Raw genomic sequence first — 288,358 nt, 5'->3', positions numbered from 1 at the left:
TTATTTATGGGCTTTCTAATTAAAAAAACCACATATTTAGTTCATTAATCCTCTTTTTCTATTTTTTGTATGTATATATATATATGTGTGTGTGTGTGTGTGTGTGTGTGTATTTACAATTATGATTGTCCCCTTAAGTACTGCATTAGCTGCAACCTCAAAAATTTGGCATGCAGTTTTATAATTCTTTTTACATATTTATGATTTATAATTGAACCCTTGTTTAAGGTTTCATTGTTTAATCTCCATTTGGATTTATCTTATTTGTGGTCCCCAAAACAATGATTATTTTTATTGCCTTATCATCTCTAAAGAGTGTCTTTTTCTGCCTTTTGTTTACTATCTCTGTACTAGAATACATGGTCAATTTTTGTTTTGTTGGGGTTTTTTTAGGTAATTGGGGTTAAGTGACTTACCCAGGGTCACACAATAAGTGTCAAGTGTTTGGTCTGAGGCCAGATTTGAACTCAGGTCCTCCTGACTTCAGGGCTGGTGCTCTTTCCACTGTGCCACCTAGCTGTCCCATACACTGTCAATCTTTAAAGCATCTATGTGTTGCTGATAAATATGTATATTCTTTTGCGGTCCCATTTAGAAGATACTCTAAGTATTAAATCTAATTTTCTCAGAAATTTGTTCAGTTTCATGTTCTTTTTTATTTCTTTTTTAAAAATATATTTTTTTGGGTGAGGTAATCAGGATTAAGTGACTTGCCCAGGGTCATACAGCTAGTAAGCGTTATGTGTCTGAGGTCAGATTTGTACGCAGGTCCTCCTGACTCCAAGACTGGAGCTCTATCTACTGTACCACCTAGCTGCCCCAAAAATCTTTCTTAAAGTGTTGGCCCTGGAGTCTGGAGGACCTAAGTTCAAATCTGGCTTCAGAGAGTTCACACTTCCTAGCTGTGTGACACTGGGCAAATCACAACCCCAATTGCCTCACCAAAAAGGAATAAATAATAGTTTCACAATTTTCTTACACTTCCCAAAGTGGTATCAAGCTAAGCAGAAATGATATGCAGCTAACAGAATAGTTAGCAGGTCCAGAAAACACAAAAAACTAATAAAACAAGCAAAATTATAAGAGGGGGAATAAAGAAAGCAAGTATAGCTATAGCTTGAGGGAAGTCAAAATCTTAAAAAAGATTAAAAAATTAATCATTCCAGTGGTATAAATTGTCAAAGAGAATTCTTGTTCAGCTAGGTGGATGGATTTTCCTTCATCATGCCTATCTGCCCCTTTCCAGAATTTTGTTTAGGGATTGGAGTATGTTATTTTTGAGATGATTTATGAATGATTTCCAAGGAACCCCCAAATCCACAGAATAATTATCATGCTGGTAAATCAAGATGCAAAGTTTTCTCTCTGGCAAGCATAGTTGAGTATATCTCTCCAGATTAATCATCTATTAAATAACTACCTGCAAACAAGGCCCTTAAGAGGTTTTCAGGGAAGTTGATGTCATACCATCCTCCCAAGTGAAATTATTGATGAATGATATGCGTGCACATCTTGCTTTGACCGTCATCCATGTGTCAAGTCCTTGGGTAGCGTCCATAATCTATTGCTTCAGGTATCTGGCAAGTGTCTGTGTGTCTCTCAAGCATCCATCACATGATATTATTATTAGCTCTTCTAAAGGAGTCCCAGAAGCACCTTTGATTGTCCAGATCTCTTTACTGCACTTGACCAGACGGCTCTTTTCTGTAATTTTAATTCATTTAGATTTCTTTTTATGGCTGGTGGAGCAGGAACAACCGGGGAGGCATTTTAGTTTCCTTTTCTTTTATTTCCATTTATGGCTTTTCTGTTTGATGGACTACATACCCTTTAGTGTTCCTGATAGTAACTTCTTTTTTTTTTAATTAAAAAATTTATTTATTTTTAGTTTTCAACATTTACTTCCACAAGATTTTGAGTTCCAAATTTTCACCCCATCTCGCTTCTCCCCCCACCCCAAGATGGCATGCATTCTGAATACCCCTTCCCCTAGTCTGCCTTCCCTTCTATTTCTTCCTGCCTTCATCCCCTTCCCTTTCTATTTTCCTGTAGGGCAGGATAGATTTCTGTAACCCATTTCCTGTTTTTCTTATTTCCCAGTTGCATGTGAAAACATTTTTTTTAAACATGTGTTTTTAAAACTTTGGGTTTCAAATTTTCTCCCTTCTTCCCTCCCCACCCACCCTCAGTGAAAAGGCAAGCAACTCAATATAGGCTATACATATGCAGTTATGCAAAATACTTCCTTAGTAGACGTGCTGTGAAAAACAGAGGAGGCATTTTAGATGGAAATTGCAGGGCTTCTAACCTGCTCAGCAACAGTCACTTTTGCATTGCATATGATGGTTCATCTCCTTCTCAAATCCATCAGCGTAACCCACTCATTCCTTATTGCCATGATTGTTGGATAGTAAAAAAAATCAGGAGGCAGAAATTATCTCAAGTTTGTGAGAATTTTATTGATTGTCACATGCATGCATGCAGGCTGAATACATTCATGTAGGTAGTCTGCAAGAGAAACTACCAAATTCCATTCCATTACCCCAGTTTTGATACCTTTGAACAATTCTGACCTTGTCTTTACTGAACATCATTGCCCAGTTTACATAATATTGACAAAAGTCCCTTTTCTTATCCTGAACACATTTTATTTTTGAGAAAGTCCAGGTCTCCTGTACAAACCATCTTGCAGTTTTATCAGCCTCTCCTATTTTCTCCTTTTTCTGCTTTGCAATTCTGTGGGTTAGCATGAATTGTTTTCTCCTATAGCATTCTGTTATTCACAAAAATTTTACCTTTCTGGTTTCCCAGAGTCAAATAGATAGTGAAAATCTGAGGAAGGATTCAAACATAGGGCCTCCTGTTTCCAAAACTTGCACTGTACCAATGAATCAATCCAAATTTATTCAGTGTTTACTATGTGTCAGGCACTGTGCTAGAAGCTTTACAAATATTATTTTATTTAATCATCACAACCCTGTTGTTTCCTCCATTATACAGTTGAGAAAACTGAGGAAAACAGAGGTTAATTGACTTGACCAGGGTTCCACAACTAGTAAATGTCTGAGGCTGAATTGGAACCCAGGTCTTCCTGACTCCAAGCCCAGTAGCTCCAAACCTAGGTCTTGATTTAAACATTAAACAAATCTGTCTCTCAGCAAAAGGTCTGGCTTCTCAGTCATGTAGGAATATGTTCAAAGAATGTTATAAAGTTTTCCCAACAACATCATTTCTCTTCAAGGATACTAACCATACAGATGTATAAAAGGGTTCACATGTATGTTTAGCATCATGGTGTCAAGTTCAACACTCCCAGTTACATAAATGGTATACGTCTTTCCTGAGGAGGCAGGTACAACTATGATAAAGGTCTTTTTATCTTTAGATAAGTTGAAGCGATTGTAGCCCTGTGACAGTCCCAATGCTATGGAGAGAGAAATAAAAGGAAATTTTATTATTATTTTATTTATAGTATACAATGATATTTATACTGTATTATATTATTATTATTTATTAGTCCTTAATTCTTAATTAAGCCCTAAGTTTAAATTCTTCCTCAGATTTTCACTAGCTATTTGACTTTGGGAAACCAGAAAGGTTAAATTTTTTCCAGTGTCCTCAGGAAATCTGAGATTCTCAGAGCTAGGAAAAGTTTTTAAATACTTTGCTATAGTTAGGAAAGGGGGTAAGCCCCAGACCTCTCATGCATTTCCTTTCATTCTAATGGGGCCCCACATCATGTATCTGCTCACAAGTAAATCACTCCCTGTCTTTTTAGCCAACAATTCCTTTTCTGGGCTTTGGGATCACCAGATTTCTCCATCTCCTGACCTGGGTGAAGGATAAAAAGTCTACTTCCTATTAATTAAGAACCATCATAGGGCTAAATGCTGCTAGTTAATAAGCAAATTTTCTAAATACCTCAAAGTAAATTGGATAGGTAAGATCCCTAGCCTTTACTTCTCCAAATTCCTTCACTCCTTCAGTTAATCCCACAAAGAAGGAAGAAAGACTGGGAGAAAGTTTTGTCTACATTTGCCTATTTGTTGAGTGGAACAATGAATTCTTAAGGTAAAATTAAATGCTCCCCAAACAGCATAAGACTTATTTCTTAACGTATCTTTCTGAGAAATCTTTTTTTCTAGGCTGCCAGTATCTGAGCATCCAATAAAGCCTTGTCTTTTCACTTTCTACATATCAAATGTACAGACAGTAGCTCCCATAGGGCAAGAGCCTTTTTATATAGCTGTGCCAAATATAGGCTTTGATTTAACTTCCAAAAATATAAGAAGTTAATAAATATTGAGGGGATTTTGTAGAAGTCATTTGGTACAACACCCTTCTCAAAACCCCCTCCCTGCCTTGAGCAGAGATGAAGAGACTTAACTCCAAATAAAAGTGAGTTTTCTAAGGTTATATATACCCAGTTAGTACAAGGTACTGGAAACAGCATAATGATTTGCACTCTGAGTCCAGCTTTCTTTCTCCTAGCACTACTCTATTCTCAGGTGTCCTTTATCTTGCATGTTTTAGGAAGGAGGAGCATAATGATGCCTGGACTGATAAGAAATCTTTTTGGGTATCATTTCCAGATGTGTTTCACCCTTCATGAGTGAATGAAAAATTGCTTTTTATGCACCAATGCCAAGCACCATGCTCAGATGTCCTAATGCCTCTAACTCACCACAAACATAATCTTTGTGTTTCTGCTTATGCCTGAGCAAAACTTCAGCCCAGGGAAGCTCCAAGAGTACCCAATTGGAGGTCTGGTTAATCTAATGCAGACAGGTAGCACCATCAGGACAGAGAGCTCACTGAATCTCATTGAGTTTACTTCTTTCCTTTTATCTTGGAGTAAAGTGTATCTCACTCTACTGGGCCAGGAAATGTTCTAGTTTCTGGAATATTACAGGCAAATGGATCCACCTATATCAGGAGTCATTCATTAGGTATGGACACAAGGGCATAAGAACCAAACAAGCAGAAATGTTCCAGACTACATTTCCAACAACTAAGTTGTTGGCCTCCTAAAACTGCTATGAAGAAAGCTTAGAGATTCATGGTTAAAGGGTGACACTTACTTTGGAAGTAGTATAAAAATTCGTTTACCACAATGTAATACAGATGATGAAACTTTGGACTGAAAGAATGGAAAAACTGGTATTTGTAAAGCCTACAAAAAAAGAAAAATCAGTTATTGACCTTAGTTATCACAGGTTGTATGTGCTTTCATGGTACTAGTTCTATAATTATCTACTGCCTAGACAAAAACTTACCTTGAAAACACAACATCTGAAACCTGAGTAAACTCCTGAGGAAGAAAAAAAATAAGGTCAGTGTAGTTCATGAATCAATTCTACTAAATGCCTAACCGTGACTATCTTCTAAAGGCCCCCAGAATTTCATCCCTCCCTGCCCCTTCATTGCCATTTTCCTTATTTCACTGAACCTCAACTTGAAAAAGCAAGATTTTGGACAAAAACTGTCTGCCTGCACTAGGTGGTGCTTTGGCAGTCCCTGTGTGGTGCTAGCAGAAAGGTGGTCAAGCAAGAGGTCTCCAGGTGACCACACATCTATTCTTTTATATGATAAGGCCCAATAAGGTATATTCTATTACATAGACAAAAAAAAAATTGAAGAATTGATAATCATTAAAAGCCTTGTAGGAGTGAATGAACAGGCTTCTATTGAAGCCTTCTGACAGAGGAGCCTGGCAACCATGAATATTTCCAGTGCTGCTCACGCCAACTGCTGCAGCCTGCAGGTGTGATACAGCCAAGCCAGAGACACAAGATTCCTGAGCATGGACTCTTTGGAACTCTCTGCCCCACACCAGCACACAGAGTCCTCCTCTGCTATTGTGAGGCCAGATTGTCTGAAGGCAGACATCTCATCTCTCAGGAGTGACCTCTCTGTTCTTTTGTTTAGGAAGCACAAGGTACGTCCAGTACAGCAGGAGACAAGATCAGATCTCAAAATAAACCCTGGGAAAGGGCAATGGAAGAAGGTTGCATCAACTTCTTATCACCAGATACAGCTGACCCTGGTGAGGCAGCACTAGTCTCACCTGGATTACTTCCACATTTGGCTTCCGGATCTTTTCTGCCAACTCTTTGATTCCATCCATTAGAAATCTGTTTTCTCTGTTCATCATGGCCTCCCATGCCTCCTTTTGTTTCATTATCTGATATTCCTCTGTAGCTTCCAACTCCTTCAGATGCTGATAGAACTTCCAGAACCTCTTCTTCATGTTCCCCAAGATGAGTTCCTCCTGTTGTAATGGCTCAGTCTCTCCCTTACTCCATATATAATTCTGTACCGCACAAATATCTTTGTGAAACATTTCATAGGTAGTAGTTCTGGGGTCCTGCAGAGAAGGATGTCAGTCAGGTGATTTTATATCTATCTATCTAGATAGTTATAGAGTCATTTCAGCCATATTTTATATACATACATATTTATATCTATACCTAATGACACTATGGCCTCGCCAAATCTCTCCTCTTCCTGCTCAATGTGCTGTAATGTAAAGAACACTGGACTAAGGAGGAGTCAGAGCTCAAGATTCCAGTGCCACTAAGCTGTCTGTGACCTTGGGTGTATCACTTAGCCTCTTTGGCTTCAGTTTTCTCCTCTAAAATTAGAAAAATGATACCTATAGATGACCCCTATATATACTTTTCTAGCTCTGACTCTTTGGGGTTCTTCAGACAGTTAAGCAATCTGCTGTACATTGTCTTTCTTCTTATTCTGAAAGGGGAAACATCTTCCATTGAGTGTAATTCAAGGTTTGACATCTACCATCATAGTTGTTAGGAGACACTTGCCTCCTTATCTGTTCTAAATTTAGTTCCTCAGTTACTTGAGGAACCCCCTAAAAGTTCCCAAACCTAGGAAAGATCCTCACTTCTCAAAGCTTGTTTGTCAACTCACTCTTTCTAGAAGACCCTCCTCCTGATATTATGTTTCCCTGCTCTGGTGTGGAGGGGTGTGAGGCTGGCACCCACAGATCAGAGAGCAAAAAATAAGAAGGCAGCTTCAGCTGGAGCCAGCTTAACACTCAGCACTGGATTTTACATCAGGAGACATTGGTTTGATCAAAGCTTCTATGTTCATTTGTGTCATGAATTTGGAAAAGTGACACAGTATCTATGAGCCTCAATATTCTGGCCTACCAGGTTAGTGGTTGTTGTCCTTCCTTCTTGAAGAGGACCAAAATTACATGACTATTGTAGAGTCAAGTTTCAATGTGTCCAACTGTGGCTGATCAGACCAATAGAAGCTCAGAATGCTCTACCACAGGTCAGGCACAAATAGTGCCTCTGAACATTTGGGGTAGATTGTCTAAATCTGTGCATCCCTGCATTTCCTTTGAGCTGTTTTAATTATGCTTTGCTCCTGGAGCACAGCACCTTCTCTGATATGGGCACACCATGCTAAGTGGTCTTGTGCCAGCATCTCCTATGTCAGCTCCAATGGGTTGGCCATGTTGTTCAAATGCAAAATATACACTTGCCAAAAAGACTATTTTATGGAAAACTCACATAGCAAGTGTTCACATGGTGTTCAGAAGAAGCAATACAAGGACGCTCTCATGCCTGCCAGGCTAATGATGATGGCAGGACTGTTATGGAAAACATCTGAGATTAGGCATATGAAAAATATTATGGAGGGAGACGGAGCAAGATACTTACAGTCCATACCACAGCCCACGTCACAGATTTCCCTTTCTCTTGCATAAGAAATCTCTGTCTCTTTGCTAGAGAATTATGAAAAGTTTCCAGAAATGTCAGGATTTTATTCTGTAAGAGAAACATGAACAAATACTTGATGTCTGTCCTTGGCTGAGGGAGTGCAATGTAAAGGGCTGAGAAACTCATGAGTCCTGAAAGACCAACACTGTCTGATTGATCTAGAGAAGAGTCACAGCAGGAAGGAGGTGCTGTTTGATCTCCTCTGATGGAGAGATGAGTACTCAAGGGGATAATAGCTCCATGGGATAGACTATTATGGAAATAACCAAAATGGGCATGGAGGGTCACTATCAAAGAATACTTCAAAGCACATGGGGGATTCCCCATGACTCGTGTATGACTCACCCTAAATTTCAGAGCAGCCACTGCAATAGGCCAATGTTTGTGGTTCCTATGATGGTCTGACTTAGAGCAGGTCCCACAGAGTAGGCTCTGGTTGACTTCACAGAACAGTTTCTGGTCTTCCCTGTGTATCTCACAGAAGGCTTCTCCTTCAGGATACATGACAATGTCAGCTTGAAGAGTTTTCAGTTGGGAGAATTTCCAGCATACAGTGCAGCATGAAGATGGAGAAGCTTTGTTCCTGAGACAAGTTGGGCAAATAATGTGTCCACATTCAAGGGTGATTTGCTTAGGGACCAAGTTGAAGCACATAGGACATGAAAGATTTTCATCTTCATTCAGCCTGAGGAGAGACAATGAGACAAGATAAGTGTTTTTCTCCACTTCCCCCCCCCTTTTTTTTTGGTTCAAAACAAACACATTTCTTGAAATAGCAAGGTAAGCAAAATAATGATTTCCCGCTATAAGCCTAAAGAAAATTGTCTTAAAAATATAGACACCATCAAGACAGAGTGGGTATAACTAAAGTTCCCATTGTAATAGCAATGGTAATTTACATAGCATTTTAAGGTATTTCCTATACACCCTCTTGTTTCATGCATTCAAATACCCTACAAAGTGGGTGCTATTATTACCTGCATTACAGATGGGGAAGCTCAGACTCAGAGGTTAAGTGGCTTGCCCAAAGTCAGACAGCTAGTCTGAACCTTCCTGATTCCAGGGCTTGCTGTCTTATAGTGACCACCCAGTACTTCCTACTCCTGTAGATGAAGTCAACCAGGATCAGAAGACAGACCTTCTCCATAACTGAGTCCCTATCTCTTGGCTCAGGGTATTTCTCTAAAACTATACATCATAGAATGCTTTTAAAACCTGCATTGATAAGTGTTAGACAGTTTGTTTCCTCATCTGAAGCTCCCTTCATGGAAGAAATTGTAGAAACGCACGCACATCAAAAAACGTGAGTGAATTGGCATTTTTAAAAATAAAAGACAAACTTGCTATCATTAACTTATAAAACTGCAGTTACTGACCCAGTTGTCTTTACTGTAGGCATATCACCCTCGGATATGCTCAGAGCCCCAGATTCCTAAAAACAAGTTAATTGTGTTTAGGTTTAAAAAATGGACACTGGAGGTTGAACTGTACAAATTGATAGTGGTAAACTTGTTCTTTCTCTCCACTTGGCTTTATATGTCCCTGATTTTTAGTAACAGGTACTTGACAAAGGGTTGTTGGGCGACTCTAAATATTTCTAACCCAGTTTAGTCTCCTAATCTCCAGAGCAGGGGTGGGGACCTTCGGCCTGGAGGCCACATGTAGCCTTCTAGGGCCTTGGGTGCTGCCTTTTGACTGAATCCAAGTTTTACAGAACAAATCCTTTTATTTAGGAGATTTGTTCTGTGAAGTTTGGACTTGGGCCACATGTGGCCTTCTGGCCGTAAGTTCCCCACCCCGTTCTAGAATGCTTTCTACTCACCCCTTTTCTGTATTGTTTTCTCTCATTAGAACATAAGCTCCTTGAGAGCAGGGACGGTCTTTCCTTTTGCTTGTATTTGTATCCCCAACCCTTAACAAGGTGTCTGACATAACAAGGACTAGTAAATACCTTTTTCAAGCTATAACCTGTGATCTTAGTCTTGATTAAAATTTATTGAAGGACGATTTGTAAAGGTTGCATTTAGAATTTCTGCCTTCTAAAAAATTATTTATAATTTCTTTGTTTCCCAGTCTACTTCTATAAAGATTCTATGTGATAATAAGATCTATTTATACAATGTTCTTGTTCAGAGGACTCCATGACACTTGCACTATGCTTTGGGGGCATAGTTGCAACACAATGAAAATATGCAACAAATGCCTGGGGAGCTAGAGCTCTTTACTACAGGAGGGTCAAGAACAGTGAAACACCTGGTAGAATACCAGCAGCTCCACAAACCCATTTTTATCTCTCCTGCACACAGCCACCAAGGTGGCTGGTTGCTAATGTGAAATCAAATCACAAGAAGGGAAAGCTAAATGAGGGAATGTTGAGGATGGATGGAGTGTGTGTGTGTGTGTGTGTGTGTGTGTGTGTAATCCTATATGATACTAAGGACTAATTCACTAATACTGTAAAATAAATGACTGCTATTTACTACTGCTATTTTCTAATAGCACTTAACCCTGTTTGCCTCAGTTTCCTCATCTGTAAAATGAGATAGAGAAGTAAATGGCAGACTACTTTAGTATCTTTGCCAAGAAAAACCCCAAAAGGGGTCATGAAGAGTTGGACATGAATGAATAACAATCCCAAGCCCCTTAACTTTTTTTCATTAGACTGGATTTTGCCCTTAATGTTCTCAATTTTTATAATCAAACAATAGTACACTAAAAAAGAAATAAACCGGAAATTTGAAAATCAGAGTGCCAAGGTTCCAATCCCAGCTCTGATACTTCCTGTCTGGCTGTGGCCAACTCACTTGAAATGTCTCTTGGCCTCAGTTTCCCATTTATAAAATAAGGTGGTGGGACTAGATTATCTTTAAAGTTCCCAGCCAGTTTTATATCTTTGGTCTTAAATAATCAAAGACCTTTGCTTAGAGAGAAACTTACCTGTTTCTTTCCCTTAGTAAAGGAGCGAAGGGAAACATCTTAGCTAAAATTAAGCACACTTATCACCATGAAGTTGGAGCGGGCCTGAGCTTTTATATGTTCCAGGCACTTCCTTCCCCTACTTATTTGCCTGTCTCCACAGTAGGAACTTCCTGGCTCAATCAATATACCTTCTGACCCTGGATGAATGGAAAGAGTTCACACCTCAATCAGCGAACCAATCAATGAATCAATAAGCATTTATTAAGTGCTTACTAACTGCCAGGCTTTGTGTAAAGTCCTGGGGACACAAAGCAAGACAAAAATATTATCCTACCCTTCTGGGAGCTCACATGCCAATGGGAGACACAGCCTGAAAACAACTATGTATTTTGAAAGTATTCAATGAAAATGCTCAGTCAGGCATCAAACATGCCAAGGTCATCGGATGCATCTTGGACCAACTTCGGTGTTCTTTACTTTTGTCTTGACACTGGACTTTGATGACTGAGGAAGAGAGAGTGAGGCTGATGACTTTGTGCTACTCTGCCTCCTAGAAATCCAATTCACGGGCAAGTCAAGTCATCCTTCCCCCCTTCCCCACACCCCATGTCATTGGTCTTCTTCAAAAGCTAAGAATGGGCAAATGAAGCAAGATACTAGGTGTCGCTAATGTGAAAATATGTTTAATAGGAATGAATATGTATAGCCTATATCAGATTTGCGAGCCGTCTTAGTGAGGGAGGTGGGGAAGGAAGGGGAGAAAAATTTAAAACTCAAAAGCTTAGGGAATTGATTGTTGATAAATCAAAATAAATTAATTTAAAAAAAGATACTAGGAGTCAGAGGGGGAGCTGGAAAGAGGCTTGGACAGATGGGCGAATTTCATTTGAAAACTTGATTTCTATGAATCAAACAAAGGAATTAACTCACTTGACCAATTATTCAACCTAGTACCTAGTAAGTGGGGTTTCTGACTCAGGTCTGTATGCAAATGAGATAACTATTGATTTAAAAAAAAAACTCTTTAATTTGAAAAGACCAGAATTGGTAATTACTTTCTAAGTACTCTTTGTTGAAAAGGAGATAGGCGGATTAATTTGTCTGGTAAGTAAATTCCCTCTTTGTTTCCTAAAAACAAAGCTTTCAGTTTAAATACCAACCTAAGTCTTTTAGCTTTGGGCAGCTCCTCCCCCAATCCACCTTCACATCTAGGGCCATCCCTAAAGAACTAGGTTAAGTACAAGTTTGTTTTCAATTCTTTTTCTAATTTGACTAGGAGCTCTTAGAAGGGTGGGATCATGTTTTTGTCTTGCTCTGTTACCTCTCCCCACCCCTCCCCCACCCCAGGCTTAGTACAAACACTAATATTTAGTAATCATTTAATAAGTATTCGATTGATTGATTGAGGAGTGAACTCCTAGATTATTTCTGAGTCTCAAGGGTAAATGGGAATAAGAAGGTAACAAATCACAAAAAGGGTTTTTTCTGAGAGGACAAAGTACCTGGTGTTTTACAAGTGATTCATCCCAGTAGTCCTAGGAGATTACTAGGGTGGGGAAGTATGTGGGGAAAACGTATATAAGCCCCAGCCTACTCTTTTTGGTGTTGTGTCCAGCTCTTGGCTAATATGGATCCACCAGCTGGATTTCCTAGGCTTAGAGCCTGGGGAAGATATCCAAGGTAGGTGTCTCTCTGAAGAAAGTTCTTTTGTTATTGAAGACCTAGGAATTAGTGAGGGTTGGAAACATTGAGGTCATCTAGTTTCATCATCTCATGTTACAGAGGGGAAACTGTGGCCAGGAGGATTTTTTTTTCCTCTTTTGGTGACTTGGCCAACTTCAGAAAGACAAAAAGTGGCAGAACTAGAATTTGAGCATAGATCCTGACTCCAAATTGCTCATTTTTCCTTTGTAGCAGAATGTTTTTTCTGCTATTATTTATTGCTATCATTACTTATTAATTAGGTGGCACAATGTGTAGAGGACTGGACCTGGAATCCAGAATCCATGATTCCGATCTAGCCTCAGACACTTACTTAGCTGTTTGATTCTGGGCAAGTCACTTAAACTCTGTTTGCCTCAGTTTCCTCAACTGTATAATCTGGGAAATAATACTCCTAGGTCTCAGGGTCATTGTGTTGATTAAATGAGATATTTGTAATGTTTCTAGCATAGTGCCTGGCACATAGTAGACATAATAAATGTTGATTAATAGCTGGTATGGGCCAGAAAATTCCAATCTGTAACAAAAGAAAAGGAGAATTCCAAACATGATTAAATGAATTTGTTAGGGAGTCCAGGAGTCCAAATTAATTGGGTCCAAGATCTTCCTCACCATCAGAGATACTTCCCATTGGGTGCTAAATACTTTTATATGCTTATGAGAGCACTCAAAATAGGAGGCATTAAAATTCACTGCTTGGTCAATTCCAGAAGTGTAGAAATCTTATGCTTGGCTAAGGGAAATGTCCATCAATCATAATCAATCAGCAGATCTCTCACAACTCATGAGACCTTCCACAGGTCATCAACTCCATGTAATCAGAGCAGGGGCTTTTCAAAGGTCATAAGAAAGACCCTTTCAACAACATCTCAGGGTTTTTCACAATTCATGAGACCCCTAGTGTTTGACCAACACTATTCTAGGGTCCAAGCACTTGTGACTTTGAAGCAAAGGTCACCAGGGAGTGGATATCAAAAATTTCTCAGGGAGGTACATTTCCAGCTCAACAGGAGTACCTGAGTTTGAATCCTACCTCAGATTTTAACTAGCTGTCTGATTGTAGTCAAACCACTTAGCTTCTCAGCCTGAGGTTCCCCATCAACCATGCAGAGAGTAGCATGTGTTTCATAAGGGTTTTGTGTGGACCAAAAAGGATAATGTATGAAAAGTATCTTAAAGCTTCATGTCAAAGCTAGATATTACAAGATGTCCCATCATTGTGCCCACCCTTCCAACTGATGGTGTCTACATTTGTTGGAGACTCTGACCCAGGTTCATTGGAGAAATCATCAAGTATTAACTTTGGTAATAATTACTATGTACTTGTAACTATTGTGTTTCATAAAATATGTTTTTTTTTAAACTTCAAAAGTGGAGGAATGGGAGAAACATCCTTACTATGCCTCATTTTCTCTCTTCAGGGTCATGGAGTTTGAAGAGGAAGAGAGTCTTTGTGTTATCTGCTTCAAAGAAGTCGTTAATACAATCACAGCTGAATGTGGACATACTATTTGTATGTCTTGCTTCAGAAAAGAAAACTCTCCATCTTCATGTTGTGCTGCATGCTGGGAATTCTCCCAGCTGAGAACTCTTCAAGATGACATAGTAACATACCCTGAAGGAGAAGGCATGTGTGAGATACACAGGGAAGACCAGAAGCTGTTCTGTGATAATAGCAAGACCCTACTCTGTGTGACTTGCTCCAAGTCAGAGTATCATGACAACCACATCCATTGGCCCATTGCAGTGGCTGCTCTGCGCTACAGGGTGAGTCATGCACAGATCAATGTCATTCTTCTAGGTGGCTTAAGGTGTTCATGTTGAGTGACTTCTCCATGTTCCATTTAGTTGTTCCTACATTGGTCTCTCACTTGGATCTATCCCCTGAGTCCTCAACTCTCCATCACAGGGGGTCAAGCAGCCTCACTCTTTCCTTCTGTGACTCTTTGCTACAAATCAGTGAAACAGTACTAGCTTGGCAGGGTTCTTGAGTTTCTCAGCCCCTCCTATGTCCCAGGACTCAGACCTAGAAAAGAGATTTCCTAACAGTGTTTATTTCTGTCTCTCTTACAGAAGAAGATCCAGATTAATCTGGAAATGTTGTGCAAAAAACTCCAAATAGTTAAGGAATTTCTATTAAAGGAGGAGAGACCTCTGGTATGGGCTGTGGTATGGACTGTAAGTATCTAGCTGTCTTCCTCAGTAATTTCTTGCATATCCCTAATCGCAGATGATTTTCATAACAAGCCTCCCATCATTATTAGCCATATTTGGCAAGTGAGGAAACTGAGCTTCATAGACTTATCACAAATGAGTTCAGAAATTTGAATCAAACCAATGTGTCCTGACCTGAAATCCAGTGCTGTGTGTTGAGAAGTTGTCTCTAGCTGAAGCTGGCCTCTTTCTCTGCCTTCTTGTTTCAGCTCTCTGATCTCTGATGCCCAATCTTAGACTCCTTCACCAATCAAAGCAGAAAGTGGGGGCTCAAGGGAGAGGGTCATTAATCTGATGGGAGTCATTTGACAAATAAGCTTTGATAAGTGAAGAGTTTGCTAGTACACTGTTGTGAAATGATTGTAAATTTTCCTTGAAAGAGTACTTAGAAAACAGAGAATCAGATTATCCTTCCACCATCATCTTCCTTAATAACAGTCAGTCAGTAAACACATCAAGTTACTCCTGTATTTTAAGTACTGTGACAAATGGTGGGGATAAATCAAAAGTCAAAAGATGGTCCCTGCTCTCAAGGAACCCTCAGACTAATGAGAGAGAAAATATGAAAACAGGCTTGTTCAATCAAGATATATACAAAATAAATGGAAGATAATCAACAGCAGGAAGGAAGAGACTAACATGAAAAGTGATGGGGAAACAGTTCTTGTAGAATGCAGGCATTTAGCTGGGGCTGGAAGGAAGCTGGGAACCCATCAGACAGTGATGAGGACAGAAAGAGTTCCCAGCATTAGAGGAATTCCAGTGATAAAGGAATCTGTGGATGGAGGATCCTGTTTGAGGAACAGCAAGGAGGCCATTGTGATTGGATGCTAGAGTACGTGGAGGGCAATGATGTTGAAGAAGACTGGAAAGCTTAGGCGCCCATTTTCACAGCATGCTTCAGGTTTACATGGGCAAACCAGTCAGGCAGGCATATTCTTATTATCATCCTTATGCAGAAGAGGTGAGTTACAGGTCTCCTAGAGTAGGTAAGTAATCACTGTCTTATATTCCTAGTGAGGAAATTCCTACAAATATAGCAACAGTTACACAAATTAGATGCCTTTAATAAGGAGAAATAACATCAAAGGGTTAGGATTTCCCCAGAACTTATCTGGCTTGGGTCTAGTAAAAGAAAGGAGTATGAGGTCATGCTTCCTTCAGCATATGTTGGAGAGGTTTGTGAGGGTCAGGAAGGGTGAGTTGCCCATTGTGGGAGGCCTTCAAGAAGGCATTGCAGCCAGTAGGGAGTAACATGACCAAAGGGACAAAGGCAGGAAATCTGGCTGACTACATGGATGGCCTGAACATGGGAGGGCTTCTGTAAAGGTAGGTTGGCTCCAGTTTATGAAGAAGGGTAAAGTTTGGCAAAGAAGCATCAGTTATACCTAATATATAGGTATAGTGAATATATATATGTGGATAGGTAGATAGATAGATAGATAGATATAGGGAACCATGACAGGATTATGAGGAAAAGTGTTTCTTTTTTTAAATAATATTACATTTTTTTCAATTATATGTAAAGACAAGTTTAAAAATTTTTTTTAAGTGAAGCAATTAGGGTTAAGTGACTTGCCCCAGATCATACACTTAGTAAGTATCAAGTGTCTGAGGCTGGATTTGAACTCTGGTCCTCCTGACTCCAAGACCTGAGCTCTATCCACCACACCACCTAGCTGCCCCAAATTCATTTTTTTTTTTCACCAAATTGAGTTGCAAATTTTTCTCCCTTTCTCTCTGACCTCCCCTCTTATAAATATTAAGCAATTTGATATTAGTTTTTTGTGTGCAATCTGTAAAGCATATTCCCATATTAGTCATGTTGTAAAAGAAACAGATTAAAAGGAAAAAAACAACAAAAATGAAATTAAAATAGTATGCTTTGATTTTCATTCATATTCCATTAGTTACTTCTCTGAAAGGGTAATAGCATTTTCCATCCTGAGTCCTTTGGAATTGTCTTGGATCATTGTTTTGCTGAGTCATTAATTGATCATCACACAATGTTGCTGTTATTATGTGCAATGTTCTCCTGGTTCTGCTCACTCCACGTTGGATCAGTTCATATAAGTCTTTCCAGGTTTTACATTCATATACCATTACTTGTTCAGCCATTCCTCAATTGATGGGCATCCCCTCAATTTCCAATTCTTTGTCACCACAAAAAGAGTTGCTATAAATATTTTTATGCATGTAGGTCCTTTGCCACCTTTTTTTAAAATGACCTCTGGGATACAGACGTACATTGCTGAATCAAAGGGTATACACAGTTTGGTTGCCCTTTGAGCATAGTTCCAAATTGCTCTTCAGAATGGTTGGATCAGTTCACAACTCCATTAACAATGCATTAGTGTTCCAATTTTCCCACATCCTTTCCAACATTTATCATTTACCTTTTCTATCATATTAGCCAATCTGACAGGTGTAAGGTGGCGTATCAGAGTTGTTTTAATTTGCATTTCTCTAATCAAAAGTGATTTACTGCGTTTCTTCATATGACTATAGATAACTTTGATTTCTTCATCTGAAAACTGCCTATTCATATCTTTTGACCATTCATCAATTGGACAATGGCTTGTATTCTTATAAATTTGACTTAATTCTCTATATACTTGGGGGAATGGGGCCTTTATCAGAGACGCTTGCTGTAAAGATTGTTTTAGCAGCTTTCTGTGAGGAAAAGAATTTCTTCAGAAGATTTAAAAATAAATTACCCCCAAGGCCAATTGTAAAGGATTCATGATCAAGTTTAAATTCATGTGCTTTCATGGAACTTCTGAATGCTGAGGGAATAGGGAAGCAGACAAGTAATAAAAGAGGGAGAAATGAAAAAAAATTCCTGGATTTGGGAGTGTTAAAGGTGCCTTTAGGAATTGAGAAACCAAGTTTGGAATAGTGAAGGAGGCAAGTCTCCTTTAAACTAAGAGAGCTGGCAAACATGGTAAGTATCCAAATATAGTATGGTAGGTATCAAAGATTAAATTAGACTTGAATGGATTGGATGAAAGGATAAGAAATGTAAGAGGATAAGTAAACACAGATTGGAGTAAGTTGCTTGCATGTCTTAAGAACTCTAAAAAATTTAAACTGGACAAGCCCTTAGATGTCACCCATATGTACAAAAGTTCTGATTTTAAAGGATAAAACTGGAGTCAGAGGCTAAGTAACTTCCCCAGGTCACATAGCTGGCTGGGAGGGCCTTAGTCCCGAGCTCTTTGCATTACACCACACTGAGCAGGCAGAGAAGGGGAGATTTGAAGAGGCCATTGGGTTGCCCTTAGTATGTCATCTAATATCTTTCTCTCCAGGACTATGAAAATGAGGACAGAAACATATTTCACGAGAAATTTCAGCAAATATGGGAATATCTGATGAGGGAAGAGAAAGAAAAAGTTGAAGAACCCATAGTGTGGAAGGAGAACTGCCAGTTCATTGAGCTCTATCAGAGGCTGAAAGAGATGGAGGTTACACAGGAACAGAGAATCCTGGAGAAAAAGGCGGAGTGGGAGGCCATGATCTCCAGCCAAAACAGATTTATAGCAGAAACAATCACTGAGCTGGAGGACAAGATGGAGAAGCCAGATGTAGAAATGCTACAGGTGAGACTATGGTAAACTCATCACTGACCTTCCCAGATCCCCAAAGATTTCTTTTGAGATCTGCCCTTGTCTCTTGCCAGCTTGCCTTGTGTTTCCTGGGGAGGAGGGGAAGGAGAGGGGTCATTCCAAAGAGATGAGATGTCTGACTACAGATATTTTGGCCTGAGATCAGCATGCTGGAGTGAAGTGATCCAAGGGTCTGAAGCCCAGGAATCCTGTTCCTCTAGCCTGGCTCTATTATCATAGGAGTAGTCAGCAACAGCTGGAATGAGAGGCACAGGAATCATTCAAGGTTTTCCCTGCTGTTGTGGAGATGGCTCCAGAAGATCCCCATTCATTTCTAGGAGGCCTTTTATTATCAATATTTTTCCCCTGCTTTTTTCCATGTAATAGAGAATGCCTGAATGGGCCTTACCTCAAAATGAGAAACATGTGGTCCCCTGGAGACCTTTTTTTCCTGTGCTTTATTTTTTTTTTTAAATTTTATTTAGCATTTTATTTTTCCATTGTTATATATCAAAACAACTAACATTCATTTTTAAAACATTCTGTTCCAAATTCTCTCCCATCTTCTTTCCCCAATTTCCCCCTCCATTGAGAAGGCAAGCAATTTAATAAAGGTTATTCATGTTTAGTCATGCAAAACGCTTCCATAATAGTCATGTTGTAGAAGAAAACATAGAGAAAAAAAGAAAACCTCAAGAAAAATTAAGAAAGTAAAGAAAATGTATGCTTCAATTTGCATTCAGACACCATCAGTTCTTTCTCTGGGGTTGGATAGCATTTTTCATGATAAGTTGTTTGGAGTTGTCTTGGATCACTGTATTGCTGAGAATAGCTGTCATTCACTGCTGATCATCTTACAATATTGCTCTTATTTTATATTTTATATTTCACTTGGTATTAGCCCACGCAAGTCTTTACAGGTTTTTCTGAGAGCATCCTGCTCATCATTTCCTACAGCACAACAGTCCATCATAATCACATACCACAATTTGTTTGCCCATTCCCCTATTGAGGGGCATCCTTTCAATTTCTAATTCTTTATCCCCAGAAAAGAGCTACTATAAATATTTTTGTACATATGTCCTTTCCCTTTTTTTTAATCTCTTGGGATACCAACCTAGTTGTGGTATTGCTAGCTGAAAGGGTTGGCATTGTTTTATAGCCCTTTGGGCATAGTTTCAAATTGTTCTACAGAATGGTTGAATCAGTTCACAGCTCTAGCAGAGCATTAAAGTCTTCTTTTTCTTTTTTTGAAAATGACTGAACAACAATAATAGGAAACATTTAATACAAATATTTATACAATCAAAATGAGATGGTAAAGCAGAACTTATTATTCATTAGGTGAATTCAAAATAATCAGAGGTAGTTGTCATTAACATAGATAAAACAAATGTAAAAATTGATATTGTTAAAGGATTTAATTAAGGAAACTATGTAAGGCACTATAGATAAAGAAATAATGTCAGAACTTCACATGTGCACCAGATGGCATGGTATTGAAGCTCTTAAGAGAAAAAGCTGATTGAATTAAAGAGGAATATATAGTGAAAGTATAATAGGATTGTAATGAATTCTTTTCAGCCCTATACAAATTTAATAAAAAGATAGATCACCTAGCTACTTCCCAGCCATCTTCTTTTTTTTTTAGTTAAGTTATTTTGATTTGTCAACGATCAGTTCCATAAGCTTTTGAGTTTTAAATTTTTCTTCCCTTCCCACCTCCCTCCCCAAGAGGCATGCAATCTGATATAGGCTATACATATACATTCCTATTAAACGTTTTCACATTAGTGATCTTGTAGCTAAGAATTAGACCCAATAGGAGGAACCTCCAGAAAGAGGAAACAAAACAGAACAGATGAAAAAAAATAGCAAATAGTAGGCTTTGATCTGCATTCAAACTCCATAGTTCTTTCTTTGGATGTGGATAGCATTTTCCATTATGAGGCCTTTGAAGATGTCTTAGATCCTTGCATTGCTGAAAAGAACTAAGTCTGCCATAGTCGTGGCACAATGTGGCTGTTACTGTGTACAATATTCTCCTGGTTCTGCTCACTTCACTCAGCATCAAACCATACAAGTTAAAGTCTTATTTTTCCTTCATCCCCTCTGACATTTATCATTTTATCTTTGCTGTCCTAATAGCCAATCTAATAGGTATGAGGTAGTAACTCAGAATTGTTTTAATTTGAATTTTGGAGACCTCTTTCTTGGCCACATTTTTGCTAGCACAACACAGGAACTGCCCAAGCACCTGTTGGCATGGGAAAAAAAGTTTGTATCCAGAATCAGCTTTTCCAGATTTGAGGTTCAGTAAAATCAGGCAAATAAGGGAAAAGAGTTGTGAAGGTGTCTGCTCAGGACTGGAAGGCTATGGGCTTTTAGAGACTGGTGTCATTTCAAGACTTTAGGAGAAACCATAAACTACACTGACCTTCTTTTTTCTTTCTAGGATGTGGCAGAAACCTTGGAAAGGTATGTTTCTTTCTAGATAAGGGGTAATTATAGATCTTAGATTTGGACTTGGTGGTAAGGAATTGGGGGAAGAATGAGCTTGTGTGTTTCCTTAAGAGAGATAAGAAATAGGGCATTTAGTAAATGAAAGGCAGTCTGTCCAATGTCAATGATTTCTCTTTTCTATAGGAGTAATGTTTGGCTGAATTTGCAACCTTTCATACTGAATGTGGATGCTTCTTATGTTGCTGTGGTGACAGAATTTTTAAAACTCTTTGAAAGTAAGTGTCAGCGCTTTGAGCAAGAATCTTTGGGCTTTCCTCACAAGAGTGCTAGGAGGCAAACAACCTACTCATTAGAAGAATGGTTTTGAATATCTCTGCTATCCAAGCTCTGATGCCCTTATGTCTCTAACTTGCACATTTTCTAAGTCACCTCATTCCTGCTTGGTGTGGTGGGTGGGAGGTGTGTTGCACTAAATGATTTCTCTGAGATCCCTTCGAGACCTATGATTTTAATATTTGGAAATGAAATCAAAATCAAGGAGCCTGAGACTGGCAGAACTGTGTAAATGATTCCTCTCCTTTGAGAGGGCTGCTCTCTGTGTATTTGGGGCACGGTGGGAAGAGATAAAGCTTTGTTTGCTACTCAGACCCTGACAGCCCAAAGAAATGAGCAGATTCCTATGAAAGATCTGTGTTAAGAAATAAACGTTCAGATATTTGGGGGAACACTCATCTGCACCTTAAGAACTTATTGCTGGGCATCTACGTGGTGCAGTGGATAGAGCACCAGCCCTGAATTCAGGAGGACCTGAGTTCAAATTTGGCCTCAGACATATAACACTTACTAGCTGTGTGACCCTGGGCATTTAACCCTAAAAAAAAAAAAAAAAAAAAGAACTTATTGCTCCTGTCAATAAACTTCATGGAGACACAATTTCGTCCCAATCTTTCTTCCTTCATTGCAGGATTAACTAAAGAGGTGAGGGAATGTGAGGAGGTAAAGGCTGGAGACCTTAATGGTTCAATTCACTTTGAGAGATTTAGAACATTAGAGAACTGGACCATTGGCTAATTATACTGTGCCCTTCATTATCTAACAGTGTTTAGCCCAATGAAGACAGTTAATGGAAAAGCAACTTTTAATTCTTTGCCCAGGCCACAAGAGCTAGAGAGATCTGGGCATTTCAAGTCCAGGAAGAAACTTGTTATTTATAAAGGCAAGGGGTAATTGATTTGCAAGTAGTTATTCTTAGTATCCTGTTATAAGGATACTCTTTACCTCTGCTTTGAAAGCTTTCTTATCCCATAAATAGATCTATAGCGACCTATTAGAGAAAAAGGAAATGCCAGATAAAGAGACCTCAAGTTCTCAGCTAGGATTACTGTCCACTTTCCTAACTATAGTATAGTTATTTACCAATTCTTCTGGCTCTGAAACTACCAGATTTTCTTGTTACCCAGAGAAAGAACTATACAGTGTCCAAGTAAGACCTCTCTCTCACTCAGGATATTGAAATCCCTTTCTTTTGAACTGACATCTTTCTCTTTTGATAGGACATGAACTGTCAGAGAGATGCAATTTCTACAACTTGTCTGATGAGAAAAAGAGGGCAATCAGAATTGTCTCTGACTTCTCAGATAAGCCATACCTTGTTTATATATTTGGAAGCGTTCAAGCTGAGGACATCAGAGGAAGAACATTCATTATGCATTCTTACTGCTGGGATAACATTATTAAAGACAAAAACTACGCAAGAACTTTCACCAGTTTTGGGAATTGGCATTTAGAGGGTTAAATCATCTAGCAGGCTTCTTTACCTCCAATAGCATGGCAGCATGAGCAAATGCCTGTGCACAGAGGTTCAGGTGGTTCTGAATGGTGTCAAATCTATTGTACTTAATAAACTTAACATCTTTTCAAATACTCATGTCTATTGCTTTCATATTTGGCCAGTCATAGGATTAAATTTAAAGCAAAGGTTTTTAACCTGGCATAAACGAGACCCTCCCCCAATTCCCACACACACACCCAAAAGGTCACTGGATAGATATCAGGGGATCTGTGAATTCCTGATGTTCTATCAAGACCAGCTTCCCAAAACGTTCCCATTACCAGTGGAAAATTCTTTTCAAATTATTGATGACCTGATTACAATCACTGTTTGAGAACTCAAGTCATGGAGAAGCCAGCTGGATACATACAATTACTGAATATTGACTCCAATTTTCACAATCTGGGATCTGCCTTTATTTGGTTGCCGGGTAGTCAGGTGATAGAAGTAAAAAGGGGCCACCAGGTGGCCCTGTGAATAGCTCTTTAATTTGCCTTCAGCCACTTGTTAGCTGTGTGATTCTAGGCAAATCATTTAGCTTCTGTCTGCCATGGTCTCACCTGTAGAGGGAGGAGACTAACACTTACCTTACAGGGTTGTTTTGAAGATCAGATGAAGTAAACTGTGTAAAGCACTTTGTCAACCTTAAAGTGCTCTATAAATGTTAGCTATTAGATATTACTGGTAATAATTCTGACCAGCTTTTTGACTGACCCTATTGGAAATATGCTAACTCCTTGAGTCAGGCTTGTGTAGCAAATAGGAGTGGAATATGGAACTAAGAGGTCTGATTTCAACCTACAATGCCCAAATTGAGTAGATCATGTAACCTGTGCTAAATTTTGAGTTCTCATTTTGTGCTTTTACACTTCCATGAAGGCAGAGACTTTAATCTCCATCTTCTGCACTGTCTTGTGCATAGTAGTCAATAGATTTGAGTTGAACCAAACTTTTGACTTCAAAATGGGGATATCAAGGCAACTAGATGGCTCAGTGGATAGAGCACTGGCCCTGGATTCAGGAAGACTTGAGTTCAAATTTAGCCTCAGACACTTGACACTTACTAGCTGTGTGACCCTGGGCAAGTCACTTCACCCAATTGCCTCAGGAAAAAAAACTGGGGATATCATTGTCCTGGACACTTCAAAGAGTTGTGTGGAAACAACTTTACTGAACACATAGGCTGAGATTTTAAAGTACTAGAGAAATATGAAAAAATTTCTTCTACCTTTGTTCAAATTAGTAATTTTTTTTTCAGCCAAAGACAAGGTTTATTAGAACATTAGTCATATTAGGCAAACTCTATTAGGCAGTGAGCTATTGGCTAGTTTATAAGAAGAGCAGTGCCTAAATTTTAAGAATCTGAGCATCTTAATGGAGCCAAGATGGGCCTTATATACAGAAAGACTGTGGGAGGGATCTAGGAGTGACCAAGTAGTTTTTCAGGGACAGTGAGGTAATAGAATGCCAGGGACCTGCACCAAATGGCCTGGGGAGAATGGATCCTAGCTAGGATTAAGAGTGGGAAATGACCAGGGGTCTTTGGGAGGTAAAACAATGGAGGGCTATTCTAGATTAAGGGTATCTGAATTTGGAGATTGGGTGTAGCCACAAGGAAAGGCCAGTTGATGGGTTTATAGCCTTATGCAAAAGCCAGAGATTTGGCCAGGTGAGGAAGTCCAGGGTTTTTCCTTTTTGGGGGTCTAGATCCCATTCTCATCATTTCCCCCTCAAACAAATGGGACCCAAGTTCTTTTGGTGTAAAGGGGGAAGGTCTTGGCTTCTGAAACTGCTTCCTGCTGGCAAGGGGTGTAGAGCTGTCCCTGCCTCAAGGGGGTCCCAAAGAGGAGATTGACTGGAACCAAGCACAGACTGCATCCAGGAATGTGGGGGGACATTGGCTGGTACCCACTGTTTGCTATCAACTGTCAGTGAATGGCCTGTACCCTGGAAGACACAAATCTGACAGAAAAGACTGCAGGGCCCAGATATGACAGGATAAAACATCCTTAGCTCTGTTTGGATTCAGATAATTCAGTTTTCCAACCATGCAGTATCAAATCCACCTCATAGCCAGACTCAGGAATAGCCAGGTGGGTAACATTCCTTTTCAAAGGAACACAATGGGGGCACTGAGCCAGGAGGATCCCATCTTAGACTGAAGCTAAAATTGTCCTCTCAGCTTTTCCCCATTGCTGACTTCCCACAAGTATGACATTCTCTCTGAGTAGCTTGTGGCATTTCTCTCAGATGGTGGATTATTGATTATCAAATGGATTATTATGATCTGATGAGGATAGGGAGCTAAATCCCAAAAAGGAAAAACCCTGGACTTTCCCACAAGGTCAAATCTCGGGTGTTTGCCTGAGGCTATAATCTTATCAACTGGCCTTTCTTTGTAGCTACACCCAACCTTCCAATTCTGTTTCCCTTAACCTAGCCTAGCCCTCCCTATGGCCCCTGGCCATTTCCCACACTTAATCCTAGCTAGGCTCCATTGTCCAGGTCCCAGGAGTTCTGTTCACCCCAGTTTACTGGCACTCCCATCCAGATCTCCTTAGACCCCCTCCTCCCATCATCCCAAACTACTTGGCCCCTCCTAGATCCCTCCCACAGTCTTTCTGTATATAAGATCCATCTTGTCTCCATTAAGATGCTCAGATTCCTAAAATCTAGCCACTGCTCAGATTCTTAGAAACTAGGCAATACTTGCAGACTCCTAGATTCCTCAAGGGTGTGACAATATGGCAGATCTTTAATAAACCTTGTTTTTAGCAGAAAGAAGGCTTGGGTCGAATTCTTTTGGGTAGCACCCGCGTGTGGTGATTTTGATGTTCCAGCACCTCTAACCTCTAGACTTCATCATATGGTTCCCTGCACCAGAAAAAAACTGCCTAATACCAAGCTCTTCACCAGCTGTGACTGGGTGACTGGAAGATACCTAAGCCTCCCCTCTTCCTCTAATCTTTTTTTTTTTGCCTTGCAATTGGGTGGAGTTCAAAGCAACTAGGAAGGCTTGACTTGAAAGTGCTTTGCCGACCTGACCTCAGGTCCCATTAGATCAGACAGCTACAAGGTTGTCTTGAACTCAGCCTGACACTCTCAGGCTCTCAGTCCAATGGTTCTGTTCAAGACCATAGATGTGGCCACACCTTCGGACTCCCTATCTGGAAGCTTAGGCCCAATCTTTTTAATTCTCTCAGCCCAAGGGAGTTGGGAAAATTTAAGGTACTTCTTTGGGCTTTTGGTTTTTTTGTTTGTTTCCTGAGGCTTATTCCCAAATCCTCCTTTAAGGAGGGAGGGATTTCCAGCCCCCACTCCCACAAAGGGTCAATCCTCTTCGATTCCTGAAGATTCGCCTTTGGGCTGTCTTTTACAAAATTGGGAAAAATTTAGTTTCTCTAAAGAACTAAAAAAGACAAAGCTGCTGTTCTTTTGCAACACCATTTGGCCTCAGTATCACCTAGGAAATTATGAGGGATGGCCATTTTGGGGACTTTACAGCAAAATATGCTCTCAGAGTTAAAATGATATTGTAGCAGAGAAGGAAAATAGGTGGAGATTCCCTACATAATGACTTTTGTCAAACTTTCTCGGGACTCCATTCTCAGAAAAGATTGTAGGATGCTCATAGATAGAGCCACCCCACAAATGGGGAATGGGGATCAACTAGACTTTTTGGATGACCCACTTATGGCCCCCAGTGCTAGAGGACCCCCCTCTTCTCATCCTCCATTAACACCACCTCCCCAGCTGCTACCTCCACCCCATTCCCCCCCGGCCGCTCTTGTTTCCCATGCCCCCCCAATCCTTTCCTTGGTTTGCCTTCCCTTTTCCTCTAGCCTACCTCCCTTCATATCATGCCTACCCTGCATTTCCTCCCCAGGCCCCTGCTCCAGAGGCGACCCCTACTCAGATTTTGGATAAGGGCCTTGCCTTGGCACCTCCCCAGGCCCTTTACCCTGAGTCAAGGACTACCCAGACCCTGGCCTCAGCCTGATGCCAGCTGATTTTTCCCTTTGCAGGCCAGCATTCCCCATCCCTCACTTACAAGGAGTGGGACTTACTATCTCCCTTCTTCCCTAGCCCCAGTTCCCACAGTGCCTTCAGGGCTTTTCCCCTTAAGGGAAGTTCCTGTCTCACCTAATGGGACAATTAGAATGCATATTCCATTCTCCATTTCAGATATCAATCAGGTTAAAGAAAAACTGTGTTGATATTCAGAGGATCCCACCGAATTTACCGAGAATTTTAGGGATGTGTCCCTACAATTCGAGCTTTCTTGGGGTGATTTGCATATCCTCTTCTCCACCTGTTGTACCACTGAAGAGAAGAGGAGAATCTGGGAACAGGCCCAAAAACTGGGGGATTGCTTTGCTTCTGATGACCCCACAAAATACCCCCCCAGGAACAGCTGCTATTCCCACTACTGACCCAGAATGGGACAATCAGAAGAGTGAGGATAGGGCAAAGCGAGACTGCATGGTAATTTGCCTGTTAGAAGGACTAAGAACTGCATTTCAAAAGCAAGCAAATTTTCAAAAACTTAAAGAAATTACTCAAGAAGAAAAGGAAAACCCTGTCCTTTTCCAAAACAGACTAGTAGAAGCTATTACAAAGTATACGAATTTAACTCCCATCCTCGTCAGATCCATGAGACAACTCAAAATAAAATCCCATGAGCTTTTTTTTTTTTATCTCAAACAGCAAGTTTCACTAAGCACGGTTTAGGAAAAACTTTTCCAGGATTTACATCTCAAATTTAAATTTGTCTTGGTGTAAAAAGCCAATTTTTAGGGATTTATATATACCTGCAAATTCTCAGCAAATCAAAATCCAGACAAGCTTTTTGGCAAGTTTACACATTAAAACATTAACCAATAATAGCCAAATTATTTTAGTGGTAACCAAATTATGAAAAGTTGCTTGAGATGACTGATACAAACAGTTCACCAATTTGAAACTTGAAACAAACCCACTACCACCATCAGGTGACTTCAGTTTTGTTAAATGCATTTCCAAATTACTTTACTCAGAGAATCAACATCTCATCATTAACACTTAAAACTACAACTTTAAAAAGAGCATGCTTACCCAAGTTGTCTGCAGAGCAAGAAAAGAGAGGAGGGGTGGCTTACATATCTTCCAGTCTTGGCTTGGGGTTAGGCAGCTTCCCCATAGGGGCCACCAAAACATTGAGCTTTAGGGGTTTAGGGGTTCTGGGACCCCAAAATCACAACATGTGGCTCCTGCATGAAAGAATTCAACCCAAACCTTCTTTCAGCCAAAGACAAGAGAACATCTGTCATATTGGGCAGGCTCTTAAGGAGTCTGAACATTAGTGAGCTATTGGCTAGATTATAAGAATCTGAGCAATGGCTAGATTTTTTAAGAATCTGAGCCTCAAACTAATAATTCAATGTCAACTATTTAGAATGATCATTACATTATTTCTGCACATGGTCTTCGTGTCCTACTTTGCGTGTTCACAGTCTCTGTTTTCCTCTCGACCCCAGAACCTAATGCTTATGTCTAGTTCAGCAACTCAACAACTATCCCAATCAATATCACAACAATTCTATCTCAAATTTTCATAGCATTTGGAAATGGGAAATGTTTGTCATTGATTTTATCCTGCTAACAATCTTCATTGAGGAAACAGGATGGATCAAATTCCTCCCCCATCCCCCAACCCTACAATACCAGGTTAGAGATGAGACAATATCTGCTTCTTCAACTCATATTGTTCTCTGTGTTTCCAGTCTGTTTTCTATCCTAAATCCTGGGCTTTTCTTTTGACCTACAATGGACATTTTGATGGCTGGCCAAGTGGAGAATGTTATATTGTCCAAATTCGTGTGAAAAAAAAAATCACTAGTTCTATGTACTTGGTATCAGGGAATCAAGAATAAGTTTTCATTTTTAAAGCTTCTCTACTTCTAAAGGCATTTTTTATAGTATTCCCCTATAATTAAGCCTCACTTACACACTGTGTCAGTGCCAGTGTTCTCCAGTTTCCTCCAATTTTCTTTCCCTTTCCCCATACAGATCCTGCTCAAAGTCCTGCAGACCACAGATTGACTCCTCTCTCTCCAGTCGCTGATTCAACACTTCACTTCACTTCACTGCTACTTTCTCGTTCCTTGACCTCTGTATTTCTAAATCATATCTCAATCTATCTTTGGAACTCATTTCCTTTATTCCACTGAGTCTTTAGAAAATTTGTTTCAAAACTTTTGTCCAGTAAACTACTTCCAATTTTATTTTTTATTTAAGAACTTCAAAAGGCATGATCTCATTTAATTCCATTTAGTTGACACTGATTCTAGGTATATACTACCAAACCATTCCCAGAAGAACACAAAGGTCTACTTCTAAAATGATATTTTTAATTTTTCCAAATGATTTGCTTTTGATTTAATCAAACTTTTTTCTTTTCAAGATGAAGAGAAGAATGAATACCTGCGCTAGGTGATTCTCAAGTATCAGATAAGGCTCTGAAACATCAGACTGTTTGCCCTCTTTCCCCCTTTGGTTTAGAAATCACCAGAGAGAAACCTTTTAGACTGGCCTGCATTGTGTTCAGGACTGAGCATTATGTAGTCTGTGACATCAACTTTTTCTCTTAAATATATGTATGTGTGTGTAAATATATATATATATATTTTTTTTTCTTTTTCTGTCTCTAGGAAGACATACAGTGAAAGAGAGCATTGGATGCTGTTTATATAGAAGTCCACACAGTATCTTCTTTTAAATACTCCCAGGGATCTGTACCTCCCCAAAAGCCACTAAACTATTTCAGAATGTATAAAACATTCAAACCACACTTTCATCATAATTTGAAAACTCTTGTCATACACATTATTCTTTATTCAAAAATCAAATCTCCAATTAGTTTGTCATGCCACAAAGTTTTACAAATAGCAAAAATATCTTCCCTCTTTTGTGTCTCTTTGTATTCCCAATTTGACCAGAATTAGGGACAAAGAGATGAGACTCCATCTTTTGAAATCTTTAAAGGGAAAAGTTCTTACTCTTTTCACTCATTTTTTTCCATTAGCTGGCCAGGCCACCGGGAAAAAGTTAGATTTACCAGGACAGACTACAGACAATGCTTGTAGGATATACTGCACCTGACATAAAGAGACAAAAATACAACTTAATCTTCTTCTTTTTGGCTGGGCAATGGGGTTAAGTGATTTGCCCAGGGTCACACAGCTAGGAAGTGTTAAATGTCTGAGGTCAGATTTGAACTCAGGTCCTCTTGACTCCAGGGCCAGTGCTCTATACACTGTACCAGCTAGCTACCCCTTAAACAAGGAAAATGTTAAGGCTTATAAGCTTTGTGAATCCAGAGGAAGGAGAGTAGGGCTTTGTGGGCTATAGGTAGAGGAGAAGAGAAAAAGGTAGTTTTTAGGAATTTTTACAAAAATATTCTGGATACTTTTCTTCTATTTTCTATCTGGTCTTATAGTTTTCTATCCATTAAGAATCTTATACAGTGTTCTTTGTTATGAAGACTATCTTGAGCTCTTTCTTGAGGTGAAGAACTAGATAACACACAAAAATTCCAAGTTAAGAATATGGGTGAAATCAGAATCCATAAGTCTGAATATTACCCTGTGGAACACCAGATGGCAGGGTACAGGGTTACAGGGTTCAGATTTCTTAGTTCTAGTCTCAGGGGGTTGACAAAGAGAAAAGGAGTGGGCACTCCCATTGAAGCATGTGGTTGTCTGACTGAGCACTTGCATTCTATTCCTGAGTTGATGTGATCTACTCATCACAAATAGGTACAACTGCACAAAATAAATAGTTGTAGCTCTGGACAACTGTTCATACTTATATCTGGCACAAGAGATCTGTGAATGTGAAAATAAGAGGAAACAGGAAGTAATCAATGCCTAGCCATAGACATAATATCACTGCCAAAAGCTGTGGGGAAAACATTTTATTATTAGTATTATTTGACTCTAGCTTTACAGGACTAGAGGTTGTTTAAGCCCAGAATATTTTGAAGACCTCAGTGAATCTCCTGGAAAGATGGAATTTTGTAAAGAATGTTTTGGGTCTGCTTTCCAAATATTGTTTTAGGTCCACCCAATGCTTATGTTCTGGGTTCTCCAATAGCTTAGGTTTTGGCTTCATTCCAATTTTATTGAATGCTTATACTTACCTGCTGATATATATCTCAAGTAAATTTACCTGGAAACTACCTAGCTGCCTATTTGATTAGTACCTAGCTGTTTGGCCTTTGAACTCTATATAATGTGAAATATGACTGAGATTCAAGAAGAGAACCACATCTTTTTCTGGCTCTCTCACCAAAGCCAAACAACTTAATAAAATTCTTCCTTAAAACTTCTTTTCATGTTTTAGAGTTTGTTAGTGACTGAAACAGTCAGAAGGAGATTTTTGCCAACAGCCAGATTAACCTGAAGCAAATTCCTTGCCACAGTTACCTATACCAACAGGTTTCCTCTCCCATTCTAATGTGTTTTAGCCAGCCTCATTTAGTATAAAAATTTAGAAAAATTACTCTTACTACCCTAAAGAACATTAGAGACAGTTGGGCTCCAGAAGGTAAGAAATCTGAGCTAGTAGGTATACCTCAGCAGTTTTGGAGTGGAGAATCCTATTTTTTACTGCCAGGAGTCCCAGTCAATCCTACCAACAATGTCAAAATGTTGAAGAATTCCTCAACCCAGAAGTCCTAAGATCCTCCTGGATAGTGATTCCCCCCTTTTGCTCCATTTGACTGGAGGTCAACATATCAGGAGGCAAGGCTAGAAGTTAAAAATGTAATTAGTTTCAAATGACAGGCAGGTGGCAGGTAGATAGCATTGCCCAGAACAAAAGGAAATACATACACACATTTATACATTGGCATATTTAATTACAGAGACTAAATATTGCATATATATGTATACATGCTGTATGTTTGTGTACATATATACACATATATATAAATATATAATTTTACACAGGCATAGAATTAATATACAGCAAAAGGAGCCTATCAAGTGAGGCTGCCTAGCTACTTTCCTTATTTGGGAAATTGAGTTGTTAAGATATTAGGAGACACTCTGTTTTCCAGAGATAAGGCCCAGCAAGTAAGCTCTGTCCCAAGTTTGGCATAACAACAATCCTTTGTCTCACCCTCTGGATGATCTCAGCCACAGCAAAATGCTAGAATTGTTTCTGCTTATGAAGCCATGAGATGAATCCAACTTGTCACATTGTTGCTTTTATCCCACATTGTCAGCGCTTACAGCTCACTGCACAACCATTAGTATAAGTGTTGAGATCTCCCCACCCAAAAGCAGATCTCCCCTCCCCTCCCTGGGGCAGGTCTCTGTTATATGTCAGAAGTCAGTTCTGTGTGGTTGACATTCATTGTTGTCAGAAGTGGGATTGGAAGGGGCAGCTAAGTGACACAGTGGGTAGAGCACCAGCCCTGAAGTCAGGAGGACCTGAGTTCACCAAACACTTGATACTTACTAGCTGTGTGACCCTAGGCAAGTCACTTAACCCCAATTGCAGAAGTGGGATTGGACACAGAACTGGGCCACTGGACTTGCTGGTACTGGTGGGAATAGACTAGGTGCCACCAGAGATTTATTTCTCTGGAGACTGACTCCCAACTTGTCTGCTGAGTCCTCAGCCCTTGTTCCTGTTCTAATCTCTGAACTCCTGCCTTGGCTTAGCTCACCATTCTTTGCTAGTAAAAGCCCTCCCTTGACCCAGTTCATCCCAGATCTCTCTGGTAAGGATATCCTTTCTTAACTGCACACATAATATTAATTGGCCTCTCTGGGTGCCCCTGCTCCTTTACCACACACCCCTGTAAAATTTGCAAATCTAGTGCACACATTAGTGCTATGTGCCTCAGCTCAACTGTTTAAAATTAGAATTGTAATTGTGTGCTTTGTTAGAATTCTTTGTGTCTGTTTGTATGTCTTCTCATTTTGTCCCTGTGTCTTTGTAAAATGTAAAATGTCAGTGTCTTGTTTACATTGTGAGCTAGATTCTGTTACTTTGAAAGATTTAAAATGCAGCCAGCCAGAAAAACCTCTAAGGGCTGTAGCCAGTGAGTTTGGTTGAAGCAATTGTCCCAGTAAGCAGGACTAATTTAGGTTATAAGAAAAGAGAAAAAACCCTATAAGACACTTTGTCCCCCTATCATTTCAGCTTTGGCTATGTTGGAATCACAGAAATAAAGTCAGATAATCAAAGTCTGTGAAACTAGTAAAAACATCTTAGCAAATTAAGGAATTTGAAGATTAATGATTTTTTATTAATTAATTAATTTTGGTTTATCAAATCACTTCCATATGCTTTTGAGTTTAAAATTTTTCTCCCCCTTCCTCCCCACCTCTCTCCCCAAGACAGTGAGCAATCTGATATAGGCTATACATATACATTCCTACTAAACATATTTTCACATTAGTGATGTTGTAAGGAAGAATTAGAACCAATAGGAGGAACCATCAGAAAGAGGAAACAAAACACAACAGAAGAAAAAAAAATAGCAAATAGTATTCTTTGATATGCATTCAAACTCTATAGTTCTTTCTTTGGATGTGGATAGCATTTTCCATCATGAGGACTTTGGAAGTGTCTTAGATCCTTGTATTGCTGGGAAGGGTTAAGTTTATCAAAATTAGTCATTGCACAACGTGGCTATTATTGTGTACAATGTTCTCCTGGTTCTGCTCACTTCACTCAGCATCAGACCATACAAGTCATTCCAGGTTTTTCTGAAGTCAGCCTATTCATCATTTCTTATAGCACAATAGTATTCCATTACATTCATATACCACAACTTGTTCAGCCATTCCCCAATTGATGGGCATCCTCTCAATTTCCAATTCTTTGCCACCACAAAAAGAGCTGCAATAAATATGTTTGTATATGTGGATCCTTTTCCCACTTTTATGATCTCTTTGGGACACAGACCTAGAAATGCTATTGCTGGGGTCAAAGGGTATGCACATTTTTATAGCCCTTTGGGCATAGTTCCAAATTGCTCTCCAAAATGGTTGGATCATTTCGCAATTCCACCAACAATGCATTAGTGTTCCCACATCTTCTCCAACATTTATCGCTTTCCTGTTTTGTCATGTTGGCCAATCTGATAGGTGTGATATGGTACCTCAGAGTTGTTTTGATTTGCATTTCTCTAATCAATAGTGATTTAGAGCATTTTTTCATATGACTATAGATAGCTTTAATTTCTTCATCTGAGAATTGCCTGTTCATATCCTTTGACCACTTAGAAGATTAATCATTTTAAGATTGCAGGAGAGAACTCTTGAGACTTCGGGGGTGATTCCAGGAATTTACTTCCTTCTGAAATTGTAAATTTTGGGATACCACTCTGTAGAATTTGCTTTAAGGAAAAATAAGGATTAAATTTTATAAAAGTTTTGAAAGTAAATGGCAAGATTAATAACCTCATTATTGTAGGGCAGTGAAGAAAAGGCAGCTAGTTTAGAAGTAATTCCAGAGGGAAAAAAGAAAAAAATGAGTTAACGGTTTGCATCTTATAGCAACCTATTATTAATCCTTCCTTGACATTTCTGACCATGAAAAGAGAAAAGGTTGTTTAAACCAGAGGTGGCAGGTCACTGGCAGTGACCTCAATGACCCTGTGCATGTAGGCATCCTGCCGCACGTCCCTCTAGGCAAACCTGGAGGCTTCACCCAGCACCTGTCAGTGACCCCAGTTCCAGCAGAACCTGGCCCCAAAACTGTAGCTTTTGAGGGGGGTCAGTCAACATGGCCAGCATCCACTTTGCCTTGCCACCAGGAACCACCACCAATGTGAAGATCCTGGCACTAGCCATCCCAGCCCCTGGGATTCCCACTCTGTAGCCAGTGCCCTCTGCCACACCCCCCCCCCCCAAAGCCAAGTCAGTGTCTACAGTATAAGCCCTCTCTCAGCAGGCCTGCCCAGCTGCTGCCTGGGAAGTTCCTGGTGCCCCTGACAGCACCTAGAGTGGCAGTACAAGTTAGGGAGGCCAGCCAGCCTCTGCCCTTAGTGAGCCTGCCCTTCTCTGTTCCAGTTGTAGAATTTTATTAGCTGTGTAATCTTAGGCAAGTTATCTTATCTCTCTTTGCCCCAGTTTCCTGATCTATAAAGAGAAAAATAATAATGCTACTCACTTCCCAGGGCTGTTGTGAGGACCAAAATGATATAATGATTGCAAAGTGTTTAACATAGTGACTGGCATGTGATTATTATTTCTTTAATTGAATGTAATTGTTCTATGCCTGATAACTCTAAAATGGGTTTAAAATGTCAAAGGTAATAAGATCAATGATTTTCATATGTGGTAATTTGGAAATACAATTGATGTCACCTGAAGTTTTGTTTCATGTTTTAAATACATGATGTTGTTTGTGATTACTATATTTCTAAATTCTCTTATTTGTAAAATTTGAGAGCCTATCGTAACAGAAATGTTAGTAGACAAAATGTTTTAGTCTGAATGCTGTTACACATGAATTGGTGTTTTAAAAGGATGTAATAAAAAAGAAATATTTGAAAAGCATTAAATATTTAATAAAGTATATTTTGTTATAATGTAGATAATAAGTTTATTATAATAGCAAATTTTTATTTGAAAAATGTAGCTTCAAAATGATGAGTCAACCATCAGGTATTTGCTGTGTGTCTGAAGCCCCAGAATGTGGGTAGTTTTTAATTCATAAGTAAAGGATTAATGAAATGTTAAATGTTAGGAAAACATCAGGAAAGATATTCAAGTCTTAAGATGTAGTTGGTGACATTTTGCTATTTAAGGTAAAAATTCCTAGGACTTATCCCAAAACTGACAGAATGATAGTGAAGTGTCCTATCAGTATTGTGGTCCTGTTTACATCTCCTTGTAGCTCAGGTAGTTTTTTCCTTTATGAATTTAGATGCTAAAAAATTGAGTGCATATGTTTATTGCTGATATTGGTTTGTTGTCTGTGGTTTCTTTCAGCATAATGAAGTTTCTTTGTTTATCTCTTTTAAATTTTTTGATTGTTCCTTTTGACTTGTCAACTATCATGATTGCAACTCATGCTTTTCTTGGATTCACTTATTGCACAGCAACTTTTTTTTCTATCCTCTCAGTTTTTCCTGTATGTCTTTTTTTTTAAATGTGTTTTTTGTAAGCAACAGATTGTAAAATTTTGTTTGCTTATCCAATCTATCATTTTTTCTCTAATTAAAGTGTTTAATTTATTGGCAATTATAGATATGAGAGTTACGTTAGGCTATAAAAATCAGGAGGCAGAAATTATCTCAAGTTAATGAGTTTATTGTCACATGAAGTAGCCAGAATGCTTACAAATTGACTTCATACATGCATGCAGGTACCTCATCAGAGAGACTACAAAATTCCCCTAAAATGTTCCAATTACTGTACTTGTGATAAAACAACCCTGGTTTCTTCTCTTTACCCAACATTAATCTCCAGTTGACATAATATTGACATAAGTCCTTTTTCTTATCCTGAAGACATTCTGTTTTCAAAAACATCCAGAGATCTCTTGCACAAATAATCCTGCAATTTATCAGCAACTCTATTCCCTCTGTTTTGCAGCCTTGTGGGTCAGCATGAATTCTTTTTCTATACTGCAGCATTATGTTATAGTCATACACAAAATTTAACCTTTTAATTTCCTTTTTTGAGATTATTAATAGTTTCACAATTTTCTTACACTTCCTAAAGTGGTATCAGGCTGAGCAGAAATGATAGGCAACTTACAGAATAGGTAACCGGTCCAGCAAATACACAGAACTAATAAAACAAGCAAAATTATAATAGAGGAAATAAAGAAAGCCTCTATAGCTTTAGGGGTGTCAAAACCTTAAGATTCAAAAATTAATCATTTAGTGGTATGAATTGTCAAAGAGAATTCTTTTTTTTATTGTTTGCAATTTCCATGACATTTATTGGGATTTCTACTTTACATATGAATTTAATATTTGTTCATATTTATGCAGAAGTTTTCCATCATTTACTTAAGCCCTCAAAGCCCTGGAATGAAAAAGAGCAGTATTAAAAGGACACCAATTCACATATTTTTAATTGAAGGAAGGAAAGAGGGGGAGGAGAGGAAGGGGGTCACCTGTCTTAGCCAGAGAAAGGTATGGCTTCAACTGAGTGGTGTTCTATAGCCTCTTCTTGGCAGCTGAATGCTAAATATAAAAATCAACTATCCTCTTTCTTGTTCTGCCCTTCTGTGGTCTTGACATTTGTCAAGCACTAATGTCAGAAAGAAAAAGTCTTTTGAAATTTATACAAAGTCCCACGTCTCCCATCAACCCTTTCCCCCACAAAAGTAGGAACAGTCCCACGTCCCCCCCCCAATCCTCTGCCCTTCCCACAAAGTAGGAATAGTCCCATGCCCTCCTTCCAAAGTAGAAATTAGCTTATTCATTGGTCGAAGACACCAATAACAACGAGACATCCCAGGAGTGTAAAGTAGGTGAAAATATATTAAAAAAAAAAATAAAGCCACACAACAGTTTTTAAAATCCTTTTACATATACTGTAGGCGATCCGCCTGAAAATGTTGAGATAATTTTCAAGTCATGAAGCATAGCACTTTTTTGCTCACTTTTGAGATGAAGGATCGACCGGACAGGGAAATTAAGAGAAACGTGGATTCCTTCATTCTATGCACATGAGAGACAAGAGGGGAGCAGCAGAAAGAAATAATGACACACACGCAGGAGACGTGTTGATCACAAATCAGTCCCCTGGCAGCCCAGAGTAGCGCGGGGGGTGGGGGGGGAGGTAGAAAGCTTTCAGCCAAGTTGGCAGCTGGGGGGCCCAAATGCCACCGGCAGCAGAGCTGAAGTGGCCGGAGGAGCGACGGTTTTCCCAACACATGCAATGAATGGGTGACCAGCTCGCCATGTGCGGAGGGCATGGGCGTCCAGTGGGGTCCAGCGGGGTGGCAGGTGGCAAAGTAAGGAGGGGACAGGTGGGGGAAGTCGGAGCGCCGCCGGAGGGTGGTCGGGGGGAGGGACAACGCGCGGGGAGGGAGAGGGGGAGCAGCTCTCCGCTAGCGCGCCCGGGTGGCAGCGGCCGGTGCCCCGAGGCAGGGAGCACAGAGAGGCCGGGCCGGCCGGGGGCGGTACTCACTAGGGCTCGTTGGTGAAGCTGGGGGCCCGGGGCTCCTGGTAGCCGTTCAGGTGGCAGTCGAGCACGTCGAAGCAGAAGCAGCACATCTCGGGCCACACGACCCTCTTCCATGAGCCGCCGCTGGGCGCAGGGGCCGCGGTCAAAGAGAATTCTTGTTCAGCTAGGTGGATGGATTTGCCTTCATCATGCCTATCTGCCCCTTTCCAGAATTTTGTTTAGGGATTGGAGTATGTTATTTTTGAGATGATTTATGAATGATTTCCAAGGAACCCCCAAATCCACAGAATAATTATCATGCTGGTAAATCAAGATGCAAAGTTCTCTCTCTGGCAAGCATATTTGAGTGTATCTCTCCAGATTAATCATCTATTAAATAACAACTGTCCTGCAAAGAGGACCCTTAAGAGGTTTTCAGGGAAGTTGATGTCATACCATTCTCTCAAGTGAAATTATTGATAAATGACATGTGTACACACCTTGCTTTGACCATACCATATGTCAAGTCCTTGGGTAGTGTCCATAATCTATTCCTTCAGGGATCTGGCAAGTGTCTCTTGTGTGTCTTTCAAGAATCCATGCACATCATGTTACTATTAGCTCTTCTAAAGGCAAGAAGCTGGATATCAAATGAATAACTGTACACATTTTGGTATAAAAATGTAATGGAATAGTATTGCAATATAAGAAATGATGAAAGAAGTAGTTTCAGAGAATCATAGGAAGAATTTAACATTTTGGGCTCTGCATAAGATGCAAACTATAGATAGGACTTAATCTCTCTCTCTCCCAAGGAGTTTATAGTACAGTAGAACAGAAAAATATTGCTGCCATGCATATGAATTTGACAATATAAAATATATTGCTGTTATTAAACACTTCTCCAAAATCTATGTTGGCTATAATACATTTTAAATGTTATCACATATTCTTCCACTATATTTACTCACATTTTTCTCTGTTCTTAAAAAAAATTCACCAAAATCTTTTAAAAAATATATTGCTATTATTATGTTCTATGATTGCTTTAAAACATTTAATTTTATTGATCACTTTGCTTTTTAATCTCCTGTACTTTTCCTTCCTTCTCCAACTCCTAGAGATTAGTCCTTTATAAAACAAAATGTAGAGGGCCCAGGGGAAGTAGAAGTCGGGTGCAGAATTATAGACAGTTCTGCAAAGTAACTAATATACCGACGTCAGACTGTGGAGAATAAAGTCACAACAAAGGCATAGTTTTCTCCAGGGTAAGATATCATTTCAGTAACAGCAATGCATAAACTATTAGAAAAATGGGTCACACTGGCACCTCAGAAAAGCCAAGGACCTGAGCATGATCAATTTTGTAGTTAGGCTAGTAGTAACCAAGGCATTGGGACTTTCACCTCGCTCTACCAAGCAACAGAGATCCTGAGTGAGGGCCAACAGGATCTTTTCAACCTAGGAGTTACTCCCTTCTGATTGATCAGAGCGGAATAATTTGTACTTCCCCTGGTAAAGGTAAGGCAATCCTGATTGACAGGTGGTTTGATCTTCCGGTGTAGCTGATTATGCCCCTTTCTAGCAATTAAAGAATGTTAATTGCTCCATGGGTTTCAACAGCCTCTAGTAATCTTGACTAGAAAACAAAATCACTCTAATGAGGATCTCCCCCTGTTTGGCCTTTCTCTTGAAGTTCAAGTCACCCCTAATTTTGAAAAGTAAAAGCAAGAACAGTAGAGTTGTTTCCCCCTTCCCCAAGAGGGCCTAGCCCAAGCTGGTTCTCTATTTAAGGTACAAACAAAATGGGGTCACACTTTAAATTGGTTAATAAGGAGATACTCTGGGGAATAGGAGTTGGAGAGGTTTCCTTTTGAGTTGGGCTAATTCTGGCCTCAAGCCTACACATAGCCCTCTAGGTTCTCAGATTCAGCCCTTTGCCTGAATTGAAACTTCACAGAACAAATCCCCTTAATAAAAGAATTTGTTGGGGCAACTAGGTGGTGCAGTGGATAGAGCACCAGCCCTGAAGTCAGGAGAACCTGAGTTCAAATCTGACCTCAGACCAAACACTTGACACTTACTAGCTGTGTGACCCTGGGCAAGTCACTTAACCCCAATTGCCTAAAAAAAATAAATAAATAAAAATAAAAGAATTTGTTCAATAAAACTTGGACTCAGTCAAAAAGCTGGACCCAAGGACCTAGAAGGCCACATGTGGCCTCGGGGCTGCAGGTGTCCCACTCCTGGGCTAAGAGATGGGATTCTGACAAAATAGGGGAAAATGGATTACAGAGCAATATTAATTATCAAATGATATAGTATAATTTAATTTTCCTCAAGATGTTATAGACAGTATTCCATATTCCTATTTCTCCACCCTGGAAAAGAAGGGGAAGGAAGAAGTGTTTTCTTATATCTTTTCTTTGTAACTACCTTTGATTATTATTAATTATACCCAAATTTAAATCCAAACTGTTTTGGTTAACATTTAAAGCTTTTCACAACCTGGCCTCTTTCTATCTTTTAAGTTGTAGGTTTGGTTTTTTTTTTAAATCCATCATTCCCTTGCATGAACTTTCCCTTCCAGTGATCCTGTCCTGCTTGCTCTTTCCCATCAACAAATACACGTTTTGCATCTTTGCACAGACTGGGCCCCTGCTGTGGGTGTTCCTCTAAACCTCCACCTTGTAGAATCCCTGGATTCCTGCAAGATGAAGCTTAAGCACCTGAAGCACAAGAGGGAAGAGTTCTTCCCTCCTCTCACCATTTGGTACCTTTGGTGGAGTAAGTGACTTGTTAGATGAAAGGAAGGTTAAGGGAGTACACAAGCAGGAAATGTCTGAGTTGTGGCATGAATCCAGGTCTTCCTGTGCAGAAGCTATCTCTTTATGTTCCATCACACTGTGTCTCTCCCTAAGTCTAATGAGAACTTTCTATAAAGAGAACTCTCCCGTAATACTCCCTCATAAGCAGGATGCTAAATGTTTTCCTTCTCCAGACCTCCTTTCCGTCTGAATTTCATCTCCTAATAGGAGTAGTTGATGATGCTAGATTCTTGCAATGTCCACTCCCCCGTATTTGAGAAGACCCTGCCACTCTCTTCAGTTCTGTCAGCTGATGCTTCTCACCCAAACAAAAGGTTTCTGAGTATAAAAGACCAAACCCTTTTCAATGTAACACAAAATTCACCTTCTCCAAACAGATATTTTGGAGCTTAAAATAATTGGCAATGTGGGAAGTAAGCACATCTGGAAACTGGAACCTTGTTCTAACTGAAATGCTCTTTAATTCATTCTGAATATCCAAGTCCCTGAAGAGACCTAAGGCTAAAGCTGGGACATCTTCTTAGCCAAATTTGTCAATCAGCACAGCCTACAAAGTGAGAACTGAAGGGGACTGATGTCATCATTTCTGTTTGATTAAAGCATGGTATAGCATTTCATCGTAACTGTAACATTTCCTCCTTGATCTCTGGCAAATGAAACCAACTCTGAAATTCAGAAAAGGAAATAAGATTTCTAAGTGAGAAACCTATCTTGGATGTTTCTAACTAGGATGCTTCCTCTGAATCTCAGTTCCTCCCAACAGAAGGTGGAAATTCACCCTGTCCAGCACAAGATATGAATTATGTTGATTCTTAGCCCTCAATACCACCCCTCTGCCATAAGTTTTGTTCTGATAATACTGATAATGAGAAATTCACACTCTCAATTGAATTAGCAACCAGTACCATGGGGTTTACACCTCTGCCAAAGTCAGTGTCACACCTGGGTCGGCTTTTCAGAGCATTACAAACACAGAATGGCAGAGTTGGAGGCCCTCCCCTTAGATATCAACTAGTCCAAACTGTACCTGAGAATGACCTCTATAGCAGAGCCAATGAGTTTTGTTGAATCAGTCTTACTTTTCTTCACTTCTTGAGAGAATTGTGGAAATTGAGAGAAACACACTAACTCCATCTTGTGACTTAATCTTGTGACTTAACATAATTTAATTAATTATGGTTATAGTCCAAATTCTGTCTTGTAGATAAATTTATTGAATTTTGGGAATTGGGAGAAAACTTCTTTTGATTGTTTGGAGAGGAAAGGATGATTGGCATGACATATCTAATGTATTTGGTGTGTATGTTAATTAGTTTTGCAGAATTACTTTTTTGTCTCTGTGGTTTTTTTTTCTTTACTGGTTAAAATAGCTTACTGAATAAAGGAAAGTATGGAATGTACTCAGAACTGAAGGAGATGAAAAAATAAAGGCTATTAATAAATGTTATTCTTTTTTTTTTAGGCAATTGGGGTTAAGTGACTTGCCCAGGGTCACACAGCTAATAAGTGTCAAGTGTTTGGTCTGAGGCCAGATTTGAACTCAGGTTCTCCTGACTTTAAGGCCAGTGCTCTATCCACTGCACTACATAGCTGCCCCTAATAAATGTTATTCTTTAAAAAGAATCCTGATGTAAAAAGTATTTGAAAGAGAATCTCAGGGAAAACTTTAACTCCTTCTCATCACACCCACTCCCCATTTTCCTCTTACCAAATATGCTTATTTTAATCATTATTCTGAATTCTATTTGTGGAGAACCTATTTATGATATAAGGAAGTTTTCCAAGCAGAGCTAAAGATTGTATTTTTATCTTTCTCATTTTGACTAAGGCAAAATGGCTAAGTATCAGTGTAAATGCTTCCTCCTTAGTACATGGGCTAAGTGCCTAGGTTTGAAACTCTTATCTTTGGGAAGTCCCTAGGTGTAAACAAACCTCAGTGTCAAGGAAAGCCAGGAGAATTCACAAGTTGAAGGAAAGAGGGGCTTCAGCCTAGTGGTATATAAAAGGCTTGGGATGAGAAAGACCCAGAGATTCATTATGCTGAATGCAGAGCTGAAGGCAGAGCAGTGACACTTGAAGGAAAGATCCCAGAAGAACAAGGGAAGGTAAGTTTTCCCATGAAAAATTTCATTTGTGTATCAAGGATTTAAGAATTGTTCCCTGTGATATGGTAGGCGTCGAGGTTGAAAGACATATTTCTCTATGATGAAATATAAACTTTGGGAATGAATCTTCTGAAGTGAGCAAAGTGAGAAGGGAGGCAGATTTCATGTTCATGGGTTAGTCAATAACAACTCAGGTCAAGTGGAGAAACTCATCTGGCTGAGCCAAAAAGTAGTGGTAAGAGTCTGGAAGAATGAATATCTTCCTTTGTCTACCTAGTTATTCTGAATTTCTCCCTTCATAAATTTTGCAAATATACCTAAAGATACCAACTCCTACATGAAAGAATTCTCCTAGTCAGTAATGATCAAATAAATTCAAGAGTTGAACATCATACCCAATCAACTGGCAAAGAACAATGCTGAAAGGTCTGCAAGAAGACAGGTAAACTAAGGCACTATTGGTGAAGCTATTAGTAAGGCTACCCATGTGGGAAGGACATTTGTTATTTTCCTCAAAAATGGATCTAAAGTATCCAGGATCTACACACTTTGATGCAGAGATGCCACTTTTGGTCATAGGTCAAAGAGGTCAAAAGAATAGTGCCAAATTTATCCAAATATTCAAAGCATCATTTTTTCCTAGTAGCAAAATAATTAGAAACACAGTGGGTATTGTAAATCAGGGAGTGACTAGACCAACCACTGTAAATTAACATGTTGGAACATTATTATGACATACAGTAAAGGGGGAAGCTATAATATATGATGCTGACTGAAATTTGTACCATCAGGAAAACCAGTATACATAGGGACTACAGCCATTTAAATGAAAGAAGGACAGGACAAAATTGTAATTATTTCTATGCTGGACCCCAAATTAGAGTTAAGAAAACTTACCTCCTTCATATCTTTGCAGATGTGTAGGGTATTATGGGTATGGATGACTGGAAGTACTGTCAGCCATAGTTAATGTATTCTTTGGTTCTTGGAGAACTGTTGTTGTTTGCCTGTTCAGTTGCTGTTCTAAGAGAAGACTTGATGTGGAGGGTAGGAGCCTTTCTTCAAATGACTGAGAAGTGAAAGGGAAAAGGAACAATAAAATTTAAGACAGACAGAAAGACACACACACACACACACACACAGAGTTCTTTAGAAGATATAATTGAAGTAATATTTCAGCTGGAGGTATATTCCTAGTCTGGAGAGTATTTGAGATCAGAGAGGACTCAAAATCACCACATTTTTTTACCTCACTTTCCCCAACTGCATAATGTAAAATATCGATCTTTTCCTTTTCTATAGAGGGTACTCTGAAAAGAAAATGAGATGAGAAAGGTGATCCATTTCAAGTGCACAAGTACTAAGGGCATTTCTGTCCCCAGATCCACTCACTGACCTTTTCCATTCTCTTTCCTCAGAAACATGGCCTCTTTCCCAGAACTGATTGAAAACTTCCAGGAAGAGCTCATTTGCTCCATCTGCAGGGATTACTTGGAAAACCCAATGTCCATTGAGTGTGGTCACAGTTTTTGCCATAGTTGCCTCCTCAGGAGCTGGCAGCAAGCCTCTCCCTCTTTCTCCTGCCCAGAGTGCAGGAGTGTCTCCCAGGTTAGGACTTTCAAAGCCAATGTGCGTCTTGGGAAACTGGCAGCCATTGCCAAAACACTAAGACCTCATTGTTTGCAATACCCTGGAAGCCATAGCAAGTGTGAGACACACCAGAAAGTGCAGAAACTGTTCTGTGAGGATGACCAGAGCCCAATCTGTATGTCCTGTTCTGAGTCCAACAAGCATAAGGCTCATACACTCAGTTGCATAGATGAGGCTGCTGAGGACTTCAGGGTATGTACTAGATTCATCACTCCATCCACAAGTGCATTTTAAATTTGCACTCCAGTCTGCAAAGATCATCCTAGGAAGACAGGTGGTGTTTTGATGTGCCAGTCACTGTGCTCTAAGTGCTCACAAGGCTGTTGTTGAAATGCATTGTGCTGTGTGCTCTGGCCTCAGCCTGAGCTTTTACTGATGGTCTGAGATCAACAGAAAGTTTCAGATGTTCAAATACTTCTTCTAACTTGGTTTGAAATGTCTACTCCTGTTGTGTTCAGGGAGAACCGTGAGTCTTTTTATTTTTTTTTAAATTTTTAAATTTTTTAAAATTTATTTTGATTTATCAACAATCACTTCCATAAGCTTTTGAGCTTTAAATTTTTCTCCCCCTCCCTTCCAACCTCCCTCCCCAAGACAGCATGCAATCTGATATAGGCTCTCTAAATACATTCCTATTAATCATATTTTCACATTAGTGATGTTGTGAAGAAGAATTAGAACCAATAGAAGGAATCACAAGAAAGAGGAAACAAAATAAACTCCATAGTTCTTTCTCTGGATGTGGATAGCATTTTCCATCATGAGACTTTTGGAGAAGTCTTAGATTCTTGCATTGCTGAGAAGGGCTAAGTCTATCAAAGTTAGTCATAGCACAATGTGGCTGTTATTTTGTACAATGTTGTCCTGGTTCTGCTCATTTCACTCAGCATCAGACCATACAAGTCTTTCCAGGTTTTTCTGAAGTCCACATGCTCATCATTTCTTATAGCACAATAGTATTCCATTACATTCATATACCACAACTTGTTCAGCTATTCCCCAATTTATGGGCACCCCCTCAATTTCCAACTCTTTGCCACCACAAAAAGAGCTGCTATAAATATTTCTGTATGTGTGGGTCCTTTTCCCGTTTGTATGATCTCTTTGGGATACAGCCTTAGAAGTGCTATTGCTGAGTCAAAGAGTATGCACATTTTTATAACCCTTTGGGTATAGTTCCAAATTGCTCTCCAAAATGGTTGGATCATTTCACAACTCCACCAACAATGCATTAGTGTTCCAATTTTCCCACATCTTCTCCAATATTTGTCATTTTCCTGTTTTGTCATGTTGGTTAATCTAATAGGTATGATGTGGTATCCTTGAGTCTTTTCGGTGAATGGAATCAGGTAATCTAAGATTATTAGGGCCATCTTCATCTGTTAGGATAATTGGTATCACCTTCATTCTTCATCAAGTAGAGAAGAGGGGCAAGACAATTGAACAATATTTGTCCTTTGTATTTGACACTCGAAAGTTACCTCCTGGTGGAGGTATACAGGACAAAGGAGAGATTATCTTGTCAGACTTGTTTAGGCCTAGATCTACACTTGCTCTCTTTCCTTCTTCATGTTAAGTCCTGCTTCACTCTCCTGAGGCTTGAATGTGAGGCAGGTAGGTGAGGGGCTTCTTGGTCCTCTACTTTGCTCCTAGGCTTGATTCTTTTCATGCATGCAACCAACCCGTACACACTGAATTACCTAAGACATTGAGAAAAGAATAACTGACAATGTCATAGGCAGCCCAGAAAATTAAAGTTGAACTAAGGAGAGAATAGCATAATCCTGAGCTATGCATTAAGGAAGTTAGGCACTCCAACTTCTATCTCAAAAAGACCCTGGAGAGGCTCTAGTCCTATTTCCTCTTTACTTTTTTGAGAAAACTGAGACATAGCCAAGTTAAGTTACATCCAGAGTCACACATCTATACAGAGGCAAAGGAGCCATAAGAATATCTTACTCCCAGGCCATATCTGTCTTCTTATAAGAAACTTGGTTGTGGGCTGAGGTTATGTATGATGGTGTCTATAGGAATCAGGTTTTCCTCTGAGACTTGAAATCCAAGACATGAACAGGATAAGTGGAGTGTGGAAGCACATTCCAGTGGAATGGGATGTCTGCTCTTCATTTGTAAAATTAGGGGGTTGAATGAGATGGCCTCTATCCTTTTCCCCTCTTGGGCCATCAAACTCAGAACCATGCTTTCTGTATAACTTGGACATCACACCATGGGCCACATAGGCCTGAAGCTCACAGTTTCATCTTTCACTTGTAGTTTTAAAAGTAAGGGCACTATTCTTTCATTATTAATTGGTCTCTCAGCCATTCACACATGAATAGTTTAGAATATGTAGAACTGAAATGCCTCATCGATAAAATAATTCATGTTTTTAAAAAAAATTTTATAGGAGAACCTCCAGGAAACTGTAACAGATTTGTGGAGAAAAACTAAGGATGTTGAACAACAGATGACTGATGAGAAGGTTAAATTGTCACTACTGGAGGCAAGTATTTATTTCTTCATCTCTCAGCAATCAACACATATTGTCTGCTGCGCTTCCCTCCAAGTATCCCTCCCAGAGAAGTAGGAGACATTTGCCTCCACTGAATGTTACAGTTGAGGATAGCTGGCAAGTGGAACAAGGGACAGTAATAACCAGGCTTAGCTGGTTGAGGGCACCATAGGAAGGGATGTGGTGTTTTCAAGCAGGAGAAGGGAGGATTGTGCTTGGAGCAAAAAGCACAGTGCAATGGGAACATTGCAGAAAATGCTCTCACTATGCATGGCCAACTTTGGCCACAGAAATGAACAAAATCAAAGTCCAATTGTGAGCTAAAAAGCTCATCACTCAACCATTGCCGCTTAATGTTATGTCATTTCCTGTATTTTGTCATTCTCATCTATTTCATTACAGAAGGAGGTAAAGACTCAAAAGGAAACTATTTCTTCTGAATTCCAGAAATTACAACATTTCCTGGATGAGGAGAAAAATGAATATCTATCAATTGTGGAGAGGCAGGGAAGGGCCAATGTGAAAGGCCTGAAGAAGAGAATAAGGGAATTATCCCTTCAAAATCAAGAATTAAGGAAGAGGATCAGAGAGTCAGAGGAAGTGTGCAGGAAACCAGATGTGGATTTGCTCCAGGTAAGGGATGGGAATTACGAGTAAGGAACATAAAAGATAAAACCAGGAGCTTACCAATGCCATCCACTTCTCAGAAAACCATGAAGTGGAGTACAAATGAAGAGTGCTTTAATATGCTACTGATCTCTTCCATCTCCAACTCTGATCTCCAAACTCATGATGAACTATTCCACAAGTTCAGAAAGCACACACAGTTTTTTAAATGATGCAATTGAACAGATTCCTTTGCATTTGTTTTACATATAATGTGTATTTTTTCTGTTGTGTACCTGTAACATCCTAACAAATAGTTGTATACTGATTACAATGCCAGATTTCAAAAAATACAGATCACCTTCCTTGAAAATGGATCATACATGCATGAATTATGTGCAAATATATGAAGGACATAAGATTTACTGAACATCTTAAAACCTTTCATTGCTCTCTATTTTTATGTTCTTTCTGAGACCTGTATCCCTCCAGCTGACATTGAGTCCCTTACTGTCCTGTCCAATCCTGGTGATACTTTCACATGCACTGTCACTCTTGTCCCTCCTCTTACAAGTTCATTGCATGAGGCAAAATATTCCTCTCTCCATTGCCACTGTACCAATCTCCCTCTTTTCATGTAGTTCAATAACCTCTCCTCCTTTGAGGTTCGTTCCAATTAAATTACTTCTGTAGCTGTGGAGACCATGCACTAGAGTAAGGAGAGGCTATTGGAACTATGATAAATGGGAAGGTCATGGCAATAGTCTAGGTAAGGTGAATAGGGTCTGAGCTAAAGTGGTAGCTGTGTGAGAGGAGAGAAAGGGGAATATATGTGAGACATGTTGCAGACCAAGAAGCTCCAAGATTCTTCCCTATTCTATGGGTTTCCCTGTGGCAATGAAACGGTGATCCATTCCAAAGTCTCATTTTCCTACCTCAAATACAGCGTTGGCCTAACCACATATCATTTTTTTTTTTTCCTCCTCAGGATATAAAAGGAGTGTTAAAGAGGTAGGTTCCTATTCTTCCTTCATCTGGAAAGCTCTAAACAAATTTGAGTTAACAGGCCTTGACTGAGTAAAGGGATGAAGACTGTGCCAAGATTCTTATGATTACTGGAGACCTAAACTTGGTGTTTGTTTTCCATAGGAATAAATCTGTGATCCACAAGGAAGTAGATATGTTTCCCGTAAAGACGATTTTTCGTCCTATCCCTGGAATTCTAGAAATGCTTTTAAAATTTAAAGGTGAGTAAAAAGATCTGTAACAAAGAGACAACATACCTCCAAGCCTTGACCAATTATCCTTTGGGCCAGAACCCATCTGGCTTTCACAGAAACTCAGAATCTTGCAGCCGGAAAGAACCTACCTCTATGGCCATCTAGTTTACTTTCTCAGAGAGAGAGTGATTCTCTCTGCAAAATATTTGATAAGTAGTCATCCAGACTTTGCTTGAAATCATCTGTTGAAGAGGAGCCTAATAATCACAAACACATATTTTTCTGGTTTTTTTTTTAATTGTTCTCATCACCAAGAAGGTTTTTCTCACATCAAGGCTAAATATGACTTTTTACAAGATCCAACCAATTCTCCTTGATCTAGCATCAGAAGTCCAGCAGAGAAATTTAAGGTTTCTTTCACGTGAAAACCATTCAAGTACTTGAAGACAGCTGCCATGTGACCCCTTAAATCATCTCTTCTCCAAAATACACAAGCCCAGTCCCTTCAAATCAGGTTCAAATGATGCCAACTGAAATTTATGGGGGAAATGTTTCAGGACAAGTTTCAGAACTGTTTCAGGAATATTAAGGTTGAGATGCCAGTGATGCCTGTGGGAAGGTTTGTCCTGGGAGTAGCTGAACAGGCAGATCTAGATTTCAGGAGATATATTAGAAAAATATTTGAAAAAAAATAAAAAAAGAAAAATATTTGGGACCCTCTGCACAAAAGTTAAATCCTTGACAACGAATAAGGTTGTTGAGGAAGACAATCACATCCTTATTCTCCAGGCTGTACAAGAAGAAATAAATCTGATGAAAGATTTTCCACAGATAGAGAGAAATTCAGAGGAATGAAGGGAGACACACATATACAAGAGAGAGACACAGAGCAAGGGATATAGAAACAGAAAGATAAAAAGAGGAGGAGACAGAGAGACAGAGACAGGGAATATAGGGAAGAAGGATGAAGGGAAGTGCAAAAAGATGTGAAAGAGAAATGGTAAAGAGAGCTGTAGGATATATCTTCCTTAGTCTTCCATGGTGCTTCTCAGAGGCACTGGTCTTCATCTCCCTCCTGTGCAGCCTTTGAACACTACCTAGAAGAGTCAGCATACCATGACTCTAATTTCATGAATTTCTAGATTCTAATTTCTAGAATCATGAATATGATCTATTAAATCCTGACATTGGTTAACCACTTTTTGTGAGACTTAGCAGAAAGAACCAGATTTTCCAAAACAGCCCCTAACACACTGTCACATCTACCTGACAACCCAAGACCATTCTGCTCCTCATACCATGGAACTGTTCTGCCTCTCTCCAGTCACTTTTTACAGTCACATATTACTGTGATCCCTTGATTGCCATTTCATAGTGTACACACCTGATCCCATCCCCTATAAAACAAAGCAAATCTCTGACAATACCATTCATTGAACCTCAACTTCTTCTCTCCACAGTGGACATCACTCTGGATCGTGACACAGCTGATCCAGGTGTCATCATCTCTGAAGATTTGAAGAGTATGAGATATGGAGGTGCACAGGTACAAGTGCCCATCAACATTGGGAGATTCAGTTATTTTGCCCAAGTTCTTGGTACTCAGTCCTTCATTTCAAGTAGACACTACTGGGCAGTGGAGGTACCAGACGACCCTGGATGGTGTGTTGGCATCTCTAATGGACCACCTACACCTGAAGTCTTCTTTGTGCTTATGGCTATACAAGGTCACATGGGTGGTCATCTTTATGCCATAGGCAAGCAGCACCTTTATTCTGTGCCTCATGTAAAATACTGCCAGAACTGTGTGTCCAACCTAATGGTGGGTATTTTCCTTGACTATGAAAAAGGAGAGGTGTCATTTTATAATGTTAAAGAAAGATCTCTTATTTTTGCCTTTGAAAACATTTCCTTCTCAGGACCTTTTCAACCTTTCTTCTGTCTTTCTAAGAAAATCCTGACAAATGATTGCTCTCTCATGATCTGTCCCTAATTGAGAGACATCAAAAACATATGTATTTATCCTTCAAATAAACATCAGGCACTCTATTCCATAATTCCTGTGTGTCATAAAATTTTAAAACTAGAAGGGCCCTCAGAGGGTACGTATCATCACCATCTAATTTCACACATAACAACAGAACTCTGGGGAGGTAAAATGACTTGCCTACCCTAAATAGGATTCTTGGACCTACCTCCCAAACCAATTATATCATTTGTCCATCGTGTGTAGTTTGTATATACTTATCTTTGTACATGTTTTTCCTCTGACCTTAGGATAATATATGCTAACATGACAGCAGAGACTATTTCCTTTTTTATTTTTGGTATTTGTATATTTTGTATTTTGTATTATTTGTATTGTAGTTCCTAGCAAATTGCCTAATAAAAAGTTCTTAATAATGCTGTTTGAATTGAATTGAATATATTCAACTATTCATAGGATCATCATCAGAATCATGTTAAGTTGGTAGGGAATTTAGAGGTCATCTAGTCTAGCTCCCTCACATAAAATAGGAGGTAACTGAGGCTCAGAGAGGTTTGGTGACTTGACCAAGTTCTCTTAGGTAGAGAGGGAGTGGCTGAGCTAGAGTTTAAAACTAGTTCCCTGTTTGCAAATCAAGCAAGCTTTCTAAAACCCCACACTGCCAATAGAACTAGGACAAGAGACCCTGATACTTGGAAACTCAGCCCATTGCTTTTACTATGAAGACACTAATGGAAAATCAGGGGGTAAGTGACTTGCCCAGTGTCACACAGCTAGTAAGTGTCTGAGGTCAGATTTGAACTCAGGTCCTCCTGACTCCAGAGCTGGTGCTCTACCCACTGTGCAACCTAGCTGCCCCTAAAGCCAGTATTGTCAGAGGCAAGACTTGAGCCCATATTTCTCTGCCTGGGAGGCTACATCTCTACCGGAATATCACTTAGATCCTCCTATCTCACACTTAAATCAGAAGAAATGATAAGTCTCCATACCCTCCCAGGAGTGTACACTTTTAACAACCCAAATATCCCTGTATTGGGAAGATATTTGAGTTAGGGACATATTGTTAAATCATGACATTGAGTTGACTTTGTCTTCCTATAGGAGGGCTTGGGAATTGGAAACTTTGGCTAATGAGATCACTATATTGTGTGGCTGGGAGGACGATTATGTCTTAGATCATCAGTGGGGAACCTGCTGCCTTGATGTTACATGTAGACCTGCTAGGTCCTCACGTGTGGCCCTTTGACTGAATTTAAACTTCACAAAACAACGCCCCTTAATAAAAGGATTTGTTCTGAAAAACTTGGACTCAGTGAGAAGGCTGCACCCAAGGACCCAGAAGGCCACATGTGCCCTGGAGGCTGCAGGTAATGGGATGTTAGAAGTGGAAAGACTTTGGTGATAAAGGTTATGAGTTCCATTTTGGACATGTTGAGTGTAAGATACCTAAATTCACATTTTCAGATTTGATTCTGGACATTAAGGAGAAAGATGAATAGAACCAAGAATCATAATTATAGAAATAATAATTGAGTTGAGAATTAAGTTGAGAAGGAAGGGAATTTTTAAAAGGCCATTAGATTGGCAAAAGCAGAAGATATTTTGATACGTCTACTCCTTTTCAAGCCACATGCTTCCCCAAAGTTGCAGACATTTTGAAAAGTCTGTTCCCATCAGAAGTAATCAAAGCAAAAAGATGTACAAGGAAGCCAAGAATAATTGAAATAGGAAGCCAACAAAAAACCCAAGTAGCCTAAATCAAGCTAACCAGGATGGACTAAAGTGAAATGACAGGATGATGGCCCTGGTGATATCAAAAATGGGTTCTGGAAACACAAAACTACTTTATAGCATGGTTGTGCCTCAGCCACAGGAATTTAAATTAAATGTAATACAGACATTGCTTTAATCTGCAAACATGAAAAAAAAATTTTCATAGCTGCCCTAAAAGGGAAAAGAATATGTGAATAAGTATTAACAATAGTACTGTGGGTCAGATTGGGCATTACAGAAACAAGGAAGCAGCTAACAAGAAAAGAAAAAAAAAACTTAGTATAAGGGAAGTCCACAAGAAGAGTTCCACTTAACAGAGTAATATGGGGTTTTCAAGGTATAGCAAAGATGAACTAAGTACCCAGTCAATCAGCAACACTTCAAAGCAGAAAGGAAATAGAGAAAATGTGTTAACCTTGGTGTCTCAAGAGTTTCCAGAGGTCGTATTTTTTCCTATGGGATAATGTATTGTCTATGGTTAATTGTATCAGAATATTTGCCAGGAAATATTGCTTTATTTGGCCTCACAGCCCAGATTAAAGCAAAAACTGGGTTTGGGGGGGTATACAGGAAATTGTTATTCAGGAAGGTAATACCTAATAGAGCTCTATTATTATACAGTACAGTAAAGAAAGAAAGGAAGGAAGGAAGGAAGGAAGGAAGGAAGGAAGGAAGGAAGGAAGGAAGGAAGGAAGGAAGGAAGGAAAGAAGGAAAAAAGGAAGGGAAGAAGGAAGGAGAAAGGAAGGGAAGCAAGGAAGGATACCCACACTATATGGAAATATAAGCACATATTGGTTTGTTCCTAGGAATACAAAAATCTCACCTGGAAGGAGGGGGAGGGAGTCGTGTCAGGGAGAGCATACATTTAATGCTGAGGTTCAAGTAGAGAGGTTTTATAACCTAAAAATTGGCTTGGTGATAAAAAAGCGATCAGTGACAGATGTGGGAGGAAGCATTCCTAATTAGACCTTGATATGGTGGAGCAATGCTTGGGATCAATACCAGGCTCAAGGGAGGCTTAGGTAGAGGGAGTTTCTTTATCAAGACCCAAATTGGGAGAAGGTTGGAGTTAACTATCTGAGGCAGCAGAAGAGTAGTTCACAGGCCATGTCAGTTGGTCAATAGTTTGATCTATTTAGAGATTGTGAGTATTAACCACTTGACACAGTTTTAGTATATATCAGAACAGTGGAATAGCACAAGCCTATCTCTTATGGCCCTTATGCTTTATGGACAATAGGAACACTTTGCCGAAGTGATTTATTTCATTGGAGTCTTATCATCATAACTATAGCATTGGACAACATAAACAATTACAATGATCACACATGTGTAAGACAGCAGAGACTTCCTTCAAGAGAGAATCAGTCAGACTCATCCTGCCCTTGCCAGATTGTGGGTTTCTCTGTCTATACAATCATGTACCTCTGTTTCTTTTCCCTATGAGGTTACTTTTTCTGGGAAGGTGTTTCCCCATACTTACAGGACTCATTTTCATCCTGCTCCATAGTATATATAGATGATTTCACTTTAAGGAAAAGCAATCTTTTAGTTCAAAATACAATGAAACCTAACCAGGAACCTACTTACTATTCAACATAAAACACTCAAGTGGGCATTTAAGCCCACCCCCTCCCCCAATAATCTGCATCCTACTTTTATAGTCATATATATATATATATGTGTGTGTGTGTGTGTGTGTGTGTGTGTGTGTGTGAATTTATGTTTATTTTTTCCTATTCTAACATCTCTGTTCCAGTCCAATTGGCCCATTAGCCATTCTGCAAACAATATAAACTATCCCTTGCCTGATTGTCTTTGGTCTTTCATGCCTGAAATCTACTTTCTCTTCACCTCCAACTCTTCCAATGCTTCCTTCCTGTCAAGGCTTATCTCAGGTATCACCTCTTTCAGGAAAATTTTTCTGATCACACCTGTTCTTAAATGCTCTCTTCCTCCAGAAAAAAATTTGACATTTACTTTGTAAATGCTTTGCATCTGTGTAGAGATCCATGTTCTCTCTTCCTAGCAGAATGTAAAGTTTTTGAAGTACAACCTGTTTCATTCCATTTTTTAAATTATTCATTATTTCTTTTTAGCATGCATTTTTAAAAATTTTGAGTTCTGAATTCTCTTCCTCCTTCCCCTCTCCCCTATACATTGTAAAGGCAAGAAATGTGAAGAATTTTCATATTTTAATACCTAGATTCAAGCCAGTGGAACACAGGCAGGCACTAGGACATTCAGAATTCTTCCTACTGATCATTAGAGATCTACATGTTATATTTGGGCTTCAGAGTGAGGCTTGGATGGACGCTGGAATTTCTACTGCCACCCAGTGGCTGATGGTGATGTTGTGCCCTGATTAATAATCTAGATCTTCATCTTCAAAGGCACATGAGCATAGATGCTCTGCTACATATTTTTTCTTCTGCATTGCCCAGGAATGTGGAAGGTACATAATTATAGAAGACATGGGTTCATTCATTAACAAACCTTGCAAGATGAATTCAAATTCAATTTTGACTAACCTACTGGATTTGTTGCCAAGAGAAATTGGCATTGAGTGAATATTCCTAGATTTCATCAAGGTTTCATCATATCTTTTGTGTTGTCTCAGTGAACACTATGAAGATTTGTCAGCTAGATGATAGGATAGTTTGAAATATTCAGAAATGATTGAATGATTGGATTAAAAATATTAGACATGAATGTATATGTTTCCAAGTTGTTGGGTTTTTTGTTTTTTTTTTGAGGTAATTGGAGTTAAGTGACTTGCCCAGAGTCACATAGCTAATGAGTGTTATGTGTGTGAGGCCAGATTTGAACTTAGGTCCTCCTGACTCCAGGGCTGATGCTCTATCCACTTTGCCACCTAGCTGCACCTTATATGTTTCCATTTAGAAGTGAAATACCACAGTTTCCCCTTCATTCTGTTTTGCCAAATTTTATCAATAACTCATATAGGGTTATCAAATTTGTAGATAGCATAAATACTTTAGCCATAGTTTGCTATGATTTTGGCTGATAGAGTCTATTGATATCCTCAGCAAAAGGTTTCTACAGACTAGAATGATGAACTAAATTGAATAAAGATGTGATTTAATAGTGATAGTAGAAAGGCAAATGCTTTGTCTTTTCATAGCTATTGTATAACCCTAACTCTAATACCTTCAACAATGTGGATCACTATTCATTCCTATTTCTTCATCCCCTTTGACTTCTATTTTTGTTTTCCCATTGGTGCGTTTCCTCATCTAGGAGTTCCCTACCCTAAGAAAACCAGAAGTTTAATCTTCATCCAGCATCATATATTTGTTTATTTCTGTGCATGCTTTATGCTAGAGCCCTCATCTCACCCTCTGGCTGTAAACTCTGTATGGATAGTTACAATACCTTAGCTAATTTTTTCATTTCCCTGGCCCTTACCACTGTGCTCTAAACAATAGATCTTTAACAAGTGGGCATTTTGTTGTTAGATGAAGCTACCAAGAAAGAATTGTCGAGAGAGAACAAATAAAAAAACACAGAGGTGCAGACTTTTACATTAAGCAGGCAAAAAGAAAAAAAATAGTAGACAGAAGAGGAAAATGAATCTTCTCTGACTGGTATATTCTACAAATAATACATAAACTTGAATATACTCTGACCTACTCAAATGTAAATATTTCAATATTAATATATACCCAAGCATACTCATGTTCTAAAAATATACTGCCTACATACACAGTGCTGCATGGGTCAAAGGGTCCGTTTGAATCCTCCTCTCCTCAGCCTCATTTCACACAGTACCTAAATTTCTAACTTCTGCCTTCCCTTTGTTCCTCCATTTTTTCATTCCCTACAGCAAATCCAGACTCAAGCTGTTTGGTCAGTATGCCTCCCAGATCATAGTGAGTATAATAAAGGTACTGGTGATTTTTGATGAAGTATTTCCATTAAAATTTTATTTTGCAAAGAAAGAACGAAGCTAGGTAGGTGCAGCCATTGAGCAGGAGGGTCAGACAGTCTGTGAAGGGCTTCTGGAAGAAGTTCTGATGAGGGGCTGTGGTAGTTCATGGTTGGTCTGTCCTCTATGTCCAAAATACTTCCCGGTAGCTGACCTAGCAGGTCTGTGGGGAGAAGGATGAGGGACTGGGAGAGTGCACACAGAAGGTTGTAACGGTGCAGAGGAAAAGGAAGATCTGATCTAGAGGGCTGCTGCTGCTGCTGCTGTTTTGTTTGTTTGTTTTTGCTTCATCCATTGGTTCTGGAATGCGATGTGTACCTGTGTTTCCAAGGGCATCTTCTCTTCCAGTTTGTGTAGCTCTTCTGCTGAAAGATATAGGCTGAACTGGAAGGAACTCTCCACGGTGCTGATCTTGGTCAGGAAAGGCTTGAGAAAGCAGCAGGGTTTGAGGAGGCTTGAGATTTCTAGATCTGAGTCAGACAAAAGCTACCCCTGCTGGCATCAGGATTAGCCTCCCAGCAGCGAGACCAGGATAATCCAGCTGAAGAAATCATTCATTCGGCAAGCTCAAAGGGGTTGTCACTGTTAGAGTCTCAGCCTTCTGGTTCGACATTTTTGGGTTGCCACAGAATGAGTGGTTCCTATGTTGACTTGTGTAGAGAACTTTGTCAGAAAGACTACTTTTTTTGGAGTCCTCAGCAATCCTGAGCAGAGCTAGCACAATGGAAGCTCTGAGTAGTTCTTTAGCTTCTTTGATAGAGCCACTTTATGGACTAATGGACCTTCTGTAATGTTGGGTCTGATAGCCTGGGGTCAGGAGGAAGAGGTATGCTGAAGGGTTTCTATCTCACTTGGATTTTATAAAATATATTTGGAGAAGTGTGGCCTATAATAAATGAAAGATGTCTTTCTTTTAATTCCAAAAAAACAAAATTAGGCTAACTTATTTTTAAGTTAATTGTGCATTGATAATGTCACTCGAATAGGAGTCAGAATATATGGGTTTAAATCCAGCACCTCCAAAACTTGCTACCTGTGTAACCTTGGTGAAGAGACTTAACTTGTCTGGGCTTCAGTTTCTGCATCTAGGAAACTGACAAGACTGGACCTCTAAGCTTCCTTTCAATCCTATCAATAATCTTGTGACTTCTCTCTCATGATTACTACATTTCATTTCTATCAGATATATCTCTCTAGACAGATTATAAATTGCTTGAAGGCAGAATTCATGACATTTCTTTTGACTATCAAAGGTTCCCCTTAGCACCTAGGACAGCATAGATAATTACATCACAGTCCTAAGAACTGGAAGTATGCTCAGAAGCTAGTTATAGGATGATGTTTTCACCTTCTAATATAAAAATAGTTGTGAATGCAGAACTTTCAGAAAACACTAAAAGGTATCTGTCCCCAGGTGGCTTATATTTAACTAGAAGAGAAAACATTAGCACTTAAAAATATACCTGAAACATAAAAGTTGAACACAAGGAAATACTTACTATTTTGAGTGGGTGCTGGAAATTGTGCTATAAGCTGTGGATTTCTGGAGGGTCCTCATGTCAGATGAGCAGATTGACTTACTGTCATTTTTGGAACTTCAATAATAATAGTTAAGTTTTATATGGTATGTACTATGTGCTGGGCCCTGTGCTAAGTGCTTCCCAAGTATTCTCTCTTTTAATCCTCATAACAACTCTGGGAGGTAGATGTTATTATTATAGTCATTTTATGGATGAGCAAAATGAGGCAAACAGAGGTTAAATGAGTTCTCTAGGGTCACATAGATAGTTGGTATCTGAAGCTGGATTTGAACTCAGGTCTTCCTTACTCCAGACACAGATCTCTAATCTCTGTGCTAACTAGCTGCCTTTAGCTGTACCAGTAGTAGATGGAGCAGTAAACAAAACAAAAACAAAAACAAAAAAAAAGTTTTGGAATCTTTGCACCAAGGTTCCCTGATAAAGATCTAATTTCTAAGATATGTAGATAACTGATTTACTGTAAATGCAGTAAGACTAAGAACTAGTCAAATGGCTAAGAATAAGAACTGACAAATGATTTAAGGATGTTAACAGGTAGTTTTCAAAGGAAAAAAAATCCAAGCTATCAAAAGCCATATTTTAAAAAAATGCTCAAAATCACAAATAATTAGAGAAATGCAAATTAAAGAAACTCTGAGGATTCACCTCACATCCATCAGATTGGCAAAATTGACTTAAAAATGGCAAAAGTCAAAGGGACTAAGAGAAAACATGTATATTAATGTGCTATTTGGTGGAGCTGTGAACAATCCAGTCATTAAGGCAGTACAGTGTAGGTGGTACAGTGGATAGAGCATTAGTCCTGGAGTCAGGAAAACCTCAGTTCAAATCCAGACTCAAGAGATTTGTTGTGTGACATTGGGCATAATTTCCTCAACTGTAAAATGGAAATAATAATAGCACTTGCCTCTCAGGCTTATCGTGAATATCAAATGACATAATGTTTGTAAGCACTTATTAGAGTGCCAAGCTCATAGTAGGTGTTTAATAAATATTTGTTCCACCCCCTCCCCTACAATTTCAACCTATACTTCCAAAGTTCCTAAAATTAATCTGTGCATATTTGTTGACCAAGTGGTACCACTACTAGGCATATATAAGCCCTGCCCCAACAAAAGATATCAGAGAAAAATGAAAAGGATTCATCTGTACAAACATGTTTGGATCACTTCTGTATGTGATAACATAGATTAGGAAATCAAGGTGGTGTCTATCAATTGAATTACGACTGCACACACTATAGTATAAGGATATACTCAGATACTATTGCATCATAAGAAATTATGAAAGATATATTTTCAGAGCAACTTGGGAAAGATTGTCCATCTTGAGCTCTGTAGAAGATACAAACTTTACACAGGATATGGTCTCTCTCTCCTTAAGGAGATCACAGTTTGGTAGAATAGAAATGTATTGCTATGATGTAATTGAACACAACAATATAAAATACATTGAGGTTATTAAATATTTTTAATGAGATTACATTGGCTGCAATCATAAAATTTTATGTTATTGAATATTTCTCCACTATATTTTTCTACCATTCTTCTCTGTTCTTAGGAATACCAGAACTTTGAAAACATCCGTTCTAAGAATTATTTATTTATTTAGAACACTTAAAAAAAATTAGAGATCTGAATTCTCTCTCTTCCTTCCACCTCTCCCCCACCCTTTCTCAAGGCAAGAAGGGGGATATCAATTACACATGTGAAATCATGCATAACCTATTTCCATGTTAGCCATGTTGCAAAAAAAAAAAGGCAAGGAAAATAAAGAAAGTGAAAAAAAATTATGCTTCAATCTGCATCTTGATTCTATCTAATCTTTCTCTGGAGGTGGACAGAACTTTTCATCAAAAGTTCTTTGAAGTTGTTTTGGATCTGTGGCGAGCAAAAATTCTGAGAGACAAAATTTCCAGATATTAATAATCAATTCATTAATGAGGTTACCCAATAATCAATAAATTGATGATTAGTGGCTTCTCTTTGCAACCAAAGACAAAGTTGCAAGGTGAGATCATCTTAAATGCTCTGCTGTCTTCCTGACAGCACATTATTGGACCCTCCCCTTACAAGGGAATGGCAATACTAATTGCTTGACATTTAATGAGGAGGTAGGCTAAGAACCCTCAGTTCCCCCCTTCCACTATTTATAAAGTAAATAGAACTCAAGTTCCTGGTGGGACCCAGCCCACCTAGTTCATGATTAGATGTCTAGGGGCTAGGAGTAGATTACATTCTTTGGTCTTCCCCTTTGGAAGCTGACTAGCCTTTTAAGGGAAAAAAAGGCCAAGATCTCCTACTGCATCCAGGGCCATCTCCAGTCATCTGGATCTATATCTTGCCACTGGACCCAGAGGGGTCTGGAGGAGAAGGTGAGGCTGATGATTTCACAGCCCTCCCTCACTTAAATTGAAGTCACTTACTAGTTATGGTATCACCTTCTTGATGGCTTGCTTCCTTTTGAGAACAAAGGACAAACAACAACAGGCTTTTCTGGAATGGGATCTTGACAACAATTACAAATTAATAATTAATTATTATATAATAGCATAACATTAATTTTTCCCACCCCCCCCCCCTTTGATTCACTGAAAGACATGACAATTCAGGATTGATTCACCAGGGTATAACAAGATCCTAAGGTATTAAATACTTCATTAAGGGTTTATTTTAACCATGAAGCTTAAGTGTTTTAACAGGATGGGAACAGTGTGAGGGGAAAGGGGTAAGAGAGATTGACTGACACATAGGAACATTTTATTATAGTAACTTAGATGTGCCTTGATAAAGATTCAATATTATGTTCATATCTTCTACTGATCATTTGCCTTGATTATAGAAATTTGCCATAAAAGGAAAAATAGGGACATAGCTATAGTAGGGAAAAATGCTCCCTTAACTTCATGTTAATTCCAGGAGGACCTGAGATCAAATCTGGCTTCAGATACTTGACATTTCCTAGCTGTGTGACCCTGAGCAAGTCACTTAACCCTGATTGCCTCAACTAGAGTAGAATAAGCTGCAGAAAAGAGTGCTGTGTAAATTTTGGAAGGCTGGGCACTTTTCACTTGCAAGCTGATGTATTATAACAACATGAGAGTAATTTATATCCAGCCCTAAGCATGATTAGTGAAACTTACTATCTGACATAAGATCTTATAGAACTGTAATTGATATTATTCTGAATATGATTCCAGGTATAATCATCAGAAAATGCTATTGAGTTAATGATCCACAAAACCAGCAGCCTATGATGGTGACATCTGTAAATTGCAGGTAGAGTTCTATCTAATGGGAAAACTTATACACACACACACACATATATATATATATATATATATACATATATATATGTATGTATATTTAGATCAGTCTTTTAACAGTTAAGTCTATAACCCAAGAGTATCAAGGAAGAGTTACTTTTTTCTTTTTAAATTTTTTTCTTTTATTAATTTATTTTTAGTTTTCAACAATCACTTCCATATGCTTTTGAGTTTTAAATTTTTCTCCCCCTCCCTCTCATCTCCCTCCCCAAGACAGTGAGCAATGTGATATAGGCTCTACATATACATTCTTATTAAACATTTTCACATTAGTCATGTTGTAAGGAAGAATTTGAACCAATAGGAGGAACCACAAGAAAGAGGAAACAAAAAACAATAGAAGAAAAAAAAAGAGCAAATAGTATGCTTCGATCTGCATTCAAACTCCATAGTTTTTCCTCTGGATGTGAACAGCATTTTCCATCAGGAGACTTTTGGAGATGTCTTAGATCCTTGCATTGCTGAGAAGGGCTAAGTCTATCAAAGTTAGTCATCGAATAATGCGTCTGTTACCGTGTGCAGTGTTCTCTTGGTTCTGCTCACTTCACTCAGCATCAGACCATACAAGTCTTTCCAGGTTTTTCTGAAGTCCACCTGTTCATCATTTCTTATAGCACAATAGTATTCCATTACATTCATATACCACAACTTGTTCAGCCATTCCCCAATTGATGGGCATCCTCTCAATTTCCAATTCTTTGCCATCATAAAAAGAGCTGCTATAAATATATTTGTACATGTGGGTCCTTTTCCCATTTTTATGTTCTCTTTGGGATAGAGCCCTAGAAGTGGTATTGCTGGGTCAAAGGGTATGCACATTTTGATAGCCCTTTGAGCATAGTTCCAAATTGCTCTCCAAAATGATTGGATCAGTTTACAACTCCACCAGCAATGTATTAATGTTCCAATTTTCCCACATCTTCTCCAACATTTATCATTTTCCTGTTTTATCATGTTGGCCAATCTGATAGATGTGATGTGGTACTTCAGAGTTGTTTTGATTTGCATTTCTCTCATCAATAGTGATTTAGAGCATTTTTTTTCATATGACTATAGATGGCTTTGATTTCTTCATCTGAAAACTGCCTGTTCATATCCCTTGACCATTTATCAGTTGGGGAATGACTTGTATTCCTATAAATTTGACTTAGTTCTCTATATATTTTAGAAATGAAGCCCTTATCAGAGACACTGGTTGTAAAAATTCTTTCTCAGTTTTCTGTTTCCCTCCTAATCTTGGTTGCATTGGCTTTGTTTGTGCAAAAATTTTTCAATTTAATATAATCAAAATTATCCATTTTGCATTTCATAATGTTCTCTATCTCCTGTTTGGTCATAAATTCTTCTGTTCTCCACAAATCTGACAGGTGAACTATTCCTTGCTCTCCCAGTTTGCATATAGTATCAGCCTTTATATTTAAATCATGAACCTATTTTGATTTTATTTTGGTACATGGTGTAAGATTTTGGTCTATGCCTAGTTTCTGCCATAAAGAGTTCACTTTTTAAATCAACATTTCTAATATGGTGAATTATCACATTCATGTTAGGCATTATTTTCATACAACTATAAAATTGGTAAGCTGAGGTAACTTGGCTCAAGATCACACAGTTAACGTTTCCTGATTCACACATTTTCCCAACATGTGGCCTTAATGCCAAATAGCCAAATAAAGCTGTAATTATCCGGCTAAAGATGAAACCAGAATTAATTCAATCATACTTGGATCTAAAATCCTAAGTGGTATCATCAGAGGAGGAAGGTTTCTTAATGGGGAGGGGGGCACCGTTAAGACCTCACATTATAATTTAGATTCAGGACATATTTCTACCAAATCAAAACTGGACTTTGTAATTACTACCGTAGCCATGTGAAGGGTTAATGTATAAGATTTTCTCTATCCACAGCCTAAGCCAAGGGACAAGGAACTTCACTAATGTATTGTGTTCTGGGATTTATTCCAACCCAGACCCACCTTGGGGAGCTATTCCTTAAAAACAGGTCTTGAGGTAAACATCCAGGGACTTGGCCAGTTCCTGGGTATTGACCCAAGCCTTGGCTCCCTGCCTTCTTTCTGTAAGGATGATAAAAAGGGTCTTGGGAAAATGACTTTGGGAGTCTCCCCTCAGAGAGGACACTCTGGCTATAGGGACTTTCCCAACTGAGACCCTGATGGCTGTGATACAGGACTCCCCCAGCCAGATGTTCAGGAGTCGGTGATTCCTCGGATTGTACTGTATTTCTTCTTCTTTATCTCTCTGTCTTTCTGTGAATAGTCTTTGTTTCTCTAATATTGTATAATCATATGTAATCACATGTATGTGCATGTATGTTTATGATTATTATCATTATTAAATCATTTATAAGCTAGGAAAAATGTGAACGTGTCTTTGTGGGTACAGATCCCAACCTGTGAAACAAATTATAAGTACTGTGCAGCCCAAAATATCTTACTGTTACACCATGTAAAATCTCAAAAATGTCTGTCAGAGCTTCAAGATTGGGAATTCATCATTATTATGTAGCTCATTCTAAAAGAAGCATGGTGACACTCCCAGATCACTATAATTTTTCCCTATTTACCTTTGAATTACTCTAAAGAGCCTGATCAAATTCTTGCCTCCACCTTCTTATTTGGCAGCCTCCTGTTCTCTCCCCTGCTCTGGAGCTTGGGAACCTCCTGCTGCATATGATAAAGAATAACCACATAAAGTTTCATATATCATTTTTTCTTTCTATGAAATCAGAAAACTTCCAACTGTATTCACTCCAATGTATATTTCCTTTATAATTTTAGCACATGTTAAACAAACCCAATGACTTAATGAAACATTACTTTCCTAAGGTATATATATTTAATTTCAACCCAGGTTAATTTTCTTCACTAATTTATCCAACAAAATTATACTCTGTTGCTTGATTAGTTACAATCCAGATGTTCTCTATCTCCCTCATTCTCCCAAAAGGAGATATAAACCTGCACTGCCTATTCTTAGTCCCAATATATGAAGACGTTTGTGGGACAAATCCCGCCCCCCCCATTAAAATGTTTTTAGTAATTACAGATTCAGTACCAGTGGCCTTTCACGAAAGTGCCCAAAGTGCCATCCCTGCTTACTTTCGGGGTTCTGCACACTCCCGATCTCTCTCTAGCTGGGAGGATATGGAGGTAGTATGCAGGGCGAATCTTGAAGGTCACGGGATAAATGTCCTAAGCGTCTAGTATGGGCCGGGCACAGCATTAAGTGACACGGCAGCTGCAGTGATGAGCATGAGACCAGCTCAATGCTCTGTAACCCCGAGACGCATGGATGAGGCGGGAGACAGCAAGGTGGCAGAAGCTCCGTTTATTGAGTGCCGTTAGCTGACTTTTATGGCCCTAGGGATGCATGTTCAAAGCGTGATCCCCCTGTGATAGCCAATCATCAGGTCTGCTGAAGCTCGTGTCAGGACTCATCTCCCAGTGAGAGGAGAGCCGAACCAACCGTGGGAGCTGCAGGTCAGCAAAGGAGAGGTCCTGGGAGACTTCCTTATTTTTGCAATGCAACTATGTTGTGACCCTCAGCTTCTACTGATAGAAGCTAGAACTCCCATGGGAAAGTTCCCTCAACAGAGCTCTCATGAGACCGTGAGACATTCACCCTAACATTAAGCATAGAGGATATAAAAGAAAAAAGAAACCCCACAATTCTAGCCCTCAAGGACTTCAGAAGAAAAACAATACACAAAAGGACAGGAAAGTGGTTGAGGGCGGGTACTTAGCGCAGACGTAAAGTGGAGAATTACAGTCTAATTCTGAGCACGCAATTCGAGTTGCATTGCTCCTCCCTCCAGCCCCCCAGTCAGAGGGGAGAGGTAACTGAGGGAGCTGAGGAAATGTTGATTATCAAAACCTGAATCACCCTACCTGGTAACGAGATTTCCGGTGATCTACTTATCCTGAGAAAGGTTTGATGTTTGAGGCATCTAAATCAAGCCCAGAGACAAATGAAAAATGGAGAGTTCAACGGAGTCACCAGGGAACCTCGCTTTCGAGCCTTTTTTCTGGGAGAACGTTGTGAACGTTGAACGCTGAGTCCCCCTCGGAACGCGCAGTCCTGGGACACAGCAAGCCTGGTTAGGTTTAAAGGCAGGCCAAAAATAGGGGTCTTGTCCACTGGCGCTGCCTATCTCGAGCCTGACCATCCTGAAGACCTACCCTCTCATCTAACCTGACAAACCTCGCACAATCGTCAGGGTCCTGCCCCCAGCTCAGAAGATGGAGTGGAGATGAGGGCGTGAGCTGGCCGCAGATAAACCTGGCTTCCCTGTTCTCTGGAAAGCGTCTAACTGGGGGACCCATGCTTGGGGCAGCGTGGAGCCACCTAGGTCCTCCAATCATCCTTTTCTCGTTTTCCCCTCATCTTTGGGAAAGCATAACCTTTCCCTCCTCCCCAAAGAACCCTGGGATATCCCTTAGAAAGTCTCCTCGGAACCAGCACCTATGCTACCTCTGAGAGTAATGCATTTGGAGACGAAGGTGGACTTTAAGATCGGCGCTTTGTCAGACCACGGTGGAGCTTACCCGCTGAGGAATGATGCTGTGAGTAGTACCAGCTGATCTGGAGTCGGACCTTTCAGGATTTGGGAGGGAGATCAGTTGGAAACCCTGAGTGCATTCAGAATGATTGAGCTGCAGACCTTCCGAACCCCACAGCCTGGAGTCCCAAGAGCCGGTCCTGCCTGAACCGCGTTCCCTCCAGGTACTGCCAGCCCCATTGTGTGCCTACCTGGACCTGGGTGCCCTCGACCTGGTCTATGTGATGCTTACCTGAGTGCCTTCAGAAAATTCACCCAGACCCAAGCAGGAGGCGCCAGGTCCCCATGGTTTCCAAATCTCGGGATTTTTTTTTTTTTTTGGCGCTGGCTATGTGAGCTGGGCTGTGGAACTATGGTAGATACTTTGTCGGACACTCGATGGGAGTTTGGCAAGTAGACGGGGGTAGAAGGGGGAGGAGTAGGAAAAGTGGTGGCGTGCTGAAAGGAAATCTGTGCCCCTCAGTGTTGTCCTAGGGAGTGAGGGTCTTGGTGAATCTGGAACTTTGCGTCCCTTTCTTAAGGCAAACGGAGAGCCACCAAAGACCTCCATCTCCCTGCCCCTGATTCACAGGTGTCTCATCCTTGTGAAAAGCCTTTGCTAGAACAGATAGATGTAGCGCCCCCATACAAGCCTTTCCCTGGAATAGGCCAGCCCCAATTCCCTAGTTTTCTTTCCGGGGGGGAGGTGGGGATTATGAGATCTCCATAGGTAGTTGTCAGTTGTCAGTTGTTGCTCATCGTTCGTTGGTTTCTCCACCTCCCACCACCCGCATCTTCTCCGGCACCAGAGCATCCAACAGGCATAGTCTTGACTAGATAGAACCTGTTTACAATTATATAGGGCTTCCCCTATTCTCCTCTACCTCATAACTTCACGTACACACACAGAGTCACAGACATGCACCCCGACTTTCCCAGAAGAAGTGTCCTCAAGCGCTTACAAGACTGAAGGACGTTTTGTCTCTTGAATGTGCACAGAATTCCTTCTGAGCAGACAACGAGACTTCTCTTCAACCCATAGTAAAAAAATTCCTGAGTCGTCATAACTGGGATCAACAAGGAGTCTGATGATGGGGGTGGGGGATCCAGGTCCGGTTCATGGGCTTGACTGGAAGGCCAAATGGGCACACCCTAAGAATTGGGCCACTAAGGAGCACTATGTAGAGAGGACTGTTAATTCTACCCACGCCCACATTTGTAGGCTTGGTGGATCAAACAGAACACAAGGAGGGAACTGATCAATAATGATCTGAGTATCCACTAGCACAGGTGTTGTTATGTGCCTAATACTTGCTTTGAGGGTAAATTTCTTTCCCTTAAAGTATGCCCAGGACAGAGTTTTCAATTATTGAAAGGCAGCAAAGATGAAACAAGTGCAGAAAGCATTTTATTTTCCTCTCATATTTATAAATGTGCCTTTATGGTCATCCTACTTTTCTACATCAACCAACAAGTTGGTTAAGCAGTGCCTGAGTGCCAAGCAATATATTAGACACTGGGAATACAAATACAAAGAATGAAACAATTCATACATTCCAATTAACATCATAACAATTCACATTTAAATGGGGTTTTAAAGTTTATAAAGTATTTTATTGAACCATGAAAAAAACCTTGTAATGTAGGTGGTATTATTGTCATCTCATTCTTCAGTCAGGGAACTGAGCTCAGGCACATTAAGGGATTTTCTCAGGATCACTTCCTAGTGTATATCCAAGGAAGGATTTGAATCCAGGTGATCCTTACTTCAAGTCCAGCATTTGATTCATCATGTCATAATGTCTCCTCACGTGTCTAGGCTCCAGCTTTCCTCCTCCAAAGTCTTAGTCAGTCATGTATCAAATTTCCCAAAGGCATCCTACAACATCCAAGGGCTTTTCTTCAGGGAACCTCTCCAAACCATCACCACCACCTTTTTTTTTTTTTTTTTGGAATGAGTAGAGAGCAGTAAATATAATGAATTATTTAATTAATTTTACCACTAGATAAAGTACTTGCTAGTAAATATTGATGTGAGTCAAGGTGGATCCCTGCTTGTTATAACTGAGCTGGCAAGGGATATTATTTGGGTCCAAAAATACCTGGGTCCCTGTAGCATTATCATGTTTATCTTTGAAGGACATTAAGTCAGCAATAATCTGTAGAGTCAAGAAACATGTATTAAAACCAAAAGCAAAAATCATATGCAATGGGGATGCATTAGAACTTTTTCCATTAAGTATGGGAATTAATCGAGGATGTCTACTTTCCCTACTATTTGAAATAGTTCTGGAAATGGTAGTAATAGCAATATGACAAGAGAAAGGAATTTAAGGAATAAAGATAGTAAAGAGGAGTTAAAACTTTGCTGATTATAGGATGATTTACTTGGGAAATCCTAGGAAATCAGCAAAGATACTAATTGAGACAAGCAATAGCTTTGAGACAAGCAATAGCTTCTGCAAAGTTGCAGGCTACAAAATATATCCTTAAAATTCAACAACATTTCTATATGATAATAACAAAACACGAGAAGCAAGAATGGACAGTACAATACCATTCCAAATAACAAAATGTATAATGCTATACCTGGAGATCAGTTTCCCAAAGCACACAAAACACTTGTAGATTCAATTACAAAGTGTTCCATAAAGTGTTTCGTAAAGTGACCAAATTGAGGCCATTCCTCAGGAGCTCCTTCTCTTCCCCTCCCTTCTTTTTCTTACATCATTCAACACACAAAGTACTTCCATAAATGTGTTCATTTGTATGGGACCTTTTGATTTGCTGCTGACCTCCAGGAAGTTATATTCTAATGAAGGACACAACATATAAAAGGGAGCTAGAAATGGAGAGTGGCATGTAGGGACATGGTGAGGAAATAGGGAAACCTAGCAAAACAAGACAAAAATCTCACCTCTCATAGCAAGGGGATTCAGAAGTGGAGTCCAATGTAAGGAAAAGGAGGAGGATAGCCTGATAGAGAAATCTTGGTGAGGAGATTATTATGTGGAGGCAAAGCAAAAGGTGCCTTATGTTTTCTCACCCTTGAGCAGAGTGACTCTATCTTTCAGCTAGCCTCAGTTGGCCTACATTTCAATGTAAAATGAGCATATATACACTTCCCTATGTTTAAGTTTTTTTCCTTCTTAAAGTACTTCAAAGTCAACCACCAAAAAAAAAAAAAAACAAACAAACAAAAACAAACAAACAAAAAAAAACCCAACTCCAACTTGCCTTTTTTCATACCCCCTTGAACCAACAACAGATTTGCAGATTAGCAGGTCTTTCTTCTATCTCCTAGAATACCACAATCTCCTCTTCACAGCTTCTAAGACCAGCTACAAAGAGCTTGAGATTCAGTCTAATTGCCTTTCATTTTGCATTCTATATGCTGTTAGTAAATGGTTTCTAATCGGAGTTCATTAAACTGATAGAGATCTTCTTTGTGAGTCAATTAAATTCTCCTTGTCACAGCTTGTACTTTAATAAAGTACTAAAGAGCTTTAATAAAGCTTTTTGCTGATTTGTACACTAAAATTGTGAGCTGTGGGAGTTTACACCAGTAACATAAATGAAAACAATACTAGCTGAACTCAGATTTTAATCAGGTGACCAGCATTGGCTTGAGCAAAATTTACCCACTCATCAGTTGAAAGGTGATTGACTAATGGTGCAGAATGATGCATGGACTCGTTGATCCAAATGCTGGTCATGTGTTTTTGTTTTTAACAGTGTTTCTTCCTTCAAGGGAGTTCTTCATCAGGCGGTTATATCAAAAAATGATTGTTTTTTTTAAAGTGTCAATAATGCTTTTTTAAATTACAAAATCATATCCCAAACATGCTTGTTGAATGACTGTAGATTCTTGGCTACTCTGGGTTTCAATTTCTTCATCAGTAAAATAGAAATCAATCAATCAATAAAAAAACATGTATGAAGCACCTACCATGTTCCAGGCACTGTACTAAGCACTGAGAATACAAAAAAGAGGCAAAAGACAGTCTCTGCTCTCAAGGAGCTTACAATCTAATGAGGAAACCCCATGCAAACAAATATATAGAAAATATGCCACATACATGATAAATAAGAAATAATTAACAGAGGGAAGGCACTAGAATTAAGAGGGGTCGGGGAAAGTTTCCAGTAAAAGATAGGCTGTCTGGAAGACAAGTTCAAATACTCCCTCTGACAATTAGTAGCTGAGTGACTCTGAGCAAGTCACTTAACCACTCTGCCTCAGTTTCATCACTTCTACTAAAATGGGAATAATAATAGCACCTACTATCCAGGGTTGTTGTGGGTTTCAAATCAGTTAACATACTTCAGGTCCTTTGCAAACTTTGAAGCACTATGCTATTATTATGTGTAATGATCCTTTAGTGTTTATTAAAACCATTAAAATGATTTTCCCTAAGCTTAAGTTTGATTATGTCACACACACACACACACACACACACACACACACACACACACACCTCCCCCCCCCCACCACTCAATAAACTAGTGGCTCCCGATTGCCTCCAAGATCAAATGTAAAATGCTTTATTTGGTATTCTAAGCCCTTCAAAATCTAGCTCTGTCCTACCTTTCCAGTCTTCTTGCATTTTACTGTACAACATATACTCTTTGATCCAGTGACATTAGCCTCCAAGCTGTTCCATGAGCAACAAATTTCATCTCTCACTTCTGGGCGTTTTCTCTGACCACCCCCCACACCTAGAATGCTCTCTTTTCTCCATCCTGCTTACTGACTTCCCTGAATTTCTTCAGGTTCCAACTAACAGCCTATTTTTTTTTACTGGAAACCTTCCCCAACTCCTTTTAATTCTAGTGTCTTTCCTTTGTTATTATTTCTTATTTATCATGTATGTGCCACAGCCTTATTCAAAAGGCCTCAAAATCTGCCCCTGGCTAAGAGTTCATGATAGCCTTTATCTTTCCCAGCTCAGGAAGGGAACTCTGTCTCTTTGGAAACTACAACTCCCATAATTCATAGTTAAGTTTCAGATCTTGTAACAGTCTCTCACAGAACGGGAAGAAAACCATCTGTACCTTTAAGATGCCAGCTCTTTTCAATTCATGTACAAATTGAAAGGGTCTGAGCTGACCTCTTTGGTGAGCATGTCCTTGACCAAGGAGCAACGGCAAAAGGTGTTCCCAAGGTCACATGGACATTCCTGACGGGCAAGAGCTTGACTAATTCTCTTCCCAATTTACAACAAAGTTCCCTTTTGCAAGATAAAGGTAAAGACCATTAGCTAAGAAAAAAACTGGAGGTTGTATAGCAAAAAAAATCAATCAATCTAACTGTATACAGGTTTGGGGCAGCTCTGGAGGGCCTAAGGCTTGTAATAACAGCAACAATGACAACTAGCATTTACATAGCACTTTAGGGTTTCCAAAGCACTCTAGAAATGCCTCATTTTCTCTCACAACAACCCTGGGAGGTAGGTAGGTGCTATTATCATCTCCACTTTATAGATGAGAAAACTGAGGCTGAGAGAGGCTAAGTGAGTTGCAGAGTGAAGTGAGCAGAACCAGGACATTTATTCTGACATTAATAACAGCAATGGATAGAGTGCAGGTTCTGCAGTCAGGAAGGCATCTTAAGTTCAAATATGGCCTCTGACACTTTCTAGCTGTGTGACCTTGGGCAAGTCACTTAACCCTGTTTGCCTCAGTTTCCTCATCTGTAAAAAGGGTTGGAGAACCACTTCAGTATCTTTGCCAAGAAAACCCCAAATGGGAGCAGAAAGAGTCAGACACGACTGAAAAATGACTGAGCAAGAACAGTAAAAAAGAAAACCAACTTTGAAATATTTAAGAATTCCAATCAAATCAACGATCAACCATGTCTCTTGAGGACCTATGATGGAGCATGTTGTCCACCACCTGACAGGTCATAGATTCAAACACAGTTTAGATATATATTTTCATTCTTTTAAAAATAAACTTTTATCAATTTTTTTTTGTTTTTTATATAACCTAAATTTCTACCTGTATCTCTTTACATGCCCCCTCACAGAGAGCCATCTCATCTTTTTAAAAGAGTAAAAAAATCAGCAAATCTGATCAATACATCAAAAAAAAAAATCTGACTATACAATGTTCCACAATGTGGACCCTCCTTTGGAGAGAGGGAGGGGCAGGAGCAGCCCTACTACTGCAAAGTAATGGGGGAGGAAGGAGATATTAATTTTAAAATATGACCACAGAATGGATTTATTTTGCTTGACTATCCTATATTGTAAGGGCTTTTCTTTTCAATGGGCTGGAGGAGGTAGGTGGGAGAAAAAGTAATGCTTGATAAATGAGGGAAAAAATAAAATTAAGTAAAAGTTACTTGTTTTTGTTTTTAAAGAAAGGCATCCAGACCTCTTCCCTTACATAGTTAAGCACCACCCTGAGATACACTAGATCAATATGGGCAAAAAAGTCACATAATCTGGAGGCATAGCTTCTCCATAAGAGAATAGACTGAATGGGAATTCACTGATTTGCTTTTCTTACAGAGAGGGAATCACCGATTTGGACTGTGAGTCAGTTGATAAACATTTTTATTTATTTATTTTTTTAATTTTTGATAAACATTTTTAAAGTGCCTATTATGTGCCAGGAACTGTGCTAAACTCTGGGATACAAAGGAGGGCAAAAGGGAGTCCCTGTTCTCAAAGAATTCACAATGTAACAGGAGAGATACAAGCAAACAAATATGTACAAACTATACACAAGACCAACAGGAAATTATCAAAAGAAAAAAGGCACTAGAATCAAGAGGGATTGGGAAAAGCTTCCTGTAGATGGTGGGATTTTAGTTGGAACTTGAAGGAAGCCAGGAGGCAGAGATGGGGAAGGAGAGCATTCCAACCATAGGAAGACTGCAAGAGAAAATGCCTGCAAATGTCTTGTTCCAGGAAGGGCCAGTAGGCCAATATCACAGAGTATATTATACTGGAAGAGTATATATGAAAGAGTATAAAATTTAAGTGTAGTATAAAGCATAAGAAGACTGAAAGGGTGGAAGAGGTAAGACGAGGTTATGAAGGCATTTGAAGACCAAACAGAGGATTTGGACTTGATTCCAGAGGTTATAGGGTGCCACTGGAATTTATTGAGGATGGAGGTGACGTGGTCAGGCTTGTGTTTTAGGAAAATAACTTTAACAGCTGAATGAAGGATGGACTGAGGTAGAGAGAGACTTGTGGTAAGCAGACCTATCAGCAGGCTATTGTCATAGTACAGGCATGAAGTGACAAGGGCCTATAACGAGGTGGTGACTGTATCAGAGAAGAGAAGAGGGCATATTTGAGAAATGTTTTAAAGATGACCAAAACAATGCCCAATTACATCTCCAAGGGATCTGTGATGAAGTATATTACCCACGTCCTAAAACAAAGTTATAGACTCAGAGACTAACATTTTCTTGAGATTTCATCTAGTAGAACTCCACTTTGGACAGAGAACACTGAGATGAAAGTTGATACTACCTAAGCAATGTTAAACATGTCAACACCTTGGCTTCAGGCATAACATAATTCAGGAAAATGTGCCTTTGTACTTACATACTTTAAGGCAGGTAGGAATTTTTCCCATTCTCAAGCCTCCCAGAAGGGGGTTCACAATTTTTTTCTAAGATCTCTTCCCATGTCTTCTAATAGAGTCCACTGACAGAAATTTGCTCATTATATTATAAACTAAGTAACACGTATTTATTGAACATCACTACTAGCTCACATTTATATAGCATTTGAAAGTTTGCAAAACACTCCATATATGTTATTTTACTTGATCCTCACAACTACCTTGTGAAGTAGTACTCTTTATCCACATTTCACTAATAAGAAAAGTGAGGCTAAAAGAGGTTAATGACATACTAGTGTTATACAGCTAATGAATGAAACAGAATTGAACTCAGGTTTATCTGACTCCAATTCCAGTACTCTATTAACTTACGCTTCAATAAGCTTATAGCCCAATACAACATATAATAGGAGATTTGAATGTAATATGATATGGTCTGTGCCCATAAGGAATTTATAATAATGCAGTTTAAAACAGTCTTTATGTTTTGTTTTTCCCCTCAGAGGAGATGAAGACCACTTGATCACCATTCTTTGTACAAGAACCCATCATACTTTTAAAATTTCCCTCACCCTTTACAAAGCTAAATAACCTTAAGAGAATTTATTCTTCAATCATTCTTGTCTACTATGATTTTATAATGTCATGATGTCATGATCCAAGACATATTTAGTATTGCCAGGACCCTGAAACAGCAAATGGTCCTGAGAAGGGGCAGGCTCCTGCTGATTTCACTAGCATCCTTTCCTCTCAGATATGATCTGGAGAGGGTACCAGGAACTGGAAGAACAAGGAATTCCTTCTTTACTCCTAATGGGGGTGAGGGGGGGAGGTAGTCAAATCAGTTGAAAGAGTCCTCAAGGGGCAATCTATTTGAATTCCTATATAAAGCAAGAATCTCCTCTATAACATGTTTGACAAGTCATCACCCAGTATTGGCTTGAAGAGCTTATTATTGAAAGGTTGAGGCAGTTCATTCCACTCTTGAAGTGCTCTAATTATTAGGAGCTTTCGCCTTATTTTGAACAGAAATAACAATCTGATCCATCTTCCACATGACAACTATTCAAATATATGATGATTGTTGCCAAACCACTCCAATATCTTTGCCAAGAAAATTCCAAATGGAGTCATGAAGAGTTGGACACAACTGAACAACAACAAGGGTTGTTGTGAGGCCTAAATGAGGTAATAATTATAAAGCACTTCCCACAGTAAATGCTAGACACATAGTAAATGCTAGATAAATGTTAGCTATTATTAGTTGTACCCTCTAGGGACAAGTAGAACAAATTGAACACTTCCTTCTACTTCACATCCCAAGATAATCAGAACTCCCAGAAAGTACTGTCAGCTTTCATTCTCTATTTTGGGATTTTTGTTTTAGGCTTAGTTTCCTCTATCCCATTCTACTGGTTCTTCCAACTGATCCTAACTAGCACAGTTTTGAGTACCCTAATCCTCTGGTATCAACCTCCTTCCACGTTTTTCATGAAGAAGACTGGGTATGCTTTTGAGAACTTAAGTTTCAATCTTAATCCTTTCACACTCACCACAAACACTTTATTATTGCTAAAATTTCAAAAGAAAACATCAGAAGACAGGCATTTTGGAGAATGCTTTATTTGGAGAGATTTCTAGCATTATCTTTATTTTTCATTAAGGCAATTATATTCCTCCTTGATGAAGGAAGTTAGCAAGAGAAAGTTATCTAAGGCTGTAGGATAAGTATAGATTAGACTAAGGCAAAACTTAAGCCTGTGCATACAGATACAATAGAAACATTGATTGGTGGGTCAACATAAGGGGTATAACTCAGAACCAATAGAAGATGAATACTTTTTACTGTTTTAAACAATGGCTAAGGTCCTTTAAGTGAGATCTTTAAATGAGACACCTCTGTCAGCAGATCTTTTAAAAGCAATTAGGGGGTGGCCTGGTGTTAATGAGGACTGATGTGCTACTTTTAGGCCTTTAAGTTTGTTTCTTGAGATTTTCTTAAGTGTAGCTGTTCAAATCCACAGGGCTTTTGTTTATAATTATGTAAATGTCTATTAAACTGCTTATCTAACATAGATGGGATGGATGATTCATTGGCACATTTTTCCACAGGGACTCTAACGTTCCATGAAAGTAAACTGTTAATGACATGGCCTACATAACAACTGAAATACTAGAATTCTGAGAGCAAACCCCACTAAAGTATGGCTGCTCCCGAGACTGCTCGAAGCAGAGACATTTCTCAACCGTACAACTCTATGTGAATGCTAATGCACATGACTATAATTATGGAGAATCAAACAATTTCAGTGAACGTATGCAAGGAAACACCTCCATGCTACTGCCTGAGGTGCCCTATTCCATTTCAACCTCTCTACATTCAAATCTTGGCCAAAGGAAAAAACTGAACCCTGGATTTTGTGACTAGGTTTCTAAGTCCAGTCTCATCTTGAACCTGAACACCATGCAGACAAAAAGAGACAGCTGTTTACTTGCTGAAAAACCAAAAGCTTGGGTCTTTGGATCCCCAGGAGGCTAGGAAGTAGGGCAAGGCTGGGCCCTGGAGGTGGTAGACCAGTGACTAATAATTTAGGCTCAGCTCTGGTAAGCAGGAGAGCTCTGCCACGCCCCCTCCTCAAAGGATGACTGCAATTAATGGTAAGGATGCCTTGCAGCAGCAAACTATAGGAAGGCTGTGGCCTGGGGAGGGGAAAAGTCACAGGACGATGCTGCTGAAAGAAGAGATTGCAGGTTAGGAACAGGGAATGAGAATTAATGGGGTGTCAGACAGAGGAGGTACCAACAAGGAACATCAAACCAAGAGAACCTCACAGAGACAAGTGGTAGACTCCTACTAATAGTCTTAAAAATTACTGATTTTTCTTCTTCCTCTATCACTCCGTTGTCTTAAAAAAAAAATCTGTGCAACTGAACTTGAAAGACTATGCTGAGAATAACAATACATAGCCTTTACACTGGGCTAATGATTAAAGTGGAGGTTGTGGGGGAGGGCTGCTAGGAAAGAAAATTTCCTTTCAAAGGAAGCAAATATATTCAAGGGTATAAATTATTTGCATGAGGTTTGGGGTTTGTTTCTTTTGCAAAGAAATGAAGCATATTTCTGTTAAACACAGGATACGTTATTTGGATGAACAACTAGGTGCTGCTTAGAACCTTGTTTTAATGTTAACATCTTTTAAAACTCTGGAATGGCTTAGCTAGACCACGTGCTTCTTGGGTCTTGAAAAGGACATCCAGTGTACAGGCAGTCAAAATCATGTGATTTAGCCTCCAAGTCCAACCCTATTTGGCCTTAAACCTTCTTCATTCCTTTTCCCATGAGACATGCAAAAACTGTCATGACCATTTTAGGTTTCACCTCCACCAGGTCTTCTGGAAGAGCATATACTCTTGCACCAATTTTTCGGGCCATTGAAATGGCATACCTAAAAAATAAAATGAGAAATGGATTAAAAATCTAGGTGGCAAAATAGGGAGGGACCACATTATTACAATTTTGTCTTATCTTGAACACATATAGCTGCTGACTGAAGGACTCTGGAATGGAACTTCACATCTGGGTACATCTGGGCCAATGGCCAGCTGCCTTCTGATACTCAGTCTAGAAGAGGAGGAAGGGTTCAGATTCTGCCTCCAATTCAATCCTCCTACATAACTTCATAACTCCATACAACTTCCTACTATTTCTCACAAAGGACTCTTGTAGTCCAAGAGTATTGCTGAAGAAAGCCACAGACTTGCATGAATACACAAATGTATACTACTCAATACCATTCAGACCTTTGCTTTAATTTGGCAATCTTTGTTGATTCCCTAGCACATTCCCCACAGTTTTCCTAGAACTTCTCTATTCTTCTTAAAACTGTATGCCTGTCTTCCTTCCTCCAGCTCTGTTGAAATGACTCCATGTCACCTAGCTTACTGAAAAGATGGAGGTAGCAATCATCTTCCCCATTCTCTACCTTTAGATGTCTCTGCAACTACTCTTCCTTCTTTCCCTCCTATACCATCTTCTATCGAAGGAAACATTTCTGAGGCACTTCCTTGATCATGCTCCCTTCCTGAACCTCTGAGATTTTTTTTTTTAGGCAATGGGGTTAAGTGACTTGCCCAGGGTCACTCAGCTAATAAGTGTTATGTGTCTGAAGCTGGATTTGAACTCAGGTCCTCCTGAATCCAGGGTCAGTACTCTATCCACTGTACCACCTAGCTGCCCCTTCTGAGATCTTATTCCATCAATTTTTCCTTCTCCTCAACACCTTCAATTTCTCTCTTTCCACTGGTTCATTATCCTTGAATTTGAAATACTTTTTGATTTCCCTTAGCTTTAAAAAAACAAAACAAGGGGCAGCTAGGTGGCACAGTGGATAGAGTACTGGCCCTGGAGTCAGGAGGACCTGCGATCAAATCCACCCTCAGACACTTGACACTTACTAGCTGTGTGACTCTGGGCAAGTCACTTAACCCCAATTGCCTCGTGAAAAAACAAAAAAAGTTACCTCAATTTCTCTCCATTGTACTGTCAGTCTATACCTCCTGCCTCTACTTCCTTACCAGTTCCTTTCTCCTTACCTGAAATTGCACTTTCAAAGTTCAGTCACCTCATAATTGCCAAATTCAATGTCTTCATACTAATCCTTTATTTTACATGACCTTTCTGTAGCATATGATGCTATTAAGGTTCTTGAGATTTGAAAAACCTTCCTTTGGCTTCCATCCTGCTATGCTTTTATTGTTTTACTACTGATCCTATGGTTGCACTTCTCTGTCTCTTTTGGAGCTCATTTCATTCCTGCCATTGAGAAAATATAGTCATTCCTCAAAGTTCAGTCCTGGGCTTGGCGTTCTGTTCTGGCTCCAACTTATTAGTCTGGGTTACCATGGGCAAGTCACTCATCCTTTTATAGCTTCAATTTTTCTTATTTTTAAAATGCAGATAAAAATTCTGCCTGATAAGGTTGCTGTAAGGAAGACATTTAGCCAAACCTTAAATGCTACATAAAATGTGAATTGTTGTTCCTACCTAAAATCTGTTCTCTGAAAAGCCCATCCATTTTCCTACCTTCAATTATAACCTCTAGGTTGATTTCCAAATCTATATCCCTAGTCCTGAACTCTCTCCTAGGTTCCATTCCCAAATTTTCAACTATTTGCTGGACATTTGCATATGGCTATGATTCATTTCCTATACCCATTCTGACTTTCCTATTTTTATTTTTATTTTTATTAAGAGTACTATTATTCTTGAGGGCAGCTAGATGGCACAGTGGATAGAACACTGGCCCTGTATTCAGGAAGACCTGAGTTCAAATCCAGCACTTGACACTTGACATTTACTAGCTGTGTGACCCTGGGCCAGTCACTTAACCCCAATTGCCTCACCAAAATGCCAAAAAATAAAAAAAGAGTAGATGTCTAAGTTCTCTAAGTCACACTTTTTCCAAGTGTTCTGAATTTGTAAATAAAAGATTGAAGTCCCCAGGGGACACAGGGATGGAGCTTAGGCACAGGTTTTCCCACTGCCTGCTCCCATGTGGTGGGTCATTTGTGAGTTTGAGTTTGTTTGAGGTCTTTTAAGAGAATTGCTATAAGCTGATGATTATGAAACTAGTTTTATGAAATTATATGCTAAATTGAGAGGAACTGTGGTACAGTGAATAGGTGGCTGACATCAGTGTCAGTAAGACGACTTCAAGTTCCACTTCTGAAACAGTGTGACACTGGGCAAGTCACATGATCTCCCAGGGGCCCCAAAGACCTCGAAGACCACAGACTGAAAAACAGTTGATATTCTGCATTTTCAGAAGGAATTTCCTTATCTGGAAGTTCCCCCAACATGGATGAAATCACAGGTAAAAAAACTGCTGAAATGTCAACCACTAAAAAATTTAGGCTGACTTTTGACTTAAAAAGGTCCTTAACATCAAGAGCCTTTTCTTACACTGATGTTGAACCTCAAATAACAACGATAGGAATGGTACTTAAAACAATGTCAACAGCAGCAATAACGAAGCTATCGTAATTGCACAAAGATAATGGCAACAGACTCTTTAACACTCCCCTTATTCCCCATGGAAATTTGGGTTCCCTATCCTTGAGAAAAGTTATAAGATCGTGTCACATCTGACAGGCAGTGTGGCATGACGGGCAGAGAGCTTGTCCTGGGATGAGGAAGCCCTAGGATCAAGTCTCCTCTCTGACAACCAATGGCTCCATGATAGGGAATAAAATCTCCTAACCTCTCGTAGCCCAAGATTAACTTTCTAAGGGTCTAGCTGCAAAAGTAGGACTAATCTGCACTGGAAAAGTGAGTTTCCCATTCCAACAAAATCCCTGAGGCAGCTAGGTAATATAGTGGATAGAGCCCTGAGCCTGGAGTCAGGATAGATTATCAGTTCAAATCCAGCCTCAGACTAGCTGTGTAATCCCAGGCAAGTTTGCCTCAGTTTCCTCAAATGTAAAATGGGTATAATAACAGTACTTACCTCACAGGATTGTTGTGAGGATCAAATGAGATAATATTTGTAAAGCACTCAGCACAGTGCCTGGCACATAGTAGGTATTACATAAATGCTTATTCTTTTCCCTTCTTCCTCTCCCCACTCTGTCAAACAAAAAAGTTTTGTTTACGTACTTGGCATTATTGAGCTTTTCTTCATCATCTAGGTTCTCTGTTTTCAAAAGATCATACTTAATGGATCCTGGCTGAATGGCATCAATGAGATCCAGAACAGGCATACTTGTGCTGATCTTAGGATCCTATAGAGAGAGAAAAAAATTTATATACATAGATATGTGTATATGTGTGCGTGTATACATATATACATACATATATTTATCTATCTACATAAATATCTATATCTATCTGTCTATCTATAGTCATCCCTACTATAATTAATGGAATTTCCACTGGTCACAAGAAGAGTGGATCACTCTTTCTAGTTATATTGTTGTGATCTATATACAGCTTAGTTTGAGTTCTCAGCAGAATTATATTCTTTCTTAAAATGAGCTACTGCAGAATGACCAAGATCTCAAGAATGAGGGAAAGTGGCCTCAGGAAGTTCAAATGTATATAATACTAATAATTAACAAAATTAATAATACTGGTAACAATAAGAACTCACATTTTAAAAGTGCTTTAATTTTTACAAAGTTTTTTTTTTCTCCAAACAGCATTACCAGATAAGTACGAGGACAAATATTGCCAAGTTACAGAGAAGGAAATTGACGTTCTGAGAGACCAAGTGATTCGTCCACAGTGACATGGCTAGAGAGTATCTGAGCTGAGAATCAAACCTAGGTCTGCAGATTGAAAGTTTGGTGCTCCTTGCACTCTAACTCTCAGAAGAAGTCTGTAGTTTATAAACACATGGCAAGATATCATTCACTCCCTTAATGATAAAATGCAGCTGGCATCAGATAAAAGAAATAGAACACTACCCCAAAACTTAAAAAAAACAAAACAACTGTGATTTTATGAAATCTATATAAATAATGAATAAATCTATCAATCACTAAGTTTTTACTGAGTACTGTTTCGGGAGAGAAAGATTAAGACAGTTCTTGCTTTCAGTCTATTTAAAGAGAAATAACTAAAACAATACAATAATTAAAAAAAACAAGTGCTAAACTATGGCACAGATTGCAAGTGATCTGGATTTCAGAAAAAGGCTAAATCAGGAGAACTGGAACAGACAGAGAGGAGCCTTCAGGGAGGAGTTTTGGTCTTGAGTTGGTCTTTGAAGGAGAGCTAGGATCTAGATGGTCAGAAGGAAGCTGGAGGCAGGCTAGAAAAAAAAAAAAGCTAAACCAAATGCCTGGAAGCCTTTGAGAATGAATATGGCAGGTTCACAGGACAGTGAGGAATCTTTGAAAGGTGGATGTGAAAGAGAACACTATGTGCAGAAGATAAGGTTAGGGAATAGGGAGAGAGGCAAATTACTGAGGACTCTGAAAGTTAGGCAGAAGGAGTCATTATAAGTTCTTATATAGGTAAGAACTGTAATGAAAATAGAGTTTAGTAATATCAATATGGTAGCAGTGTATAAGTGCTTCTTATTCTATGAGAGTGGATCAGAAACATTGTATACATATATGTATGTGTATAGGTATATACGTATATGTATATATTCTTAATGTCACAAATAATCCAGGAACCCCTGGGAAGGAGAAAACACTAATGGCTAAAATCGAGTCAATCTCCTTATTTTCACTTTAACCATTAACTTTAGTCTTCTATCATAGTGAACTTTTCATTTATTAGAGTTTTCAAGAAAGAGCTCAATGGCCAGATTTGAATTTTACCTTAATTCCTAGGTTTGATTTATCAGAGAAGATACTAACAAGCATTGTAAAGATGGCCACAAGAGGGGGCAGGAGACTGACTAATAATATCAGGAGATGGGTAGGCAATGAAACAGTGACAGTGGGAAAATTATTAGATTTTTAATCAGAAGCCCCAGATTTAAGATTTAACTCAACCATACACCAGTTATGTGACATTAGGAAAATTATTTAACCTTTCTGAGCCTCAACTCCATTAAGTAAAAAATGGGCATAAAAATACTTGCACTTCCTAAAAAGGTCATAAAACTATTACAATCCACCAGTAGTAGCATTTTAAGTTGCTTTGGATATTTGTATTATTTACATAAATTACCTCATTTGATCCTTAGAAGAGTCTTATGTATTAGCTACTGTTGTAATTATATTCATTTTCATTGACAGGGAAATTGGGGTTAGTGTGACCAGCCTAAGTAAGGTTCCACAGCTAGCAAGGAGCAGAGCCAAAACTGGAACTCCAGCCTTTTTTTCTTTTTCCCCCAAATCCAGGTGACTCTTCACATCATATCACATGACCTCTCCAAACTGTATAATAAAAAGTTGACTGGGAGTACACAGTAAATAGAATTCACGCATTCTGTAAGGAATTTTGAGACCAAAATGACATCTTACTTTTTGTAAAGAATTGTTTACTCTTTCCTGATTGTGCTTTCAGTTTTACAGAAGACTTGGGCGGGGCGAGATAAAGGGGGAAAAAAAATAACTTGAATCTCACTCCTGCCACTCTTGTCCCATTAGTTAACACTGAGAACGGTGCTCCACACAATGAATGCCCAACGGATCGAGAGCAACTTAAGTTTGCCAAAGCAAGAGGCCTTGGCCATCTACTAGGGAAGAATGACTTTTTGTTTCCTTGAAGTCTCATGATGCTTAATGGGTCCAGGAGACTTGGAATACTGGGGCAGAGAATACTAGCTAAGGATAAGGAGAGGAGTGAAGTGCTGGTCTCTAAGGAAAGGGTGAGTCTGGAGTGGTCCCCACTGCCCTTGGGAACACTGATAGCTGTATTCTTCTCCCCAGTGGAATATTCAGTAAGCCTCAGCAAGAACATGATAGTTAACCACTGGTTTACACGTCCTAAAGAAAGTCACCTCCCCTATCAACTCCTGATCTATATTGCTTAGAGTTAAACTAAGAGCTTACTATAACTGGGCAAAGTAGGTGGCATAGTAGATAGAGCTCCAGGCCTGGAATCTGTAAGGCCTGAGTTCAAATCCAGCCTTAGACACTAATAGCTAGCGTGACCTTGGGCAAATCACTTAACCCTGTTTGCCTCAGTTTCCTCATCTGTAAAATGAGCTAGAGAAGGAAATGGCAAACCACTCCGGTATCTCTGCCAAAAAAGCCCTAAATGGGGTTATGAAGAGTAAGAATGATTTAAATGACTGAACAGCCACCCTGTGCTCTAAACTCTAAGATTGTAGCTATTCTCTCATCCCATCAGATTGCTAGTAGCACTCTCCTAATGCCCTTCCCCTGTATGAGATGCTCCCGCAACCTCTGCTGTTGAGGAGGTGCTAGCAGCTGACTAAGCCAGGGAGGGAATCCTTCCGGAACAGAGTTGTCTGTCCCTCTTCACTCAGATGTATGTCAGGGCCATAATACAACCTAAAACTGGGAAGTACCTGCCTCCCTCTACTTTCTGCCATCAGCCCTGTCACTACCAATGCTCTGGCCTCTCTTCAGGGGGTGTCATGGGAGGGGCCTCCCAGGCATGGGACTTCATAGAGCTCTTCCAGGAGCACAGGACAGCCTTAACCAGGAATATTTCCTTCGAACAAAACTAAGGATCAAAGATTTAGAGCTAGAAAGGTTCTTGACGTGATCTCATGATGATAATAGTAACAACAATAACCAGCACTTATATAGGATTCTAAGGTTTGCAAAGTATTATAATATGTTATCTCATTTAATCTGCACAACAACCTTGGGAGGTAATTATCCCCATTTTACAGACGAGGAAACAGGCTAAGCAAGCTTATGTGTTTTGCCTAGGGTGAACTCAGGTCTGCCTGACTCCACCTCCAGAGCTTTTATCTATTGTACCATCATGCAGTGAAGTCTAACTGATTTAATTTTTCCTGCCTTCTCCCCCATTTTACAGATAAGGAAACTGAGATCCCAAGAGATGTGACTTGCCCAAGGTCACACAAGTAGTGAGTGGCAGATCCAGAATTCAAACTCTAAATTCAGCCCTCTTTCAATGGCAGCATGTCAAAAGGGTCTTAGAGATAACTAAATCCAACTCCCTCTTTTCACAGATGAAGAAAATAAGTCCCAGAGAAGTTTAGTGACTTCCCAAAAATTACACACATAGAAAGCAGCCAAACTGGAACCTGAGCCCCGGTCCTCTGGCTCCAAATACAATGTTCTTTCTATTTTACCACAAAGCTTCTTACTTCTCTAACATGTGGAGAAAATGTCATTTGGCCTTGTTTAAAGAAAAAAGAAAATTAACATGGTGAGATACTGTGGCACAGCTCTAGGACAATATCTCTGAAAGAACTCTTTATTCTGGACTGATTTGTAAGCTAGAAATATGGAGTCAATATAGTACAAGTTTGAGTATCACATTACATAGATAGTACATAGGTTTTTGTTGTTGTTGTTCAGTCATTTCAGTTATATCTAAATCTGTGACTGCTTTTGGCAGGGGGTGGGGGGTTGCTCTTCTTGGCCAAGATACTGGAGTGGTTTTACCATTTCCTTCTCCAGGTCATTTTACTGGAATTCAGGAAGATGAATGAATCTTCCTGATTCCACGCCTAGTAATGTATCCAATTAGCCACCTAGCTGTCCTAGTATGTAGGCTCCTTGAGAACTAATTTGTAAAACAAGAGACAGGAAATTTAATAAAATGTAATGCCCATTAATAAAAACAGGCTTGGCTGATGTAAGTCCACAAGCAAAACACTGACATGGGGATCTTTTGGTATTAAAAAACTCAGAATAGTGGGAAAAGTGTTAAAATACTCAGGTACCCTAGATGGTTCAGTGGATGGAATGCCCAGCCTGGAATCAAGAAGACTCATCTTCCTGAGTTCAATTCTGGCCTCAGACACTTACTAGCTGTGTGACTCTGGGCAAGTCACTTAATCCTGTTTGCCTCAGTTTTCTCATTTGTAAAATGAGCTGGAGAAGGAAATGGCAAATCACTCTAGTATCTTTGCCAAGAAAACCCCAAATGGGGTCACAAAGACAGGACAACAACAATAATTCCTACTCATCTTAAAAATGCCACAGTATACTGGGTTATGTTAAAAAGGTGTTGAAAAATGATAGTGTGTGAAAATAAGCAGCATCACTCCCCAAAATGACTTAGTAGAGAAGTCTGTCAATATTCATCATATATTATAAATGTCATAATAACAATAGGTTATTCTGGCACCGGGCTCTTTCAAACTCAACGAGCATGTAAGGAGATTTTAGAATACAGCGAGAGCCCAGTAAACATCAACACTGGGAATAAGGATAGGCATCTAACAAGCAATGTGAGACTTTTACCTTGAAACTACTGATAGATGAGCTCTTCTCGGCTTCTTTCAGTGTTTCATTCACCCAATTGACAATAATATCATCATAGACTTTCTGTCCTCCACCAATATCTTCAAGAATACTCAGTGTGTACCTGTTCCCCAAAAAAGAAGGATGTTTTTTGAAGAAAGTATGTTATCATACAAGAATTCATTATGTTAATAAGTAGAAATGATGATAGTTTATTTAAAAAAATCTATCATAATAATAATAATACCAACTATATTATGGCCCAAGAGTATACAAAATTCTTTCACCTGCATTATTTCATTTGATATTCACAAGTGGCATTACTATAGAGAGAAATCTAATTATACTCTTGCTGGCTCTGAGGAATACCGTCATGTCTGAGGTAACGGAATCACAATAGTGTATTATTGCTTTGTAAGATAATTTTAATTAAAAACTTCATTGTTATTATGTCATAGAGTGAAAATTTCAAAGCTCCCCATCATCTCTCTGGGGAAAGAAAAAGAGAGGAGGGAGGCAGAAGAAAGCAGAGGAAGAAAAAGAAAGACTGCAGTATTCTTCTAACCAGAGATGTTTATTTTACATGTAAACAATAAATCCAAAATATAGTCAGTGACAAGAGTAATAAACAACTGAAGGCTAAAAGATCAGAGTACCAAAATAATGGGGTGGGAGGAGAAATTAGACAGTCTTACCCCAGAGGAGAAGAAAAATTAACACTAAAACATTCTCACAAGTAAAAGAAAGGTTCAAAAGGAAAATGCTAAGAATCTCTGAGGCAGCTAGGTGGCACAATGGATAGAGTGCCTGGGCCAGAGTCAGGAAGACTCATCTTCCTGAGTTCAAATCTCAGACACTAGCAAGTCAGACCCCGGGCAAATCACTTAATCCTGTTTGCCTCAGTTTCCTCATCTGTAAAATGAGGTGGAGAAGGAAATGGCAAAACCACTCCAGCATCTTTGCCAAAAAAACCTTAAAAGAGGTCATGAAAAGTCAGACATGACTGAACAGTGACAACAAGAATCTCTTCTATATCCTATTACAAAAACTAGGTTCACCCAGAAGTTTCATGGCTTACAGTCTGTATGTTATTGAGTCCACACCCTCAAGAGAGTTTACTCAAGAATAAAAATACTTTTTTTTCTTTTCTATGCCTACTTACATCTCAGTCCAGTACAATTAAGTTTACCCGAAGTCTCTAGGATATATAAATGATGGGGTTGAACTCAATGGTTTCTGAGATCTCTTCCAACTCTAGATCTAAAATCCTAGACAAGTTTAGATTTGGCTCCCACAGGCATCTAGTGATGTCTTCCATTACTGAAAGTTGTCTCCTTTTATCCAGTTTGGCCTACCAGTTAGTCTAAAGCCTATGCCTGGCTGCCAAAGTTACTTAGCTCTAATAAAGTGGTGCCATATGTCTATTATCCAGGTAACCAACTTATCCAATAACTAATACCTTCTCATTAACTGCCAAATTAAGGCAAGCGTCAATGTGCGGTTTCCTTCGTTGAGATCTTGTCCGGCAATGCCAACGAGAGAGAACTTGGCTTGATTCTTTCCCAGTTCCACAGCATAGTTACAGTTCTCAAGCTGTTAATGATCAAGCAGGAAAGTCATTTAATAGTATCATCTTCAAACGAAATTATCATTATAAAGCACATGAAACTCAGAGGGTTTAATAACAACACTTTTTTTTTTCAAGGTACTAGGCTTCATTTTTAATTCCTCTAAACCCTCCCTCTAGACAGAACAAAAGTAAAGAAGGAATCTGGAATCAACATTTTCTATGATTTTTTTTTTTTAATCTGAACCTATGATTTTATAGGTATGAAGAACTCCAAGTATAGAAACTACCTTCATTGATGGTCACTTGTTTCTAATCAATGAACTTGGAAAAGTGCTTGAGGCATTAAGAGGTTAAGCCACTTGCCCATAGTCACATGGGTAGTATGTGTCAGAGACAGGATTTGAATCTAAATGTTCCTGACTCCAAGGCAGATTCTTTTTTTCTTTTTTCTTCTCTTTGCTTTTTGGTAAGGCATTTGGGGTTAAGTGACTTGCCTCGGGTCACACAGCTAGTAAGTGTCATGTGTCTGAGGCCAGATTTGAACTCAGATCCTCCTGACTCCAAGGCCAGAGCTCTTATCTATTGTGCCACCTAGTTGCCCCCACCAAGGTAGATTCTTTATCCACTATGCCATGCTGCTCCTTCTATTATTAGTCATGATGAATAACCTGTGTCCAGATGGGCAGAAAAAAAATTTTCTTTTGAAGGCTATTAGGATTAAGTGACTTGCCAAGGGTCACACAACTAGTGTCTGAGGCCAAATTTGAACTCAGGTCCTCCTAACTCCAGGTCTAGTACTTTATTCACTGCATTATCTAGCTGCCCTTAGCAGAAAATTATTCTTTTCAAGGTTGCTTTTTCAGTTCTTGGACTAAGGAATGAGTATGATAAGCAGTCTTGATTTGTTCCTCTATGAGTCTGATTCTATGGTGGAGTGGTAACAAGTGTTTGGGATATAACTCATGTCAAGGATCTTTCACATTTTCTTACATTCACAATGCACTTGAAGTGCAAAACCACAGTAAACTCACCATGGCATTGAATATTATTGTCCTCTACTACCTTGATAAAGATTCAACCTTAATTAATTGAAAGTTCAACAGATTCCCTTGAATGGCGGAGATTGTGGCAATTCACGTGGACAGTTTGAATTCTTCATCTTCCAGACCCATAGCAGGCTGCCAAACCTACCTGAGGCCATACACTAGACATTACAGAACTTTAGAGACTGGGTGAGATCATGGCAACAACATGGAGCTTTTTTGACACTGCCGTGTCCCCACAGTGTTGACACTAGATCCATTATCTGCCCAAGTAAACCACCGGCACAAACAGTCTCTTTGGAAAGTTTTAGCGAAGCCCTGGATAAACTATAGGAATTGGAGGAATATGGCACTGCATGCTCTAATAAGCTCGATCAGAATTTTCACAATCGATGTTTTCGGCAAACTAACATCTAATTGTAAAGAGGTCATTATCTAAAATAACAGGGTCACTTTAAGAAAAAAACTGCCCTAGTTTCTGGTCTCTGTGTCTTTGTGTAAACGTTACTTATTTGAGCTTGGCCTCCTGATAAAGTATTCATACAATACTCAGCAAGATTGTTCCTTCACAACCCTACCAGAATCTGGCAATGGTATTTGCCTACCTTCTTCATGTTACCCCCCAGTTTAGGGTATGGTGGCTTGTTCACTCGGTTCCAGTCAACAGGTACTTTAATCTTTTCATAAAGCTGGAAGATGACCAGGGAATCTGACAAATCACTACAAGGAGAAAGAATGGAGCTGTCATTAACCAAACCAGAATCATCACCATTAACTATGTTTCTGTAGCACTTTAAGACTAAAAAAAATTTCTTCATATATTATCTCATGTAAATCTCATATGATTAGCAAATATTTTACAGAACAAAGCAAATAAATCCATCTTCCATATGAGGTAACACATAGAAGCCTAGCTTATAGACTGCCCTTTCCAAGTTGGCTTTCCTATGAATGAGTGAACCAAACTCTAATATGAACTATGATATTGAGTATTTTTTTTCCCCAAAAGGGACAGGGAGGGAAAGAACGGAAGAAGAACATGAAGGAATATGATACATTTCCTAGGGGCTCTGATTGCAGACTGCATCAGTGGGCTGACAAGCTCCCTGGTTTTCTTAGAGGAGGCATGAACAACAAAAAGACATAGAACTACTTTTCAAGGAATCTGTTCATTTAGCTCCTTCTGTGCATAAAAAAAGAGTACATCTAACTGAATTTTTATAGTACTTTAAAACTTACAAAGCTCTTTCCTGTGCAAGAATCCCTATATTTATAGATAAAGAAACTGGGGTTATAAAGGTTAAGTGATTTGCTCAAGGTCACATAAAAGAGTAACATAGTAGGACTATTTACTCAAATTATCTGACTTCAAATTCAGCCCCCCTTCTGCTACTACCAATGGTTAGAACAAGCCAATGTGGTACATACTGAGGCCACTGATAGGGCCAATAGAGATCATATGGAAAGTTTGCTACATTGGCCTTACTACTTGGCCTACTGGAGTTGAGAACTAAAAAAGAACCTTACGTGGCCATAGATCTCCTCTTTGCATTTAAATCTAAACAGCCAGCTTAATTTTCCGAAGAATGCTGTTATGAATTTTTTTTTCTTATACCAGCCCCAACAGATCCATCAATCTATGGATTCTGATGCTGCCCTATTGGTCTAAGGCTGTTGTCTATCCTCAGAAAATGAGATGGGTGTGGCCATGCTCTTCATGTGTCTGCTATTATGGGGGGGGGAGGGCAGAGGAGAGAACAAAAGACAAAAGCCAAATTCTAAGAAAGAGACGGCCTTGTGGTTCAAGCTAGGGAAAGCCATGCTTGGGGATATCTCTTTTTAAGCATTTCTAGCTCAAGCTTCCAAGTCTTCTTACCTGTACAAATGATTGACCCGAGGATTCACTCCCAAGGAATTCATCCAGTTCCTAAATGTACGCTCCTCCCTCGTCTCCCCTAAAACAACAGAGGACAACCAGTTATTAAGCATATGCCTGGAAAACATGTTATCCTGATAATCAGAATAGATGCAGAGACTTTTTAAAAAACTCCAAGTGCATTGAGAAAGCAGCTGACAAGAGGCACTAACTGTGATGAATCTTGATTCCAGCTGCTATCATTCACCAATTCCACTGAGTTAAGTCTTTCTTCCACCCCCACCATGTCTATGCCCAACACAGCGCTGAGCATGATGCAGAACACAAAAGACATCAGAGTTCTTGTGCTCAAGGACTAGTGGTCTAATCAGGGAGATAAGATGGCCACGCCCCAAAGAGAAAACAATATAAGACAGGATATAATTACTAAGTGACTAAATGTGTGGTACAGATAGTAAGTGCTAAGGGAGGTGAGAAAGGGGAGAAATTAGTGTGGGTCAGCCTCATAGGGAAAGGCTTCATAGAGGAATATGAGAGGAGCAGGGACTTTAAATACTCATGAGATCTGATAGGTTGGGGGTTTTTTGGAGGGGTTGGGTAGGGGGAGAGGGTCCAAGAGGTACAGAGGAGGGGGGAAGGTGTTCCAGGCCAGGGGAAAAGTGTGAACAAAGGCACAACAGTGGGAATGAACATAGTCTCTGTTAAGAGACACCAGTTCAGCAGGCATCTTGTGAACACCTACTGTAAGCAGGTAAGGTCCTGTGTTCAAATGGTGAGGGGATTGGCCTGACTAGAAGAGAGGAGATGAAATAAGGTGACGAACTTGGACTTGACACATCAGGCAACAGGCAGCCATTACAAGTTCCTAAGCAGGAAAGGGTTGGGCAGCAGAGAGAGCGCCAGGCCTGGAGTCACGAAGACCTGAACTAAAATCCAGCCTCAGTCCCTTACTAGCTATGTGACCCTGAGCAAGTCACTTAACCCTGTCTGCCTCAGCTTCCTCATCTGTAAAATGAGCTGGAGAAGGAAATGGCAAATAGCTCCAGTATCTTTGACAAGAAAATCTCAAATGAGGTCATGAAGAGGCAGACATGACTGAAACAACTGAACACGTTATATTTAGAAGAAGAATGGCTAAAACATCTTGCCCATTTTTTTTTAATGCAACAGTTTATTTAATTTGACAATGAGATGAAGATGTTGATACTTCATCTGAAAAAAGCTGTTATTCAGTCGTTTCAGTCATGTCTGATTTTCCTGACAAGGATAATGGAGTGGTGTGCCATTTCCTTCTCCAGTGCATTTTACAGATGAGGAGACTGAGGCAGACAGGATTAGGTGACTTGCCCAGGATCACACAGCTAGTAAATGTCTGAGGCCAGAACTGAACTCAGGAAGATGAGTCTTTCTGACTCCAGGCCTGGCACTCTATCCACTGTACCACCTAGCTGCCCTGATAATGAGATGAGCATTGCCTTTCTAAAAGCATTTAAACCTGATAATGGATAAAGACTACATACAATGGATCGGATATAATAGTAGCTGATTATTCCTTCTTGGCTATAATTGATATGATTTATCTGTTTATTCTCTTCTTTTTTTTAATATCAAGAAAGTGATTGTGTTTTGTTCTATCTGCAATCAAGTTTTGAATTACAAACTGAACAGCTATCATATGTGTTTTGATTTTTCCTAACGTCTTGATGCAACCCAGTTATAGTTACCTTCAAGAGAACTCCAATCAATGTCTTGGTTCTCTGGTTTATGTAAGGCAGGGTATCTGTTAAAGAGATTGGCAATGAAAGCCAAGTTCAACTTGGGGTTCCCACGGACGACATCTGTGGCGGTGACAAACTGCCGGCATCCCAGTCTTTCTGCTTGTTGCAACATACACTCTGCCCTCTGGATGTCATCCTTCTCCTGCATCAATGCAGACAGATCTCAAGTCTTGGTCAAAGTACTATAAGGCTTGACGTATATAGGCATAATATAAAAAGTGATGCTAGGTGTACTTATATCCTTAGTATGGTGACTACTGTAAATTATCAGCAATTTAAAAATAACTTTTATTTTCTTGAAATCAATACCCAAGATATAAGCCTAAAAGAGATCTTACTTCTAGAACTGGAATTTTATCTAAAAGAATTATAGACATGTATTTGTCCTTTTAAAAAAATTTCCAAGATAATTCACAAGCTCTTCAAGTAGCATCTAATATGTAATAAGGTATATCAGATATTTTTTAGAGGATGCCTCATTACTCAATTTTGGACAAATTATATAAAATAGGAAGTTTATAAAATTCTTAAAATTACAGTTATATAGTAATATAAATGTCTATGAAGTCCACTACTTAGAATTCCTTTTACTTTGAGATTTTAACATATAGTATATAATATAAAGTAATAACAGCTTATTATATAGTACTTTAAAAGTTTGCAAAGAACACTGTATACATTGTCTCATTTGAGCCTTCTAACAACCCTGTGAGGGAGATACTGATGAGAAACCTGAGGTCACTGGTAAAGGGCCTTGCCCAAGGTTATACAACTACCAAGTGTCAGAGTAAGAATTTGAACCCCAGCTTTCCAGTCTCCAAGACCCACATTCTTTCCAGGATACTGCATTGCCCCTTAAAATACACTGCATATTACCCAAATGTCTTCTTACTCATTAATTACTCATCCAGTGCTTAGCACAGTGCTCAGAACATAGTAGGTATTATAATGATATTTACTGACTGATCAATTCTTTAACTTCCATGTCTTCTTTTTTAAGAGTAAGAGGCCGTAAATACCAACCCCATTCACTGAGGCGCAGAAAAAGAATGATCCCCTCTGAACTTCAGGGTCACACATTCCCTAAGAGTAAGTTTACATGTCCATTCTTACCCTTATTCCTGACATGTCAATAGTAATAGCTGGAATTCCTTCTTCATCTCCCTTTGGAGCCACCTGTTCAAGCAGGTGGAAGTAAGCTTTCGAGTCCTGTGAGAAATCAAGAAATTAGCCTTTTAAAATAATGCGGCTAACCAGAGGTGTGCTGTGACAGTATTTCCCAGTAGCAAGCATGCTTTATTTCTGATTCGGTAATCATTCAAGCCTAGAACTTCATTAACAAAGCTAGAAGCATTTTGCTAATTTGCATTTTATGCCCTGTGGCTTACCATATCATTTCATTTCATTTTCTATTAAAAAGCAATTAAAAAAAAAACTTTAAATTACAAGCAAAAAGAAAAAAAAACATGCTACCCTTGCTGCCTTTTAAGAGAATACAATCAGTTTACATGTATTAAATTGTATGCATGAAAAATATATACCTTTAAAATGCTGTAGAAGTCAGTCAGCTAAGGATTAAACAAAAGACATGACAGGAGGAGGCAGAAGAGTCAAAGAAACATTAACTAGACGCTAAGCAAAACAGAAGAAAGTCAGAGACAGAAGTTGAAGCAATCACCAAGCATTCTCTAGGGCAAACGGGGAGAGTAAAATAGCGTGAGCAGTAAATCCTGGGCTAGACCTTCTGAACTTACAAATCCAGAAATAAAAGCCAAATTTAAGTCTATCTCATAGAATAGTTACAGCAGTTTGAACTCACGGATGGTATTTCCACCATCTCTAACACTCTGGAAAATGTCTCATCCAGAAGAAGAATTCTAAGAATTCCACTGGGTTTTTTTTTTCTTGTTTTGTTTTGTTTTGAGGCAGTTGGGGTTAAGTCACTTGCCCAGGTTCATACAGCTACTAAGTGTCAAGTGTTTGGTCTGAGGCCGGATTTGAACTCAGGTCCTCCTGACTCCAGGGTCGGTGCTCTATCAACTGCACCACCCAGCTGCCCCAGAATTCCAATCTTTTTAAAGTATATTCTTATTTTCACATGTGGAAATAGAGGTAGATAGACAGATAATTTATTTAAATTCTCTAAAAGCAACTTAAGTGATCATAAGCCAGAAATATTGTTCACTATTTGTTAAGTCAGAAAGATAATTTTGTCATTCATTTCTCCTACTAGCCTGCACTGGCGAAAAGTGATTTTCAATCTCTGTCACACCATCAAGCCCAACCTCAACTTTTCTGCCGGACCTTTTCTGACAATTGCCTTGGGGGCACTATCAAGGGGATTCATCATGAAAGGATAATAAAGGACAACCTCTAAAACCAATGCTTAGTTATATTATACGCCATGACGTCACTTGTCACTTCAGCCATCTTCAGAGTACCAGAAAAAAAGAGAAGCCTCCAGATCACCAGATGCCTCATAGACTTTCCGGGACTAGTGTGAACTGTACAGATGGAATGACTGTCTGCTCTCTCCATAAATGTTGACTTTATATATGTGCCTCTTTTAATGTTACCATCAAAAAAAGAATTTGCCTCAATATGTCAATATTATTATACTTTTTTAATGATTCTCATCCCATTCAGAAACTTTCTAAACTCTCAAATGGTTGCAACTCTGGAAGAATAGGATTCTGCTGAATAGAAACCAGTTTAATTTGTTTTTCTAAACAGCTCTAAAATATTCAAGTATCTTAATTTTGATTGAGAAAGGACATAACACTTTAGAAATTGCTAATGGCAACGGCAACTAGGCACTTTGTTGTAGTTCAGTCTTTCAGTTGTGTCCAATTTTTTGTGACCCCACTTGGGGTTTTCTTGGCAAAGATAATGGAGTGGTTTGCTATTTCCTTCTCCAGCTCATTTTACAGATGACGAAACTGAGGTAAACAGGGTTAAGCTACTTGCCCAGGGTCACACAGCTAGTAAGCATCTGAGGCCAGATTTGAACTCAAGATGAGTCTTCCTGTCTCCAGACCCAGCACTCTATCCACTGCGCCCATCTAGCTGCCCAAGCTACACCCTGAGTTCAAACCTAATCAAGTTTGGTGGAGTGGAGAAGTAAAGTCAATAAGGCTTGATAATGATATCTAGCACTTTAATATAACTTTAATAATAATATAGCACTTTAGGGTTTGCAAAGTGCTTTACATGTTTACTCACTCAATCCTCATAATTCTGTGAAGTAAGTGCTATTATTATCCCCATTTTACAGATGTGGAAATGGAGAAAGGTTAAGTGACTTGTCCAGGGTCATACAACTAGTTAGTGTCTGAGACAGGATTCAAACTCAGGTCTTCCCCATTCCAAATCCTGCAGTCTATTCACTGTATCACCTAGCTTGTCTTTAGCTAGTTTAGGCAGAGTAATGAGCTTCAGGGTATTAGTAGATATACAAAGGAAATAGGAAACTCTCTATAAGGAAGTACCACTGGAATAGACCCTTATAGAAAGACCAGGAAGAGAAGCTAAAGCTTTGGCAATGTAAAGAATCCTAGTGCCCCTATACCAGTCATCTAGATCACAGTATACTTAGTGCATGCAGATGCTTTATTGGAACACCTAATTTACAGAAGCCCAAACACGGGAGGTGTCTTCAGGGGTCACCCAGGGTATCCCTTGTCTCTTTGTGTCAGGGTTATATTCAAACTATTTATCCCTGAACAATGCTCTTTGTCTCTTGAGCAAGAGACAACCACTTTTCTAGTAATGCAATTAAGTATCCCATACTTTTTATTACAGTGAGAAACTACTTCCTGCTGTCTAGTCAAAATTGCCTCCAGTACAATCTCTGCCTTTTCCTTCATCTTGATTTGTCCTTGGCAAGGAAAAAAAAAACCAAAACAAAAAACCACACCTGTTGCCTTTCACTAATATAGCCTCTTCCCACACGTTTAAAGAATATCAATTAGACCTTTTTTTTAGGGGGGGGAGTGTCTGGAACTGATAAGCTGCTGAGATTTTAGTATATGATTTAATTTTCCACAACTCTCTGGAAGAAGTTTTATTCAGGAGAAGAATTTTCAGAATTACTATATTTGAGATTCATAAAACTTTCCACATGTAAAAAATAAGCAAATTTTCACAAAATTTATCCACATTTTAAAAAGAAACTTTTGTCTTTAAATCCTTCAAAGAAAAGTGAGTTTTGTCAATTTTTTTTTAAAGAAAAGTGTTCACCACTTATGAAATAAGAAAGACATTGGTCATATCCATAGCATAATCTGCACGTGCAAAAACTGACATTTGTCTATCCTTTCCCTTCACCTTCCCTTGTTCCTCTGTCTACCCACTAAGCTCCAATGATTGCTAACTGAAGTAGCTAAGATTTTTAAAATATGTATAACTCAGTCACGAGAGCCCCAAAGATGCCTTCTCAGACCCAAGAGTGATAATTTCACCAAATCCAAAGCCTATAGGCCAAGTGTTCTTAACCTGAAGTCTGTGAAAAAGATTTCAGGGGGGTCCACGAACCTAGATAAGAAAAAAGTTATACCTTTATTTTCACTAACCTCTAATCAAAATTTATCATATCCTTCAGTTTTGAAAAATTATTCTAAGGGGTTCATAGGCTTCACCAGACTGCCAAAAGAGTCCATGACACAAAAAAGTTAAGATCCCTTGCCACACACAGGTCTAAAAAAGGTATCTAGGTGGAACTTCAACCAGTCCTAACCCCCTCCTGACCCCTCCAATACTAGACAAATTAGTCAAACTGCGTTCCTCCTACCTTGATGTCAGTACTGAAGTTGTTGATTTTATTGCAGCCTGAATTTTCCAGGTGATAATTTGCCCATCTCAGCAACAGGTCCTCAGGGGAAAGTTTCATCAAGTCTTCCAGACTCTCACCTTCCCTCAAAAGCGCAATCAGAGCTAGACAAGTAAAAATAGTAAAAGTGAAAAAAAATAAATCCTAGGTGCATGTGGAGAATGGTTATGTCTTCTATCAATATAATCCATGGAATTAATCTGAAGAAAGAATTAATAGTCCTTTAACCTCTCTGGGCTTGGTTCATCAACTGTAAAATGAGGCAGTTGAAAAAATTGTCCTCTAAGGTCCCTTCTAGTTCTAACATTCTAATTCTATGACTTGTTCATAGGTTTTGTTTGGACTTAAGGAAAACTCCTATGCTATCATACTGATTAGCTAAATTTCCTTTTTTTTTTTTTCTTCTTCATAGTAAAATTCTTAAAAGGGAGATTGAGGAAGGAAGAAGACAGACTAAATGCTCTGTGGAGGTATGGTAGAAGACCCTAATTAGGTCTAACACAAGACCCCCATAGTTCTTTCTATCCAATAATCTCAACTCAGCTAATATTCTCTGCATCCCTGCAAGGAAAATAGATGGAAAGCATTATGGTGTTATCTATTATCCTCTGATTTAAAATGAAACAACTGAGACAACAAAGAAGTTGAGCAAGCTGTTCAAGATCACAGTGGCACAACCAGAAATATCACCCAGATTAATTTTGTGTTCATTAGACTATGTTTCCTGATATGATAACATTTTTACTTTTTGGAAATCACTTTTGTAATACTGACAATAAACTGTTTCTCTTCAATTCTCAGAGATATTTTAGAGTTGAAATACTTCTATAATTATAACATCTCAGCAATGTAATTTATCCCCCTTCTCTCAACTTCCAGAGGAAAAGGTTTTATTTAGATAGCAGATTTAATTTAGAATCCGCTATTTTCAAGTCAATATTTTTGTGCCACATTTTCTAAGATCTATATTTGTTCTTTTCCTCCTTTTAAAACATTGACTATAAAGAAATATCACAAGAATGCAATATACATGGATTGAGATTGTGTATATAAAGCTTTCTATATGTGCCTATTGTTATTATAGAATAAGGCATGTAGAATAAAAGGCACCATGGGACACTCCACTGAATATTACAATTAAAAGACAGAGATGACATATCTGGCTATATAGATGTCCAACAGAAATTACACTTCTGGTGCTAGTCATATCTGTACATGAAATAATGCTTCTAGAATGTGAGAGCTGGAAGTATTAGCAATCATTTAATCTCGCTACCTTATTTTACAGATGAGAAAAGTGAGGCTCAGAGATGAAATGACTTGTCCAAGATCTCACAGCTAAGTCAGTGGCAGAACCAGGATTAGAATCCAAGTTTCTGGATGCTCAGTCCAGTGGCTTTTCTACTACAGCACTGTGTTGTGTAATACTAAGCACTTATCTTTGAAACTGGGATATTATTATTTTGTATGCACTGGGAAAGGGTGTGCTGTGGCAGGTGTTTCAAAACATATGGAATAAACTTAGCAGGTCATTATTTTCTCATGAATTATAAATTTATCATATGACCTTTGTACTCTGCTTAACACATGAAAGTTTCTCCAAGAACTCTACATTTTTAGACAGGGACCATTCTGTACAGATTCAAGCACAAAGTAACATACGATATTCAATTATCACATTCAATTATTATATTGGGTAGCTAGATGCTACAGCAGATAGAGTAAGGAAGACTCATTTTCATGAGTTCAAATATGGCCTCAGATATTTACTAGTTGTGTGACCCTGGGCAAGTGAGTTAACCCTGTTTACCTTAGTTTCCTCATCTGTAAAATGAGGTGGAAAAAGAAATGGCAAACCACTCCAATATCTCTGCCAAGAAAACCTCAAATGAGGATCATGAAGAGTCAGTCATGACTGAAATAACTGAAGAAACAAATATTCAACTATCTAGATCTAGAATGAGCTATCTGAGGAAAGCTTTTTGAGGTTGGAGTCCCAGACTGCTAACGTAAGTTACATGTTCAATTTAAATAGGCATTATCAGCCTGTGGTATGAAGAAGCTTTCACTTTCATATTTTAAGAAGTCTGATTACTGTGGGAAAGAAGAGAAATGATGAACTGTTGAATTCCATCTGCTGTGTCAGGTAGAGAGCCCAGCATTAATTTACATTTACTTTATTCAAGTCTTCTTAAACAGTCTGAACCTGGCTGTCCTTCACACCATTCTCTACTTCATCAAATATATGCATTAATAGAAGACCACCCCACAAAATAAAAGGCTTTAGCCTCTGTCTGTACCTTCATTTCTGCTGAGTTCAATGTCGGCAAACAATCCAATTTTGATGACTTGCCACAGAAGGCCCAAGACCAGATAAGGTTTCCCCTCTTTTAAGTCCTCAGCTCCTATGTTAACAACATGGCACCCAATGGCTGAAGCAGAGTTCAGAGCTAGGTTCAAATTCTCCTGAAGGGAGGAAAATGACAAAACATGCCAGTAAATACCAAGTGATGATTTATGGTGATAATAAGAACAACAACTTGACAACTACCACTGTCTAATTTTTTCTGAAGATCTTACAGAGTTTTAAGGGCATTATCTCATTAGACCACATAACATCTCTGAGGAAAAAAAAAAAAACAAAAAACAGTGGTAAATAACAGAGTGAGAAAAAAAAAAGAGTTTAAAATGGAAGACCCAATGACTAGCCTGATGCTTTATTCTTCAAAAAAAACAAATGTTAAATGGAATGCCCATGTTAGTAATGATTCTTACATTTCCCATCCTGCTTTGAGATGGAGGCAGCACACTAAGCCCCCTACTGAGAAAAAGGCAGTATTATAGTATTCAACGAGGCCACCCATTGTCTTGTCATTGCTTATGCACTATAACACAACAGTGGAGGTAAAGAAAGGTCATAAAAGAAAGAGGCAATAGCTTTCTCAGCATGGAAAGTGAGTGGGAAGAGAATAATAACCAACAGTCACATTTCTGGAAGAGCTATGGCTGTTGTTATTATGACAATATTTACTGAGTACCCATAACATTTAGATAACTTGGTTAAATATACATACAAGTTATATACTAATTTCTTATAACCACGCAGCTCGTTTGTACAGTGCGTAGAGGGGTTAAAATGTGCCAACTCAATCTATACACAGTGATCTCTATCAAACCATACGAAGGCCAAAAAAAAAAAAAAAGATGGGAGATTACGGGCGGAAATGACTCATGAAGCAGGAAAAATGTCAGGGATCCACAGTATTATGATTAGACAACAATAATAATAGCTGGCAGTTATATAGTTCTTTAAGGTTTGCAAAGAACTTTATATTGAATATTTAAGTTGATCTCCATCTATGAGGTAGGTGCTATTATTATCCTATTTTACTGATGAAGAAGTTGAAGCACAAGAGGTTAAGTGATTTGTCTAGTGCCATACAGCTAGAAAATGTCTGAGGCAGGATTTGAACCCAGGTCTTCCCGACTTTTCCATTCCCTATTATGCTGTGCTGCTTTTTCTTTTTTATTTAATTTTTAAAAATTTCTGAACTCAATTTTATTTTACTTTTATTAAGATCTACCTTCTCTCCCTCTGACCTTCCTGCCCTCTCACAATAAGAAAGCAAGAAAAACAAAACCTCTGTTACAAACATGTATAATCAAGTCAAATTTGTACACTGGGTATGTTAAAAAAAAAAATGCCTCAATCCACGCTCTGCTTCTAACACTTCTCTTTCAGAAAATGGATGGCATGTTTCATCATGAGTCCTCTAGAATTATGGTTGACTATAGTCATCCAAATTCCTAAGTCTTTCAAGATTTTGTCTTTACAATATTATTGTCATTGTATAAACTGCTCTCCAAACTCACTTCATTCTGTATCAGTTCGTATCTTCCCAAATTTCTCTGAAACCACACATCCACACACACACACACACCCCTCTCTACTTAAACCCAAACAGGAATCAATAAATAAATACATCTCAGATTAACTAATCTGTGATGTATGTTCTTAACCAAGTGGATTCAATTATTTTACAGAAGTGGAATGCAAAGCAGTAAGGTAATTTAATGGTTCTGAACACACTTACTGCTGGTTAGTGTTCCAGTTAATCAAAGTAATTGAATGCTAAAAGCAGGTTATATTTATCACACTGATGCAGCCACTATTGTAGCGCGCCACAGCGAAGGCTGCCAGGACACTTCCCGTTTTCTACCCCCTCATTTCTTAGAAAGGCTTATCTTTTTCACTAAAATGGCATGTTTTTGGAATGAGCTCAAAGATAACTCATAGGGGAAGTTGATGTTAAATTTAAGCTACTGAGAATTTTCTTCATAAATGAATTTCCCTCTTCCTTCTATCCTCCACTTCTTTTTTTTAGTATAGTACAGCTATTGATTATAATAAAAGACAAAACCTGAACATTTTCCCTTAATTCCCACCTTCTGAACAGAAATCATAGGCCCTGCATCCTGGCTTATCCCTCTTTTTGGTCCAGGTTCTGGGAAATGCTGTACTGAATCACAGCAAACTAATTTCATACTGTGCTTCATGCTGATTCTGGTAGCTTAGGACAGGGATATGGATTGATTTTGAGGTTGTGGCCCTCATCTCTCACCTAGAGCTATGCCTGTAACTCAGATGAAATAGAAAAACAAAACAAAACATTTTCCCGTACCTGGATGGTGAATGGGGTAAGTTTCTTTTTGTTGATTGTTCTTTCATCAATTGTATCTGGCACTGATAGGTTGATCATTTTACTAAAATGGAAAAGATCAAAATGAAAACAATGAATGAGTTGGCCCTTGGCCATCAAGGCCTAACAATACTGATTGCTGTATCTCTTTTTTTGATATTCCAACAAGTAAGCAAACAAGACAACATTATACCTAGGCACCTAGTGTTAGATCTGGAGGCAGGCAGACCTGAGTTCAAATCTAACCATATACACTTATCAGCTGTGTGACCTTGAGAAAGTTTTTTCACCTCAGTTTCCTCAACTGTAAAAGGGAGGTAGTAACAGCACCTACCTTTCAAGGCTGTTGTGAGGATCAAATGAGATAATATTTGTAAAGTGCTAGCGCAGTACCTGGAACATAGTAGGTGCTCAATAAATACTTGTTTCCTTTTTTTCCTTCCTAGTCTATGTGAAACCAAAGAGGGCTACTTTGATTCAAGTGAATCTAGAATAGGCTTAGTATACCTGAGGGAGAGAAGCTGAATACATTAACATCTTTGGACAGGGACTGAAGAAGCAAATGCATTTTGTGTACAAACATGCACACCCCCCTGAATTTTCTTAGCACATCAGCAAATCCCAAAAACGCAGCTAGGTGGCGCAGTGGAGAGGGTGCTGGGCCTGAAGTCAGAAAGACTTGTCTTCTGAGTTCAAATGTGACCTCAGACACTTACTAGCTGTGTGACCCTGGGCAAGTCACTTAACCCTGCCTCAGTTTCTTCATTTGTAAAATGAGCTGGAGAAGGAAATGGCAAACCACTCCAGTATCTTTGCCAAGAAAACCCCAAATGGGGGTTTTCTAGACCCCCAAGAGTCAGACACCGACTGAACAACAACAGCAAATGCTGAGGATGCCCAAAGCATTATGCCTCCTCATTTCCTCAGTCATTTCAATCAAAGTCAAGGCAACAGAGAGAAGTAGTTAGTCTCATGGGTTCCCAAAGTGGACAATACCACACCCTGGGGTGCGCTGGAACTATGGGGGGAGGGAACAATAGTAACCTTGGGTACCACTGGGGGGCATTGAATAAAAATAAGGGTGTGGTGGAAGCATAAGGAAAGAAGAGAATTTTGAAAAACTGTTCATACATGTTTCATTTGCTACGTAACAGAGTTAAAGTCATAGTGATTGCATTATTTTCCAAATAAAACACAAAATCCAAGTTATAACTGATGAGTGGTCAAGTCCAATGACAGGTCTTAACAAGAAAGTGTTGGCAGGGAGCACGTCACCCATTGTCAGTAAGTCTAGCATGCATCGGCAGAAATAGGTGAGTGTAATGACTTGTTTACAACATGATACCATAAGGCTACATGATGCAATACTGCATTACCAGAATTTCAGTGCAGGAAAAAACCCCACAAATACAATAAATTATTAAATTTAATATGTGCCATCTAAAAATATATGTATTTTATATTTTTTAAAATGATGCAAATTTTAAAAAAAATTAAAGGGTTAAAGAAAGTAGATTTCCAGGGAGATGCTGAATAATTTTTTTTTTGAAAAGGGGGCAGTAGACCAAATAAGTTTGTGAACCTCTGGTCTATATGTTTCTGACTGAGAAAAGGGCACCAGTTTCACCTATGTATTGTTCAAAACAGAAGCATTAAAGCTTGATGAGGGAAATAATGAAAGGATGTGAGCATTCCCCAACAACTACATACTGAGGAAGTAGTACTTAGTCTCAGTTAATGGAAATCCCCAGGTCTGTTTTGGGTGTCTGGATCAAACACTGTATCCCAAGCTGAATAAATTTATTGAGTCTTATTGTATTTATTATTCCATTTCTCTCCTACCCCATCCTTTTCTGTTCTACCATATACAATACACCACATGTATTATATTATATTATTTTGTATTAGTACATTATATCATATCATATTATATTATACTATATTACGGTATTAATCTCCCCTAGTAGTATCTGATATATGCTGACTATATCAGGTACATACTGTAGACAAAACCTATTATTTATAGGATAAAAAAGACAAGTAGGAGCAAAGATTGAGTGCTAGATCTGGAATAAGGAAATCTGCATTTGAATTCTTCCTCAGCCTTGCTGTGTGACCATTTACAAATAAATCAGTTAATCTCTGAGTCTCAGTTTCTCATATGTAAGATGGGGATATTTATATTGCCTGCCTCACCAGGTTGTTCTGAGGAAATTAAACTCAAATTGTTATTTTTCTAAAAAAAGCAGGATGGTATGGTAGAAAAAGCATGTTGTTAGGGGCAGCTAGGTGGCACAATGGATAGAGCATTGGCCCTGGAATCAGGATGGACCTGAGTTCAAATCCAGCCTCAGACATGTAATATTCACTAGCTGTGTCACTCTGGCAAGTCACGTAAACCCAATTGCCTCACACAAAAAAAGAAAAAAGAAAAAGCATATTGGACTCAGAGTCAGAAGACCTGGGTTCAATTCCCAGCTCTGTTAATTATTAGTTCTTTGTTCTTGGACATGTCACTTAATCGCTCTGTGATTCAGTTTCTCTATCTATAAAATGGGATAGTAATAGCTCATTACTTATTTGACACGGTTTTTGTAAGGAAAGTGAACTGTAAACTTTAAAACCCATATAGATTTGAGTTGTAATCATTGTTGTTGTTGCTGTTGTTAAGAAGAAGAAGAAGAAGAAGTAGAAGTCACTGGAGCTGTTAGTAACTAAATATTTGATAGTCACAGTAGAGATAAATGGAAGATCCCTCAGGTCTGAGAGCTTGTTCTACTAAGTTATACAACAAAAAATGATCTTTACTTAAAGGGGGCAAAAATTGGCGTTAGCAATATCTTTCAAGGAAAAACACTATCTGACTGAAAGTTGTGTTTTCTGTCACCATAACCTTGTACTTCTAATGTTAAAATAGTAATATTTAATATTATTATCACTAATAATAATAATAATAATAACAGCTAGCTTTTATATGGCAAAGTACTTTACAAATATAATTTCATTTTACCTTCATAACAATCCTAGGAAGTACGTGTTATTATTATCCCCATTTTATCCATGAGGAAATTGAAGCAGAGAGAGGTTAAGTGACTTGGCCAGGGTCACACAGCTAATAATTGTCTGAAGTCAAATTTGAACTCAGATATTCCTGACTCCAAGTAATAATAGCAATAATAAGGATGATAACTGGCATTTATACAGCATTTTAAGGTTTGCAAGGCAATTTATATGCCTCATCTGATCTGATCTTCAAAACAAGCAAGTGAGGTAAATACTGCTATAGGTATTGTTGCTCCCATTTTCTAGATGCCCAGTATAAGCTAGAGACACCTGAAGGATATATCACAATGCTGAAGTCCCATACAACAACTAGGTTTGGATCAACTTCACTTTGGATATATTCATTTCATTGATTCATTTTCTTTCTTTCTTTTTGGTGATGCAATCAGGGTTAAGTGATTTGCCCAAGGTCACACAGCCAGGAAGTGTCAAGTATCTGAGGCAGGATTTGAACCCAGGTCCTTCTGACTCCAAGGCCGGAGCTCTGTCTACTGCACCACCGAGCTGCCCCTTCATTGATTCATTTTCACACATTTATGAAAATGTTAGTGACCTGATCTGAATATTTATACGTCATATTGGACATTTGAAGATTGCTTATAAAACATAATCTTTAGTAAAGATATAATCTACAAAAATATTTTCAGATATCCCCTTTGGGGTAAGCAAGAAATGTTCTTGTGATTAGAAGCATCTTGTGATTAGATGAGGTTCTTAAGAACTTTTCTATTTCCAAAAAATTATTTGCTGAGTAAAACTAGTGGCAGGAATACCATTTTTACACAAAGACACATGACACACACACAGTCACTCTCTCCCTATACACAACCCATAGTGAACTTGGCAGCTTTGCATTGTTCAGGCTTTTAGCTGTAGCTCCACCACTTTCTAAAACAGCACAAAGGTCAAACTATGAAGTATTTGAAATGGCAATTTCTCTTTCTGCCTATTTTACAACCATGCTCAGCACAGTGGAGACGTCCACAGATCCCTCAATCTCCACCGAGGAGGGAGAGGAGTATGGGGGGTAGAACGGTTATAGAGATATGGCTGTATGCCCTAGTTAATGGGGTTGGGCAAAAGTACACTCCTATATTTGATGACAGTGGTCTCGATTTATCTAATATAGTGGTGGTGGTGGTGGTTGTCAGGCAGAGTCCACAAGACTGCTTCATCCTTTTTCTCTTCAATCTGAATTTCTGTACTAACTACAGAGAGGTTCCACACCCTAGTCTCTGAAGAGCAGAGATCTAATTAGAACTTAACTATTCATGTAAGCCCCGGAGGAGCCTAGACTACTGCTAGTATGGTCCTGTAATGGCAGTAATAGCAACTCTAAGAAAGACTGTTGTGAATCAGCATGTTAGGCAAATGGTCAATTATGTGCTGGGATAAACTGTCCATGCTTTGGGGATTACTGCTTTCTCTCAGGTAGCTTGATACATTTTTTTCCTCTAAATTCATGTAGAGGTTACGTGCCTATGAATGTATAACATAAAAATCCTGTTTTAGTCACAGGGTTAAGTTCCTTAACTCTGATGACAGGATACATTCAAGGTTAAAGGATGCAATGTGCAAATGATTTCTCAATTATAATTTCCCATTTTATATTACTATTATACCAATATCAGAGAATGTTTAGATGACACAAAATAGCATATTATCTACACATTATTACTATTTTGGCCACAGAATCCATCATGTCTTTTTTTCACAATGAATTTACCTTCCTAATTATATTTAGTTTAGGCTTTTACTAAAATTAGTTTGGACCTCTGAGTTATCAACCAATGGCCAGGGAAAAGGAATCAGTAGAGGGCAGTGCTATCAGAAAACTGCCATGCATGGAGTTAAAACAGTGCCAAGTTTACTCCATAAACTAAAAAACACCATAAACTTATACATTCACATATATGTTATATACTTATGTATATATATGTTAAGTATATGCCAATTTATGTCCATGTAAGTACATACATGCATGTATGTGCATACATATAATTACATGGACAGTTTTAGAAACCAATGAGGAAGTATTATTTACCATAGGACGATGCCATCTCCAACAGCAGTAAAGAGGTCATCTGTGTTTGGATCCATAGGGAGGACATGCTTACAATCAGGATCATTTTCCAGGGCCTTGTTTACCCAGTTAACAAAGGCATATTTTTCTTCCTCTGCAAATCAATGGTTACATTTATCCATTTGCAAGACCATACTCCAATATAAACAACAAAGTTCACTCTGGTCTCAGAATGTCAGAGCTAGAACAAACCCTGTAAGTTCATCTAGTCCATCCTCCTGCTACCCAAAACTTTCAGTGCCTTTTGTGAACAGCCACAGTACCTATGTTTACCCAAAGTCACAAAACACTCGGAAAATAAACTTGAAGGTAGACAGAGATATTCAATAAGAACATTAAGTAGGAGGAAATAAATATTGCTTCTGGCACAGGAGAAGGAATATGGTCTAATGCTTATAGGATGAACTGCAGGGGCTCTGCTTCTAGTCTTCGTGAGTATTGTGTGGTTATGGGTTAAGTCACTCAAATTCTCTGTGCTTCTCTCTAATCATTCCCAAAATAGGTTAATTCATGGGGGATTTTGAGGTAAAATGGATATTAATGATGCAATCTTTCTCTTCCGGTAGTAGGCATTATGAATTTACCTGAATAGGAATGCTGTGTTCCAACACTGGATTGTTCTGAGGTACCACCAATAGCACAAATTCCTTCTTTCTTATTAATGGCTTTTCTGAAGGTCTTGGCAACTTCCGTGCTTTTTAATCCATGAAACATCTGTGAAAACAGTATACCTTTAGAGAAGTTCAAGCCTTAACCAGGAAACTTTGGAAAAAGAAGAGAATATTGCCATAGCACAGGAACCATATTTGTTCTAGCTACATACTAAAAACCCTTCACTAAAGTCCTATTCTGATGGCTCATGGTGTTATGAGGTGATCCTGGGTTCTTGAAGGTACTACCAAGTAGAGCAGAACCTGGTAGGTTCTATCAAGCCGGAAGGGTTCAATGATAAGCCCAGTGAGTGACTCCATCATTCAAAGTTCATTCTAGCCGAGTGCAGAAAGGCTCATCACCAGAAGATCAGGTACCAAACTTCTTAACTTGTTTTACCATAACAAGCCATGAAGACTGACTACTGAGGTGTGGAGGAATCTCTTGATCAAGGAAGTACTACACTAATGAACTCATAGACCCTGGAGATATCAGAGTATTAAAGGCTCTATTTTGAAAAAGTCATTCCACATCTTTTATTTTCATACTCACTGAGATAAACTCATCAAAGCTGATCCGGCCTTCATGGTTTAGATCTCCAGTTGCCATCAGGTTCTCTGTGATTTCCCTTACTCGGTACCCAGGCAAGGGCAAGCAAGCTGCCTTGAACAAGTCATTCAGTTCATTGCAGCTGATGTACCCATTGCCATCTGTATCTGTAAATAATAAATAACAAACATACTAGTAGTCGTAGCGGTAGCTCATTATCATTACCAAGCACTTTACAGGCATTACCTCACTGAGCCTCACAATGATCCTATGAAAGCTGATTAGGCAGTTATTACATTTCCCCCATTGACATGCCCAAAATTATACACAGATAAAAAGTGGCAAAGCTGGCAATCAATCCCAGGTGTTCTGATGCCAAATTTGGAACTCTTTCCATTATACCATACTGTCTCACATCATGCTGCCTTCCCAAAGTTCAATGGCCATCAAACCAAGAACACTAGGTGTGTCAGCGAGGATACCTGGGAAGTGAGGAGTAGCAGGGTAGTGGAGACAATCACCCCCAGCATCTGGGCCTGCCACCATAAAAAGGCCTGAAGCTTAACAAAACACTGCAGCTATCAGTCAAAAGGTATATCATATTGTCACTCAGAAGGTACCATGCTAGACACTTCTGAGGAATAAGAAAACACTAGGTCCTAGCTCCAGGGTGCGGAAGCTGAAACTCTGAGTCGGAGGTAGGAATTCTGGCCAAGAGAGGCAGAAGAATTCTAGGACTAAGAAGAAAATAGTCAACCAAAGGGAATTTTTTAAAAAGTGGAATGGGATACAAAATGATTGTTATTAGCAAGAAAGGAGAAATGGGGAAAAGAGAATGGATGTCAGTAAAAGAAAGTCAAGGGAAACAGCAGCAACAACAATAAAGCTAAGTAAAGGCTTAAAGAACCAAGAGCTGGGAGATTTTCCAGGCTGGAAATGGACAGAGGGAGGAGGAAGGATGTTAGGCCAGGAGAGGGAGATAGACTTTAAATGAATCTCCTCTTGGGAACTGATACCCTCAGCCCCTTCTAACCCTTCCCCGCTGCTTTATTTTCTGAGCTCTTCTGCCGTGCCCACATTTCATCATTTTGATGAAGCTATGCTGAGGTAATTGAGTAAACAGAATTATTATGCAATGTGAGACCCCAAAATGTCTTCCATACCAATGCTACTCACCAACTTTGGAGAAAGCTTCTCTGAGTTCTGCCATTTCTTCATCGGATACTGAACTTCTGGCCATTTTTACTGCTTTGAGTAATTGATCTACAAAAATAAACAAAAACCATATATGTAATATACATATATATATACACACACTATATATATACTATGTATGACATTGTAAGATATAAAAATATGCCACATATGTGTCAAGGGATAGATCTGATAACTCATAAAGCATCATGTTCCACCTTTACCTTCACACTGGAACATTTCAGATTTTGAAAGGCGATTGGCTCAACAATGGAAACCCTCATCACATGCCTGGGATAAGACCTTAATTGAACTTGATACCTCCATTGTCCAACCTATGTACTATTAAGTCTGACTTTAGGGAGGAGGAACAGAATGAACTAAAAGGTAAGAATATTATTTCTGGCATCTGTTTTATTCTATCTACAAATTATACTCTCATTTTCACCCTGTAGTATCATAATTGATGCTAAATGTCATCAATGACAATAGCAGAAAGGGAACAGTGAAAGTGTTGCCACGTATAGGCAGCAATTTTATCATTTTGTTTTACTGTTACCCAGATACGATACAACATAAAAAGAAAATAAAGAAATGTTATTACCTCAGAATTTCCATATCCAGACTTAGGTTTGCTTATTTTTATTTAATTATTATTTTAGATGCTTAGTATAGGATTGTTGTCTATAAACTATTATAGATTTTGCTTCATTACCATGTTATATGTATATGTCATATATATTATTTATATATGCATATGTTCCATTTAGACACATTGTTTTCTGAAATCAATTAAATTAAAGCTATGAATTCACTATGCACACTTAACCATCTATAACCTATTTATTTTTATATTTAAAAATCTTCAGGGGTTTCACAAACTCAAACTGGCACTTACTTCATATCATGCCCCTTGACACTACACATTCTAATCAAACAACCTTATTAGCTGTTCCCTGAACTCCATATGGCATTTTCCATTTCCACTACTTTACATGGGTTATGCCCAGGCTGGAATGCGTTCTCTTCTCACCTCCAAACCTTAGAATGACTCACTTTCTTCAAGACTTATCTCAATATAGGGGCAGCTAGCTGGTGCAGTGGATAGAGCTCTAGCTTTAGATTTAGGAGGACCTGAGTTCAAATTTGGCCTTAAACACTTGACGCTAGCTGTGTGACCCTGGGCAAGTCACTTAACCCTGACTGCTTCAACCCCCTCCCCCCCAAAAAAAGGCAAAAATAATGTTGAAGACTTAGCTCAACAAAGTTGAATCAGGTAATAAGAAGGAATTTGAACTTAAGAAACCCATCAATTTAAGGGACACAAAGAAAAGGGAAAGAGGTAGTATTCAGTTTAAGGGTAGAGCAAGTAATTTAATGCAAGCCTAGGTTAATAATATTATTTCACCTTGATGGGACCCAAACAAAAACATAATATCTTGGGAAAGCAGCTTCTAACCAGCATGATGAGAAATGAATAGAATGTCATAATTGGCAGTGACCATAGAGATCATTTAGTTTAACACCATCCCACTCCATGTCATTTTACAGACAAGGAAATTGAGGCCCAGGAAGAAGAAGTGGCTTGCCTAAGTTCTAAGTCTCAAAAAATGCTAGACTAGAGTTTATAAATGGACCTCCTGTTGAGGGAAGCAGGATAAGAATTGGATTTACCATTAAATGAGCTATTACGCTTCATAAAAGAGAAGAGCATTTCTCATCTAAATAAACTGAATGTGCAAATGACATAGTTTTCCAGAAGCAGAGAAGCAGGAAGTGGAAGTAATTAGATTGAATACCTTTAGCTGAGGTCATCTTTAAGAAATGCATCAGTAGAGCTAGCAACAAACATTAGGCACTATACATAGCATCATCTTTGTGCTTACCTGGAAAAGTGGATTCTATGAAATTCACTCTGATTTAAAGGTACAGAAAATGACACTGTCATTAAGACCAAAAAGGTTAGCCCATGAGGTAATCAATGTATGCCCTGCTGGCACAGCAGGATAGTAACAAACTATGGGAAGAAATTCAAAAGAATAGCCAAGAGGGTTCGAGGCATTTGGAGCACTGAAGGAGAAGCTGATGAGACAGGTTCCCTTCAAATCAATGTAGTATCTTCAGCTGTGGTCTGTTGCCCCTTTATTATCTCCCCACTTTGATGAAAGAAACTTCTAACCATGTTCTGGCCAGGAGACATTTTTAAGATCTGCAGCAAATTAGTGGGGAAGTTTGGAACCAAACTTTCGAAACCCTGCCCACAGGATAAATTCTAAGGGCAAAAATCTTGAATCACTTATCTAAGTCAGGTTTGACTGTACTTGTGTGCAGATTTCATTTTATTAAGTTGATAGCGGTGATATTCTAAGACATTTAGCCACAGGGTATACATACCAACTTTTAAAAATTACACAGTTTTAAAAATAGTATTTAGAAATATCAATAACAAAAATAGCAAAGAGTAGCAAAGTTCATCCATCTATTTCAGAGCTGTAGGAGTCTATAATTCTACAACTCAAGTTAGCCTAAATTAATAGGTTTTGAGGCTAAAAGTCAGGAGATGGAGGAAGAGAATTCAAGGCACAGGAGACAGCCTGTGGAGAGATGTATCTTGTAGAAAAAATAGTATAACACTGTCAATGGATTATAGAGTATGTGGAAGACAGTAAAGTGTAAGAAGACTGGAAAAGGTGGTGGGGAGGAGGGTTGTGAAGGGCTTTGAATGTCAAAAGATTTTATATTTGATACTGAAGGTTCTAGAGAGCCACTGAAGTTTATTGAGAGGAGGGGTGACATGGTCAAATGGCTTTAGGAAGATCAATCTGATAGCTGAGTGGAAGAGGGACTGGAGTGGTGAGAGACGAGACAGGGAGACCCACCAACCGATTACTGAAATAGTTTAAGCAGAAGGTGCCTGCACCAATATGGTGGCAATGTCAAAGGAGAGAAGGGAACATAAACAAGAGATATTGCAAAGGTAAAACGAACAAGCTTTGGCAATTCATTTGATCTGGGGGGTGAAAAAGAGTGAAGAATTGAGGATAACATATCTCACTCTTGATCCTGGGTGAATGAGAGAATGGTGGAACCTTCAATAGTAATAGGCAAGTTAGGAAGAGAGAAGGGTTTGGGAAAGAAACATAATGAGTTCAGTGGTGTGAGTACTTTCTCCACTAAATCAGACTGCAAGTCCTCCATCCCTTAGTTGGGTTCATGAATTATTATGACCCCCTCAGAATCATTCAATGTCCAACATTACATTAGGTGATAATTTCTCCACACTTTACTAGAATGATCTTTAGATACAAAACTCCTTACACAAAATGCCTGCAAACTTTAAAGCACTATAGAAAGATGATTTATGTGATTTCTCTAGGCCTATACTCAAAACCTTTCTAGCTTGTGAGACTTTGGGGAATTCACTTAACCAGAGATTTGGAGTACAGGAGGCTTTCTAAGGTCCTCAAGGGTTGAAATTCTTACTCCCATGAAACTAGCTTGTGCTCTGCATTTGGGAACACACTAAATTGAGGCATGAGAGCAGGACTTTACCTTTGTTTGCGTTTCCAGTGCTTAACACAGTGTCTGGCACAGGTTCTTAATAAATGTTTATTGATTGGCTTTGGCATAGAAACTATGCCTGGTGTTTAATAAATATTTATTGACTTGTTATTATCTTAGCAAATATAAATATGCATAAGAAAAATAAAATGACTAAGTTTTTTAAAAACTAAATTAAAAAGTATCAAATAATAAAATCACCATCAATTATGTAATTTTAGAAATATAAAGGTCTTTACTTTGTAGAAGCGTTTCTAAAAACATTTACAATAATGAATGTTTGGAAGAGGGAAGTACATCAAAACAACTATGAATTTTCACCTCACATGGAACAAACTGACAAAGATGATAAAAGACAGGGATGGTCAATGCTGGCGGGTTTGTGGAAAGATGGGCACATTTATGCAGAGATTTTAGAGCTATAAATTGGTCCAACCTATCTAGAAAGCAATTAGGAATTTTATGAAGAAAGAGACTAAAATGTTCATATGCTTTGACCCAGAAACTCTAATGCTAGGCTTATGTCCCAAGGCAGTCAATGAAATACATCAAAACACTGTATTTATAGAAGCGCTTTTTGTAGGAGCAAAGAACTTGGAAACAAAATAGATGCTCATTAATTGAAGAATGGCTAAACAAGTTGTGGCTCAAGAACAGAATGGAATATAACGAATATTTATCATGGGAAGACCTATAGAAACCAAAGCTAAATAATGAAGCCAAACCAGGAAAATAATATACACAATGACTACAGCAGTGTAAATGGAAATAATAACAACAAAACAATTAAAAATGAATTCTATAACATTGTAATGACCATGCTTGGCCTCAAAGAAGATAGATAAGAAAATAACTTCCTTCTTAATAGAGGAGAATTACAGGTATGGAACATTACAGATAAGGTCATACCATTTTAATGTGTTGATTAGTTGTGTTAAACTTTTTTGGTAATTTTTTTCTCCTTTTTATTTTCTGTTATAAGGGATAACTCAAGAGTGGATGAGGGGAGGGATACATTGGAAAATGTGGATGACATAAAAACAAAATCTGTCAATAAAATTTAAAAAATAAACACCCACCTTGAGGATGAACCCAGAGAGACTAGGATGACACTGAATATCAGAGGTGATAGGTGAACATGCCCCATCCCATCCTGGCTGAGCACTCCCTCCCCAAAGGGTTGCCTAATATCAAATAGGGATCAGTATAGACTTGGGGCTCACCCAGTATGGGTCTTTCTAAACAAGTCCCAAAGCAGCCACAAATCCTAATGTGTCCCAGACTTACTGGGCTATCTGGGATAAGGCATGCACACAGGAAACAAGAGCCATGGTAAGTGGGCCAGTACACCTCTGTTCCATTTAAAATGGAAAAAAAAAATCACCAGCAGAGTGTGAGATCTGATAGCCTCCTCTGTTACCACACACTTGTTTGGGAAATACCAATCTAGTCCACTCCCTGCTTCCAGGCACTCAAACTGTCCCAGAAAGAGAGCTCTCTACTATTTTATTATAATTTTCTAAATAAGGAAATGCTACATTCTCCCTTGGTAATATATCCCAGTGCATCTCATCCCTAGCGTATAACCTAAATTCTTTCTAATGCAACTAAAACTTATCTTCTCTTGTGCTTTCCTCAGTGGAACAGTAGAATCTGTGATCTGTAATTCAAACAAAAATCCATCATATACCTGAATATTGTCATTGTTTCCCCTCTCTTTTCTCGGTTAAATAAATTCAGGGTATTTAGACTCTCCTCATTTGCTATTTCTTTGTTTTATTCCATTTAAAAAAATGCCAAGCGCAAGCCCCCTCCATGTCTTTACCTCCAGGAGTGGAGTATGCCTGAGTCTCTGGACTGTCTCTAGAATGTCAAAGAAATCCCTTCACCTGGAAGGTTACTTCACACCTGGACCTCTTACACTGCAAGTACTCTGCCCCTGAAGCCCCTTGCCATGATTGGTTGATGCCTCCTAGACCCTCCATTTTAAGGAGACCACTCAGCCTGTCACTTATTATTTCCTCTTCTGACTTTGTCTACCATGTCTCAGTATTAGTACTTTTTCTCCTGTCCCCACCCCATCAGTTTCCTTTTAAATGTTTTCTTCTCCCATTAAATTATAAGTTCCTTGAGGGACAAGATTCTTTTTTTCATATTTGTATTCCCAGAAAATGGCACACAGTAAGTGCTTCATAAATTCCTGTTGACTTGACCATTCTGGACTTTTCATTGAGTACTTTCTATAGTAAGGGCAATTATTAATTAACATTAAAACTAAACTATGTTTCCTAAAAAGGAATGAAAATTTGATTATAAAATAATTACCTTATAGTTCTTCCATATTCTAGGGATGTACATGGACATAATGTGCACCACAAGTATCTAACTGTGTGATAGGGATGGATTGGGGTGGAGGAAAGGAGATGAAATCATTGAAGCATGCAAAGATAAATCAAGTAGCCGTGTAGAAACTAGGGTTCACATCAGGGGGCAAAGAATTACTTCCTATGCTCATCCTTGTTGAATTATGAGTAATAGGGCCCCATGGCCTCTGGTTTCTACCAATAACAACTTTTAAAAGCTCGCTGAAATCCCGGGGCAGCCTCGGAATTCTCTTAACTCTTGTTAAATTGAAGTTAAACCTTAACACTTCTCTATTTTATGAAGTTCAATTCTACAACAAACATATATTAAGGCACTATGGGGAAAAGGTGCCAAAGATAATAGCTAATAATAATAGCTACCATTTTTATAGTGCCTACAGTGTGCCAAGCACTGTGCTAAGCCTTTTGCAAATGTTATCTCAATTGATCCTCACAACAACCCTGGGAGGTAAGTGCTGTTATTCACAATTATTAAGTCTGAGGCTGAATTTGAACTCAGGTCTTCCTGACTCCAGGCCTGTTGCAGGCAGGGAGGAGGGCCAACAGGACTGCCAGAAAACAGCTATGACTTGTATACAAATGGATATAATACAAGGCAGAATATGATAAGGATAAGGGCGTGATACAAATACAGTATTAAAAAGAAATGTGGAAAGGGAGAGATCAGAGAAGGTTTCACGGAAGAGGTGGGAATTCATCTCCATGCCCTACTCAGGGACCTCTTCATTCCGTAAGATCACATCAGCCTTGGAACTCAGGTCATCCGTATTCTGCTTCTGAAGTTCCTCTACCTGGAGGGCTGAGAGGACAGCTTCTCACAGAACTTCCATTTAAGGAGAGCTCTCAGGCTAGCCATCCCCTGATTTTCAGCTTCCTTTTGTGTACTGTCATCTCTCATTAGATCATAAACTCCTTGAAGGCAAGGACAATCTTTCTTTTTTGTATCTGTCTCTCAAACGCTGAGCACAATACTTGGCACACAGTAGGTGCTTAATAAATGTTTATTGACTGAGCTGAGCTGGGACTTGAAGAAAGAGAAAGAAGGCTTTCAACAGATAGAAATGAGGACTCAGTCCATGCCAAGTATGGAAGATGGTCTGTACAGAGGCAGATGACGGCAGGATAGCTGATATAGGGGAACAGCTAATCAAGTAAGCATAGAGGAGGAGTAATAAATGAGTTGGAAAGGTAGCTAGACTGCAGGGGGGTTAAACGTCACTCTAGCTAACACTTCAAGCTCCCTCTTTGCAACTCATCCTTTTGCCAATATATGAAAGATTTTTAATCTCCACCCCACTCCTGCCCCTACAAAAGAAAGGTAAAAACACCTGTAACAGGAAGACCAGTTTATGAATTTATGAGGAATGAAACAATTACAAGAACTAATTGCTTCGGTGAGTTGGTCTAAGAAGGATGGTGCATATACCCTTAGGAAAGATGTGTACTGCAATCAAACCCCGGCGCTGCTTACCCTTGCCTTTGGCAGCCCGATGATCTAAGTGAGGTCGGAAGAAGCAGCGACTCTGGTGCCTTTTAGAAGTTATTATAAGCTATGTCTCCTGCAGTGATCAGAATAGTGATGTCAACCAAAAGGGTTGTACTGGGGGAGCGGAGCCCGACTGTGGAAACAAGGAGGGGGCAGTGGAAGACAAGCTAGACTAAAAATAGCATGAGGCTGCAGAGCATACAGGATGAGCTAGACCACATGGTAGGCTTTTATGGGGGCTGCCTCCAGGAAACCGCTCCACACCATGCAGAGGGGAGACTGATACCTGCTTCTGCACAACTAGCACAGTCCTTGCATGGTCCATGCTGCCTATTCTTGGGTACAGCACTTCTAAGTTCAATCTCCAACTCTATCCACACCTCCCTGAGGACTGTCCTCCTCCATGACCCTCATCAAGTTGTTAAGTATTTATTAAGAACCTACTATGTGCTAGGCACTGTGCTACACTGCCCACTATCACTGATCCAAATGCTGTGTGAGAAAGTGCAGGAAAGAGGGATTCTGATTATTAGAGGCACAGATTCAGAGCTGCAAGGGCAGCTTAGAGTTCATTCATTCTACTCCTCCCATTTTACAGAGGAAGAAACTGAAGCCCAGAGAAATACAGTGAGTTGCCTAGTCATACAAGTAATCAGAGAGAGGGCTAGGATTCAAACCCAAGACCTGTATCTCCAAATCCAGCAGTCTTTCCACTGAGAGATTTTTCTTCTTGGCATAGGAAAACTTCCCTGCAAATTGCCCCTGTCAGCCCCTGCTTGAGGAGTGCAAGATAATGCTTTGGGCTCCTAGGTTTTGGGGAGGGCAGCCAGGAGGCTCTGAAGGCCAGAACCAGAATTCCAAGAAGAGAAGTCATCAAGAACAAGAGGTGCTCATGAGCAGCTCTTCCTTTCTGCACCTTGACTGACACCTCTGTTGAGCCTTCACCAACCACAGCTCCCTATCCCTCCACTGGCGTGACGGAGAAGATGAGAAGGACAGAGGAAAAGTTTCTGCACTAGAGTTCAGATTATCAGCTGAGCAGGTAGCCAGCTCTGCAATCTTCCAATAATCCTAGACTCCTCACTTTCCCTCACCCCAGATGTCCAGTCTGTTCCCAAATCTACGTCCATATCTTCCCTATTGATTTCCTCTTTCCTTAAAAAGCTTTACCTTAGTTCAGGCCCTCATTATCTCTATACATTACTAGCACAATGGCCTCCTAAGTGGTATCCCTGCTTCAAGTCTCTCCCCTCCCCTTTTATATATTCAAAATTTTTCATTTAATTTCCTAACAAAATTGTCTCCTAATTGCCAAAGTGATTTTCTTAAAGTACAGGTTGGACCATCTCACTTCCCTCCTCCAGAAGCTCTATATCATTATTATCTTTTCATCTTTATTAAAGCCTTCTTTATCATAACAGAGAGGGGAAATACATAGCTATAAAGCAGCTCATGTGAAAAAGGCCTAGAGGTTCTGGTGGACCACAAACTCAGCATGAGCCAACAGTGTGATGATGAGGCAGTCTAGGCACTAGGTGGCGCAGTGGATAAATAGTTGTATTTGGAGTCAAGAAGACCTGAATTCAAATTTGACCTCAGACACTTAATAGCTGTGTGATCCTGGGCAAGTGTCATAACCTCTGTTTGCCTTAGTTTTACTTATCTGCAAAATGGGGATAATAATAGTACCTACTGCCCAGGGTCACTGTGAGGAGGAGATATTTGTAAAGTGCTTTCCAAATTATAAAGTGTTATATAGATGTTAACTTATTGTTATTGGTAGTAGTCTTCATCATCATCACTGTCAACATCATCAAAAAAGTACTTTAATCTTAACCTTCATTAATAAAACTCTAACATCCAATGCAAGAGTTCTTAGCCTTTTTTTGTGTCAGACCCTTTCGGCAACATGGTGCAGTCTACACAAACCTTGAAGAATTTTGTTTTAATTCATAATTAAAGGAAATGCTAAATTTCAGTTAGTAAAAATAGAAATGTAATTTTTTTTCTCATCCAAAATCATGGACCTCCTGAAATCTAATGATAGACATATATGCCCTAGATTAAGAATCTGTGGTTCAAAGGCAGAGGGGTGATGGGCCTGCTATAAAATGCCATGGTCAGAATACATCTGTAGTACTGAGTCCAGATCCAAGAGATGTATTTTAGAAGAGACACTGACAAGCTAGAGAAATGTCTAGAAGAGGATAACCAGTATAGTGATGTGGCTGAAAATATGGGAAGACTGGATGAAAGAACTGGGAATGTTTAGCTTTGAAAAGAGAAGGGTGAGGATCAAAGAGCAGAAGAAGTCGAAGGTACATGTGATAAAAGTTTTCAAATGCCTGGAGTTATCAGATTGAAGAGGACATAGATTCATTTTACTTGGCCCTGTAAAACTAGGGAGGAGTTACAGTGAACTTCGGGTCAATATAAGGAAAAACTTCCTAATAATTAAGAGTTATCCACAAATGGAACAGGAAACAAGTTTCCATTTACTAAAGATCTTCAAACAGGTTGGATAACCCCTCATTAGAGATGTTATAGATAGGACTTGGGATCATGAAGATGGTTTCAAATCCAATCTCAGATATTTACTAGCTGTGTGACACTGAGCAAGTCACAACCTCTCTGGGCCTCAGTTTGCTCACCCGTAAAATGAGAGGGTCAGACTCAATGGTTCTTAAGGTCCCTGTTGGCTCTAAATTTATGTTATTAGATAGATTCATAACTTGGGTAGGGATATGAGGTCCATTCTAACTCAAACTCTCTGATTCTATATAGAATTAGAAAAATAAATGACATCATCCTTATTGGATTTTGCATCAGAGAGAATCGTTTTAGAGATGCTTATTTCCATCCTTTTCTTTAGGAGTCAGAATGCTTTTCACTACATCCATCATATTTTTTAAGTTTATAACTTTTATTTTCTATATAACAAGTTTTTTTTTTTAAATTAATCTGTCTCTCCCACTAAAAAAATCATTAATATATGTCTACATAGTCCAGCAAAACAAATTCCCATATTAGCTATGGGTAAAAATATATGTCTTTTTCTACATTTTAAGTTCATCATCTCTCTGTCAGGAAGGGAGTGGTATGTTTCATCTTCATTCAGTTGGACTCATTTATCATTGCAGTGATAAGCATTCTAAAGTCTTTCAAAGTTGTTTTTCTCTGTGATGTTGCTATCATTTTATAAACTGCTTTCCTAGTTTTGCTTATTTCACTCTGCATCAGTTCAAAAAGATCTTCCCAGTATCCTCTAAAATTGTCCACTTCATCATTTGTTCTGGTACAACAATATTCCAATACATTTATATACCCCAATTTGCTTAGCCATTTTTCCAAGAGAAAAACCTCTTAGTTTACTATTTGGGACAACTGTGAAAAGAGTTGTTATATTTTTGTATATATAGATCCCTCTCCTCTTTGATTTCTTTGGGGTACAGGCCTAACAGTGGTTTAGCTGGATCAATGAGTATATATATGCAATTTGTTAATTTTATGGGCATAGTTCCAAACTGCTTTTTACCACAGCTGGACCAATTCACAACTCCATCAACAATGCACTTGTGTACCTGTTTTCCCACAGCCCTTCCATCATTTGTCATTTTCTTCTCTTGTCACCTTTGTCAGTCTGATAAGTGTGAAGGAGAACCACAAAGTTACTTTAATTTCTATTTCTCTAATTATTAATGATTTAAAGTATTTTATATGATTGCTGATAATTCAGATTTCTTCTTTGAAAACTGCCTATTCATATTCTTTCACCATTTATTGTTTGTGAAATTTATCTTATAAATTTGACTCAATTATGTATCTTGAAAATGAGACTTTTATAGAGAATTTTTTACAAAGATTTTCCCCCACTTGTTTTCCTTTTAATTTTTGCTGCATTAGATTTGTTTGTATAAAATATTTTTAATTTCATATAATCAAAATTTTTCCTTTTATCTTGTGCATCCTCTATTGTTTGCTCAGTCATAAAGTCTTCACCTATTCATAAATCTGAAAGGTAATTTCTTCTTTGCTCCTCTAATTGTTTTATGATGTGATTTTGTATATTTAGGTCACCAACATAAATACTATAAATGTGTCCTACCACTCCTCTCTGCTGATAAATTTTCACTGGAATCACCTGTTTTCTATTTTTGTTAGCATTTATACATCCATGTGGCATTCCTCTTTGGGGTGAATTTAATTCCATGAAGTGGGGAGAAAGCTGGTATTATAATCCCCACCTTAGAGATCATAAATGAAGGCACTGAGAAATGAAGTATTTTGCCCAAGGTCCCTAAATGAGTTTGTGGCAAATCCAGGAAGATAAGTAAGACTTTTTTACCCTTGCACTTAAGTTAAAATGTGAAGAAGGTGGGAGCCATTTGACATTTAAGTAGAAATAGAAAAACCTTTGGCACAAGGTTAGGTACTAAGGAGCTTATTTAAGAAAAACTGGTACCATTATTCCCATCTTGTGAGTGAATAAATAATACCTCAATAGCAGAGTAGTATAAATGTAAATTCTTTTGCAAAGGGAAACTCCCAAATCTCTTTACTTTCTCTCCACATGTCATTTCAATATCCCTAAAATACTCCTCATCATAGATCCTGGGGGTCTCAGTCCCTTAATATATTTCTATATATTTTGGAGGCTGTATGAACAGTAGCTAAATCTATGAGAAAATCCAACCTACCCATCTCACTATCTAGTAGACCAAGGTAAGTACCATCTTGTGTACCTTGCAAGCCCCATAAGAACAATAATGTTCACAGCCTTACTTAATAATTATGCTGTGTGTGTATTTGCATATATATGTTTATATATATACATATATGTATGTGTATGTGTGTGTATGTGTGTATAAAACCTATATCAGATTGCTTCTTGTCTTGGGGAGGAGAAAGGGAGAAAAATTTGGAACCCCAAATCTTATAAAAATGAAATGAATGTTGAAAACTATGTTTACATGTAATTGGAAAAAATAAAATGCTATTTACAAAAAAAAGAAAAGAAAAACTATGCTGATGATATGGTCAAACTCTGGGGGAACTACTATCATTGTGACTCATGAAATAATGAATTGACTCAAATAGGAACTGCCTGATAGCCAAGCCTAGGTGCTCAGGGGGGAAACCTTGTAGTTTCATGGTTCCCTGGAGCAGTTAGACCCTAGTTTCAGCTTTGCTTTTCTCCCATCTTAGCTCTTCTCAGTCTTTGTTTTATATCCCTTCTTCAGAGTTGTTGAAGGTCTAATTTCTAAGAGAACTCTAAATGGTAGCAGCAGTAATTAAGACCCAACCACTTCTCTATTTCCTGACCTATTTTCTATGGAATAGTTATGGGAACCTGGCCTAATCTACCCGGAGCCCCAAATGTGGAAAGTACCTTGCAACAACTGAGGAAATGGAGCCAGACCTTATAAGTGTGTAGAAATTCTGAGGGAAAGAACACTAAACTGGTAGTGAGGTCATCAATCCTGTCTAGCAACCTCAAAATAAAAATCCAAGATGCTAGATTTATAAAATGAGATTATTTCATAGAGTAAAGCTTAACTGAGATAATACTTCCTGGTTGCTCTGCAAACTTTAAAGCAATATGTAAATACTAGCTATCATCAGCTATTATTCTTAGTGCCTAGAAACATGGGGTACTGGTTCTGTTGGCCCTTTTAGAAATTTACTACCGTTCTCTCCAACCTGGTAATTTCCTGTATATTTGTCGCATCTAAAGTCTGAATTTGAAGAACATCCAAAAAAATGAACAATCTTTTTACATGTAAATAGTCACTATAATTTTAAATTTAATTTGGTCATTATTTGACCTCATTATCAACAGGATCAGAGATACTGATGTTTTAATACACTCATACCTCAAGAACTGAAGCTGTAGAATTTGTGCCAATTTGATGCATTTCACTTTTGACTTTTAGCCCCTCTATCATATTCCCTCCTTTACAGCTGTTAAAGACCTCTTAGAAACATGACTCAGGGAGCCATGGCTTGGTTGGCTGATATTTACTGTCAATTGGTTGTATTATTGAATTAAGGTGACAAAGTTTCAAGTAACCTAATGCTTATATAACTTTCTCTTAAAAGATGTTGCACCACGAAATTGTCAGCAATTTTTTCAGGACTGCTATACAGACTAGTATGTCCCTAAAATAGTCTTAGAATCCCTTGGAAAGTCAGACCAGTAAAGATTAGAGACCATATTGGGATAAATGTTGATGAGGATTCTAGGTTGAAAGGATTGTTCAGATGTTGTTAAAAGGCATTTAGTCCACGGGTACTGTGCTTTTCAAAACAAACTAAACAGGCCGGGATCTTACCTTTCAGAATTTGTAACAAAATAGATTACAGTCACAAAGCCAAACATTATACAAGAATAATTCAATTCTACAAATGTTTATTTAGTACTTTTTGTAAGCGGAATGTGTGCTAGGTGTTGATAGCAAGGCTAATGTTTAGAAAAGGTATCACCCTGGACCTCATGGATCTTATAGTCTCATAGGGGGATATGACATTTATACACAAACTATAATACATAATTGCACATGAAGTAGACAGTAATCCCCTCCTCCCTCAGCTCCAAACCCACTAGAGGATTTTATGCAAAGGGGTGATATGACCACGTGAACTGATATGATGGTGATCCTAGTAGCTATGAGGAGAGATAAGGGCAAGGAAAGAGTGGCCGGGAGGGAAGGGGGGTGGGGGAGAAATGCTAGAAAATTCTAACGATAGATTAGGTGGAGTAGCAATGACAGCCTACCCAGGGGTGTGTTTTTTTCTGTAAGTTTGATGTTTATTTGTTTTAAAGCATGTGTTCCTTTTTAATGTGAGAACAGAGAGGTAGGGACAGAATGAAGACTTGGTGACTGCCCAGGAGAGCTTTAGGAGAAGGAAGAGTCAAAGACACAAGATTTTGAACACGGCCAACACGATAAAAGGCGAGGTCATTGACACAAATACAGAATTAGGAAGGAGGAGCAAATCTTGGCATCAAGATAATGCACTAGGAAATGAAAGAAAGAAACCTTGACAAAGTAATAAGCTCAAGTAATAGTTACATTAAAGTGATTCTGGATTGATGATGGAAAGGCTGCCACATCATTTCCTAGGTTTTGATAGTCTTTGGGGAAGGGGTGATAACAGGAGAGAAATAACAGAAGTCTGAAGATACTTTAATGACAAAGAAAGAAAGTGTGACCATCCATTGAGAGATGGGGAAATTTAAAGAGGGACTTTCCAAAATATTTGGTAAGTACTGTCATCAGCAGCGAAATCTCCCTATGCATTTTTTAAACAAAAGAGAGTTATTTAACAATGCAAACTTGTTTCCCAACTATACTCTGCCTAAACTCAGTTTTCAAGGCCCATGTAACATAGCCTCCTCCATTAGGAAAATCATCCTATGCTCATCCTTCTTATGACCAAGAGATTTTTTTTTCCTCTGCCAACTTCTGATGTCAGCAATGTGAACCAAGAGATAAGTATAAATGGTAGAAAAGACAGCAATCAAGATGTGCCAGACTTAAGGGCAGCAATGATGTCATTTGAACCCCAAATCTGTCTGAGGAATGACAAGTAGGTGAATCACATGTAAATTTTATGCAAGTATGACTGTGGCCTCCACATTTTAGGCACTTTGAAATAGATCACAGGAAAATCCTATCAGAGATGACTGGATTAAGGGATCAAGTGACAGGCACCCTGAGTACAAAGCATTGTAATTTTCCACTCTTCTCTCCACCATGCAAATAGAAGACAGGGAAAGGCGAGTTCTCAGTGAGACTGCAGATCACATGCATAATTCATTTGTCTACTGAATTTAGGGTCTTTATGCAGTCCACACAGAAAAGTTTCTCTTTTTCTCTTTAGCTCAGCCAGGCAAGAACAGGAAGAAAATAATGAGAGAAACCCTGTAACTTGTGCTGGACTGAAAAAGAAGAATCAATGCTACCACCGCAAAACTGTGGTTTTGCTAGTTCCTCAATTTAACATTTCAGTCCTTCCTTCCGGGAGAAAAAACAACTGAAGTTCTTTAAGAACCATCCTCTTTTTAACTAGTCAGGGTGACTTCATAGCAATAGTACTTAAATCTTCAGCAAAATAATTTTAATGCAAAAGATTTGCAGTAATAATCCTAACTTATTTGTTCTTACATTCACACTTAAAACATATCCTTTTTCCTTTGAAAATTTTCAAGATATTCCCAATTTATTAATGGTCAAAGGATATGAACAGGCAGTTCTCAGATGAAGAAATTAAAGCTATCTATAGTTATATGAAAAAATTCTCTAAATCACTATTAATTAGAGAAATGCAAACCAAAACAACTCTGAGGTACCACATCACACCTATCAGATTGGCCAACATGACAAAACAGAAAAATGATAAATGTTGGAGGAGATGTGAGAAAATTGGAACACAAATGCATTGTTGGTGGAGTTGTAAAATGATCCAAGCATTTTGGAGAGCAATTTGGAACTATGCCCAAAAGGCTATAAAAATGTGCTGCATACCTTTTGACCCAACAATAGCACTTCTAGGGCTATATCCCAGAGAGATCATACAAATGGGAAAAGGACCCACATGTACAAAAATATTTGTAGCAGCACTTTTTGCAGTGGCAAAAATTGGAAATTGAGAGGATGCCCATCAATTGCGGAATGGCTGAACAAGTTGTGGTACATGAATGTAATGGAATTCTATTGTGCTATAAGAAATGATGAACAGGCTGACTTCAGAAAAGTCTGGAAAAGACTTGTATGGACTGATGCTGAGTGAAGTGAGCAAAACCAGGAGAACGTTGTACACAATAACAGCCACATTGTATGATGACTAATATTGATAAACTTAACCCTTCTCATCTCCAAAGGCCTCGTGATGGAAAATGCTATCCACATCCAAAGAAAGAACCATAGAGTTTGAATGCAGATCGAAGCATACTATTTGCTGTTTATTTTTCTTCTGTTGTGTTTTGTTTCCTCTTTCTGGTGGTTTCTCCTATTAGTTCTAATTCTTACTTACAACATCACTTATGTGAAAATATGTTTAATAGGAATGTATGGAGATAGCCTATATTAGATTGCGTACTGTCTTGGGGAGGGAGGTGAGGAAGGAGGGGGAGAAAAATTTTAAACTCAAAAGCATATGAAAGTGATTGTTGATAAATCAAAATAAATTAATTTAAAAAAAAGAAAATTTTCAAGATACCTATACCTAACTTATCCAATAATGGTGACAATAATTAAAAGTACATTGATGGCCATGAGTATAAAATTGCTTGTTTTTCTCATATCATAACTCCTCTGTCCCCAGATCTCACAAATATGATTCCCACAATTAAAATCATTCTAAATGTGAGTCACTAAAGTATCTCTTTCAAAGGGAAAGCCCATTGAGGATGGTCTCCATATATGACCTGGTATATTGTTAACATCAATTTTAGACCTAATAATTGATCACAGAATTAAAGGTTTACAACTGGAAAGGGCCTTGGAATTCCAGAGATGATGATGCTAAAGAATAAATATTATACCCAAATAAAATTTGCATATGATTATATACTTATCATTCCACAGGCATTTTATGGAGTTAAAACTATATGAATTGCTACTCTCATTTGACATTTCTTGATTTCTGTCTTTTCTATCATTTATACCCATCTAATCATTATCAACTTGGAGACCAAAAGTAACTATACTAATGTTTCTTGAGGAAAACAATAATGCTTAATTTGTGCTCAGTTAAAGAGTACATATCAGCAGTATGGCTCTGCTGATTTTTTTGCCCAAGGAGGGTATCCTGAAATTTGATTAATATAAGAATCACTGCAACCAGAGAACTGAATAAAATAAGAAGACAAATATACTAAATTTTGTACAGAGAAGGAGAATGGTGTTTTGACTGAACTTTGAGGGAGAAGAAATTTGGATCCAACTCAGACCTACATGCTAAACAAGTCACAACTTTTTTTTTTTTCAAAGACTGGCTCTCCCCATATCACTTAGGCTAGAAATGCAAGGGCTATTCTTGAGTCTAATACCACTGCTGATGAGCACAAAAGCTCAGACATGATCTGTTTCTGACATGGGTCAATTGGCTCTTCTTAGACAACCTTTCATTCCCTACCACGCCTAGGGACTCGCCAGGTTGATACCAGACTTAGTACAGTCATCCAATTAGTATAGGCTACTGAAGTTCAGAACTCCTGAGTCCAAAAAAACAACCAGCTTCAGCCTCCCCAGTTGTTGGGGGTATAGGTGAGTACCACCAACTAGTGCCCAGCAATTGGGGAGGCTGAGGATATAGGCAAATGCCACCAAACCCAATACGCTTTACTTTTTTGAGCCTTGGTTTCCTCATTTGTACAATGAGGATGATACAGGACTATTATAAGGAAAACTGCTTCGTAAACCTTAAAAACCTATAATAAGAGTGCAGATTCTTATTAGGTAAAGCTGATGCCGAGGACTCATAATCAGAGGGTATTCACTTTGAAGTACTGTTGCTGTAAAGGTGATAAATTTGTACCACGCAAGCTAGGACAGGATAGAGAATTTACTTTGACTGACTGGCCTGTTACATAATCAGTCACAGACGCACAATATCAACACAGTCATGGGATTAGACAAACTGGGACCTTGGGGGTCATCAAGTCCAACCACCTCATCCCATTGAAGCCCAGAGAAAAGATAATTTGCCCAAGGTAACAGAGGGAATAAAAAGCCAGGCTGGGAGTCAAACTCAGGTCCTTTGACTCCAAATATAGTCCCTTTTCAACTTCATCATGATGACATGAATAACAAGGTATATATACAAAGTAAAAGTCCCATAAGAGTATAGTAATTTAATTAACAAACATAAAACTTGAAAATTCTTTTTAACTACAGGCACAAGCTAAATATATTTGTCTCATGTTCTTACTTTTACCATAATACATTTATTTTATCCCACTTCATATTGGATATTACTCTAAGGAGGTAAAACATCTAGTAGAGTAATATGCCCTAACAGAAACCAGCTCACCCAACTGCTAATTAAAGTTAAAAGGAAAAACAAAATGGCAGATGATTAACCCAGGGGCTTCCTCCCTACCCCAGCAACCCCTGAATCCAGGAAACAGATACAAAGGGAGATAAAAAAGCAATCTCGAGAAAGATTTTGTGGCTGAGGGGCAAAGAATACACACCTGCTTCTCAACTGCCTCTTATATTATCTTCCACGCTGGAGCAATTATGGAATTGCTGAGAAGAGGAACGTAATCCCTACTATTGACCTACCAAAAATAATGGAGACAACAAACTGTTTGAAAGGAAGCTGCATCAGAAGGGAACTAAGGAAAGTAGCAGAGAAATCCCACCTACGAAGCAGGGTGACTAAGAAGTCAGAGTTGGGATGGAGGAAGGTTTCTGAGATCATTAAGTGAGGATTTCCCAAGGTTTTCAATTATAATTCATAACATTTTCTTCTCACTTCAATATATCTAAGATTTCATGGGTATGGGAAGTCCTACTAAACACTGCAGGTTTACACCTCAGTGAAACCCATTCCTACTTTAATATTTAATGTCATGAGTGGCTGAGATCAAGAAAAGGAATCACCCAGTGGTCACCCTTCTTCTACAAACTGCCTTGATAAACTTGGCAATCCCATTATTCAGAAGAAAGATGTCACCAGGCCTACACACAAAGCCTTTCCAGTTCAATAGGGTCTGCCAGAGCTTGCATTCTGTTGACATAGCTTTCAAAAACCCAAAGTTCCTCTCCTCCACAAGAATGGTAGGAGGGGAAGAGGGAAGAGTGATACTGGATTGGTTTTATCTTTTCCCATGAGGTGAAAAGAATTTAACACCATCACATGTTTGACTTCAGAAAATATAGTCAAGAGGAAAAAAAAATAAAAATAAGTCAAAACTGTTCACATCTATTGATATTATTTAGCTAAACAGCTTTGTGGCTTCCAATTATCTGTTTTTGTTTAAGACTTAGAGATATTAAAATCCATAATTTATTGAAATAGGCAAGAAAAATGGGTATCAATTAGGTTTGCCCAACCAAGAATCAATGGAAGCATGGTAGATGGTAAGGGAGTATCAGCCTAAGCTTTTTGCTGTGAATTTTCCAGCTTGGAGAAAAATAATCCAATAAAAATAATTTTTTGTCCTCTACTTTGGCAACAATAAACCAGGGATGGAGAGGAAGCCTTGCTTCAGTCTAGCAAACATAGGTCAATGAGTTATTACAAACTGGCTACTAGTAGAATGGTAAGGCTCAGAACAAAAACATGAAATAAGTTTTCATCATAAAATTTTAAAAAACAGAAAATTAAAAAGAAAAAACATAAACAAAAATATTGCCTGTAGCTGTTTTCATTTTAAGCTATCAAAGTCATGGTCCACAGTATATTTTAAGAAAAAATGAAAGAACAGATGTGAAAGTGCTTTGAAAAAAGTAAAAATAAAGAGTCCACGTGCAAAGTTTTACCGCTGTTATTTTACTTTTTGTGGACTCCAACTCCATAGCAACCACTGTAGATATTTAACAAATATTAAATTATTCAATGAGCGTCTCCACCAGACAGAAAAAAAATGGTGGTATAATTTATAAATGTGGTATAAAATCCCTCAATAAAATTGATTTAGGAATATATATTCATATGTAAATGTTGAGTCTCAATTTCATCATTGTGTAGGACCTATCATCTTATTTGTCATTATAAAACCAAAAAGGTTTCTTCGTTAATCTCGGATTTAATCTCTCAAGTCACTCCCTGCTGCCAACACCTTCAAGTCCTCCTAGTCTGGAACAAGACTTTTAAACTAACAGGAGAATAGGTATGCTCCAAAAAGGTAGCCTTTCCTTTTCCTACTTATATTTTCTATTCAAGTGGATGAACGAGTACAGTTGAATCTAACTTTACTAATAGAACTTGCTTAATTGCCCTACTCACACAAAATAACTCTGAGGTATGGACCTTACTTTGAAAGCAATTTGACAAAAAAAATCACTGCAAAGATGACTGATGATGGTTGAAACCACAGCACATATTTTAAGGAAGGCGAATTAAACCCTTGATCAAGAACAATATTCTTAGGATGCTCCTGAAGGGGCTTCTAAATTTCTCAGTCATTATGCTGAAAACTGATGTGGACTACTAAGATCTTATTTACTCATGGCATTACACACACAAAAAAAATTATGTAGATATGGAATGGTCCATGCCCTCAAGGAGACCCAGAAGAATCGCAATAATACCTATTGAAGCTGAAATAGAATAAATCCTAATTCAGGTCCCTGAGCATATGAGGTCTATCCCTTTTATAACCCAAGCTTTATTTTATCCCACATAATTTTGTTCTTTCCTTGCATTTAACTTTCTCCCCCAATTTTTTCCCCCTGTCCATTGGTACAGTAAGAACATTGCATTGAAAAGGTACAGTTGAAGGAGCACTTAACGGGGAATTGGGAAGACCCAGGTTTTGGTCTTCCTTCTGACACTAACTGTGGGACCTTGGAGAAGTGTCTGGACCTCAAAATTATCTGTAAAACTGAAAAGGTTTAGAAGTAGATCAGAGTTTCTTAACCCGGGGCCTATGAACTAGGATGGGAAAAACAATTACATCTTTATTTCCACTAACTTCGAAGTGAAATTTAGTATTCTTTTCAATTATCTTAAAACGTGATTTTGAGAAGGGGTTCATTGGCTTCCCCAGATTCCCAAAGTGACCCACAACACAAAAAAAGATGAAGAACCTGTGGCCTAGAGGATATCTTCGGGGAAAACGGGCTGATTTAAGGCTGATGGGACCAAGAGAAGCCATGGTGGCAACAGATGGGCCTTGTAAGTTGGGTTGATAATCAGACAAGGAGTAGGTCATGGGAAGATTAGTAAGACCATTTAATGGGTGCTTCTTTCAGGCTTTTACCATTTTGGTATTAGTTGCTTTCTTTGCTATCTTTGCACAAATTTCAGTCACTTTGTGTCTTGAGACTTTCTTGAGTCTTTCTCTTTAAGAAATCTTATTAAGGCTTATATTTTCACATCATTGAGTGATCCAAGTCAACAAAGCCTTTACACACTATCTAATTTGAAGTATGACACCAGCTCTCAAGGGTTCAATTATCATGCAGATGATTCTGAGACATATAAACCCAGTCCTAACCTCCCCGCTGACTTCCAATCTCTCATGACTATCCGTCTTTTAGACAAGTTGAACTAGATGCCTCACAGGTATCTCAGATTCATCTTGTCTAAAACAGAACTCATTATCTTTCTCCCCAAACTCTTCCCTCTTCTGAAACTTTTGTATTGCTGACGGTAACAACAAGTTCTCGGTCACACAAGCCCCAAACCCTGGTATCATCCTTCCCTCCTCATTCACATTCACTCTAAATATACAATCTATTGCCAAATCTTGTCATTTCTACCTTCGAAATATCTCTTGTATGTATCTCCTTTTCTCCCCTAACAGAGCCAACACCCTGGTTGCAGACCCTTATTGCCTCACACCCAGGCTATTGCAATAAACTTCTGGTTAGTTTCTCGGTCTCAAGTCTCTCCTAACTCTACTCCCATCCCCCACTCAGTTTGCCAAAGTGATTTTCTTGAAGTTCAGGACTGATCACAGCACTCCTCCTACCCAAAGAACTCCAGTGGCTGACTATTACTTCCAGGATCAAATACAAAATCTTTGTTTGGTATTTAAAGATCTTTACAACCTGGCCCCTTTCTACTTTTGAAGTCTTCTTACACTTTACCTCCCTCTTTGATTGACTGGCACTCCTCGTTTTACTGTTCCTCACATAGAACACTCCATCTCTTAAAGTGGTATCTTTCCACTGACTATCCCCCATGCCTAATGTTGTCCCTTCTCATCCTGGCCTCTCAGCTTCTTTCAAGACAAAGCTCAAATCCCCACCTTCTGTAGGATACCTTTCCTAGCTCTCTCCTCCCTACAAACACACACACACACACACACACACACACATACACACACACACACACACACACACACCCCTTCTAGTGCCTTCCCTCTGAAATTTCTTCCCATTTACACTTTATATATCTTGGACGTAGTTATTTTCATGTTGTCTCCCCCATTAGAATGTAAGCTCCTTGAGGGCAAGAAATTGTTTTTTTACTTTCTTTGTATTGCTAGCATTTAGCATACAGCCTGGCCCATTGTAAATGTTTTTTAAAATGCCTACTGACTGACTGAATGGAAAGAACATGCCAAGAGTCAGATGAACTAAACAAAGGGAATTAGGAAGAGAGAGTTTCTGAGTGGTTGATTTAAGGGTAGATAACAGGGGAATTGTGTCCCTTAGACTAAGGATAAGAGTTGAAGAGGGTATGTGGAGGAAGGCCAATGGCTGGAAATCTCCAAGTGGGCAGAAGGCCAGAGAGCATCCAGAAGGGTCAGTAGAGCTGAAATGGATGAGAGTACAAATGTGATTCCAAAATAGGTTTAAGAACATGGATACTTAGTTGGTCAGGCAGATCAACCTGATACATTAATAAAGATGGGAAAGGGGGAGGGGTATGGTTCTATACATTATTGACATTAGTGACCCTAATTACTCCTTTATATACTGGTAAACTTCACACTCATGAACGTTTTTTTTTTTAGTAAACATGACAAAGCACATTTTGTTTTCCTGAAGTTATCTTTTGCTGGGATTTATTCAAGCCAATACTTCCCGGACTTTTTCAAACTACCTTTCTAATAATATACAAACGAGTTCTTGGAGACTTACAAAACATGATCTGATAAGCACATTCTAGAACGTTCTCAGAATTTCTCTGGATTCTCTTTTTGTACTAGATTCCATGTCTTTACAGCTAATTCTATTTAAATTCACCTCCCTAGTCTTCCCAACAGGCTGACTGGCTTAATGAAAATCAACTTAAAATCAATGTATGTTTTGTATGTGTGTTTGCATGTGGGTGTATTCCCCTCTAATAGTTTGCCAGGCAAAGAGTCACTTTGGGGAAATGTGATTCTTCAATTGACAAAAATGAATTTGAAAGTTAACAAATGGATCTCTAACACTAATGGCATGTTTGTTTTCTGTCAAATTTTTAAGCATCAGAGGATAATGATTTAATGAAGCTTCTTCCTAAGATACTCTGAAATCCATGGTTTCTATGTGTCTGGGCCAATTATTCACTGGTACCTTCAAAGAACTATCCTTTGTAGCTCAGAGCTTTGTCCCCTAATATAATCTGACTTTTCATGTATATATGGTATAGAATGGCTTAAAATTCATGGAGAAAGCAGTGAAATTAAGGAACACATACTGCTCTTACTTCTAACGGAGAAAAATGGAAAAAAGGGGACGTTTCTGGCTCCATATAGGTATCAAATGCATCCATTAATAATTCCAGTTTAAACCAAATGGCTCAAATAACCACAATCACGGTCAATAACATGATTCAAGATATTCACACGTGAAAAAGTTAATTTCTTAGAAAAAGTCATTACTATGGACTAACATCCAATATGTACCACAATCTTAACAATCAATATGCATTTATCTTTAAAACATTTTAGCATCAATAAAGCCTAGTCAATAGTCTCAAAGAGTAAGGGAAATACATGGAGATACAAGTCAATTAGAAAGAAAATAAGATTTTTCTAAAACATCCATTTCAGTATTGTTCTAGACAATTCAAGTGGTGCACACACCCACCCACCCTCCTCCAAAACCATTTGCACCAACACTGACACCCGTCCTGGGCCGTTACACGTTTACCACAAATTTCCTGTGCAGTTAAACTGCTATACTTCTTGCCCAGGACCCTGTTCCTAGCAATGACAGGTGCCATCTTTATTACCTTACCACCACACCGGCCCACTCACCCACCCACCCAAGTAAACAACCCTTACAAAAAGAGTAAATTCACTGGCACCAGCATCACAGACATTGAGGGAAGAAAGAATGACTTAAAGACTGAAAAATTACCTTGTGTAAAAAAAAAAAAGCTGTAGATAGTAGTGCTGGCGTTTGATTAGAGACCCTTCCTTTCTGGTCTGGAGAACTACTCTATCTGTCAGCCTCCTGTATGTGGTCTGAAGGCAGGAAGTGAGTTGGGTGACAAATCATCATCCAGAAAAGAAATAGATTTTGTCTTTATAAGGACATTTTACTTACTTTTTTTTTCACATCACCCTCCCCTACCACAATCACCTGACAGGGCAGGTCACACTGAAATGTAGAAGTCCCTTACCACTTCCTCTTCATAAGCATTTTTTTCTCTCTCCTTACCTCTCTTCCCTCCTCTAAGCTTGCTTCTAATGGGCGCGCAGATATTCCTTTTTTGATAAGAAAGCCAATTTTTACCATGCTACTCTGTAGTTCTTGTTCTAACCACAGCTCTGGTGGCATTGATTACTTAGTACTTACAACAAAGACAAGCAAATCATGAAATTTTTAGTAAAACAACAAAACCAATCACTTGAAGTTAGCTGGTAGGGATTACTTTGGGTCAGCTTTATCCACTCTCTCCCAGTAAAGTACTTCTCAGGAGCAATCTACTTAAGCCAGAACTGTCCCTTTAAGACCAAAAGGGGAAGGTTAGTTACTGTTGTAAACAGACTTCCACCCTAGCCTAAGGCATTATTTACTCATTTCTTTTATTTATAGTGCTACCATTGCCCTCACCTCGGAGGAGCTCATTTAACCCAAACAAGACTTAAATTATTTAGAAGTTTCCTATAAAGATTAGCATTAGGTAACCGAGACAGCTATCACAGCTAAATTGGTGGCTACATTCCTTCACTTGGATCAGAAAAGAGCAGAAGGAAAAAAACAAGACAAAACAAGAAACTTTTTTTTTTTTTTGCAAAATTACAATTAAGGAAAAATGAATGTTTATCATGCATAAAGCTTCAGGACTCTCTCTTGGAGGCAGAAAATTATTCAATGTTATATCTATGTATGCATGCAATGATCATCTGCACTGTATGAAATTTCATGTGAATGAAGCTCATATCCTATGAGCTTTTATATAAAATATGATAAATTTAGATTCACTGCAATGAAGACCAAAACAAAAAAGGTGAGGCACTTGGTCTAGTCAAATGAAGAATTATTGGTTCACGGATTAGAACCATTCCAGAAGGGACTTAACATGGGAGTGACTTTTTCTCCCTGCCCACTTGAGAAGGTTGAGTGTTGTATTACAGGACTACATTTTCTTCAGTATCTACTCTATGCATTCCCAGAAGTACTTTACTTTGGGTAGGTATTTCAGAAGGCAAACACATTCTTTAAACTACCGAGGAACCAGCACTTTATACAGTAGGGAGATTCTGCTGAATTTCATAGAATTAAAGAAATTGAGGGTTGGAAGGAAACTAAGCCTAATCCAACCTGAAAGGGCTATCCACTATAACAAACCTGGCAAGTGATTATCCAGCCTCTCTCTGCCTGCAGACCTCAAAAGGGATACCCTACCAACTCTCAAGGAAACCCATTCCACTTTGGGAGAGCTCTGATTGTTAGGAAGTTTCTTTTCACAATTTGCCTTTCTGTACCTTTCACCTTCTGCCCCTGCTTCTGCACTTTGGGGCCAAATAGTACAGGTATAATTCTGCACCGCCCTGTATGCCTGCCATGACAGCTCTTCTAATACTTGAAAACAATTATTACATTGCTTCCTTACCTTCTCTTTTCCAGGGCAAACATTCCCCGTTCTTTCAACCAATCCTCACATGACATAGACTCAAGGCCCTCTGGTTCCTTTGGACACTCTCTATCTTATCAATGTCCTCCTTAAACTGTTGGTGCAAACAATACTCCACATGAGGTCTGAAGAGGAGAGAGTACAGTGGGGCTCTGGGTCACCCTCGACCTCTTCCAAAAGAAAGAATTAACAACAACAGTGGGCCTATCTCCTCCCTGTTCCTGGAAGCTATGTCTCTCTTAATTTAGCCTAAGATCAAGTTAGCCTTTTTTGGCTACTGACTTATGTTGAACTTGTAGTGCACTAAAACCATCAGCTCTTTTTCGGTAGCTAGGTAGCATAATAGATAGTGTACTGGACTAAGAGTCAAGAAAATCTGAATTCAAATCCTGCCTCAGACACTTACTAGCTGTGTGGCACTGGGCAATTCATTTAACCTCTTTGAGCTTCAATTTCCTCATCTATAAAGTAAGGATGATAATATTATTTTACAGGCTTGTTTTGGGGATTAAATGAGATATTTCTAATGTGCTTTGCAAATCCTAAAGTTCTATATAAATGCTATTATCATTATCCATATTTCTCCCATCTAGTACTTGGGAAGTTGATTTTTTTTTTATACCAAGTGTAAGATTTTATAATAAGTGTATCTTATTAGATTCAGTCCATTACCCTAACAGGGGTTCCTAACCCGGAGAATGTGCACTTATTTTAAAATATTTTGATAACCATATTTCAGTATAGTTGGCTTCCTTTGTAGTCCTATTAACTAACTTTATTTTGTGCATTTAAAAACATTATTCTGAAAAGAGGTCTACACCAGACCAAAGTCCAGGACACAAAAAAAGTAAAGAATCCTCCAGAGTCTTGTTAAGATTCTTCTGCATGCTGACTCCATCAGCGTGTGAGCTGTCCATCCCAGCTCCGTGTCATCTGCAAATAAGATGAGAATGCCTTCTATGCCTTATCCAAGTCGCTGGTGATCATGTTAAGCGGTACAAGGCCCAGTCCAAGTCCGTGGGGTGGTTTACTGGAGACCTCCTGCCATTTTGACAGTAAAGCATTAACAACAGCTTTGTGAATCCAGCCAGCCAGCTACTTCTGAGCCATCAAACTGTCTCCTCCATTATCTTTCCATCACCTTCACAAGAATACTACAAGATACTTTACTAAAAGCTTTGCTAAAAATAGAGGTAGACTGCATCCACAGCATTCTACTTATTTATTAATTTAACAATCCTGCCAAAAATGGAATTGAGGTCAATCTGGCATGACCCGTTCTTGATGAAGTCACGCTAGCTCTTTGTAATCACCTCTTCCCCTTCTAGATGTTTACCAACCATGTCTTTAACGATAGATTCTAAAATATTCCCCGGAACCAAAGTCACACTCACTTGCCTACAGTTCGCAGATTCTATTCTCCTCCTTTTTTTTTTTTTTCCCAAATCTGGATAAGATCTTTTAGGCTTCTTGTACTGCTCCTTTTTTTTCCTATGATCTTTCAAATATCACTGACAGAGTCTCCACAATCATATATGTCAATTCTTCTAGAACCCAACACCATAGTTCACCTGGGACGGGTAACTCGAGGGCAGCTTAGTGTTCCCTTACTCTCTCCTTGCTTATCTCAGGTATCAACCTCCTATTAGTCATCTGTTAACAAATTGTTGAATTTGTTAAACTGAACCCATGCATCACACCTACCTCACTAAACAAACTACATAGTAGTAGATGACTTTATTCAGCATATTCAAAGATGAAAGGATTGATTTTTTTGCATTTGTTTTTTTTTAATTCTGAACTTAACAAACATCAAATAATAAGAGCTTTTCCATATACAAAATTGAATAGAAAAAGAGGACTGCACATGAAGCTTGTAAATTAATATTTAGTGTATGCCATAAATTATTAACTAGGAAACTCTAGTAGTAATGTACTAAATGGTGGCCTACTGACCTAAAGAGTTAGTGCTTTGGGGTTATTGTGGATCTGAGCACATACCTTTAAATAGCTTTAGTCTGATTCTGTACTTTTGTGGATTCAATAATGAACAAGGGTCCACTATAGTTTCTTGTAAAGAGAAAGTAGTAGTATTTCCTATTGTAACAGCAGCCTTCTGCATCTCCTTGTGTCTGCATATCTAAGATCTGGGTAACTTATAAGGAAAACTACATGCAGAAACACAGACAGAAAGTACGAACAAAAAATTTTAGCAGTCAATACACATTTATTAAGTGACTACTATATGCCAGGCACTATGCTAAACTGGGGAAAACAAAGAAAGGCAAAACACAATCCCTGCTTTCAAGGAGCTCAGCGTCTAATGGGGTAAATTAACAACCACGTGCAAACAAAATACACACAGGATAGACTGGAGAAAATCAGCAGAGGAAAGTCACTAATATTAAGGGGGATCAGTAAAGACTTCTCATAGAAAATGGGATTTTAGGGCAGCTAGGTGGCAACAGAGCACCGGCCCTGGAGTCAGGAGGACCTGAGTTCAAACATGACCTCAGACACATGATACTCACTAGCTGTGTGACCTTGGGCAAGTCACTTAACCCTGATTGCCTTGCCAAAAAAAAGAAAATGGGATTTTAGCTAGGATTTAAGGGAAGCCAGGGAAGACAGCAAGCAGAGATGAGGAGGGACGGAATTCAGCATTATCCTCAGAAACCTGCTAGCCTTTCTCACCAGCAACACCTTTAGAACCCATTATGTCAGAGTCTGTTACGTCGCTCAGTAGATATAGCTTTCGGCCTCGAATCAGGAAGACCTGAGTTCAAATGTGACCTCAGACATTATTAGCTCTGTGACCCTAGAAAGTCACTTAATCTCTGTTTGCCTTAATCCACTGGAGAAGGAATAATAAAAACCACTCCAGAATCTTTGCCAAGAAAACTCCATGCACAGTATGGTCCACGGGTCACAAAGAGTCAGACATGACTCAACAATAATAACAGAGCTTGTACCCTCAATGCCTGCTTTCTCTGTTCTTCTTGCAGGGCAGAATGGCCGCTGGAATAAGTTATGAATTGCCAAAGACTTGACTTGCAAATTCAAGCTAATTTGAAGGAAGCTAGAACCTGTATGACATTGTATATGTCACTTAACTTCTCAGCTTCAATTATTTCTGTTTACATTTAGTCCTTAGAGAACTCAATGACTTTTTAAAAACTCCTTTCCAGCTCTAAATCTATAATCCTATGACGTCTCCCAGAGCTGTCTGGCAATACTTTTTGTTTAGCTTAGCATGTTATAGTGGATAGAGAGCTGGCATCAGAGTCAAGGAGACCTGGGTTACCTGGGCAAACCACAATCTCCCAAGACCTCCACAACTCTTTGAGACTCTAAGTTGCATGAAGAGTGTCAGCTTGCATTGGAAGAGGGAATTTCTCCCCTATATCCCTGAAATTACAGCTCCAGATCCTATCCCTATATGGATTTCCTAAAACACTGGTAGCACCCCCCTTCTCCCCACCCCAAAGACTCCAAGGAGTGTGTGATGACCTCATAGACAGTGAGAAGAGGGGTCTTATCATGAGGATCATTTTCAAGACGATCACACCTACCCTTCTTCTATCACGGCTCAACATTCCTCCACCCCATTCCCACAGTGCCATTCTCACTCTCAGTCTTCCCCATTCTTCATGGATTGGCCTCCCTGAGAAGTTATAACCTAACTATACTTAGGTTCCCACCACAGCAACATGTGCCATTGTTGGGATCATCTCCATCCCCAAACAGCCACTACCGCCCTTTCCTTTCATTTTGGGTGAGACAGAGTGAGTTACATAGGATAAGCAAGCATGGATAGACTATGATTTGCTTTGCAGATCTTGTCACCATTTTACCTTTGCTCCTCCAAACCTACCCCATCCCCTCCATCCTTCATCACTTAGGTTCACAAGCTCAGTATTATCTTCAGCTCCTCATAACTCAGCCCACAGAGCCAAGCAATTGCCACATTTGATCATTTCTACCTCTACAACATCCCTCACATTTGATACCTTCCCTCCACTCACACAGCAGGCCTTCATCCCATCTCACTGGACCATTACAATGGTGCCACAACTCTCCCCATTCCCTGATCTCTCCATAGCCTCTTCCCATTCCAGTCCAACGTCCAAACATCTGCCAAAATGATGATCCTACAGCATAAGAAACCACGCCCCTCTCCCCATGCAACAAACTCCAATAACTCCCTTACTGACTCAAGGACCAAATATCAACTTCTTTGCCTGGCATTTAAAAAAGCCCTTCGTGATATGAGCCCAAATTACCTTTCTGAACTGGTTACACATGACTCCCTTTCCTGCACTCCATAGCCCAGCCAAACCGGCCCACCTTGCTGTTCCTCACCCTCATTCTAAAACAACCAAACTATCCAAATATAAATAGGAAATTAACAAAGTAGAACATCAATTAAACTGAACCACGTAAGGAAAGAGGAATGCATTTATAGTGAAAACTTTCTGCTGAATTGAAATCAGAGATAATTAGTTTTGGCTTGTTTTTGCATCGTGAATATGACGAATATCTAAGGTCATTATTAAAACCCATTATTTGGTAATTTTTCAATAAAAAGTATCTGTAAAAAGAGCTATAAAAAAGAAATTCTCCTCTTTGGCTAGTAACATCAATCGAGTTACCTGAATAATTAATTACTAACAAAGAATCATAACTCATAGGTCTGTCCCATCCCCCAGGACACGATTTTTTTTTTTAAAATGAAGTATATTTAAAAACACAGCCCTCCCTGAAAATTATTAATAGTAATTTAGTGAGAACAAAGAAGTTTTTGTATTATTAATAAATAAAATGAAAGTATTTATTTCACCTTCATCTTTTCTATTTTATATATGTTTTATGATGTACATAATATATTAATACAGTAGTGCATTTATATAATGCATAAATCAATATACTACATTGAGGGGCACATGATTAAAATATTTTAGTGATAGGGGTGATCAATCAAAAACCGTTAGATACCCTCACCCTGGAACCCTTTCTAGAGTCTGTTCCAAACTTCCTCACTATCTTTAACCTCCTGCGGCCTTAAGGCTACCAGTGGCCCTCTATGTCCTCAAGTGCGGCCCTTTGACTGAATTTAAAATTCACAGTGGCCTCAAGGCCACAGGTTTCCCACCCCGTCCTAGTTCCAACCCACCCTCACCATTGGTAGAAACTGAGAAGAACCAAGCTATCAGGTTTAAGCTTTTTTGTCAACACTTTCTTTTCTCCCCTCAAAATGTCTATTCTCTCAACCAGCTTTCCAGTCCCAGAAGAACAGGTGTATCCCTCTTCCAAGGCTTGACTTTGGAAACATTTAACCATCAAATTGTGCTCTCAATTCTACACCTACCCATTTTCTTTTGATGATTCCCTCACTTTCCCATAATGTTATCACTTTCTCCCTTTCCCTTTCCAGTGGCTCTTTTTCTGTATTTATCCCCCAAATCTCCTATTAACTTAATTTAAAAAAAAAAACTTTTATTAAGCATGATTGCTTCTATCTGTCGCTCAATTTCTTTTTCCTTTCAAGGTTATACTCTGCTTTTGAAATGAGTAACTTGTCCCTCCTACATTTACTTACCACCCACAAAGCCTTCCGCTAACTGCCTGGTAATCCTGTTTCGTTGCTCAAATTGAAACTGTGCTTGAAGGCCGCTATCGATTATTGACCTCATAAACTTTATATACTGCTGCTAGTGTCAAAAACTTGGTGACATTTTTTTGGTCTCAGACATCCTATCTATTCTCCACTTTTTTTTTTTTTCCTGAGCCTAAAGACTTAGCCCAAGGCAGCTAGGTGGCACAGTGAATAGAGTGCCAGGCCTAGAGTCAGGAAGACTCATCTTCCTGAGTTCAAATCTGGCCTCAGACATTTCTCAGCTGTGTGATCCTGGGCAAGTCATTTCACCCTGTTTGCCTCAGTTTCCTCATCTGTAAAATGAACTAGACCAGGAAATAGCAAACCACTGTTGTATCTTTGCCAAGAAAACCCCAAACGGGGTCATGAAGAGTCAAACATAACTAAAAACAACTGACCAGAAAAGACTTAGCCGACCTGCACTTCCACCATTCACTTTTTCACCTACACTCTTCTATTTCTCTCTCCTACAATGAAAGACGTCTTTACATTAATGTGTATTTAATTGAATTGAGGCTTTTTAAGGGTTTTTCCCCCAATGACTATGGGCAAATGGGCAGGTATATAAATCAAATTATGAAACTTCTTAAAGCCTAATAATAATATGGAACCCAACTAGATGGTATAGCCTAAAGAACACTGGATCTGTAATCAAGAAGATCTGAGTTCAAATCCAACCTCCAACATTTACTAGCTGTGAGTCTGGGCAATTCATTTAGCCTCTATCTGCCTCAGTTTCCTCATATGTAAAATGGGGATGATAATAGCACCTACTCCCCAGAATTGTTGTGAGGATAAAAGGACATAATATTTGTAAAGCACTTTGCAAACCTTAAATGGCAATATAAGTGCTATTTTAAAAAAATTATTCATGGGCATATGAATGTCATAAAGCCTCTTCATTTTTAACTCGGGTTCTTTAACTGACTCATGCTTCCTGTTCTTGTCTTGATAGTCAGCTTTCTTGTGAGGGAACCCTAACTACAAGAAAGGAAAAGTTTTTAATAAACACTGACTTCTTATCCTAAAAATAAGAACCCTAAAGTCTAGACAAAGATTTGTTTGATTGCTGCAGCTTAGAGGGAACACAGCTTCCATTCCTATTCTTTGCTTTCATGCCTATTGTCCTGTTTATGTAGTCTTTTTACCAATGAGGAAACTGAGGCTGACAGTAGTTAAATGACTTGCCCATGGTCACATAAATTCCCTCTAGTGCTGCTAAGATCCCTTCTAGCTCTAAATCTAAGATCCTATAATTTATAAATTCAACCTACATCCCTAAGTTCTTTTTGATGATTCACTTTGATATCTTCTTCCAGACTGACCCTTGGAGAAATAATTCCCTTGCCACCCATGGACTGCTTCAAAAGTTTTCTACATCTCTATTAATTTGGTACAGTAGTTAGAGCCCTAACTCTGGCCTCAGAGGACCTGGGTTTAAATCCTGTTTCTGCCTCTTTATAATGTATGTAACCTTGGGCAAGTCATTTCATTTCCTTAGTTCTCAGTTCCCTCACCTGTAAAATGAGAAGGTTTTGCTAGACAGCCTCTGAGGTTCCTTCTGGCCCTACATTTATGATCCTATGGTCCTTCTTTATATCAGTTTCTGAGGAAGATGTGACTCTACATCCCCATTTCCTTCTGTAACCTCTATAATCACTACCCCTCTTCCTGTCATTTTCAGTCTCTTCTTCCAGCATCCTCCTCACTTCCTACAGCCTAACCTTCATGTGCATCCTTTTTCAAAGCAACCCTTCACTTGACTTCCATTATCTCAAGCTACTGTTCTGTGCTTCTCTTCCATCTCACAGTCAAACTCACAGTCATCTACACTTAACTGACTCTTCTTCTTCATCATCCATTAATTTCTCAAGCCCTAGCCATGCAGCTTCTGACCCCACCATGCCACTAAAACTGTTTTCATAGAGTTAAGCAATGATCTCTTAACTTGCCCATCTGAAAGCCTTTTCACAGTCCTCCTTGACCCCTCTGCTATTGTTGACCATCCCTTTCTTCTACAATTCCTCTTTTCCTTGGCATCATGATACCGATCTTTCCCAGTACTCCTCCTGCCTATACTCCTTATCAAGTCTACTTTGATAGATTACCATTTATCCTCCTGCACCCAAAGCATGAATAGTTCCCTAAGATTCTGCCCTTGGGCCTCTCTCCTTCCCTGTCTACCTTGACCTCATCTGCTCCCAGGACTTCAATTATCTTTACAAACCTATACACCCTGTTCTGATCTCTATCCTTAATTATAGGTCTGCATTTCTAATTGCCTCCTAAACATCTCTACTTGCTCAGCTTTTAGGCATCCCAAACTGAATAGATCCAAAACGAAATTCATTATTTTCTCTCTTCCCCACGACCCCACAAAACCCTTACAAACCTTGAAATTATCCTACTGATGTTAAAGGTCACTACCATTCTTAAAGTCATTCAGATTCATAACCTCAGTCATCCCTGACTCTTCCTTCTTGTTCACTCCCCATTTCCAATGAGTTGCCCAGTTCTTTCATGTCTCCTTCCGTATCTATTGCATTAGTCCCCTACTCTTCTTTCACTCAGCTACTACCCTAATTCTTCAGGTTCTCAGTGACAAGTTTTTGATATGAAGCCAAATTTGAACTCAGGTCCTCCTGACTTCGGAGCTGGGGCTCCATCCACTGCGCCACCTAGCTGCCCCTTCATTTCTGATTTCTATGGATACAAACTATCCCCCATGTCTGGAGTTCTTGCCCTCTTCATCCCCACCTTTCAGAATTTTTCTCTTCCTTCAAGTTTTACTTCAAGTGCTGTCTTCTTACTGACGAGTGCCCTGATTTCCCCCAGTTGCTAGATCTCTCTCTTGCCTCAAAATTGTATGGACTGACCCAGTGATTTCATTGGTATGGCAACTTCTGGTGAAGTCCAGCAGCTGTTCTCAAATTTAGGCTTGGAGAGATGCCTGGGGCACCTGACATTTGACTTGTCCAGGATCACACAACTGATAAGTTTCAGAGGCAGAACATGAAATAAGGTCTCCTTAAGCTCCTTCCATGCCCCAAGTTACTTTGTATTATATACTTAGAACCATAGATTTAGAGCTGAAAAGAAGCTTAGAGGTATTCAAGTCCAACCCCATCATTTTATAAACAGGAAAACTAAGAACTAGAGAGAAAAAGTGACTTTCCAAGGACATAAAGCCAGTAAGTAACAAGAGCTGGGATTTAGGTCCACTGACTCCAAATCCAGAGTCTTTTTATTGTACTGTTCTCCTTCAGCTATTTACATGTTGTATTCCTTTTGTTTCAATGTCCTCCAGCCCTCAGCACAGTGCCTTGCACATAGTAGGTGCTTACTAAATGTTCATTTAATTGAATCCAATTAGGATCGTAAATGATAAACATAAGATCAAAGGAACTTTAGCCCCAAGTAGACATTTTCCACTTATACCTATACTACTGGCATAGTGTATTGGCTTAGTGTTAAAGTCAGGAAGCCCTGGATTCAAGTCCTAATTCTGGCACATACCATGTGACTATGGATAAATCATTTAACTTCTTAGTGCCCCCATGAAACTTTTTAAGGTTATCTGCATTGGTGGAGAGAATTTCCCCATCAGAAGTTTCCTGTACCAATGAAATCACAAGTCTAGTCTCCTCTACCTTCTAATCCATTATACAAATCACCAACTGATTACTCTTCCTAAAACACAGCTAGATCCCTACAATATATATACATAAATACACACACACATATGCATACATGTGTATTTTTTTTTGTTGTTCAGTCATTTTAGTTATGTCTGACTCTTCATTTCCCCATTTGGAGTTTTCCTGCCAAGATAGTTTTCCATTTCCTTGTCCAGTTTTTCTGCCAAGATGGTTTTCCATTTCCTTGTCCAATTCATTTTATAGTTGAGGAAACTAAAGCAAACAGGGGTAAGTGACTTGCCCAGGGTCACAGAGCTTATAAGTATCTGAGGCCAGATTTGAACTCAGGAAAATGAGTCTTCCTGACTCCAGGTCTGGAGTCTGAGGTCTTCCTGACTCCAGGTCTATCCTCTGAGTCATCTACATGTGGATAAAATAAAGGTGACTGAAAAGAATGTATGTAATAACCATTAGACTGTGTCCCCAACAAAGAGTGTGGAACTTCAGAACTGCCTCTGTTTTCCTAAACATGGATGTTGTTATTTGAGTATTCTGTTATTTAAATTTCCCTCTGGTTATTCATTGTCCTTTAACTATTTTATAAGAGCAGGGGCCATGACTGAAGCTCCTTTGCATTCTCCCACATCACATAGAGGGAAAACCGCTAGCAGTGCTTTAGTGAATGAGTTGATTAAATTTTTAAACACTGAAGCATTTCCATAAGTAAAATAAAATTCAAAATAAAATCAGAAGGTAATATCATTTTCAGAAATTCTTAAGAAGCACTTCAAAATCACTCACTGAACATAACTAGGATATGAGGAGGATCAATATACACAGTTTAAATAATCCTGATGGCACAGAAGATGATTTTATATCCATTTAAATTGATTTTGTTGAATCTTTCAGAAACTCTGGCGACTCATTAAGCTTATAATTTGTTGCACAATTGTTGATCTTCATTGCTAAAGGGAGTTTTTTCACTGGAAGTTACCTACACAAATGAAATAACAGATCCCGTTTGGGAAAAAAAAAAAAAACAACCACAAGAACCTTACTTTACTCCTTATTTCTGACAATAACATGAGTAAAACTAATTAGAGTAGTCTGTTACTAAAGTCATAAATGAAAGGAAACTGTCCACATCTAAAAGTGTTTTTATTTAACAAATTAAAATGATATCTAGATAACTTTTCTTATCATCCAGAAGCAGAATGATTTGAAGACTAGAGAAGGACCTCATCATTCTGCAAGATGGAATCAGCCTTGGCACTCACATTCTATCAGCATTCTCTGTCTCTCTGATTGGCTATAGATTAGAGCTGCACTATTTTTGGACTTTATCATGCTTGTGCTATTCTGTAAGCTTCTTGAGGTCAAGAACTGTCTGTTTTTATTTGTATTTGTGTCCCTATGCTTAGCACAGTGCCTAGCACATAGTAGGTGACTAATAAATATTTATTGACTATTAACTATTAAAAAACCTATTAAATTATTAAATTAACTATTAAATTATGGAATGAAATTAACATTGCTTTCAATGCTCTTCTGGAAATGTAATATTGGCTCAAGAGATCTGTATTAGTTCTGCTGCTTGGACCATTTCATGATAGTACCTGTCACCAAGAGAAATAATAATATCAATAATAATAGCCAGCATTTATATAATGCTTTAAGATATGCAAAGTACTTTAGATACGTTATCTCATTTGATCTGCATGACAACACTGTGAGATATATGCAATTGTTATTTCCATTTTACAGAGGAGGAAACTGAGGCTGAGAGCATTTTAACTGACTTGCCCATGGTCACAGAGCTAGGAATTTGAATCCAGATCTTTCTCAACTCCAAACCCTGTGCTCTATCCACTGTGCTACTAGCTGCCAGCAATATTAAGAAAAAAAAAATGAAAATAAGCCTAAAGAAAGCAAAAGTAGTTTTAAAAATTGTGCTGGAGTAAAACAGCAAAGCTAATATAAGAGACTTTGAGGACAGGTAAGGAAATAGATCTGAGTGATGCCTGCTATGAAGAGAAACCTGTCACTTGTCCTTCCTGTTAGAAAACTCAAAATTGTTTACAATATATCCATTGAGGTTAAGCCTTCACTTTCACAGCTCATCTGTAGTCTTGAAATAAAAAAATCTTCTTTGATCAAGTGACCCAGGAAGGAATTGACCTAGATGATAGCAAAGGCCACGTGAGTTCTGAAAGCTGATGGTTCTACCTACCTATAATTCTGAAACAAAAGAATTTTCACTAGAGTCTTAATTGGGCAAGGCCATCTCCACTGACCTTATTTTATGCATCTTTATTGGTATGTGTTAGTTAGAACATGTGGCACAGCACTGTGGAAAGAGCACTGGATCACGAGCCAGAGGATCTGGATCCAATACCTGGTTTTGCTACACTTCATCCTTGGATGTGACCCTGGGTAAGTCATTTTGCTTCTCAGTGTCTCAGTTTCCTCACCTGCAGAATGAAAGGCTTGGACTAGGTAGCATCTAAAGTCCCCTCAAGCTATAAACCTATGATTCTTGTATTCTATTGAATGCCTGTGCCTGGAGCATTTGACTAAATGTGAAGAGATCTTAAATAACAGTGAGACAATGGGAAGTTTAAAATCAGTGTTTTGAGGGTAAATGATCTGATGGCAGTGTGTAGGATGGACTGGAAAAAGAGAGAACGAAAATGGAGATTCCTGTTTAGAGGCAAATGCACTCCTCAAAAGAGATGGGAGATCCTTGAGTGTGGAAACTCTGCAGTAAGGTAAATAGCACAAGGAATTATATACCCACTTCAAAGATTAGAAAACGGAATTGCAGAGGTTAAGTGTGATTTGTCCAGTTTCACATAGCTAATGTGTTAGACCCTGGATTCAGACTCAGATTTCATGCAGCTTCAAGTCCAGTGGTCTTTCTGACTGAGATTATGAGCCTAAGCGACCGAGAGAATGGTGACAGAAGACATTGTCAGAAACAGACTTGAGAAGGCTTGCTTCTCAGACATGTTCTATTTCAAAGGACAACAACCACAGTTTTGTGTAAACAGCGCGTTAGCCCACTAAGAGGAAGTTTTTGGTTTTCCTAAAATTCAGGAAAGGAAACAAAGCTTTCCCAAAAAACTTCCTCCAGTGAAGAAGTTAGCATCTGTGCAACTTCTGTTAAGTTTGCCTGATATGCTGTGTCTGCAATGCTTAATTTACTGGGAGCAAATAGATCGTCAAAAGCACTGGGATCTACCAGGAATATAGCAGCTCTCAATTGTTGTTCTTGTTGTTAAACTAACTCTGACACAAATTACTGCATAAACCTAAACAACACTCCTATCCTTCTGAGAGCCTCTGTCATCCTTTATGTAAAATTTACATTAAGGTGATGAAAATCCTTTCTTAAGGAAGAATAATTAAAAAAAAACTAGCAATCATTAACTTAACACAGATGTTAAGTAACCATTGAGTAATATAAAAAGGTGAAAATGGAGCAAGGAAAGGGGTTGGAGAAAGGGATGTGGTAACACATCAATTAGAATAGGAACCAAATGTGTAGTCAGGAGGATTTCCACGTTGAATGTGTTATAGCCCTGACACAGAAGGATTGCTTAAATTTTAAATTTCTCCTGTAACAATCAATGTAAGCCATATATTTTATTTTCTTAGTCCTGTCCAAAATCCTATTTTGATGCTTCATCATGGAATGGCACTAACCCCAGATTTTCAAAGGCTATGCCAGTCAAACACTGTGTAAAAGCTTTGAGCATGGTTCCAGCAACATAGCAAGCCTGCTTTCTGAGAACAAGCCTAGCAATGTATGGAAAGTCTCACCATAGTAGACTGGTCACTTGGTAGGGACTATGTAGGCCATAGAAACTCATGAAAAACAGAAAAATATGAAATGGCCTTAGGGCATGTGTGGCCCCCTTCAATTTCTGCAGTGATGGTGACAGAGTGGCAGAAGTGGGGACAGGAGGTGCTAAAAATCATAGTTTCTAGGGCATCTATAAATTCTCACTTTGCTGTTAGTACTCTAAATGTGAGATCTCGTCGAATGGGCATCCTACTTGACAGTTTTGACATAATCAAAACCAAAAGAAAGATAGAAATTGCAAAATGGTAGGATAGCTCCCAGAGTCACTTTGGAGAGGTAAACAAAGTGACAGAGTTCACTTTAGCATGCACTCAAAGATGACAAGAAGTTGTCACTTAGGTCTCTCTGACTTCCTTCAGATCCCAACTAAAAATCCTACCTTCAACAGGAAGCTTGTTTTCTGATCCCCTTTAATTCTAGTGCCTTCCCTCTGTTGATTACTTCCAATTTGTCATGTTAAATAAAATTATTTGCATGTTGTCTCTCCCACTAGACTGCAAGGACTGTCTTTTACCTTTCTTTTTATCCCCAGTACTTAGCATAGTGCTTGGTACACAGTAGGTGCTTAATAATTTAGGTTGACTTTTGGTATTTATTTCTTTGGTTTTTCAGAATTTCCATTTCGGTATCAATTTTTTTTTTTGTTTTTGTTTGTGTGTGTGTGTATGTATGCTTTTCTAGCTTTTTTTTTAGTTGAATGTAAAATTCATTGGTCTGTTCTTTCTCTTTCCTTCACCCAGATGCCAATCACAGGTTTTTATCTTTTTTTTTCTTTCCTTTTAATATCCCCTTCATGATCTACCTCAGAGGTTGGAGTTTTACCTTTTCAACTAAACTTCCAGAATCAACCTTCCTCTTGTTCCTTGTCTTTCTCTCCCACTTTCTGTTTCCATGTTGAGTTGAATTTCTTTTTACACCAAAATCTGTGTGTTAGTGTGTGTGTGTTTCTTAACTAGTTCAGATGAAAATAAGGCTCAAGTAAAGCCAACCCCTTTTACATCTTCCTCCAAGTTTGTATAATAATTTTCTTGCACACCTTGACTTTGTGAGAGTTCCCTCTCCCCTTCCTTTCTCTTTTCCTTTCTATTGAATTCTCTTTCCCTCCCTATTCATTCTTCTTTTAAGATTTTGAAAGCATAGGAAAACTAATTCTAGACCGGTTGTCTTATTAACTCCTTCGATGACTTTTGATAACATTAGGGTTCTCAAGAAACACTTTTTTCTCACCTTCGTATTTGAATGTAAATACTTCATCCTTGAGCAGTTCCTTCTAATTGCTCAAGCATATTTAACTTTTTAGAGCAGCTAGTTGCATAGTGGATAGAGTGCTGGGCCTGGCATCATGAAGACTCATCTTCCAGAGTTCAAATCCAGTCTCAGATACAACTAACTAGTTGTGTGACTCTAGGCAAGTCACTTAACCCTGTTTGCCTCAGTTTCCTCATCTATAAAATGAGCTGGAGAAGGAAACGGCAAACCACTCCAGCATCTTTGCAAGAAAACCCCAAATGGAGTCACTAAGAGTCAGAGACAACTAAAACAACTGAACAACAATAAATTTACCTTTCATTTTCCTTTTGATTCCTCAGAGTTTCTATATAACTTTGGTCTTATTATTAGGAATACTTTAAATTCCTCTATTTCATTAGAGGTCCATTTTTTTTTCCCTCAAAGGTTTATTTTTCCCATGTAAGTGATTGTAAGCATTTACCTTTTGCCTTTTGGAATATTATATTCCAAATTCTCTTGGCCTTTATCATGGTATATGTTTCTGACTATGATTCCTCATTCTTTTGACAGCTTGAAAGTGTTTTTTTTTTCCCTCTTTGATCTGAAAGCTCTATATTTTGACCATGACCTTCCTAAGAGTTTCCGGCAATGATTCTTTCTGTTTTCACTTTGCCCTCTGTTTCTAATAGGTTTGGATATTTTCATTCATGAAAATTCATTCATTTCATTTTTGCAATGTGGTATTCAAGCTCTTTTTTGTTCATAGTTTTCAGGTAGTCCACTGAATTTTAGTTTTTTTTCTCCTTTGATATGAAATGCTTAACATTTTCTTCTATGTTTCAGTTTTTATTATTTTGTTTTTTATTTCTTGGTGTCCCATGGAGTACTGTTTTATACATTCTCATTTTCATTGTTTGTTACTTGGTTAAGGATTTGCTATGAATTTTCCTTCCAAATCTTTCCGCTAGAGCTCTAATTTCTTTTCTCTTTCTTTCCTCAAGAGCTCTCATTTAATTTATATCATTTTTAAAATTCTTGCTTCATTTGCTCTAGAAATTCTAGTTGATCTTGTGGCCAAACTGTGTATTTGTTTGAGACCTGCAGTTGTTATAGAGATATTCTTTTCTTCAGAGTTTATGTCTTGGGTTACCTGGATTCATAATCTTTATTATCAGTGGGTTGGGTTTTTTTTATCTATTTTTCCAATATTACTTCTTGAACTGGGATTTTGTGTCAGGGTTAGGCTTTTGTATTTATGGAAGGAATGTCTGGGCCTTGTCCAGTCCTAATCTATATTATCTGGTGTCCTGGTATTGCTTTCTCTTGCCATTGAGTACTATGTTTTTTGCTTTTTGGGGTTTTTTTTTTGGCTAGGCAATGGGGTTAAATGACCTGTCCTGGGTCATAAAGCTTGTAGGTGTTATGTGTCTGAGGCCAGATTTGAACTCAAGCCCCCTGAATTCAGTACCTTATGTGGTCTAATCTAGGACTCAGTCTGATTGCTGCCCTCCCAATCTGAATTTTGCAGGCTCTCAATCCTAGTCTTCATCTGGGAAATATAGCTATAGGCTTTTCCTTGATTAGAAATCCAGTAGACAGCTGTGGGCTCCAGCTCCTCTTAGATACCTGGCAATCCCTTAAGGTTCAGAGCAACAGAACTGTTGGCCTTTCACACGGGAACTTTCTGCCCTGGCTACTTAGCTTCTGTCTCCATAGGTTGGAACCATGCCCTCCTTTGAGGTCAGAACAACAAAACTGTAGACTCTTCCCTAGTCCACACACTCTACCCTAATACACAGCTGTAGTCTCTAGTCTTGCTTCAGGCAGAACAACAATTCTGTAGGTTTGTCCCTGCCCAAAGCATCTTGCCTGGTACACAAGCAGCAACTGCAGGCTCATATCTGTTCACAGGATAGAAGGCTTCTTCCTGGGCCTTCCTGGCTGCATCATCTACCTAAAGCTCCTAGGCCTCAGGATGTCTCCTAATCTGTGCTGTAAAGCTTCACAACCCCAGTCCAGGTTGAGAGTTACAAAGCTATTACAAAGCTATTTCTCATTCTTACTTTTTCCCTGAATATGGTTATAAGCATCAGCCCCATCTTCTGGAGAGAAGGATTTTGACCTCCTAGCTAGACCTTATCCCCGGTGCCTGTAGGGCTCTGACTTTCTCCCTGTGCTGATTTGGGCCAGAAAATTGATTCACTGTGGTTTCTTTTTGGATTTCCTGATCACTACTCCATCTGGTGTTCTCCTCAATTTTTGTTGTAGTAATTGTAGGAGAGTGCTGGACCCTAATACTGCCTCTTCCTCTTCTACCTTTGCTGGTCCTCCTAATGTTTTATAACAAAATTTTTCACCATCAAGGACAAGAGAGCCACCACGCTTGGCCTTCAATATCATACAATCAAAATAATTTATTTGATCTTTTGTAAAAAGTCTCTATACTTTACTACCATTATTATGATGTTCGGTTAAAAATCCATCTCTTACTCATAGCTGTGAAAAGTATGATATGTTTCTCTTTTAATTTTTTAATGGTATGATCTTTAATAATCAGTTCACATATCAATTTTTAATTAAATTATGGAATATTATAAAAGATGTTGGTCTAAACATAATATAGTCTAGGTTGCTTCCCAGCAGTTCTTGCCAAAAAGAGAGCTCTTTTCTAGGTTGTGTTTTTCTAAACTTTTGAATGCTATATTATTGAGTTCAATTATTTCTGATTCTTACTTGTCTAGTCTGTTCTATTGATCTAGTTTTCTATTTTTTTAACCAGTACCAAATAGTTTTGAGGATTGCCACTTTAAAATATAGTTTCAAATCTTAAAGTGCCAGTCTTTCATTCCTACTTTGGAACCCTCTATTTTATTTTTTTAAAAAATTAAACAAATCTAATTGATAAAATTACCTAGTCAGACAGTATGTATATGCAACATTCTGTACCTGTGGTCTCCCACTTTGTGGTATAATGGAAAGATCTTTGGAAACATAAGACTAGTATTCAAATGCCACCTTTGACAAGGGCTACCTATAGGTTCTTGGGCAAGTCACTGAAACCTCACCGAGTTTTGTTTTCTTCATCTGTGAGAATGAAAGAAGTTGGAGGACAGGGTCTTTGAGGTTCCTCCTAGATATAGGTCTATGATCCTAAGAACATATGTCTTATCATCAATTCTCTAGTACTAAAACTGGTCATTACAAGTGATTTGAGTTGATTGAGCCATATATTTTCAAGGGACTATGCAGGAATTTCACAAGGGAATTATTTGGGACCTCATATGCTGTTTATGTATTTTTGTTTTTATTGTGGTGGCACAATGGATAGAGAGCTGGACCTGGAAGTAGGAAGACCTGAGTTCAAATCCCACCTCAGACACTTATCTGTGTGACCCTAGGCAAGTTATTTAACCTCTGTTCTCAATTTCCTCAGCTGTAAAATGGGGATTAATAATATCACCTACTTTTTTTTTTTTTTGCTGTGAGGATCAAACGAATTATTTGTAAAAAGCATTTAGCACAGTGATTAGCACATAGTAGGTGCTATATACTTACTGCCTTCCTCTTTTCTCCTTATGTTGATAGACAAAGGGAATGGGGGAGAGGGGAGGTAGTATTCTCTGAAGTAATTTCATATAAATGGGGGGAAACAACCACATGGAAACAGAACCATCAAACAATAAGAGTAATTAGTGCAATATTTTCTTACCAAAAACATAAATATTGCAACTGAATTGTTTAATACACAAACTGACAAAAAATAAGTACAAAACAAGAGCATCTGTGTATATGATGATATCCTAATACAAAAATTGTACGAACAAAACAACAGACATTTATTGAGTGCTTATTCTACACCAGGCACTGTGCTAAAAGTTGGGGATGCAAAGGAAAGCAAAAAATGTCCCTATTCTCAAGGAGCTCACATCCTAATGGGTGAGGCAGCATGAAAATAGCTAGGTATATACAAGATATACACAGAGCAGATGTAAGGCAACCTCAGAGGGGAAGGCAGGATTTGAGCTGAGTCTTAAAAGGAAGCCAAGGAAACTCAGAGACAGAAGTGAGGGGACAGAGCCTTCCAGGTTCGGGACACAGCCTGTACAAAGGCACAGAGAAGAGAGACGAATATCTGTGTTAGAGGAACTGCAAGTAGGGCAGGGTAACTCGATCACAGAATGTGTGTAAGAGTGTAAGAAGACTGGAAAGGTAGTAGCAAAATTAAGAATAAAGAACACCATGTTTTTCATTTTGTTTACCTGCTAGTCCAATAAAATCAATTTTTAAAAATCCACGTTTCCAAAATATGAACAAAAATCAGCTGTAAAATATTATCTAAAAGGTTTTAATGTATTTGCAGGGCTGTGCCCCAGTTTTTCCTCAGGTAAAATGAGATAATTCAGGTCTTCCTCCTTTCTCCTTAATTTCTTCATTTCCTTTAGTTAAAATGTGATTCTATACCTTTGCCCACATATTCCAACAGATGCTTACATTTCCCATGAATCCCAGATCGAAAAGCCTAAATCAGGAGTGATCTCATTTTGTGAGTTATACAATCTCATACTTTAAAATGTTTCACTTTATAAAGCAGAATTCCTCCAGAATTAACATAGATAATAAGAGAGGAAATTTAAGGCAATTAGATACATTAATACAATAAGAGTAGAATAGCAAGCTCAGGTCTCCTCTATTCTAAAAACAAACAAACAAAAACCTTCTCTCATTCCCTTGGAATTTCCATCCCATCTATCTCATTCTATTCACTGCCCAACTTCTCAAAAGAATAATCTGCACTTGTTATTTTCATTGCCTTACCATATTAACTTTAAAGCCCTTGAAGTCTAGCTTCCACCTCTACCACCTTTACCTCTTTATGAAACTACTCTTTCAAAGGTCATTAATGATCTGATGATCAAATCCAACATAATTTTTCTCAATAGTCATCCTCCTTGAACTTTCTGTAACACTAGACAGATGATAGATGGATGGGTGGATGGATGGATAGATAATTTATTGTTGCTGTTCAGTTGTTCAGCTGTGTCCAATTCTTTGTGACCCCATTTGGGGTTTTATTTTATTGGAGTAGTTTGCCCTTTCTTTCTCCAGCTCATTTTACAGATGAGGAAACTGAGGCAAATAGGGGTTAAGTAACTTGCTCAGGTCACACAGTAAGTGTCTAAGTCTGGATTTGAACTCAGATTTTCTGACTCCAGTCCTGGTGCTCTATCCATTGCACCACCTAAGATAAATAAATAGATATACAAAGATAGATAGAAACTGATAAATAAAGATTGATGGAAATAGAGATAGACAAAGATAGAGACAGACAAAGCTAGATGGAGGGAGAGATAAACAGACAAAAATAGTCAGATAAAGATAGATAGAGGGATAAAGAGATAGATAGATAGGCCTTACTACTACTCTTATTGTATTTATGTATCTAATTGCCTTAAATTTCCTCTCTTATTATCTATGTTAATTTTGGGGGAATTCTGCTTTATAAAATGAAACATTTTAAAGAATGAGATTTATAACTCACAAAATGAGATCACTCCTTATTTAGGTAGATTAGATAAATAGAAACACAGGCACTGTGCTTTCTGTATGAATACAAATAAAAGAAACAGTCCTACTTTCAAGTAACCTATATTTTAATAGAGTATGACAACATTAGACATGGTTCACCATCCCAGAATTCTTGATACTTATTCCTTCCTTAGCTTCTGTGACACTACAATCTCCTAGTTCTCCTCTTACTTCTCTGACTATTCCTCTGAGACTGTGATATAACAGAAAGAAAATTGGACTTTGAATAAGCAACATCTGGTTTTGAATTCCACATCTGATACTTATTAGCTGTTTGAGGCAAGTCATTTAACGTCTCCAGCCTCAATTTCTTTATCTGTAAAATGGGGATAATGATATTTGTACCTCTTCCCTCACTGGGTTGCTGTGAGGATCAAATAAGATAATGTACATAAAGCACTTTGTCTTTTTCCTCTTTCTCCCTTGCTGACCCTTCTTCGGTAGAGAAGACCCTAATGATTTGTCCTAAAACCTCTCGTCTCTTTCTCTGTATATTCTCTCTTCTTCCTTGGTGAGCTCATCTATCCCTGAAGCTTCAATGATCACTTCTACACAGAAGACTCCCAAATCTATATAATTAATTCAATCCAATTAAACAAACACCAATTAAGCATCTGTTATGTGCAACTATAGTAGGTGCTGGAGATACAAAAACACACAATTCTCTCCCTTTATGGGTCATCAACTCTATCAGAAGTTCTCCCAAAAGCACATTCAGACAGCGTCCCAGATTTGTACCACAAAACCTATTGTAGGACACCTATGTTGCCATTGGGTGTTTTGGGTGATCAGTTTCAGAATACAAACATAGGGACATTATTCAATATTAAGAGGAACATGAGGGAAAACTGAAGTAAAATCAATGAAAATTTCCATTTTAGAAAGAATGTCAAGGCCTTGCAAGAGAATGCTAATTGCTTTTGGGTCGACAATCACTGGTGGAGAAAGAGCATTTTTGGCACAGGAACTGTGAGAATGATGTTCTTCAGTTACACCAGCTTGAGGGCTACTGGCATGAGAAACTAGGGAAAAGGAAAATGGATTAGATGATGGCCAGGAGTATCATGGGAGTCTTCTATAGAAAAACCTCTATCAACCAGAGTTTGACCTCTGGGAAAGTGGGACAAAAGCAAAAGGAACTGGATGATGACCAGGAATACCATGGGAGGCTTCTATAAAATATCACCTGTCAATCAATATTATGTATTTTGCTCCCATCCATATCCCCACTGTAAAGAGACCCTTTTTTCATAATCAGTTGATATCTTGTCATTTACAATGGGAACATAAAAACACACCATCATCTTCAACCCCTTCAACTACATGTCTAAAAAATGAGTCTTGGAAAAAGATTGGGGGTTAGTGATGGGACAGATGAGTGGATTAAGGAGGCAGCTTTTTCTGTGGCTAAGAGGGCAGAATATGCTTGATTCAAAACTAGCTAGATTTAAAAATTTTTTTTTTTTAATTTTTAAGCAATTGGGGTTAAGTGACTTGCCCAGGGTCACACAGCTAGTAAGTACCAAGTGTTTGGTCTGAGGTCACATTTGAACTTAGGTCCTCCTGACTCCAGGGCCGATGCTCTATCCACTGCACCACCTAGCTACCCTCTATTATACTCTTGAAGTTGGGGCCAAGTCATGTCACATTTCAGCCTCTACCTTCCCAACCCACTCCTCACCTCCACTCCACCCTCCTTTCTGTAAGAGCAAAGCTGTCATATCTTTCACTGCCAAGGCAATGGCATGACCACATCTAATCTTGCTCTTTCCTTTTTCACCCCTTTTTTTCATCTTTATTTTTGAGATTCCCATGAACCTTGTGTCAAGCTTAGTGAGGTCTCAGGAGAGGTAATAATTTAGAATCAAATTCAACCCATTTCACAGCAATATGTCTCTGGCTAATGCAAAAATATATTTTGTTTTGTTCTAAAGTTGTTGTTTTTTTCTTCCCTACCTCCCTTCCCCCAAAAAAGTGGGTACAGGGAAGAAAAAATAGATTTTTTAATTAATTGAAAGTTAATTGAAAAATAAAATTTAATTTTTAAAAAGTAATCTGTCACTATTTTTAGGGTTATTATTTTAAACTTTTTAATTTATATAATTAACTGGTAGAGATACATATTTATTGATCTAGATAGGTACAGCAATGTACCCATGACTTCATCAGTATAGAGAACTTCTTGATGAGGAAACTCCTGCTACCATTTCAAATTTGTACCTTCTCTGAAACTTAGATTCTTACAGAGTTGCCCAGAGAAATGAGAAGTCAAACAGTCAGTGTGTGTTGGAGGTGGAACTGGAACCCAGGTCTTAGATTTAAGGCCAGTTCTCGTCATATTGAGCAAAATTTCTCTACATAAGGCAAGGCAAGGCAAGGCAACAAATATTAAGTACTTACAATGTAGGGGAAACTGTGCAAGCACTAAGGATACAAATATAAGCAAAAAGGACATTCCTTCCCCTCAAGGAACTTACCATCGATGGGGGAATACAATACACAAAAGGGAACTGGAAAGGGGGTGGATGGGCATGGGGTTGTGGTGTTTAAGTCCAGAAAGTCAGTAGTACAACCTGGAGAGGAATGAAAGTTGACCAGCCCAGGTCCCTCCCAAAATGGAGACCCTGAGAGGAGCTCACCAATGGGAGAAGGGGACTGGCATTGCTGAGGGATGTTACCAAGTGAGAAGGCCGTAGGGAGTGATAGATGTTCCAGGGCAGATAAGGTATGGTATTGAAGTCTGGGAAGTCAAAAGTACACATACAAGTCTTCTCTCCACCCACCCCTCCCCCTTCTTTTGAACTAGATTTGTAATTGCAATGACATAAGAAACTGGCTAATGTGGAAATTTATTTTGCTTTGTTCTAAAGTTGGTTTTTTTCCCCTTCCTTCTCAATTCCCCCCCCCAAATAATAATGAGTGTGAGGAAGAGAAAAATGAATATTTGAATTGAAAGTTAATTGAAAAATAAAATTCAACTTTTAAAAAGAAGTACATTACTATCTTAGGTAATTATTTTAAAATCTTCTTCTTTCAGAAAGTTGCCTAGATAGCACCAAAAAAGATGATGGATGCATTTCTGTGTGTTTGGAAAAGTATTCTGGTGCCAAGATATATATATATATATATTTCCTTTTTAATAGACACGTATTTGCTAATAAAAATACTTGTTTCATCAAGAAACTGCATTTGAATTCCTCATGAGCCAATATAATCAATACAACTATTAAAGACCTACTCTGTACAAGCCACTGTGTTAATTGTGGGGGATACAGAGACAAAACAGCAGGATCCCTACCTTCAAGAAGCTTATGTTCTACTGTGGTGTTTAACATGAAGAATCTGTACTTGGTCCTAAAGACAACAGGGAGACACTGAAAATTCTTGAGCATGGGAGTGTATATAGTCAGACCAGTGCTTTAGGAAGATTATTTTAGCAACTGTATAGAAGACAGAATGGAAAGACGAGAAATTGCAAGCAAAGAGACTAATTATGGACGATGAGGGCCTACACAAAGGTGGCAATCATGTGAGTGGCAAACAGGAGGACATATATGAGAAATGTTATGGAGGTGGAATTATGTTATGGATGTAAGTGGAGATATAAAGTAAGGCATCAAGGATGATTCTGAGATTGAAAACCAGGTTGTCTGAAAAGATAATGGTCCCCTTATCACAACTGTAAAGTGTGGAAGAAGGCATTCAGAGAGAAAGAGAATGATCTTGACCACTCCAACTTTGAGACTGATAGCAAATACAAGTGGGTATGTTGAGCAAGTAGTTGATGCCAGAGAAAATAAAGAGAAAGATCAGGGCTTGATACAACTTATAGAGTTGGAAATCATGCATTAAATAATTGAACCTATGAGAGTTAATCAAATCATTGAGGAAAGATGTTGAAAGAGAAGAAAAGGCCCAGTAAAGAGCTTTAAGGGACACCCATGAGGTTGAAACATGGATGATGATGATCGAGTAAAGGAGGCTGAAAAGGAATAGGATAGGAAAGAACAGTCAGGAGAGAATGATTTGTATCATAAAATTTGAGAAAGGAAAGAGTGTTGGGGGGGTCAGGGGAGTTAGGAGAAGCTTAAGAGATTTCAAGTTTAAGGGATGCCAAAAGCTGAGGGGAATAAGCATTTATTAAGCAGCTACTATGTCCCAGGTACTGTTAAGTGCTTTACAAATATCTCATTTTATCTCCACAACAACTCTGGGACCTGGGGGCTATTATTATCCCCATTTACAGGTGAAGAAACTGAGTCAGAGAGAAGTTAACTGACTTTCCCAGGGCCATAGCTAGTAAGAATCTAAGACAAAATTTGAATTTAGGTCTTCCGGACTCCAGGTTCAGTGCTCTATCCATCCATACCACTTAGCTGCTTCAAGGAGTATAAGGATTGAGAAAAGGCCATTGAATTTAGCAATCAAGAGGTCATCAGCCACCTTGGAGAGAGCAGTTTTGGTGAAGTGGAGGGGTAGGAAGCCAGACTGCAGGTTGAGAAATGAGTGGAAGATGAGGAAGTTAAAGCACATTCCTCTTCTAATTGGCTATGAGAGGGCAGCAAGATAGAGGATGATAGCTCACATAGCTCCCTAAAGCAAAGATTTTATTTAAAAATGGAAGCCTTCTGTAAAGTCATGCCAGTAAAATTAAATTTGCTCTTCCATGGGTTAAGGTGATAGATGAAACAAACAAAAAAAAAAATCCCCATTCATTCCTCATTACAAATTCAAACTACCCTCCAAGAACTCTTGTAGAATTTGAAGAGCTGCCTAAAGAGGCCCCTCCCTCGAAGGGAAAAATGTACAAACAGAACAAGTGCATTTAAAGTAAGCTTTCTCCAAATTCTAGATTTGTAAACATTTGTAAACCATCAATGCAAAATTTGAGTTGTGTGCTTAAGTGCAACCAATGGCAAAGATAATGCATACAATTTGAAACCAAGAAAAAATTTGCATGTGTAACTCTTCGCATCTACTTTTGCATCTGTGATATCTGATGTCTGACTGTTAGCCACAGAGAAAAATTCTTAGCTATAAAATACTATATTTGCCTGTAAATAATCACACTCATGATTTTAGAGTGGCAAAACGGTATAAGCCTGACCTGGCTCTCTAATTCACTTTCTTATGCCTTTCGTGCTAGTGTAGACACCAGAGGTCATGTGTTTTATTACTGGCACTTCCTTGAATTTTGTCTATTGTAAAATTCTGGGTAGCTCACATACTATTCTTCTAACTAGCTTGGCAAATATATAGACACTTTTCTTTCTTCCCCTTTCTTTTTAAATTTAAAATACTTTTTATTGGATTTGCAAGATTTTGGACACATATATTTCTTTTTTCTTGATGTCTTTTGTCCTTATGTCATAGTTACTTTGGGAAAAGATGGATAAGAAAGGATCCTCCTCTACCTCAATGTTGAAACCTTGTAACAGAAAAACAACAAAGCAAAAAAAACTGATACAATGACCACATTTGGCAATGTATACAACAACCTGCCCTTATAGTCCCCAGCCTCTGCCATGACAAGGTAAGTATGTTTTATTACCTGTTTTCAGGGACCAGATTTGGTTTCTCAGTTACTCAATCTGGATCTCTTTAAGTGATCATTTCATTTACACTGGTGTAGGCATGATATACACTATTATTTCAGTTTTGCTCCTTTCACTCTGCATCAGTTCATTCAAATCTTCCCATGTTTTTCTAGTAATGGATGGAAATGGCCAGTAAGATTCCAGACCTTACATCACGTGAAACACCTGCCGGCAACAATTCAGGTGGATTCCTAGTGAGCTTGCTTCCAGAAATATATCATGGGGAGAGGCTCTTTCCCACCTCTATTCAGAGTAGTACAGGTATAAAGTGTTTCTTGTGTCCTACTACATCATGATGAAAAGCTTCTTAACAGCCAGCTAAGTTAGAACTGAGTATGCACACAAAAGATTAAAACAAATGAAATCTCTTTTCACTTACCTAGGCAAATGGGCAAGGGGTTCCCCAACCTAGCAGCTCACAGCACTCCTTACCTGCAGCAATCCAAATGGATTACTGGTAAGCCTGCTTCCAGAAATGTATCATGGAGAGTGCAGTGAGCTGCTAGGTTGGGGACTCCCTTGCCCACCTAGTCATTATGTGGCTGTATATGAATTCTTTTGCATCTTTGTATCTATTCTCTCCTGAGAACAAGTGAATGAGTATTGGAGACAGACTGGATCGAGTTGTGACCTTGTGATCTTTGAAAGGTTGAGAAAGCCACCAGAGGTCCAGCAATAGGCAACTAGAGCAAAGTCTACAAGTAGCTACTGAAGCAAAATCTAGTGAGAAGCCAGCCCACAGAAGAAACCTACTTGACCCATCCCAGTTCCTTGACCCAACTCAGTTCCTAAGACATCACCCCCAGATGAAAAGACTGGTCCATCAGCTATGCTAGACTCAAAAGTGAACATGATGGAAGGAAAGTTTGTAGAAAACACTTAAGTTTGAACTCACTTTCCCCAGGGACCAAGATGGTAGAGTAGAATGTGTTCTCTACATAGGAGTTTTTTGTACTTCAGTTCTTACTGTATATTCTCAGTAAATATCCCTTTGCAAAAGCTAATTGATGTTCATTGGTTAATTGATATTAAAGACAGAACAGCTAGTCTATTGAGACTGGTGAGATGTTACCTGGCATTTGATATTGGGGAAGAGGAACAACACACTGGATGAGGACCCAAATGCAATTGTACTTAGAAAATATCCCCAACTCATCAGGGTTACCCCTAGAACCACGAGGGGAGATACAGTAACTAAGATTTAGGGACCTAACATGGCAGTTCAAATAGGGATTGAGAGAGTGAGTTTAATGTCTATGTACTACATTCTGAATTCCTTATAATCATCATATCTTTCTGCACAATTACATTTCACTGCATTTATATACCACTGTTGTTTAAGCTAGTCCCCAATTAATGGGTACCCACTTTGTTTCCAGTTCTTTGCTATCACAAAAAAAGTGTTGCAAATAATATTTTCCTATATATTGGACCTTTGTTTCTGTCTTTAACTTCTTGGGCAAACACTTTGTTGTTGATCACTTGTGTCTGACTCTTCAAGGGGTTTTCTTGGCAAAGATACTGGAGTAGTTTGCCATTTCCTTCTCCAGTAGATTAAGGCAAAAAGAGGTTAAGTGACTTGTCCAAGGTCACACAGATAGTGAGTGTCTGAGGCCAGATTTGAACTCAGGTCTTCCTGACTCCAGGGCCAGTATTTTATCCACTGGGCCACCTAGCTGCCTCCAACACTTTCTTACCAGTCCAGTTTTTGCTCTACTCCATCCCTGGTCATGAACTTGTCATTCCTATAGTTTAAACTGTAGGACAAATCAATAAGTCCTCTCCTGAAACACCATTTTCTTAACCAGCTACTTACTTCCCTTATCTGTCTTTTTCTAAGTCCTTGCCTTCAATTGACAAAGGTGATGAAAATGCTATTTGTACTCTAAGGGCTTGGTTCTTGCCCAAGACTCTCTAGTTTTAGCAATACTTTCTAGACTCATTCTAGCAGTGTCATTTCTGCCCATGTGCAATACCAGAAGTGGATGGTAGTCATAAGACTGGATGAGATGCTCTGTCACAATTTAGATATATACCTTGTGAAGATAGCAGATTTCTTTACTGTTAGCATCAGGTCAACAAAGATGCTGCCTTAGTATCCCTCAGCAGGGAATCACCAACCACCACTATTCATGCTTTCCTCTTTTGACCCTTGCTGGATCATCTCTCACTTACGGACACATATCATTATTTCCTGAAGGACAAGAGGCTGTTTCTTCTTCAGAAGGCCTTGCTTCCTCTTCTTTAGTAAAAGTCTCATATCTGTTGCTTAGTTCCAAGCATTCAGTGAGCACTTTTCTCCTTTTTTATATCATATTTTTCACCCTCCAACCTCCTGACACTGTCTTCATTGTTCTTTCGGTTCTGCTCTCTTCATTTTGCTTCATTCATGCAAGTCTGCCCTTATTCTGACCCTCCGGACACGGGTCAGAATTCTCTCCTGCTTCTTCCGACCTATTTCCTTTGTCTTCACATTGAAGCTTTTCTTCCAAAGGAACACTTGAACGTGGGAAAGCATTCTTCCAGCTCTTTTCCCTTCTCCTTTAGGAGGGGAGACTATCCTGCACTTTAAGCAGGGTTAACAATTCCTTGGTCGTGGTGGGTAGATAAACATAAACATCACACACTCTAAGAATGTCACATTATAAAATTCATCATGCTCTTCACACTCCTTGAAAGCAAGATTCTTACTACTTTGTTGTTTTGTCTAGTAGCTCCTGTGGCCAACTCCCCTGGAAGAGTCGCTTCATCTTAGCATCTTGAAATTTATGCTTAATTTCCTTCCCAATTTCCTCCTCCCTTTCCTCTTCTTCCAGGTCTTCTTCTCCCCTTCCTTCTTCTTCACTCTCCTAGATCACCTAAGGACATTTCCAAACTGTCTCTTCACTCTTCACATCTTCCATACCACTCTTCCCTACCCTCTCAGTTGAGGACCTCAGCTCATACTTTACCGAGAAAACAGAAGCCATTTATCTTGAGCTCTCCCTTCTCTCCTATATCTCAAAACTCCTAGACATCACTCGTCCCTTCTCTCTTCCTTTATTGTAATTTCTGATGAAATCATTTCACACATTAAGATCAACTACCCTCCTTGTACCTTTGATCTCATCCCCTTTTACCTCCTACAGCAGACTGTCTCCATAATCAGGCCTCCTTTCTCTCTAATCTTCTTCTTTCTCTCTCTATTTGTTCATTCCCTATTGCCTACAGGTATGTTAAAAAAAAAATGCCAATCTTTAAAGAAAAATCCTCATTTAGCCTCTCTCAAGGAATCATCCTTTATCTCTCCTGCCTTCCACAGTTCCACTCCTAGGGGGAAAAAAGTTTGCTCTCATTGCCTCCGCTTCCTCTCTTGCTTCTCGGTCCCTTACAATTTGACTTCTGAGCTCATCCTCATCTGAAATTCTTTCCAAAGTTACCAATCATTGCTTAATTTCCAGATACAATGGCCCTTTCTCAACTTTTATCATTATTTACTTTATGCAATATTTGAAACTATCTACAACCCTCTCCTCCTAGATAGTCTTTCCTTTCTGAGTTTTCATGACATTGTTCTTTTGTTTTGGAGTTCTGTTTTTTTTTGTTGTTGTTGTTGTTATTGTTTTCCCTCTACCCATCTGACCACTCTTCAGTCTTCTTTCCTATAGCTTCACCCATGTGAGGATTGAGTCCTACATCATCAACAGCCTATTGCCATATTGAACTGGATGTCCCACAGGCAACTCAAACTCAGTATGTCCAAAGCAGAACTCATTATCTTTCCCCCACAATCTACTCATCTTTCCAAACTTCCCTATTTCTATCAATAGCAACAAAATCCTTTCAGTTACCATGGTTCAGAATTTCCATCATCTTTGCCTCCTACATAATTATCAAGTTTCATCAATTTTGCATTACCCAACACCTCTTTAATTTGTCCTCTTCTTTCCACTCAAAATGCTGTCACCCTAGTTCAGGACCTTATCCCCTCTCACCTCTACTACTATAATATCCTAATTAGCCTCATGAACGCAAGTCTTTCTCCCTCTCCAATCCATTCTCCACATAGCTGCCAAAGTATTAGTTCAAAAGCACAAGCTGGACCATACAACTCTTCTGATAAACAAATACCTCATGTGTACTGAAATATAGTGTATGTAGTGGAAAAAGCAATGGACTAGAAGTGAGGAAATCTGAGTTGTCATGTAAGTTGTATCACCAACTAGTTTTATGACTTAGAACAAATCAAGTAATCTCATGGAGACTATTTCTTCATCTAAATGAAGGAGGTTGGAGTAGATCAGGGGTGGGAAACTTGCAGCCTTGAGGCCTCATGTGGCCCTCTCGATCCTCAAGTGCAGCCCTTTGACTGAATCCAAACTTCACAGGACAAATCATCTTAATAAAAAAAAGGATTTCTTCTGTAAAACTTGGACTCAGTCAAAAGGCTGCACCCAAGGACATAGAAGGTCACATGTGGCCTCAAGGCCACAGGTGCCCCACCCCTGGACTAGATGATATCCAACATTCTGATTGGAATGAAATCCTAGGATCCTATAATCCAATTTATTTATATCTGCCATTTTTTTCAACCTTTTTGCCATAATGGACTTGATTTCTGCTAGCTTAACTCAAATAGGAGAATCTGCCATACATCATTTTATCCCAAGACTTTCTGTCTTTACTCTCTTATTCTCCAGGCCAGCTGCTTCTTGGAATTCATTTATTCATTCACTCACTCATTCAGAAAGCACATAAGAAGCAGGTGCTATATGCACTGTACTATGCTGGACCCTAGAGGAGATGCCAAGATAAGTGAAATGTGGTGTTTGATTTCAAAATGTTTATATTCTAGAGAGAGGGATGAGATGTGTACACAAACAAACATCATATTAGAGTATGATAGGTGCTTATAATAAAGTGTTATTATATATGATACTGTTATATACTATTATATTATATATAATATTGTTATTATATACTATACATAGCATTATACATAATACTATCATACACTATATATAATAGTATTATATCTGTAGTATTATAATATATATGCTATATATAATACCACAGATATGATTATATTATGTCATATATTATCTGATATATATGTGCTATAGATAATATAATAATATTATTATTTATACAATTCTATATTATTATTAAGATAATACTATATTACTAAAAACAACATAAATCAATTTAAGCTAGGAAAATCAAGGAAGTTTCATGGAAGAAATGGCATTTAAACTAGGAATGCATTCTAACAGATTACCTTTAGGATTGAATACAAGCTCCTCTTTTTGGCATTTAAAGGCCTTCACCATCTGTTTCTCACAACCTTTCTGACGTTATACTGCCTTCACGCACTCTGATTCAGTTGAATTGGCCTCACTGCTGATCCTCACACACAATAAATACTCCATTCGCCATCTTTGTGCCTTTATAAAGGCTGTTGCCCAGGCCTAGAATGTTCTTTCTTCTCACCTCAGCCTTTAGAATCCCAGTTCCCTTCAAAGTTCCCCTCAAATGATACATTCTACCTGATGCCTTTCCTCATCTTCCTACTTGTTTTTCTGCCTGCTGAAATTATCTTGTATATCCATATACTTTGTCTATACATGTATATGTATCTGGGTTCCTGTTTCTTTGGATAAAATGTGAGCCCAGGGGCAGCTATTTGGCACAGTGGATAGAGCACCTGCCCTGAAGTCAACAGGACCTGAGTTCAAATCTGGCCTCAGACCAAACACTTGACACTTACTAGCTCTGTGACCTTGGGCAAGTCAGTTAACCCCAATTGCCTAAAAATAAATAAATAAAATGTGAGCCCTTTGAGAGTAGGGGCCTTTTCATTTTTTTGTCTTTGTATTCCCTGCAAGTAGCATAGATCCTGATAAAATTTGACATTTGTTTAATAAATGTGTGTTGATTCATTGATAGAGAAGCATTCCTCTAGCCCAAAGGTGTCAAACACCCAGCCACAACACTGCCGGCCCAAACCAGTTTAAAATGTAATTAGGAAATATTTACCAAAATAAATAAAAATACAGTTATTGTTGAGTCGTGTCAGTCATGCCGGACTCTCTGTGACCCCATTTGGGGTTTTCTTGGCAGAGATACTACAGCAGTTTGCCATTTCTTTGTCTAGCTCATTTCAGAGATGAGGAACTGAGGCAAACAGGGTTAAGTGACTTTCCCAGGGTCACACAGGTAGTAAATATCTAAGGCCACATTTGAACTCAGGTCCTCCTGACTCCAGGGCTGGCATTCTATCCATTGTACCACATAGCTGCCCCAATATACAGTAAAACATATATGATATTACATTTTAAAACTAAGTTTTTATGTGGCTCACAGGGATCCTTAGATACAGATTAGTGGTCCCTGTTTCTATAGGGAGAGGCTTTTCACTTTCAAGAGAAAAGAAATTTCATTTTTTGCACAAATAGCTGTTATTAGCTTCAGCACAAGCACAAACACAGCACATGCAATTCCTCTTCCCCTTCATACCTGGAGAATCAAAGATCTCAATCTATGTTGTCCTTATGGCTATCATTTTGGGGGAGACCCTAGATCAGGCATGGGGAACATGCAGCCTCAAGGCCACATATGGCCTTCTAGGTCCTTGGGTGCAGCCTTTTGACTGAGTCCAAATTTTACAGAAGAAATCCTTTTATTAAGGGGATTTGTCCCGTGAAGTTTGGATCAAAGGGCCACACTTGAGGACCTAGAGGGCCACATGTGGCCTTGAGATTGCAGGTTCCCCACGCCTACCCTAGACATAAACCACACCTAAGCTTTATTTAAGAGTGATGTTCTGGGATCCAGAAAGACAGGGAGAAACTTGACTTTATCTTCACACTGTGGAGCTGGCCCCTCCACTCAGGAAACCAAGTATAGAACCTGAGTACCTTAAGGAGAAAGAGGAGACTGAACATATAACATAATTTTTCACTGCCCCCGGGCAACTCTCTAAGACTCTAAACTGTCCAACAGGTGCTCATCTGCATTGTTAGAATTTCCTCATAGAAAATTCCCTATACTTAAAAAATCACAGGTCTGGTTAAAAAAAAAATACCCAGCATGGCAATTATTTGTGTATATGCCATTTCTTCCCTATTATACTACAAGTTTCTTGAGGAGAGAACTTTTATCATCACTTTTATCATTTGTATTCCCAGTGTCTTGATGAAGCAGGTGCTTAATAAGAGTATGTTGAATTGAATTAATTCTATGAGATATTCAATTATTAAATTCTAGCTCCAATACAAAAAAAGTGTGAATATATGCACAACTCTACTAGTTATATAAGCTTTTTTTTTTTTTACTTTAAGGTCAGCAGAGTATATAAAAGTAGGTATATTTATATGTAATTTATTAATCTAAGAACACATAATAGAAAAAAGGGTTCTGAGAATCACTGGAAACTACCTCCTGAAGACTTTAGCTCAATGAACTCCCACGGCTCCAAAGGCCAAGAGAACCTGATCATCATCAGAAACAGCATTACAAGCAAAATAGGAAATATTTTACTCTTAAATGAAGATAGGACATAGGGGCACCCGTATGTTTTATGTTTTTAGTCCCCAAAACTCAAGAACAACATAGAAAAGGTGGGGAAGGCCCAGAAAAGGGTACTATAAGGCAAAGTGAGAAGTGCTACTACTTTATATTTGTATGGTACATTATACTGTCCCAAGCACTTTTGCATATATTATCTACTTCATTGGGTCCTATGAAGAATCTTCAGAATCACAGAATCTGTGAGTTGGCAGGAAACCCAGTGGCCATCTGGTCCAATCATAACTGAACAAGAATCTCTTTGACTTCATACCTGACAGGTGAGTTACCTAGCCTTTGCATCACGAAAACACCTAAAAAAATGTCTACTTTTGAAAGTCATTTTTTGATACTTTTGATGACTAATTATTAGGGAGACTTCCCTTATATCAAGTCAAAAATTGCCTCTTTGAAACCTCTAGCCACTGTTCCTAGTTTTGCCTTCAGGAAATAAGTAAAACAAATCTGATCCCTCTTCCAGGTGACAGCCCTTCAAATACTCCAAGACATTTATCCTGACCCACTCCCCACCCCCCCCCCCCTCCAAAACCCACCACATCTTCTCTTCTGTAGCCTAAATATTCCTAGTTTCTTCAACCAATCACATGGCACCACCATGATTGCCTTCCTCCTTTTAAGCTCCAGCTTATCAATGTCGGTGATAAAAAGTGGTGCATAAAATTAAACACAATGCTCCACATGTGGTCTGATGAAGGGGCAAATCACCTTCCTAGTCCTGCACATCATGCCTTCTCTTGGAGAGACATGGTTAACAAATAACCAAGGAGGAAACTGAGGCCTCAAGAGATGAAGTGACTTGCTCAGGGTCTAATTATCTGCTCAGCAAAGTTAAGTGACTTGTTCAAGGTTAAAGAGGACAGACTACCTAGTTTTGACTACAATCCAGCTTTCCTACTCATAGTTCTGTGTTTTACCACTAATTGGGAGGATGGGAGGGTGGGATGCGAGGGAATGGAGTGTAAGAAGATAACTATGAATCTTCAGTCTATAAGGAAAACCAAGGGGCAGCTTGGTGGCACAGGGGATGGAGCACTGGCCCAGGAGTCAGGAGGACCTAAGTTCAAATCTGGCCTCAGACACTTACTAGACCCTGGGTGAGTTGCTTAACCGTAATTGCCTCCAAAAATTTTAAATTACAAAGAGGAAAGCTGAAGGAGAAAGCTGATGTAAATTTATAAAGTTATAAAAGCTAGACTTGGGTACAATATGAACTTTATAAAAGTTTGGGAAAAAATCCCAAACTACAGAGTTTTCATTCAAGTTAGTGGTTGTATAAATAAAAGGATCTATTATTTATGAAACAACAGAATGGAACAGTAGCATGAGCACATTTATAGTTAGAAAGCTTTGGGTTCAATTCCTGATTCTGCTGCTTAGTAGCTATGTTGATCCTGGGCAAATGACTTAAACACCCACAAGTTTCAGTTTCCACAACTATCTTGACTTTAAAAGTCATTCATAACCTGGCTTCTTCCCACCTTTCATATTCTCACACTCGACTTTACGTTATGTACTCTTCGATCTAGGGCCTACAATGCTGTTCCTCACACAAGACATCCCAGACCCTGACTGTGTGCATTTATACTTGCTGTCCCCAATGCCAGGAATGCTCTCTCTCCTCATCCCTGCCTCCTGGCTTCCCTGCTTTCCTTCCAGTCTCCCCTAAAATCCCACCTTCCGTAATAAATCTTTGCTCTCCCACCCCTATTACCACGACCTTTCCTCTGAGATTATCTCCAACTTGTCCTGTATATAACTGATTTGTACATAGTTGTTTCCCTGTTGTATCCTCCATTAGGCTGTGAGTACCTTAAAGGCCAGGACTATTTTTGTCTGTCTTTATATCCTCAGCACTTAGCATAGCGTCTGGCACACAGTGGTCAGTAATAAATGCTTACTTACTATTCCAAATGACTACAGATGTACTGTAAATGCTCAAATGAGAATAATTATAAAGTGCTTTGTAAATTATTCAGTAAACATGAGCTATTTCAAATTAGGTTCTATTTTTAGGAAACTTATTATCCTAAAAGGTGGTGGGTGGTGGTGTTCAGTCGTTTCAGTCATGGCTGACTCTTCATAACCCCATTTGGGGTTTTCTTGGCAAAGATACGGGAGTGGTTTGCCATTTCCTTTTCCAGCTCATTTTACAGATGAGGAAACTGAGGCAAACAGGGTTAAGTAACTTACCCAGAGTCATACAGCCAGTAAGTGTGTGAAGCCAAATTTGAACTCAGGAAGATGAGACTTTCTGACTTCAGGCCCAGGGCTTTATTCACTGCCCCATCTAGCTACCCAATATCACAGTATATTGTTATTCTTTGTCCCTCTCTTCCAAAGAGGACCAGCAGTAACAGGGAGCTATCTTGACTTGACCTCAAATTGGATTTAAGTGACCTCAAATTGGATTAAGTGCACAAAGTCATCGGTAAGAATACATGACTAATAGGATGCAAAAGTGCTGCTACAAAGGCCTTTTAAGATCTTTTGAAGAAATACCTTAAACAAATCAAAAGGTCCAGAGAGATCTATAAACAGGTATATGCAGTACAAGTCTGATTTTTAGGTAATATAGAATGGGTATGTGAGAGCTGATTGTCAAATTTTCAGTATGAGCATTTATGCCTTGGAAACAGCAAAGGCTACGCATTAGGGTTTAATTTATTGATTTGTTGGTTTGTAGATTTAAGAAGGTAACAGAGAAAATATTAACAATGTAGATTAAGTGTAATAATGTAGATTATTAATAATAGTGTAGAATATCTTTTAATTAAATAGATAATAATGTAGATTATACTTAAAAGTTAGCCTTGTTTGCACATATTCTCCGCCCCCTGCCCCCAAACCCAAGAGATAGTTCTTAAACATTTACCAGCACATCCATGATACAAAGGCACTCAGGAAATCATTTGTTTAGGGGTTCTTCCCCACTATAACTTCCCATCTCCAACCAATCAACAAGCATTTATTAAATGCTCACTAACCGAATGGTTTATAGCCACTAAAATCCACACTTGCACAGTCCATTTTGAAGGCTTTTGAACCACTTTTGACCAGTCAGATCACAGAATCATGGAATTTAGAGTTAGAAGAGACAGTATAAGGGATGTAATCCAATGCCTTCATTTTAGAAATGAGGGAACTGAAGCCTAGAGAGGTGAAGAGCCTTTCCTCATGTCACTCTGTAGGATGCAGAAGAGGTAAGGCTTGAACTCAGATCCTTGGCCCCAAATCCAATGCTCTTTTCATTACACCATATTGCCTCTTGTGTTTAAATGTGGCAGAACAACCACCTCTTTTTGATGTGACCCATCTCCTATAAAATAACACACAAATGAGTGAAATGCATTTTTGTTATTATTTTGCTACGAGATTAGTTTCCCTGTGATCATATCTATCTACTATAGACTACTTGAATGTGGTACCAAAACACTTGGTTGATATAGAATCCTGTGGGTTGCCTTAGGATGCAGTAATCACCAGTGAGTGAATCAAGTCTCTTATCATACATTATAAGGAGGATGACTGCTACAGAAACCAGATCAGGTTTATTTTAGGGTTCCAGTCTATACCACTATGATATGTGATTTAACTGGTTTTTTTTACACTATATTCAATGGTGTCATTTTTTAATCTGAAATATAGTGTTTCACCTTCAGAAATGCCTTGGCATTAATGATGAGTAGGTAAGGTAATGTTTTTCTTTTTCAGAATTAAGATCCTCTGGGCAAACTGATTCTTCAAGTTAATAGATAATTAGAAAGAATATTCTTTTAAGATTTTGGGGAACAGATGGAGAAATTCCAGTCAGCTCAGGATTGAGTAGTTACAATTGCTGATTGAGGAAGAAGATGGTGAGTGTTCTGTTTGATACAGGGCCTTGGTGAATGAGAGTGGGGGGAGGAAAGTTCATTCCTGTGCCTTTGTTATCCTATATACAGAAAAGCAGTCCCTGTTTAGAGGTCTACAAATAGGTGAGGGAATATTTCAATAGGCAGAAGAGGACCGCCCCCCCCCCCCAGCACTCAGTAGAAATGAGTGACAAAAGCCACAGCCCTCTTTCCGTGGAATATATGGAAAGGTGTCAGTTCACAGGAAGGGGAAATGACCCATATTTAGAGTGGGAGAGGACCTTAGAGATCACTTAGTCCAGCATCTTTGTCCAAGGGAAGAAACTGAGGCCTAGAGGACTGTTGCGTCTTGCCCAAGGCCATAGAGCTAATAAGTGTCAGAGCTGAGATTTGAACACAGGTCTCTACTCCCAATCCAATATTCTTTCCATCACACTAAGGTGGAACAGAAGACTTGGCAAGGCAGAAGCAGAGAAGAGGAGGAGCATCTCATACTAACTAGATGGGGGCAGAGTGCTTGCCGCACCCCTTAGCACCTCAGGAAAAGGAATCCCCAATGAAACAGAGCGGGTATTCACATACCAGAACTCATCACTATACCTCCAATGCTTTTTCAGTCCCTAATAACAAAGTTTATGAAAATAAGATGCCATCAGAATACATCCTCTTTATTAATAGAGGTACTATTGTAATTATCGTGGGCCAGCACATCTGGGAGACACATTTCTTCCTCCAAGGTTTGCAAATTATCTATTCCTACTTTCTCTCCAGGGCAACAAACTGTTACTTATGGGCTGAATAGTCTCCAAAGTGCTTTGAGCAGCCCAATCTAAAGAATATTTCATTAATAAACACTTTGTTCTTATATGAAGTATTTTCTAAATATTTCAGGTGTTTTATGAGGGCAGAACAGAAAGCAAACATGAAACTTTTTGAGTACTCACTCATTCTTCATAAGCTTTAAACTCCAGGTCACAAAAATAAAGAGTAACTTCGAGGCCCCATGGACCCAGTAGATTGCTTAGCACTTAAGAAGATTAGACTAGGAGTCAAAAGACCTGGATTCCAGTTCTGAGTTCCACTTAATGGCTATGTGACCTTGGGCAGTTCACTTGACCTATAATATTAAGAGCAAGGAAAGTCTTTTGAGATCCACCTAGTTGAATCTCTTCATTTTATAAATGAGTAAGCAGATTTAGGGAGACCTTTCCTTACCCAAAAGTTGAGGCTAGTAATTAATCCCTGCCTACCTCACAGGGTTGAGGTAAACCATGAAATCACAGATAGATAGCTAGAAGGGTCCTAAGAGACCCTCTTATTTTACAGATGAAAATGTGAGTCCTAGAGAGGTCCAACACCAGGTGTGGAAAAATGTAAAATGCTTGAAATTGTTCTCTGAAGCACATTCTGATTCACTGAAAAAGCCCAAGGATTACTGCTCTTATATAACTTTATTTCCTTAAGCTGTTCAAAGGGACTCCACATTACAATCCTTTAGTCCTTTGTTGGGATGTGAAGAAAACAGCTTGTTCAGAGGTAAGTGAGAACAAGGAGGCTTTTAAGAATAGGCTACTAGTTGAAATTCAGGCTAGGTAAGTATGCTCAAAGTAGCACTGGCCAACTCACGTGAGTAAAAGTTTATGACTCATTCATTTTATCACTGAACCTTTTTCAGACTCTATATCAGGAGATCAGCAGAATTTGGAATTGGAAGTGACCTTAGGGAATATTTGAATTAATTCTTTTATTTTACAAATATGGAAACAGTGGCCCAGAGGGTCTAAGTAATATGATCAAGGTCACAAAGTCAAAATTTGAACTCAGGTCTTCTGACTTCCAATCCAGTACTTGCTGCTTCCCCAACATCACAGCAGCACAGAACAGTGTCAGTCAGTAATTACACATAGGCTGCTGGGCTACAGTGAAACATATGACTTCCCTGGTGGAACAAAACAATAATAATATATTAGTTCACATAGTCTTTCATCTTCAAGTATCACGTATACTGGCAGCTAGGTGCTGTAGATGATGGAGTGCTAGGCTTGGAATTAGAAAGACCTGAATTTGAATCCTGCTTCAGACACTTAGAAGCTGTGTAACCCTGAGTCTCTTAAGTACTCTGTGCCTCAGTTTCCCATCTGTAAAATGACTGAACTGGACTTGACCTCCAAGGTACTTTCTTGACATAAGTAGACTATCATATCCACTAAGTCAGTGCTAGGAAACAGGAGACATGATCATATATTTCTTTTTTTATATATATTTCTTAATTTACTTTTTTCATAATATCTTTGATTAACAGAGAATGGGGGAAGAATTACAAACCTTAGGGAAAATATTCCTATAAACCTGCTAAACAAAGTCCAGTATTTTGAGCAAAGAGGTAAAACTACTTACTCTAAACTTCAGGAGAATGAAGAGAAATGAAGTTATTTAATTTTTCTTATTGAAACATTACAATAATCACAGATAATATTAACTGACACTGCCTTCTCCCTAGTAAGGGATAGGAAAACAGACTTCTATCATATTATAGTCAATTTTGTTAATGCTTTTTCTTCATATAAATTTAAGGACATCCCTGCGTCACTGACAACCTTACAAGATGCACTTACCTTTCTGCTTGTATATAATGATTTTTATTTAATTAGTGCATGGGTGTCCAACTACCTAGAAGTACTCTCTGTTCATTTGCATCAGTATTTTCACTGTAAGGAAAGGGATTCAAAACTGAGAGATAGGAATTTGGTGTTCAGTCGTTTCAGTCATGTCTGATTCTTTATGAGTCTAACTGGAGTTTTCTTGGCAAAGATAATGGAGTGATTTGCCATTACCTTCTCCAGCTCATTTTACAGGTGAGGAAACTGAGGTAAACAGGGTGAAGTAACTTGCCAGGAATTGTCTGATGCCAGATTTGAACTCAGGAAGATGAGTCTTCCTGACTTCAGGCCTGACACTCTATCTAATACTTATACCATCTAGCCGCCCCCAAAGACAGGAAAACTGGGTTCTATTCCTGGCTCTACTACTAACAGAATGTTCTTGGGCAAGACATCTCCAAAGACTCTCTGAACCTCAGTTTCCAGATCTGGAAAATAATTGTGCCTCACATTCAAATGGGCTTTCAAATTTATAAAGCACTTCCATTACAACAATGCTATGAAGTAAACAGTGCAAGTATTATTATACCTATTATTTAAGGATAAGGAAACACCATCTCAAAGAAGTGATATTACTTGGCCAAGGTCACACAGTGCAAAAACTACTAGATCCCTACATCATTCTGCCTTCTTTGAGAATCAAACTAGATGGTCACTCAGGGCCCTCCAACCCTAATATCTTAGGATTCTCTCCATCTTTGATGGCTTGATAAGGTATGCACCATAGAGTGATAACTACAAAGCTAACTACTAATCAATGTTTTTGATGCTGATGACATTTGATCAGGTAAAATCATCACTGATGAACATTTTCTTAGGATGCAAATAAATGACAATTCTTTCAAGCGCCATAATGGAAAGAACATTAGAAAGATGTGGGTGTGAATACTATCTCTAACACTTCCTGTCTATGTGATCATGAGGCAAGTCACCTAACTATATCCCTAAAATAGTGGTAACAACTCTGGAACCTACCTCATAGAGTTCTGAAGATAAATTGAATATTATGTCACATATTTTGTAAGCCTTAAAGTCCATTATAAATATCAATTATTATTATTAATATCAGTAAGCACTTATATAGTTCTAGTTTTATGCCAAATCAAAAGTTTTTGAAAACCCCATATAATATCTAACCTTTCCTTAGACCTACAGTTAAGAAATACTTTTTAAAAGAAATAACAGACTTTTCCCTCCATTCATTACTGGGAAAAAGACTGGTTTCTTTTAAACATCTAATCTTAGAATTTTTCCAGAGTGCCTTATAAATAATATATTTTTTAAAAGGTACCCCATGAACTCATTTCAAACAAAGAAAAAAGGAGTATTAATCATCTTGAAAGTAAAAGAAAATTGTCAAGCTAAATAGTTTCTTCTAGTGGGAAAAGAAATTGTTACCTTTATGGGAGGACAATGAAAAAAACTCAGAAAAGCATCTATTTAAAATAATACTTTATTAAAATACATTTAAGACAACAAAATCATCTCTGTTAGCTGAAGGAGAATCAAACTAAAGAACAGGTATAAATACTGAAATTTAGGCCCCAAAAAGCTTTTATAACAACCAGCAACCAGTAACAAAATAATTTTCCTGATATGTACCTGGTTGTATATAAGAAGAAATGAAAGTCTTATATGAAAACTGCATTAACATAAGTAAAATGAGGAATTAACACATTATCAATAAGTAGAGTCTATTCAATGAGACCAATAAAGTCTAGTCTCTTCTCAAAAGCTGCCGATATTTTAAAGACACAGATGTCTGTCTCACCTCTTCACTTTACATACAATTATTTTTTTAAAAACTTTAAAAGTATAAAATAATAACAAAAGCACAAATCACTCCAGCAAATTCCAAAAAAGTTGGGATGTTAGCTACTATCAGTCTGTTAGAAAAATTTCTGTTTCTTATAAAGAGAGTACAAGGAGAGTTGTGAAGATTTCTAGTACTAATTACTTACATTATTCTCATGTAGCCGTCAGAGTACCCTTTCACCTATTAGCAAATCAGAGATTCTCCATACATTAGTTAAAATCAATAACTACGTGGATGGGATGGTCGAGTTGCTTTTTGTATAATGCTTTTATCTCATTCTAGAAGTACATAAAGTTTCAGCATGTATATAACCTTGGAGCTCATGACTGTCGGGCTCTTTTTAATACAATCTGCTAATACATTTTGTGGCTTTGTTTGACAATTTGCCTCACATGGATATGCCCAACAGTAACACGTACTGCTGACAGTAGAACAAATAAGACAGCTAACTATACATTATATTCCCTTTAAATTGGAAGGAATGAAATAAGCATTTAGTGAATGCCTACAATGTGCCAGGGCTTTACAAGTATTATCTCATTTGATCCTCATAATTGCCCTGTGACGTAGGTGCTATTATTATCCTTGTTTTATAGATGAGAAAACTGAGCCAGACAGGGGTTAAGGGACTTGCCCAAGGTCACACAAGCTAGTTAAGTGTCTGAGATCTAATTTGAATTCTGAACCAGGCCCAGAACACCTCTCTGCCTAGGTGAAGGGAGAATCTACATTGTTATTAAAAACAAACATGCGTTAGAACAAAGAATTGGAAATGGAAATAACTTGTCAATCTAAACAATATTTGATTATTCCAAATGCACCAGAAGTTTGCATACTATTTACATAGACATTAGTATACGCTTCGTATTATGTTACGATACAGGTATACCCTGAAATACAGCTTTCCTGTAATTTCTCTCCATTCTCAAAACCCAGAACAAGACAAAATACTCACAAGTGGAAAACACATAAAAGTTACTATGTCAATAGAACTGTTCAGTAAAATGAGTGTTATCTGCTAAGAAAAATACCCAGAAAGGAGGGAAGGCTTGATGCAATGGGTGACAAAGCATTTCTTAGTCATACCAAGAGCATCACTTTCATTTCCATACTGCTACACACTCTTAATGGAATTTACAGGGCAAGCATTAGGTGAACTGAAAACTATAAAAGTTTTCAGGATAAAATATATTTTCAAAGACACTGAAAGCAAAATAACCCAGGATCCTGGCCCTCATTTTGCCATGATTTTAAAAATCTGCTTAAACAAGCATGCTTCCTCTCCTACCTCCCTCTTCTGACAAAAATTTATTTATAAATGAACTAATCAGGGAAACGCTATTTCGAGTTTACACCTGAGATTTCCTGCCATTTCCCCAACATCCGATCTAATAAACATTCTCTAGGGCAAAACCTAACAATCAGGTTGGAGCCTTATCTATCTTTGTGATTAATCACCCCTAGGAAGAAAGCACAGAGGGAAAAGTCAGACGGCCAAGGTTTTGGATGACTGCCTATTTGAGAATGCAACTAACCTTCAAAGAAGAAAGCCGATTTATACTTTAACCCTCAAAAGAATGAACAGCTGAATAGCATTTCTTGGACCAACCACAGAAATAGGGATAATTATCATTAAAGAAATTAATCCTTTTAGAAATGGGAAAGTTATCTTTATGGAAACAGGGAAATCATCTTCATTAATCAGGCATGTAAGTCCTTCCATCAAGCCTATTTATGTAAGTTTCCAAGAAGTCATTGGAAGGCTTGTTCAGTGAAGAAACACTTTATTTTACAGGGAAGTACCTAATCTTTCAGCACCTGTTAACTAAACTTATTGCACCTTCATTTCTTAGAAGACTAAAGTAACTTGTAATTTTCCATCTTCCCTACAGAGTAGGGAGTTTACACATTTACCTATGACTTCCTTTTTTATTTTTCGAGTGGGGATTTAAAAAAAAATTTTTTTTTGCAACCTTCCCCTTTGCCAATCTCGAAAAGACAAGTAGTCCGGCACGCATATGCACTGGTAAACACACACGCACATACACACACATACACATACACACACACACACACACACACAGAACCTACCCAGAAACCTCCAGCAAACAACTTGACAAGAAAGACACCAGGGCAACACTAACGTACTTTGCATAACAAACGTATGGAATGAGACAGATGAAACAGGTTCCTAACTCACATTTTGGGGGGGAGGGGGTTCACCCTCCGCTCCTCTATTCCTACAGATGACCTGTATCCGGCATTTTTTTAAAAGAAAAGCCAACACCCCAGAACCAGCTGCATTTAAAGCAAAACCGAAGCGGAGAAGTGAGCAGCATCACAAGCCCACCGCATAAAACCTCACGGTCCGGTCGGGAGAGAAGCCTGCAGAGCGAACCTAGAGAAAACAAGGGGAAATAAATGCGACACGAGAACTGAGCTTGGTTACCGAACGAGAAGCGTCACAATAAGAGGTAGAATGGTGTTCACCAGGGTTCTGTAAAGCAGCGGCATGTGGCACTAGCGTCTTCTCCTGTCCCTACTGCCTGCAGCCTCCCCCGTAGCCCCATGCAGTGGAGGAAGAAGGTGAAGAGGGACCCCCGTGCCCGCTCTGCTCTCCGCACAGCTGCAGACGCAGCAGCGGCAGCAGAGCCGCCAGCCCACTCCTCTCTTCCTCTCCTCCTCTCCTCCTCTCCCGGGAACGCGCCTCCTCCCCGCACTGAGCGCAGCCCTGCTTGCCTCGGCCGGCCCTGCCCAACCCAGCCCTGTCCCTCCTCTCAGCTTTCCTAGCAGGACTCTCGCGGACGCCCGTGCGTCCGGCCTTCAAGGTGCACGCGCGGCAGCTGCAGGTGAGGACAGGGCTCCCCCTGTTGCCAAGGGCCGTTCTTTAAGGACGCAGGACTCTAACCTTATGGGTGGGCCGGGAAGTCGCGGAGTTGGAGAAACTGGGACCAGAGGCTGGAGGGAAAGGGATTTGGAGCTGGCGTGGATAGTTTCCTGAAGGAAGAAGGAATACTTACTACTTTGGAGACATCAGGGGACAGTGTGGAGAGTAAACCAATGGCTGTAACTCAACTTCAACTGTAGTAGTTCCTGGGGGAGGTGAGCCTCTCCTTCCCTCCCTCCCCTCTCAACTATTCTTTCCTCAAAAGAAACTCCTAAGGCGAAACAAAAACAAGAAACAGGCCACTGTTATCATCATTATCACTACCTCTGCTTAGTACTTATAACTTAGCCTAGTTTGGAGACCATCCTGAATTCTCTCAGGGTACCAGTATTGCTCAGGCTCTTAACAGGTTCTACCTATTGGTTAAATACACTTTTTTGACCTTCTATTAACATTCTTAACTTTATTCCACATATGATATACAGCTGATACTAGGGGGAAAGCAGGGAATAATTTCCAGGAAAGAAGGAGATGGCGCTTAAGCCAGGCTTTGAAGGAAGCTAGGAATTCTAAGAATCAATGGTGAGAAGGGAATATATTCCAGATATGGGAGCCAGCCTGGGTGTAGGCACACAGGGGAAATGGAATGTCACATGTAAGCATAAGTAAACAGGTCAGTTTTGACTAGAAAGTAAAATACCTGAAAGGGATTGAAGTATAATAAATAAGCCTGGAAAGGTAGGCTGTGGTCTGTGAAGAACTTTAAATACCAAACCAAGGAGTTTGTATTTTATCCTAGAGGCAATAATTGAGAGGCCTTGGAGCTTCCTGAGCTCAAGGGATATCAGAGGTCATCCAGCCCTGCCCTTTTATTTAACATTTAGATGAGGAAGCAGGCACTAGGAGGTTAAATACCTTGTCCAAGATCATGCTAACAGTGTGAGGCAGGATTTGAACTCAGATCCTCTCATGCCACAGCCTTGTGCTTTAAGAATAATACTTTGGCAACTGTGTGAAGTACGGAATAGAATAGGAAGATCATTTATGAAGACTATTTAGGATTGCAGTGTTGTTGTTCAGTCATGGCTGACTCTTTGTGACCCTTTTTGGGGTTATCTTGGCAAAGATCCTGGAGTGGTTTGTCATTTCCTTCTCCAGCTCATTTTACAGATGAGGAAACTGAGGCAAATAGGGTTAAGTGACTTGCCCAGGGTCACACAGCTATTAAGTGTCTGAAGCCAAATTTGAACTCAGGTCCTCCTGATTCCAGGGCCAGCACTCTATCCACTGTACAACCCAGCTGCCTCCCTCTTCCTGGTTATTTAGTTTAAAGATTAGAATAAAATGAAGCATTTGAGGTCTAACCAATAGTTAAAGAGATTTACTTAGTCATAGCAAGGGAATGATACTCAAAAAAAGATACGCACTGAGGACATCAGAGTTGATTCAGTTGAGCAAGGCTTCCCAGTCTCTGAGTTTCCTTCCCATAGTGTTCCTAGGGTTAGGCATCTGGGAGGAGTTGCTCTTGGCTTTTGTACTCAGGTGATGAGGAAGAGATTTCAATGACCTCTAGTCACCTGGACCAATTTATTCTTGAGGATAGTTTCAATACCTTTTAAGGAAAGAAAGGAGGCCAGTTCACATGGGTGGGGGGGAAGAAGAGGGACTTTGATGTAGAAAAGTGGGAAATAGTAAGAGACAAAAATTAAGCTTAAATATCCCCATTTCCCTAAAAGTTTGACCAAAATAAGAGTCATTCTAAGGAGAAAGCCGAAAATAACTTAAAAACCACCTGAGGCAGCAAACCAAGATGTCCTTGTCAATTCCCTATATTTTAGACTTAATGTCATTTCCTGGCTTTTAAAATATAACTACTTTGGGCTTAGAAGATAGTACTTCTATTATTTCATCCCCTCATCAATTCAAGCTGTATTAGGCAGTAAGGATTTCTGTTTTGGGAAGAAAGTTCATTCGATGTTGGAAAGAGTATCACACAAATTTTACTAATCCTGTAAAGTTGTTTACGGTCTTATTTTGGTTTTTTTTTATGTAAAAATTGTACTTTATATGTACTTAACATATATTTAATTTTGTTATTCCAGAGAAACAATGTAAGATGTAGATTTGATTAACTGCCTTGGTGTTGCAACAGGAACATTTCAGAACCTAAACAATTCTGCTTAACTAGGAGTGGTAAGAACAGAAATCGATTTTAAATAAAATGTTTACACTACCAAAACTCCTTCGAAAACCTTTGCCTCCAAAGACCCAGCATAAACCGCTTCCCCTAAAGAAAGAAAAAATTCAGTCAGGTATGTAACATTAATCATAGAACCCTTCAATAGTTTGGAGTTTCAGATAAGCACTAATGATAAAGACATATTATACAATCAAGTTTTTAAAGTGAATATAGAATAAAATAAATAAATACTTGCCTGAACCCATTCTGATTACAACTTACATCTCCAAATTCTCTCTCATCCCCAATTCAACACAATCTCCCCTCTTGACAGGCTGGTGTACTGTATCTCCTGAACATTCTCTACATGTACATAGTCATTCCTTTGTTTCAGTGTTTACACCATTTATCCTTCCTAAGCCCAATAGCCAGCGTAAGGTCAAGAAGCAACGTGTTATAAGGTGTAAAAGAGGCTGTGATTGAGATTAGAGCCCAAAGCTCACCCACTCAGCCTTGCCTGGGAGTTTGATTTCTGTGAAACTTCTTCCCTCAACACATCTAGCAAATGTATCTTTCTAAAGCATGTTTAATCACATCATCCCTTTTTCTACCTCCAGCTTTATGGAATCTAGATATAAAAAGAAATCTAGATATCATCAAGTCTGACCTCCTCCCACCACAAATAAAGAAGCTTACAGAAAGGCTGGGTTAATGATGGTGTCTTGTCTCCACAACTGGATAAGTCTCTTAAACACAGGAAATATTATATCTTTTTCTATCTTCATTTACTAGTTAAATCAAATCAACAAGCGTTTATTAAAGGGACAGCTAGGTGGTGTAGTAGATAGAGCTCCAGCCTTGGAGTCAGGAGGACCTGAGTTCAAATGTAGCCTCAGACACTTGAAATTTACTAGCTGTGTGACCCTGGCAAGTCATTTAATCCCAAATGCCTCACCAAAAAAAAAAAAAGCATTTATTAAGCACCTAATATGTTCCAGGCACTGTGCCAGTTTCTGGGGATACAAAGAAAGACAAAAAGTAGACTACTCTCAAGGAGCTCAGAGTCTAATGGAGGAGACAACATGCAAACAACTATGTACAAATGATAGATATCTACATAGATATGTGTAATATAGATATATAAATATCAAAATAATCAGTTTGAGTCTGTCTTTTTTATTGATCCTATTTACAATTAATTGATTTTGTGCTGTAACTGCCTAAGTCATGATTCTTTGTTTCTGAACTTAATTCACAAATTTAACTGGCCTGTAATGAGTTAAGTTTAGAAATTCGGTTTTCCTGTTCATCACTGTTCTATTCTTGCGTCAAGAATGTTACCCTTGAAGGATGCAGGTGGACACCAGGGATTCTGGTATAGTATCTTTACTCAGCCAAGCTGTCCTTCAGAAATGTCCGGTTAACCAAAGATGTCTGATTTGCTACTTCTGTCCTTGCAGATGCAGCTGGACTCAACCAATGGATATTTCTTAGTAGCGGGTGGGAAGGAGGGGGTTTGTTGCTGGCCTTCATTTCCAATTTCCATCTAATCAAATTTTCTTCCATCTTATGATGCTGACCTTCCTATTTTCTGTACTCCCCAGAATAACTGGGTCTTAGTTTTGCTAAGGAAGCAATAAATTGATTGTGCTCAGAACTTAGTGCCCCAGTCTACATTTTTTAACTGTTACAATATCTATATGTCCATATTGATATCTATCATTTGTCTATAGTGGTATACATGTATTCATGTATATAGCTATCTATATATGTAGGTATTTCACAATTTTTAAAGCACCACAGCTATTATTATTACTACTACTGCTATTATCATTATTACTCTTGGAAGTAAGACTATAAGGACTAAAGGAATGAATGGATCATGGAAAATGAGTTGAGGAAATAGAGATAACAGGTGTAGTCTACTCATCTGAAGAGCCTGACAGTGGATGAAATAATGGCCAAGGGAAGAGTAGTGCTAGGCTAGTTTTTGTTTCTTTTTTTTTTCCCCCTTTGGCTAGGCAATGGGGTTAAGTGACTTGCCTAGGGACACACAGCTAGTAAGTGTTATGTGTCTGAGGCTGGATTTGAACTCAGGTCCTCCTGAATCCAGGGCCAGTGCTCTATTCACTGCGCCACCTACCTGCCCCTTTTTTTTTCTTTCTAAAAGCTGTTTATAGACAAAGGCATAGTAGCCATTGTAAGGTCAAGAAGCAACATGTTATAAGGTGTACAAGAGGCTATGGCTGAGATTAGAGCATAAAGACCTTGAAATCCATTCTCCTGACGTCTAGCACGCAAGTCAGAATTTTCTCATGCCTGGTATTCCAATTACTATCACAGAAGTTAAAATGGCATGGTGACTGATTCCCAAGGTAGATTCCTATCATTTCCATTTATCAATAGTAAGACTATAGTCCAAAATACCAGTTCTATAACTGCTTCTCCTCCATTCTAAAATTGAAAACTATAAATAAGGGAAATAAAGGATATATGTGATGCTTTGGTTTTAATAGATTTCTAACTTCGATCCAAATAGTTGAAATCCTTCATGTCTTTCCTCTGTGCCAGCCTACTCACCACCACACAATGTATGCAGTGTCTCAAAATTTTAGTGCCATTTTAAGCTATTTGGAATATCCTGCATATTAATGCTCAGGTTACTACTTCTTGATATACCTAAGCACTACCCCATCTCCATGAAATAGCTGGAGAAGGGGAAGACATCTTTCTATGTAAAGAAAACATATGTTTCTGTCTTCTCCTTTCAGCCCCATAGTGTCCTAAGTGCCAGCATTGGGGATACTTTGCTACATTCTAGACACAGCCCCACGAAGGCAGCCTATCTCTGGATAAGTCACATCTACACAAAGCTGTCTTTGAACCTCTCATCAGAGAGGCAATGACTACTAGAATGTATCCTTTTTTCTTGGGGAACTAATGCATTTCTTTGCATCTTCTGGCAGTTTGGGATTCTCTTTTTAATCACATGGAGGAAGAGAGTTGCTTGCATTTCAGAGAGTATAGTTCAGGGGTACTTCCCTTCTTCTGTGTGATGGACGTCATTTGGCAATTGGGTGAAACCTAAGGACATCTTACCAGAATAATATTTTTAAATGCATGTAATAAAATACACAAGATTACCAAAGAAACTAATTATTTTGAAAGATAGTTATCAATTTTTTTTTAACACTTCACAGATGCCAGATTAAGAACCCCTGGGTTCTACATACGTTCTTTGTGATGAGTCTCAAATACACGAATAGCCTTGGTAGTTTAGCATATCTTTTCCTGTTCCTCTTTAGTGTTATTTTTCTACTCTCTAACCTCTTAACCCTGGTTGAGACTCTTCCTTTACCACCTTGGTAATTTTCTTCTTTGTTTTCCTTTTGGAGCTACAGTCAGTCCTCAACTTTCACAAGACACCAAGGTCCCAACATCGCCTCTGATACTCTGTCCTTCATGGATGGTGGATGGAGTTGGAGATGCACCAGCTTGAAATAAACCATCAGGGAAGTCTGCTTTGTGAGCTATTTGAGATTCTTAAAGGTCACAGAGTGTGGGAGCAGAGCAGAGACAAATTGACATTTAGCCTTGAGGCTGTGATCTATGGGATCAGTGAAGCACCTAGTAGGATACTAGCAGCTCCACAGACTTGTGCATTAGGCCTTTCATTTTTTTCTCTCTCTCTATTGTACATAACTGCAAATGTGTGTGGTTGCCAACATGAAAGTGAAAATGAGGGTACTAATAAAATCACACAAATGCTTGAAGTTGTAAAAGTTAAACATGCAAATGTTGAGGGTTGGTTGTATTTACAATTTTAAATGAAAGAATGACATGATCAAAACAGTATATGAAGGAGATGATTTTGGTTGCAATTTTTAAGCTATCCTAGGATGGAGGAAAAAAAGACAAGAGGCTATTTTACAGGAGGCTTTTTGATAATTTTAAGAGTAAGGGGATGAGTGGTACGGACTAGGATATTGATGGAAATGAAGAGAAAGGGACAAGACTAAGTAACAGTAATAAGAAAACTGATAGGATTTGTTGACTGATTAGTTGTGAGGAAGCAAGAAACAGATGCCATTGAAGATGACTCCCACGATTTTGGGTCATCTTATTGGAACTGTGGGAATGATGGTGCCATGAACAGAATGGGGATTTGGAAAAGAAAAATAGTTTTGAAGGGGAAAAAAGTGCCATTTTAGACATACTGGAGTTTTAAAGTCACGAAATATTTACTTGGGATTGAGAGGAAATTGGAAGTATACTAAAGGCAATTAGACATATGGAGCTAGAGCTTGGTCAAAACGTCAAGGCTAGAATTGAAAAGTTGAAAATTAGCAATATGGAAGATAGCAGATGAAGTTACAGATGCCCTACCCCTCTTCTTCACTAGTTCAAGTCCAACCAACCCTTCCTTTCATATCCAAATCAAGTTTTCCATCTTTCACAAAACCTTCCTTAATAGTTCACCTTACAGTAAATTTTTAAATTGTTTTGAGTTTTTGGCCTTGGCTACCTATACTATTCATTAATCATTGACTGCCCTAGGACATCTCTAATGTTTTTATCTTGAGTTGTTATTTAACTCGTGTTTTTCTCCCTAACCTTTTATATGTGTATGTCTATCAAGTAAGTTCAACAAGGGAAAGGATCTATTTGTTATACTAAATAAATACAATAATTTCATGATTGAATAAAATCTGAATATATGTTATTAACTCAGGGATCTGTTACATTGTGTTTTCTTGACTAAAAAATGTTGATTAAGAAACATAATCTCAATATTTTTCTCCCTCTTTTCCTACGCCTCCCCACCCTGCAATTTAGCTATCACCAATGAAGTATCCAAGCAACAAGATCTTCTTAAACCCTGTCCCAGTAAAATTACTACAACTGAAATAGAGAAGAATGTAATTCTTGGAAAATTTCCAAAGAGGAAAAGGCAATCCCGGATCTATATCAAAAACCTCCTTCTTAAACAGCATGTAAAAAGACATAGAGATGCGGCATCAAAGATGTTTTTAAAGAAATATCCAAAGTTTTGTGTGTTATTTTCAAATCGCAAAGATAATTATAGTGATCCTTTCTGTTTGCCAACTTACAATTCAGTAAAAGATGAAAATATTTCAGAAAAGTCAAGTCTGCAACGTAAAACGACAAACTACTTTTTGGATGGTGCTTTAGAAAAAACTTCAGTCATGTCTTCTGAGATCTCAACACCTACGAGTTCACATTTAAGACACTCATCCATCCTCCTAAAACCTGACCTTAAGCGTGTAACTACACCAGACTCAATATATATGCCTCTTATATACTCTAGATTTGTGAATGAAAATCAACCTGTGTGTAAGGAAGGGAAAATGAATTGGTATGACAAACTGCAAATGACTCATGGCACAATGACTAGACAAAATTTTTCATTTGATGCACTATCAGCAGCTTCAGCAAGAAAGCCTTATAGACAATATGTGTTAGGTAATAGTCATCTAATCCTAACTTGTGGATAATTTTTAGTTTCTTCAAAAATTTTATGAATTTTTCTGTAAGATCTATGACCTTTCATTTCCAAGGAAATATTCCTTGCCTGTGATGATTTACCAGAAGGATGGGACCACCCATTGGAAGTGTATGAATTGTCTACAAGTTCCCAAGCCCCCACCTAAAAAACAAACACAGCTCTCTCTTTTTTTCCTAGAATTTTCTAAAAAAGAAGAGGAAAAACCAGACATCAGAGACTCCTCACTAGTAGGAAAACTAATTTCTCTTCCAGGTAAATTATTTATGTATACATTTCTCATAAGTCAAGGTAAGGAAAACTAACTGCCCAAGGACAGGCAAGGAGTAGAGAAGAGCACAATTTTCATACTTTTCTAGGGCACAGAAATATTTTTTGTGAGGGACTGTCTGATGTTGGCTACTGCCAAGTGGGGGTTGTGGCAAGATTGGGGTAAGATCTGGGTATTTGGAAGTAACCGAGGCAGGGGCTGTGGTAGGCGGAGTTGTGGTGAACTGGGATGGGCTGGATACGGAGAAGCCCTGAGGCAGTGGGCAGTGCTATGTGAGATAAGCTGGGGAAGGATCAGGATACAAGGAAGTAGCGGAGCATGTGCTCCTGAGGCAGGGGGCTGTGCCATGTGGGAGTGGGACAGCAGAGGACAAGTTCCCTTTGCTTAGTCCCCTCCCTATATGCAACGTCAACCCCAGACGCCTCCTTCCTGTGTCTTTCCTGACTTCCTGGGTCACGTACCTTCCCTTTGTGTAGCACTGACCCCAGACGCCTCCTCCCAGTATCTGGGCCTGACTTCCTAGGTCAAGTACTCTTTGTCTACGCACTAATCCCAGATGCCTCCTTCCTGTATCCGGTCCTAGCCTCCCGCATCACTTCCTCTCCCTTGGTGCGCTAAACTCAGACAGCCCCTTCCGGTATCTGACCCTACAATCATTGACTAGTAGGCGGGCTGAGGAGGAGGGGCTAAGTAGGTACTTAAGGAACGGGGTCGTAGTCGGATCACGCGCTCTCCTTTTGCTCCTGCTCTGTTGCTCTGGCCTTCCTGCTTGGCCTTGCTGTGATGACCTCTGAATAAAGCTCGGGTGTTGGCACCTCCTGGTCGGCTCGTCTCTGTGTGTGTATCTGGGTAGGCTCCGAAGACTAGTAAGTAGTATGACTCTGGCAGCCTGCTCCTTATAGGAGGAGAGTGCACGGCGTGGCCGGCACAAGGTCGGCTCGGCCGGCACAATTTTTCCTTAGATATATGTTTTCTTTGGTGTTAAATAATATAAATCATTAAGCACAGAATTATGAGCAACATCTTGGTATTTGGATTTTAATTTCCACTTAAACTTGAATGGATAAATGTAATTAATAATTGAACATTAGCTCTTCCTTGGATATTAGTACTTGTATTTAATGTTTAATCAGTTCAATTAATCAATTAACAAGCATTTATTAAGCACCAACTGTGTTCCAGACACTATGTTAGGTGCTAGGAATTGTAATAATCATAAAAACAGCAACAGTGGTAATAACTAGCATTTATGTGGTACTTTAAGGTTTGCAAAGCACTTTACATCTGTCATCTAATTTAATACAACAACCCTCTGAGATAGGTATTATTATTATTATTGTTATTATTGTTATCCCCATTTTATAGGAAGAGGTTGTGACTTGCCCAAAATTACACAACTAGTAAGTGCTCGAGGTAGGATTTGAACTTAGGTTTTCCTGATTCTGTGCCTAGGATTTTATCCATTAAGACAAAAGTGAAACAGTCTTGCTCACAGAGCCTTTTTATTCTAGTGGGTAAGATAAAATGTACATAAGTATATACAGAATGAGTAAAAAAAAAATAAATACAGTTTAAAAATTTTTTTAAATGTAGAAATTGGGAGAAGGGAGAATCAGAAAAGATTCCATGTAGGAAGTTAAATGGTTTGTTTTTTGGTTTTTTGGTTTTTGGGGGGGGGGGCAAGGCAATTAGAGTTAAGTAACTTGCCCAGGGTCACACAGCTAGTAAGTGTCAAGTGTCTGGTCTGAGACCTCACTTGAGCTCGGGTCCTCCTGAGTCCAGGGCCGGTACTCTCTCCACTGCACCACCCAGCTGCCCCTAGGAAGTTAAATCTCAAAGGAATGAGATGATACTATGATTCCAAGATGAGGAGGAACAGCATTCCAGAGAGTGGCAATGGCTATTGCAAAGATACAGAGCTAGAGTATCAAATAAGAAATGGCCAGGAGAGTGTGGCACACTAGAGAATTTGGGAAGAAGAGTAAAATAATGCATTGGGAAATGTAGCTTGTGGCAGGTGGTGAGTGACTTTAAATACCAACCAGAGGAACTTCTCTTTTTCCTGGTGGCAATAAAAGCTGCTGGAGTTTGTTAAGTAGAAAAAGGCACATGGTCAGAGCTGTGCTTAAGGAATACCATTTTGCAGCTATGAGGAAGGTTGATTGTAGTAGGGAGAGATGTGAGACAGGAAGACCAGTTAGGAAGTCATTCCTATAGGTTAATGAGGAGTTATGAGGGTCTAAACTAAGGTGATGCCTTATCAGTAGTAAGAAGACAGATGAGAAAAATGCTCTGGAGACAGAAATAACAAAATTTGGCAACTAATTGGATTTACGGAGTGAAGAAGACTGAGGAATTGAGAAAAACACTGTAAGGTTGCAAATCTGGGAGGCTGGAAAGATAGTGGTGCCCTCAACAGAAACATGGAAGTTCAAAACAGAGGAAAGTTGGGGGTGGGGGGGGCGAGGTAAACAGTTCTGTTATATCTAATACCTGCTTCCCTGCTGCCTATGAACACACCCAACATCTTCCCATCTTTAAAAAATACTTTATTGGCCCATCTCCAAAGGCAATCTAATAACTATCATCCTATATCTCTTCTCCCTTACGTGACTAAACTCCTTGAGAAGGATATCTATAATTGGCACCTCTACTTTTCCACTCATTCTCTTCCAAACTGTCTTCAGTCTGGCATCTGACTTCATCATTTCACTGAAACTGTTCTCTGAAGTTACTAATGTTCTTTTAATTGTTGAATTTATTGGCATTTTCTCAATCCCCATCCTTTTAGACCTCTCTACAACCATTGACACTGTTGTTCACCCTCTTTTTCTAAATATTCTCTCTTCCCTTGGTTTTCATGACACTCTTCTTTCCTATTTGTCTGACCACACTTTTTCAGTATCTTTTGTTGAATTTTCCTCCGTGTCATGCCCACTAATTGTGGGTATCATCCATGTGTCTGTCCTAGACCCTTTTCTTTTCTCACTCTATACTATCTTACTTGGTGATCTCATCAACTCCTATGGGTTCAATTATTATCTCTATGCAGGTGATTCTCAGATCTGTTTATCCAGCTGAAACTCTCTTCTGAGCTCTAGACTCACATCACCAACTGCCTACTGGACATCTCCAACTGGATATCCCATAGATGTGTCAAACTCAACATGTCCAAAACTAAATTCGTTATTATTCCTACTCCTCTCTTCTGAACTTCCTTGTTACTGCTGTGAATACAAACACCCTCCCAATCACCCCAGCTCACAATTGCAGCGTCAGCTTTGTTTCCTCAATTGTGCAAAGCCAATAAGCATTTATTGAGTGCCCACCATGTACCAAGCACTGTACTAAGCACTGACTATACAAAGAAAGGCAAAAGTCCTTGCTCTCAAGGAGCTCACAGTCTAATGGAGGAGACAATATGAAAACAACTGTGTACCTACAAGATACCTACAGAACATCTGTTGGAGCTCATCAGCAGAGAGAGGGCACCTGCATTCAAGAAGATTAGGAAAGGCTTCTCATAGAAGCGGAGATTTTAACTAGAACACTTACCCTCCTCTAATCTGTTGCCAAATCCTGTCATTTCTACCTCCATTTCATCTCTCAACACATAACTTCTCTTCACTAGCACACCTGACACTGGTGTGTCATCTTGACATCTTGAACTGGATGTCTTATAGACATTTTAAATTCACTATGTCTGAAACTAAACTCATCATCTTTTCCCCAAACCCTTTCCCTACCCTTTAAACTTCCCTATTACTGTCTAAGGCATTACCATCCTGCCTGTCCCCTAAGCTTGCAACTTAGGTGTTATCTATGACTCCTCACTATCACTTACTCTCCCCATCCAATCTTTTCCCAAGATGTGTCAATTTCCTTCGCAACATCTCTTGTATATACCACAACATCCCACCCCACCCCGTCTATTACTAGGAACACCCTGGGACAGGCCCTCATCTCCTCATGCCTGAATTATTGCAACAGTTTGCTAGTTAGTTGCCTGCCACAAGTCTGTCCATCCTCCACCCAACCATCAAAATGAGTTTCCTTAATCATAGATTTAACCATTTCAACCCCCTACTTGATAAACTTTAGAAGCTCTTTATTACCTCCAGGATTGAATATAATATCCTTTGGAATTCAAAGCCCTTCACAACCTAGTCTCCCCTACCTTGCTAGTGTTCTTATACCTTTCCCTCCCGCCATACTCTATGATTCAGTGGCATTGACCTCCTTGCTCCTCCTTCTCAAGCAAGGCATTCCATCTCCTAGCTCCTGTCATTTTCACTGGCTGTCCTTCATGCATGGAAGGCTTTCCACTTTCATCTCTACCTCCTGACTTCCTTCAAGTCCCTGCTAAAATCTCACCTTTTACGGGAAACCTTTTCCAATCTTTAATTAATGTCTCCCATCTATTGATTATTTTTCTTTTATCTCGTCTAGACATCTTGCTTATGCATAACTGTTTGCATGCTGTCACCCCCATTAAATTGTGAGTTCCTCCAGTTCAGGAACTGTCTTGCCTTTCTTTGTATCCCCAGGGCTAAGCTAGCACATTTACTTACTGACTGACTTGCCTGGTGCATAGGATAGAAAGGGGTTGGTGGGTAGAGTGAGTGGAAGCTTTACGTATTTCAATTCTTTGATGTTATTTCATAAAATTTTTACTTTGTGCAGTGTTTCCCTCTTTTTACCTTATTGATTTAGCTTCAATTACCATGGATTTGTCACATTTTTCTGTTTTGAGGTGTTTTGTTTTGTTTTGTTTTTAGTAGGAGGAATTATGTCAAAAGCAACTGCTAAGTCATTATAGCAATTACTTTAGGTTCTCAGTTTTCCTGCCATAGAATTTAATTTTTTTTTCCATTTCCCCTCTGTTCCTGGTGAATTGACATTGTTCATTTTTAAATTTTGGTAATTTAATTCCCACCCCCCTTTTTTATTAAGTTAGTTTATGATTCTTCAATTGTGTTAGGTTTTGCAAAAATAAAAAAAAATAGCCCTTGTTTTTGTTGACCATTTCTAGTCTTTCTTTTCGACCTAGTTTCTCTAATTTTGATTTTTTTAAAAATTGCATGCTCAGTTAATTCTCTGTTTTTCTGTTTTGTTAGTATATGTGTACTGAGTTAATTTTTTACGTAGAACTGTTTTATTTGCCGGTCACAAATTTTGGCATAGCATCTTACTGTTATCTCACTGTTATATTCTTTCTCACCTAGTTATTGTTTCTATGATTTGTTCATTGTTCAGGATATTATTCCTTAGTCCCTTTTTAGGTTTGCATCTTTTTGTAATCTCCTGTTTTAATTACTAGTTTTCATTTTGTGTTGCTTTTAAAGGAAATATTTAAATTTTCTCCCCTTTTTAAGTTTGTGTAGATAATAATTTTCCACAAGAGTCTTAGCAAAGTTGATGACTAAAAAGTGAAAGACATTGAAAAGTAAAAGGAGAGGGACTTTCAGAGACAAAAGAAACTTTACCTTAGAGAGAATCTGAGTTTTGAATAGCTCAGTTACATATGAAGAGTCCAGTGAGACAATTAACTTGGCCCAGGGTATAGACCATTTTGTTACTTTTGTCTCCAGCCATTCATCTGTAGAGTGAAAGCAACAGTAGAGTTGAAAAAAGAGCCAATTTTAAAGGGGGAAAAATGGGTTTAGTCCTAAGTATTGTGACCACAGCCAAATGAACAGTTGAAGTGAGCCCTACACAGGGTTCCCTGGCTCATCTTTCAACTTTTATTCAATAGGATATAGTACTTAAATCTCCTCTAACAGCAACATGTTTTTCTTTTTAGAGTCACTTCTAGAAATGACAGAATCTGAGAAGGAACTCATTGTGTACGGCGAGGGTTATTATAAAGATTTACTATCACCTGATGATAATCCAAAACTGAACCTTGCCAAAATAGCTGTTATCAGATGTCATGAACATGGAAGAAATGCACTTAGTTTTAAGGTACAATATTTTTCAGTGATTGTATTCATTAGCATTTCTTTTCTTTAGCCTTTTAAACTTAAACCACTTTAGATGATACTTTACTACTGCAAATGAAACTTCCTTTAGATATGCATCTCGATTTTGATGGACCAATAGTATTGCATAAAAATATTACTCACTAATGCATCCATGAACCTAGCTGCCTGGTTTAATTCACAGGTGGAAACTTAAAGCTCAGTTCTGTGCATACAATAAGCACTTAATAAATATTTGGTAATTTCATTTAAAGTAATTTTTATTTAATTTAATTAACATCACCTGATGTATTGGGGTAATAGAATGTTTTTGCTTAAGTGAAATTCAGGAGTTGGAAGCCAGCTGCGAGACATGATTAAGAGACCTCAACCTTCCCTAGCCCCCAATTCTCAGATCAGCTTGATCTTGGATACCTCTGTCATTGCCACTATTATTGAAGCCTTTTTTCTCCCTTGTTGTTAGCAATGGGTATAGGAACATCACTTAGGCCACACAGTGAAGATGCTCTTTGGAGATTTTACCCTTACCCAGTTTGGAAAAACAGGTCCATAATGCCTGTTTATGTTTGTCAAACTGGTCTGTCTTTTCTGAGGTTTGTAGTGTAACATGAGAGAATACAGGAATAAATGACTAGGTAAGATTGTGAAGTTTGTAGCAACTTAACTGTAGGCGACAGTTATTTCTATCTCACTTCTGTTTCATGTTTTGTTGACCGTTTTTATAGTTTGGTTTTCTTTTTGGCTAGGCAATGGGATTAAGTGACTTGCCCAGGGTCACACAGCTAGTAAGTGTTATGTGTCTGAGGCTATATTTGAACTCAGGTCCTCCTGAATCCAGAGCTGCTGCTCTATCCACTGCACCACCTAGCTGCCCCTATTTCTATAGTTTTTCTTTTTGACCTAGTTTCTCTAATTTTCATGTCTTTTAGGAATTAATTTATTTATTTTCTTAAAAAAAAAACTCCTTGCTCAGTTAATTCTCTGCTTATCTGTTTTGTTAGTATATGTGTACTGTCTCATTTTCCTCTGTGATGTAGCATGTGGTCCTCATTGCCAAACCTCTGGAGAATAACAGCTCACATTTAATATTTACAAAGATATTTTCTTGCCAGAAACATGTGAGCAAAATATTACAAATACCATAATTTCATTTTCCAGGTGAGAAAACTGAGATCTGCCCACAGCCACATTGGAATGTCAAAACTCAGGTCTTCTGACTCTGAGTTCAGTGATTTTGCCACTAACTGTTCCATGGTGCCACTAGTTAGTGTAACATGTCTGTGTTTACCAGATGTTTGTTTACAGGCCATAGTTAGACCCTCAGGCTCCTTCAGAGCTAGGAAACAGAGCACATAAAAGAGTTTATCTCTTGCTACAACATTTTTTAATCTGTCTTCTCTCCACTCACATGATCACCCTAGTTGAAAGGCACTCCCATCCCCTCTCACCTATAAGAAAATTCTTCATTTGAACTTTCACTCTTAACTAAGGAGGCAAAATTCAGGAAAAAGAGAATTAAAAGGAGTTTATTATATGTCAAGGCAGCAAAACATTGATGGGTTAATCACTGAAGATCAATGATGGCTTCAGAGCAGGGCCAACTATTATTGGGAACTTTAAAAACAATTCTAGTAGGTCCACCTCAGTGAAAGAAGTGGAGCCCTTGCTTCTCAGTTCCTCTGCAAGATAGCAAGAAACGTATTGATTTGTAGGTAGGGGTACACACTTCACAGGTGGGGTATATGACAAAGAGCAGGTAATGCAAAAAGCTGCAGAATTGATGTCGCCTTCCCCAACACAGCCTCCCCTAACAAATGATTGATAAGCAGGGCTGGGAACAATGGGTCACTGAATCAACATAACTTTCAATAATTCCCCCATTTGTTGCTAACTGCATATATGGAAAAGACTGAACATCAAAACAAAACATATATGGTTCAGCACCACATTCAGTCATATATTCCACCTTTATCCCCAACTAGCTAGTGTAGCATGTCTGTGTTTACCGATGTTCACTTATAGGCCATAGTTAAGACCCTCAGACTCCTTCAGAGCTAGGAAACAGAGCACATAAAACAGTGTATCTCTTGCCACAACATTTTTTAATCGGTCTTCTCTCCACTCACATGATCATCCTAGTTGAAGGTCACTCCAATCCCCTCTCACCTATGTTGTAAGGAAAATTCTCATTTGGGCTTTCACCCCAACTAAGGAGGCATCCTAATCTAGCCTCATCTCCTATCCTAATCTAATCATCCTTATCCCTGCTGTTCATTGTGCCAAATTAGTGACTAGGGGACTTAAACTCACAACAGGAAACTAGTGTCCCAAATCATAATCCCATGTTTCCATCTGTCTCTTAAAGTTGAATAAATTTAGATACAGAGTCATAATTTCATGTATCCACCAAGAAGACAAGCCTTATTAAATAGGCCCTAGATATGAACTAAGGCATGTTACAGATCAAGCCATTTAGAGAACACACCATGTGCTTATTTTAGAGGGGAGATGTACATACATATCAGCAAAGTCACCAAGAAAACTCAGTAAATATGAATACCATGAAACAAAAAAAATTAACAAAATTAATACACTAATGATCATTGATATCAAATAACAGCAATCGTTCTTATAACCTCGTAACCCACTCCTAATGTTTAGTTAATCAGCACATTTCATCTTGACTCTCAGATGTCCTAGGTAATTGTTTGGTCCCTGGAAGCATCTTCCCCTAGACTTCGCAGGATAGGCCTTCTGCTCAGGCAGCTCTGATCTTGTCTCTTTCTAGCAGATCTGCTTGTCTGGCTCCAAGTCAGCTGCAGAGTGATTCTACGAAAATCTTTTGCAAAACACAGCCCAATTCTCATAGACATACATTGCTACTGGAAAAACCATAGCTTTGACTATACAGACCTCTTTCGTCAAAGTGATGTCTCTACTTTTTAGTATGCTGTCCAGATTTGCCATAGCCTCGCAAGGAGAAAACATCTTTTGATATCATGACTTCAGTCTCTGTCTGCAGTGATCTTTGAACCCAAGAATATAAAATCTGACACTGTTTCCATTACTTCTCCCTCTATTTTCCAGGAAGTGATTGTACCAGTTGCCATGATCTTAGTTTCCTTTTTCTTGTTTTTATGTTAAAAAAAAAAAAGCTTTTATACTCCCCTATTACACCTTCATTAAGAGGTTTCTTAATTCTTCTTCACTTTCTTCCATCAGAATGGTATCATTTCCATAACTATGATTGTTGATATTTCTCCTGGCAACTTTAATTCCAGCTTTTGATGCGTCCAGCTTCACATTTCTCATGATGTACTCTGCATATAAGTAAATAAATAAGGTGAAAGAATATAGCCTTGTCATACTCCTTTTCTAATCTTAAACCAATCAGTTGTTCCATGTCAGTTCTAACTGTTGCTTCTTGGCCCCCATAGAGGTTCCTCAGGAGAAAAGTAAGATGATCTGGTACTCCCATTTCTTTGATGACTTCCAACATTTTGTTGTGATGCACACAAGCAAAGGCTTTAGTGTAGTCAATAAAACATAAGTGAATGTTTTTCTGGAACTCTGTTTTCTCCATAATTCAGTGAATGTTGGCAATTTGGTCTATAGTTCCTCTGCCTCTTTGAAAACCAGCCTACTCTTCTGGTAATTCTTAGTTCACAAATTACTGAAGTCTAGTTTGCAGAATCTTAAGTATAACTGTGCTGGCATGTGGAATGAGTGTAATTGTTTGGTATTTTGCCCATTCTTTGGCATTGCCCTTCTTTGGGATTGGAAGGTAAACTAATCTTTTCCAATCCAGGGGCCACTGTTGAATTTTTCAAGTTTGTTGGCATATTGAGTGCAGCACTTTAACAGCATCATCTTTTTTTCCTTTTTTTTTCTTCTTTTTTTTTTTTGTAGGCAATGAGGTTAAATGACTTGCCCAAGGTCACACAGCTAGTAAGTGTCAAGTGTCTGAGGCCAGATTTGAACTCAGGTCCTCCTGACTCCAGGGCCAGTGCTCTATCTACTGCACCACATAGCTGCCCCTAACAGCATCATCTTTTAGGGTTTTAAATAGCTCAGCTGGAATTCCATCACCTCCACTAGCCTTATTGTTGATAATACTTCCTAAGGCCCACTTGACTTCATTCTCCAGGATGTCTGGCTCTAGCTCAGTAACTGCGCTATCATTCTTTGGTAATGTTAAGATCTTTCTTGTCTAATTCTTTTGTGTATTCTTGTTACTTCTTCTTAATCTCTTCTGCTTCTGTTAAGTCCCTACCATTTTTGTCTTTTATCATTCACATTTTTGCATGAAATATTCTTTTCATATCTAATTTTTGTGAGGAGATCTCTTTGTCTTTTCCATTCTATTGTTTTCTTCTATTTCTTTGCATTGCTCATTCAAGAAAACCTTCTTATCTCCCCTTGCTATTCTCTGGAATTCTGCATTCAGTTGGATATGTCTTTCTCTTTCTCCTTTACCTTTCACTTTCCTTTCCTTAGCTATTTATAAAGTGTCATCAGACAGCCATTTTTCTTTCCTGTTCTTCTTTTCTTTGGAATGTTTTTTGTTGCTGCCTCCTGTAGTTCTGTCCATAGTTCTTCAGGCACTCTAGCTACATGATCTAATCCCTTAAATCTATTCATCTCTTCCACTTCATATTCATAAGAGACATTATTTAGGTCATACCTATGTGGTCTGATGGTTTTCCCTACTTCCTTCAATTTAAGTCTGGATTTTGCAATAATAAACTCATGATCTGAGCCACAGTCAGCTCTAGGTCTTGTTTTAACTGACTGTACCTTTGGCTGCAAAATATATAATCAGTCTGATTTTGATATTGACCATCTGGTGATGTCCACGTGTAGAGTTGCCTTTTGTGTTGTTGAAAAAGAGTATTTACTATGACTGATGACTTACTATGACAAAACCCTTATTAGTCTCTGCCCTGCTTCATTTGTACTCCATGGCCAAATTTGCCAGTGGAATTGTTACTCCAGGTATCTTTTAATTTCCTACTTTAGCATTCCAATCCCCTAGGATGAATGTGACATCTTTTTTTTTAATGTTATTCCTATTTATAGAACTGATCAACTCTGGCCCCTTCGGCATCAGTGGTTTGAGCAAAGATTTTTATTACTGTGATGTTGAGCAGTTTGCCTTGGATTTGAATAGATATCATTCTGCAGATTTTTGAGATTATACCCCAGTACTGCTTTTCCCACCCTTTTATTGACTATGAGGGCTACTCCATTTCTTCTAAGGGAAGAAATGATCACCTGAATTAAATTCATCCATTCCTGTCCATTTAAGTTCACTGATACCCGAGATGTCGATGTTTAATCTTTTTATCTCGTGTTTGACCACATCCAGCTTACCTTGGTTCATAGATCTTACATTCCAGGTTCCTATGCAGTATTGATATTTACAGCATCAGATTTTCTTTTTGTCACTAGACATATCTGCAGCTGAGCTTCCTTTTGGGCTTGGTCCAGCTGCTTCATTAGGACTGGAGCTACTTGTAAGTTGTCCTCTGCTCTTCCCCAGTAGCATGTTGGACACCTTGTGTCTTGAGGGGTTTATTGCCCAGTGTTCTCTCTTTTATCATTTTAATACTGCCCATGGGTTTTCTTGACAAAGATACTGGAGTGCTTTGCCATTTCCTTCTCCAATGGATCACCTTTTGTCGGAACTCTCCACTGTGACCTATCTATCATAGGTGATGCTGCATGATATAGCTCATAGTTTCATTAAGCTATGCAAGCCCTTCTGCCACAACAAGGCAGTGATGTTTAAATTGCTATAAGTAACTCTCAGTTGGACCAGTTTGCAGACATAGACATATCATTTGAAGGACATATAAAAAGTTGATTCCAAACATGTAATAGTGATGATCTTGCTTGGTTCTAATATGATTTTTCTCTCGAAGTGTCTATGAAACTTAATGTAAAGTGCTATGCCAATATTTGGTTAATTTAACATTGGTTTAACTTATCACAATTTCAGCAGATTTTAAAGAATTAAGTGATTTTTAAAGGTACCTGAATGACCTAAAATGATTTTATAATTATTTAAGAATTGTGGTATGTGACTAAGTTTGTAAATTATGGATTTGTGGAGGAAAAGACATAAAGATGGATTTAAAAAGTGAAGGAAAAACCAGACTAATATATGGTATAATCATTGATACCTTTTTGTTTTCAATTTCTTTTAGGGTTTCTTTATTGAAAGGTGCCCAAACTTAAGCATTTTGATTAGACAGTTGGTATATCTTAACTTAGCCTTCAATAGTTTACCTATCTTTCCTCCAGAGGTGAGTCCATTTCTAGTTATAATCTAAGTTATAATTATTATTTAATACTGTTGTTAGTATTCGATTGTTAATCAGTATCACAATTGGGAAAAATTTTCATTATAGTGTCCTATATTCTTATTATCTATATTTGCTGTGGAAGGAAATTCATAATTAGGTAGCTTATAGCTTGGATTCAATTCCAAATTGTTTAATTATTTATGTACCAAAAAACATCGTGGCCCAGGGACATAGACTCTGAAGATAGGATTATAGTTAAATTTTAGTGCATGTTAATATGATTTAATAATGCCATGTAGTGACTTACATTATAGTTCCAACACCAAAATAAAGATTAAAAAACCACATGACAGTCAGAGACCAGTGATGAGAAAAGGATGCCATATAACTTTAGCTAATTTACATTAATATAGGCTAGAACAAAATGTTCCTCCTTAGGCAATAACATTGATAGCCAAATACAGGATAGATCCTTTTGAAATACTCCTTTAAAGTTATGTTATGTTAAATAGGCAATCTAGTCAAGTAAAGGGATGATTACATTTACATCTTTCTTTTTTTTTTTCTTGAATTAATCCAAGGTACTTAAGAAATATCATGGATAGAGCAAATTTGCACTGTGCATTTATTTTTGTCAAATTCAGCATGTCCAAAATGAGACCCATTATCTCTTCCCCTGGATCAGCTCCTTCACTTTACTTCTTTTCTGTCAAGGAGATCATCATCCTTCTAATCACTTAGATTCATAACCTTGTGATCATCCTCAACACCTCACTCTTTTACCCCTTCTATCCAATCAGTTGGAAAGTCTTGTTGATTCTACCTACAAATCTTTCATATTCATCCCCTTGTCTGCATGGCCACCACCCTCATTCAGGCCCTTACTCCTTCTCACCTATGCTATTTCAATAACCTCCTAACTGGTCTCCCTACTTCTATATTGAGTTTTCAAAATCAAACTATAACATGGTGAGATTTATCTGACCGAAAAGAACTTCTCTGCAATCTGACATGCAGAAAGCTACCCACCCCCCACCTGAAAAAAATCTTCTTCAGGCAGTCCAATCATGTGAACAAAAATAAGGAAGTTTTGAAGAGGGGCAAGATAATGAGTTCCATTTTGAAAATACTGATTTTGATATGCCAGTTGGATGTCCAAGAAGAGACATACAGCCGGCAGTTGTTGATATATGCCTGGAATTCAGAAGAGAGATCAGGTCTGCATTAAGGCTCCTGGACAGTTCCTGGAGTCACTTTGGTAGAAATAGTAATTTAACTCCTGGAGCTAGTGGCAGAGATAGAATGTAAGAGGAAAAAGATAAAAGGATCCCAGGGAACACCCACCGTAATGGACAGGAGATGGATAATGATCTAGCACAGGACACTAAAGAGGAGTGGTCAGAGTAGAAAGAGGAGAATCAGGAGAGAGCAGTGTCACAGAAACCAAGGGAGAAGTATCCAGGATGAGGGAATGATCAACAGAACAGTATCAAAAGGATGAAGGAGGGTGAGAACTCAGAAAAGGCTGCTGGATTTATCAGTTAAAAGATAGCTGGTAAACATGGAAAAGGCAGTTTCATTGGAGTGCTGGGTCCAGAAGCCAGACTGGAGGGGATTGAGAAGTTAGTGGGGTGGTAAGGAAGTAATAGCAGTGCATGTAAAGGAGTTTGGGAATTAAAAGGAGGAGAAATACAGGAAAATAGATTGAGGGGATGTCAGAGTCAATTGAGGAGGTTTTTTTTTTTTTGTTGGTTTTGTTTGTTGGGTTTTTTTTTTTGGCAATTGGAGTTAAGTGACTTGCCCAAGCCACAGCCAGTAAGTGTCAAGTGTTTGGTCTGAGGCCGAATTTGAACTCGGGTCCTCCTGACTTCAGGGCCGGTGCTCTCTCCACTGTGCCACCTAGCTGCCTCTCAATTGAGGAGTTTTAAAAAGCAGGGGAAAACCTGAGCATGTTTACAGGCAATAAGGAAAGAACCAGTAAATAAGGAGAGATTAGAGATGAGAGAGAAGGAAGGAAAGATTAAAAAGGTCCAGTTTCTGAAAGGGACAGGAATTGAGATCATAGGTAGAAGGGTTGGTTCTATGGAGAAGGGCCACCTCTTCCTCATTGACAAGAAGTCTAGAGGAGAACAAAAGGCTCAGGGCTAAGGGCAGCTAAGTGGCTCATTGGAGATATCATCAGCCCTAGAGTCAGGAGGATCTGAGTTCAAATGTGGCCTCAGATACATGTGACCCTGGGCAAGTCACTTAACCCCAATTATCTGGCCAAAAAAAGAAGTAAAAAAAGGCACAGGGCTGACATGATGAATGTAAAATATCATCATGGGGAAAGGGAATTAGGCTTGTTCAGGTTTCTCTGAGGTTCAGAATTCACCTATTTGCTATAGGTGAGGGGAAGAGGAGGTAAATTGTCCCTCTCGCTGAAATTATATGTCAGTGCTATTTCTTTTTCCTCTTACTGAAATCTTATTGATCCTTTGGGGCCCAGCTCAATGACCATCTCCTTTAATAATGGCTAACATATATATGTAAAGCTTTAAAATTTACAAAACGCTACATATAATTACATCTTTTGATCCTCACAAACATCCTTGTGAAGTAGGTGCTCTTACTCTCATTCCTTTTTATAGATGAGGAAAGTGAGGCTGGAAAAGATTGAATAATTTGCCCAGAGTCACACAGCTAATAAATATCTGAAGCAGGATTCAAATTCAAGTCTTCCTAATTTAAGTCCAACACTCTATCCATTATACCACATAGCTGCCTCTTCACATAACCCACCAAATACCCCTCAAATGAATATAATCTCTTCTTCTTAATTCCCCTTAGCACTCTTTTTGAATTTTCCTCTAGCAAATCACATTCTACCTTATAATATGCTTATTTTATCTCCCCTTATTAGATGTCCAGGTTCTTGAAGTAGAACTTACTCATCTTTGAATTCCCAAATGCCCATAGTAGAGTGGCTAACAGATTGTAGTTACTCAATTAATATCTATTTATTACATGAATGACCAATTTATCCAGTTTATCCAGTATTCTTTAGACCAGAGAGGGACCCCTATACTGGGGTGCCTGGTCCAGTTTCACAGACTGTAATCCTGTTAGCTGGGCACTGTTGATAAGCTTTAAATTGGGAACACTATATAGTAAGAAAAGTAAAAAAAAAAAAAATTTGTGTGAGGCATTTGGGGTTAAGTGACTTGCCCAGAATCACACAGCTAGTGAATATTATGTATCTGAGGTCAGATTTGAACTCAGGTCCTCCTGACTCCAGAGCCAGTGCTCTATCCATTGCACCGCCTAGCTGTCCCTAAGTAAAAAAAAATAATAATAATGCATGATTTGTCAGAGTCAGAAATATACTAGAAAATAATTTATTTTAAGTTTCATTATTTTATATTGAAAGGATTTCACAGTTCTAATTGTAAAATAAATGTACTCTATGAACTTTGATGACTTCTTTAAATATATTTGCAATGCACTAATGAAGATAGAATATTAAATTTACTTCATTGTACTGATCCTGCTTATTCAAGAACCATTAATTCAGCAAGTAAAAAGTAAGAATAAATTACATGTATTCTTTCTAACCATTTCCTTATCCTTTTTCTGTTCTGTAGGTGTTAGTTTTAATTAACTTACAAGTCCTGATCATGAGAAATAATCCTATCAGAGAGATCCCTTCTGATATCGAAAAATTAAAGCACCTTGAAGTATTTGTCATTTCCTTTAATTTGTTAACTTCTCTTCCAAATGGGTAAGGTGACAAATTTAAAATAACTAGACACACAAGAATAATTTTTGGTTCATTCTAGTGCCTTACATACAGTAGGCATTTAATAAAATACTCATTGAATGAATGAATGAGTGAATGAATGAATGAATGAATGAATGTGTGACTGATTTAACAGTAGACCATTCTTTGAATGACTCCTATGCAGACTCAGCTTGGTGCAATGGAAAGAGTACTAGTTTTGGAGTTAGAGATCTTGGGCCTAAATCCAACTCTTTTAACTCATGAAATGCATGGCCTTGATCAAGTCATCTACCATATCTGGGCCTAAATTTCCTCATCTATAAAAATGATTCTATGATGTAGTCCTCTATGACCTGTCCTAGTTATCTGCTCTACTTCATAATATATTATATAGTCTACTGACTGCATATATTGCAATTAATTAAGTCTAGGAAATGCACATAAAGCACTTTCTTCGTACTGATTGAGTAAATCATGTAGGGGAATTTCAGTTCATTTTTATGTCAGTACTTAAGCAAAATGTGACTTGATTCATGTGATGTGCCAACCAGATACTCTATCCCCAGATGTATATCACAATGCATAGAGCACTGGACCTGGAGTCAGAAAGATTTAAGTTGAAATCCTGCCTCAGATCCTTGTCAACTATATGACTAGACAAATCACTTAACCTTTGTCCAAGTTTTCTCATTTGTAAAATGGGGATCATAATTGCACCTACCTCCCAGGGTTGTTATGAGGATCAGATGAGATGATATTTGTAAAGCTTAAAGCACCACATGAATACTACCTAGCTGTATGACCTCTTAAATACATTACCTCATGACTAAAGAATTCATCAGCCAGACGTCACTTTGGTGATATACTTAACCTAGGCTGACATGACAGACATACTGGACCTATGCTCGAAGTCTTTCTAGCTTTATTGGATCTGCCAGTGCTTTTAAAAATCGAGGGTCACTTGAATGTTAATTCTTTAAAACTTTGTAGTGGAGAAATTCTTAAACCCAGTTATAAAAACTTTACAAAGGTTGTTTACATAAGCTAACATGTACAGAGTGTTTTGCAAACCTTAAAGTGCCATATAAATGATATATATTATTATTATTTTAGTCTCTGAGATGAGTTTTACCAATTTCTACCTCTTCGTGGGATCACCATGGTCCTAGGCTCTGCTTTTGTTTTTGTGGTTCTAGAATCTTAGTTACAAATTTTATACAGGATTGATTAGACCCAGGAAAAATTATATCTTCAAACCCTAGATGAGTCCATGAGTCCCCAGACCATTTCTCTGTCTCTTATCTGGCAATCTTCTCATGTTTGCAATGCCTCCACCCCTACAGTCTCTTCCTCAAATTGATGAATTCCTCCAGAACCTCAATTTGAGGAATTACATTCATCAACCAAGTATATATTTTGGGGGCAATCAACGAGTTGAGCCCTGACTTGAAATGAAAGAAGAGCTTGGCATAAATCACATTTTAAAAATAATGCAGTGCTATCCAAAGCTACTCAATACCATGAAATCAATGGTTTTCTGTTGATACTTTTATGGCTATTAATCAGAGAAAACCATGGTGTCTAAAGAATCCAAATTACAGGTGATCTAACAGGTGAGGAAAAGGCACATGGTAGGTATAAATAACCTGCAAAATATTACCAACAATGACTTGTTTGCAGGAAGTAGAATGGCGCAAAAACATAATAAAGGAAATATATGCTTGGAAAAGGAGGTGAGCTAGTTATAACAAAGAATATTTAATATTTAAAAACTTGAAGGGAGGGCTCCAATGCATCCAGTAGATTTGCCATGGAGGGTGAATAAGAATTCCATATCTCCATAAAAATACAATTCTGATCATTCATTATGGAATGGAGGTAGCATTGGGTTCTTGAAAGCTATGCCAGGAAGTCAGAGAAAAGGAAAGGCCAAGATGGCAGACAAACAGAAAGAACCACAGCCAAGCTTTCTCCCTCAGCCATGCCACAAAGATTTTTTTTTTAAATGCACAGTATGAAATCATATAATTAGGTGTGCAAGAAGAATACTATATTAACAAGGAGAAAGGGCAGAGTGGAGTAGGGGATACTTGAACTTTTATTCTAAACTGATCAAAGGGGGAAATATTATATGTAGTTGGGTGCAGGGCGAAAAGGAAGAAAGGAGAGGAGGAGGGATTAGTCCTAAGAAAAACAAACTCTAAAGGATGAACTGCAAAGAGGAATTTAGAAGGAAAGAAAGGATAAGAACCTGTGATTGGGTTCTTGATGAGAGAAAGAAAAGAGAATACTGGTAGTTTGTGCATTCCATCTCTCTCACCACCCACTGTTCAGTAAAGAGAGATCTTGAAAAAAAAATGCATGGAGAGAAATATATAGTTAACAGTCAGTACTGTGAATGTAAATGGGATGAATTTACTTATAAAAGAAACAAGGATAGCAGAACAAACAGAAAGCATATCCAACAGTCCATTTTTTTTTCTTTATAAGAAGCATACTTGAAGCATAAAGATTTACAAAAAGTAAAAAGGGGACTGGAGCAAATTTATTATGCTTCAGATGATGTTAAAAAAAAAAAGGCAGGGGTAGAACTCATGATCCCAGACAAGGCAACAGCAAAAATAGGCTTAATTAAAAGAGATAAATAGGGAAACTTTGCTTAAAGGTCATAGACAATATCAATAGTAAATATATGTGCAATGAACAGCATCCAACAGTACTGAACAGCACTAAACACTATCTAAAAATAAAGAAAAAGTTAAATGAATTACTGGGAGAAATGGAAAAGTATGCTATCAGAGTATAAATTCTGATATATTCTGCCAAGTAAAGACTTCCTATGATAAACTTTTGGCCTCGGACAGGCCAGTTGTGCAAAGAAAAGCTTGTCATTAGTATGCCAGTAAGTATAAGGAAAAATACAAAATGGCCTTGAGGCTTATGCAGCTTCTGCCTGTTTCTACCAAGGTGGTAACACAAAAACAAATCTTAAAGTGTTTATTCATCTTTGGCTAGGTCAATGTTTTTGATAAAGTTTACATTGGAAAACAAAAGGATTGTGAATGTAAGGTTCCACAGCAGTGCCATAAAGATAGAAGTAACTTTGACAGCATTCTGAAGTGTTTGTAGGTATTCAGAGATTTATCTTTTCAAAAAAATTGACAGGATTTTATATCTCAGCTCCATCTTGGTAAAGTTCTTACCCCAGAATTTGAAAATTTACAAGGATATCAGCTTCTCCTTTCTTCTTCTATATCAGCTTCTTATCCAGAAATATTGTCATTTTTCATTAGCATCCATAACAGTGACTTCAGTACCTTGAATTGAAAGATATTTCATTCATATGGTTAAAAATATCTTCTAGGGAAGTCAATCAGTGGGTATAATCCTTCCTTTCAAAGTGCTGCAAGAATGGGTTTTCTTTTTGGTGACTGCTCCCTGAGGAAGGAACACAGGTACTGACTCTTGTAAGCTAACAGATACCCTCCCCCCACCCCCTTTAGAGAAGTTCTTATTGGCCTAGGAACAGGGGAAGCTTCCCATTCAGGGGACTGACTAAGGACAGAGCTGGAGATTGCACAGATTAAGATATTTAAGAGGGAAGGTAATCTTTTCCCCCTGTCTGAAGGAATTTACAGTATCATAAGCTAATTAGAGACTAAATTTGTGACTGAAATGTAAGTTCTTTACTGTGAATCTCTAAGTTGTGGTTTAAATGTTTTTATAAGTGCTAAAATATCTTAGTGAGTTTTAGGGTACCACTCTGTAAAATTTGTTTTAAGAAAAAATAAGAATAAAGCTTTCTGAAATTTGTATGGAAAAACAATTAAACCCTTTATCACTCTTTCCCTGGAGAGTGACAGATTCATTGTTTTATTGCAAGGAAGATGATTTCACCAATTAGAGAAAAGAACAAAATAGGTTTGCAGTTTTTTTTTAAACTGCCTATTATTAACTTTTCTTGACTGTGAAAAGAGAGAAGCTTGTATAAATCAGGGAACACTGAAAAGTAAGTAAAATTTAATTTGGAAGAATGTTTTATGTTACCATTGCATTTTCTTCTACAAATGATATAACATAACTTAATTATTTAGGTAAACTAAAGTCACCAAAAAGTATTGGAATAGACTATGCATTTGCAAACTTTTAAGAACCCCAAAGGCAACAGTACTGCAATTGATTTGTATTATGTAATAAAAACTTGGGCTAAAAAAACTCAGTGGAATGAATATTAGTTCTATAAATAGTCTGGGATATGATTGGGAAATAAAGACTAGAGGAATTAAGCAAATCGAAGAAAGTAAGGGAAGTGTCAGACCCAAATATGAAAGAAACAAGACAGGTACTGTTTTGAAGCATAATCAAAGTCCAGTGAGAAAATATAGAAGACAAAGAGGAGAGAAAGTTTAACAAGTAGGGATGAGAGGAGAATGAGTAGAAGTCTGTTTGCATTAGCAATGTAAATAGAGGATTTGAAAGTAAAGAGTTTGGAGTTTGGGAAAGAGGTTTAGGGGAGGTTTTTGATCTCATTGAAATAAGGATATGAGAAATGTTATATGGTTATTCTTTATGATATGGAAACTATAGTAATAAAATTGCAGCATGGAATTACTTGTAGATAGCATACCAAAATTCTGTCTGTGAAGGACCATTAGGAGAGTATATTTTAGTTGTTGCATGAGGAATATAAAATCCTCATGGACCATAAAAGAGGGGAATGAGAATGTAAGACTGCCACTTTAAATCTTTGACAGTACACTAACTGAAAGTAGTGGGCCCTGTAATATGGAGTACTAACAGTAAATGGCCTGGGAAAATTGAGATTCTGTGTGATACCACTTGTACATATAGATCCAGATGTGATTGAATGTATTCTAGTCTTGTCTTAAATGAGCTATGTTCTCCTGTTAGGATAATTGTGATGTTTGTTCCTCTATAAGGAAATCAAGCCTTAATGGAAGACCCTTAATATTTGGTATTAAAGCAATATGCGTGTTGTTGTTCAGTCATTTCTGTCATGTCTGACTTTCATGACCCCATTTGGAGTTTTCTTGTCAAATATACTAGAGTGGTTTACCATTTCCTCCAATTCATTTTACAGATGAGGAAATTGAGGTAAACAAGGTCAAGGCCAGATCTGGACTTAGGTCTTTGTGACTTTGGGCCCAGCACTCTTATCTACTGAGCCATCTTGCTGCCCAGGCAATATGTTTAGAAACTGCAAAAGTAACTTTTATTGAAGGTATAATTGGATCAAAATTACACTTTATTGGTCTTGAATGCAATCAGTACAGAATGCCAAGACTGAGAAAATGAATGAAGTAATTTTCTATGTAACATAATTTGGAAATGTATTCAACTAAATTGATGTCATCTGACTGGTAATAAGTTTTGTTTCATGTTTTAAATACATGATATTTTGTATGTTATTAATGTTTCTAAGTGTTTTTTTTCTTATATTGTAAAATTTGTGAAGCCATAGTATTAGAATTCTGTTAGAAAAGTAACTTTTCTTTAATGTGAATTGTTAGATTATAAATTGAGCTGTTAAAGGAATATGGTCAAAATGTTTGGAAAATGTTAAATATTTTATGGGATATATTTTGCTTTAAAATGGATAGTAATAATAGCTTACTGTTGGGACAAAAAGTGGCAAAGTCCTCTTTAAGTCATCCTTGTCTATGAAGTTTCTTGGGACTTTCTATTTGAAAAGGGTGATAAGATATTATCAGCCCTCCTGATCTTGTATTGTAATATTCTAAAGTACTGAAATGTGAGAAACTAGAAACTTAAAAGTTTACTGAAAGTGAAAAATGAGTTTCACTTAAGATTATTAGGCTATCACTTAGGAAAATTATGAAATTGTATGGTTAATAAATAGTATATTTTAAAGTTACATTTTGAACCAACTTAGTAACAATAGACTTCAGATTCAAAGATTTATTTTTGCCTTAGGAGTAAATAAATAATACAGATATCTGTTAGTCTGGGGTAGAGGTGGGGAACCTATGGCCTTGAGGCCGAATGTGGCCTTCCAGGTCCTCAAGTGCAGCCTTTTCACAGAATCCAAACTTAACTGTGAAGTTTGGGTACAGTCCAAGGGCCACACTTGAGGACTTAGAAAACCACATGTGGCCTTAGGCAACAGGTTCTGCTCCCCTAGACTCTGGGGACTTACAGTAGGAAGATTCTTCCTAGGGGGTTTGAACCAACTATCATGTATATACTGTATGTGTGAAACTCCATAATGTGATTATTCTTAATTTATAAATGAAGGGTAAATGAAATGCTTTTATATTTGCTCATTGTTAACTGTTGTTGAAATATGAGAAAAAATAATAATAACCTAGCCCTCGCCTATGATTAATGAAATTTTGCTATTTGGGGTAAAATCTGGTGGGACTGCAATTTAATATTGTTCTAAGTTTTGATTTCGAGTATTCTTGTGTAAAGTGTCATTGAGCTAGTAGCCCACCATTAAAGGGAAATGTTATGTGCTGCCCAAAGGGAGTGCAGTCTGAGAACTTCTACAGGTGAAATGTTTGTGTCTGGGAAAGTTGAGGGGATGACCTTGCATAGGAAAAGGTAGGATCCTGTTAACTCAGTTTCCCCATTGTGCTATTTTTTTAACAGAACATTTTCTTACCTGTTTATTGTGATCATGGCTATGATACCCTCTGTGTAATGTGGAACTTTGCTATGTGATTGGCTATTAACTGTGACACTTGGCTGGAATCAAACAGAGCTAAGGGAATTTTCCCATTATAGCCTATTGCCCTTGAGGTACAGTCTTGATATTGTCATAACCATATCCCTCCTTTTTCTTTCACAGCAAATTTCTATGATCAGGGTAGGTGAACAGTGGAAATTTGTCATTGCAATACCAACTCTATTAATTAATAGATTAATACTAAAACAACTCTGAGTTACTATAATAAGATGCAAGTATGGAAGATCATACTATTTTAATTTGAAGTTGTGGTCAATTCCATAGCCTAAGCAACTAAGTCGATGAGTTCTTGGGCTTGCCCCTTGCTAATAGTTATATATATTCATGTATAAAATTAGGTCCAATTCATAGGTTCCCAAAGTGGGTGATATCACCCCCTGTGGGGCACTGGGACAACTCGGGGGGTGGTAGCAGCCTCAGGTGCAACTGGGGGGCTTTAAATAAACATAAGGAGACTGTGGAAGCATAAGGAAAGAAGAGAAGAAAATTTTGAAAAAAACATTTGTACGTGTTTCATTTGTTGTGTAACAGAGTTAAAGTCATAGTGATTACATTATTTTTCAAATAAACATAGAAAATGCAATTTATAACCAATCAGTGGTCAAGTCCACCAACAGTTCTTAACAAGCAAGTACGGGCAGGCAAGCATGTTGCACATTGTTGGGGAGTCCAGTATGCATTGGCAGGAATATGTGCATGTAATGACTTCTTTATAATATGATACTATATAGTTACATCACACAATATTGAGTCATCAAAATTTCAATGCAGGAAAAAAATCCACAAATTTATAATAAATAATTAAATTTAAGATGTGTCATTTTAAAAAAAATTATATATTTTTTGAAATGATGCAAATTGAAAAAAAAGCATTAAATAGTTAAAGAAAGTAGATTTCCAAGGGGGCACTGAGTAATTTTTTTTTGAAAAGGGAGTGGTAGGCCAAATAAGTTTGGGAACCTCTGATCTAATTCTTTCAGGATCAGTTGGGGATAACATTCTCAAAAGAAGGGAATAAGACAAAGATGTTAAAGTTTTCTAATTAAATGGAGTAATAAGTATTGAGAAACCAACAGAGTCAGTTTCCCTAAAAACTAGAATAAATATATGTACATATATGTGTATATACATATATATGTGTGTATAGTGTGTATATGTATGTGTGTGTATATATGTATATATTTGGTTGGTTTCCAAATATTTTTAATGGGATATACAGGCCTTGAGTGTATTTTAGTAACAACTTCTCAAAATTGGATTAAGGATTTTACATATAAAATTGCATTTATAATTGCAAAGAAAGTGAAATTATTTTCCTACTGTGAAGTCTCTAATTATTTTAAGAGACAGAAGGGCTCATTTTCTAAGCTAGGCCCTCATGGATTTTTTTTTTTTAAGATTCATCCTTCAGCCTGATGGCAGTGTACATATCAGGTACAGGGTTTAGGTGAAGATGGAAACAGCAAGTGGTATGTAAAAAGTGAAGTTCTCTGAAGTTTCAGGTAAATTATAGGTTCCTAATTTGATGTTTTTATAGCTCTGTGGTTAAAAGGATTAGAACCATAAGACTTGAGCTGGTTTTCACCACATGAACTAGTTATTAGAAAACCAAAGTCAGAGGTTGTACTAAATTATATTGAGTCTTGTTACTGGCAGATTTTAGCAGAATTGCCTAGGAATCTCTGCAAGTGATTTGGAACCAGAGATGCAGATCTACTAGAAGGAACCCCTTTGGAGCTGCCCAGAGAATGAGACCTATTCCAGAATGTCCAAGGAAAGGTGTTTCCAGGGACCAGACGACTACCTGGGACATCTGGGACTCAAGATGAAATGTGCTGATTAAATGGACATTGGGAGTGGGTTACCAGGTTATAAGGAGACTTGTCATTTAATATTGATGATCATTATTGTATTGCTTTAGTTTTTTGTTTTTTTTTTTCATGGTGTTTATGTTTGCTGAGTTTTCTTGGTTACCTTGGTGACATGTAAATCTCCCCTCTCAAATTAGGGTGAGTCCTCTGAGTAGTCTGATTTGTAGCCTGACTTAATTTACCTCTAGCATCTATTTAAAGATTTGTCTCTTTAAGGGGATATATGAAATAATGACCCTGCTTGTACCCTTTGTGCTGCTCACATCACCCCCTTGATGCCCCTTAAGGTAGAATACCATTCTGTCCAAAAATTCCATTTAGAAAGCATTTAAATAAGTGTTCCTGGGGGTTGAGAACATCAGAACAGGGAGGGGGAAATCTTTCTCCTCACAATATCTTCTCAATTTATCAATTCAATTTATTGAAACCCAGAGAGTTTCTTTTTGTTGTTGTTGTTTTGTTGAAAGCGACTAAATTTAGAATAAATATATGTAGATTATATATTATATTATAATTATATATAACATTATAATATATCATATATATTAAAATATGTATTTATTTAAAAGATGTAGTGTAAAAGGAAGCCAAGATCTGAGTAGATGTAATAGCCAATCCTGATCCCAGAGACCAGGTGATGAAACACACATCCTTTCTTCCAAAATAAAAGTGGATTATTATGGTGTAGAACAGTGATGTCAAAGTCAAATAGAAACAGGGATCACTAATCTATACAGAAGGATCCCTGTGGGCTGCATATTGACTTAGGTTAAAATGTACTATTATTTCAGTTTTATTGTATTTTTATTTATTTTGTTAAGTGTTTCCCAGTTATATTTTGATCTCATCCAGTGGGCCATGTGCATCCCTCAGGCCATGTGTTTGACATCTCTGGTGTAGAGAGTGTAGACCTATTCTCACTCACCATCACTGTGCTGATTTATTGACTGTTTTTGTTTATTTGTTTTAAAGAAAAGATGGGGATTTTGTTGGAGTTGGGGAAAGTGTAACTGAAAATGACTATGATATAGAAACAAAAGCAACAGTAACATTTTCTGGCAGCTAATAGCAATGCAAGTTTGAGGAAGTCACTTCAATTTTTTTTTTCTTTAGGCAATTGGGGTTAAGTGACTTGCCAAGGGTCACACAGCTAGTAAGTGTCAAGTGTTTGGTCTGAGGCCGGATTTGAACTCAGGTCCTGCTGATTTCAGGGCCGGTGCTGTAGCTGCTGCACCACCTAGATGCCCCTCACTTCAATTTTTTAAGCCTCAGTTTCATCATCTATAAAACAGACATAATGATATTTATCTTGCCTACCTCAAAAAACTTTTTTTTGTTTTGTTTTTGGTAAGGCAATTGGGGTTAAGTGACTTGCCCAAGGTCACACAACTAGTACGTCTCAAGTGTTTGATCTGAGGCCAGATTTGAACTCAGGTCCTCCTGACTTCAGGGCCGGTGCTCTATCCACTGCGCCATCTAGCTGCCCCGTTTTTCTTTTTTTTGATGAGGCAGTTAGGGTTAAGTGACTTGCCCAGGGTCACACAGCTTATAAATGTCAAGTGTCTGAGGCCAGACTTGAATTCAGATCCTCCTGACTCCAAGGCAGGAGCTCTATCCACTGTGCCACCTAGCTGCCCCTTCAAAAAATTCTTGTGAGGCCCAAATAAGACAATGTGTTTGAAATTGCATCCAAAACTACTTTTTTTTTTTAACCAGACTTGTGACTTAATCAGTATAGGAAGCTTCCAGTAAAGACCTTACTCTACAAATGCAGATCAGCCCCTTCCTTACAACCTCAAGTCTTAGAGTTGCCCCGCCCACTAAGGTTAAATGACTTGCTAGGGGTCACACAGGCAGTATGTATCACAGATAGAACTTAAATCCAAATCTTCCTGACTGAGGCCAGCTGTCTCGCTGCTATACATTGCTGCCACTCTTTAGAAAAAAACAATTTCTATAACTTCTCTACATTCAGTGAAATTCCTTATATTCTTTTAATTCTCAATAAGTAACCACCACATAATTATTTTTATAGCATGCTGGTTTTCTCTCTTTTTAAGATTATTTGCGTTGTCTAAACTTGAGTTCCTGGATATCTCCTACAATGAAATTACTTCTCTTCCAAATGAAATCAAGAATCTCAGGTATTTAAAAAGCAGTAAATATACAAAAAGTTCATATATTTTAAATATATGTTTAGCCACAAAATAGAATTGTTCTTTTGGGGAGAATTTAATTCATATACTATATTTTAAGTAGTAATTTAATAGCAAGTAAAGATAGAATCTATAAGGTATTAATTCAGGAAAAATATAAATTGTGATTTCTCTGTGGCATAGTAATCAAACAGTAAACATTTATAAAGTGCCTACTATGTGCCAGGCACTGTGCTAAGTGCTAGGATAAAAAGAAAATAAAAATTTCCAAAACTGTTTGAAAAAGAATCTTAGTGACTGCCTAACAATATTGAATTACCTTTATTAATATTTAAATACTAATAACAGGAACTTATTTCAAAAAACACTTAACCTTGAGATAAAGGAACCTAAGAATAACAGCCTGTAAGTGAAAATGCAGGAATATAAAAAAGGGACTTAGTTGATCTTAATGTGCCTTTTTTTTTTTTAAAAGCTGCCTGGTGTCTAATGCATAAAGCTAAATTGGGCTAGCCTGATTTGATTTTTACATTTTCTCGATGCATAATTGTCCCAGATGCTTTTCTGTCTGTTTCCAACTCTAGTTAGATAAAAGTGCTTTTGTACACAAGAGAATTGAGATAAGTGAGGTTTTTTTTTTTTAAAGAAAATTAGTAATGTTGATTCCCCTTTTAACAAAGGGGAAAGGATTACACAAGTAATTACTACAGTATAAACAAGCATATTAAGAAAGGACCTTATGCTGATGAGGCCAGGGATATCTTAATTTGACTGAACTTGAGAGCTTGACCCTTAAATGTTTCAATTAATTTTATTTTTAGAGAGATGTTAGTTTTAACTTATTAATTATTAACATATATAAAAATAATTAATTATTAATTAATTTACATTAATTTAATTTTAGAGAGACATGTTTTACTGACTAAAATGTAACATCAAAGCTGTAGGGTTTTGCTACTGACAAATATATCTGAAAAAAAGCAAAGAATGTAGGCTAGATGGATGAAGAACCTTTCCGCCACTTATGGTTCTGGCTCAAATTTATGTGCATACTAAGACAGAGAAGATATTGAGAGTACCCTAGGTCAGATAATTGTTTGTGACAAGAGACTATGATTTCTATTTTAGCCATAGAGATCAAGAAGAAATGACTTAATCTTTATGTGAGGTCACTTTACCTGGTTTCTTAAAGTAGATACAGTCTTGCTATGACTAAACAGTTGTCGAACTATACTTATTAGGAAAAGGCTTTTAGTCATTACCACATAGTGTACCAAAAGTGAGGGCTAGGAGGTAATCCTGAAGAGTTGAAGCCCAGAAGCTAGCGAGATAAAGCATTGCCCAGAAAACTCCAGAAAAGCAGGAGAAAGATACTTCTAGTGGATAATGGAGGACCCCGCAGGACAGCCAGAGGCAGATGATGATGCCCAGGCCCAGAGAAAGCAGTGATTTCACTGTTAGACATCAGAAGAGCTGCAGGATTGGGCATGTGAGTCGCCTCTTCACACATGTGCTTTGACCATACATGTTCCTAACATGTATGCCCCCTTGTGAGCTGCTCCTTATCTGTGCCCACTCTTCTCACTTATGGTGTAGGTATTTGTGGGAAAGAGTACCCAAAGTTTGGGGAAAAGATGTTCTGTTACTATTCTTACTGTGCTATCTTGTTAAATGTCTTTGCTTTAAATTAATTATATCCTCTGGCTGAGGATACAATATTTACTATAAAAATGTAAACATATAGGGGGGAGCTATGGTTTTGAGTGGATATGGGCCCATGGAATATTGAATAACTCAATTGCTTATGAAGAAGTCAGCCAGACAATAAACTTGCTTCTAGAACACAGATGATATTCTCACCTTTACACTTAACCACTCTTCTGCAGAATACCCCAAAAGAATATGGAAACTGTAAGTGATTAAATTGGGACTTATCACTCTAAGGCAAGACATAGTGTCTTATTAGGGAAAGAATCTTTCGAACCTGGAAGGACAACTGAACAGAAGAGTTTAGACCTTTTTCAATTCCCCTATCTGGAGGTGACCAACCTTAGAGCTGACACTGAGAGTGTCAAGGAGGAGAGGCTTCTGCCAATCCCAGGCTAAATTAGGCCATTGCCCTAGATGAAAAGAGCATTGTAACTCCAGCTGAAAAAAATCACAGAATTACTAACCAAGGTAGTGATCCATAAGATTAACCCATTCATAGAAATGCTTTCCCCTGAAAAAAGCCCAGAGGCCAAGGGACTTGTCCAGTGTAGCCTGGCAGCAGCAGTCCCACAGCAGTACAACGGCTCAGTGGCAGACTAGCCTCCCTGACGCCATCCAGGCCATTGCCCAGCATCAGAATGGCTTGGCTGGCCCAGGCCAGCAGCTGAGGGACCTTTCTGTCCCAGCCCAGAAGCTGCCGAGTTCAGTGACCAGTCATTCTGCCCAGCCCAGCCTAGCCTAGTAGCACCTGAGCTCACTGAGGAGGCAGCATAGCAGTTGAGACACCTTCCTGACTCAGCTCAGCAGGGAACTGACCCATCCAGCTCTGACACCATATTCTACAGGAGGCAGGTCCAGCTGAGCTACCCATCCAGCTGAGATGCTGTGTCCTGTAAGGAGCCAGCCTAGCTGAGCAGTGGAGCAACTCATACATTATTGACATCATGTCTCACAGCGAACTTCAGGATCCTCTGGAGAAATAAGGGACATTGAGGCCCTGCAGTTTTGGAATTGTGACTCGTCTTGGCTGTGTGTATTCCATATACATATGCCTCACTAACACTGCACTTTAAATTCATACCCACTCTTATCTTCCAAGACTATTTATTTGTGGAAAAGTGTGCACCTGGTGCTAGGTAACTACTGTTTTTGCCATACCATTTTACTAAATGCCTTTGTTAAAGAATTCAGTCTCTTAGCTGATTGTTAAGGAAATGTAAACTGGTGGGGATTCATAATCTAGTGTTAGGAGGATAGCCATGCATAGGTTACCTATCCCTGGAACCCTGAGAGCAGGAGCACCTTCTCCACTAGAGACTCAAAACTACAGGTGCAACTTGGAGGGAAAGAACCTCTAAAGGTGTTACCCTTAGCTATGCAGTTCAGTTAGGCCCAAATTTTAAGCCTTTCCTGTCTGATGAGACCTCCAAGAGTTAGGTTTTTAGTTTACAAGACTTTTGAAAAACCCAGAGCTATCTCCAACCCATGGGCATGAAATCAGAGTGATGTTTTATCTGAATTCTTGATGATTTACTCCTGTAGTGCTGGACTCCATGAATTTGCTCTTTAGAAATTAGAGGTATACAAAGGAAGGCCCACCGTGCATTAATGAACATATTTCACCTGAACTCTCACTCAAATTCTCCCATGGATTAATAATCTGATTAGCAAGTGAAAACATAGTTCTGAGACTAATTCTGATTGCATTTTCACATAAGAATTCCATAGCCCATATATAAGTCCAAGGAAACACCTGTGTTTATTATTTGTTATATTTAGTGGTCATCAGATAAAGTGGGAATTATTAGTAACCATGGTTCTAGAGTCAGATTATAATTGGTGTTTGGTGTTAGTAGTATTAATTGCACAAATGACTTTTAATGATGGTCTTTTTCTGCAGCAACCTTAACAATTTGAATCTTGAGGGGAATGAACTAACATCTTTGCCACCAGGAATTCTGAAAATTTCCCCAGATATCTTCAACATAGAAAATAACTTCATACACCCTTTGTTTTGGAAAGAGAATTCAAAAAATGATGCTCAAAGCCTCAAAGATCTGGCTCTCGTGTCTTTTGTCCAAAACCAACTATGGAAATTTTATGAGGTGCTCCCATCCGAAATTAAGCAACAACTAATCACGTAAGCAAGCTATGGAAACTTTTTATTGATGACAATTTTTTTCTATTTTGTCCTCAAGTAAAATATTTAGTATAGTGGAAAGAACCCTACATTTGAAATTAAATGATCTGTATTTGAATCTAGCTCTTCCATTAAGTTACTAATGTGACCTTGAGCAAATTACTTAACCTCCGGGTGCTTATGTTTCCTCATCTATAAAATCAAAGTGTTGGATTTCACTAAGTGGTTTCTATTAGGTCATCTTCTTAGACCTAGATGACTATATTTGATGTAAGTGCATTTGATATAAGGTTAACTAGAAATATTTCTCTGATTTTTCTTCTGATACCAAAGAATCAACCAAGTGGTTTCTGTACCTGCAAAAGGGTACAGCTCCATTCCTTTAGCTCCATTCCTCCATTATTTCATGAATTAGGGCTTATTCCTTATGTAAGCTGGAAATCATTTAACTGTAGCTGGCAGTCATTGCACAATAACCAGTTAAAACTTTCTATTGAGCTTCCACAGACATGGAAGAAAATATTGAAGTGGGTCCATAGGAGCCATTTTTCTGCATCTGGGAGACTGTGCAAAGAAACATGTTCTTCTTTGACCAGAAGGGTTCAATAGTAGAGTAAGCATGCATGCAGAAAGCTACCACTGCTCTTTCAGGGGAATTCACAAACTCACTACCATAGTTTGGTAAACTCCTTAAGGGCTTTTCATCCATAGCTTTCAGATGAAAGCTAATTTTTCTCTAATCAGTGAAACAACTAAATTCTTAAATACTTAATTCTTAAGCATTTTTATATGTTAAATGATATACAACTCTTTTTAATTGATTGGTCTTTATCAATCTTATAAGATAGGCATGGAACTAAACTGATCCCAATGTTATATAGTAATGAATCCAACTGCCTTACATATATTTGATCCAAGTTTCCTTCCTAGTTAACATAGTAACCTTAAAAAATTTAAGTAGAGGAAGGGGAAGAAGGATAGTAAGAAAAAGGAGGAAAGATCAGTTAAGCCTGGATGATTATGAAGGAGTGATAAAATAAGCAGTGACCAGAGAGGCTTCAAAGCCAGACTCCTAAGGGAGAAAAGGCAATGTAAAGATCATAGCGTTAGAATTTCTGCAAATGGTCAAAGGTAAAAAGACTTTGGGGGTCCTTGGTAATTAAAATGAACAGAATGCATCATCATACACAAGGAAACAGGAATGAACATCTGTTAGTAATTGGCAGATGAGGCTTAGGAATTCTAGGGAATAACTAATTAGAAACTAAAGGCAAAACATGATTAAGCATCTTTAAAATGAGGGACCTGGGTTATCTTTTTAAAGTCCTTTGAGAGGTTTTTTCCAGCTGTAAATCTATGATCCTATGATTTTTTTTTTGCTAGTATGCTTATATACAACCACAGTATAGAATGTTACTGTGATTCAGATGGTTGAAAAAGTTTAAGGTAAGGCAAACTCTCTTTGGGACTCATTGCCCTGATGAGATGAACAAGAGTGTAAACTACAGCAGTACAGCATAAATTATATGCATGTCAGGCATGCCAGGGACATTTTTGGGTTGTATTGAATAGCAGTAGCTATTCAGAAGGAAAAGCAAAAGTGAATATAACTACAGGGAACCAGGACTATTGTTCTTACTAGGCTAGGCATCACCCAGTCTAGAGAGAGGCTTGTATATATACTCTTAGGGTTTCTAATGGGAAACCCTAACACCCAGATTATAATTATTAGTAGACTTAGCCTATTGTTAAGGGCAAGGCCTCCAAGATAGTTTCAATCCTTGTTGGCACAAATGGGAGGGTTTGGAAAAATTTTTGAAATCGAAGTTGTCTTCCCAACATTCAGTAATCATTGTCATATTCATTTAATAGATGAAGAAACTGAGATTTAGCAATTTGCCTAACCCCTGCTGGAATGAGAAGGCATGATAGTTTAGTACCTGTACAGGGTGCTTAAATAACGTGTCCCTTTTTTCTAGCAGAAATAGTAACCCTCCTTCCCTCCAACCCCAAAAATGTTGACTAGGCCATTTGATATATTCTTTTCAGAAGATGGGTCACTTTTTTTGAGTGTCAAGTCATACTAACCCACCAAATGAGGCCATAGGCCATTCCAGGACTTCTGAATTATCAGTTAAGTCTCTGGACTGCTCATCTACTATTGCACAGGTCAACAGTCACTGGCTCTGGAATTGCCCTAAGATGAGGGAATATAAGCCAGACTTTGCCTAAAATTGACTTGCATAGACAAGAATGCTCATTAAATCTGCTGACATTACAACTTGTAGATTCCCCAGAGTGCAATAAATTAGTGAAATACCAGAATCTTTAACTTTTCTTCTTTGGGAGTAAAAATGAGAAAAATCTCCAATTAGTATTGCTTCTAAACCTCTAGCCTCTTAAAACTTACTGCTTATCTTTGACCTAGTCTATATAGGATAACACATCTCTTCTAGATCAGATCTTGGATCTAGGTAGGGGTAGGCAGAGTAGACCTATTGAGCAGAAGTTGCAGAGGAACCCAATAAGAAACTTTTCAGAATTCTTTTTAAAGTCTTTGTAGCAAATATCTCTCTGTGTTAAGGGTCTGATTATTTAATATATATGTATTCATATATACATATATGTATACACAATATAGTATATACATATAGGCATATATATACACACATACACACATACAATTTTAAGATCAAGAGTAATTCTGCAATAGATAAGTGGTCAAAGGATGAGGGCAAACAGTTCCCAAAAGAATTACAAACTGTTAAACTACCATATGAAAGGTTGTTCCAAATTACTAATAAGGTGATAAATGCAAGTCAAAACTACTCGAAGTTTTACATTATTCCCAGCAAATTGGCAAATATGACAAAGGATGGGAGTAGTAGATTCTGGAAGCACTGAGGTAAGACAGACATATTAAACTGTATGCTATTGGTGGAATTATGAATTATTCCAGCTATCTTGGAAAGCAATTTATACCAAGGAAGTGATGAAGTTTTTCATACCCTTTAGTCCTAGAGATCCCACTGCTAGCATCCAAACTAAGAATACCAGAAAGAGAAAGAAAAAGTCCCATATACTTCATAATATTTATGATAGTGCTTTTTGTAATAGCAAAGAAAAAGAAGGAAGGAAAGAAAAATGAAAGATGGAGAGAGAGAGAGAGAGAGAGAGAGAGAGAGAGAGAGAGAGAGAGAGAGAAATGGGAATGGGAGGAAGAAAGGAAGGAAAAAAGGAAGGAATCAAGCAAGCATTTAAGTGCTTACAAATATTACCTCACTTTATCTTCACAACAACTTTGGGAGGTAGGTACCATTATTATCTCTATTTTAAAGCCGAGGACACTGAAGTAGAGGTTAAAGTGACTTGCCTAGGGTCACATAGCTGGTGAGTTGGAGGCCAGATTTGAACCCACGTTTTCCTGACTACAGGCCCAGCACTATATCTACTGTGTCACCTAGCTGCCTCTAGGAAGCAAAATAGATATCCACCAGTTGGGAATGGTTAAACAATTTTTTTTTTTTTGGCTAGGCAATGGGGTTAAGTGACTTGCCCAGGGTCACACAGCTAGTAAGTGTTATGTGTCTGAGGTCGGATTTGAACTCAGGTCCTCCTGAATCCAGGGCTGGTTCTCTATCCACTGCACCACCTAGCTGCCCCTGTTAAAAGAGTTTTACAGGAATATATTATTGTATTGTAAGACATGGTGAATATGAAGACTGCACAGAAACATGGGAACACTTACACAGACAGATACAAATTGAGCTAGGCAGGTCAACAACAAACACAGTGACTACAACAATGTATATGAGAAGAGCAAAATAACAAAACTGAATGCTATATAATGATATTTTTTTCCAAATAGAGATCTCCCCTTGCCCCCACTTTCCAGCTTCCTTTTTGTGTATTGTCTCTCTCCCCCCATTAAATTGTAAGCTCTTTGAGGGCAGAGACTGTCTTTCTTTTTCTCATTTGTATCCTCAGCACTTAGCACAGTACCTGGCACATAGTAGGCACTTAATTAATCTTTATGGAATTGAATTGCCTTTTCTTCCTCCCACTCTCTCCCTATGTATACACACTGAGAAAATAAGAAAAACACCACCACCACCCCCTGTAGCAAACAAGTATAGTCAAGTCAAAGAAATTCCTGTATTGACCATGTTGAGGAAAAGAAAAGTTTCAATCTGCACTCCAAATATACATCTCCTGATGGGTAGCATGTTTCATCATAAGTCCTCCAGAATTGTGGTTGGTCATTGTGTTGTTCAGAGTTTCTAAGACTTTCATAGTTGATTTTCTATACAATATTGTTGTTGTTGAATGAATTGTTTTCCTGGTTCTGTTTACTCTACTTTGCATTAGTTCATACAAGCCTTCTCAAGTCTCTCTGAAACTATCCCCTTCACTTTTTACAGCACAATAGTATTACATCACATTCATATACTATACCATGTTCAGCCATTTCTCAATTGATGAGCACTTTCTCAGTCACCAATTCTTTGCACCACAAACAGATATTCCATAAATAGTTTTGTGCATATAGGTCACTTCTCCCTTTCTTTGATCTCTCTGGAGTATAGACCTAGTAGCAACATTGCTGAATCATAAGGTATGCACAGTTTGATAGCTTTTGGGGCCTACTTCCAAATTGCTTTCCAGAATGTCTGGACCAGTTCACAGATCCACTAACAGTAATTAATATACCTATTTTCCCATAGCTCCTCTAGCATTTGTAATTTTTACTTTTTTAATAACTTTGCCAATCTGATGGGTATAAGGTAGAACCTCAAAGTTGATTTAATTTGCATTTCTCTAATTACTAGTGAATTAGAGCTTCTTTTTCAAATGACTATTGATAATTTGGATTTCTCCTTTTGAAAACTACTTATTCATATCCTTTGACTCATTGGAGGAATAGCTCTTACTCAAATAACCTTCAATCAGTTTATATGTTTTATAAATGAGACCTTTATCAGAGGAATTTGCTGCATAGATTTTTTTCCCCCATTTACCCGCTTATCTTCTAATTTTAGACACATTGGTAATAAAATTGTTCCTTTTGCTCTCTGTGATTCTCTCATTCTCTTTTGGTCATGAATTCTTCCCCTCACCATAGATATGACAGGTAATCTCTTCTTTACTCCTAATTTGTTTATGATTTTACCCTACATGTCCAAGTAATATATTCATTTAGAGCTTGTCTTGATCTATGGTGTAGAATGTTGATTATGCCTAATTTTTGCCAATCTACTTTCCAGTTTTCCCAACATTTTTTAAAGATAGTGGGTTCTTACCCCACTGGCTGGGATCTTTGGGTTTACCAAACACTAGGTCGCTGTTCTCAGTTGCTTCTTTATGTTGTTATTTAATTCATTTCTCTAATCAACTTCTCTCTCTTTTTAACCAACTGTGTCAATATATTGACCAAGCTTGGCCTCAAAGAAGAAATATGAGAATGTACTCCCCCTACCTTTCCTTGTGGAGGTGGGGAGTTATCTGTGTTGAAAATCATATACATTTTTAAATTCCTTTGATATGTTGGTTAGTTTTGCCAAAGCGTTTTTTTTCTCTTCTTTCTTTTTTATTCTTTGTTACATGGTGTGGCTTTCTGTTTTTTTTCTTTTCTCTCTCTTTTTTATAATTTTTTTAGGCAATTGGGGTTAAGTGACTTGCCAGGGTCACACAGCTAGTAAGCGTCAAGTGTTTGGTCTGAGGCCAAATTTGAACTCAGGTCCTTTCGACTTCAGGACCGGTGCTCTATCCACTGCGCCCCCTAGCTGCCCCCAGAATGTGGCTTTCTGGGTAGAGGAGGGATACATTTGAGAATTATTATGTAAAAACAGACAAATGAAAAATTTGAAGGTATAAAATATTATTTTCTGTAAATGTGCATGGCTTTCATACCAGAAAATTCTATTATCTATGGCATACACTTATGTATTTTGTGAAGAATAAAATTTCCTACATTAGGACAGCGAGGACTCCAGTTATCCAGTAGACATTAACAGCAGAGAGGAACCACAAATTTCAAATGTAGGAAGGTGAAATTTCAAGAACCTTTTCTAAAACACATAAATTCCTTGTTTCTGTTTTATTTTGTTGTTATTACTGTGTGTTGCAGCTTTGAGTCCTCATTAGGACGTGGAAAATCTCTTAATGTCTCTATTGAAATAAGATCACAAACTCATAGGATCACATGAATTAGAGCTAGAAGAAACTTGTCTTTGGCATTATTTGTCTCACCCAGGCCATGGGGCTGATTGGATGCATGCCATTAATGATTTTAAAAGCTTAAGTAGCTTTTAGTCTTCAGGAGCCAGGACAGATAAGCTGAATGCTTTTATTTTAGTGGGGAAGAGGAGAATTTTACATAAACTACTATCAAGAATAGTGTTTGATACGTGAAAAACTGTTATTCTTATGGGGACTTTTGTTGCTATTGACCTGTGTGTATCTTCAAAGGTGGGGACCTAGAAAACTGCATTTGTGTATCCTTTGCAGCATGTTTGTATATAGTAAAAGGTATTTTTTTTGGGGGGGGGGGGGGGAGTTGTTTTGTTTGTATCTTTAAAAAAATACTTGACTAATCAATTCATTCTTTCCAGATTGTGAGTTTGGGTTTGGGGTCAGTTGTAGTTGACCTAAGATAGTACTTAATAGATCACTTAGTCCAATCCCCTCATCTTTCAGATGAAGGAACAGACCCAGAAAAATGACATGACTTCCCCAGGGTAACATGGGTAATTACTGGCAGAGTTACAGTTCAAGCCCCAGTTTTTGGACTACAAATCTTTCCATTTACCCATTGTTGCCTCCCATTTTAAAATTAATCACATAGTTAGGATAGACTATATTTGTTGGCTTGGTTTTGTTATTTTAGCTTGAAATAATATTACAATTATAAATAATAATAAGTAATAGCCATAATAGAATACTTGAAGGTTTGCAAAGCACTTTACATATGCTGTCTCATTTAATCCTCACAACAGTTCCGGGAGGTAGCTGCTATTATTATCCTCATTTTACAGATAAGGAAACTGAGGCTGAAGGAGGTTAAAACACTTGCCCAGAGTCACATAGGTAGTAAGTTTCTGAGGTAGAATTTGAATTCAGCTCTTCCTGACTGCAAGTCCAGTCTTCCATCTACTGTGCCACCTATCAATAATATGGAATGCGATGGTTATTGTTATTTACGTCGCTTATGTAAAACAAATGCTGCCCAAAAGTGATTTCTGTCCCATACCTAGCACAGTGCCTTAGCCATAATAGGTACTGAATAAATATTTCACTGAATTGAATTGAATCTAATGTCTGTCAGTCATGCTGCAAGAGAGAGAGAGAGACAGAGATAGAGAGAGACAGAGACAGACAGACAGACAGACGGAGGAGACGGAGAGAATAACTTTGGAAATGTTACTTCTGGCACACAGCAAGGCTGAACCTAGAACCAATTCCTCATTATTGTTAGACAGTTGGGCATTGCTCATGAATTTCTGAAAGCATAGCTCATCACACCAGATGTACCAAGGGAACACAAGGGTTTTCTTATCCACACCGTAGTCCCACAAAGCGTAAGAATGCACACATAGGTAAAACATGTTACCTACTACCACAACTAAACTGTTTCCCTACTGCAAAAGTCCCAACTGACCCTTCTTTTTTCTTATAGTACAGTGGAAAGAATAGTAGCCATTGAGTGAGAGGCCCTGGGTTCAGATCTTACCTCTGATGCTGATTCTCCCTTCCCTGGACGCCTTCCTCCTCATCAGTAAAAGAAAAGGGTCGGACTCAATGACTCCTGAGACGCCCTCTAGCTCATGATCTGTCTTCTTTGTATTCTATCCACTGGTTCTGCCATGTCATAAAGGGACTGGTTGAAAGCTCAGTGCCAGGGATGGTTACCTCGCTTCTCCTATTTAAACTTGCGGACTGTTTGTAGTTTTCATAAGGATAGAAATTCTCAGGCCTTCTCCCAGTGTCATCAATAACGAATGTATCTTCCCACATCATTGGTTTTGGCTTTGCCTTCTCCATCCTGCTAACAAAGTCTGGAACTTGTACCTTGCTGCACTTTTACATTGCCATTGGGTGCTTGCATCATTTTTTTTCCCCTCTGGTAAAAGCATAAAAACAAAAAGGACTAGGAAAAGAAAAGAATATTCCAGAAAAAAAGGACCAGAAATGTCCTCATTTTGCCATTTTTCCAACATAAGTTGTAAAAAAAAAAAGTTTTTTTGGAAAACTTAATTTAGTGTGGCAAATAAAGATGTTTTATGCAAAGTATGTCACACTAAAAGAATGACCATGTTGTTCTTTCCTGTGATGACTTCCAGCATTAATTCCTCTCTTTTCTTCATTCTTCTAAAATCTTGTCAAATCTTTAAATCTTTCTCATTATACATGATAAGTGCTTAATAAATGCTTGTTGACTTGACTTCTGATTTCTCACAGCCGTACCTTTTGTCCAAGCCTAACCAATTCATGTTGGTTATTTGTATCAGTCTCACATCTAGCATCCTTGCTTTTAAAATCATCTAACTTGAGATTGGCCTACATAGATAACAAAGCATCTTCTTTGATCAAGAACTAGAGAGTGCTGAGAAACCTCTAAGAGGTGACTCGTTATTTTTATCTTGTCTCTCCCCTATAATAATTATAGTTCTACAATCTATAATAATTATAGTTCATTCATATCAAAATCAAATTTCTCTAATAAATTCCATGCTTTAAAACTTGTCACCAGTTGGCACTACCACTTTTTCCCCTTCTGCCAACCTAAATTTCCATATTTTCTCCCTGTGAAGTTTCCTTTCAAACCAAGCCTACCTGTTTATCCTTGCACATTGAACCACTAGACCTGCCCTGGGAAGGGTCAGTGGCCTGAAACATGCCATCTTTGGAGGTAACAGAGGGAAATGTTAAATGAATTTTAGTAGTCAGAAGCCCGTAGAATCAGTTTGTGATAATACTGGTAATGTGCAAGTTGATGGCTATGATGTGAAATATAGCTGTATAGTGATTTTGTTTCCTAAATGTGAAATGCTTATTGTGGATACCACTCAGTTAGAAATTAATCACAAACTGCTCTATGACTTCTCCTTTATTGCTGTTTTAAATTGTTATTCAATTTTAATTCTCTTCTCTATTCATGTGCACCTAGGTTGCTCAGTGGATAGAGCACTGGCCTTAAATTAGGAAGACTTGAGTTCAAATCCAAACTCAGACATTTATTAGCTGTGTGACCCTGGGCAAGTCACTTAACCTCTGTCTGCTTCAGTTTCCTCAGTTGTAAAATGAGGATAATAGTAATGCATTCCTCCCAGGGTTATCATAAAAATTAAATGAGGTAATATTTATAAAGCACTTTGCAAGCCTTAAAGCACTATATAATTGCAAGTTATTATTAAGTAATTCTTTTTTTCTTTTCAACTACATTTTAAAATCATTGAGGCCAGGGACCATTTCTTTTGTTTCTTGGTGTTGTCTATGGTACTTAAGAGCGTCCGATGTAGTAAACATTCGATAAACATCAAGTAGTTTACAGTTTGATTTCTCTATTTCAGCTCTAATGTATGTGACTACTGCCGAGGCCCTTTATATGGCAAAGGACTTCGAGTCATTCGATCCTTTGATGTTTTTAATATTCAGCTTCTTCCCATCTTGTTTAACGTCTGCTCTTCAAGATGCTATAGGTTCACAAAGCGTGATCCAAATATCTTGGATCTTTTGACCAAATGATATCAAAGTCATCCCCTCGTTAAGAAAACAGAAGTTCTGCTTCCTGAATCGGGAAATTTTGCAGTCTACAAGTTCTAGTAATATCTCTTAGAGAATCTAACTTTGGCGCAGTTACTGTACTTCAAAATATGGACCTCTTAACCTGAATCTTCTGTGTAATCCAGGAGCTTTATACAAGTTTATCATTAATAGGAATCACTGGGTATTTCTGAAGGAAGAATTTGTAAGTGTCACTGGAAAATATGGAGACAAGGACAATTTTTTTTTCATTGTGTGTTCTACATAATAAGAAAAATGGATTATAATCTCTAACAATAAACATTTTCTGCATTTAACCTTTTTACCTATAACCTGCTTCTAAGTTAAGAAACAAGCATGTGATAATAAAATGTGATTTATGCTCATTATAGTTTCAGGTTGCTGAATCTGTGATCTCATTGTTTTTAACTATTGTATAATGTAAAACATGAGTCCATCCAATACCATCTGCACATTGAATGAACTTTATATTTAGCTTTATTTTTGCTTTTGTTTTTAAAAATAATTTATTATATGTATCTTTAAATGGTAACAAAATGAAGCATACATTTATAATTATTTATACTTAAAATATATGTTCTAATGTATAATATGTCCATGATAGCTTATCTTCTCCCATTCTCTATTTGTTCCTTTATTTTTGTATTTCTGTATAATGTATATACATTTTTCTATTGACATAGTTGTAGTTTGTGTATATACTGCTCTTTGGGTTATGCTTTCTATTATACACATATTCCTTTATAAGATATATTGATATTACAGATGATTAAGTCACTAACAAATATTTAGGGGCTGTTGTTGGGTCTTTGGTTTTTTGTCATTTTTTTTTTGCTATTTTAACATATGATAGTATTTTGATAAGGATAAATATAAGGATTAGACCTGTGGTTTCATTGGAATGGGAACTCAGTGTAAGGAGTCTCAGGAAGACCTAGATTCAAATCCTGCCTCTAATGGATACTGGTTATGGGAATCCAAACAAGTATTTTGATATAACATAAAACTGAAAAAGTTATTATGGCATAGAATCAAAATTACAACTAAGGTGGGGCACCAGGAGCTTTGTCTCAAGGTTCCTATTTTAGATATCATTAATAGCACTTGCTGTCATTCGGAAGCTAGAAACAAGAGAATTTAGTGGCTGGTTAGCAAGAATAATACATTTTTGGAGCAGCGAGGTGGTGCAGTGGATAGACCATCGGCCCTGCATTCGGGAGAACCTAAGTTCAAATTCGGCCTCAGACACATAACACTTACTGTGTGACCCTGGGCAAGTCACTTAACCCCATTGCCTAGCCAAAAAAAAAAAAGAATAATGCATTTTTAAAAGAAATCAGTCAACTATGGTAAGCTCCTTTCATGTCCTCCTCTTCTCCTCTTTCCCCCTACCCTAGGCTCCCCAGAAGCCCATCCCTAACAATTACAGGGTAGTCCAACTTCCCACAAATTAGGTAGGCAAATGATAGATACATAGATAGGTAGATAGATAGACAATAGATTGATAGAGCATTTAGCAAGTGCTAGTTGCTAAGGATAAAAATACAGCAAAGCAGTCCTCTGACTAAGAGAGCTTACATTCTAATGGGAAAGACAATACCTAAAGGGGATCTAGAAAGGGGGAGGAGGGAAGTGGTATAGATAATCATCCCTCTTCTCTAGCTCCAGACTGAGCTGCAGTTCTTAGTTGAGATATCATTCTGTTCTTTCAGAAAGAGCAGTGACCTCTTAACCTAGGCCTGGTAGAAGCCCCCTCTGTTCTGCTCCTTTGGGGCCTGTATTCATAGAGGGCATATCCTTAACCAAAAGAAAGGAGGAACTTCCTTCCACTCCTGTATAGGCATCACCCCCAGGAGTCTTGGTCTTAGCCTTGGTCAATGGCTCATGGTTCCAAAGAACACAATAGGAGGGGAATCTCCTGTCACTAAAGCACAGGGTCCAGGCCTTTGGCATTTGCTTTCTTTGTTTTATAAAAGTGGAAAGTCCTGCCTATGAGGGTATGTCCTGGTACCAATCTGTTAACATTTATTACTATGTGCCAAGCAGTGTGCTAAACATTGGGATAGAAAAAGAGGGGAAAGACAATCCCTGTCTTCAGGGAGCTCACAAGAATGAGGGAGACAACATGCAAACAAACTATATATATATATATATATATATATCAAGCTATATATGGAATAAATGGGAGATAACAGAGGGAAGGCACTAGAGTGAAGAGGGGTTGGTTGGGGAAAGATTCCTATAGAAGGTGGGATTTTAGTTGGGACTTAAAGGAAGCCTGGGAGGTCAATAGCTACATTCCAGGCATGGCAGACATCCAGAGAAAATGCCCAAAGCTGAGAGATGGCGCGTCTTGTTTGTGGAGCAGCCAGGAGGCCCGCGTCACCAGATCGAAGAGTATGTGGTGGGAAGTAAGGTGTAAGAAGACTGAAAAGGTAGGAGGAGGCTAGATTATGAAGGACTTTGAGGGCCAAACAGAGCATTTTGTCTTAGGTGCTGGAGGCTATAGGAAGCCACTGGAGTTTATTGAGTAGGGGAATAATAGGATCAGACCCAAAATTTAGGAAAATCACTTTAGTGGTTGAATGGAGGATGGATTGAAGTGGGGAGAGACTTGAGGTAGACATCTCCCAGCAGCCTACTGCAATAATCCAGGTGTGAGGTGTTGAGGGCCTGCACTAGAGTGGTTGGAGTGTCGGAAGAGAGGAGGGGGTGTATTTAAGAGATGTTACAAAAGTTAAATTGACAGGTCTTGGCAACAGATCGGATATGGGGATGGGGAGAAGGGGGGTGAGAGATAATGAGGAATCCAAGGTGATTCCTTGTGAGCCTGAGGGACTGGGAGGATACTCTCTATAGTAATAGGGAAGGTGAGAAAGGTTTAGGAATGAAATGAGTTCTGTTTTGGGTATAGAGAGTTTAAGATATCTACTGCATTGGTCAGCAAAATTCTTCCTTATATAGAGCTAGGTCCCCTTGGTGAAAGACTTCACCTTATTTATGGCGACTAATCAGTTCACTTCCCAAATCATCATCTCTGTAGGATGGGCCATAACCAGTCAATGGCCATTTTCCTAGTAATTACCAAACGGCTCTGGGATTCAGGGTTCCCCCATTTTTAAGTCTCTCTAGTTGGTTCATGCAAATGAGTGTGGGTAGAGAAAAGGTACAGGGGCAATTTAGGCTTTGGAGACAAGTTCAATGCCTCAGTTGTTAGCTCATCTCTTTACCTGGCTTTTCATATGAAAATAAAGCTACTCAGAGTCTCACATTCTTTACTTAGCCTATTCAAAATTGTATTCCCTGAGATACAAAATGACTCACTCAAATTTAACAGATTACCTTTTACAAAGTACAAATGCAATCTGTGTGGGATTGAATTTACACTTTATAAAAGGTGAACCTAGTGTATATAGAATGATAAAAATCTACAGTTGCCAGAAAATGCAAGAAAGTCTTTTATAGGAGGGAGGAAGATAATTTGAAACTTAAATTTTTTTAAAGGATGTTAAAAATTTTGAAAAAGGAAAAAACAAAGAAAAAGAAAGACATCTGAGGATGATATCTAAACTGACAACAGTTTAAGGGCATAAGAATCTTTGTAGAAGTACTGGCTATGGACTCTAGAAAGACACCCATCCTTGAAGCCCATCAGAGAGCTGCATTTAAGAACTTCATGAGGTGACTACTACGGGAGAAAAGGATTTCTAGTAATGAGGATGGATGAAGCCCTTGGCCTCATATCTTCCTTCTTTGTCCTTCACTATCAGTTTTGCTGTAAGTTTGAGCTCCCTAGCTTACCCTAGGGACCATGTATATGTGTAAGGAGAGAGAGCACTCCCAGTTTGGGAATATTGTTTCTGTAACAACTGACTTTTCTATATCTACTTATTAAATATACTTTCTAAAAGCTAAAATAAAGAAAAGAAAGAAAATCTGTTACTTGCCCAAAGAAGAGATTGTCTTTTGGTGACTGGAGACTCTTTATGGAAAGATATGCAGTCACTCACAAATCACTTTGGTTTTTTGGTTTGTTTGTTTGTTTGTTTGTTTTAGTCTAGGCAGTGGGGTTAAGTGACTTGCCCAAGGTCACACAGGTAGTAAGTGGTATGTGTCTTAGGCCACATTTGAACTCAGATCCTCCTGACTCCAGGGCCAGTACTCTATTCACTGCACCACCTACCTGCCCCTTTAAAATCACTTTGATATTATCAACCGAGACTTATGTTGTATTGTGGGGTATATAGAAATAGCTATGTGACAGACTGGATAGAATGTAGGCCTTGGGGTAAGGAAGACTAGAGTTCAAACTTCTTCAATTCTGAGCCAAACTTATTGTCTATTTGCAGTGTCTGTCCATGATAGACATGCCAAAGAATAAATTCAGTGATCCTCAAGTGCAACTCCATGTCATATTCTGAGCAATATGAACTTTTCATCCATTTTGTGTTTCCAATATGGATAGCTAGAATGATCTCTTTAAAATGTCCATGGATCCCATTTAAGATGCACACACATATGTCTATGTACATATAATATAGAAATGCTTGTTTTATTCCACAAATTGAAAATAAATTTTTAAAATTTTAAAAAGATATATGGTGCTTTCAGACTTGATGTAATCAATACTATCCATAAACAGTAAGTAGATAGAATTCAAAAAAAAAAGGAACCCCATTGAAGTGTATATAAGATTTAGCAGTTACAGTCATATGAAAAAATACTCTAAATCACTATTGATTAGAGAAATGCAAATTAAAACAACTCTGAGGTACAACCTCACACCTATCAGATTGGCTAATATGATAGAAAAGGAAAATGACAAGTATTGGGGGACATGGAAAAATAAAAATACTTTTGCACTGTTGGTGTAATTGTGAACTGATCCAACCATGCTGGAGAGCAATTTGGAAATATGCCCAAAGGGCTATAAAAGTGTACATATCCTTTAACCCAGCAATACCACTACTAGGTCTTATATCCCAAAGTGATCAAAGGAAAAGGAAAAGGACTTATATGTACAGAAATATTTATAGCAGCTCTTTTAGTGGTGGCAAAGAATTGGAAATTGAGGGGATGCCTATCAGTTGGGGAATGGCTGAACACCTTGTGGTATATGATGGAATATTATTATGCTATAAGAAATGATAAGCAGGAAAAACCTGGGAAGACTCACACATACTGATGCAAAGTGGATAATGTACACAGTAACAGCAATACTGTGTGATGATCAACTGTGAATGACTTAGCTATTCTCAGCAATTCAATGATCTAAAACAATTCCAAAGGACTTATGATGAAAAATGCTATCTACCTACAGAGAAAGAACTGATGCAGATTGAATACAGATTGAAGCATAGTTTTTTCTTTATTATTCTTGGTTTTTTGGTCAGTGTTTTCTTTTGCAATGTGACTGATATGGAAATGTTTTGTATGACCATACATGTATAAATGATATGAAATTGCTTGCCTTCTTGAGTGGGGAGGGGAGGGAGAGAATTTGAAACTTAAAATTTAAAAAAAAATAAATTTTTTGTTTACGTGTAATTGAGAAAAAAAAACTAAAATTAAATTAAAAAGAAGAAAAAAATGATTTACTACCCATAAAGTAATGGAAAATATCAAAAATGACATTCTAAAAGGCAAATAATATAGGCTTACAATAAAAAAATCATTTATTCAGAAAATCCTTCGGGGGGGAAATAGAACGTTAATGAAATAGAAAACTTCCAGGAATTCCTCGTGAAAAGACTGGAACTGAGTAGGAACTTTGAAATACAAACTCAGGAGTAAAGAGGAACATGGAAATTAAATATGAGTGAGCAATCAGAAATAGACTTTATAAGGATAAAGTGTTTACATTCTAATGGGGGGAAGGGGTAGAGATGATACAAACATCCCCAAAGAACCATCAGGGGCCACTGAGAGAATCAAATAAGATGGTGGGTTTGGAAGTGATTTTTGTCATATTTTGTTGATCTTAAAAGAAGAAAAGAAAGGGAGAAGGAAGAGGATACACTAGGGAAGAAAAGAAAAGGAATGAGGCAGGAGGGAACTTATTATCTTATAAAATCAGAGTGCAAAAGTAGAAGTTTATACAAACAAGGTCCAGGCATCACTTTAAATTCTTTTATCTGAACTAGTCGAAGGAGGTTAGAACACATTTTTGGTAAAGGAATATGTTTTATTCAAAAGAGAAACTGGGAGGGGGAAAAGGGATCAGAATATGAATATGAAAAGAGAGAAAAGAGAGCAGGGTGCTAAAAATAACAGTTTCAACATTCATTTTTAAATCTTTCAGTTAAAGAAAAGTAGCAGGGGGGCTTATTAGATCTGACTCTATACTAACACAATAAAAGGATTAAAAGCTTTCTTTTGATGAGATCTGGCACTGTGTTGGTTGCTTCTTCATGAAATCTTGCTTTAGGAGTACTGCTACATGCTGGAAGCTCAGAATATTAAAGCTGGAATTATCATTGATTCCAACTGCTTCCTTTTACATGTAGGAACCTGAGGTCCAAAAAGATAAAATAACTTGTCTGTGTGTCTATTGTTCAGTTGTTTCAGTTGTGTCTGACTCTTTGTGACTCCATTTGAGGTTTTCTTGGCAATGATAATGGAGTGGTTTGTCATTTCCTTCTCTAGCTCATTTTTACAGATGAGGAAACTGAGGCAAATAGGATTAAGTGACTTGCCCAGGGTGACACAGTGAGTGCCTGAGTCCAGATTTGAACTCAGGTCTTCCTGACTCCAGGCCCCCCCCCCACCCCCCACCCCGTACTCTATCCACTGCTCTGCTTAGCTTGCCCATGTTGACACAGTGACAAATTTGGGGCTCAAACTCAAGTCCTTTGACTCTTAGCTCAGACTTTGCTGATAATCACTACATTCTACCCATCCATTGTGTGAATTTGCCTGTTACAACTCTCAAGAGCTGCCTCCCACCAGAGTTCCTTCCCCCAAGCATTAGCACAATTACTCCCTGCACCTAGCAGACCAGAAGGGTAGCAGGATGATTCCAGAGTCACCATTTTGGAATTATTATTAAGCTTTGATTTGGTGCAACGAGAGATGATTTATAAATAAGAATGCATAGTCCTTGTGATAACCTGGAACAGCTATGAATAACCTTACTATATTTTTGGAGGAAGTTCCTGAATGTTTGATCCTGTGGTAGGAAAAGGATATTTATCATATATAACAAGATTTTCTCAACACCAAGACTTTATTTAGTTTAATTCATATATTCCTTTGGAAAACTTATGTCATCTTATTCATGAAATATAATGGGGAGGATCTGGAACCAGTGGTGTATTATATTGGAAAGATCACAAGACTTGGAGTCAGAAGAACTTGGTTCATGTACTTGTTTTACTACTTGTGAGCTGTACAACCTTGGGCAATTTATTTCACCTCTCTGAGCATTATAACTTTCCTCATCTGTAAAATGGAGATGATAATTAATTGGTCTGCCTATCTCACAGGCATGTTGTGTGAGTCTGTGTGATTGGAGATAATGGGTTTAAAGCATTTTGTAAACATGAAACACTCTACATATGTGAGTTATTATTATAGTTACCCTATAATGTCAATTAAGATTGTTATTCATAGAAGAATTCAGCCTGTTTTCTAACATGATTTTTCTGTGGGTTTGGTTTCACATATCTCTTGTATAATATATATTCTCTATACTCCAAAGTGAAGTGGATTAAAGGTACTCAGAACCCTTCATCAGTTTAGCTTTGTCTATATGCTTTTAATTTGGGGACAAGGTACTAAAATGTAAGAACTATCTGTGTAATTTATAGAAATGTAAAAATTGGCTCTGCAAAGCAGATCAATGATTGCCTGTCTCCAAAAGGGACTGGGTCCAGACTTCAGATAGAGAGATAGGAGTCTCCATGATGCACCCACCTAATTGGAGAACACTCTGCTAGGGCACAGAGTTTCCTCTTAATCGCCGCTGAAAAAATTATCCTCTTGGTCCAGAAAGCAAGAAGATAGATGGTCTTATGACAGCATTCTGCCCAGGACATTTCTTTTCCATCCTCTTGGGAGAGTGGACAGCCTAAATGGAATTTTCCAATTTCATTTTCTCTTTCTTATGGCAGCCTACCAAGAAATAATCACAAATTGATCTACAACCTCTTCCTTGGCGAGACTCAAGAAACCTGAAATTGTCCTTGCATTCAGATTACAAGTGCGTGCTTTCCCTCAGCTGTGTTTGTCATCACAGCTAGCAGACTGGTGGCCTCCCCTCCCACTGGGACAGAACATATGGGAGCACAGACATTTTGTATGAAAAGGAACATAATATATCATATAGAAAAGGCCAAAAGATAACACATGATCACTTAACATTATTTACTTGTTGAGTTGATAGGGAAACAATTCAGAGCAGGAAAATGAGAATATTTGCTTCATAAACTTCCAATGCTGTTCTTAAAACAAAACTCCAAGCTCAAAGGATCTTTAAAGGTCATCTAGTCTCATCTCTACATTGAACAGATGAGGAAAATGAGGCTAAGAGAGATTAAGTGACTTTTCCAAGGTCACACCACTAGTCAGAGGCAAAACTGGGAAAAGACCATGGATCTTCTGACTCTTACTTAGACCAATGCTATTTCCTCTACACCAGACTACCTCTCAAGGGTTCTTCTCCTAAAAGTAGGTAGCTACCTCCATGGGATGATTTGAGGGGCTCCCAAAAAATCTGTGTTCTCATAATCTTCCCTACTTATCTGCCAAGATTCCTGAAATTTATGATAGCATAGAAAGAGCTTTGAGTTTGGAGTCAGAGTAACTAGGTTCACATCCCAACTCTGTCTCTTATTTTTCACTTGGACAAGTAACTCCACCTTTATAGGCCTCAGTTTCCCCATCTGTAAAATGAAGAGATTGCGCTGGAGGACCACTAAGATCCCTTCCTATTCTGATTCCATCACTGGAAATGTATTCCTTCAGCTTGATTAAGCATTGTATCCCTGCTATATTATAAATATCCCTGTGAGGGATAATACATTATTTCCCCAATATATCAAAGCACCCATATGCTAGCTATTTTTTTTTTAACTCAGAAGCCTACAGCAAACTTGAAGGTCAGGTGCTGTGCTGTGTGGAGGGGGGAGACTTAAGTAAGTCACAACAGCAGAGGGCTTTGAGCAGCCAGGTAAAGGACACCAGTCACCTGGTACAGAGGGAATGAGAATAGATAGATGGATGATAGATAGACAGATGATAGATAAGTAGATACATAGATAAACCAAAATAAAAATAAGATAAGAGTCCCAAAGCAAATTTAACCTGTTTCACAATTCTTACAACACTGAATGTTACAGCTGGATGATCTGGGGAGATAATTATAATCCAACCCTTTCATTTTAAAAAAGGAGGGAATTAAGGCCCAATGAAGCTCAATGACTCTCTGATGTCCCACCACTGTTAGTGAGGGGGCTGGGACTACAGCCTGGGCCTCCTTACTTTTTCCTGCTCTGTATGCTTCATTTAAAATAGAAAGGAGAAGGGATTAGAAGGTGAGAGAGAGAAGGAATCTAATAATTTCCATTCTTCCCTCCTGACACCAGGTAAACAAACAGATTTTTCCATAAAGAGCAGAAGAATGTCTTTGTTCTTCTTGGTACAAAAATTGTAAGCTCCTCAAAGTCAGGAAATGTTGCCCTTTTTTCTTTATATCCCCAGCAGTGCCTGAAATATAGTAGGTGTTTAATAAATGCTCGACTTATTTGCTGAAAAGATCGAGAGATAGGCCCAGATGCAATAAAGGTGACAATGCCAAGTGTTGGTTGCATGTGTGTCTATCTGTACGTCAGGGGATTGGCTCACATGTGTTTAGGTTTATGGCATGAATTACAAAGATTGTAACTCGGGATCTAAAAGGAATTAAAAGGCACTAATTACTAGACCATATGCAAACTGCCTATTTATAAGATCTAGAAGGATGCACTTCTCTTTTCCCTCCACAGAAGCCTGGGTCCCAAAGTGAGGTACATTGAAAAGAATGCTGGATTTGGAATCAGAGGAGACCAGGGTTTGAAACTGGGCTCTGCCCCATCCCAGGTGTGTAACCTTAACCCAGTCATTTAAACTACCTGGATCTCAGCTTCCTTATTTAGAAAAAGAGTGCACTTAACTAGCTGTGTGACCTTGGGCAAGTCACTTAACCCCAATTGACTAGCCCCCCCCCCCAAATAAAATAAAATAAAAAAAGAAAGAGTGGATTAGACTAGATGACCTGTAAAGTCCCTCTGAGCACTAAATCTATGATCCTGTGATTGCATTTGTGACTTGTCTTTGTGCAACCAGCTAACTTCTTTATGCAGAAAAATGAAATGAAGTGAAATGGAGAAACTCTATACAACCAAAAGAAGAAAACAAGGCATAAACCTAAAAATATAAAGTACCTAGGAAAGAACTCCCTATGTGATAAGAACAGCTGGGAAAACTAGAAGGCAGAAATTGGGCATATGCCAGCATCTTACACTATTTTCCACAGTAAATTCAAAATGGATCCATGACCTGAATATTACAGGTCATTTAATAAAAACAAATTAGAAGAGAAGCAGATAATATGCCTGCTATAGGTGAAGAAAGAATTCTAAACTGAACTAAAATAGATAATTCTAATTGCTTGAAATTGAGAAGCTTTTATACAAACAAAATGCATTCTAGGATGTATTTTCAATGTTTGTTTTTGCTTTGTCTGATAGTGTGATTAGAGCTTCTGGTTTTTTAGATTTCCCCGATATAAAGTAAATTTTTTCTGCCTCCCCCTTGCCCATTTTTTATTCTGTGTATAGCTTTGTTTTGTTTTGCTTTTTCAATGTGTTTCTTGTAAGCAACGGTTGTAGCATTTTATTTTCTTATCCAATTTGTCACTCTTTTTTGTTTTATTGGATTACTTAATCCATTTGTACTTAAAATTATGAGAGTTAGGCTTATACTTTTCTCCATTTATCTCTATTTTTTTCAAATTAGGATCCTCCCCCTTTTCCTCCTAAAATACAGCTCTATATCTCTTCAGCTATTTTAATTTAACCAATTTTAAGCCAACCCTATTCCTCCTAGCTTTCTCCTCCTCCCCCTCAAGCCCATTCCCATGTAAAGATAAATAGATGTTCCACCTCATATTTTTAACTGGAGTTCCACCTTTGTAGGAATGAGTACAGCTATGGCTGAGTGATCACTCCCTCAGTCTCCTATGTTCAAGAGACATACTAGTATTCCAACTCTTCTGAAGACCAATTTGGACCTACTCCTAAAGGACTATACAACTGTGCATACCCTTTGACCTAACAATACCACAACTAGTTCTGTATCCCAGAGAGATCAAAGAAAAGGGGAAAGGACCTATTGAACAAAAGTGTTTATAGAAGCACTTTTTGTGATGACAAAGAATTGGAAATTGAGGGGATGGTCATCAGTTAGGGAATGGCTGAACAAGTTATGGCATATGTTTGTGATGAAATACTACCGTGCATAAGAAATGACAAGCAGAAAAACCTGGAAAGACTTATGTGAACATTAACGCAAAGTGAATAAGCAGAACCAGGAGAACATTATACACAGTAACAGCAATACTATAATGGTGATCAAATATAAAAGACTTAGCTGCTTCCATCAATGTTCTATAATGCATGGCAATTCCAAAGGACCCATGATAAAAAATGCTCTCCACCTAAAGAGAGAGAACTGATGCACAATGAGTGTAGATTGAAGCATTCTTTTTATTTTTTACTTTCAGAGAAAGAGAAAGACAGAGAGAGAGAGAGAGAGAGAGAGATACTGGGTTTGGAATTATATCTATTGCTAGATATTTGAATTATAGGTGATATGATTCTGGGGTTTAGGTCAAAGCCATTTTCCCTGGGCACTTGGGATAAGGAAGGTGTTTCCTCCTTAGACCTGGATAGCAACAGATATTTATTCTTGGCCAACTTAACTTTTCCTACCACCATACATTTACCACACAAAACACAATCGTGCAAACATATTTATCAAAGCAAACACCAATTAGTAATCATGGAAGTCATACAGCCAAGTTTAGGAGATAGAATACACAAGAGTATGGAGAGGGGTTGGGACTCTGAGATTTAAGAGTGAGATGTAATAGCTCAGCTGGGGAGAGAACAATCTCACCCTTTGAATTCACTTTTAGCAATCTCTGGGGTTGTAGACACTGAAAATTGAGGGATATGTTGGGATGTCAGCTTTTTCCTACATACCTTAAGTTTTGAGGGAATCTGCCATTTGCCATCCAAAGTGTGTGCCTTCTTCTCTTGTTCTGTCTCTTCCTCTTTTTCCACTTCTCTCTCTCAGAAGACTCTTAATCAATCAGGAGTCCTGTTTCCCTCTATGTACTCAGTGTCCCAAGGCTGTCATTCTGAGGATCTCCAAAAATCCCTGGGGGTAGGGCTGCATAAGGTTCTGGGAAGAGGAAGGGGAAGATTACTAAAAGCATACTATTCTTAATTGCTAGCATTTACATAGCACTTTAAAGTTTGCAAAGTGCTTTAAAAATATTATCTCATCTTTACAACATCTCTGTGAGGTAGGAGCTATTAATATCTCAATTTCACAGAGGAGGAAACTGAGGCTGAGAGAGGTTAAGTGACCCACATAGCTAGGAAGTGCCTAAGACAGGATTTGAACTCAAGTGTCATACACTATTCGTGGTGATACCTAACTGATGATGAAAACAGAAAGCATTTACATAGGCAGTGAAAGATTGAGGCTGACTTTAAAACTGTAGTTGTTTGCAATATGTGTTTATGGGATATGATTTCTTCCACCCATTCCAAACCCTTTACTATTTGAGTGATATTGCCTCTTTTGTTTTGACTGAGATTTATCCTAGAAAGCATTAGCTGCCAACATCTGGGATATGATTTACTAGAGGACTACCCATACTCTGAAAATGGGGAAAAGCGACTGATCTAGAACTCCCTAGCCTCAGTTATCCAATAAGTCCTCATATGGTGTGTGATTACCTTGACGTCCCATTTGACCTCATTATTCTGAGCACTTATATTACTCTGGGGCCCCATGCACTGAGAATGTTTCATAACTGAGAGCAATAGTTTCCAAACTTAGTGTCGGGCAGCTAGGTGGCGCAGTGGATAGAACACTGGCCTTGGAGTCAGGAGGATCTGAGTTCAAATCTGACCTCAGACACATAAAACTTACTAGCTGTGTGACTTGGGGCAAGTCACTTAACCCCAATTGCCTCACAAAACAAACTTAGTGTGATCCTGCATATCCCTCCCTCATCCTCCACCATGGTTACTTATGCCAGAGGTGCTGCAAGAGACTAAGAAAGTGAAAGATGGAAGCATAGGTCCAACATATACCAAAATATTCACAGCAGCACTCTATGTGGTAGGAAAGAACTGGAAACAAAGTAGGTGCCCATTGATTGGAGAAATGCAAAGTGAATCATGATCTAAAAATACAATGGAATATTCTGCAGTAAAAAAATAAATTTGAGGAATTCAAAGAAAGACGAAAAGACTCTGTACTAATGTGGATCAAAGTAATTAGAACCAAGAGAAGAATATACACAATGAGTACAACAATGTAGAAGGGATCACGAAAAGGAAGTTAAATTGAGTCATCTAAAAAAAAATGAAATTCTCTGTTGTTGTTTTTCAGTTATGTATGACTCTTTGTGACTCAATTTGGGGTTTAATTGGCAAAGATACTGGAGGGGTTTGCTATTTACTTCTCCATTTTATATATCATCTCATTTTATAGATGAGGAAACTGAGGCAAACAGGGTTAAGTGACTTACACAGGGTTACAGTTAGTAAGTGTCTGAGGTTGGATTTGAACTCAGGTCCCCTTTACTCCAAGCCTGGCATTCTCTTCATTGCACCACCTAATTGCCAAAATTCTCAGAGAACAGATAATGAAACATGCCTCTCCCATAGCAGCAGAAGGAGAGGATCCAGTAGGAAAGAAAATTGTATGCATTGCGAGATGCAGGCACTATGTTGAATCTTTTTGTTTGATTTTCTTTGTCAAAAGGCAGGAGTCTATTGAGGAAGAGGATGGGAAATGAATGTATCAAGTGAACAAATAGCATCAAGAAAACACATTTATTTGTTTTCAAATGAAGGAGTTTGGCCTTGACAACTTCCAAGGTTCTTTGCAACTCTAGAATCTACGATCCCATGATTGTTAGTTAATCTGACTTAAAAATTGTCACAAATTGTCAACAATTGGGTAATAAAAGGAATATCATCAAAATGATGGTAAAGCATTAGATACGGTGGCAGGTGAAAGATGAAATGACTGAGGAAACAAAGGTCGGAGCCTCCAAACATATTGATTTATTAAGCAACGCATGCCAATGGCATACCAAATCAGTTCCAGGCCTTCCTCAGCATTGGCACTGGACCCTGAATACAGGGGGAAGCAGACTTTTATGCACTAAAAATAGTTAATCAAATAAAACCAATTAATTAAATGAAAACAATTAACAAGACACAAACTAGTATTCAAGATTAGGTAATCAGATTTCTAATTGGAGGAAAGATTAAAGACTTTCCAAGTTGGGAGGAGGAGAGCAAACAAAGGCAATTCCCTGAAATCAGAAAAAGAGGTATTCTACTCCTCCTAAGTGTCAATAAAACAATCAAAGGAACATGGAAATGATAACTGATTGACCAGTACATGCTCAGTTTTTAGATGAGAGGTATGGGTTGATTGAGATGTATAATCATGAGAAAACGCCTTGCATCAGTCTTCGGATCTGACCAGCTTTCTGGTCAACATCACCTAGGTCCTCGGTTAAGGGTCTTTAAGCAGCAGGGAGAGGTGGTCCAGCTTCCCAGCCATGCAGGGATAGTTCAAACAGTGTTGTAAAGTCCTCTCACAATTCCCACAATTGAATAAAGTTTTCACACAGAACAGAAATTGGACTAGACCCATAATTGAATATAAAGGGAACTGAGCTAGCTGCAGAACAGACTCACAAGCTGGAGTATGGTTCACTCGATTCCCACAATGACTACTCACTGTCCTACTCCCCTCAATTCCCTCAATACTAAAAACAAAGACTAAAAATGAAAAGAAAACAGAGAAGTAGCTGATTGTTTTGTTTGCCTTATTGATGCCTTTGGTTTTTTACACCACAATCATTTCTTAATATCCCCTATACTTTCACATGCTCCCTTGCAACAAATGTAACAAAGAAAAAACAGTTCAGCAAGATAATACTATTCCTGCTTTCTCCCTATGCTTGAATTTTGTGTTGTGTGGGAATCCATCCAAGGGCCAAGCCCTGTCTGTGTTCTCTGGAAGTGTGAAAGTCTTTGCGGGAAGCCTCCCCTGCCTGAGTGACTATGTGGAAACTCATCAAGCAGCTGAGTCATCACAGTAGAAATCTGCATAGAAGGATAACTGATCTCAGATTTGTGGGCTAGTACAGATGCAAAAAAAAGGACTTCTCAGGTGTTCCTTTTTTGTCAGCTGAAAAACAAGCGCAGTAGAGTGAGCCCAGAACCTGGCATCTCTTTAGTTTTCATAGCATAACACCCCAACAAATTAGATAAGTATTCACAATCTAACAATTAGACTCTTCTCTATATCTGGAAATAATCTCAGAAGTCATTTAGTCTTAACTTGTACCTGGATTAGATGATTGCTAAGGTTGCTTCCAACTCTGACATTCTATAATCCTTTGTGACGGCCTAATTCTTTAATAATAATAGTAATAGCTAATTTATATAGCACTTCCTATGTGCCAGGCAGTGTTAAGCACTTTATAATTATCATCTCATTTGATCCTCAGAACAGCTCTGGAGAGTTAGTGTTATTATTGTCCCCATTTTACAGATGATGAAACTGAGGCAAACAGAGGTTAAGTGATTTGCCCATGGTCATACCGTTAGTAAGTGTCTAAGGCTGGATTTGAACTCTGGTCTTCCTAACTCCAGGTCCAGTGCTCTATCTTCTGTGCAACCTCACTGCTACCTTTAATTCATAGGACCATAGATTTCAAGGTAAAGGGAACTTTGAGGTTATGAAGTCCTGACCCCTCATTTAGCAAAGGAGGAAACTGAGGCCCAAGAGAGATCAAATGACTTCCCCAAGATCACAGATAGAAAATGCCAGAGTAGGATTTGAACCAGGTCATCTGACTCCGAAACTGTCCTCTTGCCTCTAGGCTATGCTTTCTCGTGAAATAGAGGGAAAAATTTCACTTGAGGGTCCCAGGGAAAGTGTGTTCCAGCTATTTGAGGCTTTGCTGTACCCACTTATTTTAGCTTAGAATACTGTTAGAAAGCTCAAGCATTGGGAAATGTTTTTTTTAATTGCATGAAAGAATTCTAATTCTTAGTTAATGCAAAGCAAGAGTATTGCAGAAAGGGGAACATAAAAATGAACTTGATGTTCACCACTGAAAGAGTGAAACAAATAACATATTCTCTGCATTTCCCTTTAAAACTTGAGGTTGAGGTGATGCTGCACTGGCCTCCCTTACTCATATATTGCTATTGCAATGTTAAGGTTGTGAAATTAGACAGGAAATGCAATAGAGACAACTAACTTGAAATATATAGTCCAGATAGCATTCATTTCCCGTAACTGAGGTTAACAACCTCTGATGGCAGAGAATACCCTATGAGAAACTGACCGGTGAAGATCTCTCACCCCAAAACAACTCTAATCAGCCCTCAGCTACAACCCAGGCTTCCCTGTCTGGTCCACTCTCCTTTGTAAGTTCTCATAGTGATGATGCAGGGCATGTGGTAGACTTTCTGTAGATATGGCTGTCTGGCCGCCTCTCTGTGTAACGGAAGCAGATGAGGAAATAGGTCAATAAGTTTAGAACTTAACTGAAGAGGGAGAGATTATAGCCCCTTGAAGGATGACGGGAGATATTTTGATTTTTTTTTTTAATCTAGATCTCTAATGGCACAGGAAACTACTTCCACCAATGTAGTTTGTGACCTTAGAAAATTCCCTTGGGCACTGAGAGATCACATAGCCACTAATGGTCAGAGGAGAGACTTGAATCCAGGTCTTCTTAAGGGCTCTTCCTATGCCTTACTTAGACTTAATTACTTAGACTATATTAATACAAAAGAGCATTCTAAACAAGGAAGATGATAGTCTCAAGTCTCACTGTAGCTTGAACTCATTGGGAGAAATCTCAAGATGATGTTCAGTTCTTTAGCTGTCACATTTGAAAAGGCAAGTCATGAGACAAGAGAAAAGAAAAACTATCAATAGACATGGTACCTTGATTTTAACTTATTATTGATTATTTTCTTTGTTTTTGCTGTTGTTATTAATGCAGGTCCTGGCTCTTTGTTGGTCCATTCACATAGCTGTTAGTACCGGCATCTGTGATGTCTCCTTATAAAGATATAAAGTCCTCGTTGCCTCACTGATAAAGCTTTTGATCTAGCCTTGATTAGATGCCTCCTTGATAAAGAGTGACTTCCTTGCCTTGTTTTGGGTGTCTATTGCCCTAATGATACTACAGTAAAGATGATTGATTTAACATTGATTGATTTGTAGCTAGTTTATATACTTGGCTATTTAAAGTAGGCTCAGAGACATTAAGGCTGGAAACGAGAACTGGAGACAGAGAAATACAGAGAGAACAGAGGCTATCCAGAAAGCTAGTTGGTTCCTTGAGATAATCTTGAGATATTTTGAAGGGATATCTATACACACAATCCAGTGGCCCCTCAGAAGAAAAGCAGTAATGAAGGCCTAGGAATGGAGGAGACCAGAAGCAGCAGCAAAGTGGTGGTATATGAAGAACTATGGGGAATCAGTTTCCTGAACTTTGGCCAGGTCTGCTTTTCTCCCCATTAAGTCTTGATAGCCATATGTAAAGATAGATCGAGGAAGTTCCCCCAAGGGCTATGAGCAGAGTAAGAATTTAACTAGGTAAAAGCAAGAAAACCCAAGTTAAAGTTGTGTGTGTGTGTGTGTGTGTGTGTGTGCACGTGCGTGTGAGGGAGTCCAGAGAAACAAGGTCATAAAATAGGAGGAGGAAATCCAAGACACACAGCCCAAAGTCAAGCATTCCCTGTTTTGACATCTGCTTGTCTGACCACCCACTCTCCATCCCCCAAGCTGACATGGCATCCGATATTTGGGGATAAAAGCGATTTCAGGTGGGGTGTCATTTTTCATCTAACCTAGTAATACCCTCACCATGCCAACAGCTGCTATTGACACCCAAGATGAGTCTCTATGGGAGACAGGGAGAGATGAAGCGAACCTACTACCCTGTCTGACTGCTGTCTTTCAGATCTTTCTTCCAACATCTGATCAATAATGTTCTTGTATCCTTTAATGATCTTAGAAAAACACTATTGTAATGAGAGCCCATTTCTTCTTTGATCCTGAACCAGAGGCCCCTCCTGTCAAATTTAAGGAGGTAAACCAGAAGACTGATAAGATACCTTCCAGTTCTAATTTGAATTTCTGAGCATTCCCCAGCCAGGTTCAAGAACGGGGCCCACAGAAGTGGAGCAGCAGCAGAGGTGAGGGGTGGAGTGAAGGCCAAGCTCCTGAACCAGCAGGGGATGATTCAAAGTTTCCTTCATCCTGTGAGGACACCCAACCTTGTGCATTCACATCTAATTCTCCCTTGATTGTATATTCAGAATGGGTCTGTGGGGACCTTTGAAAAAATCCCTAGCTTTCTTTGCCCTACAGAGTATATAATGGTGTTTAGCACAGTACTTGGCACATAGTCAATGCTTAACAAATGCTTCTTGTAGGGGCAGCTAGGTGATACAGTGGATAGAGCTCCAGCCTTGGAGTCAGGAGAACCTGAGTTCAAATACAGACTAAGACACTTGACGCTTACTAGCTGTGTAACCCTAGGCAAGTCACTTAACCCTAATTGCCTCACAAAACCAAACCAAAAAATGCTTCTTGACTTGATAACAGTGCTAGGTTTAGTCTACTATCCTTCAGATTAACGTATATTATGTACAGAACAAGAAGGGAAAAAGAAGTGCCAAGTACTGGGCTACAAATATTATTTGATCCTCAAACAACCTTCTGAGGTAGGTGTTATTATTCCCATTTTATAGTTGAGGAAACTGAGGCAGGGGTTCAGTGACTTGCCCAGGGTAACACAGCTAGGAAATGTCTGTGGCCAGATTTGAATTTAGGTCTTCCTGACTCCAGGCCCAGCTTTGTATCTGTCTAGATTTATCATTCTAATCTTTATCTCCCAGGTTTGATCACTTCCTCCCAAGAGCCTTTCTCCTCACTGCCTTAGATGTTTCTCAGAGGTGTGATTATGTCCTTTTATTTAATTCTGAGCCCTTTATCTATTTCTTGGGAGCTTAGTAACTTTATGCAAATGTTTATTTTATTTATATTTTCGAAATTACCTTTCATGCAGACTAACAAAAAATGGCATTCACATAGTTCTTATTTCAATAGGACTATTTCAATCAGACTTAATTTCCCGCTTGCAGTCCTTTTGCAGATTTCACTAACAGAACAAGCTACTTCAATTACAGGTCACTGCAATGATTGATTACTGCTTCATTAATGAGGCATTGATTTTAGTTTATGGTTATGGTTATCAATGCAAATGTTATTAAGCTACTGCCCATCACAAAGGGATGTTGATAAACTGGAGCAGATCCAAAGATTGAAATGGATGTGGAAGGGAATGAGAACCAAGTCAGGTGAAGATCAATTGATGGAAACAGTTAACCTGAGGTAGGGACAACTTAGTCGGATATGATAACTGTAACTATCTGAAGGATTATCCTGGGCCTATTGTGGGTAGCTTCAAGTTGGGGTAAGTTGTGGTGAGCTTCATTTGGCCATGACAGGGGTAGGATCAGGGGGCAGCTAAGTGGCAAAGTAGATAAGGGCCTGGAGTCAGGGAGACCAGAGTTCAAACCTAGCCTCAGACACTTACTAGCTATGTGTCCACAGGCTGGTCACTTAACCCTGTTTGCCTCAGTTTCTTCATCTGTAAAATGAGCTGGAGAAGGAAATGGCAAACCATTCTAGTAACTTTGCCAAGAAAACCTCAAATAGGGTCTCAGAGTGTGACATGACTGAAAAAAAAATTCATCAAGGGACAGGACCTGTTATCTCAATAGTATATCGATGGATGGTAAATGGAATATGGCCTAGATGAGGAAAATCCTTCTACAAACGCAGGTTAGCATCTTCTCTGTAATAGGCAGTCTTAGGAGACTGCCAAGAGCCCTAATAGGGCAAGTGACTTGCCCACAGCCACATAGACAGTATTTGCCAGCAACTATATTTGAACTCAGGGCTTCCTGGCCTGCTTAGGTCTGCTTACAAATGGAATGAGCTGCCTTATGAAATACTGAGTTCCCTCACTGACAGTGTTTAAGGAGGGGCTGGACATCTGTTGGTCAGAGATATTACAGAGGGTACCAGATAATAAGGAAGGCAGAAGAATAGAGAGAGTACAGGAAAGGCATCATGGTATAGTGGAAAAGACCTCTAGTCCTAGAAAACTTGGGTTCAAGGTCCATTCTGCTATTATCTGTGTGACTTTGGGCAAGTCTTTTCATCTCATCATTAGACCTCAGCTCTTCATTGTTCAATAAAACAAAGGGGCTAGATAATCTCTCCAGGGACTAGCATTCAATGATTCTAATTTCACATATGCTTGTGAAATTAGATTGGACTATATAGATGACCTCTAAAGTCTCTCCCAACTTTATGGAGGTATGAAAAATAACTTAAAATTCTCAATGTTTGGGTGTATCACAGCAACAACTTCCATTTTCACTCTATTCTTTGCAATCTCTGCCATCCTTCAAATGACCTACCACTCATGTTTATGGTACCATTCGCCCTGGATTTTCTGGGACAGTCCTCATTTCAAGAAAAGAAAGTAGATTTTCACTGAGACTTTGCAAAAATAGTAGCCTTTGGAAAAGCATGTGCCCTGATTTGTGGTTCAGGAAATTTTCTTGCTGTCTCTATGTAATTTACATAGTCTTCTGAATCCTTAAAGTTAGAATTTTGTAGCATAATTGGGATTTGTCAGGGTGGGAAGCAAATAATGGAAGACTGGGGAGGGAGACTTTCTTCAACTATGACCTGGACCAATGGTGGGAAAGCTGTGGCCTTGAGGCCATATGTGGCCTTCTAGGTCCTTGGGTGCAGCCTTTTGACTGAGTCCAAGTTTTACAGAACAAATCCTTTTATTAAGGGGATTTGTTCTGTGAAGTTTAGATCCAGTCCAACGGGCTGCACCCAGGTCTGGACAGATAAAGGTTGCCGTTGGTGATGATGATGAATGAGTGGGATCTAAGGTTGTTGCTGTTGTTCAGTCATATGTGACGCCTCATGACCCCATCTGAGGTTTTCTTGGCAAAGATACTGGAGTGGTTTGCCATTTTCTTCTCCAGCTCATTTTACAGATGAGGAAACTGAGGCAAACAGGGTTAAGTGACTTTCCCACAGTCACACAGCTAGTGCGTGTCTGAGGCCAGACTTGAACTCAGGAAGATGAGTCTTCCTGACTCCAGGCCTGGCACTCTATTCACTGTGCCACCTAGATTAGATTAGATTGCGTAACACAGAAGCCTCTTTATCCCCTGTCCTGTGGTTGTGGAGTCTTCCTGCCTCCAGGCCCAGTATTCTACTCCCTGCTCCACCCAGCTGCTTCTGAAATCTAACGTAAGTGGTGAAAATATTACACATTTCCATAGTTCTTAAGATTTGCAAAGTGCTTTCATTATACTATCTCATTTAAGCAAGTATTTTCCCTATGTGATAGATGAAGAAACTGAGGCCCAGAGAGGTGAAAAAAAATATCCATAGTCACTCAACTAGTAAGAGTCAGGGATGGGCTTTAAACCTTGGTCCTCCTGACTCTAAATACTATCTCACATGATGAATGAATGAAAAAGCATTGATTAAGAACTTTCCCTGTGCCATTCATTGTTCTGGGAATACAAAAGCAAAAGAGAAAATAGTCCTTGTTCCCAAGGAGCTGACATTCTAATAGGAGGAGACGGTAAATGGGGAAGCGGTGGCCAGAGATAGATATTTTGGCTTGGAAAGTTATAGTGATGATGAGTGGAGCCAGAGAAGAGTAGACTGACACATTCCAGCCAGGGAGATCAGTAGATAGATGCTTAGGCCCAGACTCAGGAAGACCTGAATTCAAATCAGGTCTCAAATACTTCCTAACTATGTGACCCTGGACAAGTCACTTAACATCTTTCTGATTCAGTTTCCTTAACTGTAAAATGGGGATAATAATAGCACCTGCCTCCCAGGATTATTGTGAGGATCAAAATGAAATAGTATTTTTGTGGTACTTGCTACATAGTAAGCATTACATTAAATGTTTGTTCCCTTTCCACCACCACCACCCCTCACTTCCCTTTCCTTCCCCCCAGTAGCAGTGAAAGTATATTGGTAACAAATACAGATAGAGAAACACTGATGGAGCTTTGTATTAGAAATGAATTCAGGCAATTGATCCCAGACCCAAGATACAGGGGAGGAGTATTTAAGGAGGTGATAGGGTCAGCACAACAAAACAGCAAAAGGGACTGACTTACAGATGTCAAACCAGACAATCTTGTTCACTCTGCAGTCTGCGGAAGGGAGGGAGAATGAATAACTAGGTCTGGTTCTGGGGAGCAGTGCAATTGGCAAGTTGTTTTTTGTCCTTCATTCTCAAAGAGGACCAGTGACATCACGGGGTAATGTCTTAACTTGGTTGTGAATTGGATTTAAGTGAGACAGAATTTCAAAGTCATCAGCCTCACTCTCTCTTCCAGAGTCATCAAAGTCCAGTGGTAGGACAAAACTCAAGACTGGTGATGGCCCAAGATGCAGTGGGTGGCCTTGGCATCTTCAATGTCTGGCCAAACTCTAAGCACTCCACAGTGCCTGCTTCAGCCTGCTTCATGGCCACTGGAGCAAATCTGCCCATGCCACAGAGGGAAATGTTCTCATGGTTGGGTTAGACATCCCCCTAACTCACCAACAATTATGAGGCCTGTTGGCTGCCCTCAACCTGGTTTAAAACATAGGCCAAGATAGTTTTGCTGCTTTTTGGAGCTGTAGGTGAGAGTTGGGCGACAGGTGGACACCAAAGGTGGATTAGAAGCTCTGGAAAGGGCTCAGCAAGCCCTCACACCAGAGGTGCTGGCCCTCCCTGACCACCCCATACAATCCAAATGGCAAGTAATGGTTAGCTGGTGATCCTTTGAGTTTGCCTCGGTATTTGTTCCATATAACTATGACTGCTGACCTCTGGGAGAGGCCTTCAGAACCCTGTATTGGTATGTGGATCTATGCTTGGACCCTGTACCATGGTGGATTTAGACAGAGTATATCCCAAAAAAGATTCTGGACAAAGACATGAGATATGGCATGTATTTAGCCTTTATTTGCATATCAGATCCTTGGTGACTGAACTAAATCCTCCTTCCTTTTTTTCTTTTTTTTGGCTAGGTAAGTGACTTGCCCAGAGACACAGCTAGTAAGTGTCAAGTGTCTGAGGCCAGATTTGAACTCTGGTCTTCCTAACTCCAGGGCCAATGCTCTATCCACTGCACCACCTAGTTGCCCCACAATTCTCCTTCCTTAGAGAAAAGGAATTTGTTGCTGGGCAAAAGGATATAAAACCATACTAAGAAACCTCTTCAACAACTTTTCAAGGTCAAGCATCTTGCTACCCAGCCCTAATTTTCCCAAAGAACTGACTGGCCAAGGGCACTACCCCCTCCTTGGAGCGTATAACTTCCTCAGCCTAATAAGGCTCCTCACTTCTCTAAGAGGACACTTTCTCAAGTGGAAAATATGAAAAAGGAGACATTTTCTGTTATCTCTCAGCCTATATATGTGGACATGTACATCAATACACACATCTTTACAATCAGAATTGCTTGAAGCTTCATGAAATCACAGAATCCCAGAGTTGGGAGACACCTCAGAGGCCTTCTAGGCCAACTCTTGAATTAACTAAAACACCCTTGACAATCTACTTGACAAATAGTCAGTCAGCATTTGCTTGAAAACCTCCACTGAAGGGAAACTCCCTCCTTCTGGAGAAAGCCCATCATATTTTTGGAAGGTTCTAGGTGTTGGGGAGTATTTCCTTACATTAAGCCTAACTTCACATGTTTACAAATTCTACCCAATACTCTTTGTCCTCTCCTCTGAGACCAAGCTAAGAACACCTAAACCCAACTGCACAGAAAGCCCTTCAAATATTTGAGTGCTAGAATGTGCCTTCTTCAGTCTTCTCTTTTCCAAATTATTCCCAGTTTAATTCAACAACAACAACAATAATAATTACACAGTTACTAAATGCAAATCATTGTTAAGTACTGGGTATACAAAGAAAAAAAATGAAACAATCCCTGCCCTCCCAGAGCTTACATTCAACATGTGCACAAATAACTACAAAGCATATTTCAAGAGAGAAGTGCTAGGAACTTAGGTGCCCTCATGTAGGATATGGGACCTGAGCTATGCTTTGAAGAAAACCAGGAATTCAGCTAGGTAGTATAAAACCTATGACCCCCTCTCTCTAAATGAGTTGATAACCAGGTATGACAGAAGAGAACATCTATGATGACATGGACAGCAATATTTATTAAACCTAGACTGTGGAGGCGCAGAGCAGAGCAATAGGTACAGCAGAGGACATTGTTCTGTCAGATATTTCCACTGTTGACTCAACTAGTTATATTCCTAAGTCCCCATATTATGTGTGTGTGTGAAACCACAAGGCATGTACCTACCCACTAAGGAAAATCACACCTTTTTCTGAATATATAGAAGCATATAGGATTAGCATAGTTGCACCCTCAAAGTATATTATACCCGTAGAGGCATGTTTCATATGTTTCAACATGTGTGTAGCCCAGATAAGCCTCTCAACCCTTCGTCTTACACATAGTTTTGCCTTTTTAAAATTGTGTAACCTGTGGGTTTGTCCACTGGTCAGCCAGCCTTAGCCAGAACAGACCAGCCAGGTTGGTCACCGAGGCTAACTTACCAGCAGCATGGGGAAGCTTACCTGACTCGGCCCAAAGGGAGCCACAATCTGGCCTAGTCTTAATGGGGTAATCCCATCCCCTTGCTGTACAGTCTGTGGCTCTCCCTCCTCAGGAGCAAACTCCCCCCGAGGGTGCGGTGACCCAGCTTTGCTGACAGCCTGGAGGGACCTTCTCATACCACTGTAAGTGCAGGCAGCTCTGAGCTGTCTTGCGCAACATCATACCTGATCGGTGGCATTTACATCATATATTGAGCATCACATTCAAATGGACCTGAGTTATTCATGGCACTGACACATCACATTTGACAGTGGAAATGAAGATCGAGTGCATGCCAAACACAGGGGATCATTTATGCAAAGGCACAGAAGTGAAAGGAAAAATGTTGTATACAAGAAACAGCCAGCAGACCATTTTGGCTAGCGTATGACAAAGAAATTAATATGAAATAAGACTGGAGAAGTAGATGGGAGCCAGATTATGGAAGGCTTTAAATGTGGAGCTTGTAAGAAGCAATAGGAAATCATTGAAGGTTTGTGAGTATGGAGGAGTGACATGGTCAGATCTGTGTTTTAAGAATTTTAATTTGGCAGCTATGTGGTAGATGTATTGGAGAGGAAGGAAAATGGAGTCAGAGAGATCATTTAGGAGGTTATGTGATAATAGGGCACAAGATGATGAGGGCCTAAAATAGGGTAGAAGTTATGCAAACGAAGAAGACACATACAAGAGATTTTGTGGAAGTAAGATTGATAGGAATTGGCAACTCATGAGCTCAAGTGGGTTAGGGAAAGCGAAGATTCAAAAGTGATTCTATGGGTGGTGATGCCCTCAAGAGAAACTGAGACCTTTGGAGGAAGGATGGGTTTAAGTCACAGAGGTGGTGAACCTGAGGCTTCAAGACCACATATGGCACTCTAGGTCCTCAAGTGCAGCCCTTTGACTGAATCCAAACTTCACAGAACAAATCCCCTTAATAAAAGGATTTGTTCTGTAAAACCTGGACTCAGTCACCCGAGGACCTAGAAGAACCTTGAGACATCAGGTTCCACATCCCTGGAAAAAAAGATAATGAGATTTGTTTGGCCATTAAGTTTGAAATAGACTTATTTAGCAGGAAGCATTTAGGAGAGATTAGGGTTAAGTACAGATTCTATAGTCATCTGTGTAGCTATATAATTAAACCCCAGGGAGCTGATAAGTTTACCAAGTGAGAAAGTCTAGAGAGAGAGAGACAGAGGGCCTAGGACAGAGACTGGGGCGGGGCGGGGGGTGGGGGGGAGGGAGGGCCCAGAGGAGAGGCAGGGTGAGGCAAGGTAGGGTGGTGCAATTCATTCAACTGATACTCAGAGCATGATCACAAATCTCTTTACCATCCTGACTGATCTCTCCAGGATACTCCATAACTTGGGAATATCCTTCCTAAAATATAATACCCAGACCTGAACACAAGGTCCAAAAGTGTTCTGACCAGAACAGAGTATAAAGAAGATAGTCAGCTCCCTAGTGTTAGACTGGATGATGAAGCCTAAGATTTCATTAGCTTTCTTGGCTGCCATAGGATACTGTTGACTCATTTTTAGAACTCCAGATCTTTTTTCAAACTGCTGTCTTACCATTCCTCTTCAATCACACACTTATGAAGCTGAGGGTACATTCATTCCTAATAAATTTCATCTTCTTAGATTTATCCCAGTGCTCTCCCTGTTGAGATACTTTGGATTCCAATGTGTTAGTTATGTCTCCCAGTTTTGCATCTTCTGCAACACCTGGTGAGCAACATCATCTATACCTTTATCCAATTCCCTAATAAAAATGTCAGACAGCATGTGGCCCATTGAGTCTTTCATAGGGGTACTTCACTAGAGATCTCCTTCCAAGTTGACACTGAACCATTAAATAAGGGAGGATTCAGTTCAGGGCTCTCTGTATGAGTTCATAATTTGGTAGCAAAGGCTTCTTCAAATGGGTGATTATATGTCAACTCAGCATCCACAGTAGTGGAGAAAGGAAAAGGTCTAAGTATAAGATTTAAATGTCCAAAAAATATTTATTAAAGGATATTCTGCACAGCCAATGATATTACACCCTTCTTTACGGGGGTGGTATGAAAGCTCCAAAGGTGGCTTCTTAGCTTTTTTTTTTATATATATAGTAAAGGTTGACAAACTAACATGGTAGAAATGATCCCTTCTTTTGTGGTGTTCCAGGATGGTGATTGGTGCTGTTGACCTGAAAATTGGTTAAAGAGACAACAAGCTAGGTGATAAGTAAATTCACATTGTTTTATTCCCTTAAGTTAGTAGCATGTAACATGTTACATGGAGGCAGAGGTTTAACTCTGCCTGCATCAAGCAATTTTTGGAGGACATTTAAACCCTGACTCAGGATGTCTGTGTTACTCAGTTTTATGGTCTCCATATGTTTAACCAGATCATGAGAAAGGAAATTTAAATAAGATAGGCAAATGTCAGATCCAGGATATCTGTGTTTCTTTTACCACCATCAAGGTAGTGTCTGGGTTAAAGGTGCCTTAGTGGTCATCAACATAAGAATGCTCTTGGTCAGCTTTAGCTCTTGACACAGGAAGGGGCATTCTCAGTTCACTCAGGAAAAAAGATTAATTCAGGTTTTTGGCCCTTATTGGGGCTCAATTGATCTTAAATGATTATCATTTCCTCCTTTTAGTCAAAGGTAAGCCGAAGGTTTCACCTGTAGACCAAAGAAAGGTATGGGAAAAACCTTCTTTTTCCTCGGGGAGGGGGCGGGAAGAGATGTCCACTTGGAACAGGCGTCTTCAGATGATCCTGGAGTCCACATCCGGAAGTTGGCAGGTATGAGAGTAGTCACATAGACCTGATAGGGGCTCTTAGAAGATGTATGAGTTGATAATTGAGAGAAAACACCGTAAGTCCTTAGTTAAAGGCACATAAAGATGGTTCAGTTTCCACACAGGGCTAGGTTCAAACAATACAACAAAGTTTTTTCTCATAATTCAAAAAATTGCATAATTACATCATCAGGTATAGATTAAATTACTTAGAAGGATCACAATAGACAAGTTTTGAGAAGGGAGATTTACACATCACCAAGATAACCAAGAAAACCTTAAACATGAACCATACAAATCAATACAATCATTATTACAATACTTAACTAATATTAAGTTCCTTGCTCATGTACAATAGGTTTTATTCTTAGGCAGTTCAAAAGGGAGCTCTGCTTCTCTGATTTAGATCTAGAAGTTCCCAGATAATTCTGATTTAGTATAAATTAGTACAATCACTTAAATTTGGTTCTCCATTTTTATATCATCTGCTGCTTCTGTTCTTACCTAAATCCTGTGCCCGGTATAAGAATCTTTTTAAAATGTGAGGGTTCAATCACAAAGTGAGCTCTCCTGCTTTTTAAAATTACCAGACAGATACTTTAATAAAGGAGATTTCCATGATATTTACATTTTGGAAGCCAATCATATACATCTGTATATAATTCTTAGAGGAATCGGTCTAATCCTGTTGCTTTTCTCAAAATTTGCTATCCCTTTTTTTTTAATTAGACATCTATCGCATTACATCTTTGTCTTCTTACTTTGTCTAATCACTTCCTCCTTAGGAGGATGTTATCCCTATATTATTATTATTTGGCCATGAATGTAAGTTAAAATTGGAAGCTATTCATATTTGCATCCTATTATGGTATCTCAGAGATGTTCCAGTATCCATCTATTATTTAATAAATTTAGTACTATACTTACAGAACTTCTTAGTTATAGAAATTTGCTATAAAAGAAAATGAGGGACAATGTCATATATCATATCAGAAGGAAAGAACTTCTTTAGCTCTGCTTGATTCCAGGCATGAGTCATATGTGATAGCCAATCATGTAGTCACTGGATGTTAAAAGCAGGGCTCAGGATTAATCAGATGGGGAATTCTCCTTTTCAGAAAGGAAATAGCACAATTGGGAAATAGAGTCAGGAAGATCCTACCTGGGCTATGTCCAAGGTTGTCCTCAAAACTCTTCCCAGGTTCAGACATCCACCTTTAGGAGTTGTCAGCCTGCAGCACATGCTATTCTACTATTGGCTTCATAACAACTCAGACAATTATCCCTGTAATCAAAGCTCAAAACAATAGTAAATTGCTGTCCCATAAAGTCACATAGCCTAGATAATAAGAATTTAATCTCACATTGGTAACAGTAAGAGATTGATCACAGAAAAATACAACTGCTCTCATAATTCCTTTAAACAATGGAAACATCTTAAGACGAGTCTTCAGAAGTTTGTATAAATTTCTGCACATGTTCTAATTCCAGATTAAAAATAATATTAGATTTTCCATTGAGTTAACACAAAAGAGTTCATAAGTTACTACTCTTCACTAACATAACTATACTGGAATCCTATTCCTTAAACAAAACAAAGAGGTTACTAACTTTAACCTCACAAGTTGATGGATTTATACCCTTGTTCACAAGCTTGTTTATTCTTCTCTAATTATTCTCACTCTGGAAGAATAAGACACTTCAAAATTTGAACCTTATACATATAAGTTCAAATACTAATTTAACTCTTGCTTAGGCCATGGAATGACTACAGATTCAGATCAAAACAGCAAGATCTCTTCTGCTTTACAGCTCATTACAATAATTTAGCAATAAATTACTTTGCAAATGAAAATTTAGTAGGCCTTCGAAAAAAATCAAACAAGACATTTCTTCTAGAAGTATTTCCCTTCTTTAAAAACAGTTTAAAATTTATCCTGATGTTAAGAAGAATAATCACTAAACTTATCTCTCTTTGCCACGTTTAAGCAAAAATAAACCCTTAAAATTGGAATTCATTAAAACTAAGTTGATATAAAACATCCTTAAGTAACATAAATAAATTCCCAAAGTACTACAACAAACTAAATTTCTCATTATTACAGAATTCCTAGATATCACAAAGTTCCTTAGTCAAAAAGGTGTTTGTAATGGAGAAAAAATTCAGTTTTTATAATGCATGAAGAACATATTCAATTAAATTAGCCTTATCACAGTAACAAGTATTATCGAGCCTTTAAAAATTCACTCAGCATTTTTTCTTTCCTTTGTCTTTAAATATATCTCTAGAAATTAGGAAAAACTATTACATTCTAGAATCTCACATAGATAGTGAATGTGGTAGTTCATAAATCTCCAAATTAACATAGCCCCAGGATTCTCATTTATTCAGGAATTCCACAACATAGGAAACTTTTACACAGACTTGATAAGAATTTTAGGTGAAAAGTTCCTCTTGAATGTAAATGAGACTTGGAAGTTTATTCTAACCCAAACCATTCATTCTCCCCTATATTTTGGGGGGGGGGTACAATTCTTGATCTAACATCTCTAGATCTTAAGAGAAATTGCTTTTTCAACAACATAGCTGATATAATTTGTTTACCAAATTACACCATATAAAAAATCTCAGAAATATAACCATACCATAAGCAATTATTATGTATTTAAAACTTGAGACAGAATCAATTAATTACCTGCTTATAACCAAATATACCTCATCAAATATTAACAGTTTTCAAATTCTCATTTTTATCATAGTCTTTTAAAAGACCAATCCACATGCACCATTTCTACCTCACAATGGTCTCTCAAATTTTACAATCTAAGAGAGTTTTAGAAATATAATACAATTTAGAAACATGGTAATAACATAAACAATAAACTTTAGATGACATCCATTGTATTTCCAGATGATCACATATAGAGATTATTGATCTTATTACTTTTGGTATTTAAAAACCACTTCAAAGTTATCAGGTATAGAACAATTACATTAAATTAGAGAGATGATGACTAACATATGCCAGTCATTGTTTTAAGCACTTTATAATCATTATATCATTTTGATCCCATAACAGCAACCATTATTATTATTCCCTTCACAAATCAGGAAACAGGGCAAACAGAGATCAAACAACTTGCCACAAATTCCAAAGTTGACACATTTCTGCAACTGGAACAGAGAAGCGTGGGACTTACCAAGAGCAGAAGTTGACTTCTCACCTCATAATGCTATTGCCAGGCTTTCCAGGGGTTTGGGTGACTGATACCAGGGCCTTCCCAGTGGTGCTAATTCTTGGTGACAGGGCTTAGGGAATTTCATCATAGGTCTGACCTGTCCACTTCTCCCCTCCCCACAGCCGCAGAATTTTGCTGTTTGCAGCTGCTGGGGCAGCATGGGCAGAATGTATTGAACCTGGATGTTACTCCCAGGCCTTGTCTAGAGGAGTGGGCTGCAAGGTGCCTTTAGGGCCACTGCTAGTCTGTGATAGCTGCTCTTCTCCTCCTTTTGCCATAGAGGGAAGGCTGATTTAAGTTTTCACCACAATATTCCAGCATTCTCTTCTCTTTTATAATCCCCATCTCTGATGAGGGAGTGGGGGATGCTGAGGAATCAGGATTGGGAGGAGGTGTTTTAGCAGAGGGTGACCTCCTGGAATTACCCCCAGTCTCAGGAGTTTTCTCCAACAGTCCCAAAATGATTAATTTCCCAACTTCTTAATGGTTAATCTCAAAACCTCCAGAATCTGCTAAGGTTTCTTTAGCTGTTTCTATCTTTTCACTGTAGGTCTAGGCTGGCCAGCCCTGAACCCACAAGGAATTTTACAAGTTTGTTGTTTTTCTGGCTGCAGCCCTTAGAAATCTCTGACCGCATTTAAAATCTTACAAGGTACAGATACAGAGACACACACTGACAGACAAATTGACAGGACAAATACAATACAAATATAGTGACATAGTGCTCACTTAATGACAGAGAGAGGGAATTAGAGGCTTGTTAGAAAACCCCCAACACAAGTTGGCTATTATTATTATTCTGAGGAAGGGAGCGTTTGGAGAATTTGCAAAGATCCAAGACCTGATAGTGTAACTGAATCCTGTGAGCCTTCCTCAGAGTGCCCCTGAGGTTGCAGATTTAAAGGGGCAAGTCCCAATGAAGTTAAATTCGGGGATCTGAATCCCCGTCAGGACCAAAGCCTTTAAGGGTAAAGGGGAGGGGGGAAGGGATTTTATTCGGATCCTGGGAAAAAGTGCTGAAGCAGCTTTGTGAGCCTTAAGGAAAAAGGCTTCTGCCTTTCCTTTTCCCTCAGTCATCTCAGCAACCCAATGATGAAAACATTCCCAATCCTGGGTAGATGTTTTGTTGGCCTTTAAACTTAATTTGGTTTTAAGATAAAGTAACTTCGACCGGTCAAAAGAACCCCTGTTGTGGCCAACATAATTTGGGGCTATCTTTAGTTAACTGACATCGGCGCTAGCAGTACTTGTTGCCAGATTGGCAATGGCTTGACTTGTAAGAGGCGGCGTTTTTTGTTAGCCAGATTTCTAGTTTTAGTTTCTGACTGACCCATAGCCAATTTCTCTAGATAGATCTTTAACAGAGGAGACCTAACAGATACAGTAGCCAGAGTTTCTGAACTTCGACTTGATCCCCAACCCCAGAGCTAGCTTAAAGGGAATTTTTTTTCAGACTTCAACCAAACTAGTGGGAGGTCCATGGAAGATGGGAATAGGAGAAACTTATCCAACCCCATCAAGGTTAGGACTCTAGGAAAAAATGAATCCTGAGGCGCCTGAGCCACTAAGCATTGTTGGGGAGGGCTGGAGTTTTCTCCCATGCCTTCAGTTCCATCTGAGTCACGGCACCATTACTGTTGATGTGAAAGTTGGTTAAAGAGAAAACAAGCTCGGTGATAAGTAAATTCACATTGTTTTATTCCCTTAAGTTAGCAGCATGTAACATGTTACATGGAGGCAGAGGTTTAACTCTGCCTGCATCAAGCAATTTTTGGAGGACATTTAAACCCTGACTCAGGATGTCTATGTTACTCAGTTTTATGGTCTCCATATGTTTAACCAGAGCATGAGAAAGGAAATTTAAATAAGATAGGCAAATGTCAGATCCAGGATATCTGTGTTATCTGGGTTAAAGGTGCCTTAGTGGTCATCGACATAAGAAAGCTCTTGGTCAACTTTAGCTCTTGACACAGGAAGGGGAATTCTCAGTTTCATCAGGAAAAAAGATTAATTCAGGTTTTTGGCCCTTATTGGGGCTCAAGTGATCTTAAATGATTATCACTGTGGAGCCAGGTATTATCAGCTGACCATGCTTCCTATATCTATGTATTAAAATCTTTGAGCATAGTAATTGATTGAAGAGGATGAAAGTATTAAAGAGGAATGTTCCTTAATTTACTCAAGGTTGGCTAACAAGGAGAATGTGGGGGGACATTATTATCTATGAAATAAGGTGCTATGAAGCTATCTGTCCCGGAGGGGCACTTTAACTATGGGTTTTATTGGAAAAAAAAAAAATTCAGGCAGGCCTCAGTTGATTTCAGGATTGAAAGCAAAACAAAACACAACACACAAGTAAACAAAGAAAACCCCACCAATGGTCAATTCATACTTATATGATACATACCAAGAAATATAGGCATTTTTCCAGAGAGATCCCTCTCAAATTATTTGTCAAATGCCAGAAGAATGGCCTTGGGCTGTTCTCTCAAGCAACAAATAAAAGGTCTTATAATAGAACTTACGGTTTTTCTCTTGAGATTCTATATGTAAATGTTAACTCAGATTCTATAGGAGAGGAGAAAAAATTCCCAATACATAAAAATAATAAGAAGGAGATAAATGCCAAATATATTAATATGTGCATATAAAGCATTTGTACTTGCAAAATCCACATACAAATGATAAGAAGGATCACAGAGACCACAAGCCAGACACTGTGATATGAGTCATTGTAACCAGTGTAATAGTCCCTGCACCTAAATTTAGTAACTATATTTGAGTCTGACCATTTAACCAGTTTTGAATTTAGTTAGCATGATGGACTGAAAAAAAGTACTGGATTTGAAACCAGAGCATTGAGCTTTGAATGTTGGTGCCACAGTCTACCTATATGACTTTGGGTAAACTGCTTGGATCCTTGATTTCCTCATTTGTAAAGTGGATGAAATAACACTTTGAGTTCCTTCTAGCTCTAAATGTATGATCTTACTGTTATTGAAAAAAGAAAAGCTATTCATTATGACCTTCTCCTCCTCCTCCTTCTTCTTCTACCACTGCCACTACCACCACTACCACCACTACTACTACCACCACTACTACTACTACTACTACTACTACTACTACCACCACCATTACTACTGCTGGCTAGATAGCATAGTACAGAAAGCATTAGACTTGGAATTAGAAAGGCCTAAATTCAAAACAGGCACTTACTAGCTGTGTGATCCTGGGCAAATCATTTAACTTGTCTGAGCTTCAGCTAGCTTCTTTGGTTGTAAAATGGGAATAATAGTATCTGTCTCATAGGGTTGTTGTGTAAATCAAATGGAAAAACATATATAAAGCACATTGCAAACCTTAAAATATTATATGTTAGCTATTATTCCTATTCTACAACTAAAAATGTCTTGACATCATCCCTCATTCTTTCCCTCTCTGCTCCGTCCTCAAAGAGGTAGCCCTTCTCCTTGTCAAAGCCACCCTTCTATTTGGGCCCTTGATCCCACACTCTCTAGCAAATCATCCTGTCAGTCATTCTTTCTCTGACTCTCTTCCTTCTCATTCTGTCTCTGTCTCTTATCTTCAATCCATCCCCATCTGATTCCTTCCCTACTGTCTTCAAACATGCCCAAATAGCCCATACCTTTCTTTATATTCCAAGAACCTAACGTACTGCCTGAGATATTTAATAAGTGTATGTTGATTGACTGATTTTCAAGTACTGTGCTAGGCACCAGAGATGCTAAAACAAAAATGAAACAGTCTTTGACCTCAAGAAGCTTCCATTCTATCTAGCATAGGGGAAACAACATTCCATTTGGAGTTAGAGGACCTGGGTTCAATTTGCAACTCCAATACTTACTGCCGGGGAGACCTCAAGCCTCTCTAAGCCTCAGTTTCTTCATCTGTAAAATGAGGGTGTTGGACTAGAGGACCTCTAAGGTGCCTTCCAGCTCCATATCTATGAGTATATTTTTTAAAAAATTTCATAACACTTCCTGTCACGTGCTGCAATTCCCACCAAATTGACCTACATATTGTTCCCTATATACAATATTCCTTCTCTCATTTCTATGACTTTGCACAGCTAGTTCTCCATGTCCAAAATGTACTGCTGTCCCCTCCATGTCATAGAACCCCTAGTTCCCTTAAAGGGTCAATTCAAACGCCATCTCCTATATATAATGCTTCCATGATCCTCCAGTTGTTGGTACTACCTCCCCCCCTCATATAACTTTTTATTTATTTTATTTTTTCTTTGGCTAGGCAATGGGGTTAAGTGACTTGCCCAGGGTCACACAGCTAGTAAGTGTTATGTGTCTGAGGCCGGATTTGAACTCTGGTCCTCCTGAATTCAGGGCCAGTGCTCTATCCACTGTGCCACCTAGCTGCCCCTACTTTATATTTATTTATCCATGTCCTATGTCTCCCCCTACACACACCTCCTACCCACCCAAAAGCACCTAAACTCCTCAAGGGCAAGGAATTATTTTTGGTTTTGTCTTTATTTCCCTAGCATCTAGTACAGTGCCTAGAATTAGCATTTTAACAATATTTGTTGAATTAATTAATACCACCTAGCCCACATCTCTTCATCTATTTCACAAGAATAGTATAAGAGACTTTTATGAAATGTTTTGCTATAATATATAGGTAAACTATTTCTACAACATCACTTCATCTACCACTTTGGTAACTGTGTCAAAATAAGGAAAGAAGGTTGGCTGATGTTCTGTTCTTGATGAAACCATGCTAGCTGCATTTGATCACTTTTTCTTTTTCCAAGCCTTCACTATCCATCCCATTAATAATATATTTTAAAATTTTGTCAGGACTCTAAGCCAAGCTCGCTGGCCTAGTACTTAAAAACTTCATTTTCTTCTTTGCCACTCTCTAATCCTGTGATTTTTCTTTTACTCTCCTAGATCTTTCAAAGATTATTGGCAATGAGAGTAACCATTTCTAACTATATCCATCAGTTTTTTCAATACCATTGGATGTAGTTGGCCTAAGGCAGGTGATGAGCTCATCAAGGGCTGTCAGATGCTAAATTTTTATTTCCTAATTTATCTTGGCCATCACTTCCCTATTAGTCATTATCAATCATTTGTTCTTTCCAGTCCAAAGATTATTCTTCTTGGAAGAAAAAATAGAAACAAAATAAAAATTGAATTGCTCTTTCTTCTTCCACTCTAAGTCATCATTATCTCATTCACCCAGAGATAAGAGCAGCATCTACCCGAGTCCCCTGCCACATAGGCTAATCCCTTCTTTAATGTTCTCTTGTCCCCCGTAAAACTCACTATAGACTCTTTTTAAGTATCACTCTCACTTTACAGTTTCCTTGGGATTTTCCTGCTTTCTCAGCTGACCTGTTGGTGAGGACAAAGTTTAGGTATTTCCAGGCTTTTTCTCACCAGTTCTAGCCCATTAGCATTCGAACAAAGGCTGACAGGTTAGGAACAGTCGGTTGTTATGGAACAGGCTAGAGTCATTTGACTCACAAACTCATTAAGTGAAAGATCAACATTTTGAAAGAAATTTCTTACTGGACTGCTCCCTTTTGAACAAAAATGATGTCATTCTTACAATCAAAAGGAACATCTGAGGCAGCTAAAAGCACTTTGGGGAAATGATGCTTTATTTGTTTAAGTCATAGAATATTGGAAAGTACCCTAAAGAACATCTAGTTCAACTATCTTATTTTACAGAGGGTAGATTGAAGCTCAAAGGGTTCAAATTATTTGCCCAATACCATATAGTTAATAAGTAGGTTAAAATAAGACTGAATTTAAGAAGTCACAATGTATACCTTTTCTAGTCCTGCCATTAACTAGTAAGTAAGTCCACTCAAGTTCCATGGGAGAAGGAAGTTTCAGAAAGTGTTTATTGAGTAATAGACTATTAAAACTAAAAAAGACCCTGAGAGATCATCAAATCCAACCCTCCCATGTAATATATGGCCCAGAGACGGGAAGTAACTTGCTTATGATGATAACATAATTTGAGTGATTCATAGAGCACAGTCTTCATCCAAATAAACCTTACGTCTACTGGCACAAATCCTTTCCTTCCTTTTCTTTGGCAATGCCACTGTGATTTGAAAGCAAGGTCTGATCCAGTTCTCTTTTCTTTATGATACTTGTATGTGGTTGGCACTGCTTCAGAAACATTAAAACCATCATCATTGTTATAAAAACGTGGATCCTTTCAAGTGCCATCCACTCGCATTCATGAGGTGAATGGTATAAGATGGGAAATTTAGCTTGTGCATCTGGGAAAAGAGAGCCTTTATAAAGTTCTGTTGGTGTAAGTTTATGATGAAACTTCAGTTACGGTACAACTTTGTGTCAGAAAAATATGTAGTACATTGCTGTTGAAGGTCAGACCTGACTGAGGAAGGTCTAGTACCTCAGGTTTGAAACAGGAATGAAGTAAGACACTCATGGATCATTCAACATCAATAAAACAAGGCTTACTTAGCCACAGCATGAAAATGATGCTCAACAAGGCTATCCCACTAGGCTCACACAGACTTAGTCCCTTTCATCTCCATACAGAAACTTATCTGGTCAGCAAAGCAGTGTGGTGCACCATTTCTGACTAGATGACATTGGCCAAGTCTGAAGGACACTGACTGCATATGGGCTAGCCTCCTTTATGTCTTTAAGTGACCAGTAAGCTACTACAGCAGCTTGAGGCTTTTCCTCCCGGGCCAAGCAAATCTCAGAGACAGCTTCCTTGTCTTTCAGGGAAAGGACTAGCTTGGCCTATATAGCAGGGGATTCTGGTAGAAACTTTTCCCACCACAATTGCTAATTAAAGTTTTCTATCAATCTGTCCCTTCCTATCTTTCTATTCTTACATTTTATACTTCTTTGTAATTTACAATCCATCCATACCTGCCTTCTCCTCCACAGCACTTCATCTCACAAATCCTTAACTTATCATTGGCTGTCCCTCATGGCCAGAATGCTCTCCCTCCTCTTCTCAACCTCCCGCTTTCCCTGGCTTCCTTCAAGACTCAGGTAAATTCCCACTTTCTACAAAAGACCTTTCCCAGCCCTTCCCATTGTTAGTGTCTTCCCTCTTGGACTACCTCCAGTGTATCCTGTATATCTTGAATGTACGTGGTTGCTTTGTATACCATCTCCATCATTTGACTGTGAGCTGGTTGAGAGCAGGAACTATATTTGCCTTTTTTTTTTTGTAGCTCTTGCATTTAGCACAGTACCTGGCCCATATTAGCCACTTAATAAATGTTTGCTGACTGATTCATGCACATACATCTATTTCTGTCATCAGAACTGTCACTGCTCTAGGACACCACATATTTTCTAGCCCCGGTATCTATACCTGGGATTCCCTACTCCCTAGGATTGATGAGGACTAAGAACTAAGTACAAAAGGCCATATTAAAAATATTAATAACCAGAATTTTATAGTTTTATAGTTCATATGTCATATATTCAATTATATCCATATATATGGATATGTAATTGAAATGTTATATATAGCTATATAGGTAGAAAGGAGATAGAAAACAAATATAAACAACCAGAATAACCTCTGACTATCCCTGTTGTTAATTCTCAGTTTGTCTTTCCTGTAGTAAGCTTATACTTCTGAACTACCATCACTAGTATATAACTTTTCAGTAATTAAACCTGTCCCAAAATGGAATGGGTTGCCAAAATGGAATGAGGTCTTTCTCATTCAAAGCATTCAAGCACTTCTTCTAAAAGAATCAACACATTTCTTTGACATTTGAAAATCTAATTGCTACTTTGAAATATTTTATCATCATAATGCTTCTCCTGGAGCTACTATGGGAAAAATATCCTCCTGGTCAGTGTTCTAACATCATGTATTTGAGATAATTTGGGTGTAGAACTAAGACTAATAGATGGAAATTCCAAGGAGGCAGATATCAAGTCAATATGAAAAAGGACTTTCCAAATCATTAGACGTATGTAAAAATGTAATGGGTTTCCATTTCAGCATTCCATGGAAAAGAAAATAAAACACTGAACTTAGGAAGACTTCAAATCCCATTTCTCACACAATTTGTGTGACCAGGGTAACTCACTTCAGTTTTATGAGTCTCACTTTCCTCATCTGAGGAGTGGAGAAGATAATTTCTACAGTACTTTCCTTGGGATAGGTTGTGAGGTTCAAGAGAAGTCATCTATGTAAAGAATTTTTTTTTTTAGCCGAAGACAAGGTTTATTAAAGATCATTCATATTGGCCAGACTCTTCAAGGGATCTAAACATTTGTATCATTAATGCAAGTGGGCCAGATTTTAAGAATCTGAGCACCTTAATGGAGACCAGATGAACCTTATATACAGAAAGACTGTGGGAGGGATCTAAGAGTGGCCAAGTGGTCTGGGGTGACTGGAGGAGGGCTCTAAGGAGGATCTGGATGGGAGTGGCCAGTAAGCTGGGGTGACTGTGAGGTAACAGAATGCCAGGGGTGGCCAAGGGAAAATGGAGCCTAGATAGGATTAAGGGTGGGAAGTGGCCAGGGGCCATAGGGAGGTAAGACAATGGAGGGCTAGGCTAGGTTAAGGGTAACAGATAATTGGGAGATTGGGTAATAATGAAAGGTCAGTTGATAGGATTATAGCCTCAGGTGAATGCCAGAGATTTGGCCATGTGGGAAAGTCTAGGACTTTTTCTTTTTGGGGTCCAAATCCCAAAGCAATGATGTCTTTTTCCTTTTAGGCGTTCAGATCCCACCCCCATCCTTCCCCACTCAAACAAATGGGACCCAAATTCCTTTGGGGTAAGGGGTCTTGGCTTCTGAAACTGCTTCCTGCTGGCAAGGAGCATAGAGCTGTCCCTGCCTTGAGGGGGTCCCAAAGAGGAGGTTGACTGGAACTGAGCACAGGCTGCATCCAGGGGACGATGGGGGGACATTGGTTGGTATCTACTTTTATCCACATATAGTACCAACTATAGGTGAATGGCCTGTTATCTGGAAGACACAAATCTGACAGAAAAGACTACAGGGCCCAGATACAGGGAGAAGTAAAAGTGTAAGAGCCCCATTAAAATCATTTACATTTGACCACAGGATTGTCTGATCTTGTTACTTTTTCAAAAGTTTTACTATTTTGCAGGTAGAACTTTTCCACCTCTAGGTTCAATAGTTACACAAATAAATTTGCTAAGAGACTGACATTCACTTCAATTATTACTGCAATTTTCCTCCCCAAACCAAGCTGAAGATGTTTCTGACAATTTCAGTTGTTAGGGGATATTGAATGACTACTTATTCAGGTCAAAACAGCAAATTTCACACACTTGCATTGTGCTTATATCTTTTGCTGTCTATTTGCTCTGACTATAGAAATTTGCCAGCCTTACAGTATCAAATCTACCTCATAGCCAGACTCAGGAATAGCCAGGTGGGTAGAATTCCTTTTCAAAGGAATATAATGGGGAAACTGAGCCAGGAGGATCCCATCTTGGACTGAGGCTAAAATTGTCCTATCAGCTTTTCCTGATGTTAACTTCCCACCAGTATCACGTTCTCTCTGAGTAACTTGTGGCATTTCTCTCAGATGATGGATTTTTGATTATCTACGGATTATCATGATCCATCAGACAACTCAAAATAAAATAATTTACAGTCCTATGAGCTTTTACCTCAAACAGCAAGTTTTATTAATCACAGCTTAAAAAAAACTTTTCCTGTACTTGCAAATTCTCAGAAAGCCATAAGCCAAACAAGCTTTTTGGCAAGTTTACACATTTAAACAATAATCAACATTTTTACAATTTTCATAAGTGATAGCTAAATTGTTTTAGCTGTACCTAAATTATGAAAAGTTGCTTAACATAACTGATACAAAAAGTTTACCAATTTGAAACTTGAAACAAACCCATTACCAATCAGGTGACTTTAGTTTTGTTAAATGCATTTCCAAATTACTTTACACAGAGAATCAACATCTCATCATTAACTGTTAAAACTACAACTTTAAAAGAGCAGGCTTAGCCAAGTTTGGAGGCTTACCTTGACCCATCCCCCTTCCCTCTCTCCCTGCTGGGAGTTCAGGTGGGGGTGGGGGGGAGGTGAGCAGGATATGCCGAACCTGGGTGATGCTTCCAGGCAAAGATTGCCCTAGGGCCCAAGGCCATTGCCAGTGGGGCCCACAACCGTAGCTGCTGCCCCTCCCCCCTCCTTCTTTCACCAGGTGGGGGAGGTCAAATTCGAAGGTGGGGGGGTAAGGGTGAAAGTCTCTTCTATGAAAGGGGTTAGCAAAGATTCCCTCTTGACTCAAGGGAAGGGAGTGGAAGAAGGGAGTAATCAGGGTTGTAAGGAGGAGTTCTAATCTCCTTAATGATGGATCACAAAACCTCCAGAATCTGCCAAGATATTTTTAGCTGTTCTAACTTTTCCCTGTAACCTCTATAAAGGAGGATCTAGGAGTTAAGGGGGAAGGGAGTAAGTAAGCCTCAGGGAACCAAAAAGCACCTGCAGTTTTCCCAATTCCCTAGAACTGAGAGAATTGACAGAACTGGGCATACGCTTCCAGATAAGGTGTCGGTCCTTGTTTTCTATGCTGTGGAAGGTGTACCCAGGTCCATGGCCTCGAACCGAACCAGTGGACCAACAGCCTGAGAGTGTCAGGCTGAGTTCGAGACAACATCGTCACTGTCTGCCCGAAAATTATCTCCAAGCCTTCCTAGGTGCTTGGAGAGTGACTCCACCTTCAGGGCAAGAAAGAAATGGAGAGGCTTACATACCTTCCAGTCTTGGCTAGAGGAGAGGTTGGGGTTAGGCAGCTTTCCCATACAGGCCACCAAAATGTTGAGGTTTAGAGGTGCTGACACGTGGGTCCTGCCCAAATGAATTCGACCCAAGCCTTCTTTCAGCCAAAGACAAGGTTTATTAAAGATCAGCCATATTGGCTAGACTCTTAAAGAATCTAAGCATTTGTATTGCTAATGCAAATTGGCCAGGCATTTTCAAATTTTTTTGTGTGTGTGTGGGGTGAGGCAGTTGGGGTTAAGTGACTTGCCCAGTGTCACACAGCTAGTAAGTATCAATCAATGAAGCTTTAGAATGCACAAAGAGTTTTAGGATACCCTATGTCTTATCATTACTGTTATTATTATTCTTTGTAAAATAGTGATGCCCTGAGACTAAGTGTATTCAAGCAGAGGCTGGATGACTATTTATCTGTATGGAATATCATATGGGGAATTTCTATATCAGGCAAGAATTTATATCCATCTCTGCTTTCTTATGATTTTATATGGTATTATAATGGGAAGAACCACTGCTCTGAGAGCTAAGAGAACTATTCCCACCCTGTTTCTCCTACTGTCTCTTAATGTGACCTTAAGCAAGTCATTTAACCTCAATGGGCCTCCTTGGCTTCTTTAGCTCTTTAAATGAGAGGGTTCAACTAAATGATCTTGTTCTTGGTCTGGCTTTTTCTAGCCTGTATTCAAATGAGGAGATGGGGCTGAATCCCTCAGCAGAGGACAGAGGCCAGAGCCCTCAGGCCTTTACCTCCCTACCACAGGCACTCTGATGTGGCCCTGCTATTGCTTCTGTCTCTGCTGCATCTTTTCTTCTTGCTTTTAGGTGAAGGAGAAGAAAAATGGCTATGACCTTGAAAGCCTCAAAATATCAGACTAGCAACCCACCAGAAGGTCCAGAAGTAGAGTCCATGCTGGGTTTTGTGACCAATCAGTCCAGCATAGAAGGAAGCCCAGAAGAATAATCTTTAGGACCTAGCTTCATGCTATCTGAGACATAGACTCATCTAGTAGCTGTGCCACATTTGGATGTGAATTCGGTAGGACCAATGCCATGTAAAAAATGTGTTAAGTCTTAATCTTTTCTCCCCAGGGACTGAGGGGATAGTGTGACACCCAGGTGTAGGGGATAAAGGAGGGAGGGGGTAGATGTCTACTTCTATTCTTGCAGGTAAAAACTTAAAAAAATTACTTTGATCTGTTAGGTCCTTTCCAGCACTAATAGTCTATGATTTTTGTGGTATAGTGGATAGAATACAGTACTTAAAGTCAGGAAGACCTCAGTTCAAAACCTAAGATTTGAAAAAAGAAAATTTTGAAAAAAAATCCTAAGTAGCTCTATGACCTTGGTCAAGTCACTTAAGTTTTCTTGGTTTCCTCTCTGTAAAGTACGGATAACAGCACATACCTCAAAAAGTTATTGTTATATTTGATTGAAATGTTGTATTATAAAGCTTCTTGCAAACCTGATAAATGTTAAATATTACTATTATTATTATGACTCAATTTCAGGCATTGTGGTATAATGGAAAAAGCACTGGATTGTAACAAAACTTGGGTTCAGAAAATCCTAGTGTAGCTATTTACTCACTAGCTGTATAAGCTCGAGAAAGTAGTCAAGGCCCTTCTTGGGCCTTGTTTTCCTCGTCTATAAAATGAGGAGGTAGGCCTGGATAGTATCTATAAGTTTTGTCTAGCTCTAAATCTCATGGTTCAATTGTGCATTGTTTTTGGTTCTTGGAAAAGAGCATCATGGATTCTGATAAGCAATACTGCCCTCTTGTGTAAAGATGGGATAAACACTTTAATAAAGAAAAGGAAAAGAAAAATAAAGAAAAGGAAAAGAAAAATAAAGAAAAGAAAAAAAGAAAAGCTGTTTTCAAACTATCTAAGCTCCTCTTGAGGAGACTACGACAGATACTTCTGTCTATGACTCAAATGCTTTCCCAAATGAAAAAAGCACTAGGCTCTCAAGTGATCAGGATCTAAAGAAGTTCAGGGATGGGACTTTTGTGGCCATATTCCAAACTCCATAGACATGGCCTCCATGGGTCATCATGGACCTTAAATGAACATGCTTCATTCTTTCCTCATGACCCATCCCTATGTAGTGGGATGTGTGGGAGAGAGAGGGGAAATGTGATCCCCCACACACATACATAGTTGATACAATCACAGAAAGTAAGAGGAAGATAATAGATATACCAAAACATTAATATGTAAACCAAGTGCAAAGACATCCCTTTAATTGAATTAGAGAGGGAACTGGCCATTGACTAGTGTTATGTGTATATCTGCAATGTCCACAGTGCTAAAGTCAGACAGCACCATAAGTGCACTGGATGCCTTGGCCACAAGGACCATTTAAAGGGGTTAGGTGGTCTTAAATAAAAACCCAGAGGGAACTTTTGGTTCTTGAACAATGTTGCCTCAAGTTGGCCCTGTGCCCATCCCTCCCTTCAGACTGAATGTGTATGTATATGTAATATGTATTAGTATTATTATGTAACATATATTATGTAACATATTAATGTATATGTATGTATATATACCTATTTGTACCCACATATTCCATGACTAGATAGCCACTCTCATACACGTATTCCTGTGTATTCCAGGACTTCTTATCACTTTCCTCAGTGCCTAACATCAGAAAGGGGTTGTGGTCTTGTGATCCACAAACGGGGGAACCTCTGGCCTCGAGGCCACGTGTGGCCCTCTAGGTCCTCAAGTGCAGCCCTTTGTCTGACTCCAAATTTCACAGAACAAATCCCTTCGACAAAAGGATTTGTTCTGTAAAACTTGGACTCAGTCAAAAGGCTGCACCCAAGGATTTAGAAGGCCACATGTGGCCATGAGGCTGCAGCTTCCCCACCCCTGCAGCAAAGATGCGGAATGGGATTCCCTTTTGTTTACCCTAAATCACATTTCTAACCTTATATCTTACCCCTTTACACAAAAGGGTATTTATTCCTTAAAAATTCAAAATGCCGAAAAGACATTGATTTAATTTATTCTCACATTATTTTTGTGAAACATGAGATAACTGTTTCGCCTTTAAGATTCCTGAGTGATATGGCAAGACATGCCTGATACCTTTAAACCCAACCAACGAACAAAAAATAGACACATTATATCCTATGCAATTCATGTACCAATGACAGCATTTGATCCTTGGACATCATTATACAGACATAACATCTACTAATTTCCAACGGTGCCTCAGAATTCTGTATTGAGATGGGATTCTAAAAAAATAGGTTGTGTAGTTTTAAAAAAATAGGTTGTGTAGTTAATGCATAAGGGGCTATAAGATCCCCAAATAGGATGTGGACCCCCAGAATTAGGATAGAGTTCAAAAAGTGTCAATCTGATTAGGTCAACAAGAATTCAACCTAAGATGAATGATACTGTCCATATCAGGAAATCCTCACAAGAAATAAAATACCCAGGGAGATGACTTGTAAATGGGTTGAAGAGGAAATTAATTAACAAATATTTGTTAAGTGCCTACTATGTTCCAGGCACTGTTCTAGACACTCGGAGTACAAATGCAAAAATGAGGCTGTCCAGGGCCTCAAGGATTCTATTACCACTGAAACCCAGGTGTCTCTGAAAATTAACAAATAGTTAGGATGGCTCCCTAAAGTCTGGTCAGGAAGACCAGTCTAAACTTTAATGGGTATAATTAGCTATATATAATTGTGACAGGTCTGTTACAAAGTAATAATAGAGATATCATTAAGAATATCCAATTTCCTTTGCTTGGGTTCTATATTCACTGAGCAACCTAAGAAAACGTGCCTAACAGAAAGTAGTATCCTAGGTAGAAGCCCTGGCACAGTTCTTTAGACAGTTATAGCTCCATCATTTATTAATAAATGTATTTTATATGAAAAGAGGTAGAGTGCCTTAGTAGAAAGAGTTGGTCTTGTAGTCCAAGAGACCCAGATTCAAGCCCAACATCTTACACATACTGGCTGTGTGTTCTTCAGCAAGCCACTAACTTCTGAATGTCTACAGCAATTCTCTAAGACTCCAAATGGCAAGAATCATTAATCTGCACTGACAGAGGGAGTTTTCTCCCAGGGAGTTTCCTTTCACCAATGAAATCCCAAGTATAGACCAAAAAAAATTTTGACATGCTGCTTTATCAATAAGCTTCTTTACTAGTAAGCCACATTACTAGTGTGGTTGACATCAATCTATTCTCAAAAACCTGATGACCTTGCATCCTCAAAATAAAGATTCTGACCTTATAAAGTTGGGGACCAGATATTACATTCATGATAAACCACTCAAGTTCAGAAACTCTATGAGGTAAAGCTCAATTTGAAAGACCTGCTCTGTGTCTGTTCATCTAACCTGCAATAGTCTCTTAGTTCAATATTGTCCTCTAGGACTGATTCAAAGGCAGACATTTTAAGTAATTAACATAATGAAAGATCATCTGTGGACTGTCTTTATTCTGAGGAGGGTGAAATATGGACCAGAGAGCAAAGGTATCAACCTCCTATGAACCAGATTAAAATGTAACTGGAAAATGATTAACAAAATAAATAAAAATACAATACAGCATAGGTAATGTGAATTTGTGGTTTTCTAAGTCAATACAAGCATGCAGGGATATGTTTCTATTTGAATTTGACACCACTGGATGAATGCATTTCCCACGGAGTTGGGTATGAGTTCTGGCCTTGCGACTGCCGTGCTCTGACTTTGCTAAAAGTCATGCACAATCAAGGGCTCCTTGTTTATATTACCTGCACATGGTACAATGTGAGGCTTGCTCCTTTTTTTTTTTCTAGGCATTATGGAAGATTGAGATCACGCTTTAGGAAACTTTCTTCCACTGCTCAATATTGGCTATAGGGGAGGATGATCACTAAAAGATTATAGCAGCATAGGTCTAGAGCAGAGGTTCTTAACTTGTTTGTTCTGGACACCTTTGGTAATCTGGTGAAGCCTATGGAACCCTTCTCAGAATGTTTTAAATAATTGGAAGGAATAAAAAATTTCACTTAGAGGTTATAAAGGTTAATTTTTTTTTCCTATCAAAGTTCATGGACCCACTGAAATCTATCCATGGACCCCTTGGTATTTGTGGACCCCAGGTTAAGAACCAATGATTAAGAGGTAGATGAGACCTCATTTTACAGATGAGGAAACTGAGGCCTAAGGAGGTTAAGTAACTTGAAAGTCACGTAGGTAGAAAGTGTCAGGCACAATTAGAACATAGGTCTTCAGATGTGCACTTTCCTTATGGAATATCATGTTCCATGCCCTACGGTCTTTTAATGTAGAGACTGCAAGGTCCTGTGTAATCCTGACTGTGGTTCCATGATATTTAAATTGTTTCTTTCTGGCTGCTTGCAGTAATTTCTCTTTAATCTGGTAATTTTGGAATTTAGCTATAATATTCCTTAGAGGTTTCAATTTGGGATCTCTTTCAAGTGGGGAGCGATAAATTCTTTCTATAGTTATTTTACCTTCAGGTTCTAGGACTTCAGGGCAGTTTTCCTTTATGATTTCCTGAAGGATATTGTCCAGGCTCTTTTTTTCATCATAACTTTCAGGTAGGCCTATAATTTTTAAATTGTCTCTCCTGGATCAATTTTCCAGGTCAGCTCTTTTACCCATGAGGTATTTTACGTTTTCATCTGTTTTTTCATTTTTTTGTTTCCGTTTGACTGATTCTTGCTCTCTCATAGAGTCATTAGTTTCCATTCGTTCAATTCTAATTTTTACCATATTGTTTTTTTCTGTTAGATTTTGTACTTTCTTCTCCAATTGGTCAATTGTATTTTTAAGGGTTTATTTTCTTCATTGTACTTTTTTTCTAGTTGGCCAATTGTGTGTTTTAGGGACTTGTTTTCTTCAGTGTACTTTTTTTCCAATTGGCCAATTGCACTTTTAAAGGACTCCTCTACCTCTCTCATTTGACTTTTAAAATCCTTCTTGAGTTCTTCTAAGAAGGCTTTTTGGGCTTCAGACCAATTCATATTCCCTTTTGATTTTGCAGATGTGGGTTTGATGAAAAGTGTTGTCCTCTTCAGAATTTCTGTCTTGATCTTCACTCTTCTCATAATAGGAATCTATAGTATGTTTCTTTTCACTCATGGTGTTTCTTTATTCCCTGGCCTTTACAGAGATTAAGTTCTCCTGCTGGAGAGCAGAGGTCACTGACCCAAGCTTCTTGTGTTGGGAGCCTAGGTCTTGGTCACTGGCTTTGGGAGCTGGGACCTCTTATGTTGGCAGTTGGAGGCTGTAGGGTTCCGGCGGCTTATCTGGTGTTGGGCTGGGATCAGCAAGGCTGGGACTTTCAGATAAATCTAGGTTGCCTGCTTTTCCTTTCCTTTAGCTTTGTTTAGCTCCTTTTAGATAAGTGCTGCCAGGTGTTTCTCTGCCTGGGGTCCCTTGAAGTGCTGCCTCCCTTATTTCTGTTGAGGCACTGGGAGACTTCTTTGCTGTAGAATGCCGAGGCACCTGGTGGTTTTCTGAGCTGGTTTCCACCAGTTTCCCCATCCTCACTGAGGCACTGGGAGGTACAGCCGTTAGCGTTTGCCTGCTCGACCACCTGGGCTTTGGAATCTCCTCCTGGTTGGCAGTTGGAGGCTGTAGGATTCTGACAGCTTACCTGGTGTTGGGCTGGAATCAACAAGGCTGGAACTTTTCAGCACCTCTAGGTTGCTTTCTTCAGCTCCTTTTAGATGAATGCTGCCGGGTGTTTATCTGCCTGGGGCTCTTTGTAGTGCTGCTTCCCTTATTTTTGCTGAGGCACTGGGAGACCCATTTGCTGTAGAATGCCAAGGCACCAGAATCTCCTCCTGGTGTGCTAAAGTGGTCTTTCCACTAGCTGGCTGGGCAACTCCTGTTTCTTACTGCTCCCCTTCCCCTAGGGTAAGAGGGGCCTTTCCCATTAATCCCTCTAGGTACCTAGGCTACTGCACTGCTGAACCCCTTTCTTTCTTCTGGTTCAGCTGTTCCAGGGTTTCTTCTGGGGTGATATTTTCTGGGTTTTCAGAGGTTGATAGGGGAGGGTGAGAGCAACTACCTTTTTACTCCGCCATCTTGGCTCCCGGAAGCGGAAGTCAGATGTGCACTTTCCACAGTAATATACTTCCTCCACAAGGACATCAGCACATTTACTTGTTCAGACAAGGAAAGGGATTTTTCTTTTTCTCCAAGAAATTCCCAGCAAGTCTTCTTCTCAATATAATGGGAGAAAAGGGATTGGCCAAGTCCTTAGAATATATCTGATTTTGCCCTTCCCTCATGGGTTACACAGAGCACGCACAGATATGCTGCCTTGTCCCAGTCTAATACGTGTAACTTGGAAGCCCTGTGTGACTGCAGGAGGTGGAAGTGTGATGGCATTTGGGTCTAGAGACAGAACAAATGATTCACCAGACCTGAACTCCAATAGGAAGGGACAAACTGCCAATCTCACTCTCTTTTTCTTCCTTGCAGCAAGTGAGGGAAAACCTGCTGTGAGTTTCCAGGTGGGAGAGGAAGTCCTATCTCCCCCTTGTCTGCTATGTATCCATAAACATTTGGCACCTTTCCTTTGTGTTTATTATTTCTTAATCTCAAGTGAGTGAGTATTCTGAAAATACTCTGCCCACGTCGTTGGATGAATTCAAGAGATCCATCAGAGCCATCCAGAGGCATCAGTGGCACAGTCCACCAGAGGCAGTAGTGGTGGCTGCCAGAGTGGTAGTGGCTAACACCTGAGGAAGGACCTGCAGGTAGATGTGAGAAGACCCAAGGATTCTGGTGATTTCAGGATGTCATGGTGATGTGACATAGAGAAGTTACAGATCAAGACCATATAAAGGCACAGATCCTCAGAGCCCAACAGATGAAGGGAGAAAAGGACTTCTAAGCCCAAGAGCCAGGAGGGACCCCTTGGCCACATGCTATCTACATATATGCTTCATTATCACTATAGTTTAAGTTTGAACTCACTCTCCCTAAGAATCATGTGTGTGCAAGGGAAGAGTGCTTCACTTGAAATGGAGAGGATTGTTATATTGCAATTACTGTTCTTGCTGTACTTTCTTAATAGACCCTTTTTGTAAAAGCTAATGGATTTTAAGTGGTTGGTTGGTAACAGGAAACGCACTAATGGAGATTCAAGAGCTATGGTACTTCAGGGTGAATCCCTTCAGGGTTATTCCTAGAATCCTGAATAAAGAAGTAGTCAGCTGCCCCCTGGGGACCCCAAATTTTGCCTGTGTGAGTTGAGATAATGAGGGGGGTTGTTACACCAGTAAAGGAGGAATCCTTCCAAATTCAGAGAGGTGCTCACTTGCCATAAAAAATAAATGTAGAAATCTTGAAAGTGATGCAAGTACCCTCTACAAAAGGCAGTGTTGTGGCAGAAACTTGGGAGTCAGAAGACCTGGGTTCTAATCCTGTCTCTATCATGCATGAGCCATGCGGCCTTGGGCAGTCTGTCTCTGAGCCTCAGTTTCCTCATCTGTCAAATGGGTCTAGCACCCCCTGCTAGGCTCACAGGCTGTTGTGACGATTAAATGAAGACAGAAAATGTGAAATCACTTTGTAAAATAAAAAGTGCAGATGTAAGACATTATTAGCCCCACTAAGATTGCTGTCAGCACTTAGCTAGCTGAGTCAGTGTCAGCAGCTTTCCTTTGGCAAGAGCCAGTATGTCCCTTCTGGCCCTGTCATATTGTCTTACTGGCTACTGGCTGACCTTCTTACCACAATATTCCAGGCTGCAGCAAATAGTCAGGACCTTTTGTCTCAGTGAGACAAGCTTCCCTGCTGATTAATGCCATCTCAACAACAGTTTTGTCAGAGGAAGGAGAAGCAAAAATTCAGAAGCCGCTTTCAGAAAGGCTCATTTATTGTTGGAAGTTATATTTGGTTATAAAAGAAAAAAACAAAAAGTGAATGTTGCTGAAATTATCTAGACTAGAACCCCTGTGTCAGTGAAACAGGAGGCCAGGACAACACCATGAAGTCTAGAAAGTTTCTCTTCCCTGGTCCTTTCTCTTCTTCCCTTTTCAATGCCCTCTCCATGCCTTCCTTCCCCCCAAGCACACACACTGGTGTTCTCATGCATGCTTCTCTTTCATCATAGATTTTTCTGTCAACATAAGTATAACCGTCTACTCTGGCCCCAACTTCCTGAAGACCAGGTAGGTTACATTTTTCACTCTTCCCCCAGGATTTTCCAATATCCTTAAGGGGACTTGGGGGTCTAGCCTGCAAATGGCTCTAGCCCCCACAGATGGTATTCCCTCAATTGTAGGAAATAGTTCCTTGCATACCCATTCCATTTAGCCACTTAGAATCAGATTAGCTTTGAAACAGAAATATATATTTCAAAAGGTATAATCACAAACATACAAACCTATAACATATATAATCCCTAACACATGGGAGGTATAGTCCCTCTACCCCTTTGCACAACCTCTGGGGAGGAGAAAGGGGTTGGTTTCATAGCTTAGCTCAGGTTCCAAAGAGCAGAGTCCCAATTCCAAGTCCCAAACTCACCTTGGGCTCAAGTCCCAAGCTCCCTGGCTTCTCAGGGCTCCCATGCCAGGCTGGCTGGCCGCTGCACCACCCTGCCTGTAATGTTGGCTCCAAAGTTTCTATGGCTCAAATTGAGGAGAACAAACAACACAAAACAGAAACAGGCCCATTTCTCAGAGCTGAGGTAAAAGAGAGGGAACAGGGGAAGGAAAGTAGTTCACCAGTTCAGTTCATGACAGCCTCATTGTTGAGTGAACTTATATCTTCATCTTCTGGACTCAGCTGTTAAGAATGCAGTAGAATGGAAGGAAGCACAGCTAGGTGGCACAGTGGATAGAGCACTGGGCCTAGAGGCAGGAAGACCTGAATTCAAATCTGGCCTCTGATACTTACTAGCTGTGTGACCCTGGGAAAGTCACTTAATCCTGTTTGCCTCTGCTTCCTCATCTGTAAAATGAGCTGGAGAAAGAAATGGCAAACCATTCCAGTATCTTTGCCAAGAAAACCCCAAATGGGATCACAAAGAGTAGGACATGATTGAGATAACTGAACAATAACAAAATTTAATCTAATCTTGTTCCAAAGGCTCCTCAAGGGCACCTCCACGTTAGGTGAACTGGGCATGGCCAGACCTGCCTGGGTTATAGAAGTGTAATTAAATGAGTTGCCTCAGGAGGCCATATGTTCTATGTCACCGGAAATCTTCAAGACAATCTTCAGTTTCTGTGACTACGTAATTGAAAGCTATTCATACTGAGGTGTGATAGACCCAAGAGTTAGTTTCTCTGATTTCCTTTCCCAGTAAAAAAAATTTTTCATTAGAATGTCAAGGTAATGTATTCAGAACTACGTTTTAGGAATATAAGTTTCGTAGTTATGTAGCAGATGGATTTGAGAGGGGAAAGATGAGGCAGAGATTGCAATAGTCCACTAAAGACAGAGTGTGGGCCTGAATTAGGGAGGGCATATGATATGTCAAGAGAAAGGATAAAATGGAGAGCCATGGAGGTAGACTTGACCTTCGTTGGCAATTGACTAAATATGTATAAAATGAGTATTAAATAAGGAAGAGATTCTAAAGCAAGGAGGCAAACTTCAATTCACAGAAATAATTGATATTCAGTGAGATAAGGTCCATGATAAAAATATGGTTCTAGAATGATTTACTTGATTAAAAACAAAAAACAAAACAAACAAACAAAAAAAAAAAAAACCAGTATAGTTAAAGACTATGGAGGGGCAAGTAGCATATTAAGAAGATAATGCTGCTTTTCTCCCAAGATAGTGCCATAGGCAAAGAAGGAAGAGGTTGACTTTGGAAGACAAGAAGCCAAGTCAAAGGCCTTGATAACAAGAAGGCCTCACTGAAGGGTACAGAAAGAAGATAATCCAAACTCTTCCACCTTCTGGGGACCCAAGACCTTTCAGCTTTGAGGACATCCCAAATATCCTCAGAAAAGTGCCCTTAGGAGAAACAACCTTGAGCACTATGCAAATGTTAAGTTTCTCTTGACCACTGAGTCTGCTATGAAAAAGATCGAAAACAACAACATTCTTGGTAACCATAGTGGATGTCAAAAATCAACCAAAATCAAAGATCAAGCAGGCTGTAAGAAGCTGTTAGGACATCAGTGTGACCATGGTCAACACACTAATCTGGTCTGATGGACAGAAGAAGGCTATGTCCAACTTGTTCCAGACTATGATGCTTTGGATTTGCCACCCACATCCAATGATCCTGTTCCACCTACAATAGCAGGTTTTCCAGAAAGAAAAAAAAAAGATAAACCCATGGGAGGAAATCCAGGACCCAGAGAGAAAAACCATAGTGGAAAGCATTCAGTTGAAGTTCAGGAGAGGCAGAGTAGAACTGATATTGTTACTGCATTATGTTATTGATCACCTAGATAAAAAGAAGCAATAGATGAGGAGCTCAGGAAAGAGATCAATTATTGGGACATCTTTATGAGTGCTCTCTCTCTCTTTTTTCTTTCTTTCTCTCTCTGTCTCTGTCTTCCCCTCACTATAAGCAGAGTAACTAATACATTCTTAGACTTGTGTTAATTATAATTTCATCCCACAAAAGGTGGAAGAACCAACAGAGAAACCATCACTCTGGATATTGTTCTCACAAAAATTGTTATTCCAAATGTGATCCTCAAGGAGGAGCTGGCTATTGAAGTAGAAATGATATGAATTTTGGAGGGAAGTGATTCCATCTTAGGGATGGTTATAACAGAGAGGAAACCTGAACATAATCTAACATACACCATAGATTTTATAAAAGTAGGTCACAAAGGGTTGAAAGGATAGGTAGGATCCTATGCCCCAAAATTCTATGGGAAAATTAGCCTAGGAAAGATTGAAATCTCCCTTTAAATGAAATGCTGAAGATGTGAAGGGAATCCATTCTGATGCAGAGGGAAAAGGGGTTGTCAGACCTCTATGAACTGATCCAGAGTAAAGTGAGCAGAATTAAGAGAGAATTTGTACAGTGACAATATAGTATAGAGAAAGGCAACTTTGAAAAACATTAGAACTTTGTTGAATGTAAGGACACCATGAATCCAGGGAACTGATGATTGAAGCACACCCACTGCCTCCCATCACAGAGGTGATGGATTTATAATCAGACATACATTATTGGACTTAACTAATATGGGAATTTATTTGGTCTGCACTATGCACATTTGTTTTGTGGGTTTTCTTTTTTGTTTTCATTTACTTGGGGCAAAGTGGGGAGGGAGAGATAATAAATGCCTGTAAAAAAGTTAAATTAAAAAAAGAAGTTGTCACTTCAGCCTCATAACTTTCTGGTTTCCTTTAAAGCTTAGCTCAAGTGCTGCCATTTATATGAAACCTTCACCATTCTCCCTACCTAGTACTACCTCCCCCACCTAAATCACCATGTATTCATTTCACATACATGTGTACTTCATCCCCCTCAAAAGATTATAAGATCTTTGAGGGCAGGATCTATTTCATTTCTGTCTTTGTATACTTAGAACCTTATATAGTATCTGGTACACAGTAGATGTTTAATAAATACTTATTGATGGATAATTAACTCATGTGGATGTCAACCAATACAGACTAAAAAAATACTCAGAACAAAAAAAAATAGAAACTGAAGGAAATGAGAAAATATAACACCTACTTCTTTATATAGATGGAGGACTCTAGGTGTGGACCACTACATATAAGGTTAGGCTTTTTTTGATGTGTTGATTGGTTCTAGCAAACTTTTTTTTTTTTTGGTGAGGCAATCGGGGTTAAGTGACTTGCCCAGAGTCACACAGCTAGTAAGTGTTATGTATCTGAACTCAGGTCCTCCCAACTCCAGGGCCAGTACTGTATCCACTGTGCCACCTAGCTGCCCCTCTAGCAAACAATTTCATTATGTTTTTTATTCTTTTTTATAAGATATAGTTCTTTGGGAGAGAGAGAGTTAGAGTTAAATTGGAAAATACAGGTGATGTAAAAACTATAAATACATATTGTATATGTATACATATGCATGTATATATGAATATACATATGTACATATATATGTATATAAGTAGACTTTTTAAAACATGCTCAGAGGATAGAAGCAAGGAAAGGTGCCAGAAGATAAATCCAGAGATGTGGCCTGGTCCTCTAAGAATACTGTCAGAAGAAAAAAAAGCTTAGGATGAGCTGATGCTGGTGAGGAACACTAAGGACATCAAAAAGAGGTTGTTGTTGTTTTTAAAGTTACAGCAGAAAAAAGAGAAGGATCAAAGAAAGGCTAAAACCACTGCTGAGAAAGGATAGAATGATGATAACAGTAGAAAACACAGAATTATTCAACTCTCATTTTGCTTCTGTTTTCTTTCCAAGTAAAATAATCTTTAGACCAGAAAAAAAACAGAGAAATAATATTTAATAGGAAATTGAAATCCAAGACAAATACAGACATGAGAATATTTAGTTGACTTTATTGAGTTCAAGTCATTAGGCCTAAATAAACTACCAAACAGGAAAGTTTTCAAATATCAATCTAGTGATTGACCACCTGTCAGCTGTCCGAGGACCAGTGTAAAATTCAGAGAAGCTCATCGGCATGTTGGCCTTAGGGTGATGACTTTTTTAGTCAGAAGTGGTTCTCAAAGACCATTTTACTAAGATATGGAGAGATCATAATCTGCATGAAGAGATCACTCACAATGACAGAGTCTGATTGTCTATACCACCTAAAGCTTTTCAAGAGCTTTTCTCAAAAGACAAAGCATGAAATTTCAATCAATCATTCATTCATTCAAGAGTCTTTTGAATCCCTACTAGGTGTTCTGCATTATACTAAGAACTGGGACAGAGACAAAATAAACAGAAGTAGCCACCTTTTCTCACTGTCCTCGAGAAGCTCTTGAATTAGTTGAGATGGCAAAATACATCATATGACCTTGCATATTTTTCCACATATCTTCTTAATTTTGATTAGAAAATTTTTTCTTCTGAGATTAAGTCTCTACCTTTTTTTTAAAAATTCTGCTGACCCAGTGGTCAGCAGGGGCTTTCCAGGGCTATAAAAGCATGAATCAGTTTCATAGCCTGTGTTAGAAATAAAACTAGAGCAGTTTTCCTTCATTTTTTTAAAAAAATGTAACTGAATTCTTCCATGAGGAAACACTTTTCACATATAAAGCTAAATATGTTTCATTTTTTGCCAGGGCAGACATAGGGTTAAATGAAAGAAGAACTAAATTAGTAGCACCCAACAGCTTACCACTGGCTAAGTGGTGAAAGTGAGTCATCTCTCATTCTTCTGTATCTGCCGACCTTTCCCCCCACCCCAGTAATCCTTCCAGACCAATATAATTGCCTAACCTCCCACTTCCTTCTTAGCTTTCAGTCCCACATCCTTAAGACTGATGGAAGCCACGGATTGTTATCATTGAACAGTTTGGCTGGTAGCTTAGACATAGAATAGTTAGAGAAGTATTTTTTTCAAATTTCCAGGGAGAGATAGAGCATTTATTAAGCACTTACTATTAGCCAGGCACTGTGCTAACTACTGGGGATAGAAATACAAACAATCAAGACAGTTCCTACCCTCAAGAGGCATTGAAGTCTGTCTTTGGAACTGAACTAATCCATTGCTTCTCAAACTACCTCAGTCTAAATTCTTATTTGAATTTTATTTTCTCTTTTTGGACTGGATCTATGGTTTCATTAGTAATAAGAACTCCTAGTGAGGAAACTCTCTCTACAAATGCAAATGAAAACAGTTTTGCAGTATTTGGTCTTAAAGAGTTTCCTAGCATACTGAGACATCAAGTAACTTACTCTGAGTCACAAAGGCAGCACGTATATGTCAGAGGCAGAGTCTGAAGAGAGAGTATCCTGACTCCCAGGTCAAGTGACATTATGGCACACTGGATGACAGAGTTTAGATCCAGAATGGTCTAAACAAGCTAGCCACTAGAACAATGGCCTGAACAGAATGAAACAAAATGTAATGGAGATGAATGTAAAATTCTACATTTGGGCTGAAAACTAAATTTCATTACTACAATATGAGAAAGATGTGGCTAGCCAAGAGTTTCTGAGAAAAGGGTCTCTGAGTTTTAGTGGACTTATGATTAGTATTAGCTTAATATGAAGCAACAGTGTGACATGACAACCAAAAAAATAGCTAATGCTATCCTAAGTTATGTTAAGAGAAGCATAGTGCTGTCCAGAATTAGGTACTGGCCTTTCTGTACCTTGCCCTGGTCAAGACCACTTCTGAAGTGTTTTCAGTTCTGAGTACTGAATTTGAGGAATGATGTAGACAAACTGGACCACAAACAAAAGTATGCCAAAATAACAAGAGTACTAAAGAGCAAGCCTCATGGTAACAAATTGAAGGAACTGGAGAGATTTAGCCTGGAAAATAAAAATTCAATATGTCCAAAACTGAACCTATTATCTTTCCCCCCAAAACTCTCATACCTTGTGACCTTCTATATTTCTGTCCAGGGTACCACTGTCTTTCCAGTCAACTAGCCTTTCACTTCCATCACTAATCTTAATTTCCCTTAATCTCATTTCCCCTCACCTTACATATTCAATCAGCTGCCAAACCTTTCTACTTCCCCAGCTTCCACTTTCCCATCATTTACAACTGCTCTCTTCTCTATACTCATGACTACCAGCAAGTTTAGGCCCCCATCACCTCAGGCTACGACAATGACTTCCTCTGTGAGGCATTTAAGCCCCTCTCAACCTGGCCCCAATCTCCCTTCCCAGGCTTATTATATACATTACTCTTTTTCCCGTCCTCTAGGATCTAGGTTTTCTTGCTATTGCTGACACATTCTCTCTCCTATCTCTGTGCCTTTGCATTAGCTCATTCCTGTGCCTAGACACTCCCAATTCACCTTCACCTCTCAGAATTCATTGTTTCCTTCAAGACTATGTTCACACAACACCGTCTACAAGAAATCTTGCCTGACCCTGTCCCAGCTATTAGTGCATTTCATCCCAAAATATTTTCCTTATACTCATTCTGTACCTATTTATATTTATATTCAGTGTCTTCTCCAGTAGAATATAAGCTCCTTGAACACAAGAACTGTTTCAATCTTTGTCTTAGCACCTATTATTGTGCCTAGTAGTATTTAGTTAATAGATGCTTGTTGACTGATTGGCTGAGAATATACTACACATGGAGACATAGTAACTGTCTTCGTGCATTTGAATGACTATGATATAGAAAAGACAGCAAATTTGTTTTGCTTAGTCTCAAAGGGCAAAAGTAGAACTAAAGGATAGAAGTTTCAGAAGGATAGGCATATGCTTTAAGTAAAGAAAAATATTCTAACAGAGATTTTGAAGAACTCTGAATGCCACTTTGAAGACTGTCTCTTTTTTTTTAATGGACAATAGTGGAGTGGTATCAGTGGAGGTTTTTTGTTAGGGAAATGATAGATGTGATCACACTCATGCATTATATTACATATTATTATTATTATTATATTATAATACTACATCTATAATATATGTATACATAATGTATGTAATACTACTTCATTGTATTATATATATTATATACATCTACATAATATATGTAATACTATATATTTATAATACTTCATTTAAAGCTACATTTTTCCCATCCTATATTTGTAAGGCTTTTTAAAAAATCAAAGTGTAAACTTAACATTTATCCACATTATGTTTTGTCCTGTTCAATTCTGGCCTATTGGGATCATTTTAGATCCAAACTCTATCATCTATTATCCCTCCAAATTTAATGTCATCCACAAAATTGATAAACATTTCATCCATACCTTAATTCATGTGTGATAGATGATATGTGTGTGTGTATATATATATACAAACACACACACACACACACACACATGTGTGTGTATATTCCTATTCAAACATGTGTATTTATATACTTAGACAACTAGCCTTGGGGCTAGGAAGAACTGAGTTCAAGTCCTGTGCCTGATAGATACTGGCTATGTAATCCTGGGCAAGTAAGTCACCTAACCTCCTCCTAAGACTGTAAGGTGCAGAGAAGGTGCTGATCTACACTGGTAGAGAGAGTTTTCTCATGTATGCTGCGACCTGGGGAAAAGTGTTTCTTATACCAATGAAATCACAGGTTGTGTCTCTATCCTTATTGAATATGTATATTTATATAGCATTTTGATATTCCATTAAAGTGCTGTTCTGCTTGATCTTTTGTTTGTTTGTCATCTCAGGACCTGCCTGGGTAATTTGAGAAGGACTCATTTGAGAATGAGGTTGGCCCACAGTGATGAATTTTCCATCTGCAACAACAAATGAAAACCACCTACTAAGGCATAGAGTGGTGCCTTAAGCCAGGCAAATACTGGCCCCAAATGCAAGTTCAGGATCTGGAGACATGGTTGGTCATTTCATTAATCTGAGTTCTTAAATCTTTCGAAGTTGTTTTTCTTGACAATGTTGTTGTCATATAAATTGTTCTCTTGGTTCTGCTTATTTCACTCTACATCCATTCCAGTGCTGTCAAACACAAATAGAAACAGAGCTACTACTCTGTACATAAGGATCCCCATGGGCCACCTATTGACAGTTTTAAAATGTAATATTATCTGTGGTATTCATTCATTTATTTATTTTGTTAAATATTTCCCAATTACATTTTAATCTGGTTCCTGATGTGGGCCATGTATTTGACTCCTTTAGTTTAGACCATTCAAGATTCTCTGCAATTACCTCTTTTGTCATTTCTTACACCACAATAATATTCCATTACTTTGGTATAAAACAATCTGTCTAGCTATTTTCTAATTGATGGGCACCTCCTTACATTCAGGTCTTTGCTCTCTCCATTTCTCTCTCTCTCTCTCCCTCTCTCTCTTTTTCTGTCTCCTTCTCTCTCTATCTCCTCCCTTCCTGTTTTCCTTTTAATCCTCCTTTCAGGATCTGGAAATTTGTTAATTTTATTTGCTTTCAACTATTCTCTTCCTGGGCAGCTAGGTGGTACAGTGGATAGAGTACTAGACCTGGAGTCAGGAAGATTTATCTTCCTGAGTTCAAATCTGGCTTCAGACACTTACTAGCTGTGTGACCCTAGGCAAATCACTCAGCCCTGTTTGCTTCAATTTCTCCTTCTGTAAAATGAGCTGGAGAAAGAAATGGCAAACCACTCCAGTATCTCTGCCAAGGAAATCCCAAATGGGGTCAAAAAGAGTTGGACATGACTGAAAAACAACTGAACAATTGAACAAACAACTGAAGAATTCTCTTCCAAGTATCATCCCCTTTCTTAACATCACCATCCTCCCACTTGTTTCCCTGTTGAGTTTGATACATTTCTACAGCAAACTCTCCTTTGTACCATTCACACACTGATGCCCCGTCACTCCCCACACACATTCCTCCATGTTTGTATAATATTTTTCTCACCACAATTATGAGAAATAGCAAGTTCTACCCACTTCTTCCTTTTTATATCAATGTGCTCATTTTATATGTCCTTATCTTTCCCCTCTTAAAACCCTCAGAACAGAACCAATCCCCACCCTCAGCACCCCACCCTACAAGAACCACTACCTGTTTTCCTTTTATAACTCCCTCAATATCCTATGAAGCTATTCTGGTTCTGAAGGAATGGATTTCTTCTCCCATTAATATATTACCATTATACCATAAAGCCCCTTCAAAATGCTCAACTAAATTTACCTTTCTAGTTTTCTCTTAAGTCCTGTGTTTGCATTTCAAAGTTCCTACTTAGCCTTTAATCAGCAATACTTAAAAGTCCTGTAATCCATTAAGGATTCATTTTTCCTCTTGTAAGATTAAAAGTAGCTTTGTAAGGTAAGCACCCAAACAGATAGCTGCTACTCCCCAGCACTTCCAAGACCTCAATGTGGAATTACAGTCCCTGTGGGCTTCTCTTGGGAGAGCCTTTTGTTCTTATTGCTTCTGAACAGAAAGCTCTGCAAGCTACAGTTTCTGTCACCATTGTCACTGATCACAGTTGGAAGCTAGACTTGTTTGCCTGTGCTGGAATTGTCTTTGCTGGTTACTACCTTTCCTTTAGTGTGTAGGCTTTTGGATTACTTTTTGTGCATTTCTGGGGTAGAAGTC

The 288,358-nt window shown here is 38.6% G+C and overlaps 3 protein-coding genes across 8 annotated transcripts; 2 read left to right on the top strand and 1 right to left on the bottom strand.

Annotated features, from left to right (window-relative positions):
- Positions 1 to 43,994: 43,994 nt before the first annotated feature.
- On the top strand, positions 43,995 to 50,553 carry LOC114032723 (probable E3 ubiquitin-protein ligase TRIML1). The gene is made up of 6 exons (XM_027848105.1): positions 43,995 to 44,414; positions 46,630 to 46,725; positions 47,137 to 47,367; positions 48,329 to 48,351; positions 48,490 to 48,587; positions 50,021 to 50,553. Exons 1-6 carry the CDS (start codon positions 43,995 to 43,997, stop codon positions 50,551 to 50,553), a joined length of 1,401 nt encoding a protein of 466 aa, XP_027703906.1.
- A 24,332-nt stretch (positions 50,554 to 74,885) lies between these two features.
- On the bottom strand, positions 74,886 to 178,609 carry LCP1 (lymphocyte cytosolic protein 1). 3 transcript variants are annotated; one of them, XM_027848135.1, is made up of 16 exons: positions 178,529 to 178,609; positions 108,467 to 108,553; positions 107,294 to 107,457; positions 106,675 to 106,804; positions 106,052 to 106,184; positions 100,927 to 101,008; positions 98,545 to 98,710; positions 96,206 to 96,348; positions 92,530 to 92,625; positions 91,363 to 91,558; positions 89,639 to 89,717; positions 88,368 to 88,482; positions 86,609 to 86,742; positions 85,150 to 85,273; positions 79,934 to 80,058; positions 74,886 to 76,724 (listed from the first exon to the last, which is right to left on the bottom strand). In XM_027848135.1, the coding sequence occupies exons 2-16, from the start codon at positions 108,528 to 108,530 to the stop codon at positions 76,592 to 76,594; spliced, it is 1,884 nt and encodes a 627-aa protein (XP_027703936.1). In that variant the 5' UTR covers positions 108,531 to 108,553; positions 178,529 to 178,609; the 3' UTR covers positions 74,886 to 76,591. The 3 variants fall into 3 exon arrangements, with proteins under 3 accessions (XP_027703936.1, XP_027703935.1, XP_027703934.1); XM_027848134.1 differs by lacking the exon at positions 178,529 to 178,609 and adding an exon at positions 132,892 to 133,003; XM_027848133.1 differs by lacking the exon at positions 178,529 to 178,609 and adding an exon at positions 115,901 to 116,004.
- LRRC63 (leucine rich repeat containing 63) lies at positions 146,035 to 227,824 on the top strand. 4 transcript variants are annotated; one of them, XM_027848137.1, is made up of 14 exons: positions 146,035 to 146,107; positions 146,236 to 146,341; positions 159,963 to 160,122; positions 160,300 to 160,447; positions 178,326 to 178,553; positions 181,069 to 181,278; positions 185,982 to 186,629; positions 186,850 to 186,924; positions 192,744 to 192,904; positions 199,131 to 199,229; positions 202,853 to 202,989; positions 213,651 to 213,734; positions 217,357 to 217,596; positions 227,166 to 227,824. In XM_027848137.1, exons 6-14 carry the CDS (start codon positions 181,188 to 181,190, stop codon positions 227,338 to 227,340), a joined length of 1,710 nt encoding a protein of 569 aa, XP_027703938.1. In that variant the 5' UTR covers positions 146,035 to 146,107; positions 146,236 to 146,341; positions 159,963 to 160,122; positions 160,300 to 160,447; positions 178,326 to 178,553; positions 181,069 to 181,187; the 3' UTR covers positions 227,341 to 227,824. The 4 variants fall into 4 exon arrangements, with proteins under 4 accessions (XP_027703938.1, XP_027703937.1, XP_027703939.1 ...); XM_027848136.1 differs by lacking the exon at positions 146,035 to 146,107 and having other exon boundaries at positions 146,123 to 146,341; XM_027848138.1 differs by lacking the exons at positions 146,035 to 146,107; positions 160,300 to 160,447 and having other exon boundaries at positions 146,123 to 146,341.
- Positions 227,825 to 288,358: the final 60,534 nt, after the last annotated feature.

The sequence above is a fragment of the Vombatus ursinus genome, unplaced genomic scaffold, assembly GCF_900497805.2.
Source record: "Vombatus ursinus unplaced genomic scaffold, bare-nosed wombat genome assembly UNPS02005659.1, whole genome shotgun sequence".
NCBI classification, from domain to species: Eukaryota; Metazoa; Chordata; class Mammalia; order Diprotodontia; family Vombatidae; genus Vombatus; species Vombatus ursinus.
Note: the sequence above shows the minus strand (reverse complement) of the source record. Positions and strands in the feature narration are given on the sequence as shown.

Excerpts from the sequence above, each read along its gene's own strand:
- LOC114032723 (XM_027848105.1), top strand. The coding sequence starts at position 43,995 with ATGGCCTCTTTCCCAGAACTGATTGAAAACTTCCAGGAAGAGCTCATT. Across the intron at positions 46,726-47,136 it reads TTAAATTGTCACTACTGGAG|AAGGAGGTAAAGACTCAAAA; the intron begins GCAAGTATTTAT and ends ATTTCATTACAG. Across the intron at positions 47,368-48,328 it reads CAGATGTGGATTTGCTCCAG|GATATAAAAGGAGTGTTAAA; the intron begins GTAAGGGATGGG and ends TTTCCTCCTCAG.
- LRRC63 (XM_027848137.1), top strand. The coding sequence starts at position 181,188 with ATGTTTACACTACCAAAACTCCTTCGAAAACCTTTGCCTCCAAAGACC. Across the intron at positions 186,630-186,849 it reads TTATAGACAATATGTGTTAG|AATTTTCTAAAAAAGAAGAG; the intron begins GTAATAGTCATC and ends TTTTTTTCCTAG. Across the intron at positions 192,905-199,130 it reads GAAATGCACTTAGTTTTAAG|GGTTTCTTTATTGAAAGGTG; the intron begins GTACAATATTTT and ends AATTTCTTTTAG.
- LCP1 (XM_027848135.1), bottom strand. The coding sequence starts at position 108,530 with ATGGCCAGAAGTTCAGTATCCGATGAAGAAATGGCAGAACTCAGAGAA. Across the intron at positions 107,458-108,466 it reads AGAAGCTTTCTCCAAAGTTG|ATACAGATGGCAATGGGTAC; the intron begins GTGAGTAGCATT and ends TATTATTTACAG. Across the intron at positions 92,626-96,205 it reads ACTTCAGTACTGACATCAAG|GACTCGAAAGCTTACTTCCA; the intron begins GTAGGAGGAACG and ends GATTTCTCACAG.